Source organism: Rhipicephalus microplus, chromosome X (assembly GCF_043290135.1).
Source record: "Rhipicephalus microplus isolate Deutch F79 chromosome X, USDA_Rmic, whole genome shotgun sequence".
In the NCBI taxonomy this organism is placed as follows: domain Eukaryota; kingdom Metazoa; phylum Arthropoda; class Arachnida; order Ixodida; family Ixodidae; genus Rhipicephalus; species Rhipicephalus microplus.
In genome coordinates, this window is record NC_134710.1 from 227,565,526 (window position 1) to 227,853,883 (window position 288,358).

At 45.2% G+C, this 288,358-nt stretch overlaps 2 protein-coding genes and 1 pseudogene across 9 annotated transcripts in view; 1 reads left to right on the forward strand and 2 right to left on the reverse strand.

Moving 5' to 3' along the window:
• The first annotated feature begins 5,348 nt into the window (after window positions 1–5,348).
• LOC119187444 (uncharacterized) lies at window positions 5,349–139,697 on the forward strand. 8 transcript variants are annotated; one of them, XM_075878730.1, is made up of 14 exons: window positions 5,350–5,592; window positions 10,801–12,369; window positions 20,069–20,176; window positions 20,780–21,035; window positions 27,158–27,193; window positions 30,745–30,855; window positions 42,384–42,473; window positions 42,700–42,738; window positions 93,375–93,446; window positions 99,348–99,409; window positions 104,293–104,308; window positions 115,805–115,819; window positions 116,763–116,811; window positions 134,454–134,511. In XM_075878730.1, exons 2-13 carry the CDS (start codon window positions 10,835–10,837, stop codon window positions 116,766–116,768), a joined length of 2,346 nt encoding a protein of 781 aa, XP_075734845.1. In that variant the 5' UTR covers window positions 5,350–5,592; window positions 10,801–10,834; the 3' UTR covers window positions 116,769–116,811; window positions 134,454–134,511. The 8 variants fall into 8 exon arrangements, with proteins under 8 accessions (XP_075734841.1, XP_075734845.1, XP_075734842.1 ...); XM_075878726.1 differs by lacking the exon at window positions 104,293–104,308 and having other exon boundaries at window positions 5,349–5,592; window positions 134,454–139,697; XM_075878731.1 differs by lacking the exon at window positions 42,700–42,738 and having other exon boundaries at window positions 5,352–5,592; window positions 134,454–134,509.
• LOC142776007 (uncharacterized) lies at window positions 27,755–28,783 on the reverse strand (annotated as a pseudogene).
• A 109,094-nt stretch (window positions 139,698–248,791) lies between the features above and the next one.
• LOC119187447 (uncharacterized) overlaps window positions 248,792–288,358 on the reverse strand; it is a 176,597-nt gene continuing 137,030 nt past the window's right edge. Inside the window, exon 5 of the mRNA XM_037435559.2 lies at window positions 248,792–249,155. Within this exon, the coding sequence (XP_037291456.1) occupies window positions 248,920–249,155 (236 nt within the window). The 3' untranslated portion in view covers window positions 248,792–248,919. The remainder of the gene's footprint in view (window positions 249,156–288,358) is intronic.

The following is a 288,358-nucleotide window of genomic DNA, read 5'->3' on the forward strand; positions in this document are numbered from 1 at the left end:
TCGGAAGAGTCTCTTGATGATAAGCTCAGGGGTTTAAACATTCCTGAAGGTGAAGCGACTGTTAATAAAGAATGTTTAGCAGCTGCGAAGTGCACCAGCAAGAAGAATCGGCGCTACAGTGAAGAGTGGCTCCTACTTTGCCTGCTCTTGCACATTCGTAGCCCGTCAGACTATTCTTTTCTGCGTGATAACAACGTATTGCCCATTCCGTGTGTGTCGACAGTGCGCAAATACCTCTCCATGGTGTGTGTGAAATGTGGTTTTGACGATCGTTTTTTTAATGCGTTCAAAAAAAAAAAAGAAAACACGCTTTTTGAAGACATGGAATTCTGGTGTTTGATGAAATTAACGTTCGCGAAGAATTGCGGGTGAACTCCAAAACGATGACTTATTCTGGAAATGCAGACTTCGGAAATGAAGCTGAAGCGTCGAAGCAGCTAGCCGATCATGGACTTGTGCTTGCATTCCGTTCTTTTGGTGAGAGCTACTCCCAACCCGTGGCTGTTTTTGCAAGCCACGGCCCTACAAAAGGAACTGTGTGTGTCACAGCTTGTATTGAAGGCGATACTCCTTCTTGAAGATGCAGGCGCATTTGTCGATGCGATTGTGTGTGACGGTGCCTCGACCAATCGATCCATGTGGAAGCACTTTGGTGTAACTGGTGCTTTAAATGTTGCAAAGAACTATTTTGTTAATCCTGTGTGTGAGGAACGAAATGTTTATGTTTTTTTCAGATGCGCCACATCTAATCAAGTGCGTGCGAAACCGGCTTCTGAAGCAAAAGCTATTCTCTCTAAACGGCAGCCGTGTGATGTGGTCACACTATGACAAACTTTACGTAGTTGACACCAAGGCCGAAGGCATGTTGAGGGTTTGCCCAAAACTTTCTTTCTCAGATGTAAACCCAAGCAACACCGAAAAAATGCGCGTGAAGCTTGCAACGCAGCTGTTCAGCCTCAGTGTGGCAAACGGTTTAGAATTTTACTCACAGAAGGGATCACTTGGCTTATGCAATGTAAAAGGAACAGTTGATTTTACGGTAAGGATGAATAGCCTGTTCGATGCCTTCAACCGCAAGCACCCTAAGGAAGGCCTCAGGGAAGGAAGCAAAGATTTCAGCATCCTAGAATCAACATTGCAATGGCTGAACAACTGGGAGAAAGATATCAAGCTAGGTAAAGTAAATCCTCACAACTTCCTGTCTCAATCAACTGCTGAAGGTATGCGAGTAACAATACTTTCTACAATTCAGCTTTCAAAGTATTTGTGTGAACAGTGTGGCATTAAATATGTGCTAACAGCTAAATTCAACCAGGACGTCCTTGAAAAATTCTTTGGCGTCATACGCCAAGCAAACGGTCAGAATGACCACCCTTTCTTACCTACGTTTTTGCAGTTATATAATGTGCTTTCAATATATAGCCTTGTGAAGCCACCAAGATTTGGCAACTGCCAGGTACAGATTAGGGAAGAGCCATGCCTTTTGAGCCTCTCTGACCAAACGTCAGCATTTCAGGAATCTGCTCCTCTAAAGTCGCGTCTGGAGGGACTGAAACAGAAACTAGACGGCTTAGTGGAAGAAGAAGCTAAGTGTGAGAATGTCTTTTCGGATATATCCTCGTCAGATAATGTGACCGACTGTATAATTTATTATGTGGTAGGATTTTTGTGCAGGAAGATATTGAAGAACACCACTTGTCAACAATGCCGGAATGGCTTGGCAGCTACAAGTAATGCAGCGTCGAAGCCTGAAGTTGCATTAGTAGCCTGCAAGGCGCGATGGGGACTGGTACACCCGAACACTTGCCTGTTTATGTTCTTAAAGGAAGTTGAAGCAATATTTTGCAAACATGCTGGAGAAAAGCACGCATATGACATGACAATAGACTATGTAGTAGAAAATTCCATGTTATCATTTCCCTGTCATGAGCACAAGGTGGATATTATGTGGAAAGTGCTTCATTATTATGTTGGAGTCAGGATGAGGCAATACTGTAAGCAACTGCGGAAGGTTGAAGCAGACAAGATGCAGAAGCTACGAAAGCTTTTGAAGCTTGTCTAGTGTGTTGTGATTTTTATCCTGTCAGTGCATGTTGTGCTGGTACAGATGGTGCACTGTCGAATGAATAAAGTGTTTTTTTTCTATTTACTACCACCTTGAGTACTATCCTACATTCTTTCGTATCATTTAGCCGCACCACACAGTACTCGAGCTAAAGCCGCTTTTTCAGGCAAAAATATGTAAAATTCGTAGATCGTGCCAATACCGTGATAAAATTCTTGGCGCACCGTAACCTATATATCTTGCGGTCTGTTTATTTTGAATATATCAAAGAGCGGCCATCAGTCACAAGCTGTCGCCCACTTTATTGCATTCGCTTTCAATCCTGCATTTTCGACCTGGGAGCGGCGCCTCACGTGCTACTGCACGCCTTGAAAGACCTAAATAGAGCTTTTCTATTCCATTGCATTAAAGCATTCGTTTTCTCGCAGATGTTTACGGAATTCGCAAATAATCGGTTCGTAATAAAAGATTCTGTAGGGTCACTTGATCTCATATGCGAAATGCCCCTTACGCATCATACCTGCTCTTTATATGATCTGACCGCAAATACACAAATTATTCTTTCACGGGCAAATGAAGGGTGAATTCAACACGCGCCACACAACTGCATATTTACTTTTGTAGACAAAATGCGGGAACGATCGCCTAGCCCACTGTGTTTCCGAGGCCGAATGTGGTGTTTATGAGCTTCACGCCGCATGCCGAACCGTCAGGCGTAAAACACAACGAAGTATTTATATTTCGCATATGATAATACACTGCCGCATAATCCTCGCAGGGCCTTGCGATATTGCTAAACACGTTAAAACACTGAATATTAGAAGCGTCAGGTATGCGCTGGGTATAGCCAGGCGGCCTCCATCCCGCGCGCGCCTCCTTCCGGCAAGAAAGGAAAAGAGGTCCCCAATTTCTCCTCACTCCAATGCGCCGTTGCTCCACCTAAACTATTCTAACACCGTGCCCCAGTGCTTTGAAAAACTCTGCGCCATAATCCTGAACTAAAGGGTGAAGCCCTTCACAGAACATTATCAAGTGTACGGCAGTTTCCTCCTCCTCTCCACAGGCCCTGCATAACGTGTCTACGCCTTCGTATTTGGCCCGATATGTCTTGGTTCGCAATACTCCCGTCTGGCCTCGAACAATAGATAACTACCCCGAGTGTTATCATAGATCCTTTCCTTGGCAATTTCCTGCTTAAAAGTTCGATAGATCTCTAGTGCGGACTTCTTAATCATGCCGATTCTCCACATGTCAGTCTCCGTTTCCTTCCCTTTCTTCTTAACCGATAGTTCTTTTTGGTTTGGCCACCTGCTGTTTTCTAAGTATTTACCAGTCAATTTCCTGGTTCGCTTCCTCCATTTTGTATCGACATTCTTCATGTACAAGTAGCTGAAAACCTTTCTAGCCCAACGCTCCTCCCCCATTTCTCTCAATCGCTTCTCAAATTTTATCTTGCTGCTAGCTTCCCTGCCCTCAAATGATGTCCATCCCATATCACCTTGTACTCCCTGATTTGGTGTATTCCCGTGAGCTCCTAAAGCAAGCCTACCTATTCCACGTTGCTTAATTTCTAATCTTGCTTGAACTTCTGATCTCATGCACAAGACCGCATTGCCGAACGTCAGCCCAGGAACCATGACCCCTTTCCATATTCCTCTCACAACATCATACCTATTGTAATTCCACAGTGCCCTATTTTTCATCACTGCTGCATTCCTGTTACCTTTAGTCGTCACGTATATTTCGTGTTCCCTCAGGTACTCGGTCCCATTGCTTATCCATACGCCCAGATATTTGTATTTATCTGTTATCTCAAGCGTGACCTCCTGTATCCTAAGCTCACTACCTTCGTTGTCATTGAAAATCATGACTGCTGATTTTTCCTTACTGAATCTAAAATCTAACCTATCTCCCTCATTACCGCAGATGTCCATCAATCTCTGCAAATCTTCCTTGTTGTTGGCCATTAGCACTATATCATCTGCGTACATTAATGCTGGTAGTACCTGATCAATAAGTTTTCCTTGTTTGACTAAAGAGAGGTTGAAACCCAGCCCACTTCCTTCTAATTTTGCCTCTAATCCTTGTAGGTACATCATAAATAATAAGGGTGACAGGGGCAACCCCTGCCTAAGCCCCCGTTTTACCTCTGCAGGCTTGGATCCATGTATTTCCCACTTTATAACTACCTTGTTACTTTTATAGATTTCCTTTAAAAAATTAGTGACTCCATCTTCCACACCCAGTGTGTCTAGTATTCCACACAAGTCCTCTTGAATCACGCTATCGTACGCTCCCTTGATATTCAAAAATGCTAGCCACAGGGTCCTGAATTCCTTTTCTGCTATTTCGATGCACTGCGTCAGTGAGAACAGTTTGTCTTCCAACCTCCTGTATTTCTGAAACCCATTCTGCAGTTCTCCCAGCCCCCCCCCCCCCCCCCCTCATCCTCTATCCATGCCTGCAGTCTTTCCTTTATAATCTGCATCGCCAACTTGTAGACCACTGATGTCACTGTTATAGGATGGTAGTTGCTTATGTCAGCTTTGTCCCCCTTTCCTTTATAGATCATGCTCATTCTGCTAAGCTTCCATCCATCGGGGACTTCACCATCGAATAATGTTCTGCTTACTGCCTCTCTCAAAGTCTGTTTAGACTTGGGACCCAATGTCTTTCCAATTCCAATTATTAACATTCCAATTATGCTGATAAGCATAATTGGAATGCCATTTGGGCCTGTTGATGTACTACTTGGGACCCTCTTCTCAGCCCTTTCCCACTCTCGTTGTGAAAATTATGCCATTGTGCCACTTCATCCATCCCTGTCTATTCCGGTGCATGAGGCACTTTGTTGAAATTGTTCTGTCACCCTTGTTCTTATATGTTCAATAGCTTAGTGTCCTTCTAGCCTAAGAACCTTGAGGTGTAGTTATAAACCTCTGCTCTAGGCTTGTTTAATTTCTTAGGGAGTTTAGATGGTTCCAAAATTTCGCAGCTGCCTTTCTGTCCTTTTTATGTACTTCTGCCAGCCACTGAGAAACCTTTCTTCTAATCTTTTCATTGATCAGGAGGATCAGGAGCAGTACCATGGGTCTACAGCGCCGCCACTACTGTCACCCGCCGGAGAATCAGCCGAGATGCGGCGCGGCCGCCTCGTTCACTCCACTGCCCCCTTTCAGTACACTGTAGCCTGGCGGCGAAACGCCGCCAACGCCGCACTAACACCAACGGCCGCCTCCCATAGTGATATATTTAGCGATATATTTTATCTGAACACTAGAGCCATCTAACGACGCTAATGCTAATATGAAGTGGGCTGTTTACGGCGATTTGGCAGCTCGTGATTCCGTGGGTTTGTAGCACCGGATTGGTTGTGTCGGGTTATTTGCTCGTGAAGTTTGTCAGATATGCGTTAGTGCAGAAATCTGTGATTTACTGTTAAATGTAATCTTAATCTGCTTTTTTTTGGATGCGATGCTACCCGTGGACGTGAGCTGTCTACTGAAGGGGCACTGTTCTTAATGCATGTAAGTGAAACTTAACTTTCTCTAGCAGCTCCTAAGCGATCGAATGACAGCATTTATGTAATGCGTCAAATGCCGGCAATGAAAGGCCCGCTATTAACTGATCTTAGTGTATGTACCATTCGTCGGCACACGGCGTTTACTGCTCTTTCCTATGCCTCTGCAAGGTTCGATCTTGGAGTCTGTCAAAAACATCCACACACAGTAGTATACACACATACATATTGCCCGGTTCGTGTAATGTGCTCTCGCTTTGAAATGTCCCAGTGCCGATAGAAATGCGCAACGCATAAGGAGTGCGTTGACCAGATGGGAGTTCCGATGACGCGTTCGCGTCAATTTATCGGTTTTTAAGCGTATCTGATTTGGCTTACCTCTGGTTAAACCTGTTTACTGTGTTTGGCACGGTGCCCTCAAAGCACAGTGTTACCATATTTTTTTATATTATGCTTATACCTCAAATTAAGCCATGCTACACTTATTTCCGCAGTCAGAAAGGTAGATGTTTACGTGCGAGTATTAGCTGCTGTAAGCCTTCGATCATAAGAGAACATTATTTCTTTTGCTGACGTTTCTTTCTATCACAAGAGCCACCACTCATTATTTTATTTGGAGAAACTCGTATGTTTGAAAATAACTGCTGTCTTTGCCTTAATAAACGCTGAAGGCTTTGCGTGTAATACTTGAAAGACCCGACATGCTTAAATTCAATAACTTTCCTCGAAACTGCGATATAACTGCACTGGTGTCCTGTGTTTTAATATTCTGAAGGCAAAAAACTTGGAAGTGCATGTTTTTATATAAGTGATCTGGTAATCAGCTATCATTGAGTGCTGCTCCGAAATCCAAAAGGTACCTTTGACTGTGGGAATGTTCATATACTCCGGGAAGGAACATTGCTCTTAGCATAGGCTAGGGAGAGACCCGCGATTAATGCCCTGGCAACCGATTGTTGAAATGGAGGGTGTACTACACGGAATTTAATTATTGTGTGCGGCTATTGGGGCAGAATGACTTTGATTCATTTTATGTACCAGATAGAATGACTTGTAAGTAGAAGATGGCAACAGTCTTTAATTCATTCATGTTGTGCATTTCAGCAGGTGAAAGAGCTTACCCAAATCACTCATCACATTTATCAACAGGCTGAAAAACGGAAATTTCATCAGTTTCATTTTTTTCTCATATATTTTGGTGTGTTAGCTTCTTGGTTTTAATATGATGAGGGCAGTATTTAGTGGAACATTTAACAATCTTCTTAAGGCTGTTATTGGGTTACTTGTCACCAATGCATTCTCCAGCATTCACATAGGTTATGTTGATTAAATTATAGTGGTGAAGCATGCCAGTGCATCGGATGTGTTGCATCTAGTGTATATACTATATGTGGCTTTGTATTTGTTTATGAAGAATTTCAAAGCTTCTGAAATCGCTGTGTATTTCTCAAAACGAAATGGTTGAATGTATATACGACACTTCGTCTTGTTAAGTAATCGGCCTGTTGCAAAAATTGAAAGTAATTGTGCATTAACGACTTCAACCTGAGTATCCCCATCTAATTTTTGCTCCACTGTCACAGTTTGATGATTCAGTAGTTATATACAGGCATAGAAAGAAGAAATCTACTTTATGGTTGAAGCTGTGCGTAGCAGCATTAGGAGAAATGGGTACATAAGCCAGCCTTCAGTTACCTCCTGTAAAGATGAAATGTGAAGCTTGGAAAATTTTCTGCATAGACTGGCATGTGTATTGCATTGACAGGTGGCACTGCCATTGCTGAGCAAGCACCGATAAGTTTTGTGTATGTTTCCTTTTTGCCCAAAGGCAACATTTAAGGTGTGTGTTTGCCAATGTCTGCACGCTTATTTTTTTTATGAGACTTCTTACACACTTTTCTTGCACTGTTTTCTTCCCATATAACATGCTTGATAAGCTGCCTCTTGATACATTTGGTGAAATCACCTCCACTAAGGGTGGTAAAGAAAATAATTTGTTTGCAATATCCTAATGCTGGCCATCTGGCCCGCATTATAAAATTAATGTGCACAGTTGTGTATTAGAGAGCAGCAAGGTGTAGTGGTATAGCCTTAGCTACTGCATTGGCTGTATGGATAGCCAAAGCAGTAGTAGTGAAGTTTAGACTGTATTTTCTAGGCAAATTCGGCTTTGCACCATCTTGAACGAAGAAAGACCCTATATACTTCTGACTTTGTTGAGGGACATTTCTTAGCTAAAGAAAAAGGGTATTATTATATATAGTAATCACATTAATGGATCCTTTGGCATTGCGGCAGTCAATGGAAAGCTTTAAGTGGCTGTGTAGGGAGCATTTTACTGCACAAATGTTTCAACTTTGTTCATTATTGTAAGAGAAATTCAAATTTTTATTGCTGTGTTGCTAGAAGTCAAGCACCATTGGCAGCATTCAGTGTAATCTTGTTAACTAGAACCTCTAGTGACCAAAAAGTGTGTTCTAATTAACAGGACTTACATTTTTCAAATAATACGTGTAGCACTATCTGCAATATGCCCTGATAACATTAGCAGATATTTTTAAGTAAAAGAAGATATCGTATCGGTTGCCCTGGTATGGGGTATTGTTCGCAGCTGTTGGATGGACTAGCCTTTGCTAGTTCCTGTCTCAAGGAGGTAGCTGTGGCATATTAAAATGAAAATTCACCCTTTAGTGCTCTAACTGATAGCTGGATAGCATTAAATTGTGCTTGTAGAATATTTGTTCGTATTTCTTGAAATAATTATGAATAAAAATAGGGTGCCACAAGGATATATTTCAGAATTGGTCATTTTTGGATGAAACACCTTTAGAGCTTGCTTCCATTGTCCCATTTACAGATATGCCTGAAAACCTTTGTTTTACCTAATGAAACTTCCCATTCCTATGATTATACTCTAGTTTCTTTCTCTATTTACATCCACAAGCAGTATTTATACCCTGCTCTCTTTCTATACAAGTTTTGGAGAACCTTGTTACACATGTCACCAGTCCACTCTCCTTTTTTTATAAAGTGCAATGAGCATATTTTACCCATATTGCAATTTGTATTATATTCTAGCTCATTAAATTGTATTATATTTCTAGTTCAATAACTCTGGTATTCCTACTAATGAAGAAAAAGCTCAGAAAACTGATACTGATTAGTACTGAATATGTGTCTCTAGCCTCTATCCACTTGGCCATGATCACAAGCTGGGAAAAGAGGAATTTTTTCTTTGCTTTTTCACACTCATTGCTGAATTATCATTGCTGATAAGCAATCGATTCAGTAACAAATTGAGATCCCACCCCCTAATTACACTTCCAAGAACTGAAATTTGGTGAGTTTATCATGTTTAAGTAAGGCTGCTAATTCAGAAATTAGTATGACCCCAGAAAAGGTAAGGCAAGGAGGACAAGCGCATGTCTTTTCTGCCTTACTTTTTTGTGTTATTGTCCCTTTGCACTGTAACAAGATTATGACACACAATTACATGCACTCCATCACTTTCATACTAATTGCAGCAACGAAGGTAAGCACACCTGAAGTGTTAGTTCTACCTGCATTACCTAAAACAACAGGTACATGAGTCTCTATGACCTCTGTGTAGAGCTTGTTTTCTATTGTGTGTGGCAGGTAACACTATGCTAAATAATCCTGCACTCCTAGTCTTGGAACTCAATGATGCACACAAGTTTTGTAAGGTTTGAGGCCACGTAAGGCATTCAAAACTTAAAAAGCAACCACAAAGCTCGAGCGGTGCTGATGCTGAAAAGGCAGTTTGCAAGTCACGGGCACACGGATTTCATCAGAAAGCAGTTGTACACTCCCAGGTGTGCATTATTCATATCAGAACTCGTAGTAAAGTGTTTGGTTATGTCAGCCTATTTATTTAAATACAATACTTACACAGTGACCACAACAAGCATATCTGATCAAAGCAGTGCTCTAGATTTATGTCAGCTATTGACCATTAGTAACAATCTGCCAAATGATAAAATCTGGCAGCTATGAGCAGCTTTGAAGAAAGCGAGGAGAAGCCCCTCTATGAAGAGAGGGCTCTTATTAAAGTGGTAACTTCACCATGCAATTGTGAAATCTATGTGCTTTGCACAACTAAGAAATTTGACTGAACAGAAGGTTGCTGGTTTGACCCTGACCATGGCAGTCGCATTGCAGTTGAGGTGAAATGCTAGGGGCCCATGTACTGTGCGCTGTCAGTGCACATTAAAGAACACCAGATGGTTGAAATCGCCAGAACTCTCCAATGGTACGTGCCTCCTAATCATATCGTGGTTTTTGCACAGTAAACCCCAGATAATATTTAAACATGACTGAACAGTTCATAACAGTGTTTACTACTAGTAACTCTTCTTTTATCATCAAGTCCAAGAGTTGCTTTAGAACCCCTTTAATGCCAACTAGAATATCAGCTACTCTTGTTTGTTTTCATATCTATTCTGTTGTCCTCCTATTTTTCAATGTTACACTGATCATTAGTTATTTTATCGCACGCTGTGTGATGAATAACTTCTTTCCAAGTTTTCTTTTTTATTCTAAGTTTCTGCTTATATGCTAGTACTGACAGAATGCAAGCACTGTATATTTTCCACTTCAGTTCTATGGAGTTAGCTTTTGCCTTCTATCATATTTCTGTATAGTAGGTTTTTTTTTTATTGTATGCCAATGCTTCCAACCTATTCATTTTAGGTAGCAGAAGCTAGTCAAGCTGTGTTAATGCCGCTTTTACTCCTGGTATCCTTCATGTAGTCTCAAACATGAAAATAAAGATTCAATTCAATTCAATCATCTGCTTTATATGTTAGAAGTTACATGGATAATTTCTGTGGTTATTATTTATTATTACTGGAGGTGGATTCATATTTTAAGTGAAATGGTCACGTCGACACGCCAAATCCTTCTTGGATCTTAAATTGGTCAAGTTCTCATTGACACTTGGAGATAACTTGGTATCTGTTTTGGCATTGCACAAAAGCATGATTAGTTGCTCTTAAGTCGATCCATCTTGTAGTAATTTTACCTGGCTTCTCTGTGTCTGTGCAAAAGAAACTAATAAACTTGGGTCTGGGAAACTGTCTTGGATGGCTAGTTTTTCGTGTAGTGTGATTTCATATACCCTTTTGCTGCCATTTATTGTACTCTTCTGCTCTTCTGAAAGGTGCTTTGTGACATTTTGTTCCTAATATTTTCGCAGAATTTCGAGTCAAAGTACACCTTTTCATGCCTTGATGGGCACATGCTACTCAAGTAAGAGCAAGTCAGCATCACAGCCATACTCCTCTGCTCCCATGTCGGCTTCTTCTTCCCAAGATAGTGCGCTACGTCTACCACGTGCCACGCCTTACACAAGGGGAACAGTTGCTCCTGCAGATACGTCGGAGGTTAACTTCCGGCGCTGTATTCCTCCCCCTACTAAATACCGTGCCAATACTGTACAGTCCGGAAATCTGCAAGGCAATGCCAGTGCTACAGTCACAACAAACTTTGCAGAGAAGAGCAGGAGAGCTGTGACTGACAATATTGATGTGAACAATCCCAGCTTCAATAACAACTTCGAGGATGAAAGTGCATCCCGAGATTTCACAAACCTTAAGAAGGGTGTCCTTGACAGTGGTAAACCAAATGTTACAGACAGTTCCTCATTCCAGCTTAGAACTGAGGGGCCCAAAGCATCTTCTGAGAACTCTGAGCGCATACAATATGGGGCCACCAAAATTCCAACTAAGATTACAGCGCACTTAAGTGGGCTTCCCAAACCTCAGGTTGCTGTTGTCACAACCAGAGTGCCACCTGTACCACAGCGGGCTGCGAGTGAGAAGTTGCATGCAGAAACTCGCATCTCTAACCAACCAGTGGGAGACGCTGCAGCAAAGCGGGCTGGTTGCCAGCAGCGTGTGTCGCCGGACAAGGAGAGCATTTCAGACAGGAGCCACAGCGGAGACAGCGGTAGCACCGACTACGACTCTGGTCTGGGCCACTCTCTGGGTGACCCACCTACTGGCAGTGAGAGTGGCGGGAAGGCTCAGAGCAGCAGCACGACGCTACAGGTGGAGTCGTCGCCTGTTTTAACGGAGGCTGTGGGTGTAGGAAATGAGTTGGACTCGACTGTGCTGCCCACAACGCTCCCTGTTGGAGCACAACTGGCTACAGTTGATGGAAATGCCTCCAAGATGGGTGTCTATGACCAGCCGGACTCCTACGCGGCATACCGGGGAATCCTGTCTTATCGGCGCATCACTCCATTAAAGAAATATTCAGAGGCTCCTCAGTGGAAGCGAACTGTTGAACCAAAGACCACTAAGGGCTTCAGTAGCCCAACTAGGGCTGTCATTGCCAGGGGAATACTGACCAAGGGTGCCAAGGCAGCTCACGCAGCAAAGGATGGCTCACCGGAGCGAAAGAAAGAGGGAGTTGCAAAAGGACCTCCACTACCATCAGCTCCACTAAGCCCAAGCAAGGAAGAAAAATGCGCTGGTTTTCTCAGCCCCACATCAGACGGATTTTTAATTGATGATGATATCTCTGATCAGCCGGGCCTGATCGCCCTGGAGCGGTCTCGAGGAAGAGCGGCACCGTCAGTGAAAAAGTCTATCTTTGAGCTGCATGCTCTACAGTCATTTAGTGGACGACAGTCTAAAGTTGACCGTACATTGGATGACCTCCACCCCTTATGTTCTGATGCCGGATCATCTTGTTCAAGCCTGGGCTCTGATGACCTTATGCTGGACTTTGAAACTAGTATGTGCAAGGATTCCACAGAAGTGTGAGTATTATACCTATTCTGCTTGATTACTTGAACGTTTTTGTATCCAATATGTCACTTCACACTTTCAGTATACAGTAGATATTGTCACTTTTCATTGCACCAAGCAATAGCATCACCATAGGCATGTGCACGGTTTCCCTTCATGGGGACAAAGGATCGTCGCAGCACCCCCTTTCCTTATTGAGTTAATCTGTGCGGAAGACCTTGTGCCCCCCCCCCTCGCCCCAGTGACTAGGGAAGTGGCTGTCCCCCTTACCCCCCTCGAGCGCATGCCTACTATGGCCATCATGCTTATTTTATAAAATATATTGAAGATTAAAACTGGTATTGTTTCTTGGCGTTCTGGTAACATAACAGCTTTCTAATAAGTTGTTTCATATAGAAAGCCATTAATGTGGCACACTAGCTTTACTAAACTATGCTTTACAAAATATTTTTGATGCACACGTGCCTTGTTTAGGCTTTTACCACAACGTGTATGTGCCTTTTTTGGTATAATAGGCCCACAAATTAAAGGCACCTACAACCTTTCAGAGCATCATTTGAGATAAACCCACGGATAGAAAGGGTTCATCTTTTAGTGACTGAACTCAGCACTGTTTATCTTTAATTTAATTTGGATTTGTATTTTTAATTCATTGCAAAAAGAATGGTGTTTAGGGCCCCACTTGGCAAAAACAACCACCAAAAAGTATATTCTATCATGTGGCCTTGCATTAGTCTATGTAGCTCGTGAACTTTTATTTAATATTAAAGAAGTCGTGAAGAGGTTGCTAAGACGACAATGCGAAACTGCCAACAGCCACATGCACTAACTAGATGATGTTTTAGGTGACGTCAGCATAAGAAGAATAGACCTGCATAGATGATTATCAAGGCTTTGCATTTATAAGCTTCAATACACTTTTACTCTTCCCAGGCTAATGTCGCTTAAAACATCACCTATAGTTAGTGCTTGTAGCAGCTGACAGTGGTTCTGCACTGTCATTTTAAGAGCAACATTTCACAATCCCTTTACTTTAAAAGGATAGCTTTTTTTTTGGCTGTTATAGCTTTCTGTATGTGCAGCTTAAAACAAACAGCTAAATATACGTTTGTTTTGAATAGAAAAGTGGTACTGCCTTAATGTAATATTGCAATAATGCGACTGCTAAGCAACATGTGAAAGTTGCTCGTGCAACTTTCACATGAAAACATATGTAATCTTACCGCTTAGACAAGAGCTTGTTGTACCAACCCTGACCGTAATGCCCAGGAAGGGTAGGGAGGGAGAGGAGTGGAAAGTTGAGGTTGACTTGTATTCAGAAGGACTCACAGTTGTAGCTATTGTTTTGATAAAAAATTTTAAGTTCACATACTCATTTACTTCCACCAATCAAGTTCATGTCTAGAATCAATGTATTTGACAATTCTTAATGTCAAAGGGACCGACAAATAATTTTCATGGCATCTGTTTCCTTTAGCACAATGGCCAGAGCGTTTAGTCACGGACTGAAGGATTAGTAGCTATTACTGCGAGTGTGAAACACTCTTTCTTTACCTGTTGGTGTAGCGTAGTGCGTGATCTTATTATAAGCTGGCAGCCGACCAATAATCCCTCGCATACTATCTTATGGCATCAAGTCAGCCAGAACGAGATCCTTGCTATATATGTAAGGACTCATTTTTTTGTTAGGCACAATATTAATGAGAACTAAGAGAAAATGATGCCAAGGAAAGCATAGCGGGTGTTATTACTTTTATTAGAAGTATGGTAAACAGTGCTTAACAGCGCAAGCGACAGGAGGGGAAAGAAGAGGCGAGACAGAGGGCTGAACTGCCAACAGTTTATTTCTTGTGAAAGTCTTTGCTTTTATACAGTCATCAGTGGCACGAATCATGCGCAAAACACAATGATAATGCATAAGTACATCACACTGCGAAGCAGAGGAAGAACATTTCTTTATCGGTGAGCGGGACAGAAGGGGTGCGACAGATGCTGCAAACAGAGAGTGCAAGAGCAGTTTATGTTTGATTGCAGCAGTTTACTCCGCATGCGTGCACACGATGCACAAGCGCCGTGGCTCGACATAATCCACTGGTGGCTGTAAAGACAGCTCCGCTTTTCACCGTGCAACTCCTCTTACCTTGGTAAGCAGCGCAGAATTGAGCGGGCATAGATAATAATATACATACTGTAATTCTGAGGACTAATTGCGACACGCATGGCAGCATCAGATAATTCAGCTTCAAGGCTCTCCCACTAGGCTGTGAGGCATACCAGCTTCTGTTACTTTTAAAAATATAAATCCTACTCAGAATGGGTGAAGAATGCTGTAATCTGTCACTATATTTCATGGTCTTTTAATTTCTACCAGGATCTAACCACATGTTTTGGCCAGTAGTTGATCCCTTAAAGGTTGGGAGAAGAGGAGAGCGCTATATAAAAATCAGGGGTGCAACAGCTACAACAATTTGATAGTTTCTCATTCTTGCGTCGAGCTGCGCCAAAACCATGAAATTTGCTGAAACTGCGCCACGTTGTGCCAAAATGCCCGACCAGCCTCGAAGTTTTCTCAGTTGCGCTAATTTTGGCGAGAAACGGCGGCCATGTTGGCTATCTGCTTGCGGTTTGCGTCATCAATGAATCCAAGTGCGCAGATTCAACCCATGGTGCCCATTAGGCGAGGGCACTAGCGACACGCGATCCGCCAGACAAAGTAAGGAAGCCGTGCGCCATCGGTTCACTGATCTCTGCGGATACCTATCGGCGGGACAATGCAACTTGAAAACAAGAGTTGCTGTATCCACGAACGCTTCGCGGGCAATCTGAACTTCCTAGTCAGCAAATGTGGCTATGGCGCGTTAGCAACTAAAGGTGGGAGCGTATGAAGCGTTTTCCACGTGCGAACAGACTCGATGTGTTGCAAAAATTGGCGTTGCCGGTGACCACATTGATTGCCATAGCTACGGCACATAAAAAATTTTTGTATCTTTAAGTTGTGTCGTCCCGGCGATAGATATCCGGTGCTGTCGCTAGGCCAACAACCATGCCCCATTGTTACTTTATCTTGTTAAATGCGCCTTGCAAGCGAGACAAGCAGTTGTGCCGTAAACCTAATCCCATCGTGAAAAAAAAAAAAAAAAGAGAGGGAGGACTTAGCGGTGTTTCATGACTAGTTCTAACTCGTGCAGAACGCTGCTTAATCTAGCTTCGCCGCAGTACAGCAGTGCCATGCGAAAAAAGGGCGTTTTGGTTTTGAATGGGTTGTGAGCACTAATCAGGGAACACAGCACATTTTGTTCAACTATTCATGCGTGTATACGGTGCATAGTTGTGAGTACTAGTAGGATTGATGATGTCGGAAAAAGTTACTGGCAGTTATTTGGAGCATTGTGTGACATTTCTGGCGCCCTAATCCTAATAAAAAACTGTCCGCCAGTTTTTATTTTTTCGCTACCCCTACGAATCCCTGGATTTCAAGCTCTCCAGCTTGGCAGATCCACATTTGAATTTGCAGAGTCAGACGTGGCAAATGTTAATGTGGACATCATTATTTGCTCTGTAAGGTGATACTAATTTTAATGAAATAGCAGTGCTCTTACTCACTGCACGATTTAGGGCATGTTGAATGATTTGTGCACATTTTTGTTCTCAATGTAAGGTAAGACTTCTTTTTCACACTGCTCCATATTTGGTCTTTCGTGATAAAAAATTAACGTTTTGTTCCCCGTAACTTGCTCCAAATTTGAATTTTTGTGCTGCAAAAGTAACATTTTACTGCTCCACGAATTGCTCCAAATTCTATTTTGGCTTTTGCACCCCTGAAAAATGCTTGCTGGCCTATACATTGAGATTACATTATCAAGTTAAGTAAATGGTTTTCAAGGATGGTTAGTGTAAAAAAATGAGACCAATGCGATAGCCGCCCCATCTTCTTCCCTTTAATAGAACACCTTAATCCCTATGATGATGATACTTATGCCCCAAATGTGGCCCGCATTTTCTTCTATATTTAACACATTTCTGCCTGCATCAGATGAACATGCCATGTTGAAACAAAAGCACTGTGAGCACTTATAATCTTCAAATGGTTTGCATAGGGTTCAGTAGTTCATGGTTCAGGTAGTCGCTAACGTTGCAGCTGTTACTTGGGAATTCGCTCTGATACGTCTGCTGGTGATGTACATCTTTCATTTCTATTCTTTCCCTTAAAGCCTCATGGGCAGATGCTACCAAAGCAACTCGACATATTGGCTTCGCGAATCTTGTATATATGGTCATAATGAAGTTCCATCAAATAGGACGACACGCAGCTTGTAGTTTCAAGGGCCAAGAGTGGATGATCAGAATTCAGAATATTAATCTTGAGAGCCTCGAAGCCCTTGTTAGGGCATTTCATGCCTCACTTCATGTTCTTGGTGCTCCGAAGGCTGCACCTAGAGGATGGGTGTCGGGACAAAAGTTAGTCGCTTTGTCGCTCCCTAGGGGTGGGGGGAATGAGCGACATTTCCAGATCAAAATGAAGTTCTTTGCCTGCCTGCCTGGCTTCATGAGCTTTAAAGGTGTGATTGTCAAGAAAATCTTGCAATGAGCGGAAACATACCGTTGAGCAGTCAAAGTTTCCTTTATGTGCGTCCAAACCTTGCAAACCTCAGGCTGTCATCGTGAAAGTTGAGTCAGAACAGAGCTGAAATAGACATGAAGGCTCCCGTCTCGTGAGCTTTCAGATGATGCCTGCACTCACGTGGCTGCTCTGTTGAAATATACGACGTTGACCTCGATGGACTGTCTGGCCTTGCTAATATCGGGTTGTCGTCGTGAAGGGCGAGTCGGGAACGGAGCCGAAGTAGACCTGAGGGCTGTCGTGTTGCGAGCCTCCAGACATTATCTGCACTCGCGTCAATCCATGGCTGTTCCTAGTGGTCTTGGTTCCAGCAGGAGTCGTAGTCCCGGGTTTCACGACACCATTTGTAAAGAAATGAGACCGTCGCCATGGCTGCCCCGTCTTCTTCCCTTTAATGGAATACCTTAATCCCCATGATGCTGATACCTATGCCCTAGATGCGGCTGTCGTTTTCTTCCATATTCAACAGTTAGAATTCAAGAGCGACTACTTGACACATTTAGAAGTTTCTAAAGGTCAGATTTTTGCCTGATGACTGATTTTATTATGTGAACAATGTGTTCATTTACTTGGGCAGACTGTTCTGTGTTTGTTTTTACAAAAATTTGTTGTCCTAGTTGTTAGAATTGACTTCTGAAAAAGTGTCTAGGGTGCATAAGATGTGAAGCCATACAACAGTCTAAATTTAGCAAATTCCACGCTCTGTAGTGAGCTGTGGAATTCTGCTGACATTTCACAGTTTCCCTGTGTTGATTCTACTTCTAGGTGGTGGCTAAAATTCATATTCAAAGAACTTGTCAAACTTAAATATACAGCCCTCCATTGCTGCCAATTTCATGGAGCAAAGTTTAGTTTTCCGATTTAAAGATTAATTATTAAGGCATGTATAATATTAACTGCCCACGAACTGGGAGCCCAACAATTCTGCTCCTAAAGCATCACAGCAGGTAATTCAAGACTCGACATCAAAACACTTTCTCTTTGATGGTAACAAGAAAGCATGGAATATTTATACACCTTCCACTTTGGACACTCTAACTAAAGCCTCAGCTGGGTCACCATTGGATTACAAATCTAAGTTGCCCCGCCACGGTGGTCTAGTGGCTAAGGTACTCGGCTGCTGACCCGCAGGTCGCGGGATCAAATCCCGGCTGTGGCGGCTGCATTTCCGATGGAGGCGGAAATGTTGTAGGCCCGTGTATTCAGATTTGGGTGCACGTTAAAGAACCCCAGGTGGTCAAAATTTCCGGAGCCATCCACTACGGCGTCTCTCATAATCAAATGGTGGTTTTGGGACGTTAAACCCCACAAATAAATCATCAATCAAATCTAAGTTGTATTGCAGGGAAAACTTAGATGGCTTGGAGTCACAGAATTAAAGAAATGAAAAAGAAGGTGCAAAGAAGACAACGGACGAAAAGGGAGGGACACAAACACAGGGCGGCGCCACTTTTTAGCGCCTTCTTTTTCGAATCATGTAAAACCAACGCGCCCAGTTGTTCGCTCTCACAGCAAAAAGTTGGGCTGTTCACAGAAAAATGAAGAGCACAAAGTTTACTTCATCTGAGAAAAATAAATGTGTGTAGGCATAGGCAAGTTCATTAAACATGATACAATTGCTCTAGCTTCAAAGCCATAGATAAGCTTCTGTAAAACATCATAATCATTAAATAATGGAGTCTACAGTCAACAGGGTCTCAATAATCAAGAAACAGGGTTGCCATCATTGCAGTGGAAATAAGCATTGCCATCACATTGCATTTGAGATATCAATTTAAAAGCCAGAAACACATTATAGACACCGTGTCTTAGACGTCACCGTTTTAGGAAAACAAGGTAATCGAAATTTGAGACAGTTAAGTACAGCAATTCCCACTTGCTGTAGCACCTCATTGTTCTCAAAGTTGGTGGGAAGGAATAATAATAGTTACTGGTTAATTGTGCTCACTTCAAAGGTGTCCTTCAAAGGTTAGTTGTGCTCACTTCAAAGGTGTCACTTCAAAGGTGTTCGAAGGTGTTATTGTCCTTCTTCATTCCACTTATCTTACTGACTTTTCAATCTGTTAGGCCATTCTTGCTTCCTTACGGCACTTGGGCCTCTTTATATTCCATTTCATCATCTCACCTTCTTGAGATGAATGCCCTTAGTTTTGGCCTGCTTCTTTTGTGGTTACCCAAAGTGGTCGCAGTAGTGGGGACATTCATAGTATATTTATTGCTGTTGTAAGTGGTTGGAAACTGGAGCTTTCTGTAAGAACTAAAGCTTTTCATATTCTGATAAAACATGACTTTAGGAGGCAGTCTGTGTGCTACAAGTATTGATAGTTCCTACTACTAATTAATAATACGCTATAAAAACAGAGGAGTGGACAGCACCTTCATTTTGACTAGTGCAGTAATAAAAGGATTAGGGATTATTAATATTTAAGACTAGTCATTCATGCAGTAATCTGATTATCCTTTTTATAGGGGTGTTTGAATAGCAGAAGTCACAATTCAAGCTGAATATGCCATTTTTAGAAATTTTTTATGATGAAATAACAAGACATATTGAGCTACAAAGAAAAAAAAAAGCTTCATTTCATACTATGCATAACTGTACGGAAATGTGTCACTTAATATTAATATTAAGCCGTCACAGTCTCTGGTTGGTTTATAGTGAAAAAATTGAAGTTGCTGTTGATATGTAAGGGACGATTTGCACCATGAGTGAATTGTCCCTTAGGTTAATTGTCCACCAATGTTAATATTATTCTGGTATGTCCATCTACACTCAAATATTCGAGATAATGATATTTAATTTTCTTTGATATAGTTCTTGGTTTCATCTTTGTAATTTTGGATCTTCACAGACGAGTGTGTGACTTCAATTTTGTATGCACACTGTAAGATTGCATTGTGTAGGACAGCTTTTTGTTATGTGGGACAGTGGTAAGGTCGTATTATCAGGGACCGCAGAGAGTCAGGACTTTTGTTTAAAATAGAAGAAAAAAAAATTTGCTAAAGCTGAGCATTTTCTATTACAATTTGCATTACAGAGAGTTTTTTTTGTTTTATACTTGACAGTATTTGTGATATGTACATTGCAGTGCATCCAGTCCTGTTAAATATACCGGAACACAATTGAGAAGGGTTGCACGACCATCTGTTGCTTCCCAAGCAGAAAAGAGGAACTCGTGGGACAGTAATCACTCAGAGTAAGTTATTGCTACTCTTTCTCTAAAATGACTGCTTGATCCAGAAACTGATAAGTTTGCTAGCATGCAATGCATTTTTTCCCCTTGAATAATCAGCAATTTTAGAGTAATCACTAGTGACATAATTCATTCTTGGGCATAATGTGCTTGGAACTAATTCAAAATGCCTATTTTGATATTGCGCACTATAAATATGTCTAATTGTAGTCAGAGTGAAAAGTGATAGCAAGTCACTTGTCTTCATTGGTTGTCATAGTAAGGATAACATTGGCTTAAGAGGCCTACATTGTTTGGAATGGTCCCTTGGCAGAAATGAGAAAGGGGGTAGTATTTGCATAATTATTAATGTTAAAAAAGTCAAATTGTGCCTGCAGTGGCCTTAGAAGGGAAGGCATAAAGGGATAGGGCACTAGAAGTTAGCAAAGGCAGTTAAGTGATACTTAATTTTTTCAATTTGCATATTTTGTGAAACATTCATTATTAGGGACTGCTTTTCAATTGCAACAAAAACTTTGGAACAAGTTTTATTGCCTTCATCTGCAAAGAATTAACAGGGCTGTAAATGCTGGACGCTGAGCAGACAACCAATCACCGTCTTTACAGTGAAGGGGCAGCCTTGCGCCGAGCATCCGACTCTCTCTCATCCCGATGGCCTCTGAAAACACCATCCAGTGGTGCCATTCCAGGCGAAGCACGTCCGCGCACTGTCAGCTTACCCCTGCGGCCGCCTCGTCAGGTGGTGATGCAGGAGTGTGATGATGGCAGTGTGAAGTTGGACTCATCTTCGTACCGGTCAGTGTGCCAGGACCTCAATGGACTGAAGACAATGCTCCTCAAGCTGCGCCGCATACTGCAGGATGTGAGTGTGCTTGTTGCATTTTAAACACTTCATTTGATAACTTGGTGCTAAACAAGTACAAACCTGGTAAAAGAAAAATTTAAGCTTTAAGCTCATATTTGCTTATGTCCCTGCCTGACTAACTTCCAGGATAACACCTTCAGGCTTAAATGCAGATGTATTCTTAAGAGAGGAGAAACAAGCAAACTCTATATTGATGGGAATAATAATGTGTATTGAAGGCCGTTGTAACATTTAGTTGTAATGACTAGTACATTAGTACATGATCTTGTAAAAGCTTCTTACATTCACCTATGTGTGCATTGGGCTTCAGTGGCAGTTTATAATGTCTCATTGACAGGCGCTCAGATGGTTGTTTTACGAGGGTTTACTCCTATGATTACGTTTTTGAGATATATCGATACAGTGAACTCACTATTGAGTGAATATCAACGGACCCAGTGAAAAAGTTCATTTAGGTGAAAGTTCAATAAACGGAATATATACCAGAATGTGAAACTGCATTGCTGGCAACAAGTCAAAAGGGTGAAATGCAGTTGATTTTGAAAATAATTATGTAATTTTTACTTGAACTGGTGTCCTTATAGTCGAAGGAACAAAGCTGTCCAGAGAATCTATGCTTCTGTGCACTGCCTCTGGCACAACTTGTTGCGGTGACATGTAGTCTTAAAGCTTGGCGATATATTCTGTTATGAAATTTATTTCTTTATTAATTTGAATTGCGCTCACGGTTCATACTGTACATCAGAAACAATTTCGGGAAGCGGAGCGGAAGTTGTTGTCTGCTTTAGATAACCATTCTATTTCTTTGAGCTCGTACAAATGTAGGCACACAAACATGAAACGAAGAAGGCTGAACAACAAAGATGAAGCATAAAAAAAAAGAGGAAGAGGAGGAGGCCTTCTTTTCATCTCCTACATGACCATTTTGCTTAAGCATTGCCGCAAGCACTGGTGCTTGCGGCAATGCGCTGCTACTGCTATCGCTAGGTTATTTGGGAGTAGTGCACATTACCTACACCAAGGCTACAGAGCACAAAACTTCTTTTAAAATATTTCAAAATTTAATCTGCTTCTGCAGATCAAGTTCATTCAAAATGAAGTTCACTATTGCGAAATTTGTTTAGCTGGAATGTTTCTGCATAGAGTGCATAAAAGAGCAGCCTGGGATTTTATAAATGTTCATTATTTGGAAATATTCGTTAGACCGACGTTTGTTCAAGTTAGAGTTCATTGTATTTTCGGAAAAAGCAATGGAGCCAAAGAAAGTTGTGCTGCAAAGTTAATTGACGCTCGCGCACTGGCTCGAGTTCAGATACCCGGTGAAAAGGAAAAGGAAGTCAAAATAAGAACAGCTGACCTGCCGAGCAGGCCAGGGTGCGTAGAGGTCCTTGAAAATCCTGAAAACCATTGAATTTGAAAAACGCATTTTCAAGGCCCCCCAGAAATCCTAGAATTTTTTTCCCATTCTTAAAAACTCTTAAATTTTTTTAGTGCTCCCAATTGACATTGCGGCCTCCTTTATGTGGTAGATGGGCACACCAGCCAAGTCTCCTGAATTTCGACCAGTTCTTTCGTTTGTGTGGTTGCCAGGAAAATCTCCCAGAAATGGAAATTTCTGTTCGTGATCTGGCTGCATTGACAAAAATGCAGCCCGATCTAATCCAGGATTTTTGTGAAACCATTGCATTTTATTGTGAACAAGTTTAGGAGGCGTTCATCTAAACATACAGTAGAATCTCAATGATGTGAAACTGGCAGATATACGAATTTGTCAAGTTCCCCAGCTGAGTAACACTTTGTCCTTTGGGTCATAATTCGAATGTTGTTAGCTGATTTACTCATTGCGATGGGTAGTATGAACTTTAGTGGTGGTGGTGGGGGGGGGGGGGGGGAACCTTGGAATGAAGACTGAGAGCAGCGTGCTCAGAGCTCAGGGAGGATGCGCACGGCCAGCGCACACACTGTCAGAGCTGTGGTTACCGTTTGCCGCAACTACTGTAGACGAAACCGCGGTAGCTCTTGACACAATGATGTGTGGCGACGACATAACTGACAGAATTCGGAAAATGCACGCCCGTTCAATGCTCGACTGGTTAAAGCGATGTTGCTTTCCATAAACGCTGCGGAAAAAATTGCGACAGAAGTGATCATAACAAAAAACAAAAAATTTTAAAGGCACAGGCAGTCTGCGTGCACAGGTAGTGTACGCATATTGAAAACTGTACTACCGTTTTCCAAACCTCCGCTTGCAAAACCGCGGTTGCGGCTACGCGATTCTTAGCTGAGGGCACACTGCTAATGCAGCGGTAGAGGCGATAAAAATGTGAAAAAACGGTAAAATAGTTTTGGCGTTGCTGTACAAAGAATTTAGTAAAGTTATTCTGGTCGATCTGAATACTTTGGCTATATTTTGGCATAATGTTTTCAGTTGGCCTGAAGCTAAGTTTCGACCCGTGCTTTTCTGGCAGCCGGCTGCGCCGTCCCGTCCGTCTACATGTGACCCAGGAAGACATGCGCGAGTTCTTTTGACAGAAATAGATTTTGCTAGTTGTTTTGATAACCCGAAATTTTGAAAAATACAGGTATGCCCCCCCCCCCCCCCCCCCCCTTCCGCGCTTCTTTGAGACCTGTACCTTTTACTGTAGTTGGGAAACTCTTCCTTCAAGTGTTTAGCCACTTCATGCCAGTATGCCACCGCACAATGTCACGTTTACTGATGCCTCTCCCCCCCACAGTTTTTTTTTTCGTGATGTTTTTTTTGTGCAAAAAATAAAGGGGATCAATTAAATCAACGCATCTCCCCTCCCCCCTTCCCGTTGGAGAAATCTCCCAGATCGAGAGTCTTTGAACTTGGGAGATATGGATCGGCATCGACATGACAAGCTCCCCATTTCTAAAACAGTAATTTGGTGGGACTTGATATGGTTTCGTTTTCCAAAACTGCATTGAGAATAAAATTTTAGTGCATCAAACCATGAACAAACGAAGTGAGAGACTCGTAATGCTCTTCGATGCTGGCTCCTTCCCTATCGTGCAAGCGGTGAAGCTTGTGAAGCTAATTTGAAGTTTAAGGCATGAATACGATGTAGACGAAGACAAGGTACACACACACAGAGCGCCCCATGTGTTTGTATGTTCTCTTCGTCCATGCTGTATTTGCGCCTTAAACTTCTAACATGTTAAACGAAGAAGCCTAGTCTGCCATTCCTACATAGTGAAGCTAAAGTTAGTTAAACTGTAGACTAGACATGTTTGTTATAATTGCAATATGCATGTGCTATTTAAGTGTAATAAAAATGACTCATTTTTTCAAACTTAGAGCAATGAAGTTTCAACATTGCATGCCGCTTTTAGTCTTTCATAAACGTTTGACAGATCCTGGAAAGTCCTTGATTATTCTTGAATTTTCGCTGTGAAAACCTGTACGAACCCTGGCAAGCGTTGTCTTTTGTTCCTGGTATAGCTGTACAGTTGTGTAGTGTAGGTGTCTGGTTCTTGCGGAACACTTGAACACCTTATTGTGCACTATGCAGCGGGCTTTTCTTATTAAGGAATATAAATTCCTGGGATTTAGGTGTGTGACTACCTTTTTCTGGGAGGTTGTGTTTTTCGACGCGACTAGGCACGCTGTGCTCTACTGACTTTTTTTATACTCCCAGATTGAGACGGGACGATTTCGGGATAACTAACGTAAGTTCTTGTGTTTATATATATATTCTTCACTTTGAGTCATATCGGCGTAATTTTGACTTAAATGCATAGATTGGAGCCAATGTTATATTTAAAAGCCAGATTCATCGCGACATGACTGGATTATCTTGAGCAAATGTGCATACTAGTTATACTTTTAAAAGTGGTGTCACATTTGAATCGGAGTACCGTACATTACTGTTTCTGCTCAGTTCACCCATCTTGTGTGCTATCAGTGTGTGTTCTGGCATATGGTGGAACTTGTCAAGCTTAGTGCTTTCTTCTTGCTGAGAGTTGCGAAATGTGTATCATGAATGTAACAAATCAAACGTAGGCTACAAGATATGCTGGAAGTTTTAGCATTCTGTATTTTGTGGATGTGACGAACACTCAAGAAAATTCTAATCTTGTGGTCAGTCATGGCTACATTTTTGTTTTTGCATTTACACAGTGTACAAAAATGGCCCAACAAAATCATTTAATTTCATTTATTTATACTGTCAGCCCTTCTTGTAGGGCTGCCCCGCCGCGGTGGTCTAGTGGCTAAAGTACTCAGCTGCTGACCCGCAGGTGGCGGGTCAGCAGCTGAATCCCGGCTGGCGCGGCTGCAATTCCGATGGAGGCGGAAATGTTGTACGCCCGTGTGCTCAGATTCGGGTGCACGTTAAAGGACCCCAGGTGATCGAAATTTCCGGAGCCCTCCACTACAGCGTCTCTCATAATCATATGGTGGTTTTGGGACGTTAAACCTCACATATCAATCATCATCATCTTTTTGTAGGGCTATTACAGGAGTAGAAAGTGATCATGTGAAACTTGGCAATGTTTTGGGTGTTGGCCTAACCTAAAACAATGTCAGTATTTCATGTCATTATATTTTGTAAAAGACACATGGAAGGAATGCTGCTTGTGGGGCAAGTGCTGGGAAGTAACCTTCCGCCTACTCCTTCTCTGCCTTCAGTGTCAGATATAGACATCCAACAATTTCTTTGTCTTAAGTACTGCTTTTCGGACTTAGTGAAACTTTGTAATGTTAGCAAACCGTATTTACGCGCATAATTTGTGCTTTCACTTAATTTGCGCACACCTAATATTTAGCCAGATTTTCGAAAAAAATTTACTCGCATATTTCCGCTCCCCGACCTGTGCGAGCCAACTCGCCGGCATGCGGACCTTTGGACATTTCGATGCTTCGGCCTGGTGCGTGCCTCGCCGAGCAGACGAGTGCAGTCAAGCAGGCTGCGAGTGGGAAGTCCCTTCTTCCGAGGACTTCCTCCGAGCTAGGGTCCTTAGAATACCGCACCCGAACACAAACCTGTTGACGGATTGCCGGAACTGTTCGAGCGTTTGCCTCCCCCTATCTCCCAATCTCTACCACCGTGATAATGGTTAAGATGCATGCTCGCGTCATGGCACGGATGACTTCCTGCATTGGAGGCGTACGAGGGCCTGTCGCGCTAACTTTTCCCCTCGTTCTCTGCGTCCGCGCTGCCACGCACGCTTGGTCAAGTTTAGACTTCGCTATTCGGCTGCTTCATTTTGACCGTTCTCTTGTGATGTGCTATAATATTTACAGATACGGCAAAATTGAAGCTCGCTGTTATAAATTTCGCTGAAGAAAACGGTAAGCGTGCCGCCTAAAAGCACTTCAAAGGGACATACTTCAACGTAACGACCGACCGGAGCAATCGGTACGTGAGGAAGCAGAAGAGTGCGCAGTTGCTAATCCAAGTTTTCTGCCATTGAAGGAGGCGTGTTCAGTTATGTGCGGATGCTTAGTTCTTCCGGTATAGCCGTGTCGTGGGACGTAGTTTCTCCCAGCATTGTCGAAAGAGCTTAAGAAAATGGAACGTTCAAACGCGCTCGACGGAATCTAGGACAATGCGCTTTGGGAGGGCGGTGGCAGTGGCCGTGACGATGATCCCCAATCGGACTTCGTGATCAGTGATTCCCGCTAGACCGCGCGTGACCTGATCTGACTGGTTAAAGTATGTGCTAATTCTTTCAAAATTAACAAGTATGCTTTGTTTGTGCTTCAATTTATTTCTTGTTCCTTTTTAAACGAATATACTGCGCGCGTCAGGACTGTGACACAAAATTTCGTATGTGCTTGCGAAAGCCCCACGTAATTTGTGCACCCTCTTCTCGGGGCTCCAAAATCGCGAGAAAAAGTGCGCATATTATGCGAGTATATACAGTAAGTACCTTTAATGATGAGTAGATCTGCTCATTAGCTAACATATTCAGAGGAATTGTAGAGATTTTATGAACATTTCTGTCAGTAGCTCATCTTTTACATTTTGGGCATCCTATGTTAACTTGTGCTGTACTTTGGAGAGGAAGAAAAGGTTGAAAATAATCACTAAGCCAGCATGTATTTTGTAACTCTGCCACTTGATAACTATGTGGTTCCTCTTCTGTTTTTGCAGGCTGAAACACTAAATCCCTTTGAACTCTCCACTAAGGTAAGGTTGTCCTGGTGTTTTTGTTGGTAAAAAAGGAGTGTTAGCAAATGCCACTTGTAGCCATGACAGTGAATGTGCCACATTTATTTTTTTTTCCTAGCTGGCATTACATAGCATATGGTCTTTATAAGGCAGCAGCTTAACAATAAACCTTCACGTGCTACCAAGTATCGTCACATTTGTTCGACACAACCTCTAATTTAGCCTACGAAAATGTAGGAGCATTATTTGCAGTCTCCTACTATCCCCAATCTAACTGCACCGATGTTGGTTGAAGTTAGTGCTGTGCAAATATCCGAAACTTCTAGCTTCAAAAGACACTCATTCTTTAAGAAATATTCAACCCCCCCCCCCCCCTGAAGTTTTAGACTGTATTAAAGAAATGTTTTTTGTGCAACGTCGCTTCTTATACAGTCGAACCTCGATATACCGAACGGCTGGGCGATCGCGAAATAGTTCGATATACCCAGAATTCGATATAAAAAAATCACGAAAAAATGCGTAAACAGCTTGCAGAAAACAACCAACGAACCGTTCAAGCGTGGTGCAGTAAATACTCACTTGAAGATTGAAACATAGTATTTATTGTGTTGGTTTAAAATATTGAAAAAGAGTAGCCTGATTTTTGTTGGCCATGGCGTGTTTGACGACTCCGTCCTCAATATAGTCCAGGCGATCCAAAAGTGATAGGCCGGTGCCTTCAATCACGCTGCAGTGGCGCGGCGCACAAGGGCCAAGGCAGCTACGACCTCAGCTGATGTCGGGAGCGGGGCACCATCAGCGCTTGCAGGATCCACCTCGGCAGAGTCTTCATTTGGCTGCTCAGCAGTAGCTTCGGCGACAATCTCCACATCCGTGAGCTCCGCCGTTGTACCAGTGATGTCATCACCTCCAACGAAGTCTTCGATGCACATGCTTTGCGGCTCGGCACCTACAAAGCTCTCCAGCTTGCTCCACGTTTCGGCGAGCTCGCTTTCTTCATCTGCGCATGCCAACCCAGCTTCCTCGAATTCTTCCACTGATTCCTCGTCAGTGCGACCAAAGCCCGCATGCCGAAAGCAGTTGGCTATCGTCGACTGCTTGACATTTTCCCACGATGCTTTGAGCATTTGGATGGCTCCCAAGAGATCGATCTTCAGATCTTGGCCCATCTGGAGTTTTACGAGCAGAATGTCGATCAGCCGACGCTTGTAGTTAGACTTAAATGTGCGGATAAATACCCTGGTCCAACGGTTGGAGCTTCGAAGTAGTGTTAGGTGGCAGGAATACCACTTCGATGTTGCTCAGCTGGGCGTCGGTGTGGTGCTCCTTGGTATGCGTAACTCATCCGCGACGCTCGACTTCTTCTCGCCATTCTCTACGCGCTGTATTGCTTCCAGTTTTGCAGCAAAAGTCAGGGTCTTCCATTTCTTCGCGTTTGCAGCCATCACTACACACACCACAACGCGCGACAGGCCTAACTCCGAACGCACGAACACTGCGAGCAAAACGACCGATGCCTGCCGATGCTACGGGGGAGGAGCTTGCAACAAGTGCGCAGTGTGCCGTTTACACCATAGAAACTGTAACGACTGCAAGCTGCAAGGCTGCGGTGCGTGTATGCCGCTACGTTAAAGTGGCGCTCTCGGCGCCATCGATGTGTGCAGCATTCGTAAACGCCCGCCGCTCTACCGCTACTTTCGAGAGTTGCGGGAAAGCTCGCCGCCTGTCAATGGAGCGCGGGCGGTTTGGGGTGGCTGAATTCGATATATCCATTATATCTCAAACTTTGTTCGAAATAAAAAATCAATAATGCATGCGATTTTCCGCGTGATATAGGAACCGTTTGATATAGGCAATAATTCGATATATCCGTGTTCGATATATTGAGGTTTGACTGTATCACACAATATTGGCTCATTTAGTGCACTTTTTAAAAGCCTAGGAAAATGGGGGGGCATTATTTGTAGTCTCCTACTATCCCCAACCTAACTGCATGGATGTTGGTTAAGGTTAGTGGTGTGCAAATATCCGCAACTTTTAGCTTCGAAAGACACTTATTCGTTAAGAAATATTTGACCCCCCCTCCCCTGAAGCTTTAGAATGTATTCAAAACATGTCTTAAGTGCAACGTGGGTCTTATATGACACAATATTGGCTCATTTAGTGAACTTTCTCAAAGCCTGTAACAAAATAGCCATTCATAAATGTGATTGTGGCTTCACATTCGATACGTATGAGTAAATATGTTCCACAATGTTTTATACTTCATCACTGTTGTATTGTACTCTTTCACCCGAAAGTTTTTTTTAGCGCAGAAAGGGTCGGTACAATAATTTTAAAAATGGCTTTTATTGTTTGCATATTTATCCCCGCAACTCACTGAAATCAAATGCAAACTACTGTGTATGTTTCTGGCATGTTTAAAGGTGCTCCTTGGTTTGCCAAAAAGTTTGCTAAGGCTTGCTGTATTATTAACCTTCTAACAATTGTTGTCGAGTATAGTCATCATGACATTTCATATCATTCTAACCAAAGACAGCTCTATAGTTGTCAAGAACAAACATTTGTCACACAGGGAGCCTATGCTGACCTTAGGTACTCCTCCTATTGCAAATAGCTGTGATTCCTGATGCTAGGCAGACACGCATGTCCATATTGTGCCGTTTGTGACTCCTTGTCAGATGACGGCTCTGTAGAATTCTGCATGGAAACTGAAAATTGGCTTCTTATCCGAGGAGCCCAATGACATTCAGGACATGCAATGAAGCCTTCTTGAAGCTTTTTCTTGATTTATTTTGGGCACTAAAGCAAACCCTTTGAATTTAGATAGTGGTGCTATTTTATTAAGAAGAAAAAAAATCATCTCCAAACTGGACTAAATTTGGTACAACTTTTTTTTTATGGTTGTGAAAGGGTCTGCTATCGTGAAAAAGTGGAGAGGCTGCCATGTCTTTAATGCTCAAAGAGGCCTTAAAACACTTTTTCAAGTAACCATGCAATGAATTCACTCGAAGAGCTGATTTTCTCACGAATTCAACGCCGCAAAAATTTTAAGAATCTGTCCAGTGTGAGTGGAGTTACAAAAGTTTGTCGCATGCTGCAATTGCATTCCCTCTTCTCTCGTTCTGACAAAAGTGCTGGAAGATAAGCAGGGAGGGATGGCAGGGCCACAGAAAAACGTCACGCCTCGTGACCTTGAGTACTGTTTTTTTTTTCTTCGAATGCGCGGCTTTTTCACTGTGATATTGTGTGGACAAGTAGCGGCCTTTCACGGCAATCTCTGTAACGAGTGAGCGCGTCATGTTCAAATCAGCCAATGGCTGATAGGTGGACTTGCTACGTGTGTTTTTTGGGCATATTTCGTGATTTCTTGAGATAAGAGAAAGTAATTTTTAGCTGACTTTGATAATTCATTGTTAATTCCAGGCTGTGTGCTGCGCTACATTATTTGCCTTGCGTAAAGTCGGGAGCCTCTACTACCAATCGGCAGCGTTTTCTGACCATGCTGAAAAAGTGTTGCAAGGCCCCTTTAAGGCTGAAAAAAAAAAAAAAATCTTTCATTATTCCAGAACTACTTCTATCATGCGCTGGCTAGTACTGACCTGCCTCATGGTTTTACGCACACCCCGACTGGTGACACGCCTGATTTCAACCCCATTGATCCCACTGATGTTATGCAGGTACGTTTTTACATCTCTAATTTGACCTGTAACCTATAATCTATAACTGTACAAATTTTGTTAGAAATTAGTGGTGTGCAAATATTCAAGACAATGATATTTTATCAAAATCGTGTGGTATTTGGTTTGGTTGGCAAGTCAAATCTACTGTATGAAATATTCTGATCATATATTCAAATTTTCGTAATATATTCACAACATGTGTTCAGAACTTGGATTCGCTTCCTGAGTGATTCTGAACTATTTCACTTAGTGCACTTTCACAAAAGCTGTCCTGGTTTCCTTGCTTAGTAGCCAGCATGTGGCAGTGCGCATGAGGTCAAATGCACTATTTGCGACCGTGCTGAAGTTATCCTAAGAGAAAATAAGTGGAAGTTGCTGAATGATGCTAACACTGCAAAATTAGAGGGAAATGCTTTATAATAAGCAGTGCTAGCATTATTATTTGCTTATCTTCAATGAAGCAATTTCTACAAACATGGCACTGATCGGTTCTATTTGCTCTTTGAATTGCAACTGAGATGCGAGCATTCATGGTAAGCCAGAACAAATAGGCCTTAGTGTATCTAGTGGTGGTTAATTTTAGTGTTTGTAGGAATGGTGACATATGGTAGAGTTTCACTGCTCCCCGAACATGTTGAGCGGCTGTCCTTCTTTTACAACATTAAATAACTCGAGCTCTAATAGTACGGTCAATAAATAGTGTTATACGATGTATAATTCTTTTTGTACTATATAAATAATTAATAATAATTGTTTGGGTTTAACGTTGCAAAGCCACCATATGCTTATGAAAGATGCTATAGTGGAGGCCTCCGGAAATTTTGACCACCTGGGATTGTTTAATGTACACCTAAATCTAAGCACATGGGCCTCAAGCATTTGCACCTCCATCGAAAATAAGACTGCGCAGCCGGCATTTGACCCCGCGAACAGCGGGTTAGCAGCCACGTGCCTTAGCCATGAGACTACCTTGGGTGTTTTTTATGCATTTTGCTGCACAATAAAATAAACTCACTTTTCTTGACATTTGGTTGATATTCAGATACAAAAGGGGGGGGGGGGGAAATGCTTTATTCGATGAGCACTTTTTTATAAGCTTGTGCAAATATTTAAATGTATTGAATATTTGAACGAATAATGCAGTATTCAAATTCACTTTGAATTGAGTTTAAGTTATTGAAAATTTCGAAATAATTGAAACAAACGAATATGTGCATATTAATCCGTATGTAACACTTTGTAAAGGCGGTTTCACTGCATTGAAGGGGTGCTAAGCCGTGAAAGCACATATCTAGGCATATTAGGCTGCATGTAAATGTGGTTTCATTGCAGTTTAATGATCTTAAGCAGTCAAAGCACGTATTCAGGAGTAATCCACACTGCAGTCAAGCCCCACTTCAAAGTTTCTGTTTTCTTTGTTTATTTTATTTTTTAGTTTAAAAGCTCGTTACATTGATTTATATGCTCCAAGTATAGCAAATTTGAAAACCTGCATGTTTTACTGGCTATCACTAGGACTTGTACCGAAAGTCAAATCCTGCTACTATTCAAAGTTGTTGTCACTTCCTTTGATGAAAAAAAACGGCCTTTGCACAGGCCTTGTCTCAATTAAAAAAAAGTATTGTGCAGGCTAGTTTGGTCACCACAAATATTCCCCTGTCTCTTTATAATGGGCGATATATATAATATTTGAATTTCATTCCAAATTATTCGACAAAAATCACTATTCGCTTCGAATTCGCTTCGACCCTAAAATTCACTATTTGCACAAGCCTACTTTTTTATTATTTGAATTCGCTTGGACGGACGGAATGTTTGTGTTTGCCTGCCTCTAGGTGAAATGATCAGGAAAAAAAACAAAAGTGTTTGGCAGATGGTGTACAGAGTTTAGGACACTAGGCTGTTTGGATAATTACGTTGTTTGCCTTCTCGGTGGTTTTCTGTTGCCTTTGATTGAAAAGACTTGCCTTTTCGTGTGGTGTCTCATGTCTAATCTATCATTTGTAACTTTAGTAGGGTAGTTACTACTCTATGTGCACACCCACATGTTTTCCAGTTCATATTCAACTGACAGCGGTAATTGGAAGGCTTACTTCTGGTGGCTTATTCCTTGCTTCAGCTGGGTCTAAGTAACATTGGTATACCAGGAAATGAAAAGCGAGATATTTTGCTTCTTTGGCTGCACAGAAAGTAGTTACAAAAAATTGTCAGCCCCTCCACTACTGGGAACGGGGGTGCAAGCGTGTTGAGCAGAGAGGAGCAAGTGTGGCCTATCTATAGAGCAGCTGGCCTTGAGTTTACAAGAAACTGTGGGGACAGAGCCTGTGAACCTTCCTTTCCTTTTTCTGGAGTGAAGGAATGCTTGTGATTGGCTGGGAGAGTGCTGTGATATGGCATGCCACTTGCGAGAGCGGAGGTTTTCTGGACGCTAGCTACAAGTAACGAGGAGAACCTGTGATATCTGAGTGAGACTAGGCTTTTTTTTTGTATGACGCTGGCTTCACCTGACTTCGCAAGTGAGCCAGTAAAAGCTTCACTTGGAAGTGATAGTGTTTAAAAAACAGCCAGTACATCTTCACATTGACAAATTGTTCAGCGAACTGGGAGTGCGGGGGAACACACACAAGAAGCAAAGAGGTACACAGCACGCGCTTGTGTTGAGCGCTTGTGCTGTGTGCCTTTTTGCTTCTTCTGCGAGTTCCTCCGTGCTCGCAGTCCTCTGAACAATTGTGAACTACCAACTAGCCCACCTCTCTATCCTGACAGCCAGTGAACCACTCGGCTGTCCTTGTTATCTAAGCCCTGGCGACAGTCAGACTTCTGCACAACTAATAAGCCCAATCTTGTTAAGCCCAAAACCTCACATATCAATCAATCAATATTGTTAAGCCCATAGTGGGCGAATTAAGGATGTACCTTCGCTAAGAACAGTTTATTATGGTTAAAGCTTTATATGCTTCGTCAGATGAAAAATCCGGTGTTATCCCGAAACTGTACAGAATATACCAAGTGACCCCATAAGCAAGTCTCGAGGCATGTGAGCTCTGCATTTACTATATCTTTGTGGCATTCGCAGGACTAAACAAAAATTTAAATGCTGCATTCCTCTTATACATGGCTTGAGGCACACTAGCTGCACATTCACTTAGTCTTTGCAGCATTCGTGTGACTGAAGAATATAAATGAAAGCGGCATTATTTTAAATTACCTTTTAAATAATTCTTAGCTCTTTATTATGTAACAACCTGGCTGTGGAGGCTGCATTCTCGATGTAGGTGAAAATGTAGGCCCGTGTGTTCAGATATGGGTGCACATTAAAGAACCCCAGGTAGTAGAAATTTCCGGAGCCCTCTACTACGGCGTCTCTCATACTCATATGGTGGTTTCGGGACGTTGAACCGCTCATATCAATTAAATGATTTATTATCTAACAATTCATGTTTAGTGCACCATAACTTTCGTCAGTTTCGCTCCATAGATCCTGTTTTAACTAATGAACTATTCTTTGCAATGGCTTGCAATAAACATGTTCCCATGTATTTTGAGTTTTAGTGGTCATTGAGGCTTTTGTGTATATTCACCTGTATGAAAGGGATTACCGGTTTTGTATTAAGCCTTTATAATTTTGTCATTTTGATCCTAAAGTCAAGCAAGTGCCAGCATGATATAATTACATAGTAGGTACTGGTAGCAAGTAAGGTTTGAAAAATAGAATTGACAGGGAAAATACGAGATGAAGAAACATGGGGACAGGCATAATATTTGTGCTGTTTATTCATTCTTTGAGGCATGTACCAACTAACCAACCCTCATCACTGTTCTATCGTGGCCGAGGAAAGACACGAACGCCGGGACCAGACAAGGACGAATGCATCTTTATTGAAGGAATGCTCTGCTTTTAAAGCGCTTTATCGTGACGACGGTCTTACGTCATGACTCGTTTGATAACCGATATCACACTCTTCCCTTCTTAGTGAAACAACAGTCATTTATTGCAACTTGCTCTTTTCGTAAAGTCTTTTGCAGTGTACCGCTCAGGAGGTTTTCGCATGCGGGTGCCTCGTCGCGGTAATACTGACGATGACTCGTTGCCTGTAGGAATAGGCTGCTCAACTGCTGGGGAGCTAGATCCGGTCTAGTTAAGCCCTGCATTCTCTCTTTCTGTACCTGATGACGCGTCTAGAGGTGTATCTGGTGGTAGGACCTGGGGAGTCTGGTTGTCGCTGGAATCTCTTAACTCTGATGAGGTTGCCTGAGTTGGATCTTGTCTTTTTGGCCAAGGTTTGCTTGACACGTTGCCTTTCAAAAAGACCTCTCGAGAAGACAAATCCTGCAAAAGGCTTCTTGGCACTTTTGATCCTCCTGGGCGGATTCCTCCATCATTCTGCAAACCAGTTGCGGATGCCGCATTACTAGGGACTTCGGTCCATACGTTAGTTTTCTTCTGTCGCAAGTGATCTACGTGAGTGAACTGCAGTCGCCCTTGAACACTAATCATATACGTGACTGGGCTCACAACTTGCTCAACAGTACCTTCTTTCCATGATACCGGCTCACCACATGTGGTCTTTACGTACACTCTGTCTACCACGGAGAAAAATTCAGCAGGTCCTTTGTGGCGATTACGTCGCTCCGTGTCTTGTTTCAGGTGTTCCCCCATGTCTCCTGCAAAGCTTGGTTTAAGAAGAGACAATTTCATTCGGGGCAGGCGCATAAGGAAAACTTCAGCAGGCGTCCGGAAAGTCATCGAGTGTGGGGTATTTCTATAAAAAAAAAAGAAATTTGTTGAGACGTTCTTGTACTGTATTCTTCACTCCAGCATGTTTATCGCTCAGAACCTGCTTCAAGAGAGCTTCCTTGGTCATCTTACCAGTATTTGTGCTGCTCCATTAGAAGCGGCATGATAAGGAGGGGTCCTAGTATGCTTGATACCCCTGTGCCTCAAGAACTCTCCAAAGTCATCCGAAGTAAACTGTGGACCGTTGTCGGTTACAATTTCTTCAGGGTGTTGCGACCGGGGTTTCCAGACACCGGAGGTCCGGGATGAAGTTGTCGAGGCAGGAGGAAGAGAGACTTGAAGAGGGTTTATTTACAATATGTACATTGCGAACTCCCTACACGGTGAGCTCTCAAACGTGGCAGGCCTCTACATGTCTCCTAACATAGCGCTACATGGTGCTTGGTTCTACATGGTTCTGCTCGGTTCTGCTCTCGAAAAAAGCACACACGAATGAGCCGCGGGGGCTCATTATAAAGGGTCTGTCCTCCCCAGATCCCTAGATCGGGGACCGCGTACAGAGGGCACCGTCCAACCGCGGATCACACATTACCCGCGAGGGTGACGAGCACGCACGGTCCACGTGAACGTTCAAAATTGAAGCGTGGTCACTGCACGGCCATGTGGCACGAACGTGGCTCCTCCTCGTCAAGGGGTGTCGCTGGGCGAGGGGTCTGAAGTTGATGACTGCATCCATCGAAAGGGCCGCCGTAAACAAGCTTCAAATGGTCGCCGAACGACTCGTTCAATTAGCGGGACGATTTCCGGCCGCCGCCGCCGCCGTCATCTTCCAAAGAAGAAGCGGCACTTGTGGTCTCCCGAACTGCTCACGGTGTCGCGGCGGCAAGACGCCGCACCCTCCGGCCAGGGGGGAACAATACATGGCGGACACAGGCCGCCAGCCCGTTTGGCGACTAAAAAGGAACATCAAAAGGAACGCCGATCCATTGTCAGACCTGGCGCCGGTCCTAACAGTAGGCAGCCGGTCGTTCGGTTACTTGTTTGAAGATTAAAGGAGCGCCGCTCCCTCTTCCGCTCTGGCGCCGGTCACAACAGCTCGTCCGCCGGCGGGAGAAGCGACCTGAGGGTGACCAGCTGCACAGGTTGCCCGAAGTGTCGCTGTGTAGTGCTGTCTTCCAGGCCACTGCTGATGACGCTCAGCCAAGGACTCTTTCCCTCTCGCTCCTTGTGGCTCCCCTCTGGGAAAAGCATTCATACACACCACCACAGGCACGGGAGAGCACCCTGCCCGCACTGAGACACGTCGAGTCCGACAAATTATCCAAAAGCAACCTTACTTAAGCGGTATCACCAAACACAAAGCAGCAATCGGGACGTTTCTCTGAGGTTTCACCAAAACTCCTAATCCCGATCCGATAATAATCTTCCCATCAAACTGCTTTCAAGAAAATTAACTGTCAAGTGATGCGCTCACCGTGGCATACCCGAGTGCTTGCGTGAGCAATCCGCCGTAACCCACCAGGTATCATACTCATAAAATAAAGCATTTTACTTCACGCTATCTTTTAGTTCCCGAAATTTAGTGCCGCCAAAGCCAGTCGTCAATTCCTTTTGAGAAGACGAAAGCATAACTGCCGTGCTGCACCTGCATTAGGAACATCTTTATTATATATCCGCAAACGCACATCACAGTGCTCCTGCCTGGATGAGATACCACCTAACCGTTCCCTTGCTGTTGCCACTTTCACAAAGCATACATATAAACTCACGAGCTAGCTTTTCTTACACACCGGACACATGCGAACAAAACATTAAATGAACAACAAAAAAAGTTTCGCATGAATCCTGAAAAATCTCGCAAGCAATAACTTTGCGTCTCTACGCTCAGTCATAATTAGTTCATAACGTTGCTCCTGCTCATTTACACGTATCTACCATGACGCAGGCTCCTATGCGTGTCGTTTATGCAATCGCACAACGCTTACCTTAGCTAAACGTACAACGCCCAAGAAATGAACAAAACCAAAATTGTGTTACCTAAACACTATTTGGTAGACGAGATTCTAAAAAAACACATTAAAATCCAAAACAACTTAAACAGTCAAAAGCAAATTTCAAAACAAAATAAATCCACTAATGACCATCGTCAAAAGCTCACGGATGTCTACTCCTTTTTGGGACTAACGCGCGGTGTCGCGTCCTGTGGGTCTTTCTAGGCGAACGGGAAATGGAACAATGGCAAAACCCATTCGCTTCGCCTCCGACCCCCGCAAAGCTCTGCGCTGACAACCTGCGTTCTTACTCTCGCTGAGTACCTCGCACTCCCGCAGTCCACCGCTGCCACCAGTTGTTGCGACCGGGGTTTCCAGACACCGGAGGTCCGGGATGAAGTTGTCGAGGCAGGAGGAAGAGAGACTTGAAGAGGGTTTATTTACAATATGTACATTGCGAACTCCCTACACGGTGAGCTCTCAAACGTGGCAGGCCTCTACATGTCTCCTAACATAGCGCTACATGGTGCTTGGTTCTACATGGTTCTGCTCGGTTCTGCTCTCGAAAAAAGCACACACGAATGAGCCGCGGGGGCTCATTATAAAGGGTCTGTCCTCCCCAGATCCCTAGATCGGGGACCGCGTACAGAGGGCACCGTCCAACCGCGGATCACACATTACCCGCGAGGGTGACGAGCACGCACGGTCCACGTGAACGTTCAAAATTGAAGCGTGGTCACTGCACGGCCATGTGGCACGAACGTGGCTCCTCCTCGTCAAGGGGTGTCGCTGGGCGAGGGGTCTGAAGTTGATGACTGCATCCATCGAAAGGGCCGCCGTAAACAAGCTTCAAATGGTCGCCGAACGACTCGTTCAATTAGCGGGACGATTTCCGGCCGCCGCCGCCGCCGTCATCTTCCAAAGAAGAAGCGGCACTTGTGGTCTCCCGAACTGCTCACGGTGTCGCGGCGGCAAGACGCCGCACCCTCCGGCCAGGGGGGAACAATACATGGCGGACACAGGCCGCCAGCCCGTTTGGCGACTAAAAAGGAACATCAAAAGGAACGCCGATCCATTGTCAGACCTGGCGCCGGTCCTAACAGTAGGCAGCCGGTCGTTCGGTTACTTGTTTGAAGATTAAAGGAGCGCCGCTCCCTCTTCCGCTCTGGCGCCGGTCACAACAAGGGTAGCCGTATGCGGCGAATAACGTGTCCAGTTTTTCCAAAGTTTGCCTGGTTGTAGTCGATGGCATGACAAACACTTCAACCCACTTAGAGTACAGGTGTACAAGAACGAGTAGATTTACACCGTCTTTGACAGCGTAGTCGGCGTGAATCCTCTCCCAGACTTTTGTTGGATACCGCCAGGGTTATAGAGGACCTGTCGACTTTGCTGGACGAGTGCTTTGGCAGACTTGACAATTCCAGACAGTTTCTTCTACGTCTTTGTCGAGTGAAGGCCACCACACGTACGACCGTGCAAGCATCTTCATACGACTCATTCCTGGGTGTCCCTCGTGCAGCATTGAGAGAACATGAGCTTGCAAAGTTTTTGGCACGATCACCCGATTGCTCCGAGTCAAGCACCCCTACTCTGCAGACAGGTGATCTCTGTGTATGAAAAATGGTCGTAGTTCGTCAGGGTAATGTGGCCATCCTGAAAGAGTGTAGCTTAAAACACGTGTTAAAACAGTGTCTCATTTTGTTTCTCGAGCAACGTCTTTCGCTGTCAGTGGGTTTGCGTCGAAAACAGCTAAACACTTCGGTTTGCCGTTCCCAAAACTTGTAGACAGTGGCAGCCGTGATAGCGCGTCAGCGACTTCCATTTTCTTGCCGTTCCGGAACTTGTGATCGTACTGATACGCTGTCAACGTCAGTGCCCATCTCTGCATTCGTGCAGCTGCTAGTGATGGCAGTGGATTATCGTACCCAAGAAGCCCAAGAAGCGGCTGATGGTCGGTGTATAGGCTGAACTTGCGGCCATACAAGTAGCGATGGAATCGTCGCAACCCAAATATGAGTGCGAGGGCTTCTTTTTCCCCTTGAGCATAGTTGCGTTCACTGCTGGTTATTGTACGCGAAGCGAATGTGAACGGTTGTTCGGTTCCGTCAGGCATTTCGTGGAAAATCGCAGCTCCCTAGCCATAAGCGGAAGAATCGCAACTAAGTCCGATTGGGTTTGTGACGTCGTAGGAGGCTAATACTCTGCTGTTCAGAATCATTTTCTAGTTTCTTCGAATGCCTTCTTGCACTGTTGCGTCCATTCCCACTTGCGGTCTTTTTGAAGAAGCTCATAAAGTGGTGCTACCACAGTTGCCAAATTCCGCAAGAATTTGCCATAGAAGTTTAGAAGACCCAAGTCGGCCCTCAGTTCCGTGATGTTACTGGGCTCTGGCGCATCTCGAACTGCTTTTATATTTTCAGTGGTGGGGTAGATGCCCTCCTCCGAGACCTTGTGCCCTAGGTAAACCACAGAATCGCGAAAAAATTTGCATTTTTCTTCCTTCAGCGTTATGTTGTGGTCGCTGAGTTCCTTCAGGACTTTTTGTGGCAGTTGTGTAGCAGTCTTCTGCACTGTGGCCAGTGATGATGACGTCGTCTATATGGCATCCTACGTTAGGAATTCCTTCTAGGACATTGTCCATCATGGCCTGAAATAAGGCCGGTGCGCTCGCAATTCCAAATGGAAGTCTTTGAAATTCGTATAAGCCTTGATGCGTGTTTATCGTGAGCAGAGGCTTGGACTCTTCACTGAGAGGCACTTGCTGGTATGCTGAGAATAAGTCCAGCACGCAAAATAATTTGCCCCCAGCTAGCATCGAATATAAATCCTCAGGAAGCGGTAGTGGATAGAAATCAGTGTTGGGTACTCGATTGATTGTTACTTTGTAGTCTCCGCAAATTCTGATTCCGCCTCCACGCTTCGGAACTGGTACGATGGGAGTCGCCCACTTGCTCGTAGTTACTTTCTTTAAGATGCCTTGACTCTCTAGTTTCCGAAGTTCTTCGCTGACTGCCTCTTTAGTAGCGAAAGGCATAGACCTGGCTTTGCAGAACACAGGCATAGCATTTGGGTCTATGGCTATTTCGGCTTCGAAGTTGCGAACTATTCCCGGTGTCGTACGGAAGACTTCTGGAAATTTTTCCCGCAGAGAACTGACATCCCCGCTTTGTGTGACAGCACTGACAATATTCCAGTCAAGTTGCAACTTTTCAAGCCAATCTCGCCCTAGAAGCGTAGGCATAGCCTTGCCCTGGTCCTCTACTATATGCAGCGGAAGCTCTGTTCTGCAGCCGTTATGCTCGACGGTTACGGTCGCCTGTCCTCTCAGCTTTACAGGCTGTCCTGTATAAGTTTTCAACACTGCCTTTGTTGGTTTGTGTGCAGTTTGCGAAAACCATTGCTTGAACGTACTTTCAGGCATCAATGTGACAGCTTCGCCCGTATCCAAAAGCATGGAAATAGGCTTCCCTTCAATCAGCAAACACACTTTGTAGCCTCGTTTCCCATCTCCAGCACACGTCACAACGTGATATGTCTGGGAATCGTTTGATTCCTCGTCTGTCGCTTCAGCGTAGTTCACCGGACGGTTTTTCTTTTCTTGACACATCATTTGCAGATGCCCTGTTTTAGCACACGCGTGGCACTTCGCGATGCGATACCAGCACTTGTCTCATCGTGCCCTTTTCCACAGTGATAACAAGTGGTCTTTGTTTGACCCCTTTCGTTCTTATGTGCTGACGACCTGGTTTTTGCTTGTGTTTTCCTACTGACCACATTAATATCGGTCGAGCATTCTGCTTTAGAATGCAGCTCCATGGTTTGCTTGGCAGTAAGTTCTTTTTCAAGTGCAATTTTGCACGCTTTTTCAAAGGTTAAGTTTTCAGTTGTGAACAATATTCTTTGAGTCTCTTGGTTGCGCAGTCCTGCCATGAGTCGATCCCTTAACGCATCTTTTAGAAACGCCTTGAACTCGCAATTACACGCCAGACGTTTCAATTCTGTCATGAAGACTTTGACGCATTCTCCTTCCTTCTGCATGTGGTTGTTGAACTTGCAACGCTCGGCGATTACAGAATACTCAGGGCTGTAGTGTTGTTCTAGAACCTCCTGTATTTCTGCAAAGGTTTTGTCAGTAGGTCTGTCGGGGACTAAAATTTTCTGGAGCTCCCCGTACACTGTGCTTCCTACTATGTTCAAAAACCGTCTCAGCTTCTTTGTCTCCGGAACCTCATTAAGTGCCACAAAGTTCTCAAGCCTCTCAAAATACGACTTGATGTCGTCGCTGCTCGTGTTAAACTCTGGCATGCTTCCGAAATGTTGCGAAGCTAGTGGAATCGCCATTTTGAAACATTTGCTTTCTGTGCTTGAGCCAGTCGTCCGTTCCGCTTCAACCGCTGTGCCGGTGCTTGCTTCAGGATCGTACTACCATCCCATCTTCGTCGCCAGTTGTTCTATCGTGGCCGAGGAAAGACACGGACGCCGGGACTAGACAGGAACGAATGCATCTTTATTGAAGGAATGCTCTGCTTTTAAAGCGTTTTATCGTGACGACGGTCTTATGTCATGGTTCGTTTGATAACCGATATCACAATCACTTATTCAATAAGTAATGTAAATCCACATGTCTGCAGGAGTCGAGGCTTGAACAGTGTTTCTTTTCATATTGCTTTGCCATGTACACAATGAGCTTTTGCAAGATGTTGTTGCTATATTCTTTGTCCTATTACACATTGACATTTTTGCAACATGCTTGCCACATGAGTGCTCCATATTTGTTTTGTTATGACCTACAGGAAAATATGGACCTGAAGCGACAACTTATTTTGATGCAGCAGCAGTTAGAAGACAAAGACCGCACAATTCACCTTCTTCAGCAGCAAATGGTGAGATGCACCTGGAATGTTGTGTATTTAAAGTCGATGGTAGCACCGGCGTTCTTCTGACATTCATTGTTGCATTATGCAACTCTGTAAGTTCATAACATTCCCAGTATTCTGAATAGCACCTTTTCTTCTCCTTTTGTTGTTCTCTGTATTGCGACATTTGATAGGTTGTCTTCCCTGATTATTTTCTCTACCATTGAGTCTTAACTTCAATATTACTTTGCAGCCTGATGAGCAAGTGATAAAAGCATTAGATGACCCACAAGTGAGTAAAAAAGGTGCCTGTTTGACCATACTAGCTGCACAAAATGCACTATCAATGTGGTGTGCTCTTTGCCCTTTCATCTGCTAGGAAAAACGAGTGCCTTTTTTGCGCTTTTAATGGCACAAAAATAAAAATAAATAAATAAATAAATAAAATACAGTGGCACAAAAGGAATCAGATAACCTGTGTGGCATGGTACTAAGCACACAGCTTTCTTAATAGAATCTGGCAATTTTTATTTATATTACTTTGGTTAGGTCATCAGCTTTTAGTATTTAGGCCTTTTCCTGGTGAAATATCACTTCATTTTATGCCATTTCACTAGGCATTAGTGCAATTGAAGTACTTTAGTATTCACAATGCCCACGGCCTATAGGTGGCGCACCATGCAATGCAGAATGGCTGCGGAAGGATGATCAACCCGTGAACTCGCATAAGAAAAAATAGGACGCATGGACGTACTCCTCGTGCCCCTTTCACCGGATGAACACTTGATCTTCAAATGAATGTACACTGAACCAAATTACTTTACCAACTGATAGGAACTGCTCAATGTTTGCTACCTCATTTTTTGCCAAAGTGGAAAGGGTGGTGGTGTCAGCTGATCAACCGTGTTCCAACGATGCTTTGTGTAATCCTGTGCATGCTACAGCGAATTGCACAAGCTAGAATTCATGTATGAACTGAACGGTACTCTGCTTGCTGCAGCAAATTGCGCAAACTAGAATTCATGTATGAACTGAACGGTACTTTGAGATCATTTGTGGCGAGCCTGTCTAGCGGATTTGCCCCAGAAGTAGGCCACTAGCGAGTAGCGCGCTGCCATTACTTGTGCTTTAAGAATCGTGCAGCTGCTTCTTCAATGGAACACAAGCATTCAACTTCCCATTAAGTAGTGCTTGTGTCACAGCCATGATCAGACTCTAACAGTGCGCAATTCCCAGCACTCGAATGTTGCAGGTTCTATCAGCGCGATCGAAACAAGGTTATCGACACGCGTACGCTTTTTTCGCAGTGTCAACATTGCAAAAATTTGTCAAACAACAACGACGTTCGGATGGCACCGGTGAAGTGCAGGAGAAGTTAGCGTGGACTGTTGTCATAACTACATATTTCATTGCTCTAACCATTTCCCTTCATTGGTCGAGCTCGAGCGTGTTGGCAGCATGTGGCGCTTTGTAATATCCACTGTAATTGGGATACATTTAATGCACAAAAAAGTATGCTTTTATTTTGAGCTCGCTGAAGGATATTATACAATAAATACATTCAAAGTGACTTAATATTAATATTTTTTTCACACGAGCGTGAAAAAAATATTAATGCAAGACGGGACGTGAAGTGTAACTCTCTGCTTGTGAGCTAGCAGCTGATCATTCATCGTCGCTGTCACTCTCAGCGCGTTGACAACTGTGTACTTCCAATGGAAAATCTTTGACATCAAGACGGTTTTTTGAACATCACTGCTGAAAGTAATCTAAGGAATTCTTTCCGCCAAACGACTTCGATAGCACCAACAATGCATCATTCACCACGGACAACACCCACATGGCGCCACACACCACGTTTATCTGGGGTGCCCCAGTGTGGACACTGCAAAGATTACTTCGCTCGGATACCTGGCAAGAAAGGAATCTCTTGCAGTGTGCTGTCATCTACTAACGAACGTAAAAAAACAAGCAGCGCAGCGTAGACCAAGGTTTAGAAACGCAAATAGCGAGCCTGTGCTACTTTCCGCGTACAATGTTATGTGATTGCACTGTGTGAAAAGCACTGACGAATACTATGCGCACGTAAAACAAGGAGTGTTTTACTGGAATGATCAGACGAACATTTAACTATCCGAAGTGGCTACAGAAAATCTCATGAAGCTGATATGTGTACTCTGCAGGCTATAATCGAAAGCACGAGTTGCCACGCATCTTCACAAAAACTTCGCGTCTCACAAGAACGAATCAGATTTATCGTGTCATGGGTGGTCCCATATGTTCACTGGTGCACGAAACATACGAAGTGGCTTGTGTTCATTTCTTGCTAACGCGTTCACGCTGCGGCTAGCCCTGCCAAAAAAGGGAGCATTGGGAGCGTCTGCCTACTGATCATCCTGGAGAGAACGCTCCTGAATTCCGCTAGGCGGCACGACAGTCTATGAACATTGCGAATATGAAGGAGACTAGCCCACTTAAGTATGAAATCTGGAGGTCCAGAAGGCCCAGGCATCAGATCTTTTTAAATCTTGTAAATCTTTTTGGAGTTTAGTAAGAGGGCCAAGGCATTCTCTTCCATTTTTTGTTAGAAATGGCCTTTTGTATTATTGTTGGAGGTATGGCTTGGACATTGATTTGGTTGTCAGTTCAGTTGACTTCTGTTTTATGGCACCTTCTGTGTAAAAGTGTATGCCTGCATCATGAGCCGTAATTATGGCATGGTGCAAGCTGGTGCAGTTGCTTATTAAAGTGGGAAAGCAGTGCTACATGGGCATCGCCCTGATGTTGCTGTTCGAAATGACATCTGCCGATGCACAGATGTTTCCAAAAAATACACAGGAGCTTCCTGAACCTAACAAACAATGTAGCTATGTGGCTATAGTAAGCTCCACTGCTTAGTTATTGATGCTTCATATTCATACATTTTCTAGATATGTCTAGTGTAATTTCATCATGTGTTTTCAATGTTCTTCTTGCAATTTGAAAACACACGAGACTTGTTTTTCTGTTTGTGAACAGCCGGCAAGCGGCAACTGCAAAAGAGTATGGCCACATCAAAGCACATTTCATTTTCTCAGAAGGCACAAATAGTCCTAAAGAATGAGCACATATTGTACTATCATTCTCAGCTACACTACGCGAGTGCGTGCTTCAAGATGCTGGAATGTTTTGCAGTACCACTTATCGTGGCATACACAAGTTAGTGGGAGAGGGTTTGGCTGTTCTAGTGAATGCACATCGCCCGCATTCACTTTCTTACACTCTCACCCTTCTTTATTTAGAAGAACCTTTTGTCTTTCTTTTTGCTTGCTCATTCTATCTTAACCGAAGAAAAATTCAGTGACCTTACCGTCCACCAGACATGTCGTGCAAATTTTATCAAAGAATGGGCATTAACTTCATGCAAGAATGAATATGCAAATGCTGTTTTGCTTGAACGCTTCTAGAGAAAATGGCGAGCCGTCGGCAATGTGGGCTGTGCAATATTATCAGTAAAAATTTTTAGCAGAGCTGTGCCGCCCATGCTCAATGTGTTGCCATTGATACTGTTCTGGTGATCGCTAGCGGCATTTTTTCTATGGGTGCGGCAGCTGTTACTTCACTTATTGACAATAACTGTGCTGGTAATATGTTTTAATAACACTAGTTATGAACATATACCACTCTCCCTTTGGTTTGCCTGCAAAATGGGGAGGCAGGGAGCGTTTTACAGTGAAAGCTGTTATGAGATTAGAACACGAGTCACTCGCGGCGCCGTAGTTGTCTGCTGCCGGTGTCCATAACCAGTACTGAAAAAAAAAAAAAAAAACTCGAAACTCCAAGCGCACAGTGGGGCTTGAAACCGGGTCCGCTGCGTGCCAGCCCAGTATTCTACAGTCGAACCCCGCTACAACGAAATTCATGGGGTGCGGAAATTATTTCGTTGAATCGAGAAATCCGTTGTAGTGAAATAAAAAAATTATAGCTGATCTGAGCTCGCAAAACAAAGGAACATTTATTATTAAAATTAAAAAAATGTCCGCTGCTTCTTATTCTTTCCCAGCAGCGTCAAGACGCGATTCAAAGTCATGCATAGCGAGGCCATGGTGAAAATCACGCTGAAACAACGCCGACAACCGCTTTCGTAAACGTATCAAACAGTTGCATTAACACGTTAACACCAGCAGCCGTCCGTCGTCATTTGTATCCGACAATGTTGAGATGGAGGCAGGGTATCGTGGAGCGGCGACTTTTGTATTGTTCTATGCCATTCTTATCATCCATCACTTGCGGCTAGCTAATTTTGCTGATAACGCGGACGAACAGCCGCTCTGATTAGTTACCACACTGGTCAAGCGTGAACATAATGATTAGCATCAGAATCTGAAAAGGCATCATGCCGCGGTTGCACCCAGGAGCTGCGAGAAGGAAACCATGAATTGAGCCACTGAGCTTCAGCTTCGAATCGTCTGCAGCTCGAAAGCAAGCCAGTGGCAAAATCAGGGCCATCCTCCATGCAGCAGGACAATCTCATTGCCATTGCTATCGAGCAATGGCGGCACCCATGCGTGCTGAACAGCTGCGGTTTCCGGTGGTGCCAACATGTGTCTTAAACTTCGTCGACGTATTTTCAGGTTCTCAAAATGCATGAAAGTGTTAAAGATTGGGTTTCCTATATAGCAATAAATATCTTAGCCTGGAATTGCATCATGAAATTTTGTTGAAGCGGGGCGGCAGTAGAAAAAGCATTCGTTGTGGCGTCAATATTTATGCATTGACTCCTATGGACTGCTGAAGGGGAACCGTGAATTTTTCGTTGTAGCGGAAATTTCATTGAAGCGTCGTTCGTTGTAGCAAGGCTCAACTGTACCACTGAGCCACGCTGGTACTTGGGACTTGTTCGCAAAGTGGCCTTAGGTAGGCTTGGTGTCGGGAAAGGAATCGTGTTAATATGAGTAAAGAAGCGTTTTAGAATAGCAAAGGAACAACCAGGCATCACACATTGTTCAAGCATAACAAGTGGGTCATCGTATACTCCAACCCATCACAAAAGCTTATTCTTGATTACCTATCAACTGTGGTGCATACCCACGTCAGGCATAATTTCTCGTCTTCGTCAGCCACTGCATGAACAATTTGCACGAAATTCCTCTCAAGTGTTTAGCGGATACCACGCTTCTCAGAAGAATGACAAAGGATAGCATAGCGAATGCCGGCCTACTACTCAAAAATTACGATTATTAATGCCGTAGTGGTATCCAGCGAGTGTGCTTGTAACAGTAGCCCAATGAGTGTTTAGAAAAACCTCTGAAAGGCCGCTCCTCTAGCTTTCACTATGACCGTGCTGGGCCTTCCGCGCGCCCCACTGCGTTGGTCTAGTAGCTAAGGTACTCACTCGCCTGCTGACCCACAGGTCGTGGGATCGAATCGCAGTTATGGCGGCTGCATTTTCGATAGAGGTGAAAATGCTGTTGGCCCGTTTGCTCAGATTTAGGTGCATGTAAAAGAACCCCAGGTGGTCAAAATCATAGCCCTCCACTATTGCGTCTCTCATAGTAATATGGTGGTTTAAACACCACATACGTTAAGCACCACATATCTATCTATCTAGCCTTCTGCGCAAGCCTGGCGTTTTTTTTATGGGTACGTCAACATGAAATTGTGCGAAGTGTTCTCGAATGATAAAATTGCGTGGCTTTTCAAAGGAGAGAACTCTGACCAGGACAGGAACAATCAGAACATTGGAGGTAAAAACATCCGCATTGACAAATAAGATCGGCACGAATCTTAAGCAGAACTGTGAGGCAAGAGATGCCCGATATTGACTAAAATGATTAATTTTGTAGTGTGGTTGGCGTATAAGCTTAGTGGGGCTTAGTTTCAATTAGAAGTTAATAATGTTGGTTTTGTATATTTGCATATAGCGTGTATGTTGTGCGTGTGTGTATTAAATGGGTTGTGTTGTTAATCGAGTCATGTCTTAGTCCGTTGCCCGCAGCCACTTGTAATCTGTGACAGACATGCAGGCTAATGTGGTGAAATGTGAAAATAAACAAGATTGCGTTTATCTCATACCAATTATTTACTGCTTATTTGGCAACAGTTACAGTGTAGACAACTTATAACGCAATCACTTATAGTAGTGAAGAGCCCGTTATTATGCGGTCTTTTTATACTCCCTTTTACCTTCCCATAGAACTCCATGCCCATACCGCTTATTGTGCAGTCCCCCAAGCTGAAAGACCGGTTATAATGCAGTTGCCAGAAAATCTTTGTGAAAATGCAGTAGCGAGGGTGTGTCTGAAAGTAGGCGTGCTGTGTGCACCGCTGGGAAGCGAGCGACGAGGTCATTGCAGAGGAGGGGGGAAGGGGGGTGAAAAAACGAAGGCTGAAGGGAAGAAAGAGGAAAGGAAAAAAAATTGGCCCCGTATCTGCATGTTAATCTGCAAATGTTATTGAAAGACGATAGTCTTGCGTGTAGAGAGAGTGGACAAAACATTTATTTGATGTTCTGGGCAAGAAAATCGGTGAATGGTATTCTGGAGGCGTTGCAGAGTGCCTCGAGCGTGCAGCGGAAGTGAACGAGCGCATCAAGTCACGTCACACGTGAGAAATGAGCGCTATCTGGCAGTTTTCTTGGAAAACGAGACGCGCGGCCGTCTTAGAGGTGATAAGGTGTAGAACGCAAGGCGACGGGTAGGTGCCACCACCGTGTCGTCTTAGCAAAGCGTTGGAAACACTCATATTTTCGTCCAAGTGTTGCATGGTCAGCGCCGTGTGATAAACACTACGGTACTTAGAATTACTTATGTATGCCTTTCTAGTAAAAGACGCACATACAGAATATATACGTGTTGTTATGGTGCCCCAGACATGCGCAATAACTGCTTTTAATCGACAATTGCAGAAGTATGAACGCTGAACCTTGAGCGAAATAGGTGGGCGCTGCTGATCGGTCGGCCATTTCAAATACCCGATGCTGTTAAGAGTGAACAAACAGACAAATGTACAGACAGACAGACACACACAGACACACAGACAAACAGACAGGCAAAATTTTTTGCGTCGAAGGTCCACAAAAAAGACTATCGTCTTTAATACTTGTATGTAACTCTTAGGACGGTGGTACGTCCCGCCCACAACCTCTTTTTTTGTTTCTTCTTCCACCTTTTCTCTTTTACACCCCTCTACACTCACCCAAAAGCGCTGTGCCATGCCAAGTAGTGGTATGGGCAATTCTTGCTTTTTAATTGACAATCGCATAAGTATGAACGCTGAATCTTGAGCAACATTGGTGGGCGCTGTGGATGGGGTCGGCTGTTTGGCGTATTGACTGATGCCGTTCAAAATACCCGGTACCGTTAAGGATGGACAAACAGAAAAATGTACAGACAGACAGACCAAAATTTTTGCGTCAAAAGTCCCCAAGAAAGACTATCGTCTTCAAAAGCTGGCTGCTTTGGTGACAGATAAGCCTTTGCCCCGGCACCGATGCCGCTGTGTACTAGCGTCGCTAGCGTGGCTCCAGCTGTGTGGTGCTTGACATGGCACGTGTGGTTTCGTCCTTACCAGCTGCGCTTAACAGTTTCCTGTCTGGTGAAGGGTCATTGTTATCGAGCTTGCTACAAAGATCGCGTCTGCTACCTCATCCACACGTTTAAAACCTTTTATGGCTTTATAACGCGAGTTTTCACTTTTGCTGCAAGTGCGCTGCCTACGTTGCTTTGCGGGTTTTCGTTGTTAATCTCCCGGCCACAAATGCGAACTTTGTATCATGCATGCTGTTCTTGGTTCAATGCTTGAGTCCGATCTTTTAAATGCCGGATCTTCATGTCTTGGACAAACTTTCCGCGACAACATACTGAACGGCGCCCCGCCGCGGTGATCTAGTGGCTAAGGTACTCGGCTGCTGACCCGCAGGTCGCGGGTTCGAATCCCGGCTGCGGCGGCTGCATTTCCGTTGGAGGTGGAAACGTTGTAGGCCCGTGTGCTCAGATTTGGGTGCACGTTAAAGAACTTCAGGTGGTCGAAATTTCCGGAGCCCTCCACTACGGCGTCTCTCATAATCAAATAGTGGTTTTGGGTCGTTAAACGCCACATATCTATAAATCAAATCAACATACTGAACGGCACGCTAGGCCTACCGTAATTACTTGAATCTAACGCGCACCTTTTTTCCGGTTAAGCGAGTTCGTAAGTCGCATGTGCGTTAGAATCGAGTACGAACAAAAAAAATTACGGTCAATCTATTGCCATCGGCAAATCCAAAATGGCCGCCCCCTACGTGCGTCGGCACCACGGATAAAGGGAAAAGGTCGGCACAGCGCGTCGGCCATTTCTGCCTATGTGTTTCCCATGTGCGGCACTTCGTACGTGTGCTGAGGAGTTCGTCATGTAGTAGTGCATTAGCATCGACGGCGTGGAAGGGCTGACTCCAAAAACTCGAGTGCACCACGATGCCGCTTTTAAAAGAAAAGTCATCGCGTGTGCAGAAACGGACGGAAATCGGGCCGCATCGCGGTCGTTCGGAGTTCCCGAAACGTGCGTGTGGGAATGGGGGAAACAAAAGCAGAAGATTGTCGACAGCAAAGCTTCACGCAAAGGCTTCAGTGAACCACAGCAAGGTCGGTTTCCGCAAATAAAGAACTGCTTGGCGAGTATGTGCTTGAGCAGCAAGCGGCACAGCGGCCCGTGACGACAGAACTGCTCCAAGTGCGGGCTATGCAATTAGTCTTGGAAAAAGGTCTAATGCGGAGCCAGTTCAAAGCGAGCAGGTGCTGGCTAACTAACTTTATGAAGAGCAAAGGCTTTTCCCTCCGAAGGGGAACATGCATATGCGAAAAGTTTTGCAGTGGAGTACGATGAAAAGCTTCACAGTTTTCAGAGGTTCGTCCTAAACTTGCGGCGCAACAACGGCTACCTGCTTGGACAAATCGGGAATGCTGGTCAGACGCCTCTTTACTTCGACATGCCTGGCACCACAACCGTCGAGAAGGGGGTGAAGCAAGTTCGCGTGCTGACATCGGTCCACGGTAAAACTACAGTGACGGCAATGCTCTGTTACACGTCAGATGGGCACAAGCTTCGCCCGTACCTCATATTTAAATGGAAGACGCTCCCGAAAGGAGTAGTTTTTTCGAGTGGTGTAATCGTGCGGGCCAGCGAGAAAAATGGGTGCGCGTTGCAATCGATGTCTTAAGTTTTTATTTTTCGCGGTGGAAATCGGGTGCGCGTTACAATCAAGGGCGCGGTAGAATCGAGGAAATACGATCGGCATTCTTGAATTTCCGTAGCAGTCACGTACTAAGTTGCGGTTTCATACGGAATCAACGAAACTTTGCGGTGGCCTCACTTGACAGGAAGAGATACATAACATTAACGAAATCGAGGGTGGCACGTGTAGCGTCCGAACGGTGGCTCGTGATTTGATTTGATTCGATTAGGATGTCTAAAAATTGTGTGAGCGCCTGTGAAATCCAATGATTGGTGTCTTTCAGCGCGGGAAATTTTAGACGTGATTCTGCAAAGTTTCTGTGTAATGCGCATAATCGAGGCGATCTTGGCAAAGAAGTAGTTGGTGCTCTATATTGGCAAGGCACAGGGAGCAACTTACCCGAGAAATTATCGAAGCAGAAAGAATACACGTGCTAGGCAATAAATGCGTAAGCACTTCATCGGTTGCTTTATCCCAGGCTGAACGCGATTACCTGGCTGGGCTTTGAGGCATTAGAGGACCTGTCACACGTGCTGTTACTGGTGTGTAGATTGGGCTTGTTTTTTTACATTTATGCTCTGTAATTTTCCTTTTTAGACATATAAATTCTTGCCACTCTGCGAAATAAAGTTAGTTGGAAGTCAGCGCTCTTTCTGTCTACCCTGTCCTTTTTTCCTTTGTTCGCGCGCTGAAACACCTTGCAAATAGTTGGTGAATTTTCGCAATGATTCTTTCTTTTTGTTAGACCCCCCCCCTTTTCACGTTCGTTTTGTTGGCAACGCATGGCATTTTGTTGGCAACGCGTTTTGTTGGCAACGGATGTTAATTTTTTTTAATATTTGAGAATCTAAACTGTTGTAAGTACCACACATCGCATGCTTTGATTATCGGACACAAGAAGCTGCATGCTCAACAGGTTTTGTGTAAATGCGGCTTTTGAAAAAGGCTGTTTTGGTTGTAGTGCGGTACCACTTATAGTGCGGATATTCGCGACTCCCGTGACTTGTGTTGTAAGCAGTTTCTACTGTATATGGGACTGTGGTTACTTCTATAATGTGGTGCTCAGCTTTTCTGGCTTGATTTGATTTCTGCCACAAATACTAGTATTTTAAATTGTAGGTCACTCCGCAGCACATTTCTGACAACCTGCCATTTTTCGCTACATGAAATTGAAATGATGGTTGTCTATTAAATATATTTATTGAGAAATAATATTTTTGAGATGCTTCAACAATGCTCTAAACTCCCAATTAACGTATGGTAAGTTCAATATCTGCTCTTAAAACACTAATAGCTGCTCTATAGTAGCATTTTTTTCTGCTCTGAAAACACTTATGACTGCTCCAAAGCAGTACTTTTCCTGCTCCAAAGTATTGTCCAATATAAAAATGCACTTCCATCTCTGCATCAACAGTAGTGTGTTTGCTCGATGCTACTTCTTGCACATAGAGGGGGTGTAGCGTGCATTGACAAGATGAAACACACGTTGCTTTTGGTACCAGCCTGTCGGGAACCTAGACTTGTCTGAAAAAGATACTGTTTTTCAGTTGTCCGTTGTTCAGAAGACGTGTTCTGTTGTGAAGTCAAGATGCGCCGTCTTGTTTGACAAGGAGAGGCTTCTGGGCCGCAACGTGGCTCTTCAGTTTACCTTCCATTAGCCGTCGTTTTATTGTCTATGCGTGTGCAGACCCTCCAGCAGCCGTACCGATCTCTGTGGCATTACTGAAGGGGCTTGCCTTCGCAGCGTCGAGGATGTCAGTGTCTTGAGCTGCAGTCGTTACGAGGTTGCCGTTTATGTGGCGCATCGCTGATGTGGCCTTCTTTCCTATAAGCTTGGATGATGTGATTTATGGTGTTATTACACCTTCCCATCATGTTAAGACTGATTAAGGTATGCACACAAATACAGACACAAGAAGGAAATGCTAACACATCGGGTTGCATGTGTATCTTCTAGCTTTATGTTATGGGGTCTTGAAGTGGAGAGGGCTATGCTCTTGGAGTGAACAGACACAGTAGACATGGTCGGACCAAACAAAAACAACACATTTAACTGCTTTTAGATCGATGATATCGCCAGCCAAATTAATGCACAATTGTGATTAACACGCTAAAACAATCATACACAATATTACCGTACACTCAATAACATAACAAACACAAGGTAGCGCGAAGGCGGCGCCGCCAACCCTCAACACTCCACGAGGGCTCATGGCAGATGAACCGTGGTGCCGTCCATCGCGGACCCGCTGCAAGAGAAAACTGTTAGCGTCAACCGCCACGCGCTAAAGAGTATCGCTCGTCTCTCATGTGCTGCCAGGCGTCACTGCCGGCATCTCTGCACTAACCAAGATGATGATGGTTGTAACAAACGCTCACGAGCACAACACCACCTACCGCTCAATAGTTGTAAATCCTAAATGCGGCCTATGCGCGAAACATGTGCGCCACGAGGTGCAAACGACATTACAGGGGGTGTTAGCAACCCCGCATTCCCCCAACCTTAATTCAAATCATATCTCGAAAAAACAGCATGAGAGAAAGCAGCTACACAGACTCTAACAAAAGATGATTACACATGTCCATAAATAATGTCCGTGCACTACGACACCGCTGCCGGTCGACACTACTGCACTGTCTGGCTCGACGACTTCACCTCAGTACTGGTCCCGCAACGGCAACGTTGCTGTCGGCGCTGACACATCTTGTGGTTGCGAGCAGCACTCACGAGGGCGCCGGACTGCAGGCAGTTGGGCAGGTCCCGGACATGTCGATCACCCGATCTCACGACTGCATTCCTCACCAACGGCAAAGACGATGTCCAGAAGACAGCCAGCCATGGGTTACATCACTCCTGCTGCGTACACTCAAAATACTCGATGGAACAATGCAGTAGGACATAGGGAGGAGAGCGCCGGGCTCCTCGCCCACGTGGTACGATGATCAGTACTGCTAGCAAATACATCAGTGGCAACCGAGATGCCCAGCTCAAATAAAACTAAGGTCGCTTTTTTTGAGAGGGTATGCGGGTCTTAGAGCAACAAAAGATAGCCAAAAAAATTGCCCGCAGCTTCCCTCGGGGGAACACTGAGGAGGATGCGGACCATATAATTGGTTAACGGGGTGTTAAAGCATGACTAAGAAATCTTAGCGCCACAGAACGGAAACAAAAGAAAGAAACGTAGACAACACGAGCGCTAACTTCAAACCAAGTTTATTAGGAAACACACATGAATATATACGAACTCAAATCACAGAAATCTCACGCCTACTTTTTTACACATATATTGTTATACAACGTCATACAAAAACAAAAAATGTAATATCAGGAAATAAACAGGTAAACGCGCATGTGTAAATGGAACCAAGAAAACTTAGAAAAACTTAACAGCCCCCCGAAAAACCCTACAAACGAAAAATGTAACACCAACTGCGCATGCTTACCTCGGTGAAACTATGAAAACGTGCTCATTAGGAATGAAAATTCTTTATCGTGAAGGAGTACAGACGGATGACTCACGCACTTCTCGCCACGTTTTCGGATGAAGCAGGCCTCAACTAATTCTCGGGTTAACTGCTCTCTGTGACGGAATAGCACAGCTGTTTGATCGAACATTGGAGTACAGCCACACTGACGGCAATGTAATGCCAAGTGGGATGTCGGTGTGCCTTTCAAAGAGCTGTGGTGCTCGCGTAGACGGATATTGAGACACCGCCCAGATTGGCCCACGTAAACGTGTCCGCACGAAAAGGGCGTCTCGTATACCACCCCTTTTACACAAGACACGAAACGAATGCCATGTCTCATTGTGCACTTGCCTTTTTTACCACTTTTTTTATTTTCACGGTGCTGCAGTCTCGGGCAAATATCCTTCAGTTTACTTTTGGCTGAAAACACCACGTTGACGCCAAAGCGTGCCGCCACTCTCTTAAACCGGTGGGACACTCCGTGAATATAAGGGATTACCGAGAAAGGTCTGCTCCCTTTGCATCTTTCCGTCGCCGCCAGCTTACCACCTGCTCTTATGGTTTTAAGCAACCTTTCACTAACAGCGGCTATAACAGCATCAGGGTACCCTGCCTGCCGCAACTTAACTGCTTGTTCACACATGCTTTGTCGAATCAGGTGCGGGCATGACTTTGAGATGGCAGACCGGATACAGGAGCTGGCTATTCCATTCTTTACAAGTCTGGAGTGACCAGACTGGTAGTCAAGCAAGCCCTTTTGAGACCTTGGTTTATATCGCCAGCATAAACCATCAGGGCTAAATGCTAACTGGAGGTCTAAATACTGCAATGCATCGTTCCGGGGTACCTCACATGTGAACGTCAAACCGTGCCCTTGCTCCCTGAACACCTTCATTACATCAATCATTTTTCTGATAAAAACACACCTGTCCACGAAAACCAAGTAATCATCAACATAACGAAACACTTTGAATGCCAGATCAACAAGACTACCCTGTATAGCCCTGTCCACCTTTGCCAAAAATATTGTGCTCAGAATAGGCGCGACACACGAACCGATACATACGCCAGATTTCTGAGCAAATACTTTCCCATTCCAAGTGACGAGTGTCGCTTCCAGGTAACACCTCAGTACCTCGAGGAACCCCTCAACTGACACACCTGAACGAGAGGTGAACTCAAATTCGTCCTCTTGATTCCCAATACACTCCTTTACACTCTGCAGAAGAGGGGCTTGCGGTAAGGAGTAGTAAAGATCCTCGATGTCGAGGCTAAATGCCCTTAAGCCTCCCGAGTCGTTGTTCCTAAGAAAATCTACGAGTATATCCGAACTAGCCACTTGAAAAGGGTCAGCCACAACCAGAGATTCAAGGTTCTTTTGAAGATATCGGGACACTATTTGAAGCCAAGTGTTCCTTTCAGAAACTATTGTACGGAAGGGAATGTCAGGCTTATGAGTCTTAGCGGTAAAGAAAACATCTAGAGTATCACCCATTTCTTTCATTACCTTATTGACCAGTTTATCTAAACTTAGGCTTTTGAGCAGTTCCACTGCTTGCTTTTTTATCTTGGAAGGGTTGTGCGACACTTCGCGAAAATTCTTAGCAATAGCCACGCTTCCTTTCTCGGAAAACAAACCACGAGTCAGAACCACGAAGAACCCTTCCTTGTCGGACACTACACAAGTGAGGCCAGAGGAATGCAAGAAATCAACAACCGAAGACATGACAATATCATGCACTCGCCTTGGTCTATGCTTAAGCAGAACATCGGTGCACTCCGCCACACAAGTAGTCCTGCTGTCCTCGGGCACTCTTCGAGCCACAGACCTTGAAACCGAAACCAGCTCTGCCGGGCGAAGGGCCGGTTCCACACAAAACTTGGGACCTTTACTCAACACATCCAAGTGCTTGACTGGCACATCACATTCACTCAAGTTGAGCACCTTGGCCTCCGAAGTTGCCTTAGTTCTTGTTCTTGCAGGAAGCGTGGGTCTGACCTGGTTCCATAGCCACTCAGTAACTTGGTTGCAAAGCTTCATCCACAGATTATATTTGTAGTTCACTTGGGGCGGGCTTAAATCCTGTTGACACGTCAACCGCAAGCAATCCTTGAGGAAACGAACTTGATGCCACCATTCCGAGCACAGCAAACGGCACATCCTTCTGGAGTGTCCAGCCGACGGACGCAACACGCCAACGAGCACCTGAAGATCGGGGGGACACGTAGACGTCTTAGCATACCAAGACGCCGTCCGGGCTCGACATATATACACTGCGATCAGTGACGTGAGAAGGCTGGGATTAGAGAGCAAAACGTTAGAACAAATAACAGAGCCCTTCGTACTAGAAATAAGACTGATGAGTGCGGCGAGTTGGGCAGGTTGGTAACGATGCATGACTAAGAAATCTTAGCGCCACAGAACGGAAACAAAAGAAAGAAACGTAGACAACACGAGCGCTAACTTCAAACCAAGTTTATTAGGAAACACACATGAATATATACGAACTCAAATCACAGAAATCTCACGCCTACTTTTTTACACATATATTGTTATACAACGTCATACAAAAACAAAAAATGTAATATCAGGAAATAAACAGGTAAACGCGCATGTGTAAATGGAACCAAGAAAACTTAGAAAAACTTAACAGCCCCCCGAAAAACCCTACAAACGAAAAATGTAACACCAACTGCGCATGCTTACCTCGGTGAAACTATGAAAACGTGCTCATTAGGAATGAAAATTCTTTATCGTGAAGGAGTACAGACGGATGACTCACGCACTTCTCGCCACGTTTTCGGATGAAGCAGGCCTCAACTAATTCTCGGGTTAACTGCTCTCTGTGACGGAGATGTTTTCTTTACCGCTAAGACTCATAAGCCTGACATTCCCTTCCGTACAATAGTTTCTGAAAGGAACACTTGGCTTCAAATAGTGTCCCGATATCTTCAAAAGAACCTTGAATCTCTGGTTGTGGCTGACCCTTTTCAAGTGGCTAGTTCGGATATACTCGTAGATTTTCTTAGGAACAACGACTCGGGAGGCTTAAGGGCATTTAGCCTCGACATCGAGGATCTTTACTACTCCTTACCGCAAGCCCCTCTTCTGCAGAGTGTAAAGGAGTGTATTGGGAATCAAGAGGACGAATTTGAGTTCACCTCTCGTTCAGGTGTGTCAGTTGAGGGGTTCCTCGAGGTACTGAGGTGTTACCTGGAAGCGACACTCGTCACTTGGAATGGGAAAGTATTTGCTCAGAAATCTGGCGTATGTATCGGTTCGTGTGTCGCGCCTATTCTGAGCACAATATTTTTGGCAAAGGTGGACAGGGCTATACAGGGTAGTCTTGTTGATCTGGCATTCAAAGTGTTTCGTTATGTTGATGATTACTTGGTTTTCGTGGACAGGTGTGTTTTTATCAGAAAAATGATTGATGTAATGAAGGTGTTCAGGGAGCAAGGGCACGGTTTGACGTTCACATGTGAGGTACCCCGGAACGATGCATTGCAGTATTTAGACCTCCAGTTAGCATTTAGCCCTGATGGTTTATGCTGGCGATATAAACCAAGGTCTCAAAAGGGCTTGCTTGACTACCAGTCTGGTCACTCCAGACTTGTAAAGAATGGAATAGCCAGCTCCTGTATCCGGTCTGCCATCTCAAAGTCATGCCCGCACCTGATTCGACAAAGCATGTGTGAACAAGCAGTTAAGTTGCGGCAGGCAGGGTACCCTGATGCTGTTATAGCCGCTGTTAGTGAAAGGTTGCTTAAAACCATAAGAGCAGGTGGTAAGCTGGCGGCGACGGAAAGATGCAAAGGGAGCAGACCTTTCTCGGTAATCCCTTATATTCACGGAGTGTCCCACCGGTTTAAGAGAGTGGCGGCACGCTTTGGCGTCAACGTGGTGTTTTCAGCCAAAAGAAAACTGAAGGATATTTGCCCGAGACTGCAGCACCGTGAAAATAAAAAAAGTGGTAAAAAAGGCAAGTGCACAATGAGACATGGCATTCGTTTCGTGTCTTGTGTAAAAGGGGTGGTATACGAGACGCCCTTTTCGTGCGGACACGTTTACGTGGGCCAATCTGGGCGGTGTCTCAATATCCGTCTACGCGAGCACCACAGCTCTTTGAAAGGCACACCGACATCCCACTTGGCATTACATTGCCGTCAGTGTGGCTGTACTCCAATGTTCGATCAAACAGCTGTGCTATTCCGTCACAGAGAGCAGTTAACCCGAGAATTAGTTGAGGCCTGCTTCATCCGAAAACGTGGCGAGAAGTGCGTGAGTCATCCGTCTGTACTCCTTCACGATAAAGAATTTTCATTCCTAATGAGCACGTTTTCATAGTTTCACCGAGGTAAGCATGCGCAGTTGGTGTTACATTTTTCGTTTGTAGGGTTTTTCGGGGGGCTGTTAAGTTTTTCTAAGTTTTCTTGGTTCCATTTACACATGCGCGTTTACCTGTTTATTTCCTGATATTACATTTTTTGTTTTTGTATGACGTTGTATAACAATATATGTGTAAAAAAGTAGGCGTGAGATTTCTGTGATTTGAGTTCGTATATATTCATGTGTGTTTCCTAATAAACTTGGTTTGAAGTTAGCGCTCGTGTTGTCTACGTTTCTTTCTTTTGTTTCCGTTCTGTGGCGCTAAGATTTCTTAGTCATGCATCGTTACCAACCTGCCCAACTCGCCGCACTCATCAGGGGTGTTAAAGTGCGACTTACTTGGGTCGATGGCTAAATTGGTTAACGTGGTTGTGAAATGGGGTGTTAAATTGCGACTTACTTGGGTCGATGGCTAAATTGGTTAACGTGGTTGTAGGAGGGGGTGTTAAATGAGTGAACACGTACACACGTATGCGAAAGGGCGGCGCTGGTCGAAGGGACATCGATCATTGTGTTTGTGGATTCGTTGGAATTCATTTCACCGCGACCTTGGACGTCGACGCGCCGTACAAACCAACCGACGAGCGGCAACTGAGCGAGCGAGCGCCGACCTTGAGTATATATACAGCACGACGGCGCATGCACTGTCAGCTGTTGAATGTTCTCGAAGCGCGACGCCACATGCGCGTCCACTGGAGAATCAGGAGAATTGTAGATGTCGAATGCGGTGTGTAGAGGAGGAAGGGTGCACAGATGGTGGAGGAGTGAAGCGCGCGCGGTGTGTAGAGGAGGAAGGGATGCACAGATGGTGGAAGAGTGGGCGACGGCGCGACGGCGCATGCGCGCGCGTCAGCTGTCGAATGTTTGAGAAGCGGTGCGGACGGCGCGGACGGCGCACTACAAGGCGCGAGTATAAGATGCTTCCGCATCTAAAAATGGATTTTTCGTAAAACATATTTTCGGGGCGTTTGTACCTCTGAGCACCTACTCTCAAATTACTAACGCCTAATTCGGTCACGAAATGCAATAAAATGGGCTTTTAAAGCACATTGGCAGCAGTAAAATGCCCTAAAAAAAACAAAATTTGGTCGAAATTCACGCGCGCATCATGAGCGTTCAGCGGGTTGAGCGCCGCCATCTTGAGGTAGGTTTGAAGCTGTTTTCTTTGTGCGTAATTTACGCCATCTCAAAATGGCGTCATCCAAGCAGAATGGTCGCCGTTGCGGGTTTTCTGAAGGTCGTTCCCGGGTTGCTGATTGGCTCTCACTCGACGTGCATTTTGAGTGCACCGTACCGAAGCTCCCATTGACTGACATGGCTAGCGCGCTTTTCATGGGTGCCGTTCGATGTTTCCCGTTGGCCAGCGTGACCAACACGTCCTCCCCCTTCCCATGTGCGTTCGCCATCGTGGCTGTTTGATCTTGAGTGTCTGCTCTTGCGCTCGTCAGCTCATGCATGTTTTTTGATACACCATGTTTGTGCTTCGTGCCGGTAGTTTAACCACGTGATTGAGAAGCTTGGAGACTCTTGTCTGAAACCATCTTCACAACGAACTTTTGGAAGTGGTAAAAAGCAGACTTAGAATAAGAAGGTGGCGGCTAGGAGTGCACAGTTGGGATGAGAGTTTGGTGAAGTCGGTGCCCATTAGACATCTTTGCATTTACGATCCGCTCTGTGTGCAGAATGAACGCGGGAGCAGCCGAACAGAGAGCGCATGTCACGCTCCGCTTACGAAGGTGATTGAACGAAGGGTGAAGGTGCAATCAAACGATTTTGCAAATTGGCTTGCCAGAAACTCGAAATGTATGCAGTTCTCTGCACGACTTTCACTGTCTTGGGATGCTACATCTGCAGGTGGCTCAGCCTAAGCATCGCTCAGCTCTTAGCGACCTATTGCATGGGGCAGCATGCTGTCTAACATCCAGGCAGTTAATGGGAATTGTGTTCTCATTACTTTACGAGGAAGCAGTGGCTTTAGTCTCATGCCTCATGGTCTTTTCAGGACCGCCCTTCTCCTTCACTTCACTTGCCATGGTGGGGCTCAGATCTTGCTTTCCACATGGAAAATAAAAAAAATGATTTCTTGGATGAAATAAGACACTTTCTGTTTTGTAGAGCAAGGAAAAGGATAGAGAACATCTAAATTAAATTTATTGTTGAAGCTTTCTTTCAGAAATTTCTGCAGTGAGTGTCAAAACTTCAAACGCGATTTTCTCTGCTTCACATTTTTCGCCAGCCTGACTAGCCTTGTGGAACTTTTTGTTATGGTTTTGTTAGCCAATTTCAATAAGTGTTATACTGTTGAACTCGTAAGGGACCAAATTGTGGAGCTATGCTATTTTTTTATGGCTAAATTGAGTGTATAAGATTTTGTATAAACTCTCAACTCTTTTCAAACATCGGCCTGTGCTAGGAAGGTCTGGCAAAATGAGCATTATATGCTGGGCACTCACCCAACCAAAGCAGCTGATGATGGTCCAACTCGTGGCGGCCGTAGAGCGGTGTCGTGGGAGTCCTCTGGCCTGCAGGAATCCTATCCAACTTGCCTGTGTTGAGATCTGGGGTAGCGTATCCCAGTGTAGTCAAACGTGGACATCAGGGCGGTTGTCCTCGATCTTCCAGGGATGCAATGCGGCTTGCCAACTGTCAAGTAGCGTATCCCAATGCTGCCAACCACTGTTATGAAAGGGGGAGGGATGTCACAGCAACATGGCCATTGTTGGTCGAAGTTGAACTTTTTGCTTAGGAGCGAAGCAAGGAAGCCAATGTTTGGAAAGCTATGTCTATGTTTATGGCAGATAGGGAGTGTGGCAGGTTGTAGCAGTACAGAGCCTACCAGCACGACCAAGTCGGCTAGGCCAAGTCCTCTTAGGTGTGCGGGTGAGGTGCTGTGTGCATCACCTGGCACCAATGGGTTGGTACCATGTGCAACTTGGTGCAGGTGGATGAGGTGACGTGTGCAACTCAGTGCAGGCGGGTAAGGTGACGTGCGCATCTCCAGGCTGGCAGGTCCTTGTCTGGTTGCAGGTGTTTGACCCAGAGGGGGGAAGCTGTGGTACAACATGAGACATTAGCAGGGTGAAAAAAAAAAAACGCTTCCACATAGATGTTTGCCCCTAGTTGCTCAAAAGATTCTTGTGTTAGTACGCATTGAGCGTTAAGTTCGTGACACGTTTATTAAAGAGTAAACACAGGTCGAGCGATTAGCGATCGAAATCGGAGCAATCATGAGCACCAACAATGATCCTCTTCCTTGTCTTTTGCTGGCACTGCTATTTGCACCTTATCCATTGCACAAATCACTCCACAGCAGAAAAGGAGCCATCCTGGTGACCTAAGGCACAGGTACGACTGGTGGGTCATAGTGCGGCTTCAGTCGATTGTTGTGAACAGTCTCACGGCCGCGACGGCGGTGGTCTGTGGATTACTGAACGGGCTCGACAATATAGTTTACAGGGGATGCTTGACTCGAGACGCGGTAGGGGCCTTCATACTTAGGCAGCAGCTTTGAAGAAAGGCCAGGAGCTGAGGAGGCAACGCGAAGCCACACCAATGTCCCAGGCAAATATGACTGGGGATGCAGGTTGGTGTCATAACGGTCCTTTTGGTGTGCTTGGTCTTGTGTAGTTAATGAACCTGCTAGCTGCCTGCATTCTTCTGCATACGTGGCGACTTCAGAAAGAGTTGCAGACTTACAAACTTTGAAGTATCCGGGCGATACAACAGAATGGTATCTATAAATGAGGAGGGTTCATGGCCATATAGAAGAAAGAAGGGAGAAAATCCTGTCGTAGACTGAGTGGCGCTGCTGTAAGTATGCGTCACAAATGGCAGTGTGCAGTCCCAGCTGGTGTGGTCAGCAGATACATACATGGGCAGCATGTCGCCTAATGTGTGATTAAAGCATTCAATTATGCCATATGTTTCGGATGGTACACATTGGTCGTTCGATCAACAACATTTGCATTCACGCAGGAAGGCTTGTACGGTTTCTGAAAGGAACGTGTGTCCGCGGTCGCTGAGTACCTCGCGAGGTGCGTTATGGCGAAGAACAAGTTTGTGAAGTGTAAATAAGCCGACTTCACATGATGTGGCCTCTGGCAGCGCGGCAGTCTCAGCATACCATGTCAAATGATCAATAGCGACAATCACCCAGCGGTTCCCGTCAGGTGCATGTGGAAGGGGACTTGTGGGGGGTGCTGCTACCCCCCCTGTAAAGTTGTCTGCGCCGCGTGGCGCACGTGTCTCGCCCCAAGGTTTTATTTCGGTGGTGACCACCGCCGGGCGATAGATGGCGTTGTGTTCGCTTTGAGTACCACTGTTGGTAGAGTGGTAGCGCCGGCGGTGGCCCCTGGCGGAAGGCAGGCCTTGGTGGTGGGCGACAGTTGAGCGAGCCTCTTCTGCGCGTGGCGGCTGCCGCGAACGGTTGTCTGTAGCGTGGGTCCCCGGTGCTCGGCACCGCGGGCTTCGCGCCGGGGTCCCACGTGGAAAGTCGGGCGTTGGCGACGCCGCCTTGGGTATGTGTTAGTGTGTTGGGTGTGTTAGTGTGTGTTTATCATGTTATTGTGTGTTTATTGTGTCACTGCGTTATGTTGTTTGTATGGTAGCGTGTTAATTGAAATTGGTGTATCATTCGGCGGACAATGTCGTCGTCTAAATTAGTTAATAAATCTATGTATATTGCGTGCTTTGTACCGACCGCGTCAACTGTGTCCGTTCACTTCAAGAGCGTGGCGTGGCGATGCGCTCGTTCGCCTCGCCGAGACCCCACACCCACACTCGTGCGCCACTGGCAATGGCGAGCTTTGACACGCCGGTCGGAAAAAGGTCCCTCGCGGCTATGCTGCGCACTCTCACGATGGTCAATGGGCCTGGTTGCGAGTGTTAGGGCAAACCTCGTACGCGTAGGCCTACGGCAAGTGCGGCTCGTTGTGGTACGACCACTTCAAGCACTAGGCACCGCTGTGGGCTTAGCGTACGCTACGGAAGCTAGCACTCAAGTAAAACACGCCTGCCGAGGTGCCCAAGCCCACCCCTGGCAGGCTACAGTCCGGCGATTCCCAAAAAGGATGCGGACGAAGGAAAACACGTGCTTACCCGGCGCCGACCACGGAGAAGAGGCTCGCTCAACTGTCGCCCACCACCAAGGCCTGCCTTCCGCCAGGGGCCAACGCCGGCGCTACCACTCTACCAACAGTGGTACTCAAAGCGAACACAACGCCATCTATCGCCCGACAGTGGTCACCACCGAAATAAAGCCTTGGGGCGAGACACGTGCGCCACGCGGCGCAGACAACTTTACAGCGGGGGTGGCAGCACCCCAACAGGCTGTACAAGTCAATTCCATTGCGATCACAAGGTCATGAGGGACAGGGCAACGGCGGGAGCGGTCTAGTGACTGCATGCGGTGAACTCTTCCGGAATTGACATTTTGAGCATGAACGCATGTATTGGCGAACAAATCGGTACATTCCATCAGTAGTACCGCAGCCAGAGACGTGCATACGTCTTTATTACACCAGCGTGGCCGCATTGGGGGTCCACATGGAACGAGGCGCAAGTATCAGTACGTAGATGGTGAGGAATCACCAACAATCACTTGTGACTGTCAGTGAGGTAGTTGCAGCGGTAAAGTAGCCCATTGCGCATGGTGAAATGGCAAGCTGTATGCCGTAACGAGTGACTGGCGGTACTCGATGATGGCTTGGATAGGAACTCCATTAAAGACACTATTTAAAGCTCTTGATGCTGCTCAGATGGCATGTCAGCATGTTTGAGGGACGCAGAATTGTAGGTTGAAACAGGCAGTTTGCACAGTCATGGGGAAGCGGAGATCGAAAGAGCGCGTTGGCGTCTTGAATGTATACGCCCTGACCTGTAGACGACGTGGATGTCGTAGTTTAGGAGGCGTAATGCCCAACGGGCTAGACGACCAGATGGGTTTTTTAGAGACCAGCAGAGGGCGTGGTGATCAGTCACGACATCAGTCACCAGGAGTGTCGTGCGGGCTCCCGTGATCACCAGGAGTGATCACGGGAGTGTCGTTCGGGCTGTCAACGTGGATGGACGTGTTTTTTGAGCGCTCCAGATCGACTGCGCAGATAAGTGTTCTTGCATGTTTTGAGCTTGTCTTTATAATTATAAGGCAGCGGTTGAAATCTTCGTAGCACTTATTTTATGGTACGGCTTTTTAGGGGGCCAGTCGCCAGGTATTTATTAGTTAGTGCGGGTGTGTGTGTTTGAATTTTTTTGTTGTTTTTTTTTCTTTTGCCACCCCATGGGGTAGGTGCGCGTACATTGAACACGCAAATTTTTGTAGTAGAGCTTAGGCTTTCTTTTTTTTTTTCGTAGTGCAGGGCTCGAGTTTAGTCATTATCGAGTATAGGGACAATTGGTGTCAGAAAGGCATGGTTAAAAAGACTGTAAAGTGTTCAGGATGTGGAGTGGGTTTGAAAGTGGACCCAAGCGTAGAAGCGGATAGAGAAGAGGCTGACGCGAAGTGTAGGCAATGTGAGGTCGAGGAAAAAATGGAGAAAATGATGGTTGCCCAGAGTGAACTGCTGATGAGAATCGGCGAGCTCGAGACTGCGTTGGCGACAGAGCAAGAGAAAACGAGGGCAATGGGAGAAAGACTGAAGTCCGCCGAGGAAGCGCTACCGAAGCTGAACAAAGAAGCGACCTACCGAGAAAACAGTAGGGATTCGGCAACAAGAACGGTGGAGAAAGAAAAGCAAGCAAGTTTGGAAAAAACAGGTTTAGCCGGTTCAACTGTCACAAGGCCCAGCTTCAGCGAGGTAGTGGTGGGGCAGAGAGGGAACAAAGCAGCCGGCGTCACAGGTGCAAGTAGCCCCCAGGTGCAGAACGCTCCAGCTGAAAAGTCACAGCATGTGATAATCGCCGGGGACTCGAATTTAAATCGATGCACAGAAGCCATCAAAGAGAGGGTAAGAGGTGACAAGAGGGTTGCAGTAGGGGCGTTCCCAGGACGCAAGCTGGAAGCAGTCATGAGGCAAGCGAGCGCAAAGCTCAAAACGACAGCTGATAGACGAAACCTCGTGATAATTTCAGGCGGTTTAAACGATGTCCTAAATGAAGATGCAGCAGGACTAGCAGCCACACTGGCGAAAGGCGTCGATGACATGCGCGCCACTTCTCCTAAGGTACAGGTAGGAATATGCACGATACCGGAGGTACCGGTGCGTGATAGCAACCTGCAAAGAGCGGTGGTCAACGCAAACCAAGAGATATGGCGGATGAGTCGAGAGAAAGGCTTTGAGGTGGTGGAAATAAACAGAGAGGTCCATAGGTGGGGGGGTTTTCAACGAGACAGAATTCACTTCGATGGGCGGCTAGGTCATGAGGTGGGTTGGCGACTTGCAGGACGCGCAGTAGCTTTTTTGGGGGGCAAGCGAGTCCTTCGGGGTGCAGGATAGCTAGTAACGAGGAAAACAACCAGGGAGACTCTTCGACAGGTGGTATGGACAGATATGATTCCAAAGTGGCACCAATATCTAAGATAGGTAGAGTCCGGGGCATAAATAGACATAGCCACGAGCGCCGAGCTAATTCAGACATAGGGTACATTAACATGCAGGGTTGTAGGAACAGGCTGAAGTGGGAAGAGATAGAAGAACAGCTAAGGGAAGAGAGGCCGATGATATACGGTTTTGTAGAAACACATCTCAGGGACATGGAACAACCTCCGAACAATCCGGACTACGCGTGGGAATATTGTAATAGAACAGAAGGCAGCAGAAAGGGGGGTGGTATTGGGACATTCATTCATAAAAGTACAGACTGGCAAAGGGTCAAGCAGGAGTGCAAGGAACATTTATGGCTAAAAGGGAAAGTGGTAGGTCAAATGACACTGCTTGGTTTCGTGTACTTGTGGACGGGAGCAAAGGCCAGAGAGGAAAACCAGGCAATGGTAGAGTGTATATCAAAGGACATTCAGGAGTTAGGAATAGAGTGCGAGATAATTATACTAGGAGACATGAATGCGCACATAGAAGATATAGATGGGTATACCGACCCGACAGGCAAAATGATCATGGATATGTGTGAAAGGCTTGATTTGATCATTTGCAACAGTACCGAGAAGTGTGAAGGGCAAATAACATGGGAGGTAGGAAGGCTTCAGTCGACGATAGATTATGCACTGTTGTCACATAGGATGTATGATAAGCTCAGGGGAATGCACATAGATGAAGGTGGCTCCAGAAGTCTGGGTAGCGATCACAAACGTATCAAGCTAAGTTTTGGAAGAGCAGTGAAAGTGGGAAGGAGACAAGATGAGCAACTACAGGAAAATTTTTACCCAGAAAGGCAAATTGAAATAGCCACTAAACAAATTGAGAAAGTAATCACGGAGGATAATAAGACAGTGTGGACATACACCACTCTAATTAGACTCTTTGAGCTAGAGCTTGCTAAGACACGTGACAAGTCACTCCGGAAAAGAAGACACAAACCCAAAAGTTGGTGGGATGAGGAAGTTAAGAGAGCCATAGCAAAATGTCAGGAAGCCTCTAGAGAACACAGACATGCTAAGCAGCGCGGTGAACCGACAGATGATGTTGAAAGAAAATGGGCAACCTTTCTTAGCTGTAGAAGGGATGCATCCCTTCTGATCAATGAAAAGATTAGAAGGAAGGGAGCTCAGTGGCTGGCAGAAGTACATAAAAAAGATAGAAAGGCAGCTGCGAAATTTTGGAACCATCTAAACTCCCTAAGAAATGAGACGAGCCTAGAGCAGAGTTTTATAACTACAGCCCAAGGTGCTAGGCTAGAAGGGGACGAAGGTATTGAATATATAAGAACAAGGGTGACAGAAAAATTTGAACAAAGAAGTACTTTATGCACCACAATAGACAAGGACGAATCAAGTGGTGCAATGGCTCCATTTTCACAACAAGAGTGGGAAAAGGCTGAGAAAAAAGTTCCTAGCAGTACATCAACAGGCCCAGATGGCATTCCAATTAGGCTGATAAAGACATTAGGTCCGAAGTCTAAGCAGGCTTTGAGAGAGGCAGTGAGCACAATAATAATCGATGGTGAAGTTCCCGATGGATGGAAACTTAGCAGGATGAGCATGATCTATAAAGGAAAGGGGGACAAAGCTGACATAAACAACTACCGTCCTATAACAGTGACATCAGTGGTCTACAGGCTGGCGATGCAGATTATAAAGGAAAGACTGCAGGCGTGGATAGAGGATGAGGGGGTGCTGGGGGAACTGCAGAATGGGCTTCGGAAACACAGGAGGTTGGAAGACAATCTGTTCTCACTGACGCAGTGCATCGAAATAGCAGAAAAGGAACACAGGCCCCTGTGGCTAGCATTTTTGGATATCAAGGGAGCGTATGATAGCGTGGTTCAAGAGGAATTGTGGGGAATACTGGACACACTAGGCGTGGAACATGTAGTCACTAATATTTTAAAGGGTATCTATAAAGGTAACAAGGTAGTTATAAAGTGGGAAAAACAGGTATCCAAGCCTGCAGAGGTAAAACGGGGGCTTAGGCAGGGGTGCCCCCTGTCACCCTTATTATTCATGATGTACCTACAAGGATTAGAGGCAAAATTAGAGGGAAGTGGACTGGGCTTCAACCTCTCTTTAGTCAAACAAGGAAAACTTATTGATCAGGCACTACTAGCATTAATGTACGCAGATGATATAGTGCTAATGGCCAACAACAAAGAAGATTTGCAGAGATTGATGGACATCTGCGGTAATGAGGGAGATAGGTTAGATGTTAGATTCAATAAGGAAAAATCAGCAGTCATAATTTTCAATGACAACGAAGGTAGTGAGCTTAGAATACAGGAGGTCACGCTAGAGATAACAGATAAATAGAAATATCTGGGCATATGGATAAGCAATGGGACAGAGTATCTGAGGGAACACGAAATATACGTGACAACTAAAGGTAACAGGAACGCAGCAGTCATGAAAAATAGGGCACTGTGGAATTACAATAGGTATGATGTTGTGAGAGGAATATGGAAAGGGGTCATGGTTCCTGGGCTGACGTTCGGCAATGCGGTCTTGTGCATGAGATCAGAAGTTCAAGCAAGATTAGAAATTAAGCAACGTGGAATAGGTAGGCTTGCTTTAGGAGCTCACGGGAATACACCAAATCAGGGAGTACAAGGTGATATGGGATGGACATCATTTGAGGGCAGGGAAGCTAGCAGCAAGATAAAATTTGAGAAGCGATTAAGAGAAATAGGGGAAGAGCGTTGGGCTAGGAAGGTTTTCAGCTACTTGTACATGAAAAATGTAGATACAAAATCGAGGAAGCGAACCAGGAAGTTGACTGGTAAATACTTAGAAAACAGCAGGTGGCCAAACCAAAAAGAACTATCGGTTAAGAAGAAAGTGAAGGAAACGGAGACTGACATGTGGAGAATGGGCATGATTAAGAAGTCCGCACTAGAGATCTATCGAACTTTTAAGCAGGAAATTGCCAAGGAAAGGATCTATGATAATACTCGGGGTAGTTCTCTACTGTTTGAGGCCAGGACGGGAGTACTGCGAACCAAGACATATCGGGCCAAATACGAAGGGGTGAACACAGTATGCAGTGCGTGTGGAGAGGAAGAAGAAACTGCCGAACACTTGATAGTGTTCTGTAAAGGGCTTCACCTTATAGTTCAGGATGATGGCACAGAGTTTTTCAAAGCACTGGGGTTTAGGGACCGGGAGGGCAAAATAAACTTTAAGCGGGTAGACTTAACTAGAAGGAGGTTATCTGATTGGTGGCTAAAGTCAAGGCACGAGTGAAAATAAACTATTCACTGCAAAGTGCGAATCCTCAAACTCAGTTTTTAAGGAAAAAAAAATGAATATAGTTTTTGGTTCATTAGGTATTACGGCTTGGTGGCGCTAGCCACCGCCCGATGTAAAGGGTACAGCCATATCCATCCATCCATCCATCCATCCATACATTAAATGTACGGCCATATCATCATAATCATCATCAGCCTGACTACGTCCACTGCAGGACAAAGGCCTCTCCCATGTTCCGCCAGTTAACCCGGTCCTGTGCTTGCTGCTGCCAATTTATGCCCGCAAATTTCTTAATCTCATCTGCCCACCTAATCTTCTGTCTCCCCCTAACCCGCTTCCCTTCTCTGGGAATCCAGTCAGTTACCCTTAATGACCAGCGGTTATCCTGTCTACGCGCTACCTGCTCTGCCCATGTCCATTTCTTCTTCTTGATTTCAGCTATGATATCCTTAACCCCCGTTTGTTCCCTAATCCACTCTGCTCTCTTCTTGTCTTTTAAGGTTACACCTACCATTTTTCTTTCCATTGCTCGCTGCGTCGTCCTCAATTTAAGCTGAACCCTCTTTGTAAGTCTCCAGATTTCTTCTCCGTAGCTAAGTACCGGCAAGATACAGCTGTTATATACCTTCCTCTTGAGGGATAGTGGCAATCTACCTGTCATAATTTGAGAGTGCCATATATGTGAGGTCTAAATATAGCGATTGCCTAAACGATGGCTAGACATTCTTTTTTCAGGATCGAATAATTTTCTTCAGCTCTGGTCAGAGTGTAACTCGCGAAAGAAATGACGTACTCGTTAAAGCCAGACTATTGCGGAGCAAGGATAGTGCCGAGGCCGGCTCCACTAGCATCCGTGTGGATTTCGGTAGGTGCGTCTGGGTCGAAGTGAAGGAGAATCGGCAGCAATATCAGAAGATGACGTAATTTCGCAAATGCGTCGTTACAGGTGGACAGCTATGCCGAGACACCTTGGCTGTCAGCAAGTAGATGTGTTAAAGGGGCCATTATAGATGCGAAATAATGAATGAATTGTCAAAAATACGAGCAAAGCCCTATAAAGCTCCGGAGTTCTTTGAGTGTCGGTGTTAGAAAACTCGGTGACGGCGCGGAGCTTGCCTGGGTCTGGTAAAACACCATCTTTGCTGACGTGCCCTAAGTTGGTGAGCTTCCGTGTGGCCAAGTGACATTTCTTCAAGTTTAGGTTAGCCCAACCTTTGTGAAGCATTCCAGGACACTTGCGAGGCCATGGAGATGGGTATCGAAGTCTTTAGAAAAAATCATGACCTCGTCCAGATAGAAAAGGCGCGTGTGCTTCTTGAGACCTTGAAGTATGTTGTCCATAAGACGCTCGAATGTGGCCAGGGCATTGCAAAGCTCGAACGGCATCATGTTTAACTCATACAAGCCGCCAGGAGTTTTGAACGCAGTTTTGGAATGGTCGGCTTCATCCATAGGTACCTGCCAGTATCCCGACCTAAAATCAAGTGAAGATGAGAACTTCGCTCCTTGCAAACAGTCGAGCGCGTCATTGATTCTGGATAGCGGATAGACTCTATCATCTTTGCGGGTGATCTTGTAAAGGCACCTATAATCAACCCAAAAGCGGATGCTACCATCCTTCTTTTTCTCATGCACCACTGGGGATGCCCGAGGACTGTGGGACGGCTGTATGACTCCCAGACTAAGCATACCAGTCACCTGCTCTATAATAACCCGATGTTCAGCTTGAGAGACGCGGTATAGATGCTGGCGCAGGGGTGCATGGCTATCGGGGCCTATATGATGAGCGATCGAAGTTGTTCTGTGCAAACTGGTTTGCTTGTGATCGAAAGACATCCGAAACCGGCCGAGAAGCTTCAAGAGTTGGGTCCACTGAGCACTTGGAAGGTCCGAAGCAATGTATGGAACGAAAGCATCTGGGGTAGATGTATTGGTCGTTGTATCAAGATTAACGCTGGCGACATGGAGGCTTGCTGTGCGACCTGGTAGTGAGTTAGGGCAGACTGAATCAATGTCCTCGAATCGCCCTATACATTCTCTGTGGAACATAGTGGTTCGGACCGAAAGCAGGTTCATGACATAAATGGTTGCGTAGGAGTTTTTTAGATTGTGATGAGAGCAAATGGGGGAAGAAAGTGCTTACGGGAAGTGAATTTTCCTGACGGTGTAAACAAGGCGGTAGAGAAAGCATAGTCGCAGGAGATTGGCACAATAACATACGACATAGGCGGGATGTCCGTGTCCCCTGCGATGACGGCACGAGAAAAAGATGACTTAGCCGGAGCGATGTCAGAGATTGCTGATAATTCTAACTCGGCACGGGCAAAATCGACGTCATGATGCATGGACAGAAAGTCCCAGCCCAATATAACGTCATGCGAGCAGTTCGGAAAGACGACGAATTTAAAACCACATACAAAACACCATGAATGAGTAGACGAGCTGTGTTTGTCATGGAAGGTTGTATGTGATCTGCGGTCACCGTATGGAGAGAAACACCAGAAAGTGGAGTTATAATCTTTTTTAACTTGGAGCACATTGATTCACTTAACACAGGCACAGCAGCTCTAGTATCGACTAAGGTGGACATGGTGACACCTTCAATGTAGACTGTGATTTCCTTTGCAGGTTGGGAATGAGGCCTTGTAGATTTCGATAGCAGCGCAGTTCTTGCCTCGGCAACTGCGATGGTCAGTTTTCCGTGGGGACGTACAGGAGACGACGAAGCATTGGCGATAGCGAGCGCCGGCGCAGGAGGGTGATCGGGACGAGTTGGAGATGTGGCGGTTCGACGATGAGGTGTTTGAAAGAACGTGGGAGGGTATTGGTTGTTGCGGTTCTGTGTGGTTGTAGCTGTAATTGGCGTCAGCGGCAGTTGGACGAGGAACGTGGCGGCGGCAGAAACGCTCGACATGCCCGAGTAGACCACAGTGATAGCATATTTGTCGGTTGTCCAGTGTACACCAAGGATTATTGGGAAGGGTGGCAAAACAACGATAAAGCGGAACCTGCGGGCCTGCCAGTGCCTGCGGTGGGTAGAAGACATGTGGGCGTTGAGAGTCTGTGCTGTGTGGCAGTGCATGTGAAGGGCTTCTCGCGACGTTGGTATAAGTAAACGGCCCTGATACTTGCGGTGGCTGGTGTGTAGGCGGAAGAGCTTCGGATACTAGCTCCTCAATGGTTTGGCACAGTGACGAAGGAAGTCCATGACTATTACTGGGGAGAAAGGAAGCAATAGACAATTGTCGGGCAACCTCCTTGCGAATGAGCTGTTGAATTTGGTGCGCCAATACCACCGGATCCGGAGAGATGGCGCCAACGGTCAGTGCTGACGTGCTGGTCATGCCCAAACTGTGACGTCGCCTGGAAATGCGTTGCTTTCGCAACTCGTCGTAGCTATGGCAGTGCCGAATGATGTCGCTGATGATTTGAAGAGTTTTTGCCACAAGCACGTGGAATGCATTGTCCTCGATGCCTTTCATAATATGCTTGACTTTGTCGGCTTTGCACATGTTGGGATTGAAGCGTCAGCAGAGGTCTAAGACATCCTCAATATACGACGTGAAACTTTCTCCTGCCAGCTGGGCGTGATCACGCAAGCGCTGTTTTGTGCGGAGCTTGCGCCCTATTGGTTGACTGAATACATCCGTGAAGGTAGTTTCGAAAGAGGCCCAGGTGGTAATCTCAGCCTCGTGGTTGTTGAAACAAAGCTCCGCGACACCCCTCAGGTAGAAGGGGGCGCAGCCGAGTTTGTCGTTATCGTCCCATCGGTTGTCGACACTCACTTTTTCATACAAAGAGAGCCAGTCCTCGACGTCCTGCACATCAGTGCCGTTAAAGAGAACTGGGTCGCGCTTCCTCGGAATAGTGGGACAGCGGAGAGTGGGGTGTGTGGCTGCCTTCGGCTGTGCTGCAACGTCGTCAGGCATGATGAACGACGGAGGCAGAGTCTGGCTACAGAGTTCCAGGGTGTAAAAGAGAACCAGCACTCTCAACCACTTGCTAGTACGCGTTGAGCATTGAGTCTGTGAAGCGTTTATTAAAGAGCGAACACAGGTCAAGCGATCAGCAATCGGAATCGAAGTAATCACAAGCACCAACAATGATCCTCTTCCTCGTCGTTTGCTTGCACTGCTATTTGCACACTATCCATTGTACACTTGCAACACTTTTTCAGCATGGTTGGAAAATGCTGCCTATCACTAGTTGAGGCTTTTATTAAGAACACTTAAGCCTAAACGTTATAGCGTGGCACATGGCCTGGAATTTACAAATAATTCTCCAAGTCAGCTAGAAATCTCTCGCTCTTGTCTTGAGAAATGATGTCATAAAATTAAATGATCGGGCCAAGTCCATGGCCATTTACTGATTTGAGCACCTGGAGCTGCATAGTTTCTGCGCCTGCCACGGTGCGCTGTTATGTGCTTACCGACTTGAGCGTGATCACCCTTAAAGTCAGCCATGCATTCAAAGAAAAGAAAAAGATAGTAAGTGCTGAAGGTCGTGACGTGCACTGATGAACGGACGTAGTTTTTCGCCCCCTTGTCATCCCCCCCCTGCATAGCTTTTAGTGCACTCGTTAGTAGCAGTGGAGAGGAATAAATCAGAGCATTCAATGAATTTCTGTAACTCCAGTAGTACTTGATGGATTGCGAAAATTGTTGTGGCAGTCAATTTTTGAGGTAAAAAGCTCTCTGAATGAAGTTGTTTGATGGTTACATGGAAAAGTACTGCAGGGCTCTTCTGAAGCAGTGTAAGACCTTTCTCAATCTATGACTGACATCATAGAAGGAGCGTTTGGCAACTCCGAGAAGTTGACCAGCAACTAAATGCAATGAATGCCATGAATAATCCATATATAAATGCCATGGTTATTCAATTTTTTCGAGACAGTTAACCTGATTCTCAAAACCATCTTTATACTCCGGTCACACTGGCAAACTTTCCTATTGCAAAACCCAGCACCACTGGGTACCAGCATCCAGCGCCATGCCTGATTATAAACCCAGTATCGTGCTGGTGCTGGGATGCTTGGCATGCTACTGGGAGGCCCCGGGTACTCTGCGCAAAATGGCTTCACAGGGTTAAAGGGGGGTGCCCATTTGCCATAAATAAATAAATAAATAAATAAGAGTAAAATAAGCAATGTAGTACACATTCACATTAAAAAATAACATGTCCACCAACAGGATTCGAACTCGCCACTTTATGATTCCCAACCGAGTACTCTACGCACTACGCCACATCAGAACATGTTGGTTGCGTTATAATATGACTATTTATTCAAAGAAAACTCTGTTTGTCTTCATGTTTACAAGTCTCACATTTAAGATTGTCATGATATTCCTTTGCAAACAACAATTTTTTGTCTTGATTTGACAGTGATGAACGGCTTCTGGGCAATGAATGATGTGCGAATATTGGCAAGAGTGCAAAGTTTTTTGAAGAATCCACATCTTAACTCTGAAAAATCTCAAATTGACTGGAGGAGCAGCCACAAATTATTGGCTGTTGCTGCCAATATTTTTTTTCTTTGATAGTCTCTTCTCGCACTTGCTATTGGTCAACATGTAGAGATGATTTATAATGACTTGTTTGGTACATATGGGCACACACGATTGAATATTGAATATTTTTCTCGCGCAAGCGACAATATGGTAGTATACAGCCGGCGTGCCAGTGTACAGATGTGCAGTTATATTGATACCTGCAACTAAAAAACGGCCCAAGAATATACTAATGCAATCTGCTGAAAAAGTATGCCAGTGTGTTAGTTCACTAAGGCGCACCAAATTACCAACCGAAAATTGCGTGTTCTTACATGCCAGTCAGAGAAGTACCGGCTACTGTGCTCGGAAGGAAGCTTTCGGTGGCAGGCTGCGTTGCTGAAAGCACGACACATCGATCATCGTCGTTTCTTGTACGGGCACCACACACAAGGAGAAATGGTTGATTCAGGCTCAGGGATGTCTAAACTGTACTTTACACTCATTTTTACACTTTAGAATTGTGCGTACTTAAAGCAAAAAGCGCCAATAGCATGTACATTGAGGCGGCCGGCAGGATAGGCCTGATGCTTTCTGGGACGGGGCACTGGGTAAGGCTGCTCTCGATGAAGCTGAGTTGCGGTACTTGAAGTTTCTGCATTTGAGCTTCACAACATTTTTAACTGTTACCTAAACTGTACCTGAAGTAAGTAGAAAGTCAATCATTCCCAGATGTGCATTTCCGGGGTCGCGATATCGAGCGACAGCTGTTTTTCTGGCCTCCGCCAATGTAGAGATTTCAGTTATATCAATACCAACTACTAAAAAACCGCCCAAAGAAATACTAACGCAATTTGCTGAAGACGTATGCCAGTGGGTTAGTTCATGTAGATGTACCAAACTACCAACTGGAAATTGCGTGTTCTTACATATCAGTCAGAGAAGTACCAGTTAGCACGGCCGGCAACTTTTGGTGACAACCTGTGTAGCTGAAAGCGCGATGCATCGATCGTCAGCGCTCCTAGTGCGGACATCGACACAAGGCAAAATAGTTGATTTAGGTTCATGGATGTCGAAGCTATACTTTACAGTTTTTCTCACACTTTGAAATTGTGTGTACTTAAAGCAAGAAGCGCCAGTAACATGTACACTGATGCGGCTGGCGCGATAGGCCTCATGCTCGCTGGGCGGGCACTGGGTAAGACCGCTCTCGACTCGGTGAGTTGGGATGGTTGAAATTTCTGCATTGGAACATTTCTGTTACCTGAAGTAAGTAGAAAGATAAGCATGGCCAGAAATTCATTTACAATGTGGCGGAATCGAACGACAGCTGTTTCTCTCGCCTCCACTTGGAAACCTTGCAAAGCGATCGAAAGAGCTCATTTACGTTTTGTTAACTTGGCAGCATAAATGATTTGCTGTTTCTGTTAGGAGTGGCGCCCAGCTCCAGGCTTATAAACACTGCAACATGGAATCGTTACAGCAATACACAACTGATGGGAACATGGTATACGTCGGGCATGCAAAAAACGTGCATTAATTGGTGCCATATGTACGTGCACTGCAAGAATTACATATTGTTACACGCAAGAAGTACACGAAAAGGTTGAAAAACAGGCGAGCCTGGATGGTTCGCGTTTACTTCCACAAGGGGTCTCGAGACAGCACACCCAACGTCGTCTTCCTTCTTCACCTTTTGTCTGAATGTTCATTCGCGCTGTATGCGCCGTGCATTGCAACCGCTCGTGACATTTCCCCGTTGGCAGACGAAGCCCGCCGGGCGAGTCACTGAGTGGTTCGTGCATTGCATAGCTTCATGCGAGCGACGTGCGCCACTTGTGTTTTAGCCGAGCGCCGTCCAGTGCTTGTGAGCCGTGCTATGCGGTAGTTGACCTCACTGAGGCGTTCGAGGATAACGTAGGGCCCGACATAGTGAGCGAGAAATTTCTGGTACAGGCCACGTTTCCGTAAAGGCGTCCAGAGCCACACCTGATCTCCAGGATTGAAGTGAACATGTCGGTGACGGTCGTCATAGCGGATCTTTGACCGGTCTTGCGAGGTGACGGTGCGTAGCCGAGCGAGGCGTCGCGCTTCTTCTGCTCTACAGAGAATCTCGTTGATCGGCTCACTGTGATGAGCAGAGTAGGGAAGCATAGTGTCAAGATTATAGCGTGGTGGACGAGCATAAAGGAGAAAGAAAGGTGAGTAACCAGTGGTCTCATGTCTTGCGGTGTTGAAAGCATAGGTGATGAAAGGCAAAATTGTGTCCCAGTTTTTGTGCGCGGAGTCGATGTACATGGACAGCATGTTGGCAAGCGTTCGGTTCGTGCGTTCCACTAGACCATTAGTCTGTGGATGGTATGGAGTGGAATGGCGGAAGCTTGATGAGCACAGACGAAGGGTCTCTTCGACAACATCCGCGGTAAATTGCCGCCCACGGTCGCTGATTACGATGCGAGGAGGTCCGTGTCTGAGGATAACTTGAAACAGCAAGAAGATGGAAACGTCTTTTGCTGTGGCCGACGGCAGTGCTGCCGTCTCACAATAACGGGTTAAGTGGTCTACGCAAACGATGACCCAACGATTGCCGTCTGTGGATCGCGGAAAAGGGCCCAGAAGATCTATACCAACTTGCTCAAAGGGGGTGCTAGGAGGCGAAACAGGCTGAAGGCGACCAGGCGGCGCGTCAGTTGGTCGCTTGTAACGCTGACATTGGGTGCAGCTGGCGACGTACCGTTCGGTATCATTGCGCATCCGGGGCCAATAAAAGCGTTCCTGAGCACGGTAGAGTGTTCTTGTGCATCCAAGATGTCCGGAAGTTGGTTCGTCGTGCATGGCAGATAATACGTGACTGCGAAGGCTCTTGGGGACAACCAAAAGGTAGCGCGCACCGGTAGCCGAGAAGTTCGTCTTATATAGGGCGCCGTCACGTAAGCGAAAACGATTGTCTGCAGCGGACTCCCGCGCGGCCGCGAATAGCGGCTGTAAGCTGTCGTCTTTCCTCTGCTCTGATATGAAGGTATCCATATCCGGAAATCCCGTGGACACAAAAGCGATGTATTCATCAAAGTTGTCCGCGTCACATTCAGTCGTTGGGAGTGGCAGGCGAGAGAGACAATCAGCATCAGCGTGTCGCCGGCCGCTCTTGTAGGAAACAACGAAATCATACTCCTGCAGACGGAGCGCCCAGCGTGCTAGTCGACCAGAGGGATCCCGAAGATTCACAAGCCAGCATAGAGAGTGATGATCCGTGACGACAGTAAAGGGGCGCCCGTAGAGATACGATCGAAACCGTTGCACAGCGAAGACGACCGCCAGACACTCTTGTTCGGTGACAGTGTAGTTGCGCTCGGGGCGACTCAATGAGCGGCTAGCGTACGATATCACATGCTCGCTGTCGCCGACACGCTGAACTAGTACGGCGCCAATGCCAACACCACTAGCATCGGTATGAACTTCTGTCGGTGATGACGGATTGAAGTGGCGAAGAATAGGCTGGGACGTCAACAGTAGCTTTAGCTGCCGAAACGATGAGTCGCATTCCGAGCTCCACTCGAAAGGAACACCTTTTTGGAGAAGGCATGTGAGCGGATGAGCTATGTCAGCAAATTTGGGAATGAAACGGCGAAAGTAGGAGCATAACCCTAAAAAACTTCGTAGCTGCTTCACAGAGCGAGGTGCCTCGAATGCCTCCACAGCTGTTGTCTTTTGTGGATCTGGTCGTATACCTTCTTTGTCGATCAGGTGTCCCAGCACAAGTGTCTGTCGTTCACCAAAATGGCACTTTTTAGAATTAAGCACAAGGCCGGCCTTCCTCAAGCAGTTCAGTACCAAGTCCAGGCGCTCGTTATGCTCACGAAATGTTCGGCCGAAGATCACAACGTCGTCTAGGTAGCACATACAAACTTCCCACTTCAAACCGCGAAGTATAGTGTCCATGAACCTTTCAAACGTTGCGGGGGCGTTACAAAGCCCGAAAGGCATCACGTTGAATTCAAATAGTCCATCGGGCGTTACAAAAGCGGTCTTCTCTCTGTCATCCGGGTGCATAGGGATTTGCCAGTAACCTGATCGTAAATCCACAGAAGAGAAGTAAGAAGCCGCAAAGAGGCAATCGATGGCGTCGTCAATTCGTGGGAGTGGGTATACGTCTTTCCTAGTAACGGCATTTAGGCGACGGTAATCGACACAGAATCGCCACGTGCCGTCTTTCTTCTTCACCAGTATCACTGGAGCTGCCCAAGGGCTAGACGATTCCCGAATTACTCCTTTACCCATCATTTCTTCGACTTGAGCGCTGATGATCTTTCGCTCCGCAGAGGACACACGATATGGTTTTTGACGAATCGGTTCAGCGGATCCTGTGTTGATGCGATGGCGAGTACGGGATGCAGGAATCGATGTGGGGCCGTCGTGCTGTGCAAAGTCGAATATTGAAGAGTGTTTCGAGAGCAGGGCCATCAAAACACGACGTTCATGGTCACTGAGCGATGTAGCTACCATTCCGAGCATGTGTTCGTTTGCGGTGTGCGAGACACTGGTTTGTGCTGTATCCGGTAGTTCTGTAAGCACTGCCATAGGTATAAATGACTCTCCCTGAAACGTAGCAAGTTTTAGGCCTTGAGACAGCACTACGGCTTCAGTGGAGCAATTTAGCGTCCATAGCCCTGCGCATCCATCGGTAACTGAAACCATACAATACGGAACCAACACATTTTTCTTAAGACAGTTTCTATGGACCGGTTCCACCGCAACATCGAACGAAGTACTAACAGAAGACGAACAAACAACAGGAACGCGCATCGCGGATAAAGCGGGCACAACAGTGTCTTCAGAAACACAAAACACACTCTCTTGCTGGGATGATTCTTCTAAGAGCGCAGAGGACACACTTCCGCAAATACTGAGTTCTCCTGTTCGGCAGTCAACATTGGCGCCACACAATTTCAAAAAGTCAATGCCGAGAATTACATCGTGTGTGGAACGCGGAAGCACGGTAAACTCAGTGTTAAAGGTTTGACCACCCAAGGAGACATCCACGTTACACACACCAACCGGGTATAATGAGTCCCCACTCACTCCACGAAAGCTTGTGCTGTGGTCCCAATGAAACATAACCTTGCGTCCCAGCAGATTTTTGAACACCACACTCATGACAGAAACAGTTGCTCCCGTGTCGACTAAAGCCATGGTAGAAACGCCATCAATAAGTACATTAACCTTATTCTTCAGCATGAAGATAGGTGGAGGTATCCGAGTCGGCAGCAAAGATTTTCCAGCGACCTCACCTCCATCGGCCGCGCTGGCTAGTTTCCCGGCGGTGGTGACGCGAAGCGGCGTCGAGGAGATGATGACGTCACACGCCGTCTGGGAGATGGAGATCGAGACGCTCGGAAAGCTGGTGGTGGTGTCAGAGTACGTTCGGAGGCAGGAGAGCGGTAACGGTTTCGATACCTTTCTTGTTCTCCAGAATAGCTGTCCAGAGGGAAGTGACGGCTTCTTTCTTCTCGGAAGTAGCCTTCAAAAGTGGTGTTTCCTGGCCTATTAGTGTCCATTGCACGACCACCGTGTTGCATGAACGATCCCGACTGTCCATTGCTGAATGCCCGACGTCGGTTACAATACCTAGCTATGTGGCCAGGCGTGCCACAGTTGTAACACACGGGCAGAGGGCGAACTTCCGGACGCTGATTGAAATATTCCACAGCGGCCACAGGCTGAGAGTAACTCATCCCCTCCCCTTGGATGTCGTAGGCAGTGCTGGGTCTTCGTGGGCGAACGTCGCGTGGATGCTGATCAAAACGCCGATCAATCGAGTCGTAATGGCGTTGTTCGGTCTGGCCATAATGCGGGTCGTGTCGGTAGCTGTTACAATCCGCAGCATTCACCGAATGCTGCCAAGTAGCCGGAGGAGATGCGCAGACGGCGTCTCGGAAAGCGACGGAGGCGCAACGCGGCACCGCATAACGCGTTTGTTCTTCGTGCCGCAGGAGCTCCTCACGGACAATCTGCCGAATGGTAGCTGAGAGGTCTGTCTGCGGACTCGCGTCAACGCTGGCCACAGTCGTGACATTGGCTAGCCGTCCAAACTTCGGCGTGATTCGGCGAGTTTTCAGCGCCTCGAATGTGCGGCAGTGCCGAATCACGTCTGATACGGTGTTCAGGTTGTCTTTTCCAATGAGGAAGTTATAGACGTCTTCCGCAATACCTTTTAAAAGGTGTCCCACTTTATCTTCCTCGGACATTCGAGAGTCGATGGTCTTACACAGCTTGAGAACTTCTTCAATATATGTCGTGCAAGTCTCGCCGATCACCTGAGCTCTCTGAGCTAAAGCTGTTTCCGCTCGTTTCTTCTTAGTGTCCGAGTCGCTAAAGCACTTCTTCATTTCTTCAATAAGACTGCTCCATGTAGTAAGCGTGTCGGCGTGGTTTTCATACCAAACCAGGGCCGTGTCCGTCAAATAAAAAACGACATGCCTGAGCTGGCTGGCCGGGTTCCAGTTGTTGCATTGGCTTACCCTTTCGTAATGGGTCAGCCATTCATCGAAGTCTTCCCCTGGCTTTGCTGAGAACGGCCGTGGCTCTCGGTAATGCTGATACAGCGGTGGTCTTGCCGAGGCATTGCTGAGGGGGTCATTTTGCTCCAGAGACATGTCGGGGCGCGATGGCGAAAGTCCGGCAAGGCGACGGCTTCTACGAAGTTCTGGTGCTGACGGCTCCGTCGTAGGTCGTGGGAGGTACCCAGCACAGCTCCACCAAATGTTACACGCAAGAAGTACACGAAAAGGTTGAAAAACAGGCGAGCCTGGATGGTTCGCGTTTACTTCCACAAGGGGTCTCGAGACAGCACACCCAACGTCGTCTTCCTTCTTCACCTTTTGTCTGAATGTTCATTCGCGCTGTATGCGCCGTGCATTGCAACCGCTCGTGACAATATGCTCGAGATCTTTTAGGGTAGCATCTATCCGTTCCGTTGAATCGAGTGTTTTATATTCACCGTCACCGAAACACACCAAGGCACATGCTACATAATGGGCACACTGCACTGGTAAAAACAGTGCGTTCTCCAGTATGCACCAGTGCTTTCCAGTGAAAAATCAAGCACTTCCAACACTTCCCAGTGTACACCAGCATCTCAGCGATTAAGCTATGTGGTGCTATGGAATTCTCCGTGATTTGTTTGCAATGGTGGTTGGTGGGAAAATGCTTAAAATTGTGAAGAGTTACTTATTAATCTGTACGTTCCGTGTCAGGATTGGTAACACACTTTCGAGAACATGCATTCAAGAAACTAGGGTACCACAAGGTGATGTACTTAGCTGTACCCTTTTTACAGCGAAGACTGTTATGAGATCACAACTCTGGTCACGCGCTGTTGTCCGCCACCACTGCCGCCGGTGTCCGTAATCACATCACACGAAATTAAAAAAAAAAAAAAACTAGCACCAAAGACACAGTGGGGCTCGAAACCCGGGTCTGCTGAGTGCCAGCCCAGTATTCTACCACTCAGCTATGCTGGTGCTTGTGACGTTGACAAACTTGCCTTAGGCAGGCTTATGTCGGGAAAGCAATCGTGTTAGTATTACTATAAAGCGTTTTAAAACAGTGAAAGAACAACCAGTCATTGCACAATGCGAATAGCCTAACAAGTGGGCCGTCCAATAGTCCAACCCATTACAAAAGCTTGTTCTAGTTCACCTATTAACTTTGGCGCATACCCATTTCAGCCATAATTCTACATCGTCGTCAGCCACTGCATGAACAATTGGCATGAAATTCTTTGCAAGTGTCTAGCGGATAGTACCACGCTTCTCAGAAGAATGACGAAAAATAGCATAGTTAATGCCGGCCTACTACCCAAAAGTTTATTAATTCTCTAGTGTATATCAAGCAAGTGTGCTTGCAGTAGTTACTCAATGAGTGTTTTGAAAAGGCCCTGAAAGGCCGCTCTTCTTGCTTTCGCTGTGACTGTGCTGTACCTTCTGTGCAGGCCTGTGTTTTTATTGTAAAAATGACTTCTTATCGATACTAAATTCCAATAGACATGTTCTACTTCGTGTATGTCGATGATGTGAAAGTAGGATTCAGGTCCTGTAACCTATCTGTGAGCGACACGTACAAATTAGCCTAAACCAAATATTGAAATGGGCCGATGAAAATGGCTTTAAACTTAATGCGCAGAAAAGCTTCATTATCCTTTTTACTAGTAAAAGAGGCTTGAACTTGGATCCAGCTATTGAACTTCATGGACAACGCTTAGCGTTGTATGCAGAGCAAAAATTTCTAGGTGTTACACTTGACTCCAAGCTTACTTTTACTACCCACATAAAATTCCTCAAGGCTAGATGCCTGAAAACAATGAATATCTTGAAGATCTTGTCACACACCTCATGGGGTAGTGACAGAACATGCCTGTTGAATCTTTACAGAAGCCTTGTTCAATAACTGCTAGGCTACGGCACTATAGTTTATCAATAAGCTACACCCAGCACTTTGAAGATGTTGGATCCTATCCATCATTTAGGCATACGTCTCCCTACCGGTGCTTTCAGAACAAGCCCAATCTAAAGCCTATATATCGGGCCAAATGAGTGGTCACTTGACCTACAACAACGCCCCGCCGCAGTGGTCTAGTGGCTAAGGTACTCGGCTGCTGACCCGCAGGTCGCGGGTTCGATTCCCGGCTGCGGCGGCTGCATTTCTGATGGAGGCAGAAATGAAGGAGGCCCGTGTGCTCAGATTTGGGTGCACGTTAAAGATCCCCAGGTGGTCTAAATTTCTGGAGCCCTCCACTACGGCGTCTCTCATAATCATATGGTGGTTTTGGGACGTTAAACCCCACATACCAACCAACCAACTTGACCTACAACGTTCATACTGTGCTTTTGATTATTTCCTGAATGTACATTCTAACAAATGCCACCCTTGCTATCCCACAATCAATGATACCTCATCTGCACTACTTTTTCACAATAAACCCACAGTAAGGAAGCCATTTTCACTTCGAGTTAGGAGGCTGTGTGAAGACATGTTTGTTCCACTTCTTGAGTATCGCCTAATGGCTGCATCTGAACCTTTCCCACCATGGTTGTGGAACGTTGTCCACTGTAACAAGTCATTTACGGAAGTTTCAAGTCTCAGACCGGCGTGTGTAATGCAGCCGTCAGTCTATCCTTTTCTGAATCAGATGTTCTATATCACAATACAAGTAGCTTTACGGTCGAGGCATATGCCTTACTTTCAGATGTTCTATATCACAATACAAGTAGCTTTACGGCAGAGGCATATGCCTTACTTTCTGCTGTCGAACACATCATACAACTTAAACAGGTTATGGCACTTATATACAAAAACTCACTGAGCATGGTTCAAGCCTTAATGTCATGCCGGAAACTCAGAAACCCAGTAGTCGCGGACTTGTAATCACTACTATGCTCTGTCTACACCTCTGGCCAACATATAACAGTGTGCTGGGTGCCTGGGCACAGAGGTATCGATGGAAATGTAATGGCGAATTGAATCGCAAATTCACTCCACGCAAACGCAAACAAAACATCCCTCTCCCTGCACAAGATTTAAAGCCATACCTGCGAAGAAAACTACGAACCCACTGGCAACATGACTGGGACCACTTGGTGAAGCCACAATTAGGACATTGGCCATCATTAACCAAGTCAAGACGAAGTGATGTCCTATTTTGTTGCCTCAGAATAGGACACACTTACAGTACGCACAGTTTTTTACTGACTAGTGAGGAACATCCCCTGTGTGGTAGATGTGGCAAAAGGCTTACTGATCAGCATGTCTTGTTGGAATGTCATGAAGCATAAATTGAAAGGATCAGACACTTCCTTTTAGTGTATATACAATGCATACTTCTTCACTTGTCTATCTTCCTAGGGAGAGAACCACTATTTAGAGTGAAATCTGTTGTAGCTTTCTTGAGCGATGTCCGCATGCTCAATATTATCTCCTCAGGCAATCGTAACACTGCCTCCCCCGAGAGGTAGTAGTTGTGATGTTATTTGTAATGGAACATGTCTCCTGGACATTGTATTCAAGAGCCACAAGGCTGATGTGCTATTTCGTACTCCATCTATTGAGACATTATTCTTTAGAATTCGACATTCCTTGCTCATATCATTCACCCCACTATAGCAACCACCGTAATTTCAAATTCCAGTTATTTTATGGCACTTACAGTTTTGATTTTAAGGCTTCTCTACAGCCACTGCATGAACCATAAAGCCATACAATAACATAACCACAGCTTTAGCACTTTTTGGCCAAACCATGCCTCTTGCGCTACTAAATGCCATTCATTATCATCATCACCAGGTTCTCATTTCGATGTACATATTCTGATGGTGCTGGTTGCTCTTGCCACCGTTTGACTTGTGCCACTGTCGAGTTCGGTTCATACACGAGTTCGCTTAATACTTCGTTGGACAGCAGGACATACACTTCCTACTCTGTAATTCTTCATTGTCAGCACTACAGCTTCTTAAGGGAGCTCGCACTACCTTATCCAGGCCACTAGCTCTATTAATCAACTATACTACAACATTATTTGCACATTTTGGGACATCCCAGCTTGTTGGAAGCATGCAACAAATCAAGGAGCACTTAGTCTTTTTTTTGTGTTCATTTAAGTTTTTGTGTGTGAACAAGGAAAATATGTTGGGTGAATATATCTTGCTTTTCTTGCAGTACAGTAACTACCTAGTAAAAACTACCGGCTGTTCTGTGTCATGTTTATGCATGAACAGGTAAACTGTATGTGTTTTATGAAAGCAGTATGATTCACCTGCTTCAAGTTGGGCTTAGTGTGCTTAGTGATAGCGCGGGGGCTGTTCAGTCTGTACTAGCGTGCATAGTGATAGTGCGGGGGCTGTTCAGTCTGTACTGACTGCATTGTGTTATAGCAGAGGTCTTAAGCTTGCCGTTAAGCATTGTGGTGACACCAGCATACTGTCATCATCATGAACCGGCACTTACGCTCGTCACCCTCGTTGTTATTTTTCGGTTTGTATCCAGAACATCTGTACTGATTCGTGCAGCCTGGAATGCAATAACTTTGCTGGGTGAGAAATAGAAGAAGAAAGAAAGAAAGACATCGACAGAAAGAAAGAGAAACAGAGATAGCAAGAAAAAGGTTGAAAGACAAAGAAATATTGTGAAATAGATGGAAACACAAAAAGAGGTTAAAAAAAGAGAAAGCAAGCATGCCATGTATAGTACTATAGTATAATATAGCAAGGATTGGGAAAGCAAAATGGGGAAGCGCGGGAGAGAAAGAAGGAGATGAGAGTGTAAGGCATAGCATTGTGTAAAGTATTGCAGGGGTGGAACAGTTGCTCCATTGTGCTTTGTGCGCCAAACTTGATTACTTGCGCCATCCTGTGCTGAACCACCCCTGTTGAGCCTATCTCGTTTATAAGCGCGGTGCTGTGCCACAGCACCCAAATTTCGCCGCAAGATGTGACAGCCATCTAGCCCCGTGCCAGAAAACATGGCTGAAGCATTGTATTTTCGATTTCTTCGAAACTGCTAAAGCTTCGGCTTTATCAAGGCTATGATTGTTTGAGCAGCAGCTGTGGACTTCTATTCTGAGGGCGTGGGCGGGATCCCTGGCAAGCTCTTACTCTGCAGGCACCAGCACGAATGACTCGTGGACCCTTCCATGTGCTGTGTTCTGGGGGGCAAAAAGACTGTGGAAAGGGCATCTCTCTCTGGTGCGGCCGTATTCTCTTATACCAGTGTTTTGTAGAGTTCGCGATATGAAATCCAAAAAAAAAGTTCGCTGCCAGCCTTATTTTGTATAACCACGGCCTGTTCACGGGGGGCTGTTTATACCTATCGATGCAATCTCGCAGGGGTGCTCTAAGCCAACTCACTGCCGGTCGTTGCAGAGGCTAGCACATGCAAGGAATGCTTGGGTTTCTACCTGCTGTTGCACTTCACGGTGGTACCAATGTAATGGAAATGTAGAAAGCATATATGACAGCTCTGGTCTCGGCAGAGCATAAATGTGGTCATACAAAGCCTTTTTTTTGTTTTTTGTAACATCAAGAAATGAGTAAAGTGATGAATATTCCATTCTTTGCGCATGTGCCACTGTGCGTCACATTCAGATTGCTCAGCCACATGATCTGTCACCGACAACAGAAAAAATGACGGACAATTTATTCTTTTCTTTTTGAGAAAACTAGTTCTGGAAACGCTTATTTCAAATGCACATGCTGGCAGTCACTGTCCTTAAAAAAGGTAAAGTCTGCACATTTTTCTTCAGTGTATCAAATTTCGTGCTTAAATATTGAAATAATCACTACAAAAAAGTGAAAGACAAGGCATAATAGGGATTCCTACTATTTTATGCAACTAGCCGTGAATCACAATCACAGTAGTAGAAGTAATAACAATAATAATAAGAAGCATGTCAACATTAAAAATAATTGTTCAAAATAAAAACACACAAGATAAAAATATGAAACAACTCGTTCTTATATAGTTTCAAAAAGGCGGTATAGTGTAGAAAAAATAAAACAAACCCAAGTCGGACCACACCACACTGTATCCCTGCATACTACATACAGAGCCCACATGAGCCCAGATGCAGTCTTCAGTGTGTGGATGAAAAAATGAGAAACATTTTTATATGAAATAAGGCACGCCGAAGACGCAGGGGAACAATAGTTTTGAAGAACCAGAAAATGTTCTCAATATAATAGTACTATAATATTTTCATTGCACCTGAAGAATTGAAAAAAAAAAGCACTGCTTGTAAAACACCGTCGGGATCGTTTTATCTAAAACAACCACATTGTTCCCCCCTGAAATGCTTCCGTGTGGTCTTGGGAACAAAGCCAGATGGTCTGTCATTCTGATCTGTTAACATTTTTGTGCAATTAACTAGAAGAGTAGGGAGAAACTTTTATGAAATAATATGCACTGACACTCCTGCGTGACTCATTTCCACACTTTCCGGGCAGTTCAGTAGCGGTGGATCTTCTACGCGTGGCTCAAGGATCAACTGCACAGTCTCGAGCATTTTCGTCTGTAGAGTCTCGAGGACTGTTATGATTTAAGGGACACTAAAGTCAAGTAATGATTTACGTCAGAGTGAAAGCTCAATGTATGACAACATCTAAAACGCCAATGTTATCAACAACAGTGCTCTACTTACCGAGAAATTAAGGTAAATGCACAAGAACACAAGCGCCACTGTAGGACATTTTCAGAATTATCCCGATGACATCAGACTGCCTACAATTAATCACTAGTAATCGATCTAACTGCACGAAATAAAGAACCTTCCGTGCATAATGAGATGCAATAAAATGCTACTCGCTAGTTTCTGTTTGATTCATGGAAAAAAGAACGGCCGAACGTTACTATGGTGAATGGTGCTAGTGGTTCAAAAATTAAATTTTCACGTGGTTATACGGGACAGGTAGTGCCATCTAGCAAAGTGCAGTTGAAACAAAAACGTCTGCGATCTCGAAGCCATTGATGGGAAATTCATTATTGGCCGTTGTTGCTGCTGTGGCTCCCGTGCACAGTGAAGCCGGGCAACATTGTGCACGGCAACAGTGGCGTGAGTCGGTCCAGTCGCTCTCCTTCTTGAGGCGGGTAGTTTGAAGCATAGAGTTTCTTAATATACACTAGAGGGAACTCTGGCGCTAGTGTCTATGGGAGCTGCAACACACGGCGCTTCAGCGAGCATGGGAATGATGGGTAGTACACACATTTGTCTAATTTTCGTACTTCTGGCCTGCTTCTGGCTCCATGTGTGTTTGTGTGGCTTGGAGCGGTTTCTTGATGAAAACATAAATTAGCAAATATTCACCGTTTGCGCTTCACAACCTTACTTTTTTAGGCTTACATTTTGAATCAAGTCACTAAGTTCAAAAGGGTTTGTTCTTTCTTTCAAAACAAAACCGTAACCAGCAATAAACGAAGCCACAAGTACGATTCGCCGCCCGCAAGTATGAAGACTAGGCAAATGTGTGTACTACCCATCATTCCCATGGTCACTGAATGATCGCAGCGCCAGAGTGCCCTCTTGGTAATTTTTGGGAAACTCTATGGTTTGAAGTACACTCATCCATTGCGAACCACTAAAACGGGGTTTTATTTCAAAATAGGCCCTTCCGTGGCACAAAAGTAACACTACGAGGTTTCTGGACCGTCATTTCAACAATCAAGGTCGACTTAATAGTTGCCTTTAGTGTCCTTTTAAAGGACACCATAGTATAAGGCTTCAGGAATTTCAACCATTTGGGGTTCTTTAACCTGCACCTAAATGGTTAATCTAAGCACACGAGCCTCAAGCATTTTAGAATTCAGCAAATATATGTTGTTTGAGCCTTAAGAAATAAGATCTTTGTAGTGTTGCATGTGTGTAATCACTACCCAATGCATGAGTGCCGAGAAAGTCAGACTGTCCCAACACGCACCTCTACTACTCTCATCACTTCTCACATGAGGAAGAAGTAATTATCTCGAGAAAGTGGCCGGGGACAGCTGACTTACAATGCAAAGCGTATGCGGCAAAATGCGCTTTGAAGATTTCACTCAAGATGTCCTCATGCGGAGCGCGCTGTCGTCAATGTATAGAAACAACTTCATTGTACTCGCGACGGCTGCTTAGGCTGTAAAAGGAGGGAGCGAGTGCGCTCCTCTATACCGGCCGTGGTATAACATTACAATTTGTTGCTATTACATTGATTGCTTCGCCGTTGCGGTGGAACTGTGATTTTTTAAATAACTTGGAGGCAGCATTCAGAAAAGAACTAGCTTCCCAGACAACACAAACACAACCTCAGGACATCCTCAGTATGCCTCCGTGAGGACAATATGACGCCCTCAGAATGTCTTCTTATGGTACTACAATGGCACTAATCCCGTTTCCTTTTGCATACACATAACAACCTCAGCACATCCTCACAACAACACTTCAGGACTTTTTCAGTATCTTTTCAGAACTACGATAGCGTGGCAGGTTCGGTACTCAGGGCAGTGATGCTACTTAGGATTTACTTTTTTTCATGATGTTTTGATACATCAAAAGAAAAACACCTGTGAGGTCTCGTTTAAATATACTGTATCAAACAACAGAGAAGCGACAGTGCTGGACTATTACAGTAAAACAAACAAAGCTTGTTGACTGAAATTTATTTATTTAATAGTAATTAATCACAACTGGCAGCTTTGTTAGACATTCGAGTTCGCTTGTAGTCTGAAAAAAAGAAAAGCAGTATCAAAGCAGTCAACACAGCTCATTCAACCACGTTTGTAATCTTCTTTGAAAGTGTGACACGGTGTCTTCATCACCACGTGTATCATGCCCAATGCACTCACTAGTGTTAGAGGCTCCGCTCTGACATCCTACCAGTACACTCAACACGGGCGTTGACTTGACTTGCCCGAGGTCGGGCCATGTGTCAGATGCAGAAGTCGATCCTTTCACCTTGGGACAAGGCTGCTTCGAAGCACAATTGATCGCGATTGGCTGGTGTTCTAGGCTGCTTCGAACCACACTTCGCCGCGGTCGTCTGGTGACAATGCATCCATGATCAGTCTGAACGTTGGGCAGCCCAGTGCACCCATCAACACGGCAGTTTATCTCCCGTCATCACCTACGACTTACACTTTCACACATATCTCACTTTCAACCTTGCATACAAAGGACACGAACCTTCACTAGTACACTGCACATTCTCTGACAGACTCCATTTTGACAATCAGTTGGCTTGGAATGGCTTGGCTACTTGACTATCTAAAATAGTGCCGCATGGTCAATGGTTCCCAGCTGCTAGTTTGTTATTACGCACTACAGTAGCGTATTATGACTAATTTAAGGCTGTGACATTTAAGAACACACTGTTTCAAGAGGACATTTCACAATACCAGGTTCGATACCTAAGTCAATTAATTACGTGTGTCTCATGAAGCGGAACGCATAATTTGAAAATTGTCTGCCAAAAAAAAAAAACCAATGAGGCAAAAATATACAATAACTTTATGACTGCATGAAACAAACGTGTGGAGAAAGTTTTCACATATGAAATGCATCTAGTACTTAGTGCGCAAAGATCTTGAGGATTTATACGTAAGTACTCAGTGCAATGCTTTTGTCATCCCCTAAAGGTCCTTGACAGGACCTTTTCCGGACAAATTGTTGTCCTCAGAAAGCACTCGAAAAGACGTTTGAACCGGTGCTAGTGCATTGCCTTTGTCCTCTCCGAAACTTCCTTGAGATTACTTTTTCAGGATAAATTGTTGTCCTCGAAAGCACTCGAAAAGATGTTTCGGGGTCAAACCAGCTTGTGTCGTCCTCAGTAAGTACAAAGGTCAATGAGAACTGTGCGAGGAGGATTGTATCATATGAGGACGACCTCAGGACATCGAGTGTTGTCTGGGTAAATTTGAAGAGCGAAGCAATGAATGCCATAACAAATTTTGGATTTAATTTGATATAACACTACAAAACACTGGTGTGAGAGAATGTGGGCACTCCAGGGTGAGCAGCAGGTTTCGATAGTCTCTTTGCACTGAGAGCGCAGCACATAGAAGTGTATATGCGCGCCACCCGCTAATGGCTGCCGAGTTAATGCGCATGTTAGCAATCGCGACCACACCATTAGAAGCAAAGTTGACAGTTGCTGCTTGAGCGACACACCCTTCCTTCAGAACCCACTTCGTGTCTTTTTATGCTCGTTCAACTGGGTGGTGTGTTTACTCTCTGCTTCGACGACAGGCTTCCCAAGGAGGGTGACGTTATCGTGTACACCCTCCGATTAAGAAAAAAAAGCTCTGCGTTAGCTGCATTCGTTACAATCAGACATTTTTGAACTTTTGGGTTGGTTTTTTTGTTGGAAACAAGAAGCGATCGATAAGTCACTAAAAATGTTTTTACCACCATTATACATTTGTTGCTCCTTGTGTCCACCAAAGGGTCAACAAAAAGGGGCAGTTGGCTGCTCGCCGATACTTGTATTCAAGCATGGGTAACATTATCATGATGCGACGATATTGCTTAATACTGCACTTTATCTAGGCCACAGCATTCTTTGTGCAAGTTGCACAGAAAATGAAATGGCAACATACAAATTTGTGTCTTTTCACAGCTATTTGGGCTGCTCATTTTTTATTCTTAACCAATCAACACCCCCTGCATATATCTCAGATCTGCCACAATAAAATCTAGATATAAGATGCTGAATTCAGTGCTGAAACAGACTGCTGCAAATTACAATGTGAAACGCTTTACACTTGCTGTTTTCACTAGTTCTACAGTCTGGTGAGCAAATAAATGATGAGAACACCTATAATGTACAGTACAGAGTGTTTTTAACGTATCATATAAAGAATTTAGAAGGTGAGAAAAGTGAACGCCAATTTTAGAAGTGTCAAATACCCTTGGGCTATATGTTTTTCCATTTGGATCATGTTCTTCATGCCTCCTAAAGAAGTGCAATTCTTCTATTAGCAGATACAGTTACTGCAAGAGCTCCAATCTCTTAAATAAAAGATATACATAACAAATTCTGCTTCCTTAATTGTTGTACTGATGTTGTTTTATTTGTCCTTTCAGACCAAATACATGGATATTACCAGTGTTGAAAAAAATCCCGTTAAAATCAATGCTGCAGTGCAGACAGAAAAGGTAAGCCAACTGTTAGGGCTTTGAAAGGATGACAATAGAACGGTAAAGCAACATTAGAAACTGACACTTGCTGTGTACAGGTTATGATGAAATTCTTGAGCTCTGGCTAGTTAGAGAACGGTGACCAGGAAGTTTCTAATTGTCTTAGTGACATACTGACAAGAGTCATTCGGCAGCCATAACTTGAAACCATTAATTTTTGTATTTATGCATGGAGACATGATTAACTACAAGCTTTAAATGTATTGCACATGATCTGAAGTTTGTGTCAAGATGTGAGGTTCCTTTTGCTACTCAGCTTAGTAGCATTTTTTTTACTCACGTATTCGGTTTATGCATAAATGCTGACCTAGCATTGTGCATTTTAATTTAATTTGCCATTTTTTCTATTTGCTATTATAGATGTTAAATGCATCCAGTTAGGGTGACAAAAAGTTAAACTAGTTACTATGAATTCACTATGGAAGAATTAAGACATACAGGCATGGTCTCTTGTGCTTGCGTTTTAAGTCTTTCTTTCTTTCCAGTCTGTCTGCTTAGTAATCATTACGATAGCTATTTAAACTGTGCTGATAAACCAATACTTGAAACTATCTAAAGTGTCAGTATTACGGACAACCGGGGTTAAGTAGTTGAGATGTTGAAGTGAATGTAACACACTAAATGCAACACCAACAGGCCATTTTGGTACTAGTTCAATAATATGATGCTTACTCACCACTAGTGTGCGAGTAGTTCTTATCCACTCATAATGGAAAGAGCATTTTAATGTGGCATAAGATGCCAGCTATGCATTTGTACTCTCTTCTTTGGAAGATATTTTTTGTCAGCCTAGGCATTGCAAAACTTGCCCATTTTAAACAAAAAACTAGCACCATCTATTGGGCAGTGAAGGACAGTGATGGCATTTGCTATGTAATTCTCTCCTGCCAGAGAACAGGGGATTTGGACTTTGCAAGAGGTATACAAACCCTTGAAGCATGACTCTCTCGTAAATTTAGCATTAATTCTCATGGCATGCAGGACTTCAGTTGTTTTATTATAAATGATTGCAGATGACAATTAAATTTACAGTGATCTTTAAAAATGCATGAAAGGAAAAAATGAAAGGGGAAACAAAAGAAAATTTGTAGCTGGCAGAATAAGCTAAGCAGAACTTCAGCATGTTGTCCATGGTGCTTCATTTATTTAGCTACATTAACATCTGTCCTTCCATCGCTTTTCTTCGTCATTTATGAGCAGTTATCACTGTGAAACCTTGACATATATATTGATCGAAAGTCTGAAGGGTATGACAGAATAGTTTGACGTCTTGGTAATTTGATGTGAAGATCCATTGGAGGCTCCAGATAATAAGCTTCACTGCATGGCTCATATCTTGTTTCACAGCATTAGATGACTGTGATGCGGTGAAGCTTACTAATGCAAACCTTGTCCCTAAGGCTCAGAAATAAGACCTGCTTGAGCCACCCATATCTTGATTGGCGTGCATTGGTGATATTTTTTGTCATAGCGTATAATTTTCTTCAGATTGCAATACCTGCTAAGACAAAATTGTATTCAGCTGTGCTAGTTGCTTCATAGCTAACAACTGTTTAACCTAAAGAACTGAAAAAAATAGAGGTCAAAATAATGGTGGCAGATGGCCTTGTTGGTCTCTTTTGTGCCCCTTCTTTTGGTGCGCCACTAGTTTTAACTTTCATTTATATCCACAATTTTCATCCGCGTGAACATATACAGCAAAAGTATTTCAAGAAGAGATTGAATTCAATTGTGAGAGGTGCACTTGCAGGGGCACAGTGTTCAACATATTGCAAGTGACAGTGAAGGGGTTTCATATATGCTTAGTACACTGCTATACTTTTGCATTGGATTTCTAAGAGGAGGTTGCAATCTTTAGGTACAGTGAAAACAAGAGGATTTTTTGTGTTTCAGTATATCTGTGTTCAGCAGTATTTACAACCTTTTCCTGCTGGTGGAAGCCAGTGTCACTATTAGCCTATATTTTTTACGTAAGGGGACCTTCAACAAAGATGCTGAATCTCTTAACATTAAAATTGTAAAATTAAAGCTGTGACTGCACTCGCACAGCAATGGCTTTCCTATGCAAGCTTAAGTGCTACAACAGTTTCTTCTCATACATTTTCATAATGAAACTATTTTAAAAAGTAAATAGCACATATACCTTTACTTAAGTGTGAGTTATCTAGTTATAATAGTTGTTGCTACTTGCTCTTCACAACATGCTTGCAACATAATAAACTTGCAGTGAAGAAGTTTTGGCAGAGCACTGTTGTTTGTGTGTTGAGCAGTATGGCACTTTATTGTAAAATATGTGTTATATGCAAAAAAATTCATTCTTACTGGCATCTACGTGTAGACAGTGAAGGAGCAGTGGGCAGTGATCATCTTTGCTTTCTAAATGGGGCTATTCAAACTGTTTCTCAAGGGGACAATTGACTGACGTTACTCCGGCTGTGACAGCCACATTTTTTTATTTAAGTGCCTGTTAAAGAACCCCAGATGATAAAAACTTCCGGAGTTTTCCAGCTTGGTGTCCTTTATAATCATATCATGGTTTTGGGAAGTAATACCCCTACAGTTGCAATTACTGTTAATGCTGACTATTGAAAACAAATATGTTTCTTTTTTCTGAAAAGAGCCAAATACAGAAACCGAAATTTGGCTGATTTTCACATGAGTGTAAAGCGCATTCAAGCACTATTAAGTATCTTTGTAACTTCTGATACAGTTGTAATTGAAATGGCGTATATGCTGATTGTAACATGAACTCAAAAACGCAGTTTCTTATTAAAACTGAACCAAATTCTGCATCTGTTTCAATCAAACTGAGCCACATTCATTAAACCAGCACTGCATTATCAATCATGACCCTAACAATTAAGATGGTCTCATCCAGTCTTTTTCAATTGTGTCCTAGTTGCCTCACTATTGTGTTTATGTTCAGCAGTTAGTTTTTCTAGGGCGAGTTGACACTTAACTGAAGAACATGTTTTTTACTAAAGCAAAACTTGAATATAAAGACTAAGAGGATGACTTTCCTAAAACATTTTTCCTCCTAATGTTTCTTTTTGAGTTTAGTGCTACAGTATCATGGCCTTCTTCACTCAAAGATGATATATTTGAAATAAAAGACATATGAATTGAAGGTTTTGGGCATTGATTTATTCTTTGAAGAAGAACTGATCCGAAACGGCTTGGAAAAAAATTAGCTTAGAAAAAGAAGAGCTGGAGTGCTTTTTAAGGTCTTTAACAGATGCCAAGAACAAGAAAACACCACCGACAGTCCGGAATAGTACGCATTTTGCCAGAAAGGACTATCCACTCTTGCCAGAAAAGACTACCCGATGAAGCCCTCCTGCTTGGCTGATGCTTTACTCGCCAATCCACATTAGCACATGGAACCCTCAATTTCCCACCACTGTACAAGATTTTTATAACTGGTCAGAAATCTGCTTAGTGACTTTTTTCAACTGTACACATTTGACGATTGGTTGCTACATTTTGGTGATGCTGACAGTTTATAATAAGGGACAAGAAGGAATGTATGCAAGTTCAAGTATAAAAAGTGCTCTATTTTGCTTGGAATGAACATGCACTCAATTTTTTGCGGTCCGAAATAAGAGTGCGCTTGAATGTATCGCTACCAGATTATTACATGAAATGGGTTGAGCAAGGCGCAAATGCAGCTTTAAGGTGCGGAGTGGTTGCTGTTAACATCATGCCTCAAAGGCGAACCCGCGTTTCTGCCTACACAGTTTTGCTTCATACAATCGGTTTGTTGTAAGTACCCACATCTGCTCTTCTTCATGCTGTTGGCATTGGCACGAGTTTGTTGAATGCTGACACTTGGTGAATATGACTTTGAATGTTAATGCTTCTGCTGCAGTCATTAAAATGTGAACAGCATGGATGTTAAGTTTGCCGTTGGTGGCAGATTTTACTTCTCTTGCAGTGTTTATTCATCTTGTAATTTTGAAAGAATGAATTCTTCAATATAACAAGGCACCGCCAATTTCATGGCCGATCGCCCGTGGCGGGTTGCACCAGTTTGACAAGGGTCAACCAACCCATCAAAGTGTTAGCTTGATCCTGCCGCGTTAGCATAGTGCTAATATGCTACTACTACGGTAATGTGCTACTTAACTCAGTTTACCCCTTATCTGATGACCCTATCGACCCAGCAAAGCACTAATTGACCTCGCATTTCATTCTGCAAGACTGTAAAGAGTAGCCGGCGAGATAATAATTAATAATATTCTTAAAAGCATTTCATCAGCCTTGAGCTGAATTGAAATGCCTTGCATAACTTTCTTTTCTCACCAGTTCTATGGCAGTAGGAACATCACGAAAGATCATTGCACCTGCAGAGGTGGTGTCTGAGACCAATTCAAGCATGTAGCGGCAGAACGAGAGACGGCAGAGGGAGTGGGAACCGAACATTTTTTACGTCTTACAACCGTGATCAACTTATTTCGCTGCCCAATAAAGTAGAGACAAGTCGAGAAACCGTAAAACGCCATTTTTGCGAGACATGACTTGTACTTTTTGGTGCAATCGACTACGCAGCAGTTGACGATTCCGATAAACTACGTGCTAGCGGGCATTAGGAGAACGTTTTGTTCTGCTCGAGCTCTCAAAGGCTGTCTGCTCTGACGGCCGCTAGGTGGCGCCCCAGTTGCCGTGAACGGAGTGTATAGGTTACTCTTTGCACCACATGCTTTGGCTGAAAGAAAACTGATTTCACCATCTCCTTCATCTTTCTGTATTATGGCTCTGCTAGTGCTCACTTAGGCTCAACAACAGAGCTAGAGCTCTCTTTGTTGAGGTGTACTATAGTGTTAGTATTTGCCACTTAACATTGAGGATGTGCCATTTTGCTAATCTTGCAAGTACTAATGAGAAACTGACTCAATGAACTGAAAGGTAGTATCTTACTTAGGGATGTGTACAAAATCAAGGAATTTAGCTTACTTTGACTTAATGTCTCACATTAACTAAAAAAGCATTTCATTACCTTTTGCTGCTGAGTGAAGAGCTTGACTCTACCCGAAAAACACAATTCTAGGTTAAGCACGTGTACTTCTACGTTATATAAAATATCAAAGGAGAAAAAAAAGCAGCAGTGCCCAAAATATTTCAACGAAAATGTTTTTGTCGTGGCACCTGTTGTTTCAGAGTAGTGCATTATCTAGTGACCATAAAACGGACTAAAGACATGTTTTTCACAAAGTTGCAGCTCAGCAGCTGGTGTTTTATTAAGCAAGGTATCTATTTGATCAACTTTTAAGAATTTTTTCGTCATCATTTTCCTCTTCAATAAGTTTAGGTTCTAAGTTTATGTCCAGCTTTTTCATTGACCCCTTTTTTGTCTTGTACACTATTGTATTGTATATTAAATGATATTTGCACTAATGCTTTGTTTCAGAAAGGAATAATATTGTATTATATAGCTGGAAATGAGTGAACATGGTGCAAACCAAGGACCATAAGTGTCAATATGTTTTAGAATGATGGCTTTAGTGAATATGGGCTGATCCATCTTACCATGGAATTATCCATTCCCAGTTTTTATATTAACTTTTGTTGATAGAACTAGCTACTATGGTTCACATTTTTGCTTTTATGACTGTTCAATTTCTGTCTAAAAGAATGTATTGGGCTCCATACTGTTGCTTTTTCTGCATCATTTTTGTAATAGATTTGTTATGCTAAGCTTCTCTGTTAGCAATAAGGTAACCGCACAGACCTCATAATAAGGTCTTCAGAAATGTTTAGTGTGTATAAAAGTACTGCTTTGTGTATTTTTGTACTTTGTGCATGTTTTCTTTGTGTTGGTCTTTATTTTCTACTCTTTCTCTTTCTCTTCTTGGTGTACAGCCAAAATTTCTTCAAAGCATCTCATCTTCGGAAGAGAGTTCTTCTCAGGGGCATTTAGTCAGGTGGGTTGAGGAATACTTTATCAGCAGGTTGCCTGTTTCTTTGAAGCTCCTCTTTTTCACTTTTTTTTTTCATCCATCTTACTGTACTTCTATGGCCATGTTTGTTTGTATTTATTTCATTCAAAACTGTGGCTGTTTTCTGCTCTGTATGCAGTATGCTCTGTGCCTAGATATCTTACACTAGAAGGACTCTGCAGCACATTTTGGGGAAGTTTCATGTAGTCTTGGCTTTGAGAAAGACTCAGACTATAAATTTTTTCTTGCATTAATACCCGTAAAGTGTTATTTACCTTATTAAGTACTTTCAACATCACTGCACATTTACAGGAAAGAGCAAGAGTTTAAAACATGAGCAAAGTGGCAGTGCTGAATATGCACTCATTGTTACCAGTGATGGAGGCAGGGAGCTTATTCTTTTCAAAAGGCATCTGCACAAACAAATGAAAGTAGATGTTGTAGCAGAATGGCAGTTGAACATTCAAACAATATTCAGCACAACAGGAACATAGTAGGGTGGCAGTAACGAAAATTGCTTCAGCTCAATGTTAGTATAAAAAAAATCTTCCTGTAAAAAAATTAAATTTAGGCTACTTTTCTTCAACATATGATGCCACCTTTATGGAAATCTTTTTAGATTTCTTTCCTAAACTGATTGATTTGTGTCTGCTTTAATAAGAGCCATCTAACAAGACACTTTCAGTATGTTGGGCAAAAAATGTGAAACTGATCACAATTTAATTGCTGAAATTACCCAAAATATGCCCATCACACAAACAGTCATATGTACCAATCCTGTAATGCAAAACAAAAATGGTGTGACAACAATGTAGCTGTAGTAGCTGTACTTCCAGGCTGTGCAATAAACTAGCCTTCATATTGTTGCCAATATTAAGTATAGTAGGGCTGAAAAACCTAAAACTATGTAATTTCAAGTGGTTGCATTTCATTTGAAACTTTGTAGCATCAAAAGTTATTTGTAGTTGTCAATAAATCTAGTTTATTTTTTATATAAATGTTCCAGAAAGAAGCACAGGGAGTTTGATTGTAAGATATTGGTTCTTTGAAAAGTTATGACTTTTTTGTGCCACAAAAAACAACTAAAAATGAAGTTTTCAGAAAAACGAGATTGTTTTTCAAACTGTTATTTTCGTCATTAATAGATTGTGGGACAGTAAAAACCGCCAGGCTCATTGCTGGGGCCTTCTTTGGTTGCCACAAAATTCACTGGGAGATGGTTTAACAGTGCCTAGTTTTTTTTTTTTTTTTTCGGGCTTGTTTATTGCCAGCCATTGACTGGTGGCTGGCAGCTGACATATACATTCTTTAGTCCAAACAAAACAGTGCTTGGGCCTAGAGATTTTTGGTAAACACTGCCAGAGCTTCCAATTGAAACATTCATTCGAGCTTTGGGTTTTTTCACTCATTTTCTCATAACAGGGTTCTGTATATGCAGGCTTCAATTTCTTCAGATTGTCATAGTAAAAACCTGCCTTGTGCTTGAATTGTCCCATGTCCAGAGCTCTCACTTAGTTGTATATGCATACCAACTAATACACTCTGCATTTTGGACATTGTTTCACATGGAACTTGGCCACATTACCTGTAAGAGAATAATTTTGGATACTGAATCGACGAAAAAATTGCTTTCACTATGGTGGTAATTACATCAATGCAGTATAAGCACAAATGTCATTTTGTGTGCCCCGACGTGACAATATGTGCAATTTGAATAAAAAGGGTCACGATTGCCATTGTTCATTCCTATTGAGCTTTAACATACTTCAGCACAAACTACTTTAAATGTATCCTGCTTTTTCAGCCCAAACAACTTTCTTTTGCTCATTAAAATATAAGTTTTATTTTCACAAAATGTCAGTTTTGGTATTAGGAAGATTTATCCGTAGTTATAAAAATCAAACCTAAGTTTCTTTTACTCAATAAAATGAAGCTTTCGTTTTCACAAAATGTCAGTTTCGGTTTTAGGGAGGTTTACCGGCAGTTATAGAGATCAACACAGCTCTCAAACAGAACCAGGTAGAGACATCCCTTTTTTTTTCTGCAGCAAACGTTTTTAAGGGTGGCAACATACCTTACGAGATGTTGGAGAGGTCTAGAGAGTATTTCACTCTGAGAATAACTGGTAGTAGTGAATAAACCTGTATAAAATAAATAAACCTGAAGAACAAGTCTTTGGTGGGCCTGTGATTTTAAGACTGGTTAGGTCCTGTAAAAATCAAGTTCATTGCAAAATTCATTGCAACAAATCGGGGTCAATGTTCAAGATGCTCAGCATCGGGAGAAGGAGACAACTGGGAACTACCAAAATTTTTCATTTATTTATTTTTTGGTTAAGGAAAAGGCAGTCGTTAACCCAAGCATGGTCAGCTCCAGAAAGCAGAGAGCAGTGGTTATATTTCAAATCAGTTCTTTTTTCTTAAAATATTTGGACAGATGTTAAAAGGGCCCTGCAACACTTTTTGAGCATGGTCAGAAAACGCTGCTCATCGCTAGTAGAGGCTCCCGACAACATGTGAGCCAAATATTGTAGCGCAGCATGCGGCCTGGAATTAACAATAAGTTATGAAATTCGACTAAAAATTGCTTTCTGTTCTCTCGACAAATCATGGAATGTGCTCAAAAATAGCAAGCCCATCTATCAGCCATTCGCTGATTTGAACATGGCGCGCTCGCTCGTTACAGAGATCGCCACGAAAGGCCGCTACTTGTCCATGCGTGCGCGTGCGATCACACTGAAAAAGCTGCGCATTCGAAGAAAAAAAAATGGAAAAAGTGCTCAAGGTCATGAGGCGCGCGTCACGTTTTTCTGTGGCCCTGCCATCCTTCCCTGTTTAGATACGAGCGCTTTCGGTCAGGATGAGAGAAGAGAGAATACAATTGCAGCATGCGATTAACCTTTGTATCTCTACTCGCACTAGACGGATTCTTGAAACTTTTGCGCCATTGAAATTGTGAGGCAATAAGCTCTTCCAGTGAATTCATTCCATGGTTACTTGAAATAGTGTTTCAGGGTTCCTTTGAGGAACTTGTTCAGTTCAAAAAAAGTGATTTGGTTAGAGTATATGTTCAAAAACCTTGTACAGGATACCGCTCAAAGTGATTGGCTTGTAGCTCAATAGATTGGTTGCATAACCTGCTTTAAGGACATGTGTCGGCTCCCTGGCATGCAATCACTGGGCCATTGGGCAATGCTGCACATACCTATGAATGGGTAAAAAACTATTAAAATAACCTTAACAGTTAATGGCAGTTCGCTTTAGAAATTAATTTATTTTGTCAGTGGCAGGTGCTGACATCTTTAGGTCAGTATAAAATTTAAATGGCTCAAATGATGGACAATGGTCGAGTTCATTAAAGCAAAAGTAGGCTTAGTTGCAGTACGTAAATCGGAACAGGGGTCCACTGAAAAGGCATTTTTAATCGCGCTCAGCAAACCTCACACCCCCTATCATTTGGAATAACTGATTGCTTTAAATAAGAACAAAAAATCAGAATATAATCAGTGACACACAAAGCGGCATACTTGTGTGTGGTTTTTAGGCTCCTAGATATAAGTGCAGCTAGTCGAAGCATGGACTCTTGAAATTTTTTGAACATGATTGTCGACAATCTTGTGTCTTTTTTTTTTTTTCGTACCAATTACTCGTACTCCAGACATACTGCAGAATTTATATGGGTAGCACGCAGAGGAATCGGAAGAGTGATATTAAAAAAAAAAAACTGTTTTAAAATTGCATGCACAGTAGTCTCTTGATAATTCAAACTGGAGGGGACCCTAGCTTTTTGTTCTATGGTAAAGTTGAAACAATCAGAATTTGAATTATTGTAGGTACTGTACCTGTTTATAGTTGTAGTCTATACTTATTGTGAAGTAGCATTATTAAAAAAAAACAGCAGTCACTTTTTGTCAACATTTTTTATGTTACTTCATTTAATTTACTCACATGCCTAAAGTATCAAGCCTTTTTTCCAGTGAGGGAGGTGACGCGAAGGCTGAGAAATTATATTCTACATGAAGTGTGTAAAGGAGAGTGTTCACAGAGAGTATGCTCAGCAAATGATGATGCCAAGTCCAAGCAAACTAAAAATTGTATTTGTACAAAACCTGTAGTTACAAGGACATTGAATATTATATTACATGCAGCCCTAGAGAAAATAAATTATGGCCATATGAAAACTAAAGGTTAGATGGGAAGATTCCTCTTTACCAGTGAAATGCTCATCTATGAAGAATCTAATAATCTGCAAGGTCTTATTGGTCAAGTCTTACATGCCAGAAATGGTATCACCTAACCCTTTTTGCGTATCCAATTTCATAAATACAGCCTTCATAGCTTTGTCTTATACAGTAGACTCTCAATAAACAGAACCTGAAGGGAAAAGGGAAAATGTTTTCCAAAAGTTTTATGTACTCAGAGGTGAAGAGGGATGCAAAATCCTACTAGTATGAAACCAAAAATTTTAGAGGCAGTTCTGTTTAAAAGATTTCTGTTTACTCAGAGTCTGCTGTATATAATACAACTGTTAGTGAAGTCTGTCGAAAATCTTTTTAAATCTGTCAAATATTAGCCATTTTCTCAAAACAGCCTTGCTAATAAAGGATGATTGGCAATGAATGACAAACATTTTTGGCATGTTGTGTTACGGGGGTCGGGGATTTCGCTCGTGTATTCACAATACGGCAGTTATTTAGACAGCTTTATACTTACCATGTTCAGAAAGTGCTGCAGGGTCGCTTTGTATTTTTTAGACTGATTCTCACCCAAGGATTATCATGCAACATTTTTGCTTTATGGTGTTGTGGCCTGTTCTCTGCGACTTCATTTCTTTTTTCTTTCTTATTTGTTACTGCTACCTCTGAGCAGCTTCCGGATTGGACAGGTATGGTGTCATGGGCTGTAGGAGCATGTTTATTTTTATACTGTGAGCCTTCCTATAATATTCTCCTTCCTGTATTTTTTTTCCCAACGGTTTGTTTTCTTTGTATTGCATGCTTGATTGAAGTGAGAGGTTGAATGTGGTACAGTGCACATCATTAGGAATGTTACATGCACATAGATATGAAAGGTATTCAGAATGCACCCTATTGCACTTACGGATCAAAAATGAAGGTGGATCATTTTAAAGATATGCCTAATGTGTGAAATTTAAAAAATTGGAGCCATTTTTATGCCTATTTTAGGTGTTTGTGCACATTCTGAAAAGCTGATGGCACTTCAACTCTGAAATGTGGTGCAATGTGGTACTTGTCAATTTTTTATGTAACCATTTGTGTGATTATTTTTTGTGAATTTGGTATAATGTGAGACCTGTGTTTAGTGGGGCACTGAGCATAATAGTTTGTGTGCTAGCTGTTAGTTCAGCTATTGGTAGAAAAGTTTCTTTGCAGATAGTGGCTGTATCAACTCTAGTTCTTATGCTGTGAGGATCACTGACATTTACACATAACTAATAGCACTTATTTTCTCTGTGGAGAAAAAAAAAGAAAAACACATCTAAATATGCAAAACAGTCACTTTCTTGATAATAAGACATTTACTCTTGCAATTCAGGGAACACTAAAGGCAGCTATTAAGTCGACATTAATTGTTGAAATATCAGCCCAGAAACCTCATAGTGTTATTTTTGTGCCAAAGAATTCTGCTTATTTTGAAATAAAATCACCTTTTAGTGGTCTGCATCGGGCTAGCCCACTTCAAATTACGCACCTCAAGCAAAACGTGTCATGTCATTAGCCACCGTAACATCACTGTTGCCGTGCATAATGTTGCCCGGCTTTACTGCGCTAGTAACAGCAGACCTAAAACAGCGGGAGCCACAGCAGCAACGGCCATTGATCAATTTCTCACCATTGGCTTCGAAAGCGCTGAAGTTTTTTGTTCAACTGTGCCCCGCCAGATGGCACCACCTGTCCTGTGTAACTACACGAAAATTTAATTTTTGAACCACTCACGTCACTCCCCATCGTAACATCCGGCGGTTCTTTTTTCCATGAATCATACAGAAATGAACAAGCAGCATTTTATTGCATCTCTTGATGCGTGGAAGGTTCTTTATTTAGAGCAGCTAGATCAATTACTAGTGAATAATTGTAGGCGGTCCGTCTGATGTCATTGAGATCATTTTGAAAATGTCCTATGGCGCCGTATGCGTTCTTCTGCACTTACCTTAATCTCATGGTTAGTAGGGCACGGCTGTTGATAATATTGTCGTTTCAGATGTTGTCATAAATTGAGCTTTTACTCTGGAGTAAATTGTTATTTGAATATAGTTTCCCGTTAAGCTTGAAGCACTTCATAAATTTCAGAGCTTCTTAAAGATGAAAGTATTCTTATCGTTTGTGGGTAATAGTCTTTCTTGAATAAAGTTGTTAATCTTGCATATTTATTTAGGTATAATAGCTTCTTGTGACTGGAAATCGATATTGACTGAAACATGTTGCTCAGTACACACATACTTGTAGTATATTTATTAAATGACTGCAGTGTGTTACATTCTTTGAACAAAATATTTTATCTGCAGAAGGGTCAATTTTCTTGTGATGGCTGGTTGTTTCATTTTTTAGCAATGTCTATCTTGCCACAGTGTGAACAGGCCTTTGTTGTGCAAGGGTGCACTACTCCATAATCTTATTCTCAACAGGTTGGGATGTCCTGTCTTAGTATATGTGGACGAAGCAACACATATGCATGGAGCTCATGGACTGATAGTACATCTACACTGAGCTGCTGACTATAGTATTTGAGCAAAAGTTAAAATTCAGCTTAGAAACGAATTTTTTCATCATGTGCATTGAAAAGTGACATGTACTTTGCTTACACTGTTACATCAATAACACAGGCAAGCATGACACTGGGATATTGTTGAATGATAGCTTATCAGCAGTCATCAGCACTGTACTGTCGCAACCAACAAGTTTAAAAGGTTTGTGAACCGCCCCTCGTGCTTAGTGAGAAAACACATCCTGCAAAAGCAAAGCAGCTTTGAACTACTCGGCTAAGTTTTGCAGGCGTGCGTGACATGGAGTAATATAAGTAGAGCACGCACTTGCAATTTTCTCAAGCATGCTCTTTTCATGCAGAGACCCGTCCTCAACTTTTTTGGTGGGTGGTGGGCCTGGTGCATGTCATTATAGAGCATATTGCTGCCATTTACTGATGGTTGATATAAACCTAGAACATCACATGGATCAGATGCACTTCTTGCCGCAGGGTGCTGCCACGGGCCAGCACTGCACACCATATTTTAACACAACACAGTGAGCCATATTTATCACTGGAATCCCAACAAGAGAGTGATTGCACTTCATCATGTGCACTCAAGGTCATGACATGTGCTGATATAACTTGTTTTCGTCGTGCCATCCCTCTCTCTGTAGCTTTCAGCGTGCTCGTCAGGGTGAGAGAAGAGAGAAAGCTTTTAAAGCATTCGACAGATCCCTGTAACTCTGTTCATTCTGGATGGATTCAAAGAAATTTTCACGGTGATCAGTAAACTTGGATACTAAGGCTGTTTTATGATCACTTGGAAAAGTCGTTCAGGACCCCTTTAAAGGGACGTTAAAGAGGGAAAAAAAACAATTCATCTCTTATTAGTAAATTACCTTTTGCACAATACTTAAAACACCATTCTTAATACGAGAAAATGCATTAAAAGATTACCTGGGAAGTGATGCCACTATCAAATTTCCACACCGAATGCCATTAGGGTGACTCCACGAGAGATTGACACGCGAAAGTTGATATTTTAGACTTGATTGTTTATGACTTGATTGTTTATTTTATATTTTGTGTACATACCACCCAGTAGCCTGAAAGTGAAATTCGTTTTTTTTATTAACTGCATAGTTTAGGGGTAAAAAAATAATAAACTTATTTTGTACAGAGAGACCTATTTCGTCCCTTGTCATTCTCGAATGTTAACGGTATGAAAACACAAATATTAGCTTGATGAAGGCAATCTTTTTCCTAATAAATGTACGCGTAATGAAGAGTAAAGCAGGATTGTTTGAAGCTTGTGGGCTGAGGCAAACTGTTTCTGAAAAATGTCTGAACAGGTGGCATTTTTGAAAAGTTGCTTGATTTTAGATTTTTTCTTCCTAAGCTAAAGCAGCTAGTGTTTCATAACTTGTGACCTATAACAACATGATGTTTTAAAATATTGCCTGTCGATACCGTTGCTGCACCTCAAACACATAATTTTATAAATGGCCTCAAACTTTCAATTTTTTTGACAGTATAAAGCCTATTGAAAAATGAATTTTTAAAAACCCCATTTTCAATTTTTTTTGAAATTCTATAAAACATTTCTCACAGACGATAGAAAAAGAATATTAGGAACATATTGCATTATTTTATTTGTAGCGACAATATTACGGGTAGAAGTTCCAGCTTTTCGAGCATGCAATTAGGCGATAAATGCACGAGAATTTAGGCTAAAAAAAGTGGGCTTAAGCTTCTGAGTCGTTTGAACAGCACCATATTTACAGAAGAAAAGCAGATTTGGTAAACGGGAATGACTGTTTTGAGCGTGCCCTTCTGAAGTACCTAAATTTGCCGTTTCAAGCCAAGACTTGAAACCCCTAACTTATTGGCACCTCGGTTGCTCACCTTGGTTACATGAGGCGGCAGCTATTACAGTCATCTGCTTTTAACATTTTGGTTCAGTATACTTAAATGGGAAATCGCTCGTGAGAGGAATCAACAAAGTAAACGAATATTGAAATTTAGTAATGCTGCCTTCTTAACCTGAACACGGTTTGGCGTTTCCTTTCCCAATCGCCTGCTCAACAATTTCATGTGCACCCCTTCTTGTACGCAATGTGTGATATCATAGGGTTTCAACTATAGGAAATGGTAAGAAATCTGTAATTTTAATGGAGCACAGTTTAGTAAAGCCTAGCATAGCACACAGCCTCACTCTCCCACCCAAGAGCGGCAAGCTTGGGAGTGATTAAGCCGGCATCTGAAATGGTGGTGTGGAAGACCGTATCGCTGAAGAATGTCAAAATGCTCTATGCAAATGGAGATTACCCAGAGACCATTGGTTACTTTAAGATTGTTTTAGTGCATATTTTTGCCACGTGTTGCAGGCCTATGTTTTTGCTGCGTTTACTAAACCTCACCTAAAGATACAAATCATGGTCGTGTTTTGTTAGTGTTAAGCACTGCTGTAAGTCATGTAGAAAAAATGCAGCGTTTTGAGCACACGATGGCTTTTGCTCAAGGCATTCCTTAGCTTAAAAGGGGATAGGAGAGGTGGCCATTCCAAGGGTTCATGTACCATCTTCTGTGGTCCTATGCTGATGTTGGAGCATTTTAATTCATCGCGTTGTCTGCAAACATGCATGGATTGCCTTAGAGTGTGTCTTTATGTATTGCTCATCCAGCATTAAAGCTGAGCGAAGTGCACATGGAATGTGTCTTTACAAAAATTTATTCCTCAATATACTAAATCTGCTTCTTCTCTGTAAGTATGGTCCTATTCAAATGACTCAGAAGCTCAGGCCCACTTTTCTTAGCCCAATTTTTCATGCATTTATCGTCTAAGTGCATGCTAGAAAAGGTGGAACTTCCGCCTGTATTATTGTTGCTGCAAATAAAATAATGCAATGTGTTTCTTAATATTCTTTTTCTATCATCTGCGAGAAATGTTTTATGGGATCTTAAGAAAAATCAATGATTAGGTTTTTTAAAAATAATAATATTTCAATAGGCTTTACTGTCGACGCATTTGAAAGTTTGATGCCAATCATAAAATTATGTTTGACGTACAGCAACGGTATTGGCAGGTAGTATTGTAATTTATATGTTGTAATAGGTCACCAAGCTATGAAACACTAGCCGGTTTAGCTTAGAAGGAAAAGAAAATCTCAAATACAGCAACTTTTAGAAATGTCACATGTTCCATATCTGCCAACTGTTCCGATTTTTCCATAAAATGTAGGAATTTCGGCTGCAATTACGATTCTACCAATCTTTCCAGAAGTTTCACGAAAGACATTTCATTTCCAATAAAAAAATAAAAATTTGTAAGATAGCGTGGCCTTTGCAGTTGGCTACAGAGCATTGTTGTAGCTAGTTGCTGAGGCCACAAAAATGGCACTGCACTATGTTCCGTAATTAGGAGAGAACAATACATATTGGTGTTGTCATCCCATACCTGTCAAATCTCCGCATTGTCCTGGAGACTCCCAAATTTCGACCGTTTCTTTCATTTGTACGGTTGCCATGAAAATCTCACGGAAATAGAAGTTTGTGTGTGAGATTTCGCCGCATCGACAAAAATGCACGTCAGTCCATACAGGCTTTTTGCATGCCTATCGCATTTTATTATAAACGAATTTGAGAGGTGTTCATCTAAACGTATAGTAGAGTCTCAGTGACGTGAAACTACGACAGATAGGAATTAGTAAAATTACCCAACCAAATTCATGTGTCCATTGGGCCAAATTTCGAATGTTCAGAACACTTTTCCCAGTTGCGGCGTGTGATATGAACTTTAGTTCCGAAACCGTCAAATCAAGGCTGATGGAGAGCAGCAGGCTTGAAGCTTCAGAAGTACGCGTGCGACCAGCGCACCGCACGCACTGTCTTTTACAGTGCGTGCGCTTGTCATTGGCACAACCGCTGTGGACGAAACCGCGGACATTCGACACAATCATGTATGGCGACGACGTTACTGACAAACTTGGAAAGTGTGCGCGCGGCCAACACTCGACCAGTCAAAGCAACGTTGCTTTCCACTAACTCTCTGGACAAAACAACGGCAGTTGCACTTATGAATAACATAAAAGGACTTAGTTTTGAAGGCACGTGGATTTAAAACAAAACTACCGTTTGCTGCAACCGCTGCACAGAAAACCATGGTCGTGGTGATGCGAAAGCGATCTATAAGCGCCGAGGGCATGTGGCTGACACAGCAGTAGATTAAAGGCTGTAAAGACGTAAGAAAGGCTACAAGCATTTTGGCATTCTTTCACAAAGAATCTAGTAGCGAGTAAAGTCAAAACTTTGACACGTGCTCTCGCGGCATCCAGCTGCACCGTTCCGTCCGTTCATGTGTGAAGACATACGCAAGTTGTTTTGAAGCAGTCGATTTTTTTGCTAGCTGTTTTGATGACATGAAGTTTCGGGAGCATTTGCACTCACCCTTTGAGACTCTCACCTTAGTGGAAAAACCTACTAGTGTTCGGCCACTCCAAGCCATTATGAGACCGCAAGATCGATGCTTGCATTTAGTACCCCGCCCCCCTCTTGTTTCTCGCGCTGTTTTTTTTTTCTTTTGGTGCCAAAAATGGGGGAAAATAATTCAGCACGTCAATTTGACTCATGGCGACACACCATGATTATCCTTGTCACTAAAGGCAAATCAATCACAGCTACAAACTAAAACAAAAGAAGTCTGTAACCCCCCGGCTATCCTTCCCCGCTCGGGGTGTTTACAAATTTATCTGTTGCCAGGTTGGCAGGTATGCATGTTCAGACATTTTTTCAGAAACACTTTGCTTCAGCCCACAGGCTTCAAACAATGCTGTTTTACTCTTCATTCTGCGTATAATTATTAAAAAAAAGATCGCATCATCTCGCTAATATTTGTGTTTTTATATTGTTGTTATGTTGGAGAATGAAAAGGGATGACAGTGGTTCCTTTGTACAAAATAAGTTAATTATTTTTAGCCACTAAACTATGTAGTTAACAAAAAAACTAAGTTCACTTTCAGTGTACTAGGTGGTGTGTGCACAAAATATAAAATAAACAATCAAATCTAAAATATCAACTTTTCGACCAGTGTCGATCTCTCGTAGAATCACCCATTGACGGCAACATATAGTGCATTGCATTACTGAAATGTATACTGTGCCAAATGTGGCAGATACCAATTTTCAGCTGTATACCATAGTAGGGGACATGAAAAACAAAGAAAAGTGCTTAAGAGCACAAACGACAAGAGGGGATAGAAGAGACTAGACAGAGTGCTGAACTAACAACCAAAGTTTATTGCAAACCAACTGCAATATATAGGAAACAGGATCTGCGCGTAACCACGCAACATAAGCAGAATTGCACATACATGCACCATACGGCGTACATTATCAAGAACCGGTCACATCAGTGGACCTCAGATAACTAATTTCACAGCCGTGAAGAAAAATTGAAAGTACACTAACACAGGAAGCACGAAGTTGTTGAATGTGAAAGGCTTTGCTAATCTCACGCTCGCGCTGGTTTTTATATCGCACCATGACCACACACTAGTCAAGAATTGGCCGACAACCACACTTTTTACAATGGTCCGCCAAGTTGCTGGGAACGGAGCCTTTTAGAGAGTAAGCGTTGTTCCCTCAACCAATCATTTATGCATCGGCCTATTTGGCCGATGTGACAGCGCCCACAAGTAAATAGTATCTTGGAGAGAATCGCTAAAACACATTCAACATAGCACGTAGCCTGTTTATTAGTGCATGCTTCTTTGTTAAGTCCTTCACTGTTGACCCTGAGATATCGCTCAGCGAGCTTGCCGTGTGTGCAGAACACAGCTCTTACGCCTATATTGCCAGCGACCTTCTTCAGCCTGTGGGAAACCTTGTGTACATAGGGTGATTGCACTTCACCATGTGCGCTCAAGGTCATGACATGTGCTGATATAACTTGTTTTTGTTGTGCCATCCCTCTATCTGTGGCTTTCAGCGTGCTCGTCAGGGTGAGAGAGAAAGCTTTTAAAGCATTCGACTGATCCCTGTAACTCTGTTTATTCTTGACGGATTCAAAGAAATTACTTATGGCAACCAGTTAACTTAGATACTAAGGCCATTTCATGATCATTAGAAAAAGTTGTTCAGGACCCCTTTAAAGGGACGTTAAAGAGGAAAACAAAACAACTTCTTTCTTATTAGTAAGTTACCTTTTGGTACGCCACAAGGTACATGAGATTTCCCACACTTACACGAGGTTTACGTACATGAGGCTTCCTACAGGCTAAAGAAAATCGCTGGCAATATAGATGTAAGAGTTGTGTTTTGCGCACGCGGCAAGCTCGCTGGGCGATGTGGCAGGGTCAAGGGCGAAGGACCTAAAAAAGAAGCATGCACTAAGAAACACGCTACGTGCTATGTTGAATGTACTTTAGCGATTGTCTTCAAGATAGTATTTACTTGTGGGTGCTATTGCATCGGCCAAAGAGGCCGTTGCTTGAATGATCAGTTGAGGGAGCACGCTTACTCTCTAAAAGGCTATGTTCCCAGCCACTTGGCGGACCATTGTAGAAAGTGTGTTTGTCAGCCAATTCTCGACTAGCGTGTGGTCATGGGGCGATATAAAAATCATTGAGATTAGCAAAGCCTTCCGGGTTCAAACACTTCGTGCTTTCTGTGTCAGGTTACCCTCAATTTTTCTTCACGGCTGTGAAATTAGTTATCTGGGGTCCACTAATGTGACTGGTTTTTGATAATGTGCGCCGTATGGTGCATGTGTGTGCAATTCTGCTTATGTAGCGTGGTTACGCGCAGATCCTGTTTCCCATATATTGCAGTTGGTTTGCAATAAACTTTGATTGTTAGTTCAGCACTCTTGTCTCGTTTCTTCTATCCCGTCTTGTCGTTTGCGCTCTTAAGCACTTTTCTTCATTCTTCGTCTACTATGCAGCATCAACCAGCCAAATGAAGCACTTTGTTAAAGTATATCATAGTGGAAATTTATTTTTCCCACTAGTTTAAATAAAATAAAAGTTTGTATTATAAGTAATCTGCTTGTTCATCTTCCTAAGTTAGAATAATGGCTGTTCGGAATGTTAGAGTTAATTTTTTGGGACCGATTTCAGATTGGAACTGAAAGTATTGTAGCTCGGGCAACGATGTCATAGTGTGCATTGCTAAGAAGTTTTGAGCAGCTTATGAAAAGATGATGGTGCCCTCTTTTAGTGTGCGTTGCTGTTGCAATAGATGAGTTCAGAGCTAAAAAATTTACTGAAGTTATTTTTTTTCTGTTGTATTTTGATAATTTTGGTTCTGTTGCTGATAAGCATCAGACATTCTTCAGCATTGAGATTTCAGAATGATGCTGCAGCTGTTGCTTTTTTTTAATAGCCCACTTATAGAAACAGTTTGCATGCAGGCAGTGGTAGTTAAGAACATTGATAAAAGATGTTCGCACAGACATACGGTCAGATGGACACAAGATGGAGACAACACAAATGCCGACTGTCAACTGAAAAGGCGCACACAGCCACCGAAAAAAATGTGGACACAAAAACTTATCTGTGCCTTTGCCGGCATGTTGTGCGACCTGTTAATCAGTTGCATGTGGGTGTTTCAGGAAGAGTTAACTGTTCAGGCTTTTCTTTTTTGTTTATCTGGCTTACACATTCACTTTCACTGCTATTTATATGCTAGGCTTCAACCATCAGACGTGTTTCTTCATTCCTGTGTGTGTATAAAACTGAACATTGATTGAACTTTGTTGTTAATTTACACTCTCAACAATGTAAAAATACATTGGCTGGCTCACACATGCACTCTTACAACTGTCTATGTCTCAGCCATTAGCTGTGCTTCTTTTACATTCCTGTGCCTGTATGAAACTGTGTGTTTATCAAATTTTGCCATGCATTTACACTTTTGACAATGTAAAGATTGATTGAGTGGTGAGCCTCCAATTAATGACTCCTGATGTTCAATTATCATTGGATTAGCAAACTGGCCAATCTGCCCTAAATAGAAGTGGTTGCAGCTAAAAAGAATCCTTACCAAATAGCTCAAGTTTCTCATTCTAGAGCTGTAAGTATAAGCAGTTCCTTAAGGGCAATAGGATTCACTTTTTGTTTTTTGATATGGTTTCACAAGTTAGTCTGAGGCTAATAAACGTTTAACATGCACCTTGAGCCTATCCTTAGCATGTGAGGCTTCACTTATGGTTGCAGTTTAGATGTGATGCATGCCTTGTCTAAAAGGCTGCAAGCTAAGCTATTTGCTACTGTTCAGTGATTCAAAACGAAAAACAAAAAGCTCACTTCTTTGAACTATGTGATTTCTTTCTAATGAATCTTGGATTTCACCTCTCGTATTTTACGGCAGTTGCGACACCATATACACTTTTAGCTCAATCCCTAGCTGGTGTGTAGTATAATCGTACATGCAGCCATTGTTTTGATAGCTATTTGTTGTCACTTCATCTTATGAGCTTTCATGTGCTGCTTGTGAAACAGTAAGTTATTTCATGTACTTAATTTGCCTCTCTCCATTGTATATACTCTTGCGTATTGCATCTACCATGGACAGCTAGTGCGACCTATCACTTGACAATACCCATACGGCTGTTTGTAGCAGTTGCCTATTGGCAACTTATTTGCCACGTTTTAACTTGGGTAAAATAGTGCCTACAAACTTGAAAGTTGACTAAGGGTTGTAATGGAGAATATATTTTTGCTGTGAGAGTATGGAGGTTTTGTGTGTGAGAAAAATTCAGCATTATTTATTTTTGACAGTGTTGTAAAGTGTATTCTGTTTAGAAGCGCTTTATAGCTTGCCACCTATATATGATGCATGCATGCATATGGCTGAATAAACGTTTTGCGATGGGCTTGGCTCTCGAGACTGTCCTCTTTTTAACATTGGTATTGTGTAATCTTCACTGTTTCAAAGGAATGATACACTGATAATGAACCTTTGACTTTAAGTAAGAATTGTAAAAGCTGTTCTTGAAGGGAATATGTGACATAGGTGTGTAATCATATAGATGCATGGGTGGCTCAGTTATATGGACTATGTTTGGTTTGCTTGCTTGCTCGCTCGCTTGATTTTTTACTTTTGGCATGCAGCTCGTTCTTGTCGAACTTATACGAGGGCCTGATCATTATTGCATTGCACTAGTCTTAGCCTTGAAAGTTGTCATTATGGAATGTACTGTGTATGTTAGTGGGTGGTAGATGTGCTTATGGTACATTGGTATGTCCTAGCATCCATAATACATAGCTCGTTGCTAGATAAGGAGGTTGGTCTAGCAGACAGACAGACAGGATAGGCAGGTAGAATTGAAGATGCTGTTAATGTGGGAAATTTGTAGGAAAAGAAGGGAACATACACCAGCACACCAAAAAAACAAAAAACAAAAAAACAAACAAAAAAAAACATGAGTTATGCTGGTGCAGTAACAAGCTTTACACTTTATTCATTTTACCTTTCTCATTACATTGTCCTATCTGCATGTTGTAGAGAAAGGTGCAAAGAATATGCTTTTTTTATGCAACCACTTTTCCCTAGCCGCTGAATATACCTGGCTGTGTTTGTCTCGTAAATATTGCCATTACAGAATCTTTGCTCATTGCTGAACTCTTTTTTTTTTCCTTATTCATGTAATGCTCTTGCTGGATCACGTGTGTAGCTGCACACCTTTTGTGTACGTATCAACACTTTCTTAAAATGTGCCAATATATTTTTGGAGGTGAGGCATTGGAGAATGCAATAGAGTATAATTAGTGATGGGCTTCTTTAGAGAGAGTGCTGTGACTTTTTGAAAATCCAGTTGCTGTTCATGCAAAAAAGTGCTTTCTCAGTTGAGCTTACCTTCTGCCAAGCTCAAAAGAAAAAAAGAAGCATGCCAAAGTACAGCAATACAACTACTTGTGAATTAAAAGCAGTTGTATTTTGAGTATGCTATTCAGTGATATGAAAACTTGCTCACTAGTTATGGAAAACTGGATACGTATGTGTTCCCAGTAGGATTGTTTATATAGCTTTTGAATGCTTACGCTTATTTGCAGCGTATAGTACAACCACTTGTAGAGTTGCTATCTTTTCATTTTGAAAGAAAAGCTCACAGAACTTCCACATTTGCATGATTGCTTGCATCTGCCCCTTGATAGCATTGCTATATAACATGCTGCAGGTAAATGAACCCTAAATTTATGTTGGCCCAGAGGTCTTGCAGAAATTGTGTTATAAGCATTCTGCAGCATTGCAGAACTATACGCTATTGGGGATGGTAGCTATTGCTTGTGGAATCATACCACCACCCCAGTTTTGGACCCTTGTACCATGCTAGAAATCGGGTGCATTTCATGACTGCAATCACCATACAATTAACTTCATCTGTGTAACTATAAAGTAGGGTGCTTTTTTTATAGAGCTAGGGGAATCATCATACATGTGTGTGTAGACTAAGAAAGCCGCATACATAGTTTTCTCATGTGAAACTCCTCAGTTTTAATTGCAGTGTTGTTTGAAACTGTTAAACATTTGCTTGCCATGGTCAGAATGGGCTAGTTTTATGTTTACAAAGTGTTATGTTTGCATGATTTTCTTTTCCTCAATGAATCAATGTGTAATGTATTGTCTTTCAGTTCTGATATGAAGAGCGCCCTTGAAGAGCATTTCAAATCGAGTTCCATTGTAAGTATTTTTCTTGGGTGTGATGTCATCCGACTTTCTCTTATGCACACATTTGTTTTGCAACATGAGGACAGTACTTGAGATTGGAGGGTGGGCGTTTGGCAGGCAAACTAAATGTCTGCATTGAGGGAGGCATTGAAAATAAGACTGTCATCATCGGGCTTAAAATGTCATCATTGTGCTTGAAGTGTTTTATGCATTCTTCGTTTCATTAATGTAGTTGCATGCCTAGAACAAAATGTAGGTGCTGGAATTGCGGTTGCATTTGGATGGGGGTGAAATGCTGGAGGCTACGTACTGTGCAATGTCAGTGCACGTTAAAGGAACACTAAAGAAAACTATTAAGTCAAGGTTGATTGTTAAAATAGCAGCCCAGAAACCTTGTAGTGTTACTTTTATGCCAAAGAAGTGCTTAATTTGAAATAAAATCACGTTTTTAGTGGTTCGCATCGGGTTAGCGCACTTCAAATTACCGGCCTCAAACAGAACCTCTCATGTCACTGTCGTCATGCACAACGTTGCCGACACTAGTTGCAGCAGAACCAAAGTAGTGGGAGCCACAGCAGCAACAACGGCCATTGAACAATTTTCTGCCATGACCTCCGCGATGGCAGACCACAATGGTAAACATGTTCAATTCAACTGGGCCCCGCTAGATGGCAGGACCTGTCCAGTTCAACCAGGCAAAAATTTAACTTTTGAACCGCTTGCGCCATTCCCTATAGTAATGTCCTGCAATTCTTTTTCTCTATGAATCAAACAGAAACAAATAAGCAGCATTTTATTATGTCTCTTGATGCACAGAAGGTTTTTTATTTAGGGCAGCTAGTTCGATTACTAGTAATCAATATTAGGCAGTATGTCTTATGTCATTGGGATCATTTTGCGAATTTTCTAGTCGTGGCACTTGTGTTCTCGTGCATTTACTTTAATTCATCAGTAAATAGTACACTGGTGTTGATAATATTGTCGTTTTAGACATCATACATTGAGGAAAGCCCTAGACGGAATGCAAAGAGGCGAAGCCGCTGGTGAGGAAAAATTAAAACAGACCTGCTGAAAGACGACAGAGAAATTGTGTTAGAAAATTAGCCACCTTATATACAAAGTGTCTCTTGATGGTAAGGGTACCAGAACCTTGGAAGAATGCCAACATTATCTTAGTCCATAAGAAAGGAGACGTTAAGGACTTGAAAAATTAACAGGTAGATTAGCTTACTGTCCGTTGTCTCCAAACTGTATACAAAAATAATAGCTAATAGAATTTAGGCAAATATCAACCAAAGACCAAGCAGGATTTCATACCGGCTACTCCACAATAGACCATATTCATACTATCAATCAGGTAATAGAGAAATGCACTGAATACATCCATTCCCTATACATAACTTTTATAGATTCATAGATTACAAAAAGGGGTTTGACTCGGTCGTGACATCAGCAGTAATGCAGGCACTACGGAATCAGGGCATTGAAGAACCCTACATAAACATATTGGAAGAAATCTACAGAGAAATCTACAAAAACAGAATATATCCATTTTCTACAGTAAGTAGGCTTGAACTGTTTTTGTGTTGCAATAGCAATTTTATGATCACTCCAGATGCGTTTTGCTGTCAAAGCCAGCGTTGCCATAAGATTATGTATAAGGTCCCTTGGCAATAGCAATAGACAGCATGAAGATTGCTTTTCTCGCTGCAGTAGCTGCGTCTTCTTATGCTAGTGTTTTGTTAAATTAGGTTGGATGCTGAAGGAGTTAGGTACTGGTCTTGCATCAGATAACATTCCAGTTTGTTACTATTGCATTCATTTTTGTGCCCAAATGTTGAAACTGTGACTTTTTATGTAAAACTGGTGCATTGGTCACTTCGAAAACTGCTTTGTTTCCGTTCTTGGATAGGATCCACCTAGCCGAAGCTTCCTCAGAAGAAAGCGTTTTTTCACTTGTCCTGTCTAAGTATGAGACTCGAATATTGTTAGCTTAGGAAGACATTGTAAGAAGAACAGCTTCTCTAATTTGTGTGTGCCATCTATTTAATGTATTCCGGCACAGTGTATTACTCATCGTGCATACGTTAAGAAGGAATTGTGAATTGATTGTGCTTCGAGCAGCATTTTCATTCTAACAACTTAATAAAGAGGTATTGAATTTATGCTTGTTTTGTTTACGCTGGAATCTTACAGCAAGAATGCACCTTTATGTACATTGTTTGACATCTCACTTGGCTGTGTAGCTTGCCTGAATCAGAGCATGAACTAACTGGCCCACAAATGTAGTCTGGTTCTGCTGCCTGTTAACTACTAAGTACAGTAAATTCTCATTAAATGAAACCCGAAGGGATTGGGAAAATATTGTAACGCGGACTGAAAGAGCGAGTAAGAAGAAGAGATCGGACGCTCTCGAGCGATGGTGATTCGGCAGTGACGGTAGAGCACTAACATTTTTCAATGTAGATAAGCCCATCACATTCGTAACAGCTTTGGTCGAGCAATGCAGGGTAACTTGCCATCTTGGACCCCGCAGCAGAAGTTCTTCGAAAAAGCAGACGCGTAGCTGACCTACCCCCTGGACAACATCAGCATGAATGACGACACAGCAATCCCATTGACGTACTACGCTGCTGCATCCACCAGTGCCACCGACACGGCACAAGGTGGACGTCGACCTCGACAACCAGACTACTTGGCACCTGAGCTACGAATATTCTCAGGTAAAACTGACGAAGACGTGGACGCTTGGCTAAAACACTTCGACAGAGTAAGCCGCTACTATGAAGGGGGTGCACCGACGAAGCTCGTGAACGTAGTATTCTTCCTTGCCGGGACAGCCTTGCTTTGGTTTGAGAACCATCAACATGTCCTCCCCACTTGGGATATATTTGTCAAGGAACTGAAGGCCAGCTTTGGGGACACGAGTTCTATGAAAAAGAAAGCTGAGCAAATGCTGTCACATAGTGCTCAGTTGCCCGGCGAAACGTGCACAACCTACGTTGAAGAAATATTGAAGCTTTGCTGGATTGTCAACGCAAATATGTCTGATGAAGACAAAGTTGGTCATTTGTTAAAAGGCATCGCCTAGGATGTGCACAATTTTTTGATAATGAAAGAACACTTGAACACTCCTTCTATTTTCAGGCAGCACTGTCGCGCATTCGAGGCGTTGAAGACCCGGAGAATTTTACCCAAGTTCGGGCGCTTGAACAATGTTCCCACTGTTGCAAGTATGGACGTCGCCACCTGCGAAGACATTCCCTTCCTTGTATGTCGGGTAGCTCGAGAAGAGCTCGTACGACTTCAAGCAGGTGATGTTCACAACCAATGCTCGTTTGCCGCGTGCCCCAAACCACCTCCCTACTGGATGCGAGAGCACCACGTCGAAAACCGACCACGCACAGAAACTGCAGATTTCACCCCGCGGCTTCTGTTTTCCCCGGCGGGTCACGGCCACCACTGGATGTCATCATCTTGATGTGCCGCTGCGGACCTCTGACCGTCATCAACCAGGCCTCGACCAGAAGATTACTATGCGTCATCACAAAATGTTCCTGCGGAGTACGACCCGTCTCCGCGTACTTCTGGCACTTCTGCTCCTGCTAATGTAAGCCGACAAGTCCCCGTTTGCTACACATGCGGTCTCCTAGGGCATATTTCGCGCTTCTGTCCCAGACGGCCGCCTGCACCGCCACATTTTTCGACGTATCCGGCTCATATGTACGAAACGCCTGTGCCGCTACGTTTTTCGACGTACTCGCCTCGTATGCACGAAACCTGGACATTTCACCCGGCCGACCACCGTCCCCGACAGCAATGGCCTAACGAATTTCGCAGCGAGTCCCTCACTTCCAAGCGAAGCCTGACGCCGCCTCCGACACGGTCCCGCCGTTCGCCGTTTTCGCGTCGTGGGTCACCTTCCCCGCATCAGCTGGGAAACTAACTGGTGCGACCGATACAGGTGTGGTCACGGGACGGTCAGTTTCGCCAATTCCTCCTTCTGCTGTGATGTTGATGAACAAAGTGCGTGTGTGTATAGACGGTGTAGATACTCTTGCTCTTGTAGACACTGGTGCTGCTGTTTCGATTATGAGTCTTCGTTTCAAACATCGTTTTTTGGGTCACAAAGTTATGTTCGCGTGTAATCATAAAGAAACTTTTCGTGGAGTTGGAGGCGAAGGGTTATGCCCTGTTGGTATTTGTTCAGTTGTACTCACGATTGGTGGACAAAATTTCCGAGTTGAATTCACTGTACTGGCTCGCGCAACTCATGACGTCATTTTAGGGATAGACCACCTTCATGACTGCGGCGCTACGCTTGACTGTGGAACTGTAGAGATTCTTCTACAAAGTACGTTGCCCGCTGCAATAGTTGACGATTTTCCGACTCTGCCCATCGATGCGCTTTCGTTGTCTGAAGATGTGACGATCCCTGGTCGGACACCAGTGTCTGTACCTGTATGCTCTTCTCATGTCCGCTCAGGACCCTGCACTGGACTTGTGGAGCCTGATCATGCAAACGCCATCAAGAAGAATGTGCTGGTCCCACGGTCTGTCCTTACAGCCATCGAAAGACATGCTTGCTTGTGGGCGCTCAACACAGCCTCAGAGCGTGTTGTTCTAGCAACCGGATTCAGACTGGGAACATTCGAGGAGCAGGCCACAATTGACGTCAGAATGGTCTCAGAGTCTCCAGCCATTAGTCAGACTGCGCCCAGCTACTCAGCCAAGATAAAACGAATGATCAATAAGTCGTGGCCTTCTTCCGAGCAGAATGTCCTCGAGGAGGTGCTTACACGCTACGCGGGAGTCTTTGATTTCGCTCAAAACAAGCATTGTTCCATGTTGCCCGAATCCCGTATGCACCACCGCATCAACATGGGAGATGCTACACCGATATGCCAGAAACCCTATCGCGTATCCCCGTCAAAGAGGCAAGTGATCGCCGATCAGGTCAACGACATGCTGCAGAAAGGCGTTATTCAAGAGTCAAGCAGTCCCTGGGCAGCTCCTGTTATATTGGTAAAAAAGAAAGACAACTCTTGGCGATTTTGTGTAAACTACTGCCGTCTCAACGGCGTCACAAAGAAAGACGTGTATCTGCTACCACGGATCGACGATGGTGTTGATTGTCTGCACTCGGCCGCATACTTTTCGTCCGTCGACCTAAGGTCTGGATACTGGCAAATACCAATGCATCCATCTGACGAAAAGAAGACTGCTTTTGTCACGCCTGATGGGTTATTTGAATTCAACGTTATGCCGTTTGGCTTATGCAATGCCCCAGCCATCTTCGAGCGATTCATGGACTCCATCCTTCGCGGTCTCAAATGGGAGATATGTTTGTGTTATCTCAATGATGTAATTATTTTTGGCAAGACATTCCACGAGCACAACTATCGGCTTAGCTTTGATCTAGATTGCGTCAAACAAGCTGGTCTCGTTTCAAACGCAAAGAAGTGTCATTTTGGTGAGCGTCAAGCCCTTGTGCTTGGATATCTAGCCGACAGGGACGGTATACGGCCAGACCCACAAAAAAGCAGTGCTGTCCGAGACTTCAAGCAACCAACGTCTGTGAAGGATCCCCGTAGCTTTGTGAGCCTGTGTTCTTATTTTCGTCGGTTTATCAAAGACTTCGCCCAGCTTGCTCATCCCCTAACAGAGGTGCTCCGCGAAAACGCCCTATTCCGATGGACCGTTGAGTGTGAGGCTGCTTTCGAGCAGCTGAAGTATTTGCTTATTTCCGGGCCCCTCTTGCGCCATTTCGACCCGGAGGCACTTACGGAACTGCATACAGATGCTAGTGGTATCGGTGTTGGTGCCGTGCTAGTTCAGTATCACGACAGCGGCCAGCACATCGTGGCGTATCAAGTCGTACTTTGACTAAGGCGGAGAGGAATTATACAGTCACCGAACTGGAATGTCTTGTAGTTGTTTTCGCCGTCCAAAAGTTCAGACCTTATTTGTACGACCGGCAGTTCGAGATTGTCACAGATCATCATTCTCTTTGTTGGCTCGTCGGACTACGTGACCCAACTGGTCGGTTGGCTCGTTGGGCCTTACGGCTTCAAGAATATAACTTTTCTGTCACCTACAAGAGCGGTCGATGTCACGCAGATGCCGACTGCTTATCTCGTCTTCCATCTTCGACTGTGGATGCTGATGATGATGATTTCAACAACTACCTGGCCGCAATCTCATCCAACTTCCCAAATTTGGACGTTCTAGTCTTCCATCACGAGCAACAGCGTGACCCTTCGCTGAAACCAATGATTGATGTGGCTCGTAGCTCTAAACGTGCCATGCCATTCGTGATTCATGACGCCCTACTATATCGCAAGAATTGCTCCAGCCATGGCTCCACACTACTCCTCGTCGTGCCACAATGCCTGCGTCTTGCGGTATTCCATGCCATGCACGATGACATCACATCTAGGCACCTTGGATTTGCCCGAACGCTTCACCGTATCCGACATTTTTACTGGGCTCTACTCTGGAAGACCGCCAAGCACTACGTCGCAAGTTGTGATGTTTGCCAACGCCACAAACAATCTACCACACCATTGGCCGGCCCACTGCAGCCGGTTAAGCCACTGACATCACCATTAAAAAAAGTCGGCATAGATTTACTGGGTCCTTTCCCCAAGTCTACCACCGGCTGCCGCTGGATTATTGTGTGCGTCGATTACCTGACGCGGTATACTGAAACGATGTCGGTTGCTTCAGCCACATCATCTGATGTGTCATGGTTTCTTCTGCACTCGATCATACTTCGTCACGGGGCCCCTCGTGTGGTGATAAGTGATCGCGGCCGGCAGTTTACCGCTGACGTTGTCGAAGAGTTGCTACGGCTTTGTGGGTGTCAGTATCGCCATTCCACGCCATACCACCATCAGACCTATGGCCTGACTGAACGCACCAATCGTACCATCATCAACATGCTTTCAATGTACGTCGCAGCAGATCACAAGAACTGGGATGCCGTATTACCTTTTGTTCATCATCATCATCATCATCATCAGCCTGACTACGTCCACTGCAGGACAAAGGCCTCTCCCATGTTCCGCCAGTTAACCCGGTCCTGTGCTTGCTGCTGCCAATTTATACCCGCAAACTTCTTAATCTCATCTGCCCACCTAACCTTCTGCCTCCCCCTAACCCGCTTCCCTTCTCTGGGAATCCAGTCAGTTACCCTTAATGACCAGCGATTATCCTGTCTACGCGCTACATGCCCTGCCCATGTCCATTTCTTCTTCTTGATTTCAGCTATGATATCCTTAACCCCCGTTTGTTCCCGAATCCACTCTGCTCTCTTCTTGTCTCTTAAGGTTACACCTACAATTTTTCTTTCCATTGCTCGCTGCGTCGTCCTCAATTTAAGCTGAACCCTCTTTGTAAGTCTCCAGGTTTCTGCTCCGTAGCTAAGTACCGGCAAGATACAGCTGTTATATACCTTCCTACATACACCTTTTGTTACATACACCTTTAATACCCCGAAACACGAAGTCACTGGTTATACGCCTTTCTTTCTTCTCTGTGCTCGTCATCCCCAAAGTTTCCTTGACATCATACTTCATTTTTCGACAAACGAAAACACCAGTGTCGCGCAGACTTTGTGTCACGCCGAAGAAGCTCGTCGACTTGCTCGGCTCCGAACTCTTTCTGCCCACGCACGCACGAAAGACTGTTACAAAGCAAAACACCCGCTCGTGACTTCCGCTAGAGGTGATTTGGTCTGGCTGTGGACGCCCGTTCGAAAGAAGGGACTTTGCCAGAAGTTTCTTTCTAAGTACTCAGGACCATTTGTCATTATTCAGTGGTTAAGTGACATCACGCTGTTGCGAAAGTGACAGCTCAGAACCGGCGTTCGCGCAAGACGCAAATTGTGCACATTGCCCGATTGAAGCCCTACAACAACCGATTGCTTCTACTCGCTCGGTGAGCTTCGTCTGGCCCAGAGGAAAATGTAACGCGGACTTAAAAAGCGAAGAAGAAGAAAAGATCGGACGCTCTCGAGCGATGGTGATTCGGCCGTGATGGTAGAGCGCTGACATTTTTCAGTGTAAATAAATCCATCACATCCGTAGTAATATATAATAACATCACATCCGTAACACATCCGTAACACATCCGTAATCAAGCCCTCTTGTAGCCCCTGGGCTTCTCCTGTCGTCCTGATCAGAAAGAAGGATGGAACATGGCGCTTTTGTGTAGATTATAGGCATCTCAACAAAATTACGAAGAAAGATCTTTACCCGTTGCCTAGAATTGACGATGCCTTAGACTGCCTTTACGGTGCTACGTATTTTTCCTCTATCGACCTTCGATCTGGCTATTGGCAGATCGCTGTGGACGAGATGGACCGTGAAGAGACCGCATTCGTCACTCCTGATGGGCTTTATCACTTCAAAGGTATACCCTTTGGTCTCTGTAATGCGCCGGCCACATTCGAAAGAATGATGGACTCATTACTCCAAGGGTTTAAATGGTCAACCTGCTTATGTTATTTAGACGACGTTATCGTTTTCTCGCCTACATTCGACTTTAATCTCAAGTGTTTATCAGCAATTCTTGAAGTTTTTCGTCGAGCCAGACTTCAACTGAACTCGTCAAAATGCCACTTTGCTCGTCGTCAAATAACCGTACTTGGCCACATCGTTGATGCCGCAGGAGTCCGCCCGGATCCCGAGAAAATTCGTGCCGTCACGGAATTTCCTGTTCCGATGTCAACAAAGGACGTTCGCAGTTTTGTGGGCTTGTGCTCCTATTTTCGACGGTTTGTTAAGGACTTCGCCATCATTGCACGCCCACTCACAAACCTCCTGAAGAAGGACACCCCGTTTTTCTGGTGCGCTGATCAACCCTCATCTTTTTCCCAGCTCACGACGCTCCGTATCCGTATCATTGAACAGCACTTCAATTTACTGGGAAATGAAAAGGGGTGCAAAATACTAGTACGGAACCAATCCTATCAAAGGCAGTTCTGTTTAAGCAGAAGTTCTGTTTAAGTAATTTTCATTTACAGTGAATGTACTGTTTGTACATGCAAATCTCATAATAACAGTCAAATCTGCCACGAAAATGCTTTGTTCAATGAAAAAAAAATATAAACAATTATTCCTAATGCTGTATCTATGACATAGCTAGTATTCTTCACTTAGTTATAACCGATAATCCATGGTATCTGAATTCGTTATATCAAGGTTTGAGTGTACACAGCCAAATGGTTGTATCAACTTCTTGTGTGATTCACATTTAAATTGTGTAAAACATTCTTGCAATCTTGATCAATGTAGATTGAAATGAAGTTCTCACAAAAAATTCAAACACACAAAGTCGTCCTACTACACTTCCTATCCATACTAGTACCTTATTTACATGCTGACAGGTGCTGGAACCAGTCTGTATTCATGAAAGTTTTCTTATGTCTACTTGATTATGCTTTTTGATTTTTTATGGATAAACAAGGCCCTAAGTGGTATATCGAATGATCCAAATGAAAAAATTCATTTTGTTGGAAAATTGTTTTGTAAAAAAAGCAACTCAATGGGTAGGATCTTTCTCTCTTTCTCTTTTTTTTTTTTTGATGTTTTGGAATACAAGGTTAGGCCACTGTGCTTACTGAAATCATTATTCCGGGCCATTCCAGGTAATTGGCCCTCAGATGTGTAAAATATAGATGTAGGGAGTGTTTTTATTGTTGGCAGTACTTGGAAGGGGTGGTGGAGGATTTAAATAGAATAGCATCTTGTACATTGCGTGGTGTATTAGTAAAATGCCGCTAATAAACCATGCTTGGCCACTGCTTATGAGCTATTTTATATGTCTGACTTATTAGCTTACAATAATTTCATTATTATACAAGTAGTTATAGCATACTTTTTTCCTTGAAAAACTCTTTTTGCAGCTAGTTCTCTCTTTTTAGTAGGGTATATAATTTTGAGTTTTTGTGCTGGGTATATAGTCTAGTGGTCTAGTGGCTAAAGTACTTGGCTGCTGACCCACAGGTCGCGGGATCGAATCCCGGCTGCGTCGGCTGCATTTCCGATGGAGGCAGAAATGCTGCAGGCCCGTGTGCTCAGATTTGGGTGTACGTTAAAGAAACCCAGGTGATCGAAATATCCGGAGCCCTCCACTACGGCGTCTCTCATAATCATATGGCGGCTTTGGAACGTTAAACCCCACATATCAAATCAATCAATCAATATAATAATTTATCAAAACGCAAGACCTTGTATTGATATGCTGATCTAGGCTTGTTCTTTATGGCTTTGCTGACACTTTTTAAATGTGTTTCATTGTTCGTTTCTTGTGACAAATAAGCTTGATTTGATTTATTAACCAGTGACAAAAGAATTCTTATTGCATGCACTTACATGTCGTGATTTCCTATGCCAGGTCTCGTGGCTTCATGTCTGCCAGCTCAAAACATTTTCCTGGAACAAACTGTAGTTAGAAATCATACTTCAACTGCCAAAGGAAAAAATGCTAGAATTGCAGTGGCATTTCAATAATGGCTTTCTGCAAAATTGCTATTAGATTGTGATTAGTGGTCGGTGACCATTTCATATACGAAGTCATTCAGTTTTTTGAACACCACTGCCATTGCTTCTGTTTCAATCTGAGAGTATCTTTCCAGGGTCTTGGTCAGTACTTGAGAAGTGCAAGCAACAGGCTTCCACACATCCCTGTATTGCATAAGTGCTAGATGGGTCCAATGTTATTTGGCTTGGGCCTTTGGAAATGGGGCCACAGGGAGGCTGTTCCTTTTGGAAGAACAACATTAGCTTTATCGCCGAATTAAGAAGATTTAATTACGACGCCTTTTAGTGGGCCTGGGCACCTACAGGGGACGTGGTTCCAAGACCTTGTCTTAAAGTGGCTTGCTTGGCACCCTGGAAGGCCCAGGGTGCCAAGTTCAAGCCAAGTTCAGAGTGTCAGGTTCAAGCTGAGCAGTGCGATCTGCCTGCGCGAGTGGAGGCTGGTAGTGGAAGCGATGGATGAATTGGCGCTGTTTAAATTGTCTATTAAGCCCTTACACTCCCACAGCATGTGACTATGTGTGGCAATCTCACCACACGACAAGCATGTGTTTGTAGTGTAAATGTCTGGATACATGGCGTGCATGAGTCTAGGGTTTCTGTACGAATATGTTTGTAATTCTCCATAGTGTACCACTTGCGTCCTGTTTAGCCAAGCATGAAGGGGTGGGTATATGCGTCCCTTGCAACTGGTAGTGTGTGATGATATTGTTAAACCTGGTCGTATAACCCTCCCATGGCCAGACGTTTGCAGTATCTTGCAGGGGTTCCTTGTTTTCCGACGATGCTCGGTGAGTGAGGCCTTGAGCAATGCAGTGAGCGACTTCGTTGGGGGTTGTCAGTCTGGTGTGTGCCGGGATCGGGACTTACTGTATATGCTATCTTTAGGTACCAGAGTTGCACATAGGTGCACCATCTTGCTCGCTGAGGCGCCCACGTCATGCAGGAAATCCGCCCCTTCCAAATGTAGAAGCCGACACGGCCCAACGGCTTCATGAGCTTTTGCGCTTGTCATAACCTGTCGTTGGCACATTGACTTTCACTTCGAAGAACAAAAAAAAAAAAAAAAAAAACTCGAACAATTAATGCTTTTAGGTAGTACTGGGGTCATAGCTTGTTTGATGGCAGTCACCATAGGAAGTACTACTTTTGTTTTAAAAAAATGAAATGGGAAAACCTGTTTGCAGAGCTTAATTGATCAAGAATCGTGTACACAATTCCCGACAAATTGAGCTCTGCAAATAGCGCATTTCACAAAGTTTTTGGCACAGCATTTCAAGTTATTAAGTAGGTGGTTCGATAAAATATGTACTAGCTAAAACCGTGTTTTGCAAATAACTCAAGAAAACGAGAATTTTCAGCATATCTATGTAGCTGTGGCGTAAAGAAAACACTCGGTGAAGCTTTGAATACATTGCCGCACAGTGCCCGGCCTGAATTATATTGTTTTGATAGACCTGCAAGGTGCATATTCAAACATTCACTTGCACACAATTTTGTCATTTCGCCCGTTCGATGTATGTCAAGGAGCACACGTAAAAGAATACATACCTTATTACTGTCTGTACATAGTCACAAGAATACTGCCATCAGATTTATAACCACGCTTTGTAATCATCTGTCAGTCAGGCTTGACACTTATGATGATTCATTCTGGAGCGTACTGTATTGCTGAAATAAGCGGTGAGTCATATAAAATTGCCGACACATTTGACCTGCAGTGACAAATTTGATCACTGACGAATGTACTGTCGCGAGCAATATACAAGCTTTAATGTATATTTCATGCCTATTCAACTATACTTGCAATGTACTTAATTATAAATTTGGCGTACTTTATTGCCAGAACTACCTTTCGCTTGAGCATTTAGTGTCATGATCATTATTGCTCATGCCAACTCATTACTTGCAGTGTAGATTTTTTCTGTCAACTGTTTGAAAAGGCAGAGTTTAATTTGAACTTCGAAAATACAAGATGGTGAGAGCAGTACACGGTCGTTGATAACTTGGCCCAATATACCTAGCTTAGCGAGTTGCAGATTTGGCACTTACTTTTTTTGTCACGGTCACCATGGACTTGCATACATGAAATGTAGAAGAAAGCCTTTTTGTTGTTTTTGTTGATTTTAGCAGTGGGGAGCACAGCATCCTGTCACCATGGCATTTTCACAGCACCAAGTCATGATGCTGCTGTGCACAGGCACCAATAACACTGACATTTACTAAAAACAGGCGACACAACCACAACATTAACGAAGTGAATTCCGCCCTCATCCTGATCGCCCCACCGAACTACTGGGGCAGTGGTGGTGATGGTGCCAGTGGTGCGGCAGTCATCAGCACTCGCATGGCTGTGAAGTTGCCTTTTCTTCAAACTGATGCTTTTTGCGCACGTGAGCGTGCTTAGCAAATGGGGGCACGAGCAGCGAGTTCTACCAGAAGCGCAACTCTGCTACCTAAAGATAGCATGTACAGTAACTCTACCGGGGTCCGTAGCAGGTGCTTTCAGTTATCAAAGACGACCTCTCCTGGATGAATGGGATGCTGCGCAGTATGTAGAACGCCTCTTATAAGATGCGGCCGTTCGCAAAGTTGTGAATCGCCATTTACGAAGCACTAATTATGTACGTCACTTCAGTCTGTGTGAGGGACAGTGCTATGGCTGCTTCCTCTGCGGCTTTGGTGTGTGCCGTACGTGCTCGAGAAACAGGGTGTCACATACTATAGCAGCACGGCATCAAGGTTGAAATTCCAAGAACTTTATGCGAGCAAGTATGCGTGTTCCCGTTGCCCTGCAACATGCACCCCCAACACCACGGGGGGCAGCGTTGAACCAGGGCGCAATGCATTACCGTAGTCACTCCAATAATAAGGAAGTGGTTTTCACTGATGTTACTCAATATACTGACAGGAAAAGTTTCGTGGCGACACTCGCCAGCTATCGGGGCAAACCTATCACGAGCCTTACTCCCCCCTCAAATTTTGGATAATATTTTTCTCTGCAGTATCAATAAGATACACAGGTCGATTAGCACACTCAAGTCCTGCATATCTATGTGAAACAGACTTCAGGATCGCTGCACCTTACACACTATTAAGTGATCTTGCCAGTCATGTCATGACTGTGTGAGAAACGCTGCCTGTGCTGAATGTACATGCACACTCGTGTAAAAATTTGATGTCTTTGTGTTTTGGTTTCTCTTTTGTGGTCCAATGTAGACAATACAGGCTCCATGTTGAAGCAGTTATGTAAGATAGCTGCTTCGTTTTCCTGGCATGATTTTCAGTCCACATGAACTTTGTGTCTTTATCAGCTGGCTCATCAGTTGAGCTTTTCGTGCTTACGAAAAAAAGAGACTTCTCAAAATTCATGAAGCCTAGAATTCACTGTTTGCCTAGCTTGTCAGCAGGGGTTTCGTTTCGTAAACTGTATGCCTAGCTTGTCAGCAGGTGCTGACAAGCTAGGCATACAGTTTACGAAACGAAACCCCTGTTTCGTATTTTTTCTTGTTCAGAGTAAGACCTGGATTACGTGCTGCTTCCAGGGTTGCTCTTAATCATTTGTTGCATTCTTTTTTTTTGGGAGCCCATATGAGAATATCGTGTACATAAACACTCACTCTATGGTCAAATAATTGATTCATGGTCTTTTGGAAAACTTCATAGGCCACTGTGATTCCGAATGGCAGTCTCAAAAACGTCAGAGTGGAGTTTTGTAAATGTACATATTCTGGAAGCCTCGTCATCAACGGTATCTGGTACTTGGCACAGTAGTCTAGTGGCTAAGGTACTCGGCCGCTGACCCGCAGGTCATGGGATCAAATCCCGACTGCAGCGTCCACATTTTCAATGGAAGTGGAAATGCTTGAGGCCCATGTGCTTAGGTTGAAGCGTGCTTTGAAAAATCCCAGGCAGCCGAAAATTCTGGAGCCCTCCACTACGGTATCTCTCATATCATATGGTGGTTTTGGGACATTAAACCCCAAGAATAACTAATTATTAATGATATATAGTAAAATTCTCACCTAGTATTCAGACGAGAGCAATGTACTTCGCTCCTACTTTTTCTGCTTCGATTTCTTCTCATTGAAGCATTTAGCAGTGTTCGCACTCATGCATGTAGAATACATGCATGCTCTCAGTTTGTGAATATGCATCCTCACAATCACTACGAGATTCACCCAGTCTGTTGGCTCCTCTCTTTTTGCTGTGATGGCCACCTTCAGCATTCGATCAAGTTTCTTACTTAATGGCTCTTGCAAGAAAATAGGTACACATCAGGCCATCTGCACAATGGAAACTGCACCATCCTACAGTGCCATCCAATATTGGCATGGAAGGTGTGCCGTATCATTGAGAAAAACTCAGTGGAACTCTTTCATCATTTTTTTTTATTGTTGGTTGTCACTACCATGTTCACTGATTGTTCGAAAAGTCTATAGTGTAGTTCTAGAATAGCCGCCTGGCATTTCTGCTTTACCCCAAAAAGAGTCAATGTGTACTTACACAGCCTATGGTTGTCACAATGCCGAAGGATCCGTCGTCATACAAAGACAATATGGAGCTTCTTGGGTTCACTTGCATTCTTGGCATGATGGAAGCTTTGATATATGCAGTACAGCAGAAGATTAGCTTGAGCATTCATGTTCACCCTAACCTCGAGCACGCTGTTCACCTCTTGTGCCTTAACTATTCAGTCTTGTATATCACTGACCTTACCTGATTGTAATATATCTCGCATGTCTAAGTCTTTCTCTGTGCTTTCGATTTCTGCCACTGCTTGTTGGTGCGGCAATGAGCAGCAATATGATTTTACCACGCTCTTTCTGTCCTTGTCTCTTCTTCTGTAGTTGCGTCGTAACTACTCATAGTTTTGCGCTGTGCAAATATGTTGTTTACCACCGTATTACTGGATAAGTGTGACGGTCAAGCTGCATGTTTTTATCCTCATGTGTGGCACGTGAACACTTCTGGGTCAGGTACTTGACCCTACCGTAGCAGTTTTGACGCACGTTTTTTCCATAATGACGCCATTTTGTGCTGCAGAAACTTCAAGGCTAGACCTCATATTCAGTGCGTCTACTTGGTGTTCTCATTCCCAGAGCTTCTTTTGGACCACAGATAACTCGGCTGCCTTGCATACTTGTTCTGCTTTTGTTAATGTCAGCTTATCACACAGCAGCTTTTTTTGTACTTTGCAATTGTTCGTTCCAAAGATAGTTTGATCCTGTATCATAGTCTGCCAGTGTGCTGAAATTGCAAGACTGCGTTAGCTTCCTTAGATCCCTGAACTGCTATGATGGCTCACTTTGGGCTTGTTCTTTTTGGAGAAAGATTTAAGGCTCTTGCACCTCATTTAGATGCGATGTGCAGTACTCATAAAACTGTTTGAAGACGGGGTCATTAAAAATGGTAAAAAATAATAACCAGATTTTGACAACGAGGGCCCGCACGACTTCTGCCCTCTCAGAAAGGATAAGTTGTCTGGGTCCTAAGTTTTCTGGTTCTATGGGCAATGAAGGTAAAGGTAATCAGCAGAATGCGGCCCTGGCATTGTGTTGTTAAGACTGAAAAGGGGAATGTCACACCACGTAACTGCCAACATCTTGTCGTAACAAATGATTAGTTCAGTAGTTCTGAGGAAGGAGTGTTCGATGAAGGAATAGACTGTGAGGAACTGGCACAACTTTCACTACAGGCAGTGCCACTGATGACATTGTCAGCCTATTCTCTGTGGAGATATACCCAAAATAGAAGGCCTCCAGAGCAGTTAGGATATGGTGGGAACTTCGTTAATCACCCGTGACGCTGGTTACCACAGGGCTTGAGGAACTACATTTCTTGCCCTAGTTAGTTTTTCACTGCCCAAAAGATGGGAAGATTCATCAATGTGTGAATGTACGCTTGTTGCAATTGACCATTAGCGGAAATCATTAGCGGAAATTGACCATTAGCGGAAATTGACCATTAGCGGAAAGGCGGCTTTCCTGTAAAGAAAAAAAAAACTCTCGTGCCCAAACTGGTTTTCTCGATCAATCTGCTTTTACCAATCCTATTTCAGTGAAGACAGGCGAGTGTGACAGAACGACTTTGGCCCCCAACAATGACTGTGTGGTTGTCCCTCCTCGAACAAACCCTCAGATCGCATGGCGGGCGACACACTTATCGTTCTAAAGAAGAAAGTTGGGGGAAGGCAAAAACACAATGAGTGAGAAAAGCAGTCGGGGAAAGAGACTTTTTGATTTGGAAAACCTTACAGGAAAGCCAGCTTGGTGATTGCGCAAATGGTCAATTCATTAAAAGCCGGCACTTATTGCGGTGCACATTTCTGTACTTTCTTTAGTTTTGCCTGTTTAAAATTGACCGGGTCATATCCTACTTAGATAAAGGAGTCCTGAAACACTTTTTGGCTAACCATGGAAATAATTCACTGGAAAAGCATATTGCTTCACAAATTAAACGTCATAAAAATTTTAAGAATCCGTCCAGCAAGAGCGGAGTTACAAAGATTTGTCACACGCTGCAATCGCATTCTCTCTTCTCTCGTCCTGACAAAAGTGCTGGTAGCTAAGCAGGGAGGGATGGGAGGGGCAAACAAAAAGCGTCACGCATGCCTCGTAACCTTGAGCGCTTTTTTATTTTTTTTCTTTGAATGCACACTTTTTTTCAGTGCGATCGAGTGCGCACGTGTGGACAAGTGACGGCCTTTCATGGTGATCTCTGTAACGACCGAGCGCACCATGTTCAAATCAGCCAAATAGTGATTTTGGGCTTATTGTGTGATTTGTCAAGAGAAGAGAAAGGAATATTCTGTTGACTTTGGTAATTATTGTGAATTCCAGGCCGCGTACTGCGCTATGATATTTGGCTCGCGTGTTGTTGGGAGCCTCTACTACCGATCGGCAGCGTTTTTTGACCATGTTCAAAAAGTGTTGCAGGGCCCCTTTAGATACACGACGAAACAGAGCCGACTATGTTTGGCTTTTTTTTCTTCTGGGGTGGAGGGAAGAGAATTTTATAGTATTTAACCTGAATTGCTGCAAAGGAGCATAAACTCGTGTGATTGTATTCCAGAAAAGTTTCATTATATTTGGCATAATTTTTTTTCAGTGCCATGCAGCTTTTCGTGACAAGATTGAGAATGTGTCCAAGAGTCTGAGCAACATCACGCAGGCTTTGCGACTGCACAGTTCAAAGCCACACCTGCCTGGCAGGTCTCAGTCAAGTTTGGAACTGCTTTCGCCAGCTAATAAGTAGTTTAGTTGGTGTAAGTTCAGAAGGCTATGGTACATGTGATCCCAGGAATGTGTTGTCAAGAGGTCATCTCTTTCTGTTCGTATATTTTACTTTTCAAACTCATTTGTATTTCAACGTGGTGTTACGCTGAATTGGTAAATTTGGTTTTGTAATGTAATATGCTCATAAGTTCTTAAACTTGACTTATGGACCATTGCAGTTTGGTTTCAGCCAAAGAAATTCTATTCATTTTCATTTATTTTAGTGATAAAAAAAGGGTGGGGGGGCATAACCACCAATCTGCATCGCCTTTTATTGGGACCATTTGCAAAGTTAATGTTGCAGGGAGTAGTAAAACAGAATGAATTAACATGATGGCTGCTTGGAGATTTGGCTCTTGTAGTAATTTCTCCAGTGGCACAAATTGTGCATTCACTTTTGCTCTTGTCCATGGGAGCTTGGTACTTCAGGGGAATTAACTACTGTAGTGTTTTGCGTATTGTGAAGTTTTAAAGGACTGTTATAGTTATGTAGCACTTGTCATTATGGGTCAGCCAGATATTTCTTGTTTCATTATTTGTCCGATCACTGGGTATGTATATGAGTCTGCAATAAGGTAAGGCAGCCTTAGCTCTACTGCATTTCTACCATGTCGCAGAACATACTTTTCATTTATTGCCTTTACTGTACTGTGTTGCAAAAAAAAAAATTTGAGGTTCACTGCGAATGGCAACTGTTGCTTGTCTATTTAGTTAGTTTCTGTTGAGCCATTTGTTGCTGGTTCCAAACATCTGGGCAGTGTGTACAGCTCATAGTTGGTCTACCCACCACATGCTACCATTACTGGTAACTGTCCAAGCTGCAGCTTCTTGTCTTGAGAAGGCACTTTGTGTGCTTCAAGAGGCATTTTTCATTCCAAGGCAGCTGTTTCTGTCAGTTCTACTTTCCCTTCCCTCTTGCTACAAATTTAAGGTTGTGCAGTTGAGTACAAGACAATGTTCACAAATGCTGGAGGCGTTATCTGTATGATGCCTTAAGCAGCTAAATGTAACATAAACATCGTTACTGAAGTGTAACATCAACATATAGTAGATTTATTTTTGAATTGCAGGCAAATGGGCACATTTGCTTTGAGTGGATGCAAAGTTATGGCTTCAGTTAGGTGGCCAAACTCTCAGAAAACATGTTTGACTTATCTGTAGGCATGCTGTCATTTCGTGTTTTCTTGTAAGCTGCTTTTTTCTTTGTGTGTGTCCATTTTTTATGGCGGTCGGCAAGATTACAGTAGCTCGCTTTGTCCACACCATTGAAAAATGTGCTGCTCTTCATTTTTAGAAAAGCATGAAGGTATAAAGCATTTAAATTTCTAGAAGCTTTGGCATGTGTAACTAGACATGTCACAGCTTTGCTGTAAAGGCGAAGCAATGAACGCGATAGCAACAAATTGAAAGGTCAAGCGTAGAATGGGAAGCAGATCGAAACGTGCCCCGCGTTTCTCACTCACACATGATGCACGAAGTGCACTCACAGGTACAGATGAACACAAATAAGCGTCTTAGCTGTTTCTTCGCTGTGTCTGAAAAGCGCGCCCATTTCACAAACAGAAACTATGCAACGAGTGCAGTGACCTTTGTGTGCCCCGTAACTACAACAGAACCGTTCCGGGGAAAGCCCAAGGCATACGATTGATTGTCTCCACTGTGAGAGAAGCGAGTGTGCACGTGAGCGTCCCCTTTCCGCAGGGCAAAGTACGCATGGGAGGTGATAGCGCGCGCCACCGCGTTGTGTCGGTGTGGCGGCGCGCGCTTATTACACCATCTCACTGGTAATGCTGAAATCACGATAGTTTCCCAAGGTGATCATCGTCAGTTGTAAGGGGCAGATATAAATAGCTTGCCTTTTAAACGTTGAAGGAGGTGCTCTTTTGTGGCTCAGTGGCTAACACCTCGCAGTCACAGTTCAGAGGTCGGACGTTGGATTTCGCGTGCCGGAGTCTTTTTCTGGATTATTTTTTTTGTGTTTTCATATAGTAGATGTGTATACATATACAGTGAATGACAGCGACGCCGACGTCAACATCAACGCCAACGCTGGCGGCAAAACCCAGCCGAGAGTGTCCATATAATTGTTATTTCAATAAAAGAAAGAAATTGATGTTAACTTTGTTTCATTCAATAATGCTTTACAGGATACTTTGAGATACAGTTTGAAGCAACTTATTTATGTGAGGTGCACTAGCTTTAATTTTCTGTATTGGGATGTAGAGAGTGAAAGTGGCATCACTTTATAAGATTGTTGCAGTGTATGCATGCAGAACTTGAATATAGCAGCCCTGTTGTGTTGTACAGTTCACCGTAGAAAATAGTTCTATAATATAGCTGTCATTAGTATGTTATATATACACTACATATTTTATTGCAATAGCAATTATATGGACACTCTCCACTGAATTTTGCCGCCAGCATCGATGTCGGCGTCGCTGTCACTCACAACATACGCATCTATATATATGTAAACGCAAGAAAAAAAAATAACTGAGATAAAGACTCCGGCGCGCGAAATCGAACGTGAGACTTTGGAGTCATGAATGCGAGGTGTTAACCACTGAGCCACCGAGGAGCACCTCTTTCAACGTTCAAGCGGCAAGCTATTTATGTCTACCACTTACCGCTGTTGATGGGCATCTTGGGAGGAGGGGAGCTATCTGTTTTCAGCATTATGAGCAAGATGGCACAACGAGCACGCGTCGCCACATTATCCCACGCGTACTTTGACCCACAGAAAGGAGGGGAGTGGAGGCTCTCTCGCGCGCCCTCATCTTGCGGTGGGGAGGATCGTACGCCTTGGCTGGCGTTGGGCTTTCACTGGAACGATTATGTTGTAGTTGCCGGGTGCACAAAGGTCACTGCAATCGTCGCACATTCTCCGTTTACAAAAGGGTGCGCTTTTTATACACAGCAAAGTAACAACTTAAGATGTTTATTCGCCTTCATCTGTACCTATCAGTACGTTTCCTGCGTCATTTGTACGTGAGAAACGCGGGGCACGTTGCTATCTGCTTGCCATTCTGCGCGTGCCCTTCCAATTCATTGCTATGCCGTTCATTGCTGCACTTTTGTAGCGAAGCTGTGACTTTTTTTGTGTTCACTGTTTCAGTGCATGGTGATGCATCACTGGTTTATGTTTATATTTCTCTCATTCTAAGTTGTTGTGTTCTATCATACTCAAATACACGAAGCTATGTACAACATTTTGGTCTAGTATACACAGAAATCTTGTATAAGTGTGTGGATTTGTAAATTTAAGCCTATTATGTTGTTTGAACATTCTCTTTTAGGGAGGAGCAGGCGGTTGAGATTAAGATGGGAAACACATTCAATTTAATGTATTTCTTTTTTTCATCATTGTGCACAATACAGGGCTTTCATGTTAGTGGCATGAATATGCAGAGTAGTGAGAGTTTCTCTTTGTATTTTAAAGCATAATGAAAATGGAACATTTGGTCCGAACTGTTTTGTTGGATCAGCAGGGAGGAACTGCATATTTATTGTTGTAAGTCTGCTATTCAAGCCTTTGGGGAGAAGTTTAAAAGTAAGAAATGAGAAAACGAATAGCTTTTTGATACCACTTCCAACTTATTCCCTCCAGATACCACATAATGAAAGGTTTGCCTATCTACAATCAGACCCCCATGTATCGGATGCATAAGTTTTCTAAGAAAAAAAAAGGGTGACTTGAAGCCGGAAATGTGCAAATCCAAGGTTCATGTGTTATTTTGTATAGACAGCTTTGTGTTGTTTTGTTTAGGCAGCCTTTGATATTGTCACTATTTAATGGTTCCCAACAAGTTTACATGCATGCTTTTTTCTGTGAACTCTTACAGTGTGTTGTTCCTGAGTAGTAACCTCTTCATAAAGCAAAATAATTGGGTGTTAGAGAAACTATGGCAGTAGTTAAAGAATAATTGTGTGTGCCCCATTGTGATGGGTCTACTGTTTATAAATTACAGTGTTAGAATGATCGAAATAATTGTGGTGCAGAAAGAACTCTGTAGTGAGTAAAATAATGACAATAGCTGCTCACGCCGTGGTTTTGTAGAATAGGAGCAGGATATAGCCAGCAGTATTGTTTTGCCATATTGAAATCTCACAGGAGTGGTGGTCAGGCATTGCATGCTTGAAGAATTCAGCAAATGAACCTCGAGCTGTTAATGCATTGCTTCAGGAAGACAGTGCTACAGAAAGCAAGCTCTAAGGTTTTCTATGTGCAGATAGCAACAAATCAGCCAAATTGTTTCAGTATTCTTGTTTTGTGTCGTTTTTGTGAAGTTTTGTTCTGCAGGGATGCGAATGTTCTAATAGAATGCAGGGTTTTGCCACAACAAGTAGAGGTACCTGTTTTGACGAAAAGTGACCACCGCAACCACCGTGGTGCCGTCTGCCGTAGTTAACTACGCAATTGGTCAACTGTTCAGTTGCAAGCTTCGTTGGGTCCTTTCAGTCTTAGAGGTGGGGATCGCCAGAACGTATCGCGAGTGTGACGTGCAGACGCCTTTCCCAATTGCGGGGCAAAACACGACGCCCCTCTGCAAGGCAGTGTGGCACTGCCGATGAGTGAACTGCTCACATAATTTTTTTTGGCTTTCTGTTTCCTCTATGCCAACGCCGCTTGTTGGTACGGCAGCGACGTGGCTCTGGGACTGATAGGCGTTGCTTATGGCCCTCCGTGGGTGTTGACCAGCACAGCTTGTGCGCTTAAGCTAGTGACGGTGGTTGTGAGAAATTCCAGTGTCCGCGCTAGGCTGTAGAGCGCTTTCAGGCCACATCAGCATGGTGTGGAAGCGCCGATCTGGGTTTTGTTTGCGAGAAAAAGATCGCGTGCAATCGTTTTCTTAAAGGTCGGCTGTAAGTACCAGGGTGGTTGTGGACACGTGGACGTCGCGTTCACCTTTTTTTTTAATGTAAGCTTGACATTATGCTGAAGCGCCGGGTATGTAAAACTTGTTCATGCTCGGGTGTGCGGATTTTTGCACCTTCACGATGACACAAGCTTTGGTGGTCAGATTTGTTCATGATTTTGTTTTGTCGATGTAAATAAAGAGAAGCTTTTTCCTTGGAACTTGACAGATTCAGCATACGTTGTAATAAATGCTCACCCTATACTTAGGGGTGGGTGGGTGGAACTTTCTGTGTTGGAAATTGTGGGCCGCTGTTTCTAACATTGATGAAAAGTGACGCTCGAAGTAATTTCGAAACTACAACCACTACAGTGTGCTTAAGCAGCTTTCCATTTCTTTAGAGCAATGCTGCAATAAGAAACTGTGATGTGTGGTGCGCGTTCAAAGTGCGCGCCTTCGAAAAGTGCGCGTCACGGAAAAAAAAAACAAAAGGAGAAATACCAGAGTGCACGTGCGGTGCTGCTTAAACAAGAATGACGACGTTAAAGAGCGTCAAGCACGAGGATGCGTGGCAGGACGTGAAGTAAACAAAAGGTAAAACATCCAATGGGCAGCGAACACGGAGATTTCAAGGCCCAATGGCTTGACACCACGAAACAGCAGTATCTCCAATGAGAACGAGACAAGTGGGCCAGAGCTGAAGCAGGAGCCTGGGGGGACCAGAGCAAGGGGAATTCGAGGCAGGCAGTGCAAGCGGAAGGTCGTCACCGGACCGGGCGCTGAAGATGGGCCGTTGGGTTCCGGACCTGAGCCTACAGGACTTCCACCGGCCGGGGCCTCCTGCTGTCGGGTTCCCGCTCCAAAGGACCGTGGCCATCCGGTCCTGAACTCCTTTCCAGGGCCTGCGGACTTTGGTTCCGGCAGGCGAGCTACAGCCGTCGGGCTCCGGGCCCGAGCTGTGCGCCCAGCTGCTTGACTAGGTCGACCCTAGTTCCCGGACGCGTCGCCACCAGCCTGCGTTCTCCCGTCTCCGACGTGTCCACGCTCCTCAAGCCGAAACCATCACGATTTGGTAGGGCTTTTCGACGTGTCGCCAGCAGCCAGCGTTCCCTCGTCCTCGTCCTCGTCCAGCCCACGCATTGACGCAGGAGTCACGGCGTTCCGGTTTCTCATCACCGCCGAAAACCAACTTGTGGGTGAGACTGCACCGATACTCTTGCGCTACTCCCATCACTCAGCCTCTTTCGAACGTTAGGTTTAGTTACTGACTTTGAACGTTCTTGTTGGGTGTTTACAGATGTGTTTCGTCATGTCCAGTCAACTGTTTATTAAGTGTTTTGTTTTGTGAGGAATCTTTGCCTTTTTACTTTTCAATTAAACTTTTTTGTGTGTTTCTTGGAAACCGAACGGCTTTGTCCTTATTAACAAAACTCTCTGAGGCTCAGCCCGGGAGAAAAACAAATCAGCAACAAGAAACCTGCATCACAAATTGGCGTCCGCAGCGACAGGACAAAGTCGTTTGTTTTTCCAGTAGATTTTTTGACGCGGTTAACACGATGACGAACACGTGGGAGTTAATTGAGTTGGCGGATAAAATGGGACTGACGGGAGCGGAGTTTAGAGTATGGTACGAGGAGCGGATGGAGAGGGAGCGTGAGCAACGGGCTGCAGAACGAAAGGCGGCGAAGGAAAAGCTTGAATTGGTGCTTAGAGCTAAGAAGGAGGAGCTAGAGCGCGTAACGCGTCAAAATAAAGTGTTGCTAGAGCGTCAGACACGCATACTGAAGCAGCAGCTCCAATTAGAGAGGGTGGACTTCGAGCGGCGACTCGAGCTTGCGATGGCGAAAAGGGGGCAGCTGGCGATGCAGAAGGTCGAGCAAGCGGTGAATGTTTGCTCCGATAGCAGCGTTTGCTGGAGGGAAGTCGATTCCTGCAAGGTTGGCCTCGAATCTCGCGACAGCCTTACTTCGGAGCGAGAAGCTCAGATAGAGGAAGGCAGAGAGGTGGACAGCCAAGAAGGCAGGAGTCATGAGGAGTTTGTTGAAGCGACGGAAAGCTTCTCTGGCTGGGAACATATGACTTCCGTTAGCTGCTTGGGGACCTCTGAGAGGCCAAGCACCTATGAAGAAGAGCGCCTGGATATGGGCGACCTAGAAGCTGTGGAAAATGTTGTGGAGCAAAGCTTCGATAGCAGGGAACGAAGAAGCTCCATTCAGAATGAGGTGTGTATCAGAACGTCTCAGAGGCCGAGCACATTTCGGGAAGGGGTAGGGCTACCTCTCAATAGCTCCATGGAAGGAGCGCTAGAACGTCATTGGGAAGATGGCAGCGAATGCCATGAAGGCTCTGATATAGTGGCCACTGATTGTTTTGTACCGACAGAGGTAGCAGCAGGCACCACGTCAATGGTCCTAGACCATACATATATCTCACTCAGAGAGAGAGGGGATTCTAGTTCACAGGATAGCGTAACTGCTATTTGTCCGAGAAAACACGATGGGAGTGCTGAAGCACTCTTCAAAATAAACAGTATCGAATCGGAGGTGGGCTCGATAGTAGGTATGGAGAATGCCAGACAGGGTCTTGAACCTGAGAACGTGATTGGTTTTGAACCTATAATTAAGTCCACTCAAGATGAGCTGTATAATGACCGAGCACAACGGCATCCCTTCTCAAGAATCCAGGAACCTCACACGCTTGTCGGAGCGTTTGGGCTTGCTGAGGGCACCCCGAGCTTGTGTTCATTAGATGGTGAACTAAAAGAAAGCATTTGTGTGAGAGATTGTGGCATTTGGACATTCGTGTCTCAGTGCGTTTCGTGTCGACGCCGACGGCTCGAGACCGCGCCCTGTTCCTCTGTGACCGGTAAGCGTTCATGTGGCCGGCGGGGGCGCAGACACGCGTTTCAGCGAAAGTGCATAAAAGCATGTTTGCCACAGTTACTTTCGAAACGTGCGAGAAGGGCAGTGCGTCTGGTTTGGGACGCGATAACCTGAGTGTAGGGTTAGAAAACCGGTAGCTCTTTCTGGACTTCGACTTTTAGATGCGGACACAAGTAGCTTTGTCCATAGTCGATTTTGTAGTAAAAAGGTTTATTCCGGGTTTCAGAACTTTTAAATGCAATTGGGTGAATCTAAAGTTTAAGTGTGGACATTTGGACGATGTAGCGAACTGTAGCCCGGTGATGTGTTGAACTGCGTGGTGCAAATATGTGGTTTAATTGTGACGTAGTGCAGAACGCGCACTCATCGGCAGTTTTTTTTTTCTAAAAAAAAAACTTGAATAAAAGGGGGGCGTATGTGATGTGTGGTGCGCGTTCAAAGTGCGCGCCTTCGAAAAGTGCGCGTCACGGAAAAAAAAAACAAAAGGAGAAATACCAGAGTGCACGTGCGGTGCTGCTTAAACAAGAATGACGACGTTAAAGAGCGTCAAGCACGAGGATGCGTGGCAGGACGTGAAGTAAACAAAAGGTAAAACATCCAATGGGCAGCGAACACGGAGATTTCAAGGCCCAATGGCTTGACACCACGAAACAGCAGTATCTCCAATGAGAACGAGACAAGTGGGCCAGAGCTGAAGCAGGAGCCTGGGGGGACCAGAGCAAGGGGAATTCGAGGCAGGCAGTGCAAGCGGAAGGTCGTCACCGGACCGGGCGCTGAAGATGGGCCGTTGGGTTCCGGACCTGAGCCTACAGGACTTCCACCGGCCGGGGCCTCCTGCTGTCGGGTTCCCGCTCCAAAGGACCGTGGCCATCCGGTCCTGAACTCCTTTCCAGGGCCTGCGGACTTTGGTTCCGGCAGGCGAGCTACAGCCGTCGGGCTCCGGGCCCGAGCTGTGCGCCCAGCTGCTTGACTAGGTCGACCCTAGTTCCCGGACGCGTCGCCACCAGCCTGCGTTCTCCCGTCTCCGACGTGTCCACGCTCCTCAAGCCGAAACCATCACGATTTGGTAGGGCTTTTCGACGTGTCGCCAGCAGCCAGCGTTCCCTCGTCCTCGTCCTCGTCCAGCCCACGCATTGACGCAGGAGTCACGGCGTTCCGGTTTCTCATCACCGCCGAAAACCAACTTGTGGGTGAGACTGCACCGATACTCTTGCGCTACTCCCATCACTCAGCCTCTTTCGAACGTTAGGTTTAGTTACTGACTTTGAACGTTCTTGTTGGGTGTTTACAGATGTGTTTCGTCATGTCCAGTCAACTGTTTATTAAGTGTTTTGTTTTGTGAGGAATCTTTGCCTTTTTACTTTTCAATTAAACTTTTTTGTGTGTTTCTTGGAAACCGAACGGCTTTGTCCTTATTAACAAAACTCTCTGAGGCTCAGCCCGGGAGAAAAACAAATCAGCAACAAGAACCCGCATCACAGAAACATTGCTATCGTTTTCTAAATATCAGTTAGACTAGTAGATAACGGGTTGTATATTCGCTTGTACTTTTTTTTGCTTAGTTCGAAGGCTCATGGGATGTTTTGTTTCTGTGTGAAGGGTATCTTAACCCCTTTGTGACGCCTTAGTTTCGTGATGAAAATTTTTGCTTAAAAACTGAAGGACAGCGTTTAGGATGACCTGAATCTTTCCAGCACGGTGGTCGCCCCAGGTAACCATATTTTCTTCATTTTTGCCTTTTGAAACGTGTAATTAAGCCTCGTGGGTCGGATTTTGAATGGCGTATATTTCAAAGCTTTTGGCAATCTGACAGAGAGAATGCTACTTCATTTGGGCTTCAATGTGACATGTTATGTTTGATTTCTTCCGGCTACCGTCGTCATCAAGCACGCTAGACAGTTTACTTGAGATATTCTTATATAGATGTAAAATTTCTTCATTGACGTATGCATGTGAATCAGGGAACAAACCGGGATTAAGGTATCATAGTTGAAATCAATAAGAGGAAATGGACATGAGCCGGGCTCGTAGTGCGTAGGCAGGATAACTGCTGGTCATTAAGGGTAACTGACTGGATTTCCAGAGAAGGCAAGCGGGTTAGGGAGAGACAGATTATCTGGGCAGATGATATTAAGAAGTTTGTCGGTATAAAGAGGCAGCAGCAAGCACAGGACCGAGTTGACTGGCAGAACATGGGAGAGGCCTTTGTCCTGCAGTGGACGTAGTCAGGCAAATAATGATGATGGTGAAAAGTTTCTATTGTGTTGTGAAAGTGCAGGAGAGCACGTTCTGTGAGTAGGGAAACTGGCAGTATGTGAAGTATAATTCTGTGTGCCCCATTCTGACAGGTCTACTGTTGGTAAATTACAGTATTAGAGTGATCAAAATATTTGTGATGTGGATAACTCTGTAGTGAGTAAACAAATGACAATAGCTGCTTATGCTGTGGATTTGTAAATTTAAGAGCAGTATATAGAGGACTACAGAAAGGAAGAGGTGTAGTTTCACCGAAAGTGACCAGTAGACCCTTACTGTATGGTGGTTACCTCATGTGACCATCTAAGTACTATAATTACTAATTAACAACTATAATTGTCAATTTTTTGTTTCTTGCGAGAAAACTATTTTCTACGAAAAACATTACAAATTTTAAAAGTAAAACTCTATTTCCTACAAAAATGGAGTTGTGTGCATGAAAGAGTTAATAAAATGTTTGACTCCATTTTCGAGGTTCCGAGAAAAAAAAGTATATATATGTACCAATATCTTTAAAACATAGCATAAAAAGTGATACATGTGTGTGCCCCCGTCCTCGGGCGGTAATAAAATATTTTTAACAGCAAAACTTTAATTTGATGGGGCTGTTTAATTTTTGAATGGTTTTGAGCATTCAATGCCTTGCAGAACTTTGTGTTTGCCCCGTAGATAGCTACTAAACAGTTAGGTGACCTGCGACAGGTATACATCAACCAACGCACCCGCCATGGTGGTCTAGTGACTAAGGCACTCGGCTGCTGACGCGCTGGTAGCGGGATGTAATCCTGGCCGCGGCGGGCGCTTTTCGATGGAGGGGGAAATGCTTGAGGCCCGTGTGCATGCATAGACTTAGGTGAACGTTAAAAAATAAATTTGAGGTGGTCTAATTTTCGTAGCCTTCCACTACCGCGTCTCTCATAATTGTGATGGGTTTGGGATATTATACATTAGCCAACGTGATTTCACAGCTACAGTAATTCATCATCATCCTGACTACGCCCACTGTAGGGCAAAGGCCTCTGCCATGATCCGCCAATCAACCAGATCTTGAGCTTCTGCTGCCACGTTGCCTGCGAACTTTTTAATCTCATCGGCGCGCCTAACTTTCTGTCTCCCCTCTTCGTCCGTTTGCCTTCTCTGGGAATTCAGTCAGCTACTCTTAAGGCCCAGCGGTTATTTTACTACGTGCACATCTCCTTGATTTCAACCATGATATCCTTAACCCTGGTTTGTTCCCTGACCCACTGGGCTCTCTTGTTATCTCTTAAGGTTACACCTATCATTTTCTTTTTCATCGCTCGCTGCGTCGTCCTCAATTTAAGCTGAACCCTCTTCGTAAGCCTCTAGGTTTCTGCTCCAAAGGCAAGTATCGAGAAGATGCAGCTGTTTTAAGAGTAATTCCACGCCAACTGTCCCAACCAGGGCACTCGCCAAAAATCAATTTCAATCAAATAGTTTGAGAAAGTTGCGCACATATAGACTTTAGTTCTAAAGTATTTTCCCAAGATATTTGCAGTGGGGAAAATTCCTTGCACCCGTCACCACCATTTAAAATTCAGGGAAATGGTGGAAAACCAAGTACGAGAAAGGAAAACCTATAAATTTACGGCTTCGCGCATACTTTTAGTACTTGCTTTATTGCGTTTTTCAGAGCAACGTCATTTTATTATAAAAAAGTTGCGCGTGATAGCTTGAAAGTTTTCGCACATAAAAACGTTTGCACATGACAGTACACGGCTGTCACTGCTAGATACCACGTCGAAACAACATTTACATGGTTTCCATAAACGCCAACAGAGCACATCGATAGAGTATTCGGCTTCATGTCGGCAGAATGAGACTTATCTCGAGGCACACGTCGTACATGGCTTAGGCGTCCTCGTCTTCCGTCGTCTGCTCGACATCATAAACTTGACTAACGAGCTGTACCCCTTCTGTTGGATTCGCTTCTCGAAAGTGCTTGTCCAGCTCGTAGATCTTTATGAAGCCTCACCACAGGCGGTGCATTGTGAGGTGGTGGTGGTGGTAGTGGTTAGAAGATGAGAAAAGGCACCTAATTTATGCAACCAGACCGGGAGCACGGCGCAGTGCCTGCGGCGAAGGGAAAAGGGAGAAAAGTGGAAAGAAAAGAAAAGATTAAGTGAGCAGTGGCACGGTCATCATCAACACGAGCAGCAAAGTAACTGAAACGCAGCGCGCGTTCTCTGCACGAGCACGTAAGCGAGTGGCAGCGATTCAGCGGGAAGGGAAAACGCGCGTATACATCCACGGTTTCTACTTTTCTACCATAGATGGCTCTGCCCGTCAAGAGTCGAAGTGCCATCATGCGTTGCATTAGCTTCCTATGGGGTAGGGAGTGAGAGCGGAGAGATAACACTTACCGGCGCGTGGACACCAACAGGCGCCTGACGTGCTCCGACTAATAAATGCATTCACATTGCGTGTCAGTTCAACCGACACAGCAGACGCGGTCAAACCAAACCAAGACAACACACATTTATTTTACTACTTTGAGAACGACGATATCGTCAGCCGAATTATTATAACATCAGTTGGAATCAACCCGGTAAAACAGCCTTACACAAAATCACGCAGCGCTTAACATCACAAACTCAAGACCGCTCAAACGGCGTCGTCGCCAACGCTAGACTCGCCACGCGGGTCTCCGGCAGACGGCCCGCGGTGCCGTGCACTGGGATCCCACTGCGAGAGACAACCGTTCGCACCGAACGCCGCCAGAGAAAGAGACTCGCTCAATTCTCCCCTGCCGCCACTTAGGCTTGCCGCAAAGGGTCACCGTCTGTGGTACCAATTTAACCTAGATTATGATAGCGGTAATCAACGCTCGCAAACACAACGCCACCTACCGCTCAATAGTTGTGACTTCAAAATACGGCTTCTGCATGAGACATATCCGCCACGCGGCGCAAACAATTCTACAGGGGGCGTGAGCACCCCCACATTCCCCTAACCTTGATTCAAATCATATCCCTAGGAGAAAAGAAATGAGCTACACAAGCTCTAACAAAACAATGACAACCCATGTCCCTACGTATTGTCCGTGCACCACGACACCACCGCCGGTTGACACTGCTGCACTGTCTGGCTTGACGACTTCACCTCAGTACCAGTCCCGCAGCAGTAACGTTGCCGTCGGTACGACGAACCATCACTCACGCCGACACGTTTTCCGGTTGCGACCAGCACTCACGAGAGCGCCGGACTGCAGGCAGTTGCGCAGGTCCCAGGCATGTCCATCGCCTGGCCTCATGACCGCATTCCTGGCCAGCGGCGCTGACGATGCGCAGAAGACAGCCAGCCGTGGGTTACGTCACTCCCGCTGCGCACATTCCAAAAACTTGAAAGAACAACCCAGTAGGGCATAGAGATTGGAGTTTCGGGCTCCTCGCCCACGTGGTACGATGGTCAATACTGCTAGCTAATACATCGGCGGAGGCCGAGACGCCCAACAAAAATAAATTAAAAGTCGCTTTTCCTAACTCGTGCATCGCAAGATAACAATAAAAAAGTGAGGGAAGCAGAGTGCGTTAACACTTCAACGCCACGATCTACGTAGTTGTGCTACATGCGACAGGCGGCTGTGCAGAGCTTTAGGCCTAATGAGTCGTTTGACAAAAACCGGCATCCACCCAGCCTAGGCGCGAAAGAGGCAGCCGCAAGGAGACATCCACTCTGTAAGGTGGCCCTATCGCTCGCCGCACACAGCAGCTTACCGAGCGATCGGCGTCCACCGTCCCGAACGGTGTCACGACGCCCCTGCGTCGAGCCGCAATACCAGACAGCAATGACTTCCGGCTCCCTGAGCCAAAAAGAGAAAGAAGAAGCTATTTACACAAAATCAGACCACCCTTGAGGCTTCCGTACTCACTCGCTTCTGGATGGCCTACAATCCACGTGCTCTAAGGTTTACGTAATCACCCCAGGATGTAGACCGCATGGCTCTCGTCCCAACTGAACTACATTCTTTAAAACCATCAACAAACCAAGAAAACCACTTGTGAACAGAAAAAAAAAGTTCAACGTTCCGACAAGTTCCCACGTCAGAAAAACCGATCTCTCTCAACAAAGCGCACTGCCGACGCTAGCAAAGAAGTCCCCCTATGCCTACTCTACCCTGGCTCTAACAAAAGCTGGTACCGAACCGCGAGAACTGTCATCCGATGCTCCAAGAGCTCCACGTTGGGCAGCCAGTGTGGGGTCTCGTCGTGAACGAACGCCACGCTCTTGGAGTGAACGGACACAGCAGACGTGGTCGGAACAAACCAAGACAAAGCACATTTTTTACTACTTTCAGAACGACGATATCGTCAGCCGATATATAATATCAATTGTAATCAACCCGGTAAAACAGCCTTAAACAAAATTACACAGCACTTAACAGCATAACAAACACAAGAGCACACAAAAGGCGATGTTCGCAACGCTTGACTTGCCACGCGGGCCCCCGGCAGACGGCCCGCGGTGCCGTGCACCGGGGTTCCACTGCGAGAAACAACCGTTCGCACCAAACGCTGCCAGAGAAAGAGACTCGCTCAATTCTCGCCTACCGTCACCAAGGCTTGACCACCCGTGTTACCAATCTAATCATGATAATGATAGTACGGATCAATGGATGGATGGATGGATGTGGCTGTACCCTTTAGATCGGGCGGCGGCTAAGGCCACCTAGCCGTAATACTTAGTCAACTAACCATTAGATTTATCTTTTTTTTTCTTTAAATAGTGAGGTTGAGGATTCGTACTTTGCAGTGAAGGGTTTAATTTTCACTCGTGCCTTGACTTTAGCCACCAATCAGATAACCTCCTTCTAGTTAAGTCTACCCGCTTAAAATATATTTTGCCCTCCCTGTCCCTAAACCCCAGTACTTTGAAAAACTCTGAGCCATCATCCTGAACTATAGGGTGAAGCCCTTTACAGAACATTATCAAGTGTTCGGCAGTTTCTTCTTCCTCTCCACACGCACTGCATACCGTGTCTACCCCTTTGTATTTGGCCCGATATGTCTTGGTTCGCAATACTCCCGTCCTGGCCTCAAACAGTAGAGAGCTACCCCGAGTATTATCATAGATCCTTTCCTTGGCAATTTCCTGCTTAAAAGTTCGATAGATCTCTAGTGCGGACTTCTTAATCATGCCAATTCTCCACATGTCAGTCTTCGTTTCCTTCACTTTCTACTTAACCGATAGTTCTTTTTGGTTTGGCCACCTGCTGTTTTCCAAGTATTTACCAGTCAACTTCCTGGTTCGCCTCCTCCATTTTGTATCGACATTCTTCATGTACAAGTAGCTGAAAACCTTCCTAGCCCAACGCTCCTCCCCCATTTCTCTTAATCGCTTCTCAAATTTTATCTTGCTGCTAGCTTCCCTGCCCTCAAATGATGTCCATCCCATATCACCTTGTACTCCCTGATTTGGTGTATTCCCGTGAGCTCCTAAAGCAAGCCTACCTATTCCACGTTGCTTAATTTCTAATCTTGCTTGAACTTCTGATCTCATGCACAAGACCGCCTTGCCGAACGTCAGCGCAGGAACCATGACCCCTTTTCATATTCCTATTACATCATACCTATTGTAATTACACAGTGCCCTATTTTTATCAGTGCTGCATTCCTGTTACCTTTAGTTGTCACGTATATTTTGTGTTCACTTAGGTACTCGGTCCCATTGCTTATCGATACGTCCAGACATTTGTATTTATTTGTTATCTCTAGCGTGACCTCCTGTATTCTAAGCTCACTACCTTCGTTATCATTAAAAATCATGACTGCTGATTTTTCCTTACTGAATCTAAAATCTAACCTATCTCCCTCATTACCGCAGATGTCCATCAATCTCTGCAAATCTTCCTTGTTGTTGGCCCTTAGCACTATATCATCTGCGCACATTAATGCCGGTAGTGCCTGATCAATAAGTTTTCCTTTTTTGACTAAAGAGAGATTGAAGCCCAGTCCACTTCCCTCTAGTTTGGCCTCTAATCCTTGTAGGTACATCATGAATAATAAGGGTGACAGGGGACACCCCTGCCTAAGCTCCCGTTTTACCTCTGCAGGTTTGGATACCTGTTTTCCCCACTTTATAACTACCTTGTTGCCTTTATAGATATCCTTTAAAAGATTAGTGACTCCATCTTCCACACACAGTGTGTCCAGTATTCCCCCCAATTCCTCTTGAACCACGCTATCGTACGCTCCCTTGATATCCAAAAATGCTAGCCACAGGGGCCTGTGTTCCTTTTCTGGTATTTCGATGCACTGCGTCAGTGATAACAGATTGTCTTTCAACCTTCTGTGTTTCCGAAACCCATTCTGCAGTTCCCCCAGCACCCCCTCATCCTCTATCCATGCCTGCAGTCTTTCCTTTATAATCTGCATCGCCAGCCTGTAGACCACTGATGTCACTGTTTTAGGATGGTAGTAGTTTATGTCATCTTTGTCCCCCTTTCCTTTATAGATCATGCTCATCCTGCTAAGTTTCCATCCATCAAGGACTTCACCATCGATTATTGTTCTGCTCACTGCCTCTCTCAAAGTCTGTTTAGACTTCGGACCCAATGTCTTTATCAGCATAATTGGAATGTGATCTGGGCCTGTTGATGTACGACTAAGAACCCTTTTCTCAGCCCTTTCCCACTCTCGTTGTGAAATGGAGCCATTGTGCCACTCGATCCATGCCTGTCTATTGTGGTGCATAAGGCACTTCTTTGTTGAAATTTTTCTGTCACCCTTGTTCATATATATTCAATAGCTTCGTCCCCTTCTAGCCTAGCACCTTGAGCTGAGGTTATAAACTTCTGCTCTAGGTTTGTTTCATTTCATATGGAGTTTAGATGGTTCCAAAATTTCGCAGCTGCCTTTCTGTCCTTTTTATATACTTCTTCGAGCCACTGAGCACCCTTTCTTCTAATATTTTCATTGATGAGGAGGGATGCTTCCCATCTAGAGCTTAGAAAGATTTCCCATTTTCTTTCAACATCATCTGTCGGTTCACCCTGTTGCTTAGCATGTCTGTGTTCCCTAGAGACTTCCTGACGTTTTGCTATGACTCTCTTAACTTCCTCATCCAACCAACTCTTGGGCTCTTGTCTTCTTTTCGGGGTGACTTGTCATGTGCCTTAGGAAGCTCTAGCCCAAACAGTCTAATTAGATTTGTGTATGTCCACACAGTTTCATTATCCTCATTGTTTACTTTCTCAATTTGTTTAGTAGCAATTTCTATTTGCCTTTCTGAATGAAGATTTTCCTGTAGTTGCTCATCTTGTCTCCTTCCCACTTTCGCTGCTCTTCCAAAACTTAGCTTGATACGTTTGTGATCACTACCGAGACTTCTGGAGCCACCTTCATCTGTGTGCATACCCATGAGCTTATCTTGCATACTATGTGACATCAGTGCGTAATCTATCGTTGACTGCAGCCTTCCTACCTCCCATGGTATTTGCCCTTTACACTTCCAAGTACTGTTGCAAATGATCAAATCATGCCTTTCACACATATGCATGATCATTTTGCCTGTTGAGTCAGTATACCCATCTATATATTCTATGTGCGCATTCATATCTCCTAGTATAATTATCTCGCAGTCTTCTCGTAATTCCTCAATGTCCTTTTACACTCCACCATTGCCTGGCTTTTCTCTATGGCGTTTGCTCCCGTTCACAAGTACACCAAACCAAGGAGTGTCATCTGCCCAGCTACTTTTCCTTTTAACCATAAATGTTCCATGCATCCCAGCTTGACTCTTTGCCAACCCATGCTCTTATGTACAAATGCACCAATCCCCCCCCCTTTTTTTTGCTGCCTTCTATTCTATTGCAATATTCCCATACGTAGTCCGGATTGCAGGGTGGTTGCTCCATGTCCCAAAAATGTGTCTCCACAACCACATATACCATCAGCTCCCCCTGCCTTAACTGCGCTTCTATCTCTTCCCACTTTAACCTATTCCTGCCACCATCTTGTTAATATAGCCTACTTCCGACTCTCAGCCCTTGTGCTTACGTCGATTTCTTTTCCCACAGACTTCGTGTGGCTTGAATATTTGTGCCCCTTTAGGTCCGTTTTTGGCTACACTGTTGGCCTCGGGGCTCTGGGTCCCCCTAAAAAAGCTATGGCTTGGTGACCCATTCTGTTACCGACCCTCCTGCCCGTCGCACCACTGTAGTGAATGCCATCCTGTGCAAAAGGGAGAGCGCCGGGCTCGTACACGTCTTGGTTAACTTCCATTTTGCCGGCTCAAACCCTTCATCACACAAGTGGCCTCCACTACCCTCCTTTCAATCCCACGAGGCTGCCCCCAGACCTCTGGGACTGTGCATATGGTCACATGCACACTCCCAGAGGCTTCTCGGAGCTTACGCATCCCATCCTCTTTCTCTGAAGGTTCTGATCCTTGCCCTTCAACACATCATGGAGCCCTGCATCAATAATGACTAGATTTTCGCCCTCCATGTTGTTTTCTACAACCCCCTGAGCTTTGGCCATTGCATCCACCATGCTCTTCCCTGACTGTGCCTCCACTCTGACTCTCCCATCTTCCTTCACTGTCTTGAAGACGCCATCCCTAACCCTGGCCACGTTAGAGTCCCCCACCTCTAGGACCCTTCTACGCTCCAATCGCTGTCTTCCTGTTTGTGATGGCACCCATGTTTGCTTCACCTGTTTCTCTCTCTGCTGTCTGTCTTGTGTTTCTGCCCTGCTTGAAGACTGCCGTGCCACCGAGCTGTATGCCCCGCCGCGGTGGTCTAGTGGCTAAGGTACTCGGCTGCTGACCCGCAGGTCACGGGTTCAAATCCCGGCTGCGGCGGCTGCATTTCCGATGGAGGCGGAAATGTCGTAGGCCTGTGTGCTCAGATTTGGGTGCACGTTAAAGAACCCCAGGTGGTCAAAATTTCCGGAGCCCTCCACTACGGCGTCTCTCATAATCATATGGTGGTTTGGGACGTTAAACCCCACAAATCAATCAATCAATCAATCAATCAATCCACCGAGCTGTATGTTCTCGGAGCCTCCGTGCTGTGGCCAGACACTGTGGCCCCCTGACCTCCCTTCTCGCCTGTTCCTTCCCGCCTGTCGCCTTCTCCGCTACCCACGCCATCCGTCTCACACCACTCGGGGCCGGGGCAAAGCGCCATTAGCTCCTTTACCCACTGCTCTAGCTCGGTCCGCCCTTCCCGTTCTTTTCGAAGGTCGCCCTTCATTTGCTCTAATAGGCTGGCGGTAGCCTCTTCCAGCTCACGCGACGCTCCGAGCTGTTTTTGGAGTTCTATCCTCTTCTCCCGTTCGGCCCTAAGCTCCCCCTGAAGCCCCCTGAAGCCCCTTGATGCTAGCCTCCATGCGCTGCACGGCTGCCTTCAGTGCCTCGCACAGCCCACACAGGAAACTCGCCTTCTGCGCGTTGGCCAAACTCGTGAATGCTGTCTCATCTAAGTAGCATCAGCGCTTGCATTCTTTGCACTGCACCAGCTCACTCTCGCTCGTGGTTTACCTAGCCTCCTTAGCCATCGCCCGCCCGACCATTGGACCGAGTGCCCGACAGGACTACGTTCAACCCTAATCCCGCTATCCAGCCACCTCCGTTAACTCTCATACCTCAACAACTGTTTCAAGCTGCCACCTACACTGCACACATACGTGTTCAATTTCGCTAGTAGCCTTTCACTAGGTCCTCTTCGTGTTCGGCTCTAGCTCTTTAACAACTAACCGGGCGCCCTGACCTTCTTCAAAACAGCCGCCTAGCCCGTTCACGTGGTCAACGTCACTACAACGTTGCCCGTGTCCCACACCTACAGTACTCGCAACGCTGATTATTGATTAGGAAAGAAAAAATAATAATGGTGTTCACAAACACAAAGAAATGAAGAGAAACTTATCTCTCGTTGCACGCTGCTTCTGCCCCAACCAACCTTGCACAACCTTGACGTCTATGCGACGCTCGCGAGCACAACGCCACCTACCGCTCAATAGTTGTGACTCCAAAATACAGCTTCTGCGCCAGGCACGTGCGCCACGCGACGCAAACAACTTTAATGAGGGTGTCAGCACCCCCACAACATTTAAAACGCCTCTTAAATTAGTTGAGACGTCTGTAGCGCCCTAAGGTGGTCCCAGAAAAAAATCGGGAGAACAGCACGCACGATTTTATAATCCTAGCAACTTTGTTCACAAAAAGTTCAATCAAAGACATTTTTTTAGTGGAGAAAAACATTTTTGAAGTTTAGTCCCACCATCGCATTGTTTTGCTATGGGGGCAATGCAAGCCAACTGAATTCGCCGCATAAAAAAAATGGCAGTGCAGTTACAACACATAGTTCAAAGTCGTTCTTGTTAGTTGTATAATTTGTATACTGCATATCCAGGTGATAAATAGAGGTGAAGATATCACGACGCGAACGAATTATATGCTACTATGCTGCTATTATTGAATCGCGTTACATTTCTAGCATGAGGCACACAGTGCAGGCGGTGACCGACTACTACGACACAAAAATCTGATGTGATCTCGTCACAGCTGTAAAACAGGGCATGTTACCACACTTAAAAGTCCTACTTTAACCAAAATCTGCTGCATGCAACCACCCAAACAAGCTGTGAAAAACAGCTTGGCATACTTCGCCCATAGTGTCGCGGACGACGTACAGTGGGTGTGAATGCGCAGGGCGTTGTCACACCGCGCGCAATATGTGGAATGCATAGATGAACTTTGTGTGAATCGGCTATAAATGGCTGCGCTCATACTGTATATATGGACTTTCCGACATGTTTTGTGACACCAATAGGTTCTTATAGTCACCGGCCATAAACGTAACGCGATTCGTTATAGGGAGCATTCATTCGCATTGTTATATTTTTACCTCTGTTTATTATCACCTCCATATTGTCATGGGGTCGTGACGGTGATGAAAGGAGCCGATTGTAGGTCAAAATCTAGCTGTTTATGTGGCCGAACTTGTGGCCGGTCAATGAAAAGTCAGAATACAGCGATGCAGAGTGGTACTGATAGCAGCGAACAGAGTGCCAACCGAAGCGGTGAAGCGAGTTAGTGTTTATACAAACGCCGTCAAATATTCCAGCGTTATCGCTAGTGGCCACACAAGTTCCAGAATAATCTGTAATGTTAGCCTTGCGTGCATAATCTTAACAAAATGATCTGCTACAGTCGTGCAATGACCCCGCCGCGGTGGTCAAGGGGCTAAGGTACTCAGCTGCTGACCCGTAGGTCGTGGGATCGAATCCCAGCTGTGGCGGCTGCATTTCCGATGGAGGCGGTAACGTTGTTGGCCCGTGTGCTCAGATTTGGATGCACGTTAACGAACCCCAGGTGATCAATATTTCCGGAGCCCTCCACTACAGCGTCTCTAATATTCAGATGGTGGTTTTGGGACGCTAAACCCAACGTGTCGACAGTCTTTAAATGATAAAGCTATTGAACACTGTAAGTATGGTTTACGCTGAGCATTACTTGTAGTGTAACGGGGCGATAACAAAACTTAAGAGAGGAATGTGACAATATTGCCACGTGCGTTTCTTGGTTTTACATTTGTTTGATTCGGTTTTCGTCTACAAAGCCTGGGTCAAAAATGTTCAACACAAACTGCGCACCATTGTTCGAGAATGTTTCCGATGATTCTAGATCGTTCTGTTAAAATTGTCCACAAGGCACGAAAAATTGAGATTATTACAGATCTTGCGTGAAGACCAGTGATAGAGCTGGGGCATTCGACGACACATTTATAAATGTCGCCACGCGCTTCACCGCTTACCAGTTGATCGACGGCCGACGCTCTATTCGCCTCTATCAGTACCACTGTATTGCTGTAATATGACCTTCAGTTTCCTCACCACAAGATTGGCCGAATAAAAAAATTGCCCGCAGCTTCCCTCGGGGGAACACTGAGGAGGATGCGGAGCATATAATTGGTTAACGGGGTGTTAAAGTGCGACTTACTTGGGTCGATGGCTAAATTGGTTAACGTGGTTGTGAAATGGGGTGTTAAATTGCGACTTACTTGGGTCGATGGCTAAATTGGTTAACGTGGTTGTAGGAGGGGGTGTTAAATGAGTGAACACGTACACACGTATGCGAAAGGACGGCGCTGGTCGAAGGGACGTCGATCATTGTGTTTGTGGATTCGTTGGAATTCATTTCACCGCGACCTTGGACGTCGACGCGCCGTACAAACCAACCGACGAGCGGCAACTGAGCGAGCGAGCGCCGACCTTGAGTATATATACAGCGCGACGGCGCATGCACTGTCAGCTGTTGAATGTTCTCGAAGGAGAAGCGCGCGCGTGGCACAGATGGTGACAGCGCGACGGCGCATGCGCTGTCAGCTGTCGAATGTTCTCGAAGGAGAAGCGCGCGTGGCACAGATGGTGGGCGACGGCGCGACGGCGCATGCGCGCGCGTCAGCTGTCGAATGTTCGAGAAGCGGTGCGGACGGCGCGGACGGCACGGACGGCGCACTACAAGGCGTGAGTATAAGATGCTTCCGCATCTAAAAGTTTCATCTTAGCATCAAGTCTGCTCCCTTCGTTGGTAGTGACATCTGGTGGAGGTGCTTCCCATTCATGTACCAAATGTGGCACCCCTTGCAGTCGAGAGCGAAGCCCGAACTGTGAAGCAAACATCCCCGCCAACCTCGACTTGTGAGCAAGTTTGCCTCCAGGGCCATGGGGGAGGATATAGCTCCAGGCTCAGATCAGTGAACACATCCATTTTTTAAGGACGGATCTCGGCTACACTGGCCTGTCGCTAAAACTTGTCGACTAGCTTCACTCGCCTCTTTTGACAATTTTTGGTCTCAGCACTTGTCAATGGTTCTGCAACTTGTCAATAATGGTTCGACAACAGACAACACATGACACAAGCAAGTGCCCTCGGTTACCCGACACAACACCAGACAAAATATAGTACCACATATACGTATCCATAGGAATTTCGTTTCCTCTACATCAGAGGCACACGCAGGACACATGACTCTTAAAATGAGAACTCAAATTTTTACACGTACAACAACGTAATGAAATAGAATATAACACAAAGCTGGCCCCTTGAGATCACTCTGGACGAGAGCACTCGGCTAAGGTCGCGATGAGAACAAAATTTTGCCCCGACTCTCCAGTGAAACGTCTAAAGGTGGACAAGGTACTAACTAAAACGCACGGCTCAACGCGTCTGCATTAGCGTTTAGGTTCCCTTTTTTGTAGCGAACGTCGAAGTTGTGTTTGGAGTATCATGCTCCACCTCAGTAACCGGCCACTTTTAGGCGACATGCTATTTAACATGCTTAGAGGACAGTGGTCCGTTTTGACCACAAACCTCGAACCGGATACATAACAGGCTAGCTTTTGAACGGCCCACACGAACCAAGCGAATTCTTTTTCAGATGTATGTACGCCTCTTCCCTGCAGCTCCGTTTTCGACTTGAATACAAAACTGTCATTTTTGATACCAGCGCTGTCTTCCTGGCACAATATTGCTCCCATGCCGCGATCACTCGCGTCGCATTGAATGGCAAAGCCCTTAGAGAAATCGGATGTCATGAGAACGGGCTTTTTGCTTAGGGCCTGTTTCAGCTTTCAAAACGCGAAATCTTTTTCTGAGTCCCATACCACTTTAACCGGCTCGGACCTTCCAAGTGCGTCAGTTAGAGGGCTGGCAATTCCAGAGTAGTTTTGCATGTAATGCTGATAGTATCCAGCAAGGCCCAAGAATGCCCTTATCTCCAATTTTGTGGTTGGTCATGGATAGTTCACGATGGCTACCTTAATTTCTGAAGGTCTACGCAGGCCACGCCCTACAACATGTCCCATGTAAGACACCTCACCGCACCCTAGGTGACATTTAGCCGGTTTCGTGGTAAGACCAGCTTCTTTCAATCTGTTCAGGACGACTCTTAAATGCTCGATATGTTCGTCCCAGCTGTTTGAGAAGATGGCGACATCGTCAAGATACGGCAGAGGGAACTCAGAGAGGCCATTAGGAACGTGGTCCGCTAAGCCTGAAAAACAAAAGGGTGCATTTTTCAATCAAAAGTTCAGCTTAAGTGGACGATATGTCCCGAATGAAGAAACGAATGCGGCAGAGCGGCTAGCGTGCTCTGTAAGGGGGACTTGCCAATACCCCCACGCGAGGTCTAACGTGGAAATATAACTAGACTGTGACACAGTTTCTACCCTCTTCTCTAGATTTGGTATCAGCTAAGTTTGGTTTGTTGCGGCGATGGCGTAGTGGTTAGAGCATCCGCCTCGCATGCAAGAGGTCCGTGGTTCAAATCCCGGTACCGCGCAGTTCCCAACCGGATTAAAAAAAAAAATCCGCGTGTTGATGGAACTGCATTAAGAGGCCTGGGGTGCAGCCTCACCGGCAAACACCGCCGAGAACGCACTCCCTCACCAGAGAAGGATTGGCCACCCTGGTGCAGTATCTGGCCACTACCTCCCACATGCTTACGTCAAATAACTCACGGCCCTCAGTCCCCAGCAGCTGCGAAGCAACTGACCATGGCGGCGGTCAGATCTGCAACGCAGCAGAGGGTGCTAAGAATCTCTGGATCCGGACAGGCCGCCATTGGAACCTGAACTTGGCAACGTTTAATGCTAGAACCTTATCTAGTGAGGGAAGTCTAGCTGTACTATTCGAGGAGCTAGAGGGTGTTAAATGGGATATAATAGGGCTCAGTGAGGTTAGGAGGACAGATGAGGCCTATACGGTGCTACAGAATGGGCATGTCCTTTGCTACAGGGGCTTGGCAGACAGAAGAGAACTGGGAGTGGGGTTCCTAATTCACAGAAACATAGCTGGCAACATAGAGGAATACTATAGCATTAATGAAAGGGTGGTAGGTATCGTAATTAAACTGAATAAAAGATACAAGATGAAGGTAGTACAGGCTTACGCGCCTACATCCAGCCATGATGACGCTTCAGTTGAAAGCTTCTATGAAGACGTGGAATCGGCAATGAGTAAGGTAAAAACACAGTATACTATAGTGATGGGCGACTTTAATGCAAAGGCAGGAAAGAAGCAGGCTGGAGACCAGGCAGTAGGAGATTATGGCATCGGTACTAGAAACGCCAGAGGAGAGCTACTAGTAGAATTCGCAGAACGCAATAATTTACGGATTTTGAATACCTTCTACCGAAAACGAGAAAACCGCAAGTGGACATGGAGGAGCCCTAATGGCGAAAATAAGAACGAAATAGACTTTATAATGAGTGCACAACCTGGAATCGTGCAGGATGTGGAAGTGCTTGGCAAGGTACGATGCAGTGACCATGGAATAGTACGGTCTCGAATTCGCCTAGACTTGAAGAAGGAACGACAGAAACTGATACGCAAGAAGCCAATTAATCAGCTAGCACTGAGAGGGAAAGTACAGGAATTCAGAGTGTCGCTGCAGAACAGGTACTCGGCTCTTAGTGAGGAAACGAACCTTAGCGTAGATACAATGAATGATAATCTAACGAGTATCATTACGGAGTGTGCAGTGGAAGTTGGAGGCAGGGTAGTTAGACAAGACACTGGCAAGCTTTCCCAGGAAACGAAGAACCTAATTAAGAAGCGTCAAATCATGAAAGTGTCAAGTACAACAGACAAAATAGAACTGGCAGAGCTTTCGAAGTTGATTAATAGACGTAAGGTATGCGATGTAAGAAGGTATAACATGGAGAGAATTGAACACGCTCTGAAAAACGGAGGAAGTGTCAAAGCATTGAAGAGGAAACTTGGGATAGGCAAAAGTCGGATGTATGCACTAAGGGACAAAGAAGGCAAAATAACTACCAATATGGATAGGATAGTTAAAATAGCAGAGGAGTTTTACAGAGATCTGTACAGTAGCCGTGACAACCACGGCCTTAATACTATAAGAACTAGCAGTAACCCAGATTACACCCCACCAGTAATGATAGAAGAAGTCAGGAAAGCTTTGGAGAGCATGCAAAGGAGCAAAACTGCTGGTGAGGATCAGGTAACATCAGATCTGCTGAAAGATGGAGGACAGATTGTGTTAGAAAAACTAGCCACCCTGTTTACGAGGTGTCTCCTGACGGGAAGAGTACCAGAGTCTTGGAAGAACGCTAACATCATCTTAATACATAAGAAAGGAGATGACAAGGACTTGAAGAATTACAGGCCGATCAGCTTGCTCTCTGTAGTATACAAGCTATTTACAAAGGTAATTGCTAACAGAGTAAAGAAAACATTAGAATTCAATCAACCAAAGGAACAAGCAGGATTTCGAACAGGCTACTCAACAATTGACCACATTCATACTATCAATCAGGTAATAGAGAAATGCTCAGAGTATAACCAACCCCTATACATAGCCTTCATAGATTACGAGAAAGCGTTTGATTCAGTAGAAATATCAGCCGTCATGCAAACACTGCGGAATCAGGGCGTAGATGAAGTATATATAAACATTCTGGAAGAAATCTACAGGGGATCAACTGCTACCATAGTGCTTCATAAAGAAAGCAACAGAATACCAATCAAGAAGGGTGTAAGGCAGGGGGACACAATTTCCCCAATGCTATTTACCGCGTGCTTACAGGAGGTTTTCAGAAGCCTAGAATGGGAACAGTTAGGGATAAGAGTCAATGGAGAATACCTTAGTAACCTGCGCTTCGCCGATGACATTGCATTGCTGAGTAACTCGGGGGACGAATTGCAACTCATGATTACGGAGCCAGACAAGGAGAGCAGAAAGGTGGGTCTTAAAATTAATCTGCAGAAAACGAAAGTAATGTACAACAACCTCGGCAAGGAGCAGCGCTTCGAGATAGGTAATAGTGCACTTGAAGTTGTAAAAGACTATGTCTACTTAGGGCAGGTAATAACCGCAGAGCCGAACCACGAGACTGAAGTAACTAGAAGAATAAGAATGGGGTGGAGCACATTTGGCAAGCACTCTCAAATTATGACAGGTAGTTTGCCACTATCCCTCAAGAGGAAGGTATATAACAGCTGTATCTTGCCGGTACTTAGCTACGGAGCAGAAACCTGGAGACTTACAAAGAGGGTTCAGCTTAAATTGAGGACGACGCAGCGAGCAATGGAAAGAAAAATGGTAGGTGTAACCTTAAGAGACAAGAAGAGAGCAGAGTGGATTAGGGAACAAACGGGGGTTAAGGATATCATAGCTGAAATCAAGAAGAAGAAATGGACATGGGCAGGGCATGTAGCGCGTAGACAGGATAACCGCTGGTCATTAAGGGTAACTTACTGGATTCCCAGAGAAGGGAAGCGGGTTAGGGGGAGACAGAAGGTTAGGTGGGCAGATGAGATTAAGAAGTTTGCGGGTATAAATTGGCAGCAGCAAGCACAGGACCGGGTTAACTGGCGGAACATGGGAGAGGCCTTTGTCCTGCAGTGGACGTAGTCAGGCTGATGATGATGATGATGATGATGAAGTTTGGTCTCGAGTTATGGCATTAAGACGCCGATAATCGATGCATGGTTCGGATCTTTTCATGGCACTTGAACCAATATTAGAGGTGATGTATAGTCACTCTCACCTGGTACTATGACTCCGAACTCCAGCATTTTATCGATCTCCTCTTTGATGATCTGCTTTTGCACAGGGAAACATTGATATGGCTTGCTACGGATTGGCTCCTCACAAGTTAGCTCGATATCGGGCTCAATCACCGTCGCGTTTCCGGGAAAGTTCGAAAACACGTCTTTAAGCTCGGAAACAATCATACTCAAGTCCTCCTTCTGGACTTCCCTTAACCTAGGCTCCAGGTTCAACTACTCCAAGATTACATCGGATCCACCTTTCGATTACATCACTAGAAGTCAAAATTTCTGCTCCTTCTTCTTTTGAAGCATTCAAAAGCAGATTTGCGACCGCTTGACGTTGAACGTATGGTTTCATCAAGTTACTATGGTAAATTTTGTTCGGCCGCCTTCTTAATTTCACTTCATAATTGGTATCAGAAAGCTTCGATAGTACTTTTGCGGGCCCTTTCAATGAACCTCAAGCTTGTTCCTTTTAGACTGCCGCAGCAGCATTATCTGACTACCCACTTCAAAGGTGCGTTTCTTCACTGACAGTGAAAAATTTTACACCCAAAATGAGCTTGTCCCATGGACGACACCCTAAGGGTGTTAATTCAGCACCTTCCAAAAAGGGTGCTTTTTCATGCACCCTTAGAATAGGGTGTACATGTAAAAAAACTGTAGGGTGTTACAAAAACACCCTTAAGGAAGGGTGCCTTCAATGTCCTTCACTTTTTTAGCACCCTCTGAGGAGGGTGCGAGAAGGGTGCACAAGGGTGTTGAGTGCCCATGGCAGGTGTGCCAGTATTCTTTTAGACTGCACTAATAGATATCAGCATGAACTGATTACACACTACTTGAAGAAAGTGGTCCTGATTATCAATGGTGCGCCACCTGTCGAGCTCCATTCATTGCGTGTGGGCAAAAATATAAACACGTACAACGTGTATGAACTTCTGCTGGACCTACACAGTAAAAAGTTTTACACCCAGAAGGGTGTAAATGAGCTTGTCCTATGGACGACACCCTAAGGGTGCTAATTCAGCACCTTCCAAACAGGTTGTCTTTCCATGCACCCTTAGAATAGGGTGTACATGTAAAAAACTGTAGGGTGTTACAAAACACCCTTAAGGAAGGGTGCCTTCGATGTCCATCACTTTTTTAGCACCTTCTGAGGAGGGTGCGAGAAGGGTGCACGAGGGTGTTGAGTGGCCATGGCAGGGGTGCCAGTATTCTTTTAGACTGCACTAATAGATATCAGCATGCACTGATTACACACTACTTGAAGAAAGTGGTCCTGATTATCAATGGTGCGCCACCTGTCGAGCTCCATTCATTGCGCGTGGGCAAAAATATAAACACGAACAATCGTGTATGAACTTCTGGATGTATATATACTTCACAGTATATGCATAATGCGTGTTACAGAAAACGAAGCCTTGCTGCCCTTCCATATTGCATTTATTTAATAGGCAAATGAAACTTATAAACTTTTCTTCTGCCACACAACTTTTTCACCAAATGTGTAACATGTTCACGCATACGTACACTACACATGCAACACCTCAAATGTTTATTATATTTTTTCAGTTTCACTATATTGACAATTCTTTGCAACATACAATTACACTGGTTTCAAATTAGTATAATACTTTAAGTACATAGAGAGTACAAACGAAATACACGCTAATATATCCCTATAATTCTTTCAAGTATCTACAATCCAAGCGGTTTCCAGTTTAATACTCCTTCATGTACACAATCGGTTAATATATAGGAATGAAATACAGGCAAATATATACTTATAATTCTTTGAAATAGATACAATCACCATGATTTCACTATATACGCCTTCATGTACACAATCGTTCCCAAGAAGTGATGCACACAAAAATATATACGGATAGTGTTTTAAAATGTATACAATCACAGTGGTTTAAGCTTTGTATTCCTGGATGTATAACAATTGGTTATGAGAAGTGATGTACATGCAAACATATATGGGTTTTTGCACATATAACTATAGCGAATACTTAAAAAACCAATACAATGATCAGAAACAGAATAAGCTAAAACCGAACACAAAACTGAGTCAGGACACACAAAAAACAAAAGAGGTAATGCATAATTACGGCTAATGACACAGCTGGGTCATTTTATGCCAAATGTCCCAGCCATTTTGGCAACCATCTCAAATGTATTCGAAAAACTCGTGCTGCATTGAAAATAGTGAACTTCTGGAATATTTAGGAGAGGAAAAATATTTGGTCACGTGGCTGCCTTCTGAACTTCCTGGAATGCCGTCTAGGTGTTGTATGTGAAAAATTTTATTTTAAAAGCACCGCTCCTTCTTTCTATACGAAACTCGGTCTACGTGTTACGTAACAAGAGTTTAATTTGGGCTAGTTGGTTCATCGTGGTTGTGTGCTAGTCACAGCGCGACAACTTAAGGAAGAGACAGAAAGGACAGGAAAGAGCGCCGACTGTCAAATGAATTTAATTAATGTGCTACGAGCGCTTTTATGCGGAGCATAAGAACCGTGCTCATGCGTGACGACACGTGTGACCACTACAAAATAATCTTAACTGAGAAAAGAATACTCCCTCTCGGAAAGATTAAGTGAACGTGTAGTGATGCACTGATCAATGGTTTACCTGATAAAAAATACTTCTACAAACGTTAAATTGGCATTAAGTAAACCTATTCTCGTGACGAATGTTGCAAGATTGACTATTCCTGTTGCTGTTTAGTACACACACTTTTCAAAGCATGCAAGGGGTGGAAAACAACCCGTTAATATCATATCTGCTGTCTATTTTTTTAATTGTAAGACATGTGATGTGGTATAACATGCAAAGGTTTTGGTCATTGTTTTTTCGTTGGTCCTGTCTTCTTTAACTTTACTTTCTGCAGGAGGGTTTTGCAAACGGGTGTGATGATTCTGTCGGTATATCGAGCATCTTTTAGTCTTTTAATTTGGTTTTTAAGCCTGACCTCACCCTTGTGTTAACATGACTTCTGAAGGGGGGCCTGAATACATGTGGTATCAATTCCTCTTTTTACTAATTTTGGATGCCCACTATCAAAAGGCAGAACACTCTTAGCCCTCCTGGGCTGATAACAGCAGCCAATACCCCAACAGCATCATCACACTCGTTTGCGAAACCCTCCTGCAGAAAGTAAAGTTAAATGAAACAGGACCAAAAGAAAAACAGAATGACAAATGACCTTTGCATGTCACACGGTACTACGTACATAAGGTGTCTCACAATTTTAGGAAAAGAGCCAGCAGATATGACATTGTTGTTTTCACCCCTTGCAAGCTTTCAAAAGTGCATGTACTTACAGCAACAGGAATAGTCAATCTTGAACCATTCGTCACTAGAATAGGTTTACTGAATGCCAATCTAATGTGTATGAGATACCGCTAACACGTGGAAAAGTAAACATAGGACAAACTGGGCAATGCTTCAATGATCAAGCAAGACAGCATGCTTTAAATGTTAAGAAGGGCTATAGTAGTCTCATGGCCGGACACCGTAAAGAATCTAAGTGTAGTCCTAGGTTTCATAAAACACGGTTTTTGAAAAAAAAAGCAAGCAGAACTTTTTATCAGGAAGGCCAAGGATCAATGCATCAGTACACCTTCACTTATCTTTTCCGAAAAAGAGTATTCTTTTCTCGGTTAAAATTATTTTGTCATGGTCACACATGTGCTGTTGCAGATGAGCCCTGGTCTTGTGCTCAGTATAAAAACGCTCGTAGCACCTTCAATAAAATTCAGTTGACAGCGCTCTTTACTGTCCTTTTTGCGCTAAGATTTTTATTACAGAAAAAATTTCATTTTCTTACAATTCAGGTATAATGATGAGTTTTCATTGTATCGCAACATGGAGCAAATTGCATCTCAATACGGACAAAAATCACAATTTTGTGAAATTCGTGATATTTTCTCGTATATTTCAGCAGCTTGAGAGGTCTAAAGATATTTTTTCCTCAAAATATACCTTCTGTGGAGTAAGTATTCACTACTCAGATATTGATACAAAGTGCAATATTGCAATAAAAAATGCAAACATAACACATTTTGCCTTTATTCTCGGAAGCGAATGTGGCAAAAAAAATTGCACTATTATTATTGAGCTTCAAATACCTTAAAAAGCACATTTACTTAACAGGTAGACCGAATTTGCTTTAGAAAAAATAAGCGGTAGATTTAAAACGAAATTTTCCACAAACAGCACACAGACGGCATTATGCCAGGAAGTTATAAGCCAGCCACATGAACAAAACTTTTTTTCTCGCTGAAATATTCTAGCAGTTCACTGTTTTCAACGCAGTAAGTCAGCACTTTTTTTTCAAATACAATTCAGATGGTCGCCAAAGTGGCTGGGACGTTTGGCATGGAATGGTCCAGCTATATTTAAGCAAAATAACTTACACAAATAACAATGTTTGTTCATCTACCATGACCACACTAGAAAAAGTTGTTCAGGCATTGTGACACTAAAATTTTCAGCGTCGTACTGCCTGAACAACTTCTTTGATAAACTCCAAACTCACGCCGAGAAAAAGCCGCTCAATCACGGTGGATGTTAAAGGCCTTGCGGCCGTAGACAATGCAGAAAATAAAAAAAATCAACTCATCAGTGCTGTCACTCCTTCTTCATCATTACTGACACGGAAGATTTTTCGGTTATCCATGTGGAGGTTCAGGAAGTAGGCTTGCTCTAGGCTGGGGCCGGGGTAGACTACGCAGGACGTCAGCGGCACCCTCTAATCCTGTAATAAGAGCAAATATGACTTCTCATAAAAGGATGTTCGTGCTGTTCTGGCAGCACCATATATAAAGAAAGTGTAGTGTGTATCCTTCGAAATGGCGTGTAATTGACATTACACTGAACTCGAAGCATACAACCCATACATTCCAATAATTTCGTATGATAAAGATAAGAGTTTTCCAGCATACAGCAAATTCCCGAAATGAGGTTAAGTGTAAGACTACAGCTCAAAAATGGCACTTACGAAAACCTGAACTCGCGTAAAAATCAAATTCCTTCTAGGGTAGTGAGCCAGTGTGAAAAACAATTCTTAAAGTACAACGTTCAGAACATGTAGCATTAATCAAAACGCACAAGAAACTTACCTCTTCATGTACAAACAGTGAAGACATCTCTGCTTTCTTTTTTACATGAGAACAAATAATCTTTGGCGTGGCACTAGCGAAGGGGTCTGCAAAAAAAAAAAAGTAAAAGATTTACTGACTTTAATCACGCCTCTAACAATCCGAGGAATTGTTACAAGTAACCAATCAGAGCAATTCTGACTGCCTCTATAAGGGCATCAAAAATGAACAATTTTCTCGTTCTTTTTACCCTCACAAGACGCTCCGTCAATGGAACCTAATCCAAATTTGACGCTGTGCTTCCTATTTGCCTGCTTTCTAGACGTAGGGCTGCAAACATGTGTTTTGTGCACCTAATCTAGCACAAAAATTCGTCATCTATAATTCAATCATCTTAATTCATTGTAATTTGATAAAAGATGTGATAACTCGTCCAGTTTTTAAAGAGTTGCGGGCCTGCAATAGGCACTGCCTAGCACGTATGAAAGTATTTCTTTAAAAAATTTTTTTCAAAGCTTGCTTTCAGAAAAAGCGTCTGGCATATTTCGACAACCAAGCCCATCCTCTGATGGCAATCAGGGGCACGCTATTAGCGATTATTGACCACGGGATTTACAAACGTAACCCGTGCCTAAATACTCAGTTAAACACAATCAAGCAAGTAGGAGCGCTCGAACGACACCAACGCGCGCGGACGCCGTCTACGTTGCAGCAGCCATGGCTTATGCTAGAGCTACTGCACATAGCTCCCAAAATTTCCGATGGAGGCGGAAATGTTGTAGGCCCTTGTACTCAGATTTGGGTGCACGTTAAAGAACCCCAGGTGGTCGAAATTTCCGGAGCCCTCCACTACGGCGTCTCTCATAATCATATGGTGGTTTTGGGACGTTAAACCCCACAAATCAATCAATCATCAATCATAGCTCCCACAGTCACGTATACTCTCTCGATTCTGTTATAACGCCGAACGTTATCGCAGATGAAGGCAAAGCACGAAAACAGCAAACAGAAACGAGGGAAAACAACGCACGGCGATGGCCACAACAACGCGCCTTTGGAAGTCTGCTAGATCTTTCCCTGTTGCTGGTGACACTTGTCCTAAATAGCTTAAAGACCAAGGCGCACGTGATGGGAGCATCGCGGCATATCAGCACCTCTAACTATACCGTCTTTAAGCAAAAAAAAAAGGCATTTCGTACAGTGCACCTCTGTACATATTTTTTTCTTTTTCTTTCTTTTTTTACGCTTACACCTACAGAAGCACGTTGCACATTTGAATATTAATAGAAATGTTATTACGATGTAGCCCAAAGCACATCTTAAAACAATATCAATCACTTTGTGCAGTGTAGAGACAATGTGCAATCAGCAACTAATCCCGCCTTTGTTAAGTGATCACATCACTCACTGTATGAGTGATGCACGCACCTACACAACATCGCGCATTGCAGTGTGAACTCGTTAAGTCACACGTTTTATTGGTAATCTGCAACAGGCCCACGAACGCACGTTATTGTAAATGGCTGGCAGCCTACTTCGGCAGAGCTGCTGCAGGCGCCCAGCTAGCGCTGTATGATTACTACCTACGAAAACAGTACACTCACCGTTAACAGGCCCACGTTGTCCGCGTCCACCGCTCCATGAATATTCCTTAATGCGAGCGTCACTTCGAACACGGTGTCATGCGTGACCACCATTGAAGATGCGCCTGTTCGCTAGAACTCATACAGCGACCAAGACCCCAGACCAACGCAACACATTTGAAAGACGAATGAAACAGGGAGAGCAACGTTGAGAGAGAGGAGGAGGAGGCACTGGCGGCGGCGCCGCAGCTGTCGACGCAGGTGTTCGGTGACGCAACTATTCGCTTATCTACACCGCCGTTGTGTGGGGGGGGGGGGGGCAACGCTGGCCCGGGTGAGCAGGGTGAGCGGGAAACCCGCCAAGACGGCGCCGAAAGGCAAACGCTATGGCGCATACGGCGGGCGGCGGTTCGACGCGGATGGCAATCAAATTGAGCCTCAAGAATGACTCCTTCTAAATGGCAACTCTCCTTTCACCAAGCCGCACAGCGGCGGAGGTTATTTACCAGCCTTGGGTTCTTTGAGTATCTTGACGGAATGCGACTGCAGTGGGCGAAAAATAGTGAAGCAAAATTTGCGGAAAACAAGGTGCACCCTGGAATGGCCAGAAACAATAATTATTTCGTCATCGGTGGCATTAGCGGGAGAGCATTGCTACACCTTTTTTCCGAGGAATTTCTTTTCGCATTGTCCATGTCTGGCAATTCCACGTATGGTGCCGCATACACTGAATGCGTAGTCGAAGCTGGAACAAATTAATCCACAGTCGAGGATGTTTAGAAGGCTTGTCACTCACCACGAAACGTGCCGAGGTTGTTATAACAAACCCCTGCTGACCACATGATCAGCACATAACTGCTTATGGTTGCCCAATGAGCTAGCTAAGCACCTGTAGCAAAGGCAGGGCACGTTCTTGTTAAACGTTGTTATTATAAACGATGGTTGTGCATAAGTGCAGTGACAGGTTTCCGTGTGAATTGGTCATAACCCACGTTTTCGAGCGTAGAAGTGCCTCAGCGGACCTAATCAGCTACCACAGCAAGTTCGTAAGCAACAATGAGGTACGAGAATGTGCAGCTGTTTTCCATGTACTGAATTGTCCGTGTACAGTGCGTTGACCACCGCCATTCCTTAAGCCACCTCCCATATATACTCCCAGTCTGAACAGGTGTGGGACCTTAAACACTAAGAAGCAGTGCCCCCCCCCCGCACACACACACACACACACGAAATTCAAGGGCGCACGGGCTGATACACACACATACTTATTCACAGGCGCACACACATACACGTATACACACATACGGCCACACACACGCGCGACCGTAAACTGCACGCATGTATGGGCGTACACATGTGCACAGGCACGCTTAACACAAGCACGGACTCGCACATACACGCGCACGCACAGATGCACGGGTGTACACACAATCGCGCTTACACACGAACACATGCGCAGGCTCACGCACACACACCCATACTCGGGCGAACATTATGTTCGTGTATATAATCCATAGCAAACATGTAGCTTAGAACCAACGCTAAGGAAAGCTTTCGTAACATGGATTGCAGTCAATTGCCATTATAGATGAAACACGATTTGCTTCTGCTGGCATTCTGCTGCATTCGGAGAGCACCTTCACACATTCTAAGTCAATTAGGCCGTCATTTAACACAAGGTCCAAATATTCGTGCAGTAGCTACGCTGCTCGGCCGCCAATCCGAAGGTCGCGGGTTCGACGCCTGCCGTAGCAGTCGAATTAAGACGGAGGCGAAATGAGCACTGATATCGCCTGTGCACTGTGCGATATCAGTGCTCATTAAAGAACACCAAATAGTGAAAATCTCTGGAGCTTTCCACTAAGACAACCCTCATAATCATATCGAGGTTTTTGAGACGTAAATCCAAATATTATAATTATGTGTTCTTCTTTTGCTGCATATTTCATCTGATGAATCGTCACCTACACCCTTCTCAGACACAAAAGCACCCTTAGAGCCTATTTTAGGGTGCTATCGAGGCAAGCACCCAAACAAAAGGGTGCTTTTTTTCAATCGACCATTTATGGGTGGTAAAGGGTGTTGTAAAGGGTGCTTTCTCGCAAAGGCACCCTTTTTACACCCTTTTGGATGTAAAATTTTTACTATAGTATTTTTTCGACAACACTTGTGCAGCCTTCATGTGGCTTTCCACAAGATTTTTCGTTTTTCCAAGCCTCTGAAGGAGGTCTAGGACATATGCAACTACATTGGAGTCCTCATTAAATACCCCCCCCCCCAGGACTCGCATATTATTCGCAATGGTGTTCTCAAACTCCTGCTATACACAAGCTTTGCAGGCTTAAAACCAGTGCTCTCATGAAGAGCTGATCTCAAAGCGAACATAGCGGACCGACAATCTTGCCTTGACTCTGGCAATGGCCCGACGGTATCAATTACTAGGTGCCGAAAAGGTTCTATGATAATTGGCACAAGCTTCATGGGTGCCTTCCACTTGTCTGTGAATTTCCCCGCTCTCTCACAAGTGTCGCATGCACGTACAAAGTCCTCGATATCCGTCCAGCATTTCGGCCAATAAAACGCAAGGGAAACTCTAGCCTTGGTCTTCTTTATGCCGAGATGCCCTGCCCACGTGTTTTCATGCGCCAGTTTCAATAGTTGGCAACAATACTTTTGTGCCACCAAGAACTGCTCATACTTGCGACCTTTCACATTTGTGTAGCTCCTATACAGGAGCCCTCCCTTCTCAAAAAAGGAAACATTCTTTTTCTTTGTTCCTAATTTTACGCTTTCCATTAGCGCTTTAATCGAGAGGTCCTCACACTGCTCTCGAATGAGCGTTTCTCGATCAACCCTGCACAGCTCACTCCAACTTTCCGCTACAGGCGAGAGAATCGCACCCCTCTCACTCTGACTCAATGGCGCCATGTCGTCTCCTCCGCCGACAGAGACAGCGCCAGTCGCTTCGGCGACGGGTTGCTCGAGTGAGTGCACGAGTGACTCACCCGGATAATTTTCAGTCCAAGGTTCCGTCGACTCGCCGCCAAGGTCACGCAGATCAGCCGCTTTTGCAGGCGGTGTTTCACTACATCGAACAAGATCAAGGTCCTGCGAAAGCTTCCGCGCTTGCGATCGCGTGAAGGCCATGTACGCTAAGTTGGAGAAGAGCGATTTACCCCGCTCTTTGAGAAGCCACTCAGAATTATTAGAAAAAAAGATAAGGAAAACAATCGGGAAGCGTGGCAGTCACAGCCGCCTCAGTGCGAAGCTTACTGAACGGGCCCTCAATGACAACCGTAGCGATTGGTAAGCAAGCACTCTGCTCCTCGGTGACTTGTCTGATCCACGCGCATTCTCCTGTAAAGTTGTCCGGCGACACTAACGAAAGATGGACAACATCCATGGTTGCCGCTGAGTTTCGAAGTGCTCGACACGTTTTCCCATTCACCTTAATTTCTTGGAGATACGGCTCCAACAACCGCATGTTTTTTTCTGATTCTCGGATTGTTGCGAAGGCAAACTTTTCCTGACAGTTTATCGCGATGTGTCCTTCGTTTTTACAGTTGTAGCAGATTAGTGGCTTCCGTGATTCAAACGCCCGTGTGGTATCAGTGCGTTGTTTAGGAACCTCACTCGGTTTCTCCGCTTCCATTTGCCCTTCCCTTACAGTGTCCTTCGTAAGAGACGGGTCCTTCTTGAAATTACGGTACGGAGCGGGTTTCCATTGATCAGGTTTCTTTGAAAAGCCCTCTTTTCTTTCATCCTTTTCCACGCGCACTGCACTGCTATGCAACTTTCGGCGAGTATAATACTCCTCAGCTAACTCTGCTGCCTTGTTTAACTGTTCTTCCCCAAGTTTGTCCTGCAGCCAAAGTTTGACATTCTCCTCGATGCAGCGGTAGAATTGCTCCAATGCAACGCATTCCACCACTTTATCGCGGTCGTCATAAACACCTTCGCCCTTGAGCCATTCAATTAAATCGGCTTTAAGACGAAACGCGAAGTCAACGTGTGACTCTGTCACACAGGTCCCGTTAATTACGGAGGCGATCACCGGGCTAATTCCAAGGGCCGAAGTATCAGCCCCCTGAACCGCACCACGAAAGCGTGGACAATTTAGAAGTGGTCCTTTTTGGCGCGCCAGCGGACGCCGGCTGTGGCCCAAAGAACAAGTCAGAGCCGAGAGTTGATAAACAAACAAAATTATATTCTCAATAATGGCAGATCGAAAACAATACACAAGAATGCACACTCCACAATAGTTGCATACAATATGTCACCAATCAAACAACGTACTACTCAGTACAATCAGCCAGACTCGAAACAACGGACACAGACAACAATACGCACCACAATGCAGTCGCATGCATTGAACAACCAAGACACTTAAAGACTAAACAGATAAAAAACCTATTCAGTCCTATCTCGAAGCACTGCTGCTTTTCAGCGAGTATAATGCTCCTCATCTAACTCTGCTGCCTTGTTTAGCTGCACTTTGATAAGTTTGCCCTGCAGCCAAAGCTTGACGTCATCCTCGATGCATTGGTAGAATTGCTCCAATGCAGTGCATTCTGCCACCTTATCGCAATAGTCATAAACATCTTCGCCATTGAGCCATTCAATTAAATCGGCTTTCAGACGAAACGCAAAGTGAACGTGTGGCTCATTCCCTTCTTTAGCATACCGGAACCTTTGCCAGAAAGCCTGGGGTGACAACTTATAACGTCACAAAAGCACTTCCTTAACCACGTTATAGCTCTCAAACGCTTTTCTCGACAAGCACGTTATCACGTCGGACACTTCGCCGGGAAGCGCTAACAGGTTCTGTGCCGAAAGAGACCGCTCCAAAGGATTTCGCTCACATACGTGTTCGAACTTGACGAGATACTTCGCCATGTCCTCGCCTACTACGACCGGTGGCAGTTGGTCCCGAATTCTCTGAACACTGACCTGAACCATCGCAGAAGCTACACTACGCGGCTGTGAACACTGTAGAATTACCCATTATATTCTTTTCAACTCTAGGTGCTCCTGTTTTTCGGCCTCCTCACGCTCGCGACGTTCGTGCCTTCACGTTTGCGAACTTCTCGCCTTTCAGCCTCCTCGCGGCGTGCTTTGATATACGCCCAGGCATCATCAACTTCCTCAGCCGTCACTATTTCATCCTTCACGATCTCAGGGATCGCTTGCTTTCGTTTCGCGTGGCCCAAAGTAAGGCCAAGTTCCTCACAAATTTCGATTAGTTTCTTCACTTTAAGGTTCTCCGTCGTTCACACTAGCCTCTTGATGTTTGGCCCTGTTAAGAATCTACTTGCCGCACCCACTATAAGTCGACGAGCAAGACGTGCAAGCAATTTCTAACACAGCCGCGTTTACACCTTCCGCATTAACTTTAGTTTCAAAGTTCTCCGACTTGGCTTGAAACGATCAAAGCTCACTCACTAATGCTTCACACAGCCCTTCTATAAACTACTATAACCTGTGCTAGAGTAGTCTGGTAAACTGAGGGGAAAACATCAGGCACTCACCGCATCGATGTCGGTGACGCTGGCTGATCGCGCAGCTGCCATCTACTGTTACGGAACTCCGACGCTATGGTTCCGCAGGGTGCCCCTGTCACGAATCTCACCGCTGCCAAGGTCACCGGCCGGGCCGACAGAGCAAGGGTTCGAAGAGCCGAGATGTCTTCTCTCTGACGCATACGTGGGCTGCTCGTTCGACGTGTCGCTTGGCTTTTTAGGGGCGAAGCTCCTTATAACGGCACTTGTTGGTCCCTCATAGCCGTTGTAGTATGTAACAAGTATAACATTTTGACCTCCAAGGTGGTGCTGGTGAGGGATTTCTTTTGTGCGTTATTGAACAGTAAAATATAGCACTCAATGTACATGCCAATGGCTCCTAATGGGGAATGAGAGACAGGAGCATTCCGCTTTTAGTTAACGCGAACGCTGCGATCCCCATTAGCAGCCATTGGCATGTACATTGAGCACTATCTGACAAGAAATGGTTGCCAGGTTATACTCGCTGGGTGTAACCTCCTTAGTTTTCGAAAAGTTTAGTGAGTGTTGAGCCACAGTGCCAGGAATACAATGAACTAGTATATACCATGAATGAACTCGAGGTGGTTAAAGGTGGGAAGTAGATACGAAGCGCAAGCCGTAAGAAAGTAAAAGCCGAATTCTCCTGTCTCTCATTTGCCATTAGCAGCCATTGGCATGTACATTGAGCACTATCTGACAGGAAAAGGTTGGTACGTTACAGTCGCTGGGCGTAACCTTCTTGGGTATAGAAAGGTTTAGCGAGCGTTAGGCCGCAGTGCCATCAATGCAGTGAATTAGTATATACCATGAACTCGAGGTGGTTAAAGGTGGGAAGTAGACCCGAAACGCAAGCCGTAAGAAAGTGTGCATGTGCCACCTCTCGTTTAGTCCTTGGAATATCCGCTGGATGGCGGGGCTTCTATATGGGGAATATATGATGAAAAGATGCGAGATGGTGGTACTTGGAGTGTTGAATAGATGGACGAACGGACACACAGACAGATGCATGGATGGACGCATGAACGGACGCAGGGGTGGATGCATGGACGAACGCAGAGACGGACGCTCGAACAGACGCACACACGGACGCGTGGATGGATGCATGGACGCTCACACAGAAGGACGCATGAACGGACGGAAGCAAGAACGAATGGATGGACAAATGCTTCGCCCCACTCTCCATCATTCACTCCGTGGATATGCTGACAATTTTTTAATACATGCACCAGAACACAGCGAGCTCAGTGCTTGCTGCCATATTAAAAAAATTGGCAGCATATCCACGGGGTGAATGATGGAGACTGGGGTGAAGCATCCGTCCATCCATTCGTTCTTGCTTCCGTCTGTCCATGCGTCCGTCTGTGTGACCATCCATGCGTCCATCCGCCGTCCGTGCGTGCGTCTGTTCGTGCGTCCTCACGTCCATCCGTGCGTCCGTCCCTGCGTTCGTCCATGCATCTGCCCCGGCATCCGTCCATGCGTCCATCCGTCCGTGCAGCCATCCGTGCGTCCATCCACGAATCTGTCTGTGTGTCCGTTCGTCCATCTAGTCAACACTTCAAGCACCACCATCTCGCATCTTTTCATCATATATTCCCCAAATAGAAGCACCGCCATCTAGCGGACATTCCAAGGACTAAACGAGAGGTGGCACATGTGCACGCACACTTTCTTATGGCTTGCGCTTCTTGTCTACTTCCCACCTTTAACCACCTCGAGTTTATGGTATGTACTAGTTCACTGTATTCATGTCACTGCGGCCCAACGCTCACTAAACCTGTCTAAAAGCAAGGAGGTTACGCCTAGCGAGTATAACCTAGGAACTCTTTCTTGTCAGATAGAGCTCAATGTACATGCCAATGGCTGCTAATTGGGAATGAGTGACAGGAGAATTCGGCTTTTAGTTAACGCGTACGCTGCGAATTTTTTATTGTTCAACAACACACAGGAAAAATCTCTCACTGGCACCATGTTGCAGGTCAAAGCGCAAGACTGGTTACGCACTGCGACTGTGACGAGAGACGAACAAGTGCTGCTTCAAGAATCTTCGCCCCTAAAACACGTGGCGCCATCTATTGCAAGCGCGGCGAAGCAACATCCTCAACTGCCACGTGAGCAGATGCTCTGCAAATCAAACGCGAAACTTCACAACCCGATTCCGGCTGTAAGCATGTTTCGCGCTGTTCCTGTGCTGGAATTTTATGCCGGTTTCATGTGAAACGTCGAGGAGACCTTCCTCAACAGTCCGGAATGTCTGCAACATGTGCATTTCAGACTGCGGAAGCAACTTCATCAGGTACGTATTATCCGACTGAAAGAAACGCGAACAGCGGAAAGCGTTAACTGCAGCGTGCCTTGGCTGTTACAAGGCAGAATTTGTGCTGTAAGCCAGCGTCAACGTAGAGCTATAATATGGATTACGCCCATGCACCGCATGTGTATCCATTGCCAGTCCTGCTGGGCGCTCGGAACACACATGCTGTGCAAAAGTGCCAACCAGAACAATATTTTAAAATGGTATGGTGACGCCGGCCGAAAGCACATGTAGATTCGCCTAGTGACAGTCAAGGCATGTCACAGCTTGACCGAGTCGAAAGCTTTGCTTTCCGCGCCGTTCACATCTCTTTGCATCGCGATAGTAGGCCGTTACAGTTGTATTAAACATGCGCGGTGCGTGCATCCATGCGTGAGTCGTAATACGTATATTCTATTATGGACATGCGGCCTGCGAAAGAGTACGGCAATAGTTTTATGCTGCATACTACAGGCATACTGCAGGCAAATCGCCGCTGTAAAGTGGAACAGTTTGAGTCGCTCTTGAGTAAACGCAATAAGTATACTTACTCGTACACCTCACTGGGCTCGTAGTTTTTCCTACTGATTGCGACTGTATCCTAAGGCGGTGGAGCTCAGCGTTTTTCCTTGTGGACGGAAATCTGTGCAATCGCAAAACACCACACCGGCACGATTCCTGCAATGCGCTGTGAACTTCATAGGCAGTGCTCAGCAATATCTTCTTCTGGCGCTGGTTGTCGTCGCATCATATGACAGCGCAGTGGTACCCAGATGGCATTTTATAAGCGGGTACAGCGTGAACAGGCGCTTTTTCGCATTTAAACTCAGAGAGCCACTGCATGCCAAGCTTGCAATTGATTGATTGATATGTGGGGTTTAACGTCCCAAAATCACCATATGATTATGAGAGACGCCGTAGTGGAGGGCTCCGGAAATTTCGACCACCTGGGGTTCTTTAACGTGTACCCAAATCTGAGCACACGGGCCTACATCATTTCCACCTCCATCGGAAACGCAGCTGCCGCAGTCGGGATTCGAACTGTTAAGTTAGCGAGGCGCGCCTTGGCAGTTCCAAACAAATTATGGCGTCTCTTGAAGCGAGGGTATACCGCCAAAGTCGCCTGGGTGCGAGATAGGCGTGCTCTCGTCTATAGGCCCTGGGTTATTCCTTACTTTACCCACGTCCAACCGGAACCGCTGCACAGCCGGGCTAGACTTCACCTGCGCGCTCCCTTCTTGTGCCGTCTGGTAAATGAGTTTTCTTTTAGTAGACGATCCTTCATCTATCCTTCATTTCTTTAGTAATTCCCCCCCCCCCTTTCGTCGAAAACCCTTATTCCACGGTTTCACATCGACAAACTCCCTTGTGCCGTGTGGGTGGCGGAGAAGATGCAATGTGAGAGTAGCTGCGCCTCTACCACTGATGGGTGGTGAAACATAATCTGAAACATTCCCATTGTATTCGTGATGGCTGAGAAGGCCGTAAGGAAAGAAGCTCGCGCAGGTGCAGTCTAGCCCGGCCGTGCGTCAGCTTTCTCAAATCGGGACCCGCCACTAGGTGGGCGTAATGATCCTCCAATCCGGAGCCGCTGCGCTGGGTTGCACCCACGGACGAGTGATGTTGCCACGCATTGCGTAAGACTCGCCAGACTGGATGGCACCAATTGCTTCATTAGGCTGCTATCGGACCCGTGGGCTGAGGGAGATAGTTGTGCGTTTTGTAAGACAGTCTGGCGCCGCTGCTTGATGACGTCGTTGAGTTGATAGCGGCAGGCGGGTTCGCTCGCGGGCCTTGACACAGATTGCCTTTGCAGAAGCAATGACGTTTGATATGTGAGGTTTAACGTCCAAAAACCACCATATGATTATGAGAGACGCTGTAGTGGAGGGCTCCGGAAATTTCGACCACCTGGGGTTCTTTAACGTGCACCCAAAGCTGAGCACATGGGCCTACAACATTCCCGCCTTCATCGGAAATGCAGCCACTGCAGCCAGGATTCAAACCCGGGACTTGTGGGTTAGCAGCCGAGTACCTTAGCCACTAGACCACCGCGGCGGGGCAGCAATGACGTTTGGTCTGGACTCTCACGCGCGACATCACCTAGTTACGCCGGAAAGAATCGGCACAGTCGAGCTTCGTCGTACTGCAGCATTGCTTTAGGGATGTCATCCATGGTATGAACGTTTTGAGCCTTTATGGTGCCATCATCTATCTAAGAGAAAAGTCGATAACACTATCCACATACAAAGCACTACCACCGCACACGTTGCCAGAAAGCCACGCCTTGAATGTGCTGAAAGAACAAGTCGCCATTCCGCGGCGCTCAAGCGTCTTTATTTCCGTCAGCACTCCGAAACCAGAAGACTTAGAAGGCGTTGTTGAAAGCAATCTGCGCCTGTTGGTCAACCGTGATATTTGCGTCGCAAGAGGAATCGCCGAGCTGCAAAGAGGAAAAGAAACAGCGATGCTCACGAATTTCAGCAATGAGTACAAGTACAGTAGCAAAGGCACGACGGTTGCTTACTTTAAGAAATACTCGAAGCCAGCTGCGTTTTCGTGCTCATCGATTTGACCGATTCTACTCCGACGACTCAAATCCTTCAACCTGCTTTCGACGTTAATCCCAGTCTTCCGACGCGTAAACAAGAACAACTGGGAAACCTGATCCTGAAATAAAAGAACTTCTTTTCGTCGTCGTCAAGAGTTCGGCAGACCCCTGTCGTGAACCATCCAACTCCGCCAGAGCCCACAAAGTGTTTCGATGAGGGAACGCGAGGCCATAAAGCAATAAGTCAACTAAATGCTACGCAACGACATTATTCAGTCTTTAAAGAGTCCATGGGCGTCACCAGTGGTGTTAGCGAACATAAAGAATGGAACACTGCGCTTCTGCATTGACTATCGGCGCCTCAAAAATTAAGATCACGAAGACGGTTTGGTACCCTATCCCTAGAATAGACGATGCCCTTGATCGACTCCACTACGCGAAATACTTTTCATCGGTGGACCTCAAAACAGGCTTCTGGTAAATGAAAGTAGATGAGCGAGACCGAAAAAGAGTGCCTTCATCAGACCAGGCGTCCTCTTCGAGTTCATAGTCATGCCCTTCAGTCTTTGCTTGATGCATGCGACGTTCCAGCGTGTTATGAACACCGTGCTGACTGCATTGAGACTTGCCTCGCGTACTTGGAAGATGTCGTCGTGTTTTCTTCAAAATTCGACGAACATCTCCGGTGCCTTGAATCTGTACTTCAGGCAGTGAAGACCTCCGGACTCACTCTGAAGCCAGAAAAGTGCCACAATGTGTACGAAGAACTCTTGTTCTTGGGACACGTGATAAGCATGTGCGGAGTACGCCCCGACACACAGAAGACAACAGCCATTGCTGTATGCCCACCACCCGGTGACAAGAAAGCCGTGCGTTGATTTATCTGCCTGTTGGCCTATTACAGGCATTTTGTCAAAAAAGTTTGCCGCATCGCTGAGCCACTGAATTATTTTACAAAGATCGACGTCGAGCTGAAGTGCATGGGAACGCTTGCAGGAGGAAGCATTTCAAGACACCGCCGATACTTGCGCATCTTGACGAAGACGCCGACACGGAAATGTACACCGACGCAAGCGGTGTAGAGGGCTTGGAGCCGTCTTTGTGCAGAAGATTTACGGACTTGAAAGTGTCATTAGGTATGCGAGCCGGTGGCTTTCTCAGACGTAAGTCAACTCGTCCTCAGCAGAAAAGGATCCTTGCCACCATCTGGGCTACCTCCAAGTTTCGCCCCTTCTTCTACGACAGGCCTTTCATATTCGTGAGCGACCACCACGCCCTCTGTTGGCTAGCTAACTTGAAGGACCCTCCAGGTCGCCTTGCAGGGTATCTGCGCGACTTCAAGAAATAGACATGACCATCGTTTACAAGTCGGGGCAGAGACACTCTCACGCCGACTGCCCGTCCCGCGCCCCCGTTAACCCACCGCCGCAGGGCAACGAGGATGGCGACAGCTTCTTGGGAACCTTAAGCGTCGATGACTTTGCAGAACCACAGCGAGTCAGCCTTGAAACCAAGAGCCTTGTGGACTACCTTGAAGGCTAGGCTGCCGTTGTTCCAAAGGTATTCAAGCGAGGACTCGCGTCGTTTTTCTTGCGTAACGGCATCCTCGTCAGCCACATCGGGCCCACTACCTCATGGTAGTACCTTCGGCGTTACTTCCAGAAGTTCTGGATGCTCAGAATGACGACCCGATGGATTGACACATTCGTTTTTCCCGCACGCTAGCGAGCATACAGAAAAAGTACTTCTGGCCCCACTTAGCTGCCACGTCACGCAATACGTAAAAAAAAAAACGCCAGGACTGCGCGGCAGAGGCAACACAGTCACAGCGAAAGCTAGAAAAGCGGCTTTTTAGAGGTTTTTCTAAACACTCATTGGGTAACTGCAGCAAGCACACTTGCTTTATGCCCACTATGGCATTAATAGTAAAAGTGTTTGGCTGCGTAGTAGGCTTGCTATGCTATTTTTCGTCATTTTTCTGAGAAGCACGTGATATCCGCTGAACTATTGCGAGGAACTTTGTGCCACTTGTTCACGGAGTGGCTGACGACGATGATGAGTTATGCATAAGGTGGGTATGCGCCACAGTTAATAGCTGAACAAAAACAAGCTTTTGCAATGGGTTGGAGCATTGACGACCCACTTGTTACACTACTCACATCGTGAGACGACTGCTTGTTCTTTCGCTGTTTTAAAACGCTTTATAAGTCGTATTACCGCGATTGCTTTCCCGACATCAAGCTTAAGGAAAGTTAGCCAACAAGCCCCAAGAACAGGCGTGGCTCAGTGGTATATTACTTGGCTGCACCCGGTGGACCTGGATTCGAGCCCCACTGGGTTATAGGTACTAAGTTTTTTCGTTAATTTCGCACGATGTGGTTACGGACACTGGTGGCGGCGGCGGACTACTACGGCGCTGCGCAAGACCCGAGTCGTGATCTCATAACAGCTTTCGCTGTAAAAACCTGCCGAGACTGTCAGCAATGTAAGTCATGGTTAACTAGGCCAGCTGTATTTCTGCAGCCTATCTATCGAGCCACCTCGACGGCCGTGCCAGCAAATCGGTATGAACCTACTGGGACCGTTCCCGACGTCGAATTCAGGAAACAAAGGGATCATCGTAGCGACAAACTACTTCACCAGTTGCGCCCTAGCAAAGTTTTTTGTTGAGAACGTCGTCCTGTGTCATGGTGCGCCTGGGGTCCTCATTACAGATAGAGGTACGGCCTTCACTGCGGAGCTAACTCGGGTGATCTTGGTACACAGCTAGACAAGCCACCGCCGGACGATAGCTTACCATTCACAGACCAATGGTCTTACCGAGCGGCTAAACAAGACCATCACCGATATGCTGGCCATGTACGTCGACGTTGAACACAAGACGTGGGATGCCATCCTTCCGTACGTGACTTTCGCATACAGCACTGTAGTGCAGAAGACTACACAGATGTCGCTTTACAAGCTGTTCGACGGAAGGAACCCGTCCACGACGCTCGACGTCGTGCTGCCCAATGTCGCTGATGAAGAAAACCTCCACGTGACTGTTTACCTGCAGCATGTCGAAACAACACGACAACTTGTCCGCTTCCGCATCAAGAACCAACAGACGATCTACAGCAGCCGTTGCAATCTTTGACGACGCTTCGCGGAATAGCGTTCCGGTGACCGTGTTTTGGTGTGGACGCCGATACGCCGATTTGGACTTAGGGTAAAACTTCCGTGACGTTTCTTCGAACCGTACAGAGTAGTTCGACGTCTCGGCTTACTCGACTACCAGGTTGTATCCGAAGGCATCGCAAACTCTCAACGGTGCCGCGCACGACCTGAAGTCGTCCATCTCGTGCACCTCAAGCCGTAGCACCAGCGTTCATGAACCTAAGGACAGTAGTATTTGTTGTCGTTTCTTCGTTATTATTCTTTATTGCTTGTCCTTATTTACAATCGCACTTTCTCACTTTATTGTTGTAACTTTTATTGCCCCCCGTCTTCTGTTTGAAGCATCGGGACGATGCTACTTCTGAAGGGGCAATGTCACGCGCGTTTCTTATTTTCACTTTTGTTTGATTCGCTTTTCACCCACAATGCCTGTCTGGAATGTTCAGCGCAAACCGCGCCTCATAGTTCGAGAAGGTTCGCGATCATTGTAGGTCGTTCCGTTAAGATTGTCCGCAAGACGCGAACACTCGAGATTATAACAAATCTTGCGCTAAGACCAGTCTTAAGGCTGGAACATTCAACGACATATTTATAAATGTTGCGGCGCTTCGCTGCTTGTCACTGGATCGACGGCCGACGCTCTGTTTGCTGCTATCAGTGCGCGTGTATTGCTGTAATCTGACCTCCAGATTCCTGGTCACAAGTTCATTCCGAATAAACAGTTTCATCTTAGCATCGAGTCTGCTCCATTCGTCGACGTCCCAACCTGATGACAATGGGTAGTATACGTATTACCTAGAGTACTAACAAAAATGTTTAACTATGTGTTGTAAATACATGGCTACTTTTTTATGCAGCGAATTCAGTTGGCTTGTATTGTCTCCATAGCAAAACAATACAATGGCGGGACTAAACTTCGAAAATGTTGGTAGGGAGGCGGGTGGGAGCACCTGATCATAATGACAAAGAATGCATTGAGATGGTCATGTGGGCGCAGAAGTGTCAACGCTGAGGGCCTCGCTACGATTATTTGTGAAGTTCAAGCTGACATCATCAGCGCAGCTCTTATGTACCTGCGCAGCAGTCCTGATGAACTGCGACTGCTGACTCCGTATAGCTCTTTGCTCGGAGGACGCGTGATAGGCCTTGCGCAAAGGAGCCCGAATTTTTCTTAGCCCGACAAGAGAGGATTCGCCACCGCAAGTGACATCGTGAGCGCATCAAGGCGGAGCTATGGGTCCGTTAGAAGCGGTCCTACCATGTGTTATCGTGATCGGCACACAACATTATGCTCGTGAACTATATACCTCGGCTACGTGAAGGTGACGGGAAGCTGGTGCATATATGATTGGTATGTGGGGTTTAACGTTCCAAAATCACCATATACGATTATGAGAGACGCTGTATACAGCGTCTCTCATAATACAGCGTCTCTTTGGAGCCCTTCACTATAGCGGAGGGATCCAAAAAATTTGACCACCTGGGGTTCTTCAACGTGCACCCAAATCTGAGCACACAGGCCTACAGCGTTTCCTCCTCATTCAGAAATGCAGCCTCCGCAGCCGGGATTTGATCCCGCGACCTGCGGGTCAGCAGCCGAGTACTTTAGCCACTATACCACCACGGTGAGGCGAAGCTAGTGCATGATGGCTTCATACAATTGCTGCTATAGAAGTTGGGCAGAGTTTTTTCAGTGCACAAGGAAAAGAACGGTATTGCACTCATCTGTACCGCGTGAGTAGCTTCTGGACAGGCAATCGATCGACCAGTTCAGAAGGTATACATTTTGGAGGCAAATCAACAGGAGTAAAATGCCTAGTGATCGCCTTGGTCCCTGGGAAATATGTTGCTGATGATTGCGGACACGCAGCAACAAGAGAGAGACATGGAAGAGGAAAAAAAAAGGAAGTTAGGCACGAGCAGTCGAATAAACATGGAGTGCTTGGTGTAAGACTCGGGCTCGTTTTTACGTGTCTACGACTGCGTTTTCTGACAATAATCTCCTTGACCATGCACTGGTGTTTGCTGTTAATCCTCCCCTGGCCTCTTGTGTTCAACCTCCCGTTTTGCAAGGTTGAAAGTGAACAGATTGTTGCGTGTGTCACACTCTGAGGCTATACATAACATTTTCTGTAGGTGCCTTCAGTATACGAGGCCTTATGAGGCGTTCGTGAATTTACCGCGAATTTTCTGACTGCTATCCCTTTTCAGAGGATATGCAACTAGGCTCATGGATACACGCTCTCCAGGTTCAGCGCTTTTCAGTATCTCTGTTGAGCTTTCGAAGAAAAATAAGTCTCTACAGCGTGTGAGATGTGAAAAGTCCGGTGAATAGTGCGGCTGAAAGTCTCATTCGTGACACAGATAACGTTGGGGTAGCATCCTCACGTGACACTTTTCTCGAGGCCTGCGTCTACCATTTTTTCTTACCTCAGGGAGGAAGGCATGCCAAAGTAACTCTCTCCAGACCAACCTCTCCTCCTTAATTTCATCATTTATCTTCATCCTTATCATATTTCTCGCTATAGGCACTACTACAGCGCGTAAGTCAGCCAGAAAGGCAAGCGATGCCTTTGTCCTGAAGAATCGCGCTTGCACAATGAGGTGATTTTGAGAGGTGCCAGTGTCGAGGCAGTGCCAAATGTACGTATAAATGCTACCTGCGTGGTCGGGGAACTGCCATGATTGAGTGGAAAAACATATTTATTCTTTTTTTCCCAGCCGACTGGGCACACGCGTTACATGGAACAACAGCCGCTCTCAAGTCAAGAGGTGTGAAGAGCGATCACGAGTTACATTAACTTCATTGCAGAATGTGATTAGGCGACCATTCTATGCAATAAATGTGGAAAGACATTGTGATTTTTCAGGCTTTTTACGACCGCAAGAGATATAACAGCAAAGATTTTCTGTAAACCATTCCAACCAGTCTGCTATCAGGGAGTTAACGTGAAGATGTTACATGCAACTTCCGGAAAAGAAAAAAAAAAGCGATGACAGAATATCACATTATGAAACAAAGGAAATTTTTTGTGTGGTAAAAGCATAGACAGCCCGAAGTAGTTTCATGTAATATTGATAACGACGTATTTCCGGAGCACCTTCAAAAGAAGTCGCAGTTTTTATTTTCCTGCATTTCATAGCTCTTGCTGTTTTTTTATGCTTCGCTTTTTTCTCAACCGAAATCGAGATTGTTTTGCCGTGCTCCGTTCGAGGTAAAAATAGAAACTTAAGTGACAGGGAGCTGCGGTATCGATAGAGGCGGCCAAATGTGACACGAGAAGACTGAGCAGACATGCCGCCGTTTCTCTCGGATCCGTCTGACGGTGAAGGCAGCGTCGGAGCCAGACGCAGCGCTTATGTAGGGATTGAAAACGCCCAGCATTCATATACGCAGCCTTGTCTTTGTCGCTTTATTCTGATATGTTGGCTTCTTCGGCTCAGAGAGCAGAGTTGGTATTTGCTGGTAAGTGTAGCAGAGGCGAGCATAGCCGCTGACCCTTCGTGATGTTGGGAACGCGCACGCCAGCACTTGCAAGCGCATCAGGGCGAAATGGTGCGGCGACTGTTTCGATATGTCGAGTGCAGCCTCTTGGGCCTGTTCGAAATTAAGGAGAAAATTGCGAACGAGGACCACGCGGCAGTTTTATTTCTTGTTAAAGGCGTGACTAACGTGCGAGCCTTGCGCTGCTATAGCTACGCCGACGTTGTACATGCGAAACTACCTCTGCCTTTCCATGTGATTGGTCACCGTGGCTCGGTGGCTAAGATATCTGTTGATGAGCAAGCAGTCTCATGTTGTGGCTGAATTTAAAGGCGGGTGGAACTGAAAAAACACACACACACTCATACACCACACAATCGTTGCCGGGTCCACAATACTCCATTATAACACCTTTCATTTCTTCTACAAACACAAGCTATAAAGGTGCCGAGCCAAATAAATGGAAAAAGAATGTAGTTGCTGCCACGCTTTTTCGGAGAAACAAAGGTTTGTGACCACTACTGAGCGGAATATAGTTAAAAGTGAGCGTGGAGGCTACGTGTTTGTTCTGCCAATATGAGAACTTGTACTTACCTAGATTGTATATATGTATATATGCTATTTTGTTTTTTTTCATGCTCTGTGTTTCTAACAATCAAGTGGAAAGGGGCAGCCGTCACCAATTAACGGTGACAACTCCTTCGTTTATTTTCTTTTTCAATATATAAAAAAAAAGAAAACGTGCCGAGGACTAGCGGCGGGGGCGAAAAAGGGTGCCACGCCAAAAATGAGTACCTATAAAACAGAAGTAAGGCAAAATTAGTCATTTGTGTGGTCTTCTGCGATATGAATCTGTCAGTGCAGAACACACTTGAACTCGATGCAGAATTTCTCGTCTTCGCTCTATGAGAGTAATCTACAAAGGAGTGTGACGTTCCTGGCTCCAAGCATAATTCCTACCATTTAAGACTGATGCTGTTCTACAAGGAATGGCTTGGTGTTCTCTCTGAAAGTATGCTTCTTCCTAACTCAAGATTTCATTAGGGCTAATCCTAAGTACGGATCTACATGCTTTATGCAGCCAGGTCGTGTAGAATGTTGTACAACCAAGTGCAATGAATAGCTGTGCAAACAAGTTTAGGAAACGGGTCAGGACGAACAAAAGAAAAGAATGCGAGGTTGTTCAGGAGGAATAAATAATTATAGACTTGAGTGTGTCGCAACGACCCAATAGCAATACGTGCAAGAAAGCATGGAGCGGAAGTAGGGTAACGAGAAAACAGCATCGATACGCGGCATGGTGGTTCAAAACGCAAGCTGCTCTTGTGCCGTGCCACTGTGACTAGTTCGCGTTGCATCTTTTCACTGCTGCTTTCCTTGGCATATTAGCGATATTGGTTGTATACAGCAGAGCGCAGTTTATTATCAGCTTTCCCATATAATCGTATGTACTGCACTTAAGCACGACGTCGTCTGCGCAGAATGCCCAAGTGACGCCAGCGTGGGTTCTGGTGCGATACGCGACGCCATCTTGAGTATATGTGACAACCAGCTGCGGTTTCTGCGAGTTTTCGTGTGTTGGCATTAGAGAAAGTTGGATGGTCTCGGGTTCCGTATGACGCTAAGACTGAGTGCTCTACGTCAATGTGTCATTGCCTGGATGTGTTGACCTTAACGATGACCTCTGAGAGCGCGTAGGCTGTTGCTCAAAGCCCGGCTAGTGAGCTCGATGGCATTAGCGAAAAAGAGCGGTGACGGCTGCTGATGAAAGAGTCTGAGAATAGCAGTTACCACTGTTGTGAGCCAGTAACTCGGCGCATTATTCCAAACTCCTGGCCACGAAGATAGCAACGATGATTTGGCCATATGCTTCTCGCAACGCGCTTGCTGAGTCTAACTAATACTGCCCATATGCCACCTGTCGCTTTCTGCAGCACTCTTCTCCACGGTTCTTCTTTGTGCCTTTGTAGCGTGAAAGTAAGGTTTTTCTTCGGCACTTATGCGATATCCAGATGGGTTATTCAAGCTTACTTTATGAAGCGTTATGGCGAGGAGTGCGTAAGCTAAGCTTCATTGTCATTATTAGAAGGTGAAACGGTACTATTTGAAAATGCTTTAAGGCGACGCATAGTAATGTCCTGTGGAATCATGTGCGGCATAATGCAACCTCTACATGCTTGCGCTTGCGTGAAAGATTCTTAGCGGTCATGCTTTTCTGTCCTGTGTTTCGTTTTTCTTGCTTTTTCTCGTGTAACAATGTTATGAACGGAATGCATCCTCTGTATAGGTATGCGTCTTAAAAGTATAACAGTGATGACAAAAGCAGGCAGTCTAATGCAGTGTCTCAAAGTAATAACTGTCACTGTGTAGTACCGTTAATGGGAGCAACTGGCACGCGACGCACACGTCGTTTGCTACACATCCTGGTCGATTGATTGATAATCCCAGCCGATTGATATATCCGGCTGTTTTACTCTACGCCGGAGAACGAGGGAGAGGTGGTGGATACAAAAATGAGAAGCTCGTCAGTCAAAGGTCGCGCAGCACGCACAGATTGGTCATCAGTGACTGGCGAGTCTTGGTGAGACGCTCAACTTTTGTTGCACAGTTAGTTCTTCCGCAGCAAACAGCTCACAGGATGAATAGAACAGACAAAAGCTCGACGCTATATTTTTTATCTGGTCGACTTAGTGTCTTGCAGGAATTTAGCAACTTAGCAACAAGTCCAAAGCCTATGTCCCTCAAATCTGCTTTTTTTTGTCTGGCTTTTGTGGCCTTATGTGGACGAGCTGTTGCCGAAACGCTTGCAGAATGGCCTGGAGATATAGACTGCTGGTCATAATTAGTGGCTCAGGAAATTGTCAATAAGTTTTTTTTTGAATGAGCATTTAAACCAAGGAATATTTCCAGGTGGATGCTTAATTTAGGTTAAATGCAGTTTATCTTAAGTTTAATAAATATCACTAGCAATGACAATATTGGGCTAGACGTTCTCACCAAGTATAACAACACGGGGAGCTACACTTACGAAAATTTGCGGGCGTCGTCACTATTCACCTCTAAATTATTATATCTGATGCCGAGTTACTGTTCCAAAGAACTGTGACCTAGCTTCAACTTGGAAAACGTTGTGGCGCTATCTAAATCAACGACTCTCTCTCTCTCTCTCTCTCTCTCTCTCTCTCTCTATATATATATATATATATATATATATATATATATATATATATATATATATATATATATATATATATATATATATATATATATATATATATATATATATATATATATATATAGCATACAACAGCAGCCACACGAGAGACTCAAGAGAAAGGAAAGAAGAAGGCAAGGTGGATGCTTTTGAATGGACTGTTGGCTGGAGTGGCCACATAGGCTTTGAGTTGTCTCTTTTTTGGGAAAAAATTTGCCTCCACTATTTGTTTTCATGAAAGCGACCCTTTCATACTGCTTTAAAAATAGTGGAGGTAGGTATGATTTCAAGCCCTCATCAAGTCCCGGAACGCAGCCCAGAGCCACAGTGACTTTGTGACCTAATGCGAGGGGTAAAACAGGAACTGTTTGCTGGCCTGCTTCGCAGCCCACCATGCACCATCATTGAGTTTTGTTCCGAGGCGGCTATGGTGGAAAGAACGCTGCAACAGCGAGCAAGGATGTACAGCACAGAGGTGAACATGACCTTTTCAGACGCAATGCCGGCAGCCTTTGGAAACAGCATGGTGATGTTGGGAAAGATGGTACGGTCTGTAGTACGAGAACAACTCCAGAAACAGTGACTTGGCCTAAATTCTCCAGTGCTTTTATCGCTAGCCGATGTGATTTCCGAAGAAGTTCGAGAGGCAGTGCAGGAAACGCACACACGGAATGCACCCCATATAAGCGCCTCTACAGAAGTGCCTCCACCGCGTCAGCGAAATTTGTCCTACGCCGATATCCTACTGCGAGGAACTCCCGGGCATGGACGTCGCAGCCACGGCCCTTATGAAGCACCCGATGTGTCAAAGCCCAATGCAGCTACCACCCGAGAGGAGACTCAGAAAAAGTGACATCTGGTGCACTCCCGATAGGATACCTCTGTGCTACCACTATAGAGAGGCCGGCAATCTTTACCGAAAGTGTCATTAACACCAGGAAGGACTTCGCGGCTTCCTTGTGGACGCGCCTCGACCCTTGAATGGTGAGCGTCCATTTGCAATTGAAGAATACCTATCAAGTCGTCAAGGCTCACGTGGCTTTCAACATCAACCTCGGTCAACAACGTCGTCGAGGTATCGGTCCCCCATTCCCCGTATTTCAACAAGCTCTCCAATACGCCACTCACCAAGCCCACGTCGGGAAATCTTAAGTCAGCGACCCGGGGAAGCAAGGCCGCTGTCGACGCCGAAGCACAAAAACCTCTATCGCTGACTGCAACTGACGATGACAGACTCGGCAACCAGTGCTGTAACGACGACATCCCTTCTGATTTGCGCGTGCTTGTTGATGGCTACGAAGTCATCGCGCTGGTGGACACAGGCACAAGTTATTCGGGAACGAGCCTTAAACTTAAAAAAAAACGTCCAGAAAAGTGCTGACACCCCGGAAGGGGCCCCAAGTTCGGACAGCAAGAGGACACCTCATCGACCCGACGGGAGTATGCGCCACAAGAATTAGAGTATGGGGTGTCACGTACGCGGCAAGTTTCATATGCTGCCCGAGTGCTCAAGAGAATTGATTATTCGCATGGACTTTTTGCAGGCTAACGGTGCTGTTATTTACTAGGGAGAATCCTATGTCTCATGCTGCTATTGCAACCTTCGACACTGACGAGAATGTCTATGACCTCCGTATTGGGGACGATGACGTCATGGTACCGCCTAGATCGTGCGTATCAGTTAGAGTGAGAAGCAGAGCGTTCAGTGACTTCGAAGAATTCGCCGACAGCAACACGGGCCTGCTACGGGAGAAAGAAATCTGCATGGCAAGAGGCCTCGTCCAGCTACACTCAGTATGCACCAACGTCTCGCTCACAAACTTTGGAAACGAGGTGCAGCACATTGCAAAGAGAACTGTCATCTCGACTCTCAATGACTTCGTCTAGGTTACAGAGGTGAGTGTTTGTGACACCTCGACATCCGGCGTAACAGATACAGATTCTGGCCTTGCGCCCATTGACATTGAACCACGATTATTTCCCGACCAAAAGGAATGAATTGAGAGCCTCGTCAGGAAATTCTCCGCATGATTCTCGGTATCATCCCAAGTTCGACGTACACCTATTGCCAAACATCGTAATATTGTGGATGAATCCGTGAGGTCTATAGTAATCAGCATCCATACTGAGTGTCGCTAAAAGAGAGAGAGGCTATCGGAAGTCAAGTCAAAGAAATGCTTCGGGACGACTTAATCTAACCGTCAGCAAGCCCATGGGTGTTGTCTGCGGTCCTTGTAAAGAAGAAAGATGAGACCTTACGCTTCTGCATAGATTACCGGAACGGATACTGAACGACGTTACTAAACGCGATATTTACCATCTTCCAAGAATCGACGACACTCGGGATAGACAACGAAATGCGAAGTACTTTTCCTCGCTTGATCTTAAAAGTGGAATTTGGCAAATAGAAGTAGATGAAATAGATCGCGAGAAGACGGCGTTCTTGACACCAGACGGTTTATACAAATTCAAAGTGCTCCCATTTGGCCTTTGTTCAGCACCTGCCACCTTCTAACAGATGATAGACACAGTGCTATCCGGTCTGAAATGGCAATCTTGTCTCTCTTATCTTGATGACGTTGCGGTTTTCTCGACTACCTTCGAGAAACATGTCGAACGACTGCGGGCGGTGCTCACTGCCATTGAGTAGATTTGACAATAAAACCACAAAAATGCCATTTCGAATTTTGAGAGCTTCTGTTTCTTGGCCATGTCATCAGCTCGGAGGGAGTTCGTCCTGATCTGGAGAAGACAGCAGTGGCAAAATTCCTAAAGCCTACAGGTAAAAAGGCTGTTCGGCGATTTGTAGGACTATGTGCCTATCACAAACGATTCATCGAAACTTTTTCAGGCTTAACCGCTAACGAGGCTCACCAAGGTAGACACATCTTTTATCTGGCTTAGTGAACGGGAAGAGGTATTCAGTGAACTACGGAAGCGTCTTCAAAGTTATCTAGTTCTTGCTCATTTGAGCAGGAAGTGGAAACGGATCTCCACACCAATGCGAGCAATTTAGGGCTCGGAGCCGTACTCATTTAGTGGCAAAATGAATAAGAACGAGCAATTGCGTACGCTAGTTGAACTCTTTCGAAAGCTGAGGGGAACTACTCAGCGACAGAAAAATAATGCCTAGGAGTCATATGGGCTATCAACAAGTTTCGGCCATATTTATATGGTAGACCTTTTCGAGCCATTAGTGACAGTCATTCATTGTGCTGGCTCGCTAATCTTAAGGTACCGTTTGGAAGGCTTGCAAGGTGGAGCCTACGGCTACAGGAATACTACGTAATGGTTGTATATAAATGTGGTCGCAAGCACAGTGATGGTGATTGCTTGTCTCGAGCACTGATTGAGCCAACAGTCTCTACTGCCGTAGAATATGGACAAGATTTTCCTCTTCTTGGAGCAGTGACGACATCACAAATGACACATCATCAACAATCTGACCCGGAACAACTTCTACTGATCAATTACCTAAAATCGCACTATGTTGACGTTCCACGAGTGTTTCGGCGTGGTTTGGAGGCGTTTACATTGCGTTATATCTTGTATAAAAGAAACTTTGAGCACAATACAACGACATTCCTGCTCGTCGTCTCTTCAGTATTACCTCTGGAAAACTTGGAGGCCTGCCACGACAACCCATTATCGGGACATTTGAGAGTAAGCAGAACGGTAGCACGCATTCGTACTAAGTATTACTGGCCAACGTTGCCGAGTTATGTGCAGCACGACGTTAGGACTTGTCGGGACTGCCAGAGACGGAAGACGCCACCGTCGAAACCTGCTGGGCTCCTGCAACCTATAGAGCCACCAGGGGCACCATTCGTCCAAGTGAGACTGGACTTACTCGGCCCATTTTTTACTTCATGATTTGGGAAGCAGTGGATCATTGTGGCAACTGACTATCTGACCCGATATGCAGATATGGCGTCTATAGTTAGGAGAACAACTGTCGAAGTCGCCGAATTTTCGCACCAACATCGTAGTGCGTCATGGAGCTCCTACAGTGCTGATAAAAGGTGGAGGGACCGCGTTTACAGCTGGTTTAACGAAGTCTATAATAAAACTGACGCACACCAGTCATACAAAAACGACGGAGTATTACTCATGAACAAATGGACTAACCCAATGACTGAACAGCACGTTGGCTGATATGTGGTCGATGTAGGTGGATATGGAGCACTGAACATAGGACCAAATATTGCCGTAAGCAACGTACGCTTTCAATACAGCACTGCAAAAGACGACCTGTATGACGCCTTTTCAACCGTGTTGTTGGCCGGACAGTCACCTAAACTTTAGATGCAATGCAGGCTGTAGAGAAAATGGCCGAACACGACCATGATATTGGCGACATTATACAAAGGGCAGAAGAAGTAAAGCAGCTTGCACGACATCGTATTCACCAGCAGCAACAAGTCGACACGTATAGATAGAATCTGCGACGAAGAGACATCCAGTACGCACCGGGCGACAGAGTTTGGGTGTGGGCTCCCGTACGAGTACGTGGCTGGCCCGAAAAGCTGCTCCACCGCTATTTCGGTCCCTACGAAGTTGTTTGACGGATTTGTTCACTGAAATATGAAGTTGTTCCGGACGGACAAGAAACCTCATCACGGCGGCGTCAGCGCTCGGAAATTGTGCACGTCGTTAGAATGAGACCTTATCACGACAGACAATCAACAATCGAGAGTACACCTTCCCTTCGCGAAACAGGGTTCACCAAAAAGCTGTTTGAACGAGTCTGAAAACCATGTTGTATGACGCATAGGGACGAGGCAGTTTTGGAAGGGGGGCATTGGCACAAGCCACATTCAAACTACGCGCGCTCTCCGATTCTTACGCCCTCCCGACAGGAAACGGCGTACAGGGAAAACAGATAATCAATTCAACAAGTAACACGAGCCACACAACAGCAGCCACATGAGAGACTCAAGAAAAAGGAAAGAAGAAGATGAGGTGGATGCTTTTGAACGGACTGTTGGCTGGAGCGGCCACATAGGCTTTGAGTTGTCTTTTTTGTGGGCACACGTTCGCCTCAACTACTTGGTTTTATTGTAGTGAACCCTTTCATTATGTCGTTACAATTCATATATATATATATATATATATATATATATATATATATATATATATATATATATATATATATATATATATATATATATATATATATATATATATATATATATATATATATATATATATATATATATATATATATATTTATTTATTTACATACATACATACATACATACATACATACATACACGCCTTCCAGTATATATGCATACGCCTTCCGGCTCACTCCGTTTCAAAGCAGCCCACTGCGGTTTTGCGCGGCGGAGACCTGCATTACTACATCGCACCAGCTAACGTCACTCCTAGTGACAGCACATGCCCACGTAGAAAGAGTGGCTCTATCCCAGCCAAGCGGCAATGCAGGACATAGAAAGCAAGATATACAACAAACAAAAAGAGCGCGCCACTTGCCTCCCGGCGTGTCATTTATTCTCGCCGTGGTCATTTTTCTGCGGAGGAATCGGCCTAGCGCCACCGTCAGCGGGTATGGATCTCGGTCACAGAAACGCTATAGCTTTGTTCGAGGCATCGCCACCTGAAATGAGCTGTTCTTCAACAATTGATAAACATTCCGTGTGTGTTCTGTCTATTCTCTAGGTTTACGAGAGCATTTAGCACTTGGGCGAGTTGGTATTTATTATGGCGTTTCGAGCGTTTAGCGTAACTCAGACAGCGTAAAAGGAAACAAAAAGTTAGAATAAAGACGGCACTCACGCCGTCGTTTTGTCCTCCCTCAAACCCGTTTGTTTTGTCTTAGATGCGTCTAACTCTCAAAACGCTCATAAGCACAGAACGTGCCTCCACTGAACTGGAAGAATTTGCCCGCGCTAAGATATATTCGTTTCGCCTGCGTTCCTCTGCTGGGCAAAGTTCTATAGCATCCCCATTCTCTCGATCACTCCCTAACACATGACTCTCTCTCTCTCTCTGTCTCTCTCGGATGTGGCAGCTGCATTTCCGATGGAGGCGGAAATGTTGTAGGCCCGTGTGCTCAGACTTGGGTGCCCGTTAAAGAACCCCAGGTGGCCGAAATTTCCAGGGCCCTCCACTACGGCGTCTCTCATAATCGTATGGTGGTTTTGAGACGTTAAACCCCACATATCACACAATCTCTGATGTGTGTGTGTGTGTGTGTAAAGCAGCAGCCACCATACAGCGCGCACTGTGGGCTTCACGGCTGTGCCACCACACAGGCCGCTAACCCGTTCCTCCTGATCATGCAGGTTTTTGCCCGCATTATCGCCGACCTGCTACTGCCTGCCTTGCTGGCTGTATCGTCTGCCACCCCGGGAAGCCGCCTACCTGCTACCAACAAAGGCGAACATTTTGTTTGCCCCCTCCCTGGCACCCATGCTTCCGGATCTTCGGCAGCGTTACCCCTCCTTCCGTGGATCGTCGAGATAAATCCAGCCACCCTATCGCCGTCGACAACATCCCCTGCGCAGCCTATAAAACAGCAGCCACCATCCAGCGCGCACTGTGGGCTTCGCGGCTGTGCCACCACACAGGCCGCTAACCCGTTCCTCCTGATCATGCAGGTTTTTGCCCGCATTATCGCCGGCCTGCTACTGCCTGCCTTGCTGTCTGTATCGTCTGCCACCCCGGGAAGCCGCCTACCTGCTACCAACAAAGTCGAACATTTTGTTTGCCCCCTCCCTGGCACCCATGCTTCCGGATCTTCGGCAGCGTTACCCCTCCTTCCGTGGATCGTCGAGATAAATCCAGCCACCCTATCGCCGTCGACAACATCCCCTGCGCAGCCTATAAAACAGCAGCCACCATCCAGCGCGCACTGTGGGCTTCGCGGCTGTGCCACCACACAGGCCGCTAACCCGTTCCTCCTGATCATGCAGGTTTTTGCCCGCATTATCACCGGCTTGCTACTGCCTGCCTTGCTGGCTGTATCGTCTGCCACCCCGGGAAGCCGCCTACCTGCTACCAACAAAGGCGAACATTTTGTTTGCCCCCTCCCTGGCACCCATGCTTCCGGATCTTCGGCAGCGCCACCCCTCCTTCCGTGGATCGTCGAGATAAATCCAGCCACCCTATCGCCGTCGACAACATCCCCGGCGCAGCCTATAAAACAGCAGCCACCATCCAGCGCCCACTGTGGGCTTCGCGGCTGTGCCACCACACAGGCCGCTAACCCGTTCCTCTTGATCATGCAGGTTGGTAGTTCGTATCCCACGTCTACTAAAAAATCAAGTAACTACTGTTTGGTGCAGCTGCCGAGCCCACAGTGCGGCTGCGTGCTTGTTACCGAATGTGTGAATGTCGTACGTGCCTTGCTCTTGCTATCGGGAGATGTAGAGACGAACCCCGGGCCATATATACTCGCTGAGCTGAAAAAGTTGTCGCAGGGCCAGTCGGCAATATTATCTGAGATGCAGGGTCTTAAATCCCAGATAGCCACCACAAACCAGACTATCACTGATCTTGGAAATCGTATTGCTGACTTTGAAAATCGCTGCCAAAATATTCTAACCCTTCGAGCGGAAGTAGATGCAATAAATACTAATACCACTGAGCTAACGCACCGTGTGTACGACATAGACGGGCATCTCGATGTCATCGAGAACCGTTCCCGGCGTGACAGTCTAATATTCTACAATCTCCCTGACACTAATCCTAAGGAAACATACACTCAGTCAGAAGAAATAATAGTCCAGTACTGCCTTGAACGACTTCATCTCGCAATCGAACCGAAAGACATAGAGCGTGCACACCGCCTGGGGCGGCACACCAATAACAACAAACGGCCTATAATAGTGAAATTTTCGTCTTTCAAAACTAAAGAATCTATCCTTTCAAACGGCCCAAAACTAAAAGGTACTAACTTTAGCATTGGCGAAGATTTCACACACCCTGTTAGAATAGCCCGAAAAGAGCTCGTTGCTTTCGCTAGGAGCAAATCCGTGCCTTTTTCACTGCGCTTCCAAACTTTGAACATCGGCTCTAAGTGATACATTTACGACCACGAAGCAGGAATTGTCAAAGAAAAAAACATAGGGATCAGTACGCCGACGGCAAGCGCGCCAACAGCCACGTACAAGCACTAAAGCTAAGCTTTCGCTTTCGGTAATTTATACTAACATCCGCAGTTTTCTTCCTAAGCGCGTGCCCCTGTCTAATCTATTAAAATCATCTGGCATTAGTAGACTTTTATTGACCGAAACGTGGCTTACTGACGACATTTCGGATACAGAGGCTCTGGCTGACTTGCCGCACTTTAATCTTTTTCGTCATGACCGTAAGAACGCACGTGGTGGGGGAGTACTCATCGCCACTAGCAAAGAGCTATCTTGCTCCCTTATCAACATTCCTTCACAACTTGAAATATTATGGGTATTGTGCCGTGCCCCACCCGAAACAGTATTACTTGGCGTATGCTACAGGCCCCCTCGCTCTGATTCAAATTTCGCCCGCGAACTGAATGAAGTGCTGTCTAGGCTGAATAAACACCCATCCGCACATATCCTCCTCTATGGCGACTTTAATTTCCCGAATATTGACTGGATAAACGAAACACAACTAATTACAGGAAATGCCGAAGCAAGAGAATTTGTCGATGTTTGTCTGAACTTTAACCTTACGCAACTGGTGTCGGAACCAACTCGTGTAACTAGTGAATCTTCGAACAGTTTAGATCTTATACTAACAAACAGCCCCGAAAGCTTCGAATCTATCTCCTACCTACGTGAAATCAGTGATCATAAAGTCATTCATACTACATTAAACTTCATCCCTAAAACACGCCACATTTCCAGCGAAACAATTCATATGTACAACAAAGGTGACTATGAAGCAATCAATAATGAACTGCGAGATTTCCTGCCTGAGTTTGAATCCAGTTTCGATTCCAGATCTCTTAACAGTAACTGGTTAGTCTTTAGGGACAAAATATTCGAGTTAACTAATACATATATCCCAAAGATGAACTTACCTGCTAATCAAAATAAACCATGGTTTTCGAAACTTTTAATAAGGCAGGAAAATAAAAAGAAACGTCTCTTTCGTACTGCGAAACGTAATGGTACTGCGTGCGCATGGGAGAAGTAATACGCTGCAGAACACGCATATTATGCTGCAATTCGAAGTGCAAAACAGACGTTTTATCGCATTGACTTACCTAAAATTCTAACAAATAACCCTAGAAAGTTCTGGGAAGTTATAAACCCGCAACCGCCGCGCGAAATAACGCTTACTGACCAATATGGTGAGGAAGTTAGCGACGGTGATTGTGCCGACGTTTTTAACATCGCGTTCTGCTCTGTGTTCACAAAAGAAGCCGATTCGCCACTTCCCTCGCCACCTACTACGACGTTACCGATAATGACTCCAGTGGAATTTTCTTTTGCTGGAATTTCGTCCCTTATCGACAGACTTAAACTTTCATCATCGGCTGGCGTTGACAACATTAACTCCAAACTGTTAAAAAACACTAAACAAATTATTGCAGTGTATTTGTCGATGCTGTTTTCATTGTCGCTTAAAACAGGAATGCTGCCAAAAGACTGGAAAGTGGGAAAGGTCATTCCGGTCCACAAATCAGGTAACAAACAGTCACCCCTAAATTACCGCCCCATTTCACTAACCAGCGTCTCATGCAAAATCATGGAACACGTCATATACACTCACATAATAAACTTTCTGGACGCTAACAATTTCTTTCATTCTTCCCAGCATGGATTTCGTAAATCTTTATCTTGTGAAACACAACTAGCTATATTTACTCATGATTTGCACGCTAATCTTGACTGTAACTTCCAGACTGATGCAATCTTTCTAGACTTCGCTAAAGCTTTTGATAAGGTACCACACAAACGCCTGTTACTAAAACTTGCCCAGTTGAATCTGCACCCCAAAATTCTTGCATGGATTTCAGAATTTCTTGCTAACCGTTTCCAGTTTGTCGATATTAGAAATAAACATTCTAGCTCCCTCCCGGTAACATCGGGAGTCCCCCAAGGTTCCGTCCTCGGACCCCTTCTGTTTCAAATATATATTAACGATTTACCCACGCATGTATCTTCTCATATCCGCATGTTTGCCGACGATTGTGTTCCATACCGCAAAATTACTAACCCCTCTGATCAAACTGCGCTTCAAAATGACCTTCATCGTGTACAGCAATGGTGCGACCTGTGGCTGATGGAGCTTAACCCCTTTAAATGCAAACTCGTTTCTTTTCAACGCCAGCATAATCCCTTGCATTTTTCTTACGTAATAGCTAACTCTACTCTTGAACAAATTAACTCCTATAAATACCTAGGCGTCACCTTATCCAGTGATCTTTCATGGCGCACGCATATCACGAACGTCATATCATCAGCGAACCGAACTCTGGGTTTTTTGAAGCGTCATTTGCGTCATGCCCCACCTGACATCAAACTTCTCGCCTATAAATCTTTAATCCGAACTAAACTAGAATATGCAGCTCCCATATGGAGCCCGCACCAGGTATACTTGATAAATGAATTAGAACCGTGCCACTAGGTTCATACATTCTTCATATTCATATAACATAAGCATATCATCCCTTAAACGTGAAACTGGTCTTTCGAATCTTTCAGTGCGCCGCCGCATTACCAGCCTTTGTTTGCTACACAAGTTCTTTCACAGCCCTCTTAATCAAGCACCCTACATCGTTCCACCGACGCGCATATCTCACCGCACTGCCCACGCGTTTCAAATTGCCCGTCCACATGCTCGCACTACTACTTTTTCTGCCTCTTTTCCCCCCGTGTAGCAGTGGACTGGAATGGCCTTCCCTGTGACGTTCCAGCCATCAAGTGTCCATCAACATTTAAAGAGAAGGTCACCACGCACATTTCCATTTGAAAACCTGTGTACATTTACCTGTAACCCACCTTTTATGTAATACCCCCTACATGGGGGTCTTTAAGGTATTAAAGTGATGTGTGTGTGTGTGTCTGTGGAGAGCAGTATTGCTCTTTTTATGCTTACGCTGTCGCTTCCGTTCATTCATCAGAAGTACCTAAACTAAAAATGATCGCACGGCGATTACTGAATGAGAGAGAGAGTGAGAGAAGCGTTGGAATCATTGCAGGTAATAATGTAGTTGACATCTGAGTGCATGCGATCGCGTTGATACTTGCATGAATTGGGCAATCAGCAAATATTGGAACCAACTGGCAATTTAGCCAAGGAAAGCACCATTGACATTATTTGCTTGGGTTTTTAAGTGTTGTGATGTGATTCTCACTTACACTGAAAAAAGTGGACGAAAATCACCCTTTCTGTCGGTAGAACTATCGTTGCATTCATTAGCTGATAACACTGAAAAAAATGAGCCCTTTTTATATTTCCCTTGTAATTCGATAGCCCATCGTTCCGGCAGACTTGATGCCTTAATTAGCACGCGAGGATTTATTAGTCAGCCGCAACCTCCTGCGAAAATCACGTGCCCCGTGACGCCCTCAGGCTGACAAAAAAGAGTATTCCAGAATATGCCTTGTTTAGGAGCCACGCTGGCTAACACTCCCAGGTAGTAAGCACACTTTATTATTATCTTACAAAAAATGGCCGTCGAGAACCCTCTATTGTAGATAAAATGGTAGAGCATCGAAAGCGTATATCGAAGGTTGTGAGTTCGGACAACACCAACGGAAAGGGTGATTTTTTTTTTCACTTTACTTTTCTTTATACTTAAGTGAAAATCAATAAAGTGTGATTAAGACAGTCCAAATTATGTCCACTGTGCTTTTCTTGGATTGTTTGTGTGTCGGTTTCTTTAGTAGTATTCCAGAAAACTAGGTTCTCGAAAAATATCTCTGCTTTCGTACCTAAACAATCATAGGTCAGTTTTCTTTTGTTTTTCTCGAACTTATAATGTCAATGAATACTGATTTATTTATTTATTTATTTATTTATTTATTTATTTGGGTACCTTCAAAGCCCGTAGGCTTTACAGGGTGGAGTGGGTAAGATATACACAATACTAATAAAAAGAAAAGAAAAACAGTGAGAGACAAAAACAAAAAGGCTGATTAGGGTAGATATCGCATTCAACAGCAGCCTTAAAATCAGTGACACTTGTCAGTTGGGCAACAAAGGATAGTACGTGGTTCCATTCATTAGAGACTACGGGAATAAAAGGATCGTGACAGATATAGGTATGTGAAAAAGAAATCTATATATTGTGGGGATGGTCACATCTATTTGATATGTGGTATGGCTTGTAAAGAAGGTTGGTCGTAGATGGTGTAAAACTGTATGAAAAAGGAGACGAGACGCTTTCCTGCACGAACAAACAAGTGGGGTGCCCGAAGCTGTTTCCTAGATGATACACTAGATGTTCGGGCACAGTCTGAGAGGATGAAACGTGAACTACTGTTTTGGATGGGTCATAAGTTTTGAACTAAGGAAAATAATGTAAATTAAGGGTTCCTTCTGCTTGGTAGACACAATAGTAATTATTACGAACAGACAATGGTACAAAGATTGGGGATGTTATCAGAAGTAGGTAGTTATAATAACAGACAACAATGCTAAAGAGAGTATAAGGGATGGTATTAGAAGTAATTGTAACGTAAATGTGAAGAAAGAAAAGCGGACGAAAAGTTGATTTGCCACCAGCCGAATCCGAACCTGCAATGTTCGAATAACGCGATGGTCGCAGGTTCAGATCCTGCCAGTCGCAAGTTATATTTTCGTCCCCATTCTTTTCTTTACATTTGCGCTACAATGGCTTCTAATAACATCTCCTATGCTTTTCTTGGCTTCATTGTCTGTTGCCAGTAATGTTTGAACTAGTGTGTAAGTGCCAGTATTCCGTACACAGCCTGCATACTCGAGCTTCAGATGAACGAGGGTTTGACATGAAATGAGCTTAAGAGTGGAAGGTACTCTTGAAAAGTGCCTTAAGAGGGTAATTGGAATTGTTAGTTAAATAGGTGACACGAGTAGGCCATGAGAGGTTAGGGATAAATTTTACACCAAGATGTGTGTGGTGTGAAACACTTTCTAAAACACTATCGTTAATCAGATATTCAGGATCATCAATAGTACTGGTTACGAGAAAGTCGCATTACCTTGCATTTATTAACGTTTGGTTGCATGTTTCATCTAGTGCGCCAGGAAAAAAAACTTTATTATGATCTTGTTGCTTGACATTAGTGTCAGTATTAGTGCAAGCATTATTATAAATGACACAGTAATTGGTAACGTTTTAATTTGATAATATCATAATATTAAGCATGTCATTGACGTTAATAAAAAAGGACAGGGTCCAAACCTCATCCCTGAGGCAGTGCAAAAGTAAAAGGAGACCTGCGAATGGTCATTGTTGGTAGCAACATATTTAGTTGAGTTAGCGAGAAACTTTTCGCTCCATGTTATATATTACGGTCAATGTTTAATTTACTTAACCGAAGACAGAGTAACTAGTGAGATACAAGACCAAAACCTTTAGGGAATTCTTAGAATATACAATCAAGGATTCATCCGCTGCCCAGTGTAACGAAAACGTCATGTGTAAATGAAACCAGTTGTGTTTCACAAGAAAAATGTTTACGAGAGTTATATTGACAGAGAGAGAATAATGACATCGTATCAAGAAACGCTACAAGATTGAGGTAAATTGTGAGTTCTAAACGATTACAAGGTATACTAGTAAGGGACATCGGTCATTAACTCAAAGGCATTTCCAGATTTGAATAAATGTACCTTGCCCACTTTCCAGTCACGTGGTAAAAAACAAGATTCCGAGCACTGGGGAACTAGTTTTCACAAAAGATCGACAAATAAACATGCGTACTTTTCAAAAATATTAATGTGATGCTGTCCACTGCGCAAGAAGGAGAAATGTTCAGAACACAAATTAGCTTCCGAGCAGCGTCACAATCAGTAATTAGAGGATTCATAATAGGCACGTTAAATTCAATAATTCAGGCAAAGGAACTGCTGAAGATAAACAGGATTTATAAAGTACAGCATTGGATGCAGAACACACTCAAAACTCGAATTGGTACACCGTTTCCGTCGCTCAAAGATATCATATTCCGTTTATGATCACCTACGACATTCCAAAACATTTTTTTGTGTTTGTGACAAGTACGATGAAAGGGTGTTTTTATAAAAAAAGTTTTATTGGCTTTCGCGCGAACCTCTTTGTACTGCCTAATACATTTACAGCAATCGCACCATTGACTTGATTCATTACTCCTAAAATGAACTAGAGGGGACACTGGCGCTGCAATCGGTCAGAGACCATGGGGTTTGATTGATTGATATGTGGGGTTTAACGTCCCAAAACCACCATATGATTATGAGAGACGCCGTAGTGGAGGGCTCCGGAAATTTCGACCACCTGGGGTTCTTTAACGTGCACCCAAATCTGAGCACACGGGCCTACAACATTTCCGCATCCATCGGAAATGCAGCCGCCGCAGCCGGGATCCGAACCCGCGACCTGCGGGTCAGCAGCCGAGTACCTTAGCCACTAGACCACCGCGGCGGGGCGGAGACCATGGGAATAATGGGTTTCAGTGACCATGGCAATTATGGGTATGACATGGATTTGCCTAGTCTTCGTGCTTGAGAGGGCGAAACCAATTGTGGCTTCGTTTATTGCTGTTTTAGTTTTGTTTCGAAGGAAAGAACAAAGCATTTTTTAAAGCGGTAAGCCTAAAAGATTAGGGTGATGAAGCGTAACTGCCGAACATTCAGAGATTGTTGTTTCGTGGCAAAGCAGCTTCAAGCCGCGCGAAGCAAAAACGAACGTAAAGTACGAAGACCAGGCAAATTTATCTCATACCAATAATTCCCATGCTCCCTGAAGCGCTATGCGTTACAGCTTTCGTAGACACTAGCGCCAGAGTTCCTTCTACGGTATATTTGGGATACTATGTCTTATTCAAACGCACGCTTCCTCGTATTTAACATGTTATTTAACGTAAACTACGGAGACCAATGTTTACCTCAAATAGCAAGCGTTGGGGTGTACCTTTAAGCAAAACTTGCAACTTAATCTTTAAATATATTTCAGTTAGTTTCAACAGAACACAGAACATTCTTCAAATTTTAGCATTGAGCGGTCAAGGAACACACAAGTTCGCTGCTAATTGCAGCAAAGTCCACCCTGTTGTAATCACTAATCAGCTTCGGTTGATGAACCACGTGATCAACTTCTCCGTGAAAGTGAAAGCAGTTAAACAATAATCGCTTAAACCGCATAAAAAGCATTGTTCATGAACCATACCGGGGTGTGGTTAAGACGAGGTCGAGTATATTTGCGCTAGTCGAAGTTGTTTGGGTTAATTCGGTGATAACTTGCGAAAAATGAAAGTCATAGGACAAGTTAAGAATTATGAGGATTCACACAATAAGTTTATTTGAAGGGTGCCCGTAGAAGACCACTTAATGCTTGGAATGTTGAAATTACCTAATAAAAACAAAGGTACGTATCGTTGAAACCAGCGCCTTGGCCTATGAGGGAACGGCGTTCTGTCTTCGTGAAAGAAGTCGCCGAAGGGCTGCCGGCGTATGTCCACCATGTACTGTCCTTCCTAGCTGGAAAGTGAGGCGCAATGCCACCAGACGCCGTAAGCTGCTTTACGAGCCAACTGCAATGAATTCCGCGGTCGCAACGTTATCCTCAAAGAGACAGCGGCGTCAGCCTCGTTGACAACTCACCCCGGTAACAGAACGAGCCGTTTACCAGACCCTTTTGAACTTGGTTTCGGCAGCCCCTTTTGATGCAGCCTGTCGTCGTTGCGTGGGACCCATCGCTCAGCGGCACTCACATGACAAGGAAGAGCCCCGTTGGTGCCACCTTGCAGTGCAGTGACCACGCCTCAATAGAGGACGTTTACCTGGGTGGGTGTAGGCGTCACCTTCTCAAGTTGTGTGTGACATGTGATTGGACGGTGCAATCTGCACCCATTCCCCGATCTAGGCATCTGGGGAAAACGTACTTTTATAATGAGCCACCCGGCTAATTCGAGAGTTTACTACCTACGTTAGTAAACAGTTACTACCTGCAACCATTACTAACTTATTGCGACCTCTTTACAACCTACGTTAGTAAACAGTTAGTAACTGAAATGAAAGAAGTAGTAACTGCTGCCGTTACTACCTTTCTTGCCCCGTTACTACCTCTTTGCTACCCGCCTTTTGACTATCTATTCCAATATAGTGTGGGAATGTGATTCTGATAATTTATGAGAGGAATCGTCTCGACGTATAATCATTACAAGGAAAAATGACGCAGAAGGTATCCATAGATAAAGAAAATAAATTTTGTTTTAAATTACGCAACCGAGATATGTAAACGCCATTCTGATACTGTCAAAACGAAGAAGTACAAGTTAACGAACCATAAGCAAGTGCTACACGTGTCGTAATAGACAATCACAAAAAACTCAGCAAATTACAGCACATATTAACAAGATCGGCAGATCAAAATAACCAGATGGTCACAATTAGCCTCGAGGACAGTCACAGTTAATCCACTGCAGTGTGTCTCCAAATATTATCATTGTTTTGGCGCGTCAAACCCCCAAAACAATTATTACCTTTTAAACGCAGATATATTAGTCGTGTGAAGCATTCAAATGCACTGAGAATGAGTTCGGTACATTGCTCCGGTCACTGTACATAATGCCTTTTTGTGGACATTTTATAATAAATAAATGAGATGTAATTTTTATAAGTAAGGCTGATTAAAAGTCTTTTGCTACGTCACCAAACACACGTAACCAGGTAGTATAATATAGTGCTATAGGTTTATATTTGTTAAAATTCTTCGTGAAACGCAAGTGCTCCCTTGTGCCAGACATGCCCCGTCAAAGTAGGGGCTATATATACCCCACGCTTAGTACTTACTAAATGTATACGTAAAAAATAGTGAACTTATTTGGTCTATGCATTCTTCGCATTCATGGCACACCCCGATTCTTAGACGAATTCGTCTAGTTGTAAGACATTGATTAGCCAACATTTGCATTGAAGAAATAATATGCCAAAATGAATGAACTACGTAGTATCGGTTACTACTTTTTTTCTTGAAACCTCTAAAAGTTACTACCAATTGGTGGTAACGGCTAATGTAGTAACAGTACTGGTAGTAACAGCAGAAGTAGTAAGGGTTACCACCCTTGCCGTTACTAACTGCGCTTACTACCAGGGTTGTAGCATATGTGACAAACCATTACTACGTCAAAGTTGGCAAGTACTACCACCTTTTTTCTAAGAGTGATAGGGTGTCCCAGCTATTTGAAGCTTGAGTTTAGAAATAAGTCAACACACTCATTGAGGACGCGACCAAAGAACATGTCTCTGATTATTGGCCTGGAGTGAGCCGCACTACTTTTGTGTTCTGATTAAAGGCTTAATTATGCCACTTCAATTACCTTACCTTTGAAGCAACAAAAGTGAACGAAAATACTACGAAAGAGAAAGTTTCAGATCGGTTTCTAGAATGTCCGTTTACACCAATTGAAGTATATTATTCATTAAGCATTAGTGTGTTTTTTTTGCACACTACAGGTGCCCAAATATAAAAAAAAGAACAAACACCAGCAGATCCCACGTACAGTGGCGGTTAAACATTTGCGTGCCAAGGGAGCGCGTGGCAACCAGCACCATGGCGCCTTTTGGTAGCTGCCTGCATGCGAAGCTCGAGAGCACGCACTGTGCACTCGCCCTCACATTCACCTGTCAGCCTGCTCGTTCTCTGTCTTCACCAGCGCGCCCACCGGAACGCCAGAAGAAGCCCAAGGTGTCTTTTGTGTTGTTGCTGCGCAAACACCAAGCTGGGATAACTTGACGAAAACACGTATTTTTACTAGAAATGCTTTGCGCCACGTTCTGCGCTTTAGTACAGACGCTCCGCAAGGCACTACCACAGAACACAACGAGAAATCCCGGCGCGCATGTCTTGAACGAATCAAAGCTGCTCAGTAACCTTACCACAAAGGTCAATTTTAGAAAAACTCACGTCACACGCATGTTTCTGGAGCAGTGGAGCGTCTCGGCCGAAGGCTCAGAATGCGGCGCGCACCGTGCACTGCCAGTAAACAGACTACGTATTTTCCTCACAATATCATCGCTCGGTGTTTCCGGGCCGAAATCGAGAGTGACAAGTGGCGCTCCTTCTGGCATTCCGGTGAAGGCGCTGCTGATTGGAGTGAACGAGCAGGCTGACCCGTAAAACAAACAAACAAGCAAAAGCCTGCACGGAACGCGCAGCACACACAGCGAAAGCAAGAAGAATGGCTTTTCAGCTCTTTCGTTAACTGCTGCAAGCACACTGCTGGGTACACACTGAACAATAAATAATCATAATTTGTGTGTATAGACCGGCATTCACTATGCTATCCTACGTCATTCTTTGGAGAAGCGTGATATCCGCTACAAACTTGCTAGGAATTTTGTGCAATTTTTGTTTTTCATCAAGTGGCTGACGACGATGGAGAATTATGCTGAAGTGGGCATGTGTCAAAGTTCATATAGGTGATTAAGAGCAAGTTTTCTAATGGGCTGGAGCATTGCATGGTCCACTCGTTACGCAATTCGCATTGTGTGACACCTGGCGGTTCCTTTGATGTTCCGAAACGCTTTATTACTCATAATACCGTGATTACTTTTCCGACATCAAGCCTGCCTATGGCAAGCTTAGAAACGAGTTCTAAAGGCGCCGTGTCGTTGAGACTTTTGACCCTGTTCCGAAGAGGCTTCCCCTTCTGGGCGCTTGTGTATATATATGTTCTGTGTAGTTCTGTGTAGTATGTTCTGCGTAGCTCAGAAGTAATGCTAATGATTTCATGCTATAAAGAAAAAAGATAGAACTGGCGTGTCTCAGTGGTTGAATATTGGGCTGGAACGCAGCGGACTTGCGTTGGAAGCCAATTGTGTCATTGGTGTTCTTTATTGACTGAGTTTTTTGTTTTTTTTTTCGTTCAATGCTGGTTACGGACACCAGCGCCGGCGGCGGACAACTAGGGAGCGGCGCATGACCCGTGTTCTGATCTCACAACGGCTTTCGCAGTAAAAGGGTGGACGGGCACAGTGCGTGCTCTCGAGCTTCGTAGGCAGCCGTCAGAAGGCGTTGCGGTGCTTTTTGACACCCATTCCCGTGGTCCGCAAGATTTTGACCACCACTGTTCCTTGGGAATTGATGATTTTATTGATTGATACGTGGAGTTTACCGTCCCAAAACCACCATATGATTATTAGAGTCGCCGTAGCGTGGGGTTCTCGAAATTTTGACCACCTGGCCGGGGTTCTTTAACGTGCACCCAAATCTGAGCAAACGGGCCTACACCGTTTCCACCTCCATCGGAAACGCAGCCGCCACAGGCGAGATTCAATCCCGCGACCTGCGGGTCAGCAGTCGAATACCTTAGCCACTATACCACCATGGTGGGGCGGGAATCGATGTTATGAGAAGCCTGCGGAAGGGCCATGACTTTCATGGAGCGAATATTTACGAAATGATGCTGAAGATACGTACAAAATTGTATGCACAAACATGTTGAACGGTTGCATATGTTTTATATAACCAGTTGTTTACAGTTGCGCAACGATGCCAACAGCAACGTGAGTATTTGGAACACCAGAAGCGGTAAAGTGATGCGCAACGCTTGTGCTCGCGAGGATGGTATCCCTGGCTGCAGTGCTACATAAATAAACTTTAGTAGATGGCGCTTAACTACACTTAACCCGTTGTTACGGTTGTATTGCAGCAGTACAAGTAATGCTTATAAATTGGATAGCCAGCACTGCTACCTCCCGTGAAATTTCACCCACATTACGCCTGCATGAGGTCTTTTTTCACAGCTGTGTAGAGACCTGACGTGGCTCTGTGGTGCAATGGTTCATTGTGACGCAGAATTATTCGGTTCTATTTCTGCTTGGACCCTTCATATGTATTCTTCGCGTTTGCCGGGTCAACACTGCCGCTGTCAGCTTTTTAATAAATCTCTCACTTTCAAATTGCCAATGTGCGTTCTTGGAATTCCTCGGTAGATGTGCCGCCGTGGTATTCGTGTATGTCCCACTTGTGTCCGGTGAAAAGGGTGTGATAAGATTGGTACATTATTCATGTCATAATCAGTGAGTCATATTCGTGAAAGTATCCTACTCTCCCATTCTAATTTTGGTTTACGTTAAGTTAAGGGGGTGATCACGAGAGCACACTCACACGTCAGCGGCTAAACCGAGTGATATGCAAACACAGGAAAAGTAACTACAGTACGTAAAAAATAATCCTTCGCACTTACCAGCGTTAAACAATTCAGAACACTTGGTACTCTACTATTGAAGAGCCAAAAGCTCTCCCTATGAACTTCAGTCATAGAGAAATATACTATAGAAAAAGTGGCCACTCGAGCCTTTTCGCGGCCGAGCAAGAAAGGGTTTGAGCAACTGCTAGATGACGTACCCATGCTCGCTTCTACTCCTTTATCAAGACATGTAATAGCCGCCTCAAGAGGACGAAGAAATCCCAAGAATGACATCAAATTTTTGCAAACGTGAAATTTTATTGATTTGTGCAATTTTCTATGTCCGCTCTATAAAATGTGCCACTGAATACGTTGAATGCTTTACCACAAGAAAAAGTAAAGTGGGACTAGAATGCGTTGTATTTCTGCATTTGTTTTGCACAAGGAATGCACATTCACGTTGTTTAGATGTACTCTCAGACAGTTGACTGTGCATGTGGAAGCATGGGTATGTTGCCTAGTGGTAAAAGCACTCGCTTTCGGAGCATAAGGGTACGGGTTCAAATCACAGCATCGGAAAGAAAAAATGTTATTTTATTTATACTGAAGATATTATCGGACCTGACCAGCCACTCATAGCGCTGAAAACAGCACAGTAGCTTGGCCGTAGCGCCCTATGGGGGTGTCCACTATTTATGTGCGTATGTTTCTTTATGCTTGAGTGTGCATAGCAAAAAAGTGTGAACAATTCCGAGTACTTAGTACTCTGCTATGGGAGAGCAAAAGCCGTCCCGTGGGCCTTACATTTCATCAAACCAAATGGGGGGGGGGGGGGGGTTAGAAAAAGTGGGTAACGATTTAGAGTACTTGATACTCTACTATGGGAGAGCTGAAAGGCGTCCCCAAGACCAAATGGTGTGAGCAGAAGACTGCATGTACACTAATCGTTTGCAAGAACTGGTAGCGCTGCAAATGTGTCAAAGATTGCCACCCTCAAAGAGGCGCTCGCCTCATGAATAATTGTAAGTGCGGTTCTCCAAAAACTAATATTTCCTGGATCGGAATTTTATCCGTAATCATCCGGTTTTGATATGCAGAACTGATCTTTTATGCGGATAATTGCCATTCATCAATTGCCTGTAAAGACCTCACGTTTCTTAGCCTCGTTGTGCGGGTGTCAGCCGCGCCGTTATTTTTGGCACCAGAAGCCGCCTGGTGGTGACGACGAGCAACGTTACTAAAATAAACTCAGTTTCTGAGCCCCGTATATCCGCCAGCGGAGGAGGTTGAAACCAAGGAGGTTCTATAGAACATCTGCTGTGGCAGTCTCGGCCGCGAGTTTACAAAGGCGAGCGGATAGAGCCCCCGACAATACACCTTGGCCCAGCGCTCTTAGAGGCTATGTATTTCCGCCGGCCTAACTGTGTCACCAGCGCTGGCTGAACACTTTCTGATATCTTTTGTGTACCACGGCAGCACACGAGTCTCGCGTACATCAGTGTTACCGCACAATACTTCCGTTAACACGCGAGGATGCGTTGTCACGTATCTGCGCGAATCATTATTCAATTTGACGTGTATTAAGCCAACCTGCGGTTTTTGTTTTTATTAGTAGCTATCACAGCGAGAAAGTGGTCATCAGGGAACCACTGCGTTGTTTTTTGGTGCAGTAACAACTACAAAAAAAAAAAGAAAAATGCTGTCGGAGACATATGTCATGTGCATCACCAGACACAGAGTTTTTGTGGCTGTGGACTCTTCAAGTTGCATCATTTTCAAGTTGCAGCAGCTTCTATGGCTTGCAAACTTAAACAGGAAAAATGTCGTATCATCCACGGGTACTTGGGTATGTTCAAAGCACTTCTCAGGCATACGAACGGCAAGGACTTTGACACTGGTGTTCAACCTCGGCTATCAACAGAAGGTACGCAGCCTACAGCTATTCCAACGATGACAATATTGCCCTGATAAACAGCCTTACATAACATTTATGTCTATCGCAGGTAAAAGTTCCGCGGCACTGAGAGTCATTCCAATATCGTGCGTGAAAAAAGATAAAAAGGGGACGCGCAGGCACGTCAGCGTCGTTCGATGTAAGAGATGTATTCAAGTGCACACCTGAAAAAGCAAACAAGTGAGTAAGATACGGTCATTCTTTCAGAGTTGAGAAACGATTTAGACAATAGTTAGCACGCAGTTAACAAAAGCAGTCAGAGCCACAAAATAAAAACGAACCACTACACTCCAACGCACAGATTCATGCAAGAGCGGTTGATGATGCAATGGTGCAATGGTAACAAGATTTCCTTACGCCGCACCATTGCATCATCAACAATGGTGCGGCGTAAAGAAATCTTGTTAGAAAAGCGAATGACTACAGCTCAAGAAAGATATTCGCTATGCTCTTGAAGTGTTCTTGCTAATTTTGGAAAAGATAGACCTGGAATACAGCGCATTCTTCGAGCGGAACGTCGGTGCTGTGAGTACACTGCATCAACAGACTCGTTCGTGGCACCGTATAATAAAATCATTGACCGTCAACGACTTGAACCTTGTGACAACGTGTCATAGAGTCATTTTCTAAAGAACCTGCATCACTTCAGTCGAAATTCACCCTGTAAAAGCTGCAAAAGAACGATAAAATTACAGCCGCACGCTTACCTTTTATGCAAACAGCAAGCTTCACGCATGCTAGATAGGTTGCCAGGCCAGGAAAAGACCGCCCGCTAGCAAGAAAGCGACGCCCACGAAAAAAAAACGTCTATATGTATATAGTACACGTATATATAAAATATCACCCGGTAACACAGTCGCACTGCGTTTCAACGATGTGACCCAGAGTAACGGCAAACACTGCCGTTTTCACGCAAACACCACATCTCACAGACGGTGCGCAAGCCACCCTTACCGAACCTAGTTCATCGTCAGACATTTCACGGGTCAACTTAAAGTGTATAACATAATGCTCTTCCTTGAAGAAGCAGGCGTGATGAGCCTGGAGAACCATCGAGGTAACGGAGTGCAGGCATCATCACCTCACTTGCTTGTTGTTCAGGTTAAAACATGAGAAATCCTTGTTTTGCAGCGTGTACACGAACGCAAATGAAATGTTTTTCTCCTTTACCATCTTGTTTCAATAATGGGCACGTTATTGTGGCTCTAAGAGCAACAAAACAAGCGCATTTCAACCGCTGAACACTGCCTTGAGCATGTTAGTTGGCGAAGATGTTTTCTAACTGAAAGCACCAGTGATGCTTTCCTGTTTACACGACAGGGGGTGCTCATTTTTCTGCGAATTGTTTCCAGGGACTAGAAGCCAAATTAGAGAGGAGTCGACTCGAATCCAGGCTTTCTTTTGCCAAGCAAGGAAAACACATTGAACAGTCAATACCAGCATTGATGTATGCAGATGATATAGTATTAATAGCTAACAACAAGGAAGATCTGTAGAGATTGATAGACATCTGCGGTAATGAGGGAGATAGATTAAATTTGAAGTTCAGTAGGCGATAATCGGTAATCATGATTTTTATTGATAACGAAGGCAGTGAGCATATGATACAGGAAGTCAAACTAGAAAGAGTGGATAAATACAAACATTTTGGTGTATGGATAAATAACGGTGCTGAGACCTAAGGGAGCACAAAAAATACGTAATGACTAATGGTAACAGGAATGCAGATGTAATGAAAAATAGGACACTGTGGAACTACAATAGGTATGACGTTGTGAGAGGAATTCGGAAAGGTGTCATGGTCCTGGGTTTGACGTTGGGTGATGCAGTCGTGTGCATGAAATCAGAAGTTCAAGCAAGATTGAAAATTAAACATTGTGTCATAGGTAGACTTGCTTTGGGAGCACATGGGAATACCCTAAATCAGGGGGTACAGGGTGACATGTGATGGGCATCGTTTGAGTGCAGAGAAGCTAGCAGCTAGATATAATTTGAGGAGCGATTGAGAAAAGTGGGAGAGGAGCGTTGGGCTAGAAAAGTTTTCAGCTGCTTGTACGTGAAGATTGTTGATACTAAACGGAGGAAGCGAACTCGAAAATTGTCAAGCAAGTATTTAGACAACAACAGAATACCAAGCCAAAAGGAAACATCGGTTAAGAAGAAGGTGTAGGAAACAGACAGGGACATCTGGAAGATTGAAATGCTTACGAAGTCTTCACTGGAGACTTACCTAGCTTTCAAGCAGGAAGTTGCATAAGAAATTATCTACGATAATTCTCTGGGTAGTTGTCTGCTGTTCGAGGCCAGAACGGGAATATTGCGGACCAAGACGTACCGAACCAAATACGAAGGCACAGACACGTTATGTAGTGCGTGTGGAGAGGAGGAAGAAACAGCTAAACATTTGATAATGTTCTGTAAAGGGCTCCACCCTATAGTGCAAGGTTATGGCACGGTAGTTTCTAAAGCAATAAGGTTTAGGGACAGTGAAGGCGGAATAGACTTCATATGGGTAGAAATAACCAGAAGGAGGCTAACTGATTGGTGGCTACAAAAAAGGTGCGAGTGAAATTCAATCCCTCAACACAGAGTGATCGTAGTTAATTTTATGACTATATAGGTGGCATGAGCCGCTACCCGATCTAAAGGGCTCAGCCGGATACATCCATTTATCCATCCTTTGCCGCACCATCTGGGCAGAGTCTGAACACAGTGTCTAGAAATATACAGCCTAGTGTACTGAGCGGGCGCATTGCGTACGAGAGAGGGTGGCCCCGCATGTGATGACTGCACTCAGATGCCACAAGCGGCGCTGCGTGTCGAGAGGGTGCACTAACGCGTGAAATTCCTCTCGTCCTGTTGCTGCCAGCGCCTCGCCGCGTATAAAATCAGTGTGTGACAGCTGCCATCTGATTTACTGTGAAGTTCGACGGCGTCATATGTACACCGCAAAACCCCGAGATGTTAAAAGCTAAACAGCAATGCAAAGAAATGACGTGTATTGTGCCGCTGTGTCAAAGAAGTTATCGGTCGAACAAGAAAAAGGTGTCTTGTTGCCTGCACTAACGGATCCAGCGTGGTTTCCTGAATGAAAAAGTAAAATCAAGAGGGCAGACAGAAGGCTTAATCCGAAGGCTGTCGTGTGAGAAAAGCATTCTGAGAGTGACTCCATCTAACTATCTTTTCGGATTAGGGTGAACGGTTTCGGGAACGAAATCGCCGTTGAGGCATAATTTCAAATATCGATATTTATCTGAAAAAAATTGAACATATCCTTTCAAATTTCATTCACACAGTTTTTTTCCCATTTCAACGTCGGACCTTTCCAACAAAGTTTTGGGTATCATATGCGGCGAGTGTCAGATTGTTCATAGGTATGTTTTCATTCTTTGTTTTCACTCGAATCCTAATGGAATGCAGGCTAAGAAGTAAAGGTTTTTGGGTCTTCTGTGATAATTCTTGCTCTCAAGAACAAAGCACATTTTAAAAACAACTCTGGTGGTTAGGCTGTCAATGGTTTTTAAAATTAATTTATTTGCGTACTGCAACCTCTTTGAGCATCTATCTATCTATCTATCTATCTATCTATCTATCTATCTATCTATCTATCTATCTATCTATCTATCTATCTATCTATCTATCTATCTATCTATCTATCTATCTATCTATCTATCTATCTATCTATCTATCTATCTATCTATCTATCTATCTATCTATCTATCTATCTATCTATCTATCTATCTATCTATCTATCTATTGTTACGAAGGCGAGACACCAACGCAGTCCCGAAGGCGCCACTGCTCCGAACTCCGCCGACAAGGTCACCAGCTGTTTGGTAGCGTGTGTTACTCAGCTCGCGACGTCTTTTGCGCAGAGCTGATAGACGACGGGACGAGACGACGGTGAGTAATGACAAGATTTGTGTACAGTCGGGTGCGATATGAAGGTAACCGCGCGAGCGTCGACCAAGATCGAGAAGAGCGCCACGGCCCAGAATTCTTTTTTTCAGGAGAGGGAAGCAGTAGGCAAGCTTCCTTCACTCTTTTTGCTGTTCGTGAAGCTGCGGTGGTGGTGGTGGAAACATATTTATTTATTTAATTACATGAAATTATCTGCGGAGAAGCTCCGAGTAGTCGGACATGCTTGGCTTGCGGTGGGGGGGCCCTTAGTCCAGGGCTCCACTTGCAGCAGCCGCTCTGCAGGCCCGGTTGATCAGACTCAATTGATCTTCCAGGTTCTCGCTGGCCAGCAGCTCCTCCCATCGCTCCGCTGTTGGATTTTGTACTGGTTGTAAGGCTGTAATGGCCTGACACTCCCACGTGACGTGGTACAGAGTGGCTTTAGCTGAACACCATGGGCAGAGAGGAGAGTATGCCGAGGGGTGCATTTTACTCAGGATGTGCAAATTTGGAAACGTGCCGGTTTGAATTTGCCTCCAGCTGACCGATTCCTCTTTATTTAGTGTTCGGTGTGGTAGCGAATAAGCTTTCCTAAGTCCTCTGTAATGGTTTAGGATGGCCGAATAGTCGCAAGGGACCGGAACGAGTTCCTCAGGGGCAGAGTTGGAAGGTGCTCGGCTCGCATACCCTCGAGCTACCCTATCCGCTGCCTGATTCCCCTCCAGTCCCATGTGGCCCGGAGTCCATATAATCCGATGCCAAATTCTGAGTGGATGTGTAATGGAATGCTCGCCAGTGTCTGTAACGCTCATGATGACGCTGAGAGCGGGTTGGCTGATGCGCCCCTGTAGGTAGTTGCGGCAAGCTGCTTGAGAGTCCGTGAGAACTGTCAGCGACCTTCGTTGTCTGTAGCCGAGGGCGAGAGCGAGCGCGATGGCAGTTTCTTCAGCATCGGTGATGTTGCGGCACCACACGGAAGCGCTGGTACGTTCTGTGAGTGTGTGGTCCACGACTGTGGCTACAGCCTTATTGTTTGCATGGTCGTAGTTGGCGGCGTCAACATAGTACGCAGTGTTTTTGTGTGCATAAGTTCGCTCGAGGGCTTCCACTCTGGCTTCCCTCCGGCCCTGATGTAGTCGGGGATCCATATTGCGGGGGATGGGAGCGACCTTATAAGTGGCACGAAGTTGGTCCGGAATGGGCTTGCGACGAGCTGCGTCGTGAAACTGGCTGATGTAGCCGAGGCGTAGGAGCAGGTCACGGCCTGTAGGTGTTTTCTTGAGCCGTTGCAGTTGTGTGGCGAGTTGCGCTTCACAAAGTTCTTCAAAGGTGTTGTGTAGGCCCAATGCGAGGAGCTTGCTAGAAGGAGTACCCGGTGGTAGCTTGAGTGCCGCTTTGTAGGCCTTGCGGAGCATTGCGTCTACTTGGCCCTGTTCGCTCTTGGTGAGGCATTGGTAGGGCAAACTGTATGTCACCCTACTGACCACGAGGCTACGTATGAGTTTCAGGGTGTCCTCCTCACGCATGCCATGGCGACGAGTGGCTACCCGAGATATCATTCGGGTCACTTGCAGTGTAGTGGTGCGGAGAAGGGAAAGTGTGTGATTCACATGGTGGTTTGACTGTACCCACATGCCTAATATTCGAATGGTGGATTTCTCTGGGATTTGTTTGCCAGCAAGGACGACCTGGAGGCGGGAGCCTTGGTTGTTCTGCGTCGATGGTGGGAGCTTGCGTCGATAAATTCGTAGAAGCTCAGATTTTTCTGTTGCACAGGCCAGGCCTCGTGCCTGCGCGTATTGTTCGACGCATGTGGCTGCCTGCTGCAGGTTATATTCTTTTTCTCCAAGGGACCCCCGCGTGGCCCAGACGGTGATATCGTCCGCATACATTGCGTGATGGATGCCATCGATGCCGTGGAGTTCATGTGCCAGGCCAACCATAGCTACATTAAAGAGTAGCGGGGAAATCACTGAGCCCTGCTGGGTGCCCTTGTTCGGAACCTTGATAACATCTGATCGGATGGAGCCGAGACCGACTGTGGCAGTGCGGTCCGACAATAAGGCGTGAACATAACTGTAGACGCGCTGCCCACAATGAAGGGCCTCGAGGCCCTCAAGTATGGCCTGGTGGCTAACGTTATCAAATGCGCCCTTAATGTCTAAAGTCAAGATAATGTTTTCTCCTTGCTGGGGGGCGTTATCAATGACTTCTTTTAATTGTAGCAGTACATCTTGCGTTGAAAGATGTGCCCGGAACCCGTACATTGAGTGCGGGAAAAGGTCATTGTCTTCGAGGTAATCTTGCACGCGATTAGTGATGACGCGCTCGAAGAGTTTACCAAGGCAGGAAGTGAGGGTTATTGGTCGGAGGTTTTCGATCTGAAGTTTTTTGCCCGGCTTCGGTATCATTATGACCTCCGCGTGCTTCCATTCAGGAGGAAGCGTGCCACGTTGCCAATGATCATTGAAAAACGCCGTGATTTCTTGTACGGCGCTGTCGTTGAGGTTCCTGATAAGGGAGTACGTGATTCCGTCTGCCCCAGCAGCTGTGTTGCGATTGCTGCTGCGAATGGCTGCGTAAACTTCGTCCACCGTTATTGGTCGGTCGAGAGTGTCATTGGCACGTCCACGATACGCAGCTTGAGATGCGGGTGGGTAGAAATCGCCAAAGCATTTTCGCCGGACTTCATCCAGCAGCTCATCGTCAGTACCCTCAAAGGCGTGTATGAGGCGCATGACTGACTTATTCGTCTCATTTTTTGTGCGAGTGGGGTCCATCAAAGCGCGAAAAATGTGCCACGTGCGGGCCATGCCCAATGAGCCTCCAAAAGAGTCGCAAAACTGGGCCCAAATGAGTCGCGCCAGTTCTGTAGCGTACTGCTCTGCCTGAGTGGTGAGTGTGGCGATCCTTAGCTTGAGGCGTCGGTTATGTTTTTGCGTCCTCCATCTGCGGATGAGGCTCCTTCGGGCTTCCCACAGATGTAGCAGATGGCCGTCCACTTCCGGCAGTGCAGGTGTTCTGTTAATGGTGGTGGTCCAACGCTCTCGAATTTCTTTAAGTTGGGTGCACCAGTCGGTGAGGCTTGTGAGGCTGTCGAGTGAATATTCGCTCTCACGACGAAAGGCGTCCCAGTTTGGGATGCGTGCTTCTCCAATAGACCGACGCGCTGCGCTCTCTGTAACTTTTGTGCGGAGAATGAAGTGGTCGCTGCCCAAGGATTCCTGCAGGTTGTCCCAGTTATAGTTTGCACGGCCACGGGCGAAGGTGAGATCGGGGCAAGCGTCCCTGCACACACTGTTGCCGATCCGGGTAGGGAACGCGGGATCCGTAAGCAGTTCAAGCTGAAATTTTTCAGTGGCAGCCGCAAGCTGTTTGCCTTTGACATCCGAACGGTTGTAACCCCAGCGTTCGTCGAGAGCGTTGAAGTCGCCGAGCAGTAAGAGTTCTTTTCCCTGGGCCAATCGGCAGGCACCTTGGACGAGGGCATGGAAATCAGTGTTTTTTTGCTTTGGGGCGCTATATACGTTGACAATGATGACACTTCGCTTTTCTCTTTTCTTTTTTTGCCTGAGAACTAGCTCCACAATCACATGTTCTATGTTGGTGTCTGGGATATTGTCTAAGCCAACTGCGGCTAGCGCTTTGTCAATCAGGATGGCCGCTTTGCCCTTTGTTTGACTATTATAGGACTCATAACCTGAAAATATGGGTGGCGTTCCGGGCTCCTGAAGCGCTATGACATCTGGCCGAGCAAGGTGTGTGTTAATGTACTGTTGGAGGAGGCTCCGCTTTCTGCGGAAGCCGCGGCAGTTCCATTGCCAGACTTCTAAATGTTTGCCAATGAGTGGGGCTGTGCTGCCCATGGTTAATTCGTTGAGTGGAAAGGCGTGGGTATCGGAATCTCGGCTTGCGACGCCGATGTAGGAGTGAGGGTGAGGGCGCTGGGTGTCAATGCGGGGGTAGCGAGGATTTCGGATGCATGTGATTCCAATCCTAGTCTATGGTAACCTTGATCTGTCGTGGCGTGCGAGCTACGAGTGGCCCTCTTCCTGCGTATGTTCTCGCCTGTTTCAGCAATTTGCGCCTCGAAGCGTGTCTCGAGAGAGTCGAGGCGTTCTCCGAACTGCGTGAATACGGCACTGAATTGTTGCGATAGCTGCTGCGCGAACGTTGAGAGCATTTCGCGTAACTCTTCGCGTGTGACTGTGGTGCCCGACGCAGCAGGAATTGATAGCGCCGTTTTAGGGGTCTTCTGTCTCTTGGGGGAGGTTGGGGGGTTTTTTTCGGGGGAGTCGGGCGGCGATCCAAGACGTGCCATTAGGGCATGAAGTTGAGAACTGTCCTTTGCTTGACGTGCCCTGACGGCCGCCAGCTCCTGTTTGAGTTTTATGTTTTCCGCGAGAAGGTGTTCGTATGCGGTGGACAGGGTATTGAGTGGAGCGATGGGAGGATCTACATTTGCTGACCAGCTCACCTTATTGTCGGCACCGGCTGATGGAGTGGGATTGGGCTTCTCATTATGCTTGCTGGAGGCGTGCTGGGACTGTTGACAGGTGGGTTGCTGCTGCTGCTGCTGCTGCCCCTTGGTCATCTGGTTCTTCGGATGTTGTCGCTGCTGTGGTTGCTGCTGTTGGCCAGGTTCCACAGAAGGGAGGGGCGGGAAGGACTGTGACCTCGAGCGTGAGCGGGAGTGGCTGCATGAGGTCTCGTTTTCCTTGCTGAACCACCTACGTTTGGGAGTGGGTGGGTTACGATGGGGGTTGCGACCCCTGGCTGGTCCTGCTGGTTGAGGAGGTGGCCGTGGGCGCGGGGCCTTCAGTCTCTGAGAGCACTCTTTCGCGCCCGTTAAGTGGGCAAATCCACACAAGTGACATTTGGGAGCACAGGGGTGACCGTCAACGGGGTTGAGGATACCACACTGCCGACACACGGGAGTGTTTGGCGTGGGGCATACGTCTGAGCGGTGCCCCGGTTGTAAGCAGACTTGGCAGGCTTGTCGCGTCGGCTTGTACGAATGGCAGGCCACCTCCCCACCGTAATACAGTACATATCGGGGCAGAAGGGGGCCTTCAAAAGTGATCACGGCAGATTTGGTAGCACCAAGCATTCGTGCACTGTGCACTGTCACTCCCTGCGTGCGCACGCGGAGGTTGGCGGTGCGTTCTTCCGGAGTTGTGCCAGGGTCTATCCCATGAATAACTCCCCGCAAGGTGCCCTCAGGGGCCGCCACATAGGTATTGAATTCGTAGGTCTTCCTCTCAAGCGTGAGGGTGGTGATCCGACGAAGAATTTCGGCCGTCTCAACATGTGGCGTGCTGGCAATGATGATGTTCGACCCGGGGCGAGTACGTAAAATGAAATGATCACTAGTACAATGTTGTCGTGAATTGCCCGCCAGTGCTACGGCTCGGGAGATTTGATGCGTAGTGAAGTTCCGAATGGCCAGGCCCTTTTTCGGGCGCATGATGATCTTTATGTCCGTGCGTGGAAGCGGCGGCAGCTTCCGTCGTAGCTGGCGCGGCTTCGTTACGGGTGGTGGTGTTCGCGCCGGTGCGACGCCGGCCGCGTCTGCCTGCGCAGCAGGAGCGCTCGCACCCGCAGCTGCCCCGGCGTTGACGTGGCTGGGCGGAGTGCTTGCAGGACCGGCCGGCTGCATCAATTCCGCTCGAGCTTTGTCGAATTTTTTCTGGCGTTGACGCTGGCAACGGGAAATCGCCAGTTTCCAGTTGGCGTCGGTGTCGCTCGCCGGTCCCAGCGATGCAGACGATGTAGGATGGTGCACGGCAACTTCATCTTCGCTTGCCGAGGTGAGCTCGTCGAGGTCGAGAGATTCCGTGTTAACATGGGTGTCGTTGGGGCTGAATGCAGGTTGAACGCATCCGGTAGTAGTCACGTCAGCAGTTGGCGTAGTGCTAGCGTCCATATTGTTGTGGAAGGGGTCCCGCCGTTAGGCCTAGTCACCCGTACTCGCACAGGCGAGCTGGGTCGACGCTTAGGCCTAGCGGCCCAGCGCTCACATGGGTTCTTCTTAAGGCGATAGAGCAAAATGGAGATGCTCTACAGCCTCGGGAAGGGTGTGCGGTTCCCAGGACAGTTAAAACTTGATGATCCGACACAGTGCCGGCGACGATATCGAAGTAATCCGGTCAACGAGAGCACACGTTCGGCGGAGCGCATGCGACGCGCGTCCGCTCGCTCCGGCGTCCAAGCGCGTCTCTCTCTGAAGCTGCGGTCACTCCCATCCGAGGAAGGTGTTTTTTATTTCTTCTTTTTCTATACGGTCTTCTGATAATAGAAGGGGATGGTATTTCATGCAACGCATTTTTCGCTTTTATCAGTAATCGGGCGGCATGAAGGCTGCATCTAGCGTGTGCATTACGTCACTCCTTCCGTGGCAAACACTGCCCGTGATGACTACATAAGGTGCGCGCTCTCTTCAGTTTTAATTTTGCTTTTTGTTTCGCAGAGTCGTGTATTTGACAAAAATATAGAAAGACGGATTGTTTGAAATATAATTTTTTTTGGTTCATGGTCGTCGAGAAGTTTGAGGGACTCAGAGCATCGTGATTTTTGGACAAAAGAGCATGACTTATCTTATATCACCATAACAAAGGAACATCTTAAAATGGGGTGTTTTTTGCAGACACTTCAGAAATAAATATCCAATATTCTTTATTCGAGGCGAAAGAACTCAGGGGTCTCTCTAAACTCACTGTTACCGTACATTTAGTGCTTACAACTTAATCAATACTTCGATACGCCAGCCGAGCTCTCCTACACGTCGTTTAGCCTTTTCGGGATAGAAGCAAACAGAGATTTCACCAAATCAGGGACTTGTCTGAGAGCATTCCACTCCATCTCAACATGTTTCCACAAAGAGTCTACGTGATTGTTTGTCAAATTGGCGCGAGCCAATTGTGCCTTCATTAGTCCCCAAACATTCTCGATGATATTGAGGTCGGGGCTTTTAGGAGGCCAGCAGAGCTGTGCAATGCCAGAAGCATTTAAATTTTTTTGCACTGTGGATGCATTGTGAACAGGGAAGCCATCGCGTTGGAAATAAAAGCATCCGTCAGGGAATGGTCCATTGATGGCGAAAGGTAGGAGAACATCGTCAATGATCTCATTGTACACTTCGGCCGTAAGTCTTCCGGGGATGCGGAAGAGCTGACCCAGACCGGCATATGTTATTGCGCCCCAGACGTTGACCGATACACGCCCGCTTGCACCGACACTGCGAATGTCTTCATGCTCATACCTGCAATAAAAGCGATAAATCCATTTTCTACGCACCACATTGATAGCGTGGTAACTATGTAAAAACTCTTTCGTCGAGCCACAAAAATGGCATAGTGGGTCAGAGAAAAACGTGAGTTACTGACTAGTCGAAATGGGGAAGTGGGCCGAACATGAAATGGGAGAGAAGGATAATCAATTGTAATTAATGGTAGCAGAGTGGATTGCAAGAAAAGCCAAGTACAGCTCGGCACGGCAGAAAATTAGTTCGACGGATGAGATTAAGAAGCTCGAGTGAATTACGGGATCATGGCCGGCAACAGGACCGGGTTATCTAGAATAGTATGGGAGAGACCTTTGCTGCAGTCAAGTTAGTCAGGGTGATGCTGCTGCGGAGTATGCTGATTATGAGTACGCTCCTAAACCTAAGAACGGTGCCGAACCACTGTCTGTGTGAAATGATACACAAGCAATATAAACCTCACCGGCTGCCACGGACTCTCCAAACACGAAGTCGCTGGTTCCAGCAAGAGGTCAACGTTGATTCATCACTGAAGATGACCTGCTGCCAGTCTTCAGCCCTCCAATGTTCGTGCTGACGCACGAAGTCCAAACGTTTCCTTCGATGTTCACTGGTCAAAAGCGGCTTTCTAGCCGCCACATGGCTTTTCAGACTGGCCGCACGAAGTCTTCTTCGGATAGCCGAAAGACTGAGGGAAAGGCCAAGCTCTTCTTTAATTTTATTTGTTGTCGAGAAAGGGTCTTTGACCACAGCAGCTATTATCAAGGCATCTTCCTCCTCAGTTGTTTTTATAGGCCTCCTTTGGTGTGGTGCATCTTCCAAGTGGTTTTCCAGATAAAATGCTCGAAGAATGCGGTTGATTGTCTTCTGTGGCCGGTTCAGCTTACGCGAAATTTCTCGCTGGGACATAAACCTTCCCAAAGAAATAATTTCACGGCGTTCCTCTAATGTAAGCCGTCGAGACATTTTCTTCCGAGATGTGGTCTGGGGTCACATCCAGCATTGCAGCATTGACACCCCTCAGCGAAAACGTTTGGCATAATTCTATTGGCTGGTGAAGTCAGTACTACGATGCGATGCTTATATTTTGTGCGACATAGAATTTCACTCAAATGAAGGTTGACGAGAACTTTCCCACCAACGTTGTTGTCGTGCGGAACAGCTTACCAAGTTACGCTTGATCGCAACGAATGGAACACTTAGAATAAAGAGAAATGGGGGGGGGGACGAGTTCGTCAACGGGGTGATTGTCGTAGCATTGAACAGCCAACTAGGGAGAGAAGAAAGCGAAATCTTGATTTTTATTCTTCCTAAACGTTCCGCTAGGGCCTTTGGATGCTTGGCTGGTCGACGCTCGCGTGATAACCTTGAAATCGCACCCGACTGTACAGCATATAAAAAGACGCGTTACAAATTCGGCACTAGGGCTGACAGCTTAGGGACTCGAAGAGCCGAGATGTCTTCTCTCGCACACGTCTGTCGGCTTCTCTCTGCCGCATAGGTCAACTACGAAGTGCACCGCGGACGAGGTCACGAAGGGCGCCACGAAACTCGCCGCTGCCAAGGATACCGGGTGCGCCGACAGCGTGAAGACTCGAAGCAACGAGAGGATTCTCTGACACATAGGTCTACTGCTGGCGACACGCCGCAGGGCTGTTTTTATAGGCACCGGGTGGATCCTTTGAGTCACCAACGTCCAGCCAGAAGCGCCGCTGGCCATGATGTCAGAATCCTTCCATTGGGCCCGCCGCTGGGCCGCGTCATGCTCATCAAATCCGGAGCCGCTGCGCGTGGTTGCAGCCAAGGACGAGTGGCGTTCCCACGCATTGCGTAAGACTCGCCAGACTGGAAGGTGCCGATTGCTTCAACGGGCTCGTGGGCTGAGGGAGCTCTCTGTGCGTTGCGTGACAGACCGGCGCCCCCGCTTGATGACGTCGTTGAGTCAATCGTGTCAGGTGGGCTCGATTGCTGGCCTTGACACAGATAGCCTTTGCAGAGGCATTGACGTTCAATGTGGACTCCCAGGCGTAACACTGTCTATCTGTCTATCTGTCCGTCTGTCCGTTTGTCGATCTATCTATCTGTCTGTCCGTCTTTCTATTCGTCCGTCTATTTGTCTATCTGTCCACCGTCTGTCCGTCTGTCCATCTGTCTATCTGTCTGTCTGTCAGTCGGTCGATCTATCTCTCTGTCCGTCTGTCTATCTGTCCGTCTGTTGATCTATCTATTTGTCCGTCTGTCTATCCGTCCATCTGTCTGTCTATCCGTCCGTCGGTCCGTCCATCCGTGTGTATGTCCGTCCGTCTGCTTGTCTGTCTGTATGTCTGTCCGTCTGTCCGTCTGTCTGTCTATCAAATCGCCTACTTCTGGGGGCCCTAACGATCACCCCCTTAACTTAAGGTAAACCTAAATTAGTGTGGACGGATAAGATGGTTTGATGTATCTGACTCACTGGTCCTGACATGAATAATTTCACAATCCCGTCACGTACGCCATCAAAGCCTTCTCGCAACATTTTTTTGTTAACGCGTGAGCGTTAAGCTGGTATTGCAAACGTTGACCATACGAATGCAAATAATAAACGTTTGTGTCCTAGCAGAGAAATCGAAGCCAAGCAATCTGCGTGGAAAGCAGGTATTCTACTGCAGAGCCATGCCAGGTCTTCAAAATAATTTGCAAGAGCCAAACGTTCGTGAAACGCCAATGCTGGTTCCAGTGTTGACCATCCAATTTCTTGCATATATTTAGCGCCACTTTATGATGTTTCACTTAATAAAAAATTACAACGGAGTCACCTTGCATAGCATTGATTCCCAAGTTACGTGGGATCTGCCTGTTTTTTTTGTTTTTGTGTTTTTGTGGGCAGTAGCGGATGGCGATATGTATGTCACAAAATAATCCTCATTTGGTATTGCAAAGCACCAGTCCTGTGAAAGCAATCGAGTAGTTTTTATAAAGCGTTATGTCTAACACTCCAAAAATGCAGGAAAATATTAGTTGGCCTCGCGGGGCTTGGCCTCCTGAAAGCTTCCCAGCGCTCGCGGAGCACGAGGATTGAACGCAAATGCCCTCACTTAGAGTTACTATATATGCTACCTAAAGGTAGCATATACAGTAACTCTACACCCACTCGCACAGCAGCGCACCATGCGGTCGCCGCCGGCAGTCATCAGCTGCGGGGCCATATCCTAGCCCGCGCTCAGCACACTAGGCAGTATATTTCTAGACACTGTAGTCTGACGTCTATACTGCTATACTTTTTAATATATTTAATAAAATGTTTTTATGCATTTTACGACCAGCGAGGCAACTACAACTACCGATCTCGAAGGCTTTGTATCTCAGCTTCCCCACGGCCAAGCTAGATTGCTCTGTGCGCGCGCAGGCGCAGCCTAGCCTGGCCGTGGCTTTTCATAAATTACTTCAGGGAAAGCTGACAGGTGGCCCCACAGTAGTACAATGTGCTCCGGCAGCACTTGCAGTCATCGCAAAAAGATCCATGCGTTCAGTGCCAGACGGCACACTGCCACCTGCGGGGACTGCTGATTGCGGCAGGCATAGATGTGCGGGGGTGGGGGGCAGTGGTTTTTGAGACTGGAAAAGGAGTCTGTCTTCATCTAAATCTTCAATTGTCTTCATCTAAGTGAGACACCTTATTAGTAGCTCACAAAGAAACGAGATCAGGAGGGATTAAAAGTGACAGTGAGAAGTAAAGATGGAGAAACAAAAAAGGTTAGGACACGCTCAAAGGAGCGCGAGGACGGTACACTGATCGACGAAGGCTGCACGGCATCAGAAGTTCGCGGACGGCCGGCCGATCGGCGAGAGCTACGTCGGCACCTAGGGGATCGCGGACGACACAACCGTTCAACACGGTACCGCGAACAAGAAAGATCAGGAAAGAAGGCAGAAAAAGCGAATAAAGAAGCGAGGACGGTAAGAAAGAACGAGTGCTGCGCACTCGCACAATACAGCGTTCCACGTGCTCACGCTTTCATCATCATCATCTTCATCGTCATCACCATCAGCAGCAGCAGCAGCAGCAGCAGCAGCAGCAGCAGCAGCAGCAGCAGCAGCAGCAGCAGCAGCAGCAGCAGCAGCAGCAGCAGCAGCAGCCTGACTACGTCCACTGCAGGACAAAGGCCTCTCCCATGTTCCGCCAGTTAACCCGGTCCTGTGCTTGCTGCTGCCAATTTATACCCGCAAACTTCTTAATCTCATCTGCCCACCTAATCTTCTGTCTCCCCCTAACCCGCTTGCCTTCTCTAGGAATCCAGTTAGTTACCCTTAATGAACAGCGGTTATCCTGTCTCCGTGCTACATGCCCGGCCCATGTCCATTTCCTCTTCTTGATATCAACTATGATATCCTTAACCCACGTTTGTTCCCTAATCCACTCTGCTCTCTTCTTGTCTTTTTAGGTTACACCTACCATTTTTCTTTCCTTTGCTCGCTGCGCCCTCCTCAATTTAAGCTGAACCCTCTTTGTAAGTCTCCAGGTTTCTGCTCCGTAGCTAAGTACCGGCAAGATACAGCTGTTATATACCTTCCTCTTGAGGGCTAGTGGCAATCTACCTGCCATAACTTGAGAGTGCTTGCCAAATGTACTCCACCACATTCCTATTCTTCTAGTCACTTCAATCTCGTGGTTCGGCTCCGCGGTTATTACCTGTCCTAAGTAGACATAGTCTTTTACAACTTGAAGTGCACTATTACCTATCTCGAAGCGCTGCTCTTTTCCGTGGTTGTTGTACATTACTTTCGTTTTCTGCAGATTGATTTTAAGACCCACCTTTCTGCTCTCTTTGTCTAACTCCGTAATCATGAGTTGCAATTCGTCCCCTGAGTTACTCAGCAATGCAATGTCATGGACGCTTTCATAGCATGGCCCAAACCCATGCCCGAAACCAGGCCTCAAACATGATGAGAGGAATTCGCGCAGCGTCAGCTGATACTGCGCTGTCTTTACGCCTTCAGGACAAGCTCCGTCTGCTTATCGCTGTCATGAACCAAAACGAGGGAATCGTATCGTTCGTACGCGGTACATTAGGGTACTGCAATCAAGGCGCGCGTGTTGACGCGCAAATGGCAATTCCACGCGTATTATATTGTAATTCAAAGACATCTGTGTTGAGGAAAAAACACTAATAAGTAACAGATACACAGTTTAAAACTATCTAGTCGAATGTTTTGCAAACTGATGTATAACTTTCTCACACAAATGTTTTCCCCCAACTTCATTGCTAATAAGATAGGTAATAAGTGGCCTAATGACGTGAATAATCGGAACAAAAATGTAGTCTGGCTCACTACAGGCAACGCTAGGCAACATGCATTTGTAGGTGTCGTCATTGAGTTCATCGGCATATTTTTAAACTCTAGCTAGAGATAGCTAGGGCAACGCTGTATATGAAGATAGAGTCAGAGCTCCAACACTTTCTGGAGCTTTGCGATCAATCTTTTATCTCGTTTTGAAAGCACATATTTTAGTGGCCTATTATAATTGCTCTGCCTGGGAGCTACGCTGAGGCAGAGCAACTGCCAATCACGTCTGTCAACAATCCCGCTTGTAGCAACGTCACAATCACCAAACCCACCTTGCTTGTTGGTTCTTCGCCATCCACTTTTCTTGTACTCTGCCGATGCTTTTCAGAAAAAATACACCGTGAGCACGGTCCAAGATTCACGGAAGTGTAGGCTTCGGCAGCAACCAGCTGCATGAACTTTGTTCGTAGACACCGAAGCCAGCATTTTTATCATTTTTTTTATCGACAGGTGGATACGTTAGGTTGTCCGCCCAAGCGCACAGTCGCAGTTTTAATATGTGAACACAAATACGTTTGTGCTTCGGCGTGGGTGAACTGAGGAAGCTGCAATGTATAACTGGGTTTTCGTCGCAGCCGTGCTCGAAAGAACTCACAGGGTACAGAATGCATTCGCCTAAGATGACTCAAAGTTGAAGTACCTTCGGTGGGACAGTTTTATTGTTATCATCGTGATTGGGGCTACATGATCGCTTGCGCAATTTTTCGATGCTGTGACTGGTGATTATGGTTAAGAAGCGTAGCTGTGCTCCTTCTTATTGGTTGGAATCTTCAACCCACTCACTTTTTGCACGATTCACATGATGCGATTTTATGCGCTTGCCACATGATGTTACATCTGTTATTTTGATCCATAACCCGACATGTCGACTGCACAGGGTATTTTCCTAAGTGATTTCATGCACTGGAGAGGGCTATGTAATTTCCCGCCGAATTCCTTGGTTAGATTACGGCTCGAACCCTTAATTCTATCTGTTTTCTTAAGATCATGTGGGGTTTTGCGGCGCTTGCTGCGTTTTTCTCTGATAAGGCACATAAGGCCTTTGCCTTAGTAAGTTCCGTCGCAGTGACGGTGTCGCTGTTGGCTTTACGAAGCTAGACTACACGAATTCATCGTGTATGGTCTTGTATGCGTATAATGAAACAGCACCGAGGTATCAGACTGCATTTGACACGTGCGAATGCTCAAGGTGAGGAAGGGGAGCATGGCACCAGGGTGTCGGCGTATGCGAACGACGAGGCTGGCTTGATATCGACTGTGCAAACAGAGAAACTTCGGGGTCATGGCAATCGATTCTGATGCCCGTAGGGTAGAAAAAGGGCAGCCCACTCGCTCGGCCGAGTCGAGGCCTTGTCTCTTCCGAGCTCTAACGGCAAGAAAAAAAGCATCGGTGCACATTCAGTGACCTAGCTAGGCACTGCTTCTTACCCACGAGACCTTTTCCTATTAAATAAATAAAGGAAGAAACCTGCACCGAAAGTGCCAGCTCTGCGTATTTAAATCTAGCAGTCGTGCACAATGCTGGCGTAACCGGCCGAAGAGCGGAAGCCAGTTTGATAGCTCGTCTGCCTCGCTCTGTGTACCTGTTTTCGACGGTCGGGAAGTTCGCGCGTAAGATAACTGCTTGGCGAAAGCGAGCATGAATGTTTTTGTTTGCAAGCGTCCACTAAACGGGAGTTGAACAAATGAAGCGAGAAAAGAAAATAAATATTGAAAAGAGAGCCTATAAATCTCATGTTTAAGAGCACTTCTTATAATGGGCACTGAGAAAGAAATAGCAAAATATTGTTGAGAGTGACTATATTCCTCAGGTGATACGTCCGTTCGAACTACCTTAGTGGAACGACGGATGTTTTAGGGTGAGTCTTGCAGGACTAAATTGAGTTTCAAGAGGGAGCTGAATTACTGTCAGACAAGCTTCGATTGCGTGACACATGACGCCACGTGTAGAGACAATGTTTAATGAGAGTGCTGGAAACCTTCTTGATTCTTTTTTTTTTACAAGCAGAAATATTTGCACAGCTTCAACTTCCTCGAAAGTCGAAGGATCGGCGGCATTGCAATTTATGTAGAGCTCGGTGACCTATTTGTCGTCCCAGCATTCAATAAGTCAACCAAGTAGGCTATACCTAACGTTATTCTGTATGCTTATTCTCGGTACACGGGACCATTTCCGCTATATGCCCGCCGGAGTGGTATGACCCAGGTTCAATCTCGGTCGGTGCAGCCACGTTTCAATTTAAGTGGTATGGTAGAACCCTGCACTCTAAAGAATTATTACCAGATGATGAAAATTATCCATATCTTTCTACTACGGCGTCACCCGTAACCGTGTATACTGCGTGCTCTTCAATAGAAAATGCTATCCTTCTTGCCTGCGGGCGCCTAACTTTCAGCGGACAGATATACAGGCTTACCCCCGTATTCTCGAACGTCCCTTCACTCAACGCTTCACCTTCACTTGAGAAAGCCGATGTAAGCGCCCTCCCTAGGCACGGCAAGTCACTGCATATCAGCGATAACGTGGTGCGATTCTCGAGCAGCGCAGCGTCATTTTCAGCCGAGAAGTGGCGCAGTGCTCAACTCTGTCAAGTGAAGCGTGAAAGTCGAGTCGAGGAGCGTTTATAAATACGGAGGTTAGACCCGTATTCGCGGAACCATCCGCACGCTAAAGCCTTCGTGATAACATACTCCGTTCACTGACGATAGTCAAGTATGTGCCAAGAAAGAACAGAGAAACTCGTGAATTCATCCTTTTAATTGGGCCATCCTTGATGTCCTGCCTCGGGCGAACATCCGAGCCGAGCCCGTTTCACAAGCTGCGATTTAACTGAATCACCATGGCATGATTGTCAGATCGTGTGTATCTCACTGTCCGGCAATTTGCATGCAATAATGTCGGAAGTATAGGGACAGATTAGCACGCTGTCGTGCTATATAGACACAGGGGACTGCTACGAAATTTGATTCTCCAATTTGGGATGTTCGCTTCACGGACCGAGTGAGCGACCCGTGGTGACAGGCGCACATTGTTCCCCGCTGCCATTTGTCAAACGGAACGCCACTGCGAGAAATTTTCGGCCTGTGCTAACAAAGTCAGTAGTGGGTACGTTGCCGTTGGGGACAGGTTTCTGGTTTACCCGCAGCTGGCGCGGTAGAGCAGTTTCTGAAACGGTGCTTGGGCTTCTCTAGCTCGTTTGTTTTTAAAGACGATAGTCTTTCTTGGGGACCTTCAACGGAAAAAATTTTGGTCTGCCTGTCTGTCTGTCTATCTATCTGTACATTTGTCTGTTTGTCCGCCCTATCGATACCTCAAACGGCACAACCCCATCCACAGCACCCACCAATATTGCTCAAGGTTTAGCGTTGATAGTTGTGCGATTGTCAATTAAAAAAAAGCTAATATTGCGCATATCTGAGGCGCCACAACAACATGTTTATGTTTTGTATGTCTGCCTTCATACTAGAAAAGGCACACACAAGTAAGTCTAAGGACTGTAACGTTTAACACACTGCGCTGACAGTACAACGCGATGCTCCAGAAGGTGTATCCAACGCTTTGCTACAACGGCACGGTGGTGGCACCTGCCCGTCGCTTTGCATTCTGCATCATATCTAGGCCACCCTACCATAACACCTCCGCGGTCGCGCACGCCTTCGTTTTCGAAGATGACTGCCAGATGGCGCTCGTGTATAACGTGCCTAGATGCGCTTGTTCGCCTCCGTTACACGCTCGAGGCACTCCAAGAGGGAGCTGAATTACTCTGCCACTCCTGCAGACGGCAGGCGATCTAAGGGACCGGACTTGTGACTTTGGAATAACGCGTCTGACGCTACGCACTGACCGTGGCGGCCATCCCCCCCCCCCCTCCTGTCCACTTTATGGGGTATGTATGTGAATTTAAACGTAGGAGCACCAGCTGACGCCGCCAGTACTCCTGACGGTGAGTGTTGAACACTCTTTTTCAGCCTTCAGAATACCATTCAGCGATTTTCTTGCACAGAACATAAAATAAACGTTTTGTTGACTCTCTCCAGACGCAAGACTATCGTCTTTCGACGAAATTTACAGTGTAACATGTAGATTCGGGCCAATTTTTTCGACTTGGTTTATAGTGCAGCACAGAAGCGAACTGTCATGACAGTATTTTGAGCGTCACCTGCTGTTGCAGCGCTGCCAAAAAACACAATTGAATGGTGCACCAAACACATTCTCTGGTAACAGCGTAGTCAACTTCTGGAGTCACCTCTGGTTGAGCTGGTGCACGGAAAGCTCAGTGTCTTACAGACACACGTCCCTCTTTACACACATGTTACCACCGTAGGTGTAACTATACATAATACGGCATCATGTTACGTTTCTATATGGCAGATGACTTTTGCAGTACCAAAGTTTGTAGAGCTAGCTCGGTCATGCTGTCGTTCTTGAACATGAAATGTACTGCCAGTAGAAAGGTTTCTAGAAATATATTTGGGCTTGTTTTTCTTTATTTCCTTTTCCTATATTCGGTGCCTGCAGCGCTGCAACATGTCAAACTCACTTGCTTTCTTAAACGTAGGTATATGTAGGCATATATACCGGATAAAATGACTTTTATTGTTTTTCTAATGCAACTTGGCGTTTTTCATTACAATGCGTTTGCTTAATCCCTATATTTTTATCTTGTTTTGCTTTGCTTCGTTTTTTTTTTACTTGCATGACTCCGTTCTCAATTAGTGCACTTTCAACGAATGTTGAACGGCACTCACCGACGTAACCTCACGTATAACGGCACTTTCACCGACGGCACTTTCACCGACGTAACCTCACGTATAACGGGAGTAACAGGCATGTATGCAACCTATATCTGCTCTCAAGAACCGTACGCGGCGTGAGGTTACGCCCCGAACTTGTGTCACACGCAGCCGCACGTGTGTGTGTCTGCGCACACACAGACACACATGTGTGCGCAGAAATTTAAGAGCCCTTTTTTCTTTGTTAGACACAAATGCGAAGGAAAGTACGGACAATGTTGTTAGTAGTAAAAGTAATTTGACTGTGAAGAAAAAAAAGTAGATGAAGAGATTACTTGCCCACGGCAGGCGATCTAAGGGACCGGACTTGTGACTTTGGAATAACGCGTCTGACGCTACGCACTGACCGTGGCGGCCATCCCCCCCCCCCCCCCTCCTGTCCACTTTATGGGGTATGTATGTGAATTTAAACGTAGGAGCACCAGCTGACGCCGCCAGTACTCCTGACGGTGAGTGTTGAACACTCTTTTTCAGCCTGACCCCTGTGGCGGACGTAACATCACTGTAAGAAAATTATCGAGAACACGACCCTTGTGTGTTAACAGGAAGTTCCTGCAAGAAAAATAATGATGCGTCGCCTCATGCTTTGCCATCGTTTTCTTGTATTCCATGCAAGCTCTAAAATATTAGGTGGGCGGGGGGGATAAACAACAAGAGGGAAGGCAGGGAGGTTAACCAGGCACATGCCCGGTTTGCTACCCTACGCTGGGGGAAGAGGAAGGGGGCATAAAGATGAGAGAGAGAGAAAAGAGAAGAAAAAGAGAGAGAGAAAGAAAAAAAAGGAAGATTGTCAGTCAATCGGCTGGCGCGTATGCAGCGGTGGCACTACACAAAAGTTAAAGGTGGTCACATAGGCCTGTAGTCCTCCAAAAGCACAAGACAGCTTTGACTGCTTTTTGAGCCGACGAAAGGCAATGACGGTGTTCCAGTAGCATCTGCACAGAGAGTGGCCGATCGTCCAATTGTCGCAATCCGTCCGAAAGCTTCTGTCTTTCAGAGGCAAATCGAGGGCAATGGCATATCAGATGGTCGATTTCTTCTTTGGTGCAGCAGACGTCGCATTCCGCATTGTCAGTCAATCCGATGAGGGTTCTATATGCTTTTGTGAAGGCAACCCCCAACCAAAGGCGACAAAGAAGTGAAGCTTCACGTCGACGAAGTCCGGATGGAGGTCGAAGTTCCAGCCGAGGGTTTATTTGGTATAGTCTCGTATGCCTTATGCTTGGGGTGTTCCACTCCTGCAGACTCAGACTACGTGCCAGGTGACGAAGTTGCTTTGCAGCGTCAGTCCTTGACAAAGGAATCGGAAGGGTGCGTTCTTCTTGGTGCGATGTGCGAGCCGCGTTGTCTGCGGAATCATTGCCACTGATCCCAAAATGGCCAGGAAGCCACTGAAACTTGACCTCGTGGCCTGTTTCTGTGACGTGGTGAACAAGAAAAAAAAATATTAGGTGCACGTGAGAGAACCCCAGGTGGTCGAAACTTCTAGAGTCCTCCACTACGGCAAGCCTCATAATCATGTCGTGGCTTTGGGACATTAAACCACCACAGATAAGAATTAAAGTAACCTAAATGAACCTAATATTTTACTCTTGTAATCGTCTACGCAACAAAACACTCGGCAGTGCTTTGTGTTCGACAGGTATACTTACTGTAGCATTAAACAAGTGCCCAAATCCTGACACCTTGACTAGTCGCCCTGTGGTCTATTTTTCTGACGCACACTGGCAGTACACGAGGCCGTGTTCCTCCAGTTTTTCTGCTGTTTTCCGCGCTGTCCTGTGCCTGGTAACGTGTTCTCGGGGGGTGCCATTCTTCTCGTAGCCCATGGGGTCACGTGTGTGGACGTAGATCTCAATACGGCGAAAACAGCTGTTGCTGTTTTATTTTTCCTCCGCATAATTAGGACGTAACTGTGCCGTCATTGTAATCCATCCAGTTATTTGGAATGGTCAGGCACAAAAAACTTTTTCAGCCGTCATCGCACTAATTGCGACATCATAACCCTTTTGCAACCAAAAGAAAAGAAGAAAAAACGTGCCATAATAACTCCAAACAATTCTCGCTGTATGAAGAGTTTTTTTTTGCAAAAAAAAGAAAACAAAACGGTGTCAATATTCCAATTCGATAACGTTTCCTTTTTTTCTAATTGCGCACGAAGTTACCACGTACGTGGAATCTGAAGCAGCAATGCAATGAAAGGCTAAATTCAGCCGGAGGAGGAAGAATAAGTTGTATTGAAAAAAAAACCAGATAATTGGGGTCATCTCACATCTAAAAACGCAACTGCAGTGAATATAGCTGTCCTTGGTTCTGCGTGAAACCACTTTTTTTTTATTTGATGATGAGTACAGTCGTCATCGCTCCTATACTGTTAGAAAATCTCATGATGTATATATATATATATATATATATATATATATATATATATATATATATATATATATATATATATATAGAGATGATGAGATTTTCCCTGACGAAGGCCGTGCCACGGCTGAAACGTTGGCATAAAAGTATTGCTCTTTCGTACGTGTACTCGCTTGTGTTCTTTATACGTACCAGACCCCTTGAACTTCCTGCTGAATATATATATATATATATATATATATATATATATATATATATATATATATATATATATATATATATATATATATATATATATATATATATATATATGTATGTATACTTATCAACAGGCCGAGAAAGGGTGGAAAGTCGCCTCCATGCCGCTAGTGCAAGCAGGCCATTTTCTGAAAAGTTGAATTGGCTATCTAGCATGCAGACAGAGCACACAAATAATTCCTGGCAATATTCAAACAGCACCGACTGTAAGAAAAAAAAATAACAAGTATTACTCACGTGTACAAGATGCTTGCACGATTGCCATTGGAAAGGAATGTCCTTTCGGACTTCTTTTTTTTTTGTTTTCAGTAATATGGCTTCGCAAAATGTGCTGTCTTGGCGTTTTTGAAAGGCGATTAGCTGCATTATTAGTATGTCAGACCTCAAATGTGTTAAGGATACTGCTCCTTATAGTGTTTGTATGGTTCAATGAGACATTCGTAGAAACTTGTCGTTCAGCGTAACACACATCGTTTATATCGTGGCTTCTACAGATTCCGCGGTAAAAAGTAGACACACAACCTCAAGAAAGGTTCACGGTTGGCACATGGGGACACTTGACAACCAAATATCGTTTCTTGAGAATATGTCGCGAACAAAAAGCATGTTCTGCGAGCAGAAGTCTCGCGTGCAGATACATTTGCATAACAAGCATGCTGAAGCTTTCACGCACCACACGACAACACCAGAAGCATTTATGTTTCTGCTACTACTTGGGGTAACATGGGAAGCAGTATGTTTTCCTATGTTGACCTCCTCAGTGCAGTGAGGAAATTGATAGTGAACTGCCAATCATTTCCAAAAAGTTTGTCAAATACAAGGCATCATAACAAAGTATTTTTTTCTATGTGTTGCAATGGCGGAAACCATGTTGCAAGGGAGTGAATCGCACTTGAATATACACGTTCTGTTTACATGAGCACAATTGATCACAATATTGTCTCGCGTACAGGTAGCCTTGACTTAACTGCAGTACAGCTCTCTCACGTAGACGCATTTGTGCATACGTAAAATATTTCGTAGCTGTTGCGTTACCGCCGCAACAGCAATGCATAACATTGCCTCGAACTGTGAAGTGATTAAGGACAAGGGCTGAGAAAATTAGATAGCGGAAAGGGATATCCATATTTCACTTTAGGTAGGCGCCCAATCAAACACATAATTCACCGTACTTGTATTACACACTGTTCTTTTGTGACGCCAAGACTCACTTGTTTAAACTCTCCAGCAGGAAAGCGGTATAGGAACACAAATTTAAGCCTCTAAATCTGCTGTCATTGAATGAGTGCGCGATTGAAAAAATCTACGTGGATAAAATTAATCAGCTGTAGAGTCTATCGTATCCATCTGTGTGTTTATTTTGGACATTGCACCCAACATTGCCATTAAGGTTAGCATTATACGATTTTGCGACATTTACAATATTTTTTCCCTTGACTGTGCGGTAACAGAGTGCGCTATTGTTATACATTTCTGTGAATTTACTCGCTTTGTCTTTCTCATATGATTGCGAGAAAGCTTTTGTAGCATGGTTGGCATGTTCGTTACATAAAACGTTCTGCGCAGAAGATCCGTGGCGAGGAAAATAACTACAGCACACAGCTGGCCCCTTTTTTTTGTCGTTTACGTAGAAATGAAAGCTATTTTGACAGCTTGTGCGGTGCCCGTATTTGTACCTGGCTCGGCCGACGTTTTTTTCTCGCTTCAGTGAGCACAGTGTGACTGACGATCCCGCATTGTACTTTATGCATTGCGTCATGGTAAACAACACGCCTCAGGCTAGGCTTTCTCGTAAAATATGTTCATAAAGTGCACTGGTGACAGAATTATGATACTTATCCCCGAACAACAAAAAAAGGAGGAGGGAGCAACAAGGTTAGCACACTTAGTGATAACTATTTGAAATTAGTGCGACGCATGGAGAACTACGCACCTGGCTAAAGTGCGAATCCATCTTGAACTTTGGGCAGGTTTCAGCGTCTCACTGACGTGCCTTCTCTTTTTGTTGGTATCGGTGTCTTTCTACAATTTGTCGCCAAAACCTAAATTCTCAATGACTGATCATGTGAGACAAACGCAATTTTGGTTCATGGATAATGGGCAGCTTAGTAACGCCGTACTGACCGAGCAGTTGGTTTAGCCAGGGCAAGGATTCCGCATGGCGAGCTCAAATTCTGCAATTGAGTCGCGAGATTTCATTGCCTCCTATTGCTCCATAAAGGCAAGAATCAAACTTTGGCTGCTTTGTAATAGAAGAAAGTGACTCAAAGATCTCCCCCGCAAACGACGCCGGTAAATCTAGGAACCCAGGAATATGCCAAGCGTCACATTTGAAATCGGAGAATCCTCAACAATCTTTTCCGGCTGCAGCAATCTAAAATATCGTTCAGTGCTGTCACGGTAGAGCGAACATGTTCGCTAAACATTGGGCAGATTTAGAATATGGTACATGGAGCTTTGCGTTAGCGTTTGTCGCCACAGCACATGCGTCGTACGCTAGCCTCCTGTGGTGCACGCGTTAAATTTCGAACATTGTCTGTACGTACTCAAGCAACGCAAGCACACTATTCAAGATATCTTTATGTGCAAATAATGTTTGGGGGCAGGCCCGCTTGCAGCGTTTGGGTTGTGCATAATTGACAAAGTTCACATCAAATCGGGTATGACGATGGTAAAATAATGATCCACAGGCGAACCACGTCACGTCCATTTAGGACGACCAGATCACTCTTTGAGATGTTAGAGAAAACCTGCGTTCCTGAGAGATTGCGCTAGACGTTGTGTCATACAACTTTGTTACCATATGCTATTTCCATTCAAAAACATCGATTTTTTTTATGTGTGTGTATGTGTGGTTACTTCACGTAGAGTGAGAGATAACGTGTCATATGCACATAAATGAGCAGCAAGATGACAAATCGCCAGCAAGTCATGCTTAGCTGCCCACAAACACACAAGTACACGCACAGCCACACACGTGCACGCACGTCTTAACGCAAATGAGCAAGCTTAACGTTGAAAGCACTGGTGTCCTGCCGGGGGCAGAATTTTAAATTCAACGTGCATGATGATGCGATAATGAACAGAATGTCTCTGGGTCAACAAGAATATAAATAAATAAATAAATAAATAAATAGTGATGTCTTATTTTCGTTATCAGTTTGTAATGAGAAAATTAATTAGTGCGATAAAAGGATTGCATAAAAGGTGTTTGTTGCGAGAAAAAAGAAAGAAGAGACTGTGCGGCTATGGATGGCACACGCATGCTTGTTCAAGCTGTGAGGTTTTCCCATGGACGCCACTTTTCGTCATTGTTCATTGTGCAAAATTGAAACGTGTAAATAGTTGTTATATAAAAAATCGGGACCGGAAACGATTTTTAACATCTCCGAATGAGTGGGTCAAGATTAGGACACTTTTCTTTTCTCCGCATAAGGGGAAAACAACTAGCGACAGGTTAGGATAACGGGCAAAATCTTCCTCACGAGCGATCGACTAATGCTTTAACAATTGTTGTTTTTAACGGTCAAAGTTACGTTAAAATAGTGCTCAAAGTTTTCCAAAAATGGCACCCACATAATAAAAGAACGCCATGCCTGCATAAAACGAGACGAGATTGCGGCCATGCGCATGGAGGTGGTTGTGCTGAAGCGACTGGTGACATTTCGCTGTCTGCAGTGTGGCTTGAAGTTACAAATAACAGTTTTGTTTGTATGTAAGTCGGGACAATGGATTCATACGTGTACCATTTAATCAATTGTGGACTGGCAATCAACGGGGGGCAACATTTTCTTTCACGTCATTCTTTATCTGATTAACAGCTCGAAGAACGCATGCAGCGATGTTCACTCGCAGCGTTAATTTTATGCTTAATCCCACAAATGGATATCACATTGAATAAGACCCTCACTAGCTTACGCTTTTCGAAATGAGGTATATGCAGTGAAATGTGTGGTAAACGCACGAGGTAATATGCTGGGAAGGGTCAAGGCGAGTCGGAGAGATTGCAACGCACGACGCCACAACCAAAGGTGACACGCAAGAAAAGAAAAAAAAAAAAACGCTTGTTTTTAAACTATTTAACTTTGCACTTGCTGTTACACGAGAGCCTTTTCCGCCCGAGAAAAATGAATTATATGAAAAGCGTATGACATAAATACCGCTCCTACATCGGATTCCGGCGTCAAAAACAAAAGTGAACAGGAGAAGAGGAAGTGAGACGAAACTAATGTTTTGATAAATCACGCATTCCTAAAATGGTAACTGAAGTCAACCCGAACCAAGACCGGGATGACTATGTTCGCTAAAAAAAACCGATCAATTAATTAACTGCAACTAAACTAAAGCAGCACCTGCACGTCTGATTTCGCACCAGGTCATATGCAATTAATCTCAATAGGCCAGCGTAGGGTAGCCAACCAGACTGCCGTCTGGTTAACTTCCCTGTCTTCGCCCTTTCATATTCATTCCTTCACAAAGCACCAGTGACCAGTGACAGCGATAAATATGGTGTTGCTGAAATTTTCTTTCGGGTTCTTCTGTTGTGAAGTTGTGTTCACGTTGCACATATATAGAAGTTGGAGGGAAGATCACGTAAATGTTCACCAGGGATCCGCGAAGGAGGATATACATATGACCACTTCCTATGATTAAGAAGTTGAGAGAGTGCACCTGTATGCAGTCCTATAGCTAAGCGCAACATTTGTCTAAGATGCATAATGCACCGGACGTCAAATGGAACAAAACACATATCCCCCACCGCTTCTGTTGTTGCATGTGACAAAAGCGAACGCATTCAACCGCGACTTCGATGTTGCAGAAGCATTGCCAAGCTGACCTCGGAAGTCAGCACCATAGCTGCACGCTCGTGACTGCGTAATTACATGCTATTCGTTGTGGCCCTGTGGAATTTTTTTTTCGTTCGATGTACGCGTTATACACAACGTAGCAGCACCACATTGACGAATTGAATGTAACAGCACGAGGGTAAGCTATCACACAAAGTTTTTTTTGCTTTTTTTTACTTTTCAACACATTACACACAAGCGCATCGTATGGTACATAACACTGTTTTAAAGTTGCTTAACATAGCTCACATCACTAGAGTTATTTGGTGCCAGAGCTTTGCAGCGACCACCAAGTTTGTCTAGATTGATCTGAACTTATCGCATTTGACGCGGGACACACATAAAAACTAAAATAGGTAGAAAGAAAAGCAATTCAAAAGTCTGCGACCTAAATCTGACTTTTGATGGTGGTTATAGACATCAAGGAAATTAATTTCCACATTAGCAACTCATTCTGACGGTACCCAATGTTTTTGAGCTCATGATTTCTTTTCGCCATGGGCCCAGGCATAATCACCGCAGATAGACAATATCCGCTACCGCTTGAATTTGTTATAAGTTCAAAACGATCCTGTACAAACAGGGGACCTTAGGCTACAGCTTCAAAAGCCGGTGATTTTCCGTGACCCACAGATTAAGATAGACGAGGCTTCAGCATCAACATTGCCGCGTTAGTTCAGCTTGGGAACACGCAAGTCTGATGCACTGGCAGCAGGTTAATAAACGAGGCACCCTGCGCAGCTATTCGCTTTACGTAACTACCAAGGAACAACTGAGCTGGTTGCGAGAGAGAAAGCGAAACAGCACTAATCACTTCATTAACTGCGTCCGGCTAACAGCGCTAGGACATCAGCTGGAAGACAAATGAGCTAGAGCACGAAGAGAACTTTCGAGAAGCCAATAAAGTACGACTTTGCGTTTACGACTTTGCGTTTACGCAAAGTCGTAAACGCAAAGTCGACTTTGCAATACGACTTTGCGTTTACGAACCGAGTCTTGTCACCCTAGTTCCACTAACTGGCGCATTGGTGAAGATGAAAACTCGTTTTTGTGGTGAAGAAATGCTCTGAACTGTTGTGATGCACGCGCCACAAATGTACGGCCTTTTGCATTTACTCGCGTGTTACACACGTAAGACGCGAACGAATGTGGCTAAAACCTCGTTTATGAAGTTAGTTTTCTTGGGATTAAGTATATGTACAAATATGATCAATTATTCATGCTCCCAAACCTGTTTTTCGCCGGTCTTGTGTGGTTTCAACATCCCGGAAACAATATAGATTGCAGGAGCGTTGACGAATAATTTATTACCGAGGGTTGTATTACGGTAACCACAGAGGCAATCATGTGTACGAACCAAATGTTGCCAGTATTTTAAAGGCGCCCGTAGAACTGCGTCAGGACTATATAACTCTGCGGCCGCATCGTGCGTGCTCTGGCGGTGTGCTGATCTTATTCTCTAAACGTGGTTGCAATAACGCTGCGGTCGCAATAACGACCTCCATCACTCAGTGACCCCGCTGCTTTTTTCTCGAAAGTGCTTTTGATGCTGACGTTCCGATGTTACTGGCGTCTGTTGAAGGAGAGAGAGTTTTGCACCGCTCGCGCTGTTATTACCTCATGTTCTCAGACCTTGTTCTCGAGAAAAGCATCTCGCTTTCACGTTACCATTGTATTTTTCGTCTTTTCTCTTCCCTGAGCAAAGAGAAAGAGAGAGAGAAAAAATTGAAAGCTGATGCAGAAAACACATAAGTCAGCACTAAACACATGCAGTACGCCAGCTCTATAGCTATAGTGCTGACACTGCATACGTGGATACTCGGAACGCGGTCGATGGACGCGAACGCTGACCGCAAGCAGCGGGGGCGAGTGAGCGGGCAACCTGCCTGTAAACGAACGTCCGCGCTTGAGATCTCTTTTCTCTGGCAACTCGCCAACGCGTGTGGCGAATTGATGCGAGGACTTGAGTGATCGTCTGTCAGCTTCCACTGATTTGACCTAAGCATGGTGCATACGTTACTGCAGGGGGAGCTTTTTGTCAACACCGGGCTGAAAATGGCTAGTAAGTGCAGACACGCTGCACGTTTTGCGTCTCTGTGCCATGCCGCCTGCTTTCTTCGATTGGCCGGGAGTCAAGCAATGCCCATTTTGATCGGCGTATGTGTGTCATTATTTGTTGACTGCAGCACTATTACCATGGTGGGGTCTTTCCCATTTGCTTTATTTCAGTTATGGTAACAGAATCAACCAAAGATGCTGTGGAATGTTGTATTTTGACGTATTCAATTTAAATATGGATGACTGCATGTATTTTATAAGAAGCACGGAAGAAAAGCTGCGTGGAGCACCTTGATTACTGCTGCCTCACCTCCTGCTCACGAGTGTATCATATACAGAAGCCATGACTTCTCTGTCCGGAGTGTTGTCTGCGTGCACATGAACACGGGCGTTAAATGATACGTCTAAATATTTAGGGGGCTATTAATGCACGCGACTTGAATGGCAAGGTTATGTTGTATGCGGGGATACACCATTCGCAACAGCACCACCGTGATTCGCGTTGGTAGCTAAATCGGTCAGGTGGAAGAGGGAGGGGTTTCTCGCGCGATATATTCGCGCACCAGAAAATAGTCGCCAGCCCAAAAATATGTCGAATGCGAACAACGTGGCTCAATGAGATGGGTCTCAGCCGCTAAACATTCAAGAACGACAACCCTCAAAGACGGCGACAAGGCTTGTACGACACGTTATGGACAGTACAACGTCAGGCACGAGTATGAACGTAATGCAACGCATTCATATGAAGCCCTAATAATTTCTCTTCCCAAGTTTGTTCGGCTTATATTTACGTAAGGCATCTCAGTTTGAGAGGGTTTATACGTGTGTTCGTCTTGTGAATGCCGTTTTATTTTATTCATTTTTTTGCGAGAACTTAAGTAGGGCTTTTACCTAGCACACAAAAAAATCTGACCGGCTAATAGGTAATATTATGAGAGCAACACTGGCTATTGAACGTGTAGTCTTAAAGAAAGCCAACGCCTGCTGAAAAGCAACATCTAAGTGGACGAGCACTACACGTATTCGCTGCAACACATTGAACAGAGGACACCGATAGGAATAGTAATTGCATGCGCGCACTAAGCTAGTCATGCTACGCAGCTATGCGAGAACACACATCTAGGAGATTACACTATTGAAAGAGTATACATAATAACTCAACTAGCGCTTTCAACAACCAATGTCGATGTCTGCATGTTCTGTATTCATGTACCGGCGTGTCGGTTATGTATAGAACTCGTTGGTTGTGCTGGCTGTCTCAGATGTGAGCTGTTACGTGTGACAATGTGTGTTATGAGCACGCGTTCTGAATCACAGACAAAGAAGCAACAGTATACGTAGCGGTCACTTTCGCATGCATAACAAAACGGTGTGAAAACTCGCTCGTTAGTGTAATAAGTTGTGGAATCCACCATCGTACTACTTCAGCACTCACCACTACTTCCCAGATCAAGTTTAGTTCACCACATGAATACGCCTGAACAATCTGCAACTGAAATTTTCATGAACATGTGTACACTAGATTTAAAAAAAAAAACAGAAAAGAGGCGTATGCCTTTTGGCAGGTCAAATCATGATTAAGGCTAGGAAACAGCGCAATATGATGGTAAATGGTTTGCGTCCCTTTTTGTATTTTTGCCTCACAGCTTAGCACTGTTTTCTGCTGTAAACTATAAAAGGTTTTACAGGGGACACTTATTCCTTCCTTTTCTTCAAGCTTGGAATCAATTAATTCTCATGATGTGTATAAATTAGCCACAATCTTGCTTTTGATGATCACCTTTTTATATCTTTCGAAATTATCTAGCCCACATTGTTTACTGTTCTGCATTTAAGGTATAGTAACGACCGCAGTGGGGCGCCGTGACCCCTCGATGCTGCCACTTTATTGGCAGCATACCGACGTGCTAGTCACATATAACACGGCTAAGCACTGACTTTCACCAAGTGCAGGGTTCGCCCACGGCTAACTCATACCTATAGTCAGTATACGATTTCTCATAAGCAGAAGAGCATGCCGGTCTGTCAAACTAATCTTCATGCAAGCATGTTTTCCATAGATCTGTGCAGAATGTTTCCTGGACGGCTGGCGTCTCGTTTAAGGTCGCGTACGCATGGCCTCAAGGAAATTCAAAGGCCCGGACAGATGCACCACTAAGAGCATTAACACACTGCTGGAAACTTCACAGTCGTAACGGCAGCACTGGGCACTGGAGGTTACAGTTTTGTGAAATGAAGTTTGACCAGTTGGTGAACGTTCTTGACAATGCAGGAACCGGATAGCATGATGCATAGAACAAGTACCGTCATTAACCAAGTCCCACTGTACGTCCATGGGAGTGGGGAGTGCCACGTGTGCTCGGCAGTGTGTTGGCAATCATTTTGTGGGTATTTCAGTGGACTAGCATGCGTTTGTGTTAGTGCTTGCTAAAGGCGACCTGCTCTTTCGCCATTAGTATACGATCACGAGTCCGTGTGCACGACTGCATACACGAGATCCTTCGCTGGTCGCCATTAGGAAACACGCATTTGCCTGTGGCGTAGCGTGTCAACATGCCAGGCGCCTTTCATTGCAGTGGTGTCATTGTATCTGCAATTTTTTTTTTCGAGCCTTCCGAATCCCCGGTGGCCTGTGCACCGTTTCGTTGCGGCGGGTTTCAGTTTCTGCGTTGCCCCGCACAAACCTGTAACGAGCGCCGTTCACGCGCCTGTCTCGAGGGGCCGCTGTCTCGACGTTTCATTCAGCACCGCGGGGCATGATTAACCTCTGCTCTAAACAATGTCTCCCTACAGCCTGTGTCACCTTTTTTTTTTTTTTCATTTCACATGTACACCACTGACGATGGCAATCTGTCGCGGCACCGATCGAAGAGGGCGGAAGTGGAGACGAAAATAACCACTCACCTCGTCGATCGAATCTCAATCGAATTACATGAAGCGGTGACACCGAGAGCACGAAAAAGAAAAAAAAGAAACGGTTGTGTGTTGTCGACCGAACCACTGCTGGTGTTGGCGGAATCAATCTGCACTGCACGCACTCGCCGTCGTTCCAGCCGCCTCGCTTTTCGTCGGCCGAGGGGCGTCTTCCTCTCGGCCATTTCCGTAAGACCATCACGAAAGCCCAGCACAGACGTGCATCTAAATGAAGGCCGTCAACATCACCTTTAAACGGTGACGACGGAGAATGTTGCAGCACCAGAAGGGCCGCCCATCGCTGAAAGAGTAATGAAATAACGCTCAATACTGTTTCTTGAAACCAAAACGAGGAACGCCCTCGAGAAGCGAACAATAGTAAGGCAGCGTTTTAATGTTTGTGTCGTATTTTGGAGTAGGAGATGTTGTGAGCTTGTGTGTATATGTACACTCAGCTTGTGTGCAAAATACACCTCCAGGGAATAATACGGGGTGGGGAGGGGGAGTGAGTCCAGCACCGACGCTTACTTTAACATTTCCGACTGCGCCAAAGTCACGTATTTCAGCGTAACCTTCGTTTGAAAATCCTTGCACAGCGTGAAGCACTGACTTGAGTTTCTAACTGGAAGTCCAGCCAAGCGGCATGCCTTAGTAGCGAACACGCCTGTATTACGGGCTTTCTGATCTTTCCGGAGACCGGAGCCCTCCACTACGGCGTCTCTCATAATCATATGGTGGTTTTAGGACGTTAAACCCCACATATCAATCAATTAACCTTTCAGGAGAGATTGGCGCAAACAAAACAAACAAACCGTATACATTAACGACAAGTGATAGCGAATATCTCCTTGAGGATAAAGATGAATGAAGGTGGGGAATGCAATAGATGTATGTGTGCGTGTTAGTGTGTGTTGTCATGTCCGGTATCGACGTCTTCGTGGGCATCCGCGTGGGCGCGCCTTGCGTGTGTCGTAAAATACGCGGCGGCGCATGCATTCGCTCGGCCGTGTCCCTGCAGCTCGACGTGCAACAATTACAAAAATCACAATCCGGCACACCGGCAAACACATATGTTACAAGAAGCCTTGTAAGCCCGGTATCACATGGAGACATCAACGTATGTATACAAACAGCGTGACAAGGCATGCCATGCAAACTGCGCTCTTTCTCGTGTTTTAAAACAGCGCTCGTTGACACGTTGTGATATGTACGTACGACACACAGACAGCGTTTATAGAGAGAGGAACCAAAATAGCGATTCATCCCTCTGCTCCGTATACATGCACACACACACACATATATTGTTTGAGAAAACAAAAACAAAAGCAACAACAAACCCGGTATATGCAGTATATCTAATGCCAACGACGCGACTTCTACACGATCGATTCAAAGTGGATCCAATGCGGTAGACTAGCGGCAAAAAGGTTAACACACTTTTTTTTTCTTTGCGTTGTACTGGTAACTAGAGCAGCGGCAGCACAGACGTTGGTCGCTAAGACTACTGCAGGTAAAATGCTTTTGCGTGGATAGGAGCAGCCGTTTGAATCCGTCGCCCCTCTACGACAATAGATGTGCGATTACATCGCGATTGTACAACTTTTTTTCTTTTTTTTACTCGATACCACTGATTAACAATTTCGTAGCGCGTGTATTTAATGTGCAGCTGGATAGTTTGTTTGTTTACTGTTACGAAGACTGATTCACCCTTTGTTTACATACTCAAATTCGAATAAACAAACGTAGTCTAAGGTGGCGTGGCTAAGGGGTCGACAACCAGTGGCGCACAGAGCCGGCTGCTTTTTTCCAGAGAGAGAAAGAGCGAGGGAAGAATCATTTTTACGAGAAAATGTACATGCAGCATCGCGCACAGCAGCACGAGAAAAAAGAATGACTTATCCCACCCCGCTATGGCACTTTCTTATTTCGTTTAATGTCTCACAGCTTAATCAGGCTCGAATTGCTATCTAACAACCAACCACACCAGCACACGTGTCATCTGTGCTGATATCGTAAAAAACGGCCCGCTGGAAGGCACGTGCGCCGCAGTGTCGTGTTACGTGGCGAACTTTAACTGGTAGTTTTGTTTTGTTTTTTTTTCTTTTTGGCTACCGCTTAAGCAAATGCAGGAGTAACACTTTCTGGCGTCGGTTCTTTGTTTCGCACAGCCGCTTGAATCGCAGCCTAGCTCGCTACCTGACGCTTTTTTCGGTCACCCGACCAACTTCTGCAAAAAGGTTGCCGACCCCTGTCTCTCTGAGCGACACCGCATGTTTCTATACGGTGCACACGGCTCCGCCCTAGCGCCTCTTCACTAGATTTTTTTTTTTTTTTTGGAGAGCAAACCACGAGATAATGCAGTAAAGGGGAAAAAATCAGCAAAAGACCCTACCCTCCGTGTATTTGCAGTGGCAGTCGAGCTACACCGCGCAGCTGTGCGCGACAAGACAACGCAGTCGCTTCGCAACTTCGAAAGCACGTCTTCCCAACCAGTTCACCCAGGGCTCGGCTCCATATATACTACACAGCCCGAACACCCCGATAGTGGAACAGTAAAAAAAAAAACAAAAATGCGCCCGGCATCGCCTGCCGAGCGCGTCATTTATTTCTCTTCTCTGTCTATCCTCCTTGGCATGAAATACGTCGTGATGTTGAATATGCCCGTGGCAAGCTAGTCGCGCGCCCAAGGTACGCTAAAATTGGCCCTCGTGTAAGTTAATTTGCGAGCATTACATAGGACGCATAAGCTCATCGTTGCTGAGAAGCGTTGAAGCGACAGTGAGTTTCCGTGTGTGTGTGAGTACATTAAGCGGCACCGTGTACAGTAAGCGAGTTCACAGACAGGCGAGGAAGTTTTTCCAAACGCAGAGTTCCGTCGTCTGACACCTGAGCGGTCTTCGTGATCGCGGCGCAAGACGAGCACTGTGTGTCCGTCGATGGGGAAAAAAACGAGAAGTCTCGCGTGTCTCCGCTACAGTGCTCTTTGATGGGGCAACGGGGCTGAGAGGGGCGGCGCTCAGTCACTAATGGATGTCTTAATGACCACGCTAACGACGAACTAGGTGTGCGCCTCCTCGGTCGCGAGACAGTTTTTCACTTTTGCCCCAATAAACGATGCCCGGGCGCCGCGCCGGCAACACCTATGCGCGGTGAATCTGGCGCCCGTCGTACACATTCGGCTCGGCCACCCAGCTAACGACGTTGCCGCGAGAACGAGCAAAAGCCAAAGCAAGGAAAACTTGCTTATCACGCGTGCTTGCCAGAGAAAAAAAAAGAAGGCAAAAAGAAAGCGCTTTCGGAACGGTTACTTGTCGGTCGACCTCAATAAGTGTGTTGCGCTGTGAGCGTTGCAGTGGGCCCGTTTCTCTGACATGACGCCTCACCGGTGAAGATGGTTCGCTCGCCATGCTGACACGAATGACGTTTTGTTACCACCAGCCAGCCGGCTATACAGAGACGCGCGCTCCGCGCACATTCATTGCACGTCCAGACAGATACCACTGAAGTGAGACTTTTCTATTTAGTTGTCTTTTTTTTTTGTTCCTTCGAGTGTTTCTTGGAAATGATCGACGCAAACGAAACACGATTTCAATAAAGCCGAATCAGATAAAACAAGATGCGAACTGCAGCTAGCTTGTATTTAGACCGGGCAACTTGTGTAATGTTAGCGCTTAGGCCGAGCGTGATCGGAAGGAGCGGGGTGCAGCGGAAGGAGCAGCAATGCAGCGCGACGTGACCGCGGCTCCCTCGCAGCGAGCAGAGCGCTGCGTCTGGTGCCGCGGTCCGTTTCGAGAGAGTCAGCGGTGTTGAAATAGAGCGCGATACGACAGAGCGCGGCAACAGCGATAGGCTGATGCAACCAGCGGCAAGCGGGCGGCGCCACTAGGTCCGGGAGATGTCTTCGTGGCAGACCTCCATGTAGCTCGGGTCCCGGAGCACGCACTTGATCATATCCTTGAGCATGTTGTAGCGCGGTATGAAAGGGTACACCTTAGCGTCCGTGTAGGCAATCTGCAGTCCGTGCACGATGCCCCGGAGGTTGCTGTACTTCTTCAGCAGGCGGTACAAGTCGTTGATGGTTTGTGCATTCTCTTCCTCAATGTCCTGCACGGTCATACCTGCGAGAGTAACGAACACAGAAGTTTCACATGTTGCTCGTCGCTGGTACAAGCGAGTACATGAGACGCACGTGCGCCGCAGATTTTCTTGGTGACAGCCACTTATACTCTCCTACATGTCTGTCCACGAAAATAAGCCGCACATTCATCCAGCCACATAGTGGTGATAAACAAACAGATATAGAAGGACCAATTTCACACAGCACAAATTACAACTAAAGTCTCGAATCACAACAAAAAAAAAAATCCGTCAAAATTATGCAAACATTTTGGCAGCTATGTACATGACCGCCAATCAGGGGCGTAGGCAGAATTTTTTTTTCCGAGACGGTGGGGGGGGGGGGGGTACTCTTTTAATCAGAAGTGGGGGCTGCTGGGCAGGCAGATGTGGTCCAGCCTCATTTTGTGGTCTAAAAGCTGTGGTGAAAAAAAAAATTGGCAGATCCCACATACAGTGCGAATCTATGATATGCGAAGCACGAATGAGGAAGGTTGATATGTTACTTTAAAATGAGCACAACGTTACGAGGCGGAAGTAAATTAGGCCATACCTTACTTCCTTTCATGGTTATCATGTTTGAACGTGTCATTTACCTTCGTCATCTATGGACGTCACCTGATACTAAAATTGGTATATGTGGAGCTAGCGAAACGGCCACAAGCGCATCACGAATGACCTAACACACTCGGACGGAACGTTGACGCGCGTGCACGCAGAGCACAGCAACGCTGCGCTGGCAGCGCGAGCACTCTATAGTCTGACGCCAGGCGCGACCAGCGTTCGTCAGCGCGACCAAGCGGCAACCGGCGCGAGATGTGACATAGTGCATTTCGCGCCGATGACGTTACCCAGACAGCACTGCGTCTGCCCCTCTTCGTGACAGAGGAACGCCCGCCACACTCACACGTGCATGCGTCTAAGGAACGCAGCGCGACGCACACCTGCAAGTATGTGGCAGGCGCAGATCGGCGCCTGGCGTGGCATCGCCATCGTGACGCGATGAAACGAACGCCGGCGCGCATGCGTTCCTGGTCCCGTCGAAGTGTCCTGGTGCCTTGAGTGAGGCTTGAAGTCATGTTCTTATATGACACGCACCTCATGATTATATTTGTTCGCACAAGTCACGCACCTTCGTCATTCATTCACGTCGCCTGATACCAAACTTGGTACATGTGAAGCTAGCGAAACGGCCGCGAGCTCATCATCAGCGTGGCATGCAGTCATGTTGTTACATGACACGCACTTGATGATTATCGCGTTTGCACCATTCACATACCTTCGTCATTTGTTCACGTCTCAGAATACCTAGTTTGGTATAAGGGAAGCTAGCGAAACGACCGTGAGCGCATCTTGAGCGTGGCATGCAGTCATGTTGTTACATGACACGCACTTGATGATTATCACGTTTGCACCATTCGCATACCTTCGTCATTTGTTCACGTCTCGTAATACCTAGTTTGGTATAAGGGAAGCTAGCGAAACGACCGTGAGCGCATCTTGAGCGTGGCATGCAGTCATGTTGTTACATGACACGCACTTGATGATTATCACGTTTGCACCATTCACATACCTTCGTCATTTGTTTACGTCTCGTAATACCTAATTTGGTATAAAGGAAGCTAGCGAAACGACCGCGAGCGCATCTTGAGCGTGGCATGCAGTCATGTTGTTACATGACACGCACTTGATGATTATCACGTTTGCACCATTCACATACCTTCGTCATTTGTTCACGTCTCGTAATACCTAGTTTGGTATAAGGGAAGCTAGCGAAACGACCGTGAGCGCATCTTGAGCGTGGCATGCAGTCATGTTGTTACATGACACGCACTTGATGATTATCACGTTCGCACCATTCACATACCTTCGTCATTTGTTCACGTCTCGTAATACCTAATTTGGTATAAAGGAAGCTAGCGAAACGACCGCGAGCGCATCTTGAGCGTGGCATGCAGTCATGTTGTTACATGACACGCACTTGATGATTATCACGTTTGCACCATTCACATACCTTCGTCATTTGTTCACGTCTCGTAATACCTAGTTTGGTATAAAGGAAGCTAGCGAAACGACCGCGAGCGCATCTTGAGCGTGGCATGCAGTCATGTTGTTACATGACACGCACTTGATGATTATCACGTTTGCACCATTCACATACCTTCGTCATTTGTTCACGTCTCGTAATACCTAGTTTGGTATAAGGGAAGCTAGCGAAACGACCGTGAGCGCATCTTGAGCGTGGCATGCAGTCATGTTGTTACATGACACGCACTTGATGATTATCACGTTTGCACCATTCACATACCTTCGTCATTTGTTCACGTCGTAATACCTAATTTGGTATAAGGGAAGCTAGCGAAACGACCGTGAGAGCATCTTGAGCGTGGCATGCAGTCATGTTGTTACATGACACGCACTTGATGATTATCACGTTTGCACCATTCACATACCTTCGTCATTTGTTCACGTCTCGTAATACCTAATTTGGTATAAAGGAAGCTAGCGAAACGACCGCGAGTGCATCTTGAGCGTGGCATGCAGTCATGTTGTTACATGACACGCACTTGATGATTATCACGTTTGCGCCATTCACATACCTTCGTCATTTGTTCACGTCTCGTAATACCTAGTTTGGTATAAGGGAAGCTAGCGAAACGACCGTGAGCGCATCTTGAGCGTGGCATGCAGTCATGTTGTTACATGACACGCACTTGATGATTATCACGTTTGCACCATTCGCATACCTTCGTCATTTGTTCACGTCTCGTAATACCTAATTTGGTATAAAGGAAGCTAGCGAAACGACCGCGAGCGCATCTTGAGCGTGGCATGCAGTCATGTTGTTACATGACACGCACTTGATGATTATCACGTTTGCACCATTCACATACCTTCGTCATTTGTTCACGTCTCGTAATACCTAATTTGGTATAAAGGAAGCTAGCGAAACGACCACGAGCGCATCTTGAGCGTGGCATGCAGTCATGTTGTTACATGACACGCACTTGATGATTATCACGTTTGCACCATTCGCATACCTTCGTCATTTGTTCACGTCTCGTAATACCTAGTTTGGTATAAGGGAAGCTAGCGAAACGACCGTGAGCGCATCTTGAGCGTGGCAAGCAGTCATGTTGTTACATGACACGCACTTGATGATTATCACGTTTGCACCATTCACATACCTTCGTCATTTGTTCACGTCTCGTAATACCTAGTTTGGTATAAGGGAAGCTAGCGAAACGACCGTGAGTGCATCATCAGCGTGGCAGGCAGTCATGTTGTTACATGACACGCACGTGATGATTATCACGTTTGCACCATTCACATACCTTCGTCATTGGTTCACGTCTCGTAATACCTAGTTTGGTATAAGGGAAGCTAGCGAAACGACCGTGAGCGCATCTTGAGCGTGGCACGTAGTCATGTTGTTACATGACACGCACTTGATGATTATCCCGTATGCACCATTCACATACCTTCGTCATTTGTTCACGTCTCGGAATACCTAGTTTGGTATAAGGGAAGCTAGCGAAACGACCGTGAGCGCATCTTGAGCGTGGCATGCAGTCATGTTGTTACATGACACGCACTTGATGATTATCACGTTTGCACCATTCACATACCTTCGTCATTTGTTCACGTCGTAATACCTAATTTGGTATAAGGGAAGCTAGCGAAACGACCGTGAGAGCATCTTGAGCGTGGCATGCAGTCATGTTGTTACATGACACGCACTTGATGATTATCACGTTTGCACCATTCACATACCTTCGTCATTTGTTCACGTCTCGTAATACCTAATTTGGTATAAAGGAAGCTAGCGAAACGACCGCGAGTGCATCTTGAGCGTGGCATGCAGTCATGTTGTTACATGACACGCACTTGATGATTATCACGTTTGCGCCATTCACATACCTTCGTCATTTGTTCACGTCTCGTAATACCTAGTTTGGTATAAGGGAAGCTAGCGAAACGACCGTGAGCGCATCTTGAGCGTGGCATGCAGTCATGTTGTTACATGACACGCACTTGATGATTATCACGTTTGCACCATTCGCATACCTTCGTCATTTGTTCACGTCTCGTAATACCTAATTTGGTATAAAGGAAGCTAGCGAAACGACCGCGAGCGCATCTTGAGCGTGGCATGCAGTCATGTTGTTACATGACACGCACTTGATGATTATCACGTTTGCACCATTCACATACCTTCGTCATTTGTTCACGTCTCGTAATACCTAATTTGGTATAAAGGAAGCTAGCGAAACGACCACGAGCGCATCTTGAGCGTGGCATGCAGTCATGTTGTTACATGACACGCACTTGATGATTATCACGTTTGCACCATTCGCATACCTTCGTCATTTGTTCACGTCTCGTAATACCTAGTTTGGTATAAGGGAAGCTAGCGAAACGACCGTGAGCGCATCTTGAGCGTGGCAAGCAGTCATGTTGTTACATGACACGCACTTGATGATTATCACGTTTGCACCATTCACATACCTTCGTCATTTGTTCACGTCTCGTAATACCTAGTTTGGTATAAGGGAAGCTAGCGAAACGACCGTGAGTGCATCATCAGCGTGGCAGGCAGTCATGTTGTTACATGACACGCACGTGATGATTATCACGTTTGCACCATTCACATACCTTCGTCATTGGTTCACGTCTCGTAATACCTAGTTTGGTATAAGGGAAGCTAGCGAAACGACCGTGAGCGCATCTTGAGCGTGGCACGTAGTCATGTTGTTACATGACACGCACTTGATGATTATCCCGTATGCACCATTCACATACCTTCGTCATTTGTTCACGTCTCGGAATACCTAGTTTGGTATAAGGGAAGCTAGCGAAACGACCGTGAGAGCATCTTGAGCGTGGCATGCAGTCATGTTGTTACATGACACGCACTTGATGATTATCACGTTTGCACCATTCACATACCTTCGTCATTTGTTCACGTCTCGTAATACCTAATTTGGTATAAAGGAAGCTAGCGAAACGACCGCGAGCGCATCTTGAGCGTGGCATGCAGTCATGTTGTTACATGACACGCACTTGATGATTATCACGTTTGCGCCATTCACATACCTTCGTCATTTGTTCACGTCTCGTAATACCTAGTTTGGTATAAGGGAAGCTAGCGAAACGACCGTGAGCGCATCTTGAGCGTGGCATGCAGTCATGTTGTTACATGACACGCACTTGATGATTATCACGTTTGCACCATTCGCATACCTTCGTCATTTGTTCACGTCTCGTAATGCCTAATTTGGTATAAAGGAAGCTAGCGAAACGACCGCGAGCGCATCTTGAGCGTGGCATGCAGTCATGTTGTTACATGACACGCACTTGATGATTATCACGTTTGCACCATTCACATACCTTCGTCATTTGTTCACGTCTCGTAATACCTAATTTGGTATAAAGGAAGCTAGCGAAACGACCGCGAGCGCATCTTGAGCGTGGCATGCAGTCATGTTGTTACATGACACGCACTTGATGATTATCACGTTTGCACCATTCGCATACCTTCGTCATTTGTTCACGTCTCGTAATACCTAGTTTGGTATAAGGGAAGCTAGCGAAACGACCGTGAGCGCATCTTGAGCGTGGCAAGCAGTCATGTTGTTACATGACACGCACTTGATGATTATCACGTTTGCACCATTCACATACCTTCGTCATTTGTTCACGTCTCGTAATACCTAGTTTGGTATAAGGGAAGCTAGCGAAACGACCGTGAGTGCATCATCAGCGTGGCAGGCAGTCATGTTGTTACATGACACGCACGTGATGATTATCACGTTTGCACCATTCACATACCTTCGTCATTTGTTCACGTCTCGTAATACCTAATTTGGTATAAGGGAAGCTAGCGAAACGACCGTGAGCGCATCTTGAGCGTGGCATGCAGTCATGTTGTTACATGACACGCACTTGATGATTATCACGTTTGCACCATTCGCATACCTTCGTCATTTGTTCACGTCTCGTAATACCTAGTTTGGTATAAGGGAAGCTAGCGAAACGACCGTGAGCGCATCTTGAGCGTGGCAAGCAGTCATGTTGTTACATGACACGCACTTGATGATTATCACGTTTGCACCATTCACATACCTTCGTCATTTGTTCACGTCTCGTAATACCTAGTTTGGTATAAGGGAAGCTAGCGAAACGACCGTGAGTGCATCATCAGCGTGGCAGGCAGTCATGTTGTTACATGACACGCACGTGATGATTATCACGTTTGCACCATTCACATACCTTCGTCATTGGTTCACGTCTCGTAATACCTAGTTTGGTATAAGGGAAGCTAGCGAAACGACCGTGAGCGCATCTTGAGCGTGGCACGTAGTCATGTTGTTACATGACACGCACTTGATGATTATCCCGTATGCACCATTCACATACCTTCGTCATTTGTTCACGTCTCGGAATACCTAGTTTGGTATAAGGGAAGCTAGCGAAACGACCGTGAGAGCATCTTGAGCGTGGCATGCAGTCATGTTGTTACATGACACGCACTTGATGATTATCACGTTTGCACCATTCACATACCTTCGTCATTTGTTCACGTCTCGTAATACCTAATTTGGTATAAAGGAAGCTAGCGAAACGACCGCGAGCGCATCTTGAGCGTGGCATGCAGTCATGTTGTTACATGACACGCACTTGATGATTATCACGTTTGCGCCATTCACATACCTTCGTCATTTGTTCACGTCTCGTAATACCTAGTTTGGTATAAGGGAAGCTAGCGAAACGACCGTGAGCGCATCTTGAGCGTGGCATGCAGTCATGTTGTTACATGACACGCACTTGATGATTATCACGTTTGCACCATTCGCATACCTTCGTCATTTGTTCACGTCTCGTAATACCTAATTTGGTATAAAGGAAGCTAGCGAAACGACCGCGAGCGCATCTTGAGCGTGGCATGCAGTCATGTTGTTACATGACACGCACTTGATGATTATCACGTTTGCACCATTCCCATACCTTCGTCATTTGTTCACGTCTCGTAATACCTAATTTGGTATAAAGGAAGCTAGCGAAACGACCGCGAGCGCATCTTGAGCGTGGCATGCAGTCATGTTGTTACATGACACGCACTTGATGATTATCACGTTTGCACCATTCGCATACCTTCGTCATTTGTTCACGTCTCGTAATACCTAGTTTGGTATAAGGGAAGCTAGCGAAACGACCGTGAGCGCATCTTGAGCGTGGCAAGCAGTCATGTTGTTACATGACACGCACTTGATGATTATCACGTTTGCACCATTCACATACCTTCGTCATTTGTTCACGTCTCGTAATACCTAGTTTGGTATAAGGGAAGCTAGCGAAACGACCGTGAGTGCATCATCAGCGTGGCAGGCAGTCATGATGTTACATGACACGCACGTGATGATTATCACGTTTGCACCATTCACATACCTTCGTCATTGGTTCACGTCTCGTAATACCTAGTTTGGTATAAGGGAAGCTAGCGAAACGACCGTGAGCGCATCTTGAGCGTGGCACGTAGTCATGTTGTTACATGACACGCACTTGATGATTATCCCGTATGCACCATTCACATACCTTCGTCATTTGTTCACGTCTCGGAATACCTAGTTTGGTATAAGGGAAGCTAGCGAAACGACCGTGAGCGCATCTTGAGCGTGGCATGCAGTCATGTTGTTACATGACACGCACTTGATGATTATCACGTTTGCACCATTCACATACCTTCGTCATTTGTTCACGTCTCGTAATACCTAGTTTGGTATAAGGGAAGCTAGCGAAACGACCGTGAGTGCATCATCAGCGTGGCAGGCAGTCATGTTGTTACATGACACGCACGTGATGATTATCACGTTTGCACCATTCACATACCTTCGTCATTTGTTCACGTCTCGTAATACCTAGTTTGGTATAAAGGAAGCTAGCGAAACGACCGTGAGCGCATCTTGAGCGTGGCACGTAGTCATGTTGTTACATGACACGCACTTGATTATTATCCCGTTTGCACCATTCACATACCTTCGTCATTTGTTCACGTCTCGTAATACCTAGTTTGGTATAAGGGAAGCTAGCGAAACGACCGTGAGCGCATCTTGAGCGTGGCACGTAGTTATGTTGTTACATGACACGCACTTGATGATTATCCCGTATGCACCATTCACATACCTTCGTCATTTGTTCACGTCTCGGAATACCTACTTTGGTATAAGGGAAGCTAGCGAAACGACCGTGAGTGCATCATCAGCGTGGCAGGCAGTCATGTTGTTACAAGACACGCACGTGATGATTATCACGTTTGCACCATTCACATACCTTCGTCGTTTGTTCACGTCTCGTAATACCTAATTTGGTATAAGGGAAGCTAGCGAAACGACCGTGAGCGCATCTTGAGCGTGGCATGCAGTCTTGTTGTTACATGACACGCACTTGATGATTATCACGTTTGCACCAGTCACATACCTTCGTCATTTGTTTACGTCTCGTAATACCTAATTTGGTATAAAGGAAGCTAGCGAAACGACCGCAAGCGCATCTTGAGCGTGGCATGCAGTCATGTTGTTACATGACACGCACTTGATGATTATCACGTTTGCACCATTCACATACCTTCGTCATTTGTTCACGTCTCGTAATACCTAATTTGGTATAAAGGAAGCTAGCGAAACGACCGCGAGCGCATCTTGAGCGTGGCATGCAGTCATGTTGTTACATGACACGCACTTGATGATTATCACGTTTGCATCATTCACATACCTTCGTCATTTGTTCACGTCTCGGAATACCTAGTTTGGTATAAGGGAAGCTAGCGAAACGACCGTGAGCGCATCATCAGCGTGGCAGGCAGTCATGTTGTTACATGACACGCACGTGATGATTATCACGTTTGCACCATTCACATACCTTCGTCATTTGTTCACGTCTCGTAATACCTAATTTGGTATAAGGGAAGCTAGCGAAACGACCGTGAGCGCCTCTTGAGCGTGGCATGCAGTCATGTTGTTACATGACACGCACTTGATGATTATCACGTTTGCACCATTCACATACCTTCGTCATTTGTTCACGTCTCGTAATACCTAGTTTGGTATAAGGGAAGCTAGCGAAACGACCATGAGCGCATCTTGAGCGTTGCACGTAGTCATGTTGTTACATAACACGCACTTGATGATTATCCCGTTTGCACCATTCACATACCTTCGTCATTTGTTCACGTCTCGTAATACCTAATTGGGTATAAGGGAAGCAAGCGAAACGGCCGCGAGCGCATCTTGAGCGTGGCATGCAGTCATGTTGTTACATGACACGCACTTGATGATTATCACGTTTGCACCATTCACATACCTTCGTCATTTGTTTACGTCTCGTAATACCTAATTTGGTATAAAGGAAGCTAGCGAAACGACCGCGAGCGCATCTTGAGCGTGGCATGCAGTCATGTTGTTACATGACACGCACTTGATGATTATCACGTTTGCACCATTCACATACCTTCGTCATTTGTTCACGTCTCGTAATACCTAGTTTGGTATAAGGGAAGCTAGCGAAACGACCGTGAGCGCATCTTGAGCGTGGCATGCAGTCATGTTGTTACATGACACGCACTTGATGATTATCACGTTCGCACCATTCACATACCTTCGTCATTTGTTCACGTCTCGTAATACCTAATTTGGTATAAAGGAAGCTAGCGAAACGACCGCGAGCGCATCTTGAGCGTGGCATGCAGTCATGTTGTTACATGACACGCACTTGATGATTATCACGTTTGCACCATTCACATACCTTCGTCATTTGTTCACGTCTCGTAATACCTAGTTTGGTATAAAGGAAGCTAGCGAAACGACCGCGAGCGCATCTTGAGCGTGGCATGCAGTCATGTTGTTACATGACACGCACTTGATGATTATCACGTTTGCACCATTCACATACCTTCGTCATTTGTTCACGTCTCGTAATAGCTAGTTTGGTATAAGGGAAGCTAGCGAAACGACCGTGAGCGCATCTTGAGCGTGGCATGCAGTCATGTTGTTACATGACACGCACTTGATGATTATCACGTTTGCACCATTCACATACCTTCGTCATTTGTTCACGTCGTAATACCTAATATGGTATAAGGGAAGCTAGCGAAACGACCGTGAGAGCATCTTGAGCGTGGCATGCAGTCATGTTGTTACATGACACGCACTTGATGATTATCACGTTTGCACCATTCACATACCTTCGTCATTTGTTCACGTCTCGTAATACCTAATTTGGTATAAAGGAAGCTAGCGAAACGACCGCGAGCGCATCTTGAGCGTGGCATGCAGTCATGTTGTTACATGACACGCACTTGATGATTATCACGTTTGCGCCATTCACATACCTTCGTCATTTGTTCACGTCTCGTAATACCTAGTTTGGTATAAGGGAAGCTAGCGAAACGACCGTGAGCGCATCTTGAGCGTGGCATGCAGTCATGTTGTTACATGACACGCACTTGATGATTATCACGTTTGCACCATTCGCATACCTTCGTCATTTGTTCACGTCTCGTAATACCTAATTTGGTATAAAGGAAGCTAGCGAAACGACCGCGAGCGCATCTTGAGCGTGGCATGCTGTCATGTTGTTACATGACACGCACTTGATGATTATCACGTTTGTACCATTCACATACCTTCGTCATTTGTTCACGTCTCGTAATACCTAATTTGGTATAAAGGAAGCTAGCGAAACGACCGCGAGCGCATCTTGAGCGTGGCATGCAGTCATGTTGTTACATGACACGCACTTGATGATTATCACGTTTGCACCATTCGCATACCTTCGTCATTTGTTCACGTCTCGTAATACCTAGTTTGGTATAAGGGAAGCTAGCGAAACGACCGTGAGCGCATCTTGAGCGTGGCAAGCAGTCATGTTGTTACATGACACGCACTTGATGATTATCACGTTTGCACCATTCACATACCTTCGTCATTTGTTCACGTCTCGTAATACCTAGTTTGGTATAAGGGAAGCTAGCGAAACGACCGTGAGTGCATCATCAGCGTGGCAGGCAGTCATGTTGTTACATGACACGCACGTGATGATTATCACGTTTGCACTATTCACATACCTTCGTCATTGGTTCACGTCTCGTAATACCTAGTTTGGTATAAGGGAAGCTAGCGAAACGACCGTGCGCGCATCTTGAGCGTGGCACGTAGTCATGTTGTTACATGACACGCACTTGATGATTATCCCGTATGCACCATTCACATACCTTCGTCATTTGTTCACGTCTCGGAATACCTAGTTTGGTATAAGGGAAGCTAGCGAAACGACCGTGAGAGCATCTTGAGCGTGGCATGCAGTCATGTTGTTACATGACACGCACTTGATGATTATCACGTTTGCACCATTCACATACCTTCGTCATTTGTTCACGTCTCGTAATACCTAATTTGGTATAAAGGAAGCTAGCGAAACGACCGCGAGCGCATCTTGAGCGTGGCATGCAGTCATGTTGTTACATGACACGCACTTGATGATTATCACGTTTGCGCCATTCACATACCTTCGTCATTTGTTCACGTCTCGTAATACCTAGTTTGGTATAAGGGAAGCTAGCGAAACGACCGTGAGCGCATCTTGAGCGTGGCATGCAGTCATGTTGTTACATGACACGCACTTGATGATTATCACGTTTGCACCATTCGCATACCTTCGTCATTTGTTCACGTCTCGTAATACCTAATTTGGTATAAAGGAAGCTAGCGAAACGACCGCGAGCGCATCTTGAGCGTGGCATGCAGTCATGTTGTTACATGACACGCACTTGATGATTATCACGTTTGCACCGTTCACATACCTTCGTCATTTGTTCACGTCTCGTAATACCTAATTTGGTATAAAGGAAGCTAGCGAAACGACCGCGAGCGCATCTTGAGCGTGGCATGCAGTCATGTTGTTACATGACACGCACTTGATGATTATCACGTTTGCACCATTCGCATACCTTCGTCATTTGTTCACGTCTCGTAATACCTAGTTTGGTATAAGGGAAGCTAGCGAAACGACCGTGAGCGCATCTTGAGCGTGGCAAGCAGTCATGTTGTTACATGACACGCACTTGATGATTATCACGTTTGCACCATTCACATACCTTCGTCATTTGTTCACGTCTCGTAATACCTAGTTTGGTATAAGGGAAGCTAGCGAAACGACCGTGAGTGCATCATCAGCGTGGCAGGCAGTCATGTTGTTACATGACACGCACGTGATGATTATCACGTTTGCACCATTCACATACCTTCGTCATTGGTTCACGTCTCGTAATACCTAGTTTGGTATAAGGGAAGCTAGCGAAACGACCGTGAGCGCATCTTGAGCGTGGCACGTAGTCATGTTGTTACATGACACGCACTTGATGATTATCCCGTATGCACCATTCACATACCTTCGTCATTTGTTCACGTCTCGGAATACCTAGTTTGGTATAAGGGAAGCTAGCGAAACGACCGTGAGCGCATCTTGAGCGTGGCATGCAGTCATGTTGTTACATGACACGCACTTGATGATTATCACGTTTGCACCATTCACATACCTTCGTCATTTGTTCACGTCTCGTAATACCTAGTTTGGTATAAGGGAAGCTAGCGAAACGACCGTGAGTGCATCATCAGCGTGGCAGGCAATCATGTTGTTACATGACACGCACGTGATGATTATCACGTTTGCACCATTCACATACCTTCGTCATTTGTTCACGTCTCGTAATACCTAGTTTGGTATAAGGGAAGCTAGCGAAACGACCGTGAGCGCATCTTGAGCGTGGCACGTAGTCATGTTGTTACATGACACGCACTTGATGATTATCCCGTTTGCACCATTCACATACCTTCGTCATTTGTTCACGTCTCGTAATACCTAGTTTGGTATAAGGGAAGCTAGCGAAACGACCGTGAGCGCATCTTGAGCGTGGCACGTAGTTATGTTGTTACATGACACGCACTTGATGATTATCCCGTATGCACCATTCACATACCTTCGTCATTTGTTCACGTCTCGGAATACCTAGTTTGGTATAAGGGAAGCTAGCGAAACGACCGTGAGTGCATCATCAGCGTGGCAGGCAGTCATGTTGTTACAAGACACGCACGTGATGATTATCACGTTTGCACCATTCACATACCTTCGTCGTTTGTTCACGTCTCGTAATACCTAATTTGGTATAAGGGAAGCTAGCGAAACGACCGTGAGCGCATCTTGAGCGTGGCATGCAGTCTTGTTGTTACATGACACGCACTTGATGATTATCACGTTTGCACCAGTCACATACCTTCGTCATTTGTTTACGTCTCGTAATACCTAATTTGGTATAAAGGAAGCTAGCGAAACGACCGCAAGCGCATCTTGAGCGTGGCATGCAGTCATGTTGTTACATGACACGCACTTGATGATTATCACGTTTGCACCATTCACATACCTTCGTCATTTGTTCACGTCTCGTAATACCTAATTTGGTATAAAGGAAGCTAGCGAAACGACCGCGAGCGCATCTTGAGCGTGGCATGCAGTCATGTTGTTACATGACACGCACTTGATGATTATCACGTTTGCACCATTCACATACCTTCGTCATTTGTTCACGTCTCGGAATACCTAGTTTGGTATAAGGGAAGCTAGCGAAACGACCGTGAGCGCATCATCAGCGTGGCAGGCAGTCATGTTGTTACATGACACGCACGTGATGATTATCACGTTTGCACCATTCACATACCTTCGTCATTTGTTCACGTCTCGTAATACCTAATTTGGTATAAGGGAAGCTAGCGAAACGACCGTGAGCGCCTCTTGAGCGTGGCATGCAGTCATGTTGTTACATGACACGCACTTGATGATTATCACGTTTGCACCATTCACATACCTTCGTCATTTGTTCACGTCTCGTAATACCTAGTTTGGTATAAGGGAAGCTAGCGAAACGACCATGAGCGCATCTTGAGCGTTGCACGTAGTCATGTTGTTACATAACACGCACTTGATGATTATCCCGTTTGCACCATTCACATACCTTCGTCATTTGTTCACGTCTCGTAATACCTAATTTGGTATAAGGGAAGCAAGCGAAACGGCCGCGAGCGCATCTTGAGCGTGGCATGCAGTCATGTTGTTACATGACACGCACTTGATGATTATCACGTTTGCACCATTCACATACCTTCGTCATTTGTTCACGTCTCGTAATACCTAATTTGGTATAAGGGAAGCTAGCAAAACGGCCGTGAGCGCATCTTGAGCGTGGCATGCAGTCATGTTGTTACATGACACGCATTTGATGATTATCACGTTTGCACCATTCACATACCTTCGTCATTTGTTCACGTCTCGTAATACCTAATTTGGTATAAGGGAAGCTAGCGAAAAGGCCGCGAGCGCATCTTGAGCGTGGCACGCAGTCATGTTCTAACATGACACGCATCTCATGACTATCATGTGTGCACCAGTCATATACCTTAGTCATGCATTCACGTCCCGTAATACCATATTTGTTATATGTGAAGCTAGCGAAACGACCGCAAGCTCACCATGAGCGTGGCGTGTAGTCGTCATTCATGACCTACATGACATGCATGTCATGATTTTCATGTTGAGATCTGTGGCTTGCATTCGCCATGCAGTCATCTCATACCATACCAGTTTTGCAACATGTCATGTGAACGAAACCACTGCGAGAACTCCAAGATCATGAAATGTAAATCATGATTTTCATGAGATACATATCATGATTTTCATGCTATGACTAGTCAAATCAGTTCTTCATACAGTCATGTTATGCCATACCAAGTTTGGTACTGATACCATTATTGAAACGGCCAGGAGAGCTAAACGTCGTAAGCGGATAGATAGATAGATAGATAGATAGATAGATAGATAGATAGATAGATAGATAGATAGATAGATAGATAGATAGATAGATACGCTCAAAGTCACCGAAGTTCGCTAAGAAATGCTTCGCATTTAAAAACGTATGGGGTAAAGGTACGGGATTGGAGCAATAAAAACGTTTTCTTTCTATATGGTACGGGCCCGGAGTGCCACCTCCTAGCTGAAGCCACTGCCGTCACTGGGACGGTCAACCTTCATTTCTAAATCCCGCACTGTGTGCCGTCCGGTGACGTAACCCGCCCGGCAACAAACCGAAGCGCGCTTGTATTCTCGATCATCCTCCTTCTCTCCACTGCTGTTGCCGGCAATTTTGCCGTTATCTATATGTGTGTCACCGCCACATGTGGAAAATGTTAAAGAATGGCCACCGAAATGAAGGATAGTTTTTACAGTCTACAACACATATATAAAACGGTACTTTGTAAAAGACCTCAGTGGGGCCTTACAATGCTCACGGTACACACACATAACTTCGCGTGAATTCGAGAAGCGTGTGCTGGCGGGATAGTTGGTGACATATCTTTGTAAACTTAAACTGCGCTAGGAACGAGACACCAGAGCCGTCGCGTTCCTTCTCTCCGCTTCTACGCTGGTGTCTCCGTCCATAGCTGACAAACTAACTGCGCATGCCCCTCTCCGATGCTACCATTCAGTTGTTAGATATCACTCGCACCGTGTCCTTCCGTTCTCGTGCTTCGTCCTATCCGCGCTGATTTTTACAAAAGCCACCTTTAGAACACCACCGAAAGCATAAAGCGATCATTTCAGGGACTTATTTCGATTCGGACAACCGCAGCAGTCATTTTACCGATTAGGCGTACAGAATGAATGAGACGAAACCGTTTATACTAGCTTTATGGTGCAGAATTGTCTTTTTTTTTAGGTGAAAGCCATATATGACTCATCAAACGCGTTGAGTGACAGTTGGAGGCGGCAACGTTGCCTCCGACATGAGCGAAGAGAAAAAAAAATTATCACATCCCCATATAATGTAATCATGACCCACAAATCATCAAAATTTGTTGCGTCATCATGCCGTATTTATGACGGTATTTAACGCGACGTAACATGATTACGGCATCCCATGACATGATCATTTGGTCAAAGGTGGCCGACCTCCGAAGCACTGCAAAACCATTATTGGTATGCAGAGGGCTTTCTGGGAGATCAGTACAATCGACAGAGGAAAAAAAACAAATGCATAGCAGCTCCACTTCTCTGACACCTGAGGAAGTGCATCGCGTGGGCATCCAGCGGTTCCCTTTCGCAGAGTTCTCACTGCTCCATTTTGTCAAGCCTCGCCGCGGTGGTCTAGTGGCTAAGGTACTCGGTTGCTGACACGTAGGTCGCGGGTTTGAATCCCGGCTGTGGTGGCTGCATTTCCGATAGAGGCAGAAATGTTGTAGGCCCGTGTGCTCAGATTTGGGTGCACGTTAAAGAACCACAGGCGGTCGAAATTCCCGGAGCCCTCCTCTACGGCGTCTCTCATAATTATAAGGTGGTTTTGGGACGTCAAATCCCACATATCAATCATATCAACCTCCATTTTGTCCGTGACGTCAATATTTGAAGTAAGCATATAGGGTTTTCCCGGCACGAGTACAATATTGTTGGGCAGAGCTCGGTGTGCGACATGTGCGCAACTTATTGCTGCGCTTTATCGACTTCCTGCTTGTGATACGCATCGTCCGCAGCGAATTCCGTCAGTTTGCTTTAACCCTCAGATGTAAGCACGTAGCGACGCAGCGCCTCGCCGACACGGAAGTGGCGCAGCCGGAAGGGCATTCATTCGCTCGGGGAGGTGAAGACGCCCTCTCTAGCGTCCCACCGGAGTCAGCAGCATGTTATAGAAATGATTTAGTGATTTTAAGTTCATTATTGTAACTGCTTTTCGGCAATTCTTGCAGATTCTATTATTTCAGACCTTGTTCGTTCTTGTTCACCAGGATTTTGAGCATCAATCACTAGCCTTGTTGTGGTATGTATTGAGCGCTTTAGTGTAAGCATGACCGAGCCACACGAGATGAACTGACGACAACGGCAAGCCGCGCCCCCAAAATGTTTGAAAGAAGAAGATGGTGTTCGACTTGGGGTCGTCTTAGGCGACAGCATAAGGAACCAAACTGGAGGATATATATTTATATATATATATATATATATATATATATATATATATATATATATATATATATATATATATATATATATATATATATATATATATATATATATATATATATATATAATACTGGACGATGTAAATATATTTATCCGCTCAAACTGTTGTTGCGAACTCCTTTAACAGTTAAACATTGACCCGTTTGTTAAACGCCTTCTTGTATAAAGGACTAAGTATTCTTTTTGAGAGACGTCTATCGTGCTGTAAAGCATTTTCTAACTGTTTGTCAAAATGAATAGGGAACTGATAGTCATCTATAAGGGTGCTCGTCATCCCTATAGCTACGATTTCTCAAGCAGGGACTTATGCTAAACACACACACACGCGCGCGTGCGCCTTGGCCATTTATATCACTGGTCAATCGCAATGACGCATTTTTGTCCACCTAATTTTGACACTCATAAAATATTCGTTTGAGCCGAGCCATTCCCGTTTGTTTCGTTGTTTTTGCCGTTTCCGGAATTCGCCTGAGTGCTAATATTACCGAAAAAGCTCTTAATATTTCTAAGATACTGTGGGGCCTGGCAATGATGCTGAAAAGAAAATTCTGACGACGCTTGCTTCCCCACCGGTGCACGTTTCGATCACCATCTTCCCTTAGATATATATGTTCGTCAGACTTGTAAGTGCCTCATCCTCATGCGCTTTAATGGGGAGGCAGATGGTCTTCCACTTATTTAATGCTCTTTGCACTGATGGCTTCTGTTCCTGCAATTTTCGCTAGGCGAAGGCCAAACGTTACGCTGCTTGCCGTTACCGGTATCTACGGGTTGATTATGTACTCGCAGAGGGCATTCTGTTATTTTTGCGACCATTTCACGTTACAACCACATTTTTGCGTTTGATGGAATATATTTGGTTAATTTCAGGTGGCTGTTACGGTGATGTTTACTAGTATGAGTGACATGGATAAACCTAAATAATTGGCATCATAATTATTGCCCCTTGGAGGTCTAGTATGTGCTGTTATAACGCACTAATATTACGTGCTGGCTATATGGAGAAAACGTGAGATTATTGAGCGTCAGCGTCCTTTTATCGAAAAAGTAAAGAAGAAAATAGGGAAGGAACAAAGAAATTAACAAAGAAATAAACAAGGGAAGAAAAGAATGAACGAGGAAGGAAGACAAAATAACTACATTTATTTCTTTCGTATTGGCTATACAAACGAAGCAGCAGCAAAAGGCATCAATGCGTGACTAGAGAACCTGCTCCCTTCAAAGCATGACAACAGTGAATTGATTACATTGAATACCTAAGGAAGATACAGCACAGTCGGCTTTCAACATTACAGTAAAACACGCCATTATAAACATTACACTCAGTGTACCGTCGTGATGGCTGAAAATGGCTCCATGTTGAGCAATGAATTTTGCAAGTTTCAGATATTAAAACTCCATCAGAAACAAGCTATCAAAAAGAGCATGAATGACAAGCATTAGCAATCGCCACATGACCGATACTTTGAATGTATAACTAAATGTGAAGGAAACGTGTGAGTGAGAAAAGGAACAAGAAAGTCACGGGTTTGCCGCCAAGGCGAAGCAATGAACGCGATAGCAACAAATTGGAAGGTCACATGCTTTGTTTCATGAACGTCACAGCTCTGTGCTCCGCGAAAACGCACTATTTGGCGAAAATTCCAGCGTCCCTTGTCTGTAAGCTCACCCATGAGAGCTGACTTCATCAGTTGGTCCTTTTGCACGACTAAACTCTGTCTGGCCATGTGGTGATGCTCTTTTGAACGCTGAATTTACCGCGCCTCTCCACTGCGACGCCATATAGGGAGACCCTAGCGCCACGAGCGACGCGTGGAGGAAGCCTCGCCCGATCGTTGGCTGCGTGCCGATGACATCATCGCTGACGTCATGTTACGTTGCTGAAGTGGGCATAGTCACGACAGTGGGTTACAACTGCCCATCTTGGCTGTCGAGAAGAGTGAGAAGGCCGAGCGAGAAATGAAAACCGGCTGACTCTGGTCGTTCTATAGCCTGTAACTTCTTTATTACATCGCTTATTCACAAAGTTATTGTGGTGGCATGTTCATATTATACGAGAGCGGAGTTATAGCTTCATCACACAATTTTCAGTACGGGGTTGTTTACTGGCCCTTTTAGCCTAGATTAGGAGGAGCCTTTCAAACCATCTATTGAAGAAAGCACTTTTGCGTTGCCGGCCAAGCTGTGCATTGCTTACGCGCTATAAAGAGCGAAAAGAGACGCCACGTACCAGTACGCCAACGAGCCTGTCGCCATAGATTCCACGACCTTTAACGAGCACGGGTTAATGGCAGATTGCCATGGTAACTTGTTTAGCGCTGATACGCGTTGGACGGCGTGTTAGAAGCAGCTCATACAGATGCGGGTTCATAATTGAAAAACCTGATGGGATTCCACGTAAGATCGAACAAAGCATGGCTGGTCGACCTCTTAAATTTATTTCAAAATTTTATATATAGTTGCCTGATCAGTGGAAAGAAGAGATCCGCAATTGGTTTTTCTGGGAAAAATTGTTTCGTAGCACAGTGAATCAACAATGACGAACACGTGGAGTGCTACACTTACCTGCTCTGCTGTGTTTTTTTCTTTCAAATTCGGGGATGAATTACACAGAATATGTCAAAGTTACGTGCTTCACATTTGTTTAGCTAAATATATGCGTACTTGCACTTACGATCAATTATATTTCAATACTCTGAGTAGTGTGCATTTTTAAATAAAAGTTCTCAAATTTCACCGCGGGTGAAAATATTTTAATGGGAACGAAAGGAAAAGGAGGAACATGTTAACGAATATTTTGTGTACTTCACTAAAGCTCATAATTAGATTCGTGTAGAATTACGTGACCGAGACAGGTCGTTTAGTGCGAAAGACAGACTATGGTTATTGGTGTGCCGGAATGCATACCAAGATATGAAAAACCTAGCCGTAGAAAGGGATGGGTCAAAAGCATGCGGGTACATAGCCAAGAAATTAGGGGGCCCTCACAGTGCAGAGCGAATTAGAGATGATTCGAAGAGGTTTTCATCTTCCAGTGTACATAAGACATAAACTTATATTTATGATGTGCACAAAGGAAGTCATATTTTACAATAATATTAGCTGTTATCTTTTTATTCAAGAACAATTATGTGTATTCGATGAATCACGCGGGTTTCAAGCAAACACGCTTCAGCAACTCTAGCGTCGTCTGTTATACATTAAAACAGAAGTATCTCCTTCGATGCTTCTACAAAAAACTTGACTTCACAAGAACCCAAATGAACGCAAGTTTAGTTTTTTTAATGGTTATTTCTGACTTCAAGAACTAATCAATATTATATGTCGGTCAATATTGGTCTGACCGAGCTAAGCAAACGACTGCGAACGCCTCAGCGAATAAGCAGCCAAATGCCGTCTGCTGAGCAGACGACATGAGTCCCTGCATATGCGACGGTGCAGATGATTAGACAAAATAATGCAGTAGCGCTAAAGCATAGACTAACTCTGACTGTATGAGCAAATGCATTTGGTACCCGTAAATGCAAATTATATGCACTGTTTTTTATTTGAAACTATGATATCAAAACGTTAAAGGGAAATAGCACTGCACCGCATTTCGTAATAGCATGTATAGGCGAGCAAGAAGTTCTTCCTGTCGCTTCATGTTTATATTATTCCGACATGTAAACATTATTATATAAAATGGCAAACCATGTGTTTCTGGTGCGAAAATTGCACTGAATGGCACCTGAAGTGAAGCCGTTGGCAATTGAATTAAACATGGTGGCATTTGGATTGAACTCACTGGCATGCGGCCTAACTGAGTTGGCGCTTCGATTGAATGTTTGGCACGGGGAATAAATAGCTTGGCGCTCAGATTATTTCAATGGCACTTGAAATAAAGTGAGCGGGAAGACCTGTAGATACGTCTTACCTTGTATGTGTGTATTTCACTGTTTTCAGTGAATCATTTTCCACCGAGGAACTAGCTAGCTCGCATTCAGACCCTTTTAGGCTCACAAGTGTTCCGGCATTCTTCTTATTTTTCTTCCTCATCGTATTTCTTCTCTATCGGGTGTATTGATTCTCCGCTTACCCACTTCGCTTGTCGGATAGCCAATCGAGCCAAAGGTAGGTCAACTTCCGCGCATTTTTTCTTCGTTTATTTTTCCATTCTTGCCCACCTATGCATTCGTGTTTCGCATAACAATGACTGACACCACTACTTGTTACCTGGAAAGAAACAATAAAACATATCCCCCTCCCCCCTGTGCGAGTTTCCACAGTATACTGTTGGTTAAAAACGTCATTTTGTGACGCACTCGATAAGCTGAATAAACTTCTTTCGGAAGAAAGAATACTACGTCATCGACAGGACTTAACATAACGAAAGAAGGCTGTGCAAATGCTGCGGCAGCTTCTGCGTTCAACTGGTTCATCAGAAAGGCTCTGATTGGAACGTCCTCCCTGTTCATGTGTTTGTGATTTTTTTAACAGGGAAGTTGCTTAGGTAATAATTTGCTGTGAGGGGATCGCAGACAACTGTCATCATCACAAATGGGTATATGTCACAGAAATTGGGTAAAACTAACCGATGTTCCACTAAAAATGAAGAAGGTGACAGTTGACACAGCAGTTGACTGTGAAGTGTGCGGCGAGCCAAAGACCCCAAATCCGTACCACGCGAAATTACGTAGTGAACGGGAAAGGAAACGCCGGCTGCGATATAATCCCAGCGCGATGTATGCCAACGGCTATATACGTAGATTTGAGAGGAGTCTGTTCGTGCATCTGGCTTAACTCTAACCTCTCTGCGCTGGGAATCAACGTAGAAACAACCTATAGCTAAGGCCTAGCAACAACAAATAGCCCTCATCCATCTATAGCTGAGACCTAGAGGCAACCTAGAAGCAACCAGAGTAGCCTTCAGAGTCGTAAAGTTTAACAATTTCGAGCCTTGCGCAGCTCAGTGCAAGCCTTGTCATTTTTTTTAAATTTTTCTGCCTCTGTCATCCTTCCGACTCCTATTTCCCCATCCCTGTGCAGGGTAGGGAACTGCGTTGTTACTTGTAGCGGGTTAATCTACGTGGCTTTCATTTAATCATTTTAAGCAATATCTCTCACTCTTTTTGGCTTTACCGAAATGAGGCATCTGTATACCCGGGAATCGATCCTGCAACTGCGAGCTTAGCAGCGCTACACCTAAGGCGCTAAGCTGCCATGGCTAGTACTTACTCTACTTACAATAACAAACACTTGTCTAGATTTCTGAACACCAATTCTGATTTAAGGACAGTCTATTTCAAGCTTGTGAGAATTATGCATGCTGCAGATGTAACAAAAGGAAATAGAAGACAATTAGCTCTTACGCTACAGAGTTGCGGAAAGTCACCTGAATCACTGGCTCAATATGGTATTCTGATGCGCAAATTAACTACGCAATCAGACTACTGCAGGAAATTCATTCCAATAAAGCTTAATTAATTGCGGAACATTCATTAGCACGCATTCGTGCCTGCGAACGGCCGAGATGGTTGCTGGCAGTACTAGGCATGCCCAGTGGTCGTTTGCGCGCTGCATGTGAGAGCACAGTGGCTGCCCACAGTGATTGCTTCCGTGTGCACCAGGGGTTATTTCGATGGCTTTTCTTTAGCGTTATTCGTTTCTTTCGTCCGCGAAGAGCAGTGAGCCAGCTGCGCGTCATTCCGCCTAACAAAGGCGCCGTCCCCGCAGGCTCACATCCACGCGCGAGACCGTTTGATCGGGCCCAGCAATAACGCCGGCTATATTCAGATGAATATATGCACAGTCGCCAGGCAGTGCATATGTTCTCAGAGCGTGCATGTATCCGCGGGATGCGCAGTCTATATTGCAAACGCTAGCGTGTGCAATGTCTGCTCTTTCTCGGCTTCGTCGCCTCTTCTTGATCCAGAGATATACACCACCGCTTCTCTGCTGCTGCTGCTGCTGCGGCGCCATCGCTTTTGCGCGAGTCTAGGCGCAATGCATGAAAGTTGCAGGCTAGATGCCATCGACCGGCGGGTCGCACTGTATACGCGGCAAGAAACTGCGCGTAACAAAAAAAAAAGCGCGCGTTTAGCTGCAGCAGCATCTCGGGAAAAAGCGGCGCTTGTCACGAGCCGCGCTTTCTTTCCGACCACCGAGTGAGAAAGACATATCGCTCTTCATGACTTTCTGAGCACGCTCTTCCTTTTGTTTCTCGTCGTTATTGTGCATGGCACCATGATCCACTTCTCTCGGACCACCCTTTATTCGGCGCACTCGTTCTCTCAATTGTCCCTCTTTTCGCGAGGCAGACTACAGAGTGCAGCTCATATTAAGGGGTAGCCTTGCGGGTTTAAGCGCGGGATATGAAATAAAGGGGCACATGCCTGTAGGAATATGCACGCATGAAAAAGTGCGGGGACGGCCGTGCAATGAACGCAGCCATACGCGAATTCACGGGTCGCGGGAAAGGCACTCGATGGGCTGAGCTTGGAGAAAGCGCTCTCAGCTACACGACAGCGGTGGCCGAGACACGTGCGCGTTAACCCGAGGACGCACCTTCTCCATTCGTCTCGCTCGTCGGGCGTGACTGCGCAGTGCATCTACGACCGTACGGTGTGTCTATATCCGTATGCAAAAAGAAACTTCCCGTCGGGGCCCGAAGACGCTTTGCTTGGCGTCATCTCTTTCTTGGGGTGCCGAAACTTCGTTTGTTTGTATACTGCGTCACACAGTTCTGCTATGCCGCTCACTCCTGTACTTGGCCTTCGTCTTTCGACAACAACCTATCGAGCTTCAGGAGCACTAAAACCGGTGCATCTCACTTTTTCTCATGCCTCAGCGGTGACAAGTCAGTTTTGTTATACTCCAGGCATTTCTGGATTTATCGCTCCAGCTTCGTTTGGATTTTGCTTTTTCGTCGCTCCTGGAAAAGACGACTCAGCATTCTTTTCGTCAACTTCCTTTTGACACATTGAATTTACAAGGAAGAGGTGTGTAGGATCAAATATTTGCATTTCCTTTTTTGCCCTTCTCTCTTGCCCTTCGACGAAACAATCCTACACGCATCGCATGACTTCAGCAGCATATAGCTCGAGGAAAAAAAAATAGAGTACGAGGACACACTCATACGTGTTCAAATATATCCCCCTTCCTTTTTTTTAAGGCATTTTTTTTTAAATTCCACTCTTCTGGATACATCAGCGTGCAGGTTACTTCTTTTTCTGTCACCTCCGTCTATTCGTATGTTGACTTTTCTGTCCGGGTGGTGATTGTCGGCCACTTGACTCGATTGAATATAGATGCGCTCCGGGAGCGTCAACTCCCGGGCTTCGGCGCATAAATGCATGCGAGCGCGGGCTCCGGCGCACGCCTGTAAGGAAACTGCTCCGGGCGCTGCTGTACAAGTAGGGCATGCGATCTTGCAACGAACATCGCGCGCTGCCACCGTGAAGGGTACACGCACGCGTCGTAGAGGAGAGTTTCGCATTGTTGGGTCGTACTCTCATTTTCTCACCCCCTTTTTTGTTTTTATTTCTCCAGGAGAAAGGCGTGCGCCGCCGAAACTGCCACTGGCCGACCACCGTTGTGGTAGTGGTGTTTTCGTGCGACACGCTAGCCGTGCCCGCACTTCCAAGCAGGATCGGCACAGGGGAAGGGCCCTGCGTGCGGCCCCAACGATTTGACACCCGTGCCGCAGCAGGAAACGACGCCTCGAGAAAACTGCATCGCAGGAAGTGTTTCTGCCTTGCGCGGCAGTTTGGTGGCCGGGCCCGGGTTGCAACTCCTTCTCGGTCCCAACACGCATCTTCGCATTCTTTTTGCTCTCTTTGTCTTGCAGGAAAGTGTCCTTGGGGAGGAAGCTCCTCCATGGTGCGGCTGTTCGCCCGCTACACGGTCATTGTCTTTCAGCTGGCGACAGCGCACGTATCCCGCTACATAAAGAGCGCCCGAATAGAAGGGCGTGACGAGATTATCTCGCCTCTTTCGGCTGGCTGATTCCGAGCTGCTGCTGTTGCTCCTATTAACGCAGAGCGAGGCTGCTACACCGAAGTCGAGTGCCCCTCCTTCCAGACCACACGCCTTGGCATGCCTCGCTCGCTCGAATCATCTCTTCTCTGTGCTGAGCTCGACACGGCACAGGCGTGCACTAAATAAGCTCCACAGGTTGTCCACAACGAGCGGACAATGGCATGACTTATTGCCACTCATTTGGCGTGATACAAGTGGCGTAGCTATAGTGGGTGGCACACAGAGCATATGCCCGCCCTCCCTCTTGCCCGATTATTTTGCGCCATGGCATGCATAGCCCAAAATGACCATTTCCCTTCCCGGCCCAGACTTCACATTGAAAAGAACCCCCCTCACCTCATCTCCTAACCCCCGAAAAAACGTTTTGCATAGACCCCTGAGAAGAGAGCCTAATTCAGAAAACTGCTCTTTCGCGAGTGCTGACCAGCCAGCTTCGCAAAATATAAGTCCCACGTCGTGATTGCCGGGAATACTCTAATGCAAAAATTTTCCCGTAAAACTTTTGCTCGTACGGGCCAAAGAATTCAGGCGCGATCGAGACACGAAATTCTGGGACAGCTAATCGGCCCCTGCTTCCAAAATAGCAAATGTAATGGCTGACCACTCCCAAAGAGAGGGAAATGAGATGTATGGGTCAATGTAAGATTGGGCCTGCTTCGTTTTCTCCTACGCTTTCGGTTTAGACTGTTCAGCACGACAATTTTTAATTACGGACACGGCAAGACAAACACTGGCGGTTGGTTGAAATTTACTGCTTGGAAGGATCTCTTTTGAAGGTGACTAAATAGGCGGCGACAAACAGGAAGACGTCTTTTTTCCCTAACTTTCTCGTTAAGGTGCACATTAGGATTAGCACGCTCGATTTCGTAAATTGCCAATTTGGCCGCCATTAAGCGCAGTCAAGGCTATTCTCATTTGCCCTCATGACACGTTAGGATATGTGCCTGTACTAACGGCTATAATCTCGTTAAAGGACCCCTCACGTACGTATTGGACATACCGTACAAGGATTTTTTTATCGGTGTTCTAGAATGACCCAGGTGTGCGATGACACTCTGCGTCGACATCCTTCGCACATTATAGACTCTAGTGCATAGTTAAAATTAGGAGCTAAAAAGGGCAAGGTGCTCCTATTGCGTGAGTTGACTCTGGCATAAAGAAATGATTGATAGATTGCTTCAATAATATTATAATAAAAAAGTCCCGAAGTGCGTTACTGTGCTCTGACATTGGAGCAGTGCATACATATAAACATACATTTGCAGTAAGAGGTGTTATGAGAACGCGGTCCTATACATATAAACGCTCCAACTGTTTGATATAGAATATTTTAGCCAATTCTTACGCTGGGCATATCTTTAGCGGATGCTGCTGGCCAATGGGAAAACACACTTGTGAACTCGGTTGATTTGGTCACTTCATAATACTTGCAGGAAAATTAAGTAAAATTTAAAACAAAGTAAAATTTTAGTTGAAGCTTTGTGAGTTCTGGTTCAAGTTTATACCAGTTAAAAATTATTTTCCCACACGTTTAGTGTAACATGAAAATCTGACCAGTTCTGCAATTCATTCTTCGGGTGGAATGTTTCTCGCCACCTTTAAGCTGCAGGCGTTCGCACCGGCACATATCACGGTTACAGCTGCACAAGACTCCACGTAAGCAAAGTGAGATGCAGGTACACGTTAACTATGTGTGGGCTTTAAGTCCACTTCTTTAACGTGGGAGTAGAGCACCGAATATGTCTATAAAGACATTCGGTGAATGTTTCGAAATAGCCAATTCGTAATCAAATCGTGGTTACGATGGAGACATGCCTTTTATTGAGCCGCCCGTGTGGTAACGCGCGAGGCAAGCTAATTAATTCTCGATTAACAAAGACATGGTGATAATTGTTAAGATGGAAAGTGCAGCGTACTCATTATAGTTGCGAAATTCAAGGCAGCGCTTTTGTAAAAAACCATATCGACTTTCGGAGCCGCAGGACTGCTGTGACCCGGAGAGACCTGGGGAAGAATTAGCCGTTACAACGCGTGCAGGGTTGAAAACGGGCGCAGAACCAAAAGCTGACGTTACAGATTACGTCATCGCGACGAGGGTGATCAGCCGTCAGCGCCCTGTCCGTATCGTGTGGACTCGCGGCCGAAAGCGTGGAACACAGTATAAGCTGGCGTGGATCTGCGTGACATGAGGAGCGGCGTCAATCCGAAGCGCGCGGTCGTGCAAGCACTTGTGCACCTGGTTTTAGTTTTGCGTTCTTTGAAAGCGGGTCGCATCGCAGTTCTGCGAGTAGCCGCATTTTTACTAATGCCAGTACGGACCTAACTTTTACAAAGAGCTGCTTCCATTCAACTTCGTAGTTATAATGGGCCCGCCAAACTGGTTAGCCTTAAATCTAGCCCAACTTTGTTCAATTGTTTCTAATTACCGTGTGCCACCCATCAGCGCATAGCCACAACCTCTGACGGCATATGGCGATGAAAAACACCCATTTATAATAAAATAAGTATTTCAAGTACTACCCAGTCTTTGTCAAAATGTTTGCTATAGTATTTTTTAAAGCATCGCTGCACCAATGTCTATCGCCGAAGAAAGGTTGGAGTCTCTCTCATTTCAAACTGAAAGCCAGTGAACCCATGTCTTTGAAGGACCTCTTGAGAGCAACTCGACGCACGCAAAACCAAAAATACATGGCCGTTCCATAGCGGGCAAGAACTGACTTGTTACATTGTATAGGTGAAAAGGACGAAATGTGGCATAGTAATAATAACAATAATAAAAATAAAAAAAATCTTAGTTAAAAACTGAAGTTTTGCTGTCGTGAGGTGATCACATAAACACATTATCTGTATACATTCAGCTGTGCCGACTGGAAGTTCTGGGCGCTATCAGTCGGCCTATTAGAGGCCCTCTTCCACGAGGTGCTCGGGACGAAATCGTAAATGCGCACAATGCGAAGGGACCGCTTCGCAGCCATTTCGCTTCCTTTCAAAACAGCGAACTGTGTTAAAACACCACATTAAATTGAGCATAGGTAAAAAATAAAACAAAAGCCGAAAATACGTAGTCATGAAAAACTTAGAAAACATCGGTGAACTAGACTTTTTTCTTCCCTCTAATAGCAGTCGTTGTGGGCACTTCACAGCAGCACTTAAAGCTCTGCCGTCGCTTTTGTCGTGAGGGCATTGTCCCAGAAAGTTCTGGACGACTTTTACGCGACGGAGTGCTAAATGTTGTTTTCTTATGTTGTAGCACTCGGTTTTAACCTTACGTGTAGTAGTTTGAGCGGGGCCAACACCGAAGAGGAAATGCTTTGTCAGCAGTATAAATTTTCAGTGTTCTTAGACTCACTCAAACGCTTTGACAAAAGAAAAAATACTGCCGAGTGAGGTAGCGTCACAATGCTTATGCAAGGTGGCATGTAAAAAGGATGATGTACCTTTGCGGATAATGTTCGCCGTAACAGCTGAGCTTAAGCGCTCAAAGCTGCAGGAAGTGAATCAAAATTTCCTTTGTCCCAAAGTGCAGCCAGTGAAAGTAAGCGCTGAACTGGCTAATTCAAAAACTTGCAGGACAGTGCTGCATGAAGGTTACTGCTGAACAAAATACTGCGCGACAGTGTGTGGACGTCTCACTGGTGGAAGCCTGCGACATCTGCAAGGTACAGTATTATTACGCTTCGGAGAGATGTGAAGCTCTGTGAAGTGACATCTCTCTCTTGGCACTCGAGACAATATTTTCATAACATATTCCGACTATTATGTTACTCTAATGATCCGCACATGCGACAGCCTGTCATCATTGAATAACGTTGGCCCTGTCGCTGCATGGTTTCCGGCACGTGTTTACATGCAAGGCCCACCGTTAGCGGGGTTGTTTCAGCCCGATTCCTCCCTTTGCCGCATCATTCAGCTCACTTCTTGGAATGTGCGCTGCCGAGAATTCTAAGCATTTTTGCGGCCCTCTCCTGACATGGGGACGAAAGCCTGCGGCGCAGTCGTCCGAGCGCTGCCGCCTGATTGGAGAGCGAACGTTCTCGGGATGCTTCAGAGAAGCGCCGAGAAGGCTCCCCTCGGGGTGCGGCCGCATCGAGGCACATTCCCCGGCTTCCTTCCCGGCTTGTAACGAATGGCGGGTGCCTCCCCTCGGGGCTTAGCTGCCGACCGAGTGAGCCTCCCTGTTTCAGGCCTCGTCCGAATGGTCGTTTCAACTGTTGCTCGGCGAGACACGAGCCAATATCGCGAGCTACGACACAAAATGCGGCAGTGAAAATTGACAAAAAAAAAAAACATTGCCGAGTTCTCGGTCATAAGAGTCTTTACTGTAAAACACGAAAGTATAGCGTGTTCTAACAAGTGAAGCAGATTGTTTATCGCGTATTTCTATATAAGGCCTCGTGTAGTGAGTATTGGTTTTCGGTAGCTGAAGGACAATTTGACATGAATTGAACCCAAGTTGGCGCCTGGTGGCACATCTAAATCGCAATGACTAACGCCCATGATAATGATTTAACCGCTGTGGTAGCAGTGTACCATGAATACCGCACAAATATGACATCAACAAGCCCTTATTAAACACTGGTACAGTAGTACTCAATATGCCTCAAAGCATCTTCCAATGAGGAAAGAAACGGCACGATGGACGCTCCTGAGTAATAGATATATAACCTGCACCTCTGCTCATGAGTGCACTAGCATACTGCGTTTTAGCAGCATGGGAAGCAGAGCTTTAAAGTCTCGAACCGTGAATGCAAGGCGTTTCTCGTTCTGTTAACCTCTGCCTCGCTCCTTCATAGCACAACATTCGCTAGTTGGCATCGGTGGCTTTCTGCGGTACTTATTGCAGCAGAAACTAACCTGCGAACACTCCAAAGAACTCAAGCCCAGGCTCTCAGGATATGCCTTGGTTTACAACGCTGCGCATTCACGGCTGAAACCACCACCATTGCGCAGGACTACCCCATCATGAACACGCCACCTCCGAAACGACGCGTACTTACCTCAGGCAGTATGCTAGGAACCCTTCGCAGCACTAGGTGAGCCTCTCTACTAAAAGGCCCCGTACAGCACTTATTGCAATTGTTTGTGCACGTCTTGCATCCTTTGCGTAAGGTTATACGCCTGCGGAGAAGCCGGTGTATCCTCCGTGGTACCTGACTGTTAAACAAATGCGCCTTAGAATTGCAGGACTGCAGAAGAAATCAAATTTGCCTTCACCAGGTCTAAAATGATTGAGTCTACTCCTCCTATACGCGAAATTTAGAATAACAACGTGAACATCTACACCGATGGTTCAACCACAATGTCCAGTTCTGGTGGCGTCGTGATTATACCAGCTCGAGGAAAAACCCTACGAATCAAGCTGTCACATGCCACTACGTCGACGGTGCCAGAACTTGCGGCTCTGTGCGATGTGTTATAGTGCATCGCATCTCAGACACCATGCAAGCAAATGGGCTGTGTTTTCTGACTTGAAACCAGCCTTACTGTGCATTCAGTCAGTTCTTTGATGAGGTTGCCATTAACAGCTCACGTACAAAATGGTCAAGCTTCACCACCACGTCACAGAAACAGGCTCTGAGGTCAATTTTCACTGGTTACCTGGTCGATGTCAGATCAGGGGCAATGATTCCGCAGACAACATGGCTCGCACGTCTGAGAACACACTCTTCCGATTCATCTGTGGGGAACAGATGATGTAAGGCAGCTTCATCACCTGGCACGCAGTCCATGTCTGCTAGAGTGAAACACGCCAAACATGGCCTCCTCCCCCACCACCACCCCGATTTTTTTGCCATGACATATATAGCCTAAAATGACACTCGACCACATCTATCTACCAGCCCCCCTCTTCCCCCCTCTCTAGATCAAGCTGGTGCCCGACCCCCGAAAAAAATTGCGGCCTATGTCCCTGATAGGCGGATATATATATATATATATATATATATATATATATATATATATATATTTTAGGAATGAAGATCGATGGTCCGGTGTAATAGATGATTGAAGAGAAGGACGCACGTACGAAATGTGGATTTATTAACGTTTCGGCTGGTGGACCAGCCTTCGTCAGAATGATTGCAGTATGTTACAGGCACTTAATATATAGGTAGGCGGATGTATACACAGGAACAGTGCACCACTGCCAGATGCTATGCGCAATGAAAGCAAGGTACATGCGCATGGTGGACACAACACCGCACTGTGACTCACAATCACAAAAACAAAGATATCGCGTAAAAAATAATAATAATCGCGTCACTGGCCAGTGAGATACCACGAGCACAGAACATATAAGAAATATAGGCAATGCGCCGAGCGTACATAGCACAAGATTGACTCTACAAAATAATAATAATAACGATACATAATGCACTTTTACGAAGGATTAAACATCCATTCACACACACACGAACGAGATAGGTCTGTCGCCGCATGAGGCCGAGCACGCACTGTATTCTACGCAATTATGCTAGCCAGTTTGCCCGCGTTTTCGTTTAAGCCCCTAGAAGCCGTTCCGAACTTATGAATTAGAAATGATTCGCGTATCTCACGCTTATAATGCGACGTGAATCCCGCCTCCAATACAGTTGCCCTAAATGATTCAAAACTATGACCGGTAGTGGCGACGTGCCTTGAAATCGGCAGATGAGGCATGGAGTGCACATGGGCCTTGTGATTGTTGAAACGGTAGCGAAATGAATTTTCAGTATGACCGATATACTGCAAGTGACAAAAGGAGCACTCAAGCAGGTAAACCGCATTATCTGTGTCACAGGTGAAATCGCCACGAATTTTTAAAGTGAAATTGTTTGCGGAGCTTTTAGCCACAGCGGTGGTTGTCATCTGTTTGCATAACTTGCATCGAGGTTTGCGGCATGGATGGCAACCAACGTGTGAAATGTAATTGTTAGTCCGTACTTTGGAGGACGTGAGGATGTCCTGCAAGTTCCTACAGCGACGAAACACGGCGCGGGGTGGCTCTGAAAAAACTTCTTTTAGGTGATCGCTTTGCGTCAATATGTTGTGATGTTTCCTAAGAATGGCTGCTACATTGGGTGCGGAAGCGCTATGCGTGAGTACTAGGTTAGCATTATTGAGGCTATGGGAATGTTTCTCTGCATTGATCAGTGTTTTTCGGTCAAGCATATCAGCACGTGCCACTGCGTCATCAATCATCGGTGCCGGGTATTTCTGCTTTAGAAGAGAAGCACGCAGTTTATCACAACTAGCGATGAAGTCTGCTTGCTCGGAGCAAAGGCGTTTAAAACGAACAGCTTGGCTATATGGTATGCTGGATTTACAATGTTTAGCGTGACTGCTGTTGAAATGTAGGTATTGTTGTCGGTCAGTAGGCTTTTGATAAAGCTTGGTGGTTAGGTTGCCGTTTATTAGGCTAATAGATACGTCTAAGAAGTTTATGGTTTCAGTCGAGTAGACGTGCGTAAAAGAGATGGATGGGTGAACGTTATTGAAATCTGATATGAATGAGAGAAGGTGCGATTCACCATGAGGCCAAATAAAGAAAATATCGTCAATGAATCTTTTATAGCATAGCGGTTTTAATAGGCGACTGCGTAAAAACTCCTCTTCAAGCTTCCCCATAAAAATGTTGGCATAATTTGGCCCAATCTTAGTCCCCATCGAAGTGCCGCTGACCTGTACATAATGGACTTCATTGAATATAAAATTGTTCATGTGGAGAATCATTTCAAGTAGCACCGCAATGGTAGTGCTGTTTACTGGCTTATCATCGGAACATTTCTCATACGCTTCTACAACCGCGAAGATGCCATCCGAGTGAGGGATGTTTGTGTAGAGTGACGATACGTCCAGCGTTACCAGAAAGGAACCATTAGGCACGGTAATGTCGTTAACTACCGACAAAAAGTGGTTCGTGTCCCTCAAGAAAGACTGATACGTGGCGGGAAGGTGACGAATCAACGAGTCTACATAACAAGACAAGTCTTCTGTCACCGTTCCGTTTGCAGAGACTATGGGGCGGCCTGGGTTGTTCGGCTTATGAATTTTTGGCAGCATGTAAAATCGGCCAGCAGACGGACTTAGCGGGACTAGTGTTGTGGCTGCCTTATCACATATTTTTTTATCTCGCCAGAGTGCATATATCTTTTGTTTTAGAGTTTCTTTGAAGTCCATTGTGGGGTCTGCATCAAGTCGTTTGTAAAATGAAGTGTCATTGAGCTGCCGAAGAGCCTCCTTAATATAGTCTGCTGTGTTCATAACCACGATGGCACCACCCTTGTCGGCTGGCTTAATAGTGATGTCGTTGCGCTTCCTTAATAATTCGATCGCTTTCAGTTCTCCGTCGCGCAGATTTCGACGGAACGAAGTTTTCTGCCTATATGCTTGAATTACATCGCGCTGAACAGCATCAATATATAGATCAAGGTATTTATCGCGTTGTAATGGTGGTGTCCAACGTTTAGCTGACGGCAGCACCCCGGAAGCATGGCTACTGTTATTTCTACCGTGAAAGAACTCCCTCAATCTCAGGTTGCGTGCGAAATTATCTAAGTCACTGAGTAGCTGGAATTCATCGCAATGACCCGTTGCGGGGCAAAACTTCAAACCACGCGATAATACAGACATTTCATCTTTGGACAGACTACAGTTCGATATGTTGACTACGTTTGAAACATCATCCGAACGGGGTGTATTTTCGAAACGGGACGGCGCCGTACTTAAATTTTTAAGGAGTTGCGCGGGTGTGCAATGAGACATCACGCCGTCCCTGAGTAACTTCTTACATTTGACAGCACATATTTCATTGCGTTTCTTTTCCTCGAATATGCACAGCGAGTTAACCTCCAGAGTACTAAGCGGGGTTTGATTACACATATTCTTCTCTTCGTTCATCAGAGATTTCAAAGCCGAGCGGTAATGATTAACAGTAATACGCAGAAGTTCTAGCGAAGACTTCTGTAGGGTGTCTTGCCACCTTTTTGCGTTATTATTTGACAATTGAGAAGTGGCAGGGCGTAGGAAAAGGTTCAGACCTTTTGGTGCAATAGAAGCAGCGAGGTAAGTTTCTAAAGTGGCAGTGTGTAGCTCGTAACGAACTCGTTTTTCCACTGCCCTTCTCATCTTTTGAAATCCCTTGGAACAAAGGTGCGAGGTAAAGTTCTCATTGGCATGCGTCGAAGCTAGTCAATTCTTCGAATTACTTTTTACAGCATCGGAAAATTTTTTTCGAAGTGGATACCTTGGGTGAGCAGTAGGACCAACTGCTTTCGTAGTGGGTCCTGCTTGAGTAGTGGCGATGTCTTCTGTAGCAGTTGATGCCGCGGCGCCAGTAAAGCGTCCCTCACTTTGTTGCAAAGAATGGCCCCGGCGGGACAGGATGACGGAAGAACTTGCAGTGGAACCACTCACGCGAGGGGCTGTATCCGCTGTGTGTCGTGATGTGTCGAAGGTCGGGTAGTGTTCCTTACCCCTCTGCGAAGGACAATGGCCAGCGGGTGGCTGGCATTCGGGGGTGGGATTGTTTCGGATCACTCTCGAAGTGCACCCACCATCATCAGTACGATCACCACGATTCTTGTTTTTGCCCGTTGGTTTCTTTAGCAGGGACACGGCTGTGGACGGCTCAGGACCTACCCCTCTAGTAGACGGCGTATGGTGCTGTATAGCTGGGGCACAATCTTGCCAAGATGCAGTGGTTGCTTGACTCGGAGACTCGAAGCACAGTTGTCGGATATGACATGCCACGAGAGCAACGCCTTCAAAGCTGAGATGTACGCCATCCGCTGCTAGGACTCGTGCGGGGGGAAAACATTCGAGTGCATGGTCCAGAAGGTGCGCCGTACTGGAACGTCTGCAATAACGGCGTAAGAGACTGTTGAAAAGGCTGGCTTCACGGTTGAACCGGTGAATAAACCTTTGATTCTTGTATCCACGGCGGCGGTTGGCAGCCCTCGGCAAAATAAGTGTGGCGTAAATATTCCGTATACCTTGATACTCCTTTTGGATGCAGGTAAGCATGTGAATGTAGTTTTCGAAGACGGCACGTGCATTGTTCTTCGTTAAGTCATTGGTGCCAATGTGCACAATCAACGTAGACGTCGTTGAAGGGACAAAATCGATCAGCAAAGGCATGTCAGCTATAACAGCGCCATTATGTGAAACAAAAGCTGGCGTACCTGCCAATAGAGGGTCAAAGTGCTGGAACAAATATTTGGTTTGTGAGTCACCCACGACGACAGTGGAAGGTGGTGCCTTTGGGAATTTCCATGAAATATATTTCGACGTGGTCCTCCGGGAATCCATAGTTGTATAATATTTTAGGAATGAAGATCGATGGTCCGGTGTAATAGATGATTGAAGAGAAGGACGCACGTACGAAATGTGGATTTATTAACGTTTCGGCTGGTGGACCAGCCTTCGTCAGAATGATTGCAGTATGTTACAGGCACTTAATATATAGGTAGGCGGATGTATACACAGGAACAGTGCACCACTGCCAGATGCTATGCGCAATGAAAGCAAGGTACATGCGCATGGTGGACACAACACCGCACTGTGACTCACAATCACAAAAACAAAGATATCGCGTAAAAAATAATAATAATCGCGTCACTGGCCAGTGAGATACCACGAGCACAGAACATATAAGAAATATAGGCAATGCGCCGAGCGTACATAGCACAAGATTGACTCTACAAAATAATAATAATAACGATACATAATGCACTTTTACGAAGGATTAAACATCCATTCACACACACACGAACGAGATAGGTCTGTCGCCGCATGAGGCCGAGCACGCACTGTATTCTACGCAATTATGCTAGCCAGTTTGCCCGCGTTTTCGTTTAAGCCCCTAGAAGCCGTTCCGAACTTATGAATTAGAAATGATTCGCGTATCTCACGCTTATAATGCGACGTGAATCCCGCCTCCAATACAGTTGCCCTAAATGATTCAAAACTATGACCGGTAGTGGCGACGTGCCTTGAAATCGGCAGATGAGGCATGGAGTGCACATGGGCCTTGTGATTGTTGAAACGGTAGCGAAATGAATTTTCAGTATGACCGATATACTGCAAGTGACAAAAGGAGCACTCAAGCAGGTAAACCGCATTATCTGTGTCACAGGTGAAATCGCCACGAATTTTTAAAGTGAAATTGTTTGCGGAGCTTTTAGCCACAGCGGTGGTTGTCATCTGTTTGCATAACTTGCATCGAGGTTTGCGGCATGGATGGCAACCAACGTGTGAAATGTAATTGTTAGTCCGTACTTTGGAGGACGTGAGGATGTCCTGCAAGTTCCTACAGCGACGAAACACGGCGCGGGGTGGCTCTGAAAAAACTTCTTTTAGGTGATCGCTTTGCGTCAATATGTTGTGATGTTTCCTAAGAATGGCTGCTACATTGGGTGCGGAAGCGCTATGCGTGAGTACTAGGTTAGCATTATTGAGGCTATGGGAATGTTTCTCTGCATTGATCAGTGTTTTTCGGTCAAGCATATCAGCACGTGCCACTGCGTCATCAATCATCGGTGCCGGGTATTTCTGCTTTAGAAGAGAAGCACGCAGTTTATCACAACTAGCGATGAAGTCTGCTTGCTCGGAGCAAAGGCGTTTAAAACGAACAGCTTGGCTATATGGTATGCTGGATTTACAATGTTTAGCGTGACTGCTGTTGAAATGTAGGTATTGTTGTCGGTCAGTAGGCTTTTGATAAAGCTTGGTGGTTAGGTTGCCGTTTATTAGGCTAATAGATACGTCTAAGAAGTTTATGGTTTCAGTCGAGTAGACGTGCGTAAAAGAGATGGATGGGTGAACGTTATTGAAATCTGATATGAATGAGAGAAGGTGCGATTCACCATGAGGCCAAATAAAGAAAATATCGTCAATGAATCTTTTATAGCATAGCGGTTTTAATAGGCGACTGCGTAAAAACTCCTCTTCAAGCTTCCCCATAAAAATGTTGGCATAATTTGGCCCAATCTTAGTCCCCATCGAAGTGCCGCTGACCTGTACATAATGGACTTCATTGAATATAAAATTGTTCATGTGGAGAATCATTTCAAGTAGCACCGCAATGGTAGTGCTGTTTACTGGCTTATCATCGGAACATTTCTCATACGCTTCTACAACCGCGAAGATGCCATCCGAGTGAGGGATGTTTGTGTAGAGTGACGATACGTCCAGCGTTACCAGAAAGGAACCATTAGGCACGGTAATGTCGTTAACTACCGACAAAAAGTGGTTCGTGTCCCTCAAGAAAGACTGATACGTGGCGGGAAGGTGACGAATCAACGAGTCTACATAACAAGACAAGTCTTCTGTCACCGTTCCGTTTGCAGAGACTATGGGGCGGCCTGGGTTGTTCGGCTTATGAATTTTTGGCAGCATGTAAAATCGGCCAGCAGACGGACTTAGCGGGACTAGTGTTGTGGCTGCCTTATCACATATTTTTTTATCTCGCCAGAGTGCATATATCTTTTGTTTTAGAGTTTCTTTGAAGTCCATTGTGGGGTCTGCATCAAGTCGTTTGTAAAATGAAGTGTCATTGAGCTGCCGAAGAGCCTCCTTAATATAGTCTGCTGTGTTCATAACCACGATGGCACCACCCTTGTCGGCTGGCTTAATAGTGATGTCGTTGCGCTTCCTTAATAATTCGATCGCTTTCAGTTCTCCGTCGCGCAGATTTCGACGGAACGAAGTTTTCTGCCTATATGCTTGAATTACATCGCGCTGAACAGCATCAATATATAGATCAAGGTATTTATCGCGTTGTAATGGTGGTGTCCAACGTTTAGCTGACGGCAGCACCCCGGAAGCATGGCTACTGTTATTTCTACCGTGAAAGAACTCCCTCAATCTCAGGTTGCGTGCGAAATTATCTAAGTCACTGAGTAGCTGGAATTCATCGCAATGACCCGTTGCGGGGCAAAACTTCAAACCACGCGATAATACAGACATTTCATCTTTGGACAGACTACAGTTCGATATGTTGACTACGTTTGAAACATCATCCGAACGGGGTGTATTTTCGAAACGGGACGGCGCCGTACTTAAATTTTTAAGGAGTTGCGCGGGTGTGCAATGAGACATCACGCCGTCCCTGAGTAACTTCTTACATTTGACAGCACATATTTCATTGCGTTTCTTTTCCTCGAATATGCACAGCGAGTTAACCTCCAGAGTACTAAGCGGGGTTTGATTACACATATTCTTCTCTTCGTTCATCAGAGATTTCAAAGCCGAGCGGTAATGATTAACAGTAATACGCAGAAGTTCTAGCGAAGACTTCTGTAGGGTGTCTTGCCACCTTTTTGCGTTATTATTTGACAATTGAGAAGTGGCAGGGCGTAGGAAAAGGTTCAGACCTTTTGGTGCAATAGAAGCAGCGAGGTAAGTTTCTAAAGTGGCAGTGTGTAGCTCGTAACGAACTCGTTTTTCCACTGCCCTTCTCATCTTTTGAAATCCCTTGGAACAAAGGTGCGAGGTAAAGTTCTCATTGGCATGCGTCGAAGCTAGTCAATTCTTCGAATTACTTTTTACAGCATCGGAAAATTTTTTTCGAAGTGGATACCTTGGGTGAGCAGTAGGACCAACTGCTTTCGTAGTGGGTCCTGCTTGAGTAGTGGCGATGTCTTCTGTAGCAGTTGATGCCGCGGCGCCAGTAAAGCGTCCCTCACTTTGTTGCAAAGAATGGCCCCGGCGGGACAGGATGACGGAAGAACTTGCAGTGGAACCACTCACGCGAGGGGCTGTATCCGCTGTGTGTCGTGATGTGTCGAAGGTCGGGTAGTGTTCCTTACCCCTCTGCGAAGGACAATGGCCAGCGGGTGGCTGGCATTCGGGGGTGGGATTGTTTCGGATCACTCTCGAAGTGCACCCACCATCATCAGTACGATCACCACGATTCTTGTTTTTGCCCGTTGGTTTCTTTAGCAGGGACACGGCTGTGGACGGCTCAGGACCTACCCCTCTAGTAGACGGCGTATGGTGCTGTATAGCTGGGGCACAATCTTGCCAAGATGCAGTGGTTGCTTGACTCGGAGACTCGAAGCACAGTTGTCGGATATGACATGCCACGAGAGCA

Excerpts from the sequence above, each read along its gene's own strand:
- LOC119187444 (XM_075878726.1), top strand. The coding sequence starts at position 10,835 with ATGGGCACATGCTACTCAAGTAAGAGCAAGTCAGCATCACAGCCATAC. Across the intron at positions 20,177-20,779 it reads TGGGACAGTAATCACTCAGA|TGAAGGGGCAGCCTTGCGCC; the intron begins GTAAGTTATTGC and ends CCGTCTTTACAG. Across the intron at positions 30,856-42,383 it reads ATCCCACTGATGTTATGCAG|GAAAATATGGACCTGAAGCG; the intron begins GTACGTTTTTAC and ends TATGACCTACAG.